This window comes from Emys orbicularis, chromosome 1 (assembly GCF_028017835.1).
Source record: "Emys orbicularis isolate rEmyOrb1 chromosome 1, rEmyOrb1.hap1, whole genome shotgun sequence".
NCBI classification, from domain to species: domain Eukaryota; kingdom Metazoa; phylum Chordata; order Testudines; family Emydidae; genus Emys; species Emys orbicularis.
Genome location: NC_088683.1, coordinates 358,825,913 through 359,111,766, shown reverse-complemented (window position 1 = coordinate 359,111,766; position 285,854 = coordinate 358,825,913). Strand labels below are relative to the sequence as shown.

General features: G+C 48.3%; 7 protein-coding genes across 7 annotated transcripts; 6 read left to right on the top strand and 1 right to left on the bottom strand.

The window, feature by feature from the left end:
- Positions 1-19,235: 19,235 nt before the first annotated feature.
- On the top strand, positions 19,236-21,367 carry LOC135882049 (sialidase-3-like). The gene is made up of 2 exons (XM_065408809.1): positions 19,236-19,460; positions 20,279-21,367. The coding sequence occupies exons 1-2, from the start codon at positions 19,257-19,259 to the stop codon at positions 21,365-21,367; spliced, it is 1,293 nt and encodes a 430-aa protein (XP_065264881.1). The 5' UTR covers positions 19,236-19,256.
- A 3,898-nt stretch (positions 21,368-25,265) lies between these two features.
- Positions 25,266-30,293, top strand: LOC135882059 (sialidase-3-like). Its single transcript, XM_065408819.1, has 2 exons — positions 25,266-25,490; positions 29,262-30,293. The coding sequence occupies exons 1-2, from the start codon at positions 25,287-25,289 to the stop codon at positions 30,291-30,293; spliced, it is 1,236 nt and encodes a 411-aa protein (XP_065264891.1). The 5' UTR covers positions 25,266-25,286.
- Positions 30,294-64,302: 34,009 nt separating this feature from the next.
- On the top strand, positions 64,303-103,461 carry P4HA3 (prolyl 4-hydroxylase subunit alpha 3). The gene is made up of 13 exons (XM_065423277.1): positions 64,303-64,769; positions 74,093-74,235; positions 74,910-75,133; positions 79,717-79,866; positions 82,263-82,314; positions 84,322-84,485; positions 86,472-86,648; positions 88,354-88,418; positions 95,308-95,467; positions 98,716-98,778; positions 99,649-99,717; positions 100,369-100,465; positions 103,391-103,461. Exons 1-13 carry the CDS (start codon positions 64,591-64,593, stop codon positions 103,459-103,461), a joined length of 1,614 nt encoding a protein of 537 aa, XP_065279349.1. The 5' UTR covers positions 64,303-64,590.
- Positions 103,462-126,306: 22,845 nt separating this feature from the next.
- Positions 126,307-159,811, bottom strand: PPME1 (protein phosphatase methylesterase 1). The gene is made up of 14 exons (XM_065419677.1): positions 159,714-159,811; positions 145,168-145,261; positions 141,677-141,769; positions 137,745-137,802; positions 137,024-137,075; positions 134,508-134,662; positions 133,688-133,778; positions 133,162-133,227; positions 132,229-132,364; positions 131,210-131,339; positions 130,455-130,499; positions 129,163-129,227; positions 128,005-128,072; positions 126,307-126,384 (listed from the first exon to the last, which is right to left on the bottom strand). Exons 1-14 carry the CDS (start codon positions 159,809-159,811, stop codon positions 126,366-126,368), a joined length of 1,170 nt encoding a protein of 389 aa, XP_065275749.1. The 3' UTR covers positions 126,307-126,365.
- Positions 159,812-160,191: 380 nt separating this feature from the next.
- On the top strand, positions 160,192-240,852 carry C2CD3 (C2 domain containing 3 centriole elongation regulator). Its single transcript, XM_065423314.1, has 33 exons — positions 160,192-160,333; positions 161,909-162,178; positions 165,224-165,381; positions 165,735-165,949; positions 166,684-166,919; positions 167,881-168,013; positions 168,864-168,992; positions 171,267-171,411; positions 171,799-171,977; positions 173,645-173,869; positions 178,058-178,170; positions 178,813-178,931; positions 180,019-180,141; positions 181,840-182,307; positions 183,390-183,541; positions 185,208-185,451; positions 186,512-186,695; positions 187,589-187,772; positions 189,845-190,017; positions 192,279-192,402; positions 193,704-193,972; positions 195,455-195,544; positions 196,629-197,249; positions 198,593-198,919; positions 206,230-206,368; positions 208,036-208,100; positions 213,997-214,202; positions 214,935-215,065; positions 216,190-216,354; positions 216,959-217,176; positions 219,058-220,123; positions 221,631-221,739; positions 239,733-240,852. The coding sequence occupies exons 1-33, from the start codon at positions 160,192-160,194 to the stop codon at positions 239,874-239,876; spliced, it is 7,266 nt and encodes a 2,421-aa protein (XP_065279386.1). The 3' UTR covers positions 239,877-240,852.
- Positions 240,853-250,350: 9,498 nt separating this feature from the next.
- LOC135881631 (putative mitochondrial transporter UCP3) lies at positions 250,351-258,042 on the top strand. Its single transcript, XM_065408295.1, has 6 exons — positions 250,351-250,476; positions 251,877-252,087; positions 253,040-253,237; positions 254,681-254,782; positions 255,678-255,858; positions 257,943-258,042. The coding sequence occupies exons 1-6, from the start codon at positions 250,351-250,353 to the stop codon at positions 258,040-258,042; spliced, it is 918 nt and encodes a 305-aa protein (XP_065264367.1).
- Positions 258,043-272,485: 14,443 nt separating this feature from the next.
- LOC135881063 (dicarboxylate carrier SLC25A8) lies at positions 272,486-285,091 on the top strand. Its single transcript, XM_065407565.1, has 8 exons — positions 272,486-272,529; positions 273,536-273,690; positions 278,748-278,985; positions 280,152-280,359; positions 281,244-281,438; positions 281,892-281,993; positions 282,788-282,968; positions 284,034-285,091. Exons 3-8 carry the CDS (start codon positions 278,860-278,862, stop codon positions 284,146-284,148), a joined length of 927 nt encoding a protein of 308 aa, XP_065263637.1. The 5' UTR covers positions 272,486-272,529; positions 273,536-273,690; positions 278,748-278,859; the 3' UTR covers positions 284,149-285,091.
- The last annotated feature ends 763 nt before the right edge of the window (positions 285,092-285,854 follow it).

Below are 285,854 nucleotides of genomic sequence, written 5' to 3'. Positions count from 1 at the left end.
CGCCTGATTCAGCGGGTAGAGATCGATCTTCTGGGATCGATTTATCGCGTCTCATCTGGACGCGATAAATCGATCCCAGAAGCGCTCCCCTGTCGACTGCGGAACTCCTGCTCGCCGAGAGGAGGAAGCGCTGTCGACGGGGGAGCTTGCCTGCGCCACGTGGACCCGCAGTAAGTAAACTTAGTTCGATCTAGGAAACGTCGACTTCAGCTACGCTATTCTCGTAGCTAAAGTTGCGTTTCCTAGATCGATCCCCCGCCCCAGTGTGGACCAAGCCTAAGTGTGAATATGGTGTAACTGGAATATGCTTTATGCAAAAGGTCTCTTGTCAGGTATCATTACAAAGCTTATAATCTACTGAGTGTGTTCATCCTATTTGTATGAATGTATCATTCTTGTATCTGAAACTAGGAATGTGAAATATAACTCTGAGGTCCTATTGTAATTATGCAAATTGTGGGCCATTAATGGTGGCTTGGAATCTTGATGGCTCCTATTGACTAGGACAATTGGCTGTAAATGGCTGTTTACTTGCAAACCTTCCTGTATACGTGGGTGCCAGCCTGTGGGTAATGAAGTCTCACAGGACATGTGAACATGTCACATGATCCATCTTAAACCTGGTGTTTTTTCATTTAGAAGGATGGGTGGGAACGCAGAGAAAGACAAAGGATTCCCGCCTTGTGCCAAAGATATAAAAGGGGGTGGAACAGAACAAAGGGAGCTTCCAGTCATGAGAAAGCCCCTGCTTTTCACTTAAGATGCCTGCTGGAACTAACAAGGACTGTACCAGGGGAAAGGATTGGGCCCAGACTAGGAAGGAGTCTAGTCTGTGAAAGAAGCTTACTGGAACATCTCTGAGGGTGAGATTTACTTGTAATCAGTTTCTTAATGTATTAGGCTTAGACTTGCGTGTTTTATTTTATTGTGCTTGGTAACTTACTTTGTTCTGTCTGTTATTACTTGGAACCACTTAAATCCTACTTCTTATACTTAATAAAATCACTTTTGTTTATTAGTAAACCCAGAGTAAGTGATTAATACCTGAGGGAGCATATCTCTCTATCAGTGTTATAGAGGGCGGACAATTTGTGAGTTTACCCTGTATAAGCTTTATACAGAGTAAAACGGATTTATTTGGGGTTTGGATCCCATTGGGAATTGGGTTTCTGGGTGCTGGAGATAGGTGACCTGCTGAGCAGTTTTTGGTTAAAGCCTGCAGCTTTGGGGGCATGGACCAGACCTGGGTCTGTGTTGCAGCAGGCTAGCGTGTCTGACTCAAGAAGGCAGGGTTTTGGAGTCCCAAGCTGGCAGGAAAAATGGGCTCAGAGGTAACTTCAGCATGTCAGGTGACAGTCCCAAGAGGGTCTCTGTGACCAAACCCATCACAGCAGGACTCTGCACTTCTCCTTGTTGAACCTCATCCAATTTCTTTTGGCCCAATCCTCCAATTTGTCTAGGTCACTCTGGACCCTATCCCTACCCTCCAGCGTATCTACATCTCCCCCCAGCTTAGTGTCATCCATAGGCGCCAACTTCCCCTCTTTCACATGGGTGCTCGACCCCACCCTGCCCCTAGCCCTGCCCCCACTTCACCCCTTCCATGAGGCCCCGCCCCTGCCCTGCCTCTTCCCACCCCTTCCCCGCCCCCATTCCAACTCCTTCCCCAAATCCCTGCCCTGGCCCCACCTCTTCCCTGCCTCCTCCCCTGAGCGCGCCACATTCCCGCTTCTCCCCCTCCTCCCGGATCATGCTAACCCTGCCAAACAGCTGTTTAGCAGCGGCCGAACAGGAAACACTGGGAGGTATGGGGAGGAGCGGGGAGGCGGTGTGCTCATGGGGGCAGGAGCGGAGCTTGGCTGCCAATGGGTGCAGAGCACCCACTAATTTTTCCCCAGGGGTGCTCCAGCCCCGGAGCACCCATGGAGTCGGCGCCTATGATGTCATCCATGAATTTGCTGAGGGTGCAATCCATCCCATCATCCAGATTATTAATGAAGATGTTGGACAAAACCGACCCCAGGACCAATCCCTAGGGCACACCACTTGATACCGGCTGCCAACTAGACATCGAGCCATTGATCACTACCCATTGAGCCCGACGTTCTAGCCAAATTTCTATCCACCTTATAGTTCATTCATCCAATCCATACTTCTTTAACTTGCTGGCAAGAATACTGTAGGAGACGGTATCAAAAGCTTTGTTAAAATCAAGATATATCACGTCCACTGCTTTCCCCATATCCACAGAGCCAGTTATCTCATCATCACAGGCGCCAACTTCTCCTGGCGCCGGTGAGTGCTCGACCCCCCCGGCCCCGCCCCGACTCCACCCTGCCCCACCCCTGCCCCGCCCCCATTCCAACCCCTTACCCAAAGTCCCCGCCCCAACTCCGCCCCCTCCCTGCCCCAATTCGACTACTTCCACAAGTGCCCGCCCTGGCCCTGCCTCTTCCCAGCCTCCTCCTCTGAGAGCGCCACGTTCCCGCTCCTCCTCTCTCCCTCCCTCCCACAGCTTGTTACGCCACCGCGGCAAGCGCTGGGAGGAGAAGCGGGGATGCGGTGCGCTCAGGGGAGGAGGCGGAGGTGAGGTGAGTTGGGGGGAGGGGCGGGGCGGGGAGCTTGGCTGCCGGTGGGTGCAGAGCACCCACCAATTTTTCCCTGTGAGTGCTCCAGCCCCGGAGCACCCACAGAGTCGGCACTTATGCTCATCCTTGAAGGCAATCAGGTTGGTCAGGCATGACTTGCCCTTAGTGAATCCATGTTGACTGTTCCTGATCACCTTCCTCTCCTCCACGTGCTTCAAAATGGAGAAGCGCCACTAGGTGGCGATGCAAGACTGCCAGATGCGAGAAATCAGGGAGGGACTGACTGAGGGGTGGAAATGAGAGGAGCTACAGGATAACGGGGGGAGGGGGCAGAATCGGTGGCCCGAGACAGGCAGGTTTCCACGCTGGGAGCCTGCCTGTCTGGGGAGAGCAGCGCTGGGGCTTTCTCTGTGCAGCTGAGAGGCCAAGGCATGCAGCGAAAATTCAGCACGTGGTATTGGAAACAGCCCGGCCTAATGGTTAGAGCACAAGCCCCAGCACTGAGTTCTAGCCCGGGCTCTGCCCCTGACTCACTGCCAGACCTGGGCTAGGTCACCGCCCTGCTTCGTGCTTCAGTTTTCCCATCGATCTCCCGGGGAAGGGCCAGGAGATTCCCCCCTGCTGTGAACACTGTGAGAGCTGGAAATATCGAATAGGGAGGGTAACCGGCCGATGCAGGAGGACACACTCTAGGGTTACCATATTTTAATATTCTAAAAAGAGGACACTCCACAGGGCCCCGGCCCTGCCCCAACTCCGCCCCCAGCCCCGCCCCAACTCCACTCCCTCCCCTGAACGCTCCGCCCCCTGCTCCTCCCCCTCCCCTGCTTCCCGCGAATCAAATGTTCGCGGGAAGCCTGAAACAGGCAGGCAGGCAGCAGGTAAGCTGGGGCGGGGGCGGTGGCGGGGGGGGGGGGTGCGAGGAAGTGCGGCCCAGCCCAGCCCCCCGGCCGAGCGGCTCCCTCCGGCGGCCGGCCCCGGCCAAGAGGCTCTGGCCCCGGCGTCTCCGGCCCGGCTCAGCTCGGGCCCTGGGGCGCCGGCCCCGGTTCCGGCCGAGCGGCTCCGGCCCTAGTGACTCCAGCTTGGCTCGGGCCCTGGGGCACCGGCCCCGGCCCCAGCCGAGCGGCTCCGGCCCTGGCCCCGGGTGAGCGGCGCCAGCCGGCGGCCGAGCACAGCCGGCCCCAGCGGCTCCGGCCCCGGCCCCAGCGGCTCCAGCCCGGACCCAAGCCCCACGACCCCTCCCTATTTTCCCAGACATGTCCAGCTTTTTGGAATTTCCTCCTGGACGGGGATTTGAGGACCAAAAAGCCGGACATGTCCGGGAAAATCCGGACATATGGTAACCCTACCACACTCCATGATCACAATGGTCCCTGCTGGTCTAGGACCCTGGCTGGGGCTCGCTGGGTGAGAAGGGCTGAGCCCGAGGGCTGGCGCAGGGTCCCCGGGGTCACCCCAGGGACTGCGGAGTTCACGGGGCTTTACACCAGCCAGGATCTGGGCAGTTAGCGAGAGCAGCTTAGGATTTACCTCCGGTGCCGGGGGAAGCGATTCAGCTGCACACCGGCCGCGGGAGGAGACCGCTGGGAGGGACCTGGGGACAGGCAGGGAGCGGGTCCTGCTGCTCCCAGCGCCCTGCGGTGCCCGAGCCCGGTGGAGCCGTGAGTGTGGAGCAGAGTCTTCGGTGAGGGACGGCTGGGGCAGGTCTGATGGGGGCGGGGGAGACTCGGCGCAATGGGGGTGGGGGGCAGAGTCTACAGCTGCCTAAGGCCAGCGCTGAGGATTGAGAGTCCCTAGTGCTGCTGTTGCAAGGTTCAAGCATGCTCAGTCTTGGAACTGCCTCCTCTCCCGCAGCTAGTAGATGCACCTATCTAAGACTGGCCTCTGGCAATTGGCCCTGTGGCTGTAGCCAGAGAAGCTGCAGGTGGCTCTGTGACTACTGGGGGGACATTAAGCTAGGAGCAGATAAAGAAACTTGAGTTAACCTCAAGGAACAGAGGTCACCAGTAGGAAAGGAATGTCAAGGGGAGCAGGGAAAGTGGAAGCAGGTCAGGTTTGCAGCGGGAGAATAGGAGCAGCTGTCTGGGGAGCACATCCAAGGTAGAAGGGAAACAAGCAAGGGGAGAGGTGGTGGTGACCAGGTAGTGGAATAGCACGTAGATGGGAGCAGAGGGAAAAAGAAGGCTGGTTACTGCAGGTTCCCAGAGGCTAAGTGCTCACTGAGCCAGGGTTGGAGAAATGATGTTGGCAAGTAGCTTGCTCAAATGGCAGGATGGGTGCTGGGGGAGGAATTTGTCAGAACTGATCAGGTATCTGCTGGCTGTGGAACTTTATTGAGCTGAGGCCAGGATCACATACAGGGACTGGTGACATAGATAGGGTGGTACTGGAGACATGGCTATAGAATGGCTGAATGAGGAAGGAGATAAAACTGTGGGGAGTTTCCCTGATCATTATGAAAGTTCTGCTCACTGTGGACACTGGTAAGCCCACATGGGTACAGCTCAATGAGAAAAACGGGGGGCTGAGGAAGCTGGGTATGGCATAGTTAAGCAGAGGTGTGTGATCAAAATGAAAAATGTCTCTGAGATTCAGTACCGGGTATACTATGGCACCAATGGTGCCGCCACACCAGGCCCACGCTCAGAATGGGCCCATAATGACTACATGGGGCGGCTGGGGCCCCACAAATACGTTTGGCGCTGGGCCCACAAAAGGTTAATCCGGCCCTGCCACTAAGCCCAGGCTGTCGCGGCCTGGGCGGTATGTCGAAGTGAGCCACGTCTGTAGAGGCCTGAGCCTCAGCCTGGCATGCCGGACCACGTACGTGCAGGCAGCCATGTGACCAAGGAGACTGAGGCAATTCCTCACTGTAGCAGTCGGGTACTCCCTCATGCATCGAATGATGCATAACATGGCTTGGAATCGGGACTCTGGCAGACATGCTCTTGCTTGGACCGAGTCCAACACTGCCCAGATAAATTCTATTCTGTGGGTCGGTGACAAAGGTGGACTTGTTCACATTGAGGAGGAGACCAAGTCTCTCAAATGTGGATGTGACCAGACTGACCTGCGACTCCACCTGCTCCCTAGTGTGCCCCCTGAGTAGCCAGTCATCTAGGTAAGTGTATATCTGCACCTGCCTTCTTCGGAGGAAGGCTGCTACCACCGACATCCACTTGGTGAACACTTGTGGGGCTGTCGACAGGCAGGGGAAGGACCGTGAACTGATAATGTTTTTGGTCAATCACGAACCTTAAGAAGCGTCTGTGAGCAGGGCAAATGGCTATGTGAAAGTACGCGTCTTTCATGTCGAGGGCGGCGAACCAGTCTCCCGGATCCAGGAAAGGGATAATTGTATTGAGGGAGACCATGCGGAACTTCAACTTTACAATGAACTTGTTGAGTCCTTGCAGGTCTGAGACCCCCCCTTGGCTTAGAGGATTAGGAAGTATCAGGAATAGAATCCCCTGCCCCTTAGCTCCTGAGGAACCTCCTCCACTGCTCCTGTGGTGAGGAGCGCCTGCACCTCCTGGATAAGGAGTTGCTCGTGAGAAGGGTCCCTGAAGAGGGATGGAGAAGGGGGGTGGGAAGGAGGGTAGAAGCAGAATTGGAGAGAATATCCCGCTTCCACAGTGCGAAGAACCCAGCAGTCCAATGTTATTTGGGACCGCGCACGGTAGAAGTGGGATAGACAGTTCAAAAGGGAAGGATACGGTGTTGAGACCAGGGCCGGCTCTAGGCACCAGCTCCCCAAGCGGCAAAAAACCTAGAGCCGGCCCTGGTTGAGACAGATGCTTCGTCCTCGGGCGCACCTTCAAAATGTCTGTTTTGAGCCCAACGAAGGCTTAGTCGGGCCCTGGGACCTGTCCGGACGGGGGATGGAAAGTCTTACGCCTGCCATTCCTACACCTGTGCCTGTAGAATTCCTGCCTCGGCCAAGGAGGATACAGGCACTGTTGCGGTGGTTGGGGCTTAAAGGGCTTTTGTTGGGTTGCCGGGGTGTGTGCATAGCCAAAGATTTCATTGTCCCCCTGGAGTCTCTGAGGCTATGCAGTCTGGAGTCCGTCTGCTCGGGATACAGACCCACCCCGTCAAAGGGTAGTTCTTGTATAGTTTGTTGAACCTCGGGCAAGTGCCCCAAGGCCTGCAGCCATGAACTACATCGCATAGCTATTCCTGAGGACAAGGTGTGCACTGCTGAGTCCGCAGCGTCCAGTGAGGCCTGTAAAGAGGTCCATGCCATTGCCTAGCTGTTAGGGGCAAATTCCTAAACCTGTGTTTGTAAGGTTATTAGTATTCTGATTTATTATGTTTGTATGGAACTGTAGCAGGGTGCTGGTGCAAAAGCACCTAATTATCCCTGCACAGCCAGCTCCAATCAAGAGAAATAGATTGGGGCTGGTGAAACAGACCTGATGCCTGGCCTGGGGATTGGCTCCACCTGCAGGCCTGACAAGCCAGCAGTTATAAGGGCTGGGAGCCAGAAGAAAAGCAGCCAGGGAAAGGTCAGGCTCCTAGCTGTGGGCTGACTGTAGGAAAAGAGGGAACTAACCCTGTAAGCCTTGTATATAGCTCAACACTGGTGGTGGGAGAAGTGTGTGTGTGTGTGTGTGTGTGTGTGTGTGTGTGTGTGTGTGTGTGTGTGTGTGTGTGTGTGTGTGTGTAAATAAAGCCACGGGTGCTGCATAACTGGAAGCCTCTCTGCACTTTATTGGGACAGCCAGCGGGCCCAGGAAGAGGGGCGGGGCAGAGAACCTGTCACAAGTGGGGGCTTGTCCGGGATCTGTGGCCAGAGATACAGTTTGGCGACCCGGCAATGGAAGGCACCCTGCAGTGGCTCACTGAACAACACAGCGAGATGCAGAAAGCACTACAGGCGTTCCAGCAGTCCCACCAGGTGGAGAGGCAAGCTCTACTCGCGTGGCAGGCAGAGCAGCAACGGGCGTTCCAGGACTTTATTAAGGAGCAGTCAAGGGTGCAGCAGCAGCTCCTGCAGAAGTTGGTGAGTCCTGCAGGGGGAGAGGGCACCCAGGCCTCAGCCTTTGTAAGATGGCCCCGGCAGATGACCCCAACGCCTTTTTGGGCACTTTCGAGCGGGTGGCCCTGGGCGCGGGATGGGACCAGGCAACCTGGGCCCTGCGGCTGGCCCCCTACCTGGCTGGGGAGGCGCAGGCAGCATATATGGCCCTGACGGACGCCCAAGCTAGAGACTACGATGCAGTGAAGGCAGCGATCTTGGACCGCCTCGGGCTCTCAGCTGAGAAATATCAGCAAAAGTTTCGGGCAGCCCGGTGAGTGGGGGGTGTGCGGCCCCCGGCCTTTGCCCAGAAATTAACAGACTGGGCAACGCAGTGGTTGAGGCCCGATGCCCACGCTGTGGCGCAGATAATGGACCGAGTGCTCCTTGAGAAATTTGTACAGTGTCTACCCGATAGCATGCGGGTTTGGGTGTGGCAACATCAGCCGGCCACCCTAGAAGCCGCTGTGCAGAGAACAGAGGAATATGCAGAGGCCGACTTCCTGCCGAGGGAGCATCGAGCCCCGAGGGACACCGAGGGGGGCAGGAAACCCCGCGAGCATCCCGGGGTAAAGCTGGTAGACAGACGATGGGAGGAGCCCAGGGGGACCCCTAGCCGCCCGGGGCACTCATATGCTGGCGGTGTGAACAGCCGGGACATAAGAGCCGGGACTGCCCGGTGATGGAGTGTGGGGCAGCTGAATTTTGTGGTTGGACCAAGGTTGGGTGGGGGGCGGAAAAAGAGACGCGGGTTGGCCACTATCCCGGTGCGGGTTGGAAAAAGGCCCCAGAGGGGTCTAGTGGATACGGCCTCCGCTCGCTCCCTTATACAGCGGCGCTTGGTGAAGCTGCAGTGGCTTATCCCCGGGGAAAGGATACTAGTGGAATGCATCCACGGAGATAGACAGTATTGTCCCGTGGCCCAGGTACCCCTGGAGGCGCAGGGAAGGTTTGCCTGGAAGCGGGTGGGGGTAATAGAGGGGTTGGCCTACCCCGTGGTCCTGGGGATGGATTGGAACCCTTCCCCAAAGGGGAGAGGGGGCCCAGGGCGGAGACGCCCAAAACAGGAGAGAGAGAGAGGGCCCTGGAGGCAGGGGACGAGGCCCGTACAGAGATGGACCCTGAGAGGGCGGAGCCCCCACAGCCTCCAGGGGAAGAAGCTAAGACTCCTAGACAACATAGCCAAGGTAGGGATCCTGCGGGAGTGACCCAGGAGGGGACGGAACTTCCCAGACAGGACCCATCAGGGGAGGGGATCCCGCCGAGTGAGGCCGAGAAGAGGGTACAGGCAGAGCAGAGGGTGGAAGCCCAAAACGGAGAGACCCAAACTCCAAGGAGTTGAGGGCCCGATCCTGAGATCAGGGCCAGGCTCGGGGCAGGGAGCTCTGACCTGTCTCCCCCACCGGAGAATGAAGGGAAGCGTCCGGGGTGACCGGCCCAACCATGCGACTGGTGTGAAGACCTCTAGGTGAGTGTAGACCTGTGGGGTGCCCAACCCCCTACCCAATGCACCTTTTGTGGATGGGGCATGCTGACACCCCCCGAGACAGAGGCTAGGGTTCACCCCGCTGGGCAGGGGGCCCAACCCCAGAGCAAAGCCCCCAGCCGAGGGAAGTGGGGCCGAGGGAGACCAGGCCTGGCATCAGTGTAAAGGGGGGAGGTGTGTAGCAGGGTGCTGGTGCAAAAGCACCTAATTACCCCTGCACAGCCAGCTCCAATCAAGAGAAATAGATTGGGGCTGGTGAAACAGACCTGATGCCTGGCCTGGGGATTGGCTCCACCTGCGGGCCTGACAAGCCAGCAGTTATAAGGGCTGGGAGCCAGAAGAAAAGCAGCCAGGGAAAGGTCAGGCAGGCTCCTAGCTGTGGGCTGACTGCAGGAAAAGAGGGAACCAACCCTGTAAGCCTTGTATATAGCTCAACACTGGTGGTGGGAGAACTCTATGTGTGTAAATAAAGCCACGGGTGCTGCATAACTGGAAGCCTCTCTGCACTTTATTGGGACAGCCAGTGGGCCCAGGAAGAGGGGCGGGGCAGAGAACCTGTCACAGGAACCCATTTTGTTATCTAAAATGGAGGACTTGGTCATGTGATCAGGAGGGCAGTTGGAGTGTTTTCCCGCCCTTTCCAACGGTCAGCAGTGGCTCAAGTAGTAAACAAGTTCCAGTTTTAACTGGATTTTCCCGGGGATTCTATGGGGTTTCCCTAAGGGGTTTCGCGCTATAGAGTCTATAAAAGAGCGGCAGTGACCTCAGTTCGGGGCTGCCCATCCGAGTGGCAGGTGCGCGCGGGTTTGCTTCCATGGGTGATCGAAACGCCAGACAAGTGCCATCTCCAGCTATTACTTACCATCTGCGGCAGTTAAGGTCCACCGTTGTCATTCGCCTGCGAACACCCACTGTCATCTTGTGAGCCTGCTGCCGTGTCATCTGGAGCCAGAGAGAAGGACGAGTCATCGAGGGATCTCCTCAGAGTTCCTCTCCAGAGGCTCTGTACGAGCCAAAGGATTGAGGTCCTGAGCGACCATCAGAAGGGTGACATTGTATTGTTTACTTACCGTTTGTACTCCACGGGGGTCTAGTTTGGGTCTTGGCTTCAGGCCACAGATGTTCTGAGTTACTGTGCCTATAGAGAGAATAAGTTTCTGTTATTGTTTTATGCATTTTTCCCTTTCCTATTTATGTACCTCAGTTTCCCCAAAATAAACACAATGTGTTTGGTTTATATACACCTGATTCCACTTGCCTCATTCCAGCAGAGGGAGGGGAAGGGAGGTTACATAAGGAGGGCTAGCTTGGCTACCAACCAGGTGATAGATACTGGAGCTTGCTGTAAAGGACTATATTTTTGTTGGGGGGTTCCCTGCAGCCTTTCCATATTTTATTCCTTGACCTAACATTGCCCTCCTCGACAACTGCCCCAAACTTCTCCCGCTCCCTAAACTTCAGCATTGAGTTCCAGGAGTTAAAGGTACCTGCTCAGGATTGCCTGTTGCTTGGCAATCCTGAGTTGCAAGCCCCCCATGGAGTTAACTTTGTGTTCGAATGCATTCAGGCACTTGGTGTCCTTAGATTTAGGCGCTGGGGCTTGCTGACCCTGCCTCTCCTCTCCCTCTCCTTTACTGCCGACACTACCAATGAGCAAGGCTGTGGGTGTGTGAACAGGTAGTCAAACCCCTTGGGCAAAAAGTACTTCCTCTCCACACCCTTAGTGGTGGGAGGGATGGAGGCTGGGGTCTGCCAAATGGTCTTTGCATTGGCTTGTATAGTTTTGATGAGGGGTAGAGTGACCCTGGATGGTCCTTCTGGTGCCAGGATGTCCACCATAGGGTCCTTCGGCTCTATCACCTCCTCAGCCCTGCAGGTTCATATTCCGTGCCACCCTGCGCAGGAGTTCCTGGTGGGAACGGCTATCTATAGGGGGCGGTCCCGAGACAGAGGTGCCTGCCATCGCCTCGTCCGGGGAGGATGACGAGGACGCTAGTGGAGGAACTGGGTCCGCCACACCCTCTTGGTCTTCGGGGACCTCCTGCCCCACCTCTAGCACCGTGCCAGCCACTCCAGGGTCTGGCTCAGGACCTGTGGTGTGTTCTGGAGGAGGTGGTGCGACCGCCAACTCCTCTGCACCCCTAGGGGTGGGGTGACTGGCTCCTACCTCCGGCACCCTAGGCTCGGACGCCACTGAGCGTGAGGCCTTGGACTGGGCACCCTCGGCCTGGTGGTCAGACCAAAGGTCCATCCAGCCCAGTATCCTGTCTACCGACAGTGGCCAATGCCAGGTGTCCCAGAGGGAGTGAACTTAACAGGTAATGGTCAAGTGATCTCTCTCCTGCCATCTATCTCCACCCTCTGACAAACAGAAGCTAGGGACACCATTCCTTACCCATCCTGGCTAATAGCCATTAATGAATTTATCTAGTTCTCTTTTTAACTAAACAACTGTAAAATCAAACAGTCCGAATCAGAAGCAAGGGAAACGTGGAGCACTTTCAAAGCAAGACGCCACAGTTCCAACAACCGTCACTGGCGATAAGAAGGAACTGGAGAGGCACCGGGTTGGCAGGGTCATTATATTAAGCGCCATGGAGGCGCCACTCCAGGGGGCTCCACAGCTGACCCGACGGGTGCTGCTAGGGGAAAAGCTTTCCAACGGCTGTGCACGAAGCGTGCGCACACCTAATTGGAATAGATATGAGCAATCAATCACTCAAAGAAGAATAATCGCTTCCCTCAATCTGCTGGCAATGCTCCTCCTAATGAAGCTCAATACGCCATTAGCCTTCTGGGCAACAAGGGCACACTGCTGACTCATATCCAGCTTCTCCTCCACTGTAATCCCCAGGTCCTCTTCTGCTGAACTGCTGCTTAGCCATTCGGTCCCTAGTCTGTAGCAGTGCATGGGATTCTTCCGTCCTAAGTGCAGGACTCTGCACTTTTCCTTGTTGGACCTCATCCAATTTCTTTTGGCCCAATCCTCCAATTTGTCTAGGTCACTCTGGACCCTATCCCTACCCTCCAGCATATCTACCTCTCCCCGCAGCTTAGTGTCATCTACAAACTTCCTGAGGGTGCAATCCATCCCATCATCCAGATCATTAATGAAGATGTTGAACAAAACCGGCCCCAGGTCCGACCCCTGCTGGGGCACTCCGCTTGATACCGGCTGCCGACTAGACATCGAGCCATTGATCACTACCCATTGAGCCCAACAATCTAGCCAGATTTTTATTTCTTTAACTTGGTGGCAAGAATACTATGGAAGACCGTATCAAAAGCTTTGCTAAAGTCAAGATATATCACGTCCTCCACTTTCCCCATATCCACGAAGTCAGTTATCTCATCATAGAAGGCAATCAGGTTGGTCAGGCATGACTGGCCCTTGGTGAATGAATCCATGTTGGCTCTTCCTGATCACCTTCCTGTCCTCCAAGTGCTTCAAAATGGAGAAGCTCCACTAGGTGGTGAAGCAAGACTGCCAGATGCAGGGAATCAGGGAGGGACTGGCTGAGGGGTGGAAATGAGAGGTGCTATAGGATAACGGGGGGGCGGAGGCAGAAGCGGTGGCCCCAGACAGGCAGGTTCCCATGCTGGGAGCCTGCCTTTCTGGGGAGAGCGACGCTGGGGCTTTCTCTGTCTGAGAGGCCAAGGCATGCAGCGAAAATTCAGCACACGGTATTGGAAACAGCCTGGTCTAATGGTTAGAGCACAAGCCCCAGGACTGAGTTCTAGCCTGGGCTCTGCCCCTGACTCACTGCCAGACCTGGGCCAGGTCACAGCCCTGCTCTGTGCTTCAGTTTTCCCATCGATCTCCCGGGGAAGGGCCAGGAGATTCCCCCCTGCTGTGAACACTGTGAGAGCTGGAAATATCGAACAGGGAGGGTAACCGGCCGATGCAGGAGGCCACACGTGGTCTCTGCTGGCCTGGGACCCTGGCTGGGGCTCGCTGGGTGAGAAGGGCCGAGCCCAGGGACTGGCTCAGGCCCCCCGGGGTCACCCCTGGGACTGCGGGGTTCACGGGGCTTTACACCAGCCAGGATCTGGGCAGTTAGCGAGAGCAGCCCGGTTCCCTCGGCAGCTTAGGATTTACCTCCGGTGCCGGGGGAAGCGATTCAGCTGCACACCGGCCGCGGGAGGAGACCGCCGGAGGGAGCCGGGGACAGGCAGGGAGCGGGTCCTGCTGCTCCCAGCGCCCTGCGGTGCCCGAGCTCCGTGGAGCCGTGAGTGAGGAGCAGAGTCTGTGCTGAGGGGCGGCTGGGGCAGGTCTGATGGGGGCGGGAGGGACTCGGTACAATATGGGGGAGTGGGGGGACTCCTGGCCCCACCCCCCAATGAGCCAAGTTCCCCTCAGCCCCCATCAGACCTGCCCCCGCCACTCCCCATTGCATATTGGGCTGTATTCGCAGGAGCATTGCCAGCAGATCGAGGGAAGCGATTCTTTTTCTTCGAGTGATTGCTCATATCGATTCCAATTAGGGGGTGTGCGGGTCCTGCTGCTCCCAGTGCCCTGCAGTGCCCAGGGCCGGCTCTAGGCACCAGCAAAGCAAGCAGGTGCTTGGGGCGGCAAATTTGCAGGGGCGCCAGGGATCCAGCATGAGAGCTGAGAACCAACAGGGAGCCCTGGGAGCTGTAGTTCCTTGGTTAGCTCCCTGCCTATAGAGCCAGCCCTGGAGCAGGGAAAGAACTACATTTCCCAGCATTCCCTCGGCCGCAATGAACAGGAAAGGGAAGGAGTGTAGAACTGAAACCTCATGCTGCAGCTTGCTGTAAATGGTAGGGACAGAGCCAGCTCTAGGTTTTTTGCTGCCCCCCACCTCAGCCCTGGGCTCCCCCCCCCGCACCCCTGTGTTGCCCCAGCCCTGGGCTCCCCCCCGCCCGCACCCCCTGCTGCCCCAGCCCTGGGCTCTCCCCCCCCACCCGCATCTCCTGCTGCCCCAGCCCTGGGCTCTTCTCCCCCCCCCCCCCCCCTGCACCTGCACTCCCTGCTGCCCCAGCTCTGGCCCCCACCTGCACCTCCTGCCACCCCAGCCCTGGGCTCTCCCCCAAAGAAAGAATTGGGTGGACTAAATGGACATTGCACCTCTCTATCTGAAGCCTAGCAAGGCAGGTACGTGGATCCCACTAGAATTTAAAATGAAAAGTAAGGGAGGGGAGGCTCTACTAGACTGGGCAGCTTTAGATACAGTACCAGGCACGTAGGAGGATTTACACTTCTGAGCCATGGAAGCAGAAATTGACTTTTCTTTTCCAGATTTAGCTAATATTCCAAAAGCGAATCCAGCACCTGCCTTCCAGATTTGAACACCTCAAAATTCAGGAGTGCTCAAGCTCAATTTGGGCAGCTGTTACTTCATTTCTCCCAAATCAAATATACTGATCCACTGTAACTTGCTGTAGAAAAAGTAGAATAAATTGAGCAAGAAATGCTTCCCAGTGGTTATTAGGACTGGAATTGCTATTTTCAACAGCCATTGCTTTTTTTATTATTATTATTATTATTATTATTTAAGTTTTAGTTTTATTTATTTAAAAGGAAGACCGTGATATTGCATTGGCAAATTCCCCATAGAAACAAAGAATGGAACAAAAGAATAATAAAGGCACCTCAACTTTTCCTCATTTATGTAGGACAGTCTTATAATATGCATCCAGATAGCCTTCAATCACACAAGCTGAAAATTGTTCCACTTTACTGCAGTTCTGTAACCATATGGGAACGAATCCTGTCTGTGTTCTGTGCACATCCAAAATTCCTCCTGAATGACCCGCCCTGGGAGCAAGTTACCAGTGACCCAGGGCTGGGGCGGCAGGAGGGTGCAGTGGGGCGGGGGGGGCAGCCAAAATTTTTTTTGCTTGGGACAGCAAAAAACCTAGAGCCGGCCCTGGTTGGAACTGACAAGGACTGTACCGGGGATAGGATTGGGTCCAGACTAGGAAGGAGTCTAGTCTGTGAAAGAAGCTTATTGGAACATCTCTGAGGGAGAGATTTACTTGTAATCAGTTTCTTTATGTATTAGGTTTAGACTTGCATGTTTTGTTTTATTTTGCTTGGTAACTTACTTTGTTCTGTCTGTCTTATTACTTGGAACCTCTTAAATCCTACTTTTTATACTTAATAAAATCACTTTTGTTTATTAGTAAACCCAAAGTAAGTGATTAATACCTGGGGGAGCAAACAGCTGTGCATATCTCTCTATCGGTGAGGGTGGACAATTTATGAGTTTACCCTGTATAAGCTTTGTAGAGAGTAAAACGGATTTATTTGTGGTTTGGATACCATTGGGAACTGGGTGTCTGGGTGCTGGAGATAGGTGACCTGCTGAGCAGTTTTTGGTTAAAGCCTGTCTTTGGCGACGTGGACCAGACCTGGGTCTGTGTTGCAGCAGGCTAGCGTGTCTGGCTCAACAAGGCAGGGTTCTGGAGTCCCAAGCCGGCAGGGAAAACGGGCTCAAAGGTAATTCCAGTACATCAGGTGACAGTCCCAAGGGGGTCTCTGTGACCGAACCCATCACAGCAGGACTCTGCACTTGTCCTTGTTGAACCTCATCCAATTTATTTTGGCCCAATCCTCCAATTTGTCTAGGTCCCTCTGGATCCTATCCCTACCCTCCGGCGTATCTACGTCTCCCCCCAGCTTAATGTCATCCACGAACTTGCTGAGGGTGCAATCCATCCCATCATCCAGATCATTAATGAAGATGTTGAAGAAAACTGACCCTGGGGCACACCGCTTGATGCCAGCTGCCAACTAGACATCGAGCTGGTGATCACTACTCGTTGAGTCCAATGATCCAACCAGCTTTCAATCCACCTTATAGTCCATTCATCCAATCCATGCTTCTTTAACTTGCTGGCAAGAATACTGTGGGAGATCATATCAAAAGCTTTGCTCAAGTCGAGATATAATACGTCCTCCACTTTCCCCATATCCACAAAGCCAGTTATCTCCTCATAGAAGGCAATCAGGTTGGTCAGGCATGACTGGCCCTTGGTGAATGAATCCACGTTGGCTGTTTCTGATCACCTTCCTCTCCTCCAAGTGCTTCAAAATGGAGAAGCGCCACTAGGTAGCAAAGCAAGACTGCCAGATGCGGGAAATCAGGGAGGGACTGACTGAGGGGTGGAAATGAGAGGTGCTACAGGATAACGGGGTGGCGCAGAATCGGTGGCCCGAGACAGGCAGGTTCCCATGCTGGGAGCCTGCCTGTCTGGGATGAGCAGCGCTGGGGCTTTCTCTGTGCAGATGAGAGGCCAAGCGCCTGCAGCGAAAATTCAGCACGTGGTATTGGAAACAGCCCGGCCTAATGGTTAGAGCACAAGCCCCAGGACTGAGTTCTAGCCCGGGCTCTGCCCCTGACTCACTGCCAGACCTGGGCCAGGTCACTGCCCTCCTCAGTGCTTCAGTTTTCCCATCGATCTCCTGGGGAAGGGCCAGGAGATTTCACCCTGCTGTAAAGCACTGTGAGAGCTGGAAATATCGAATAGGGAGGGTAACCGGCCGATGCAGGAGGCCACACTCCATGATCACAATGGTCCCTGCTGGCCTGGGACCCTGGCTGGGGCTCGCTGGGTGAGAAGGGCTGAGCCCAGGGACTGGCTCAGGCCCCCCGGGCCTGGCTCAGGCCCCCCGGGGTCACCCCTGGGCAGGGCCAGTTCCAGGCACCAGCCCTCCAAGCATGTGCGTGGGGCGGCACCTGGAGGGGGGCGGCGCTCACCTGGGGAGAGCGGGGCCGCGACGGGCTCGCCGCCTTCCCCCTGGCGCTCCGGCCGGCCGGGGAGAGCGGGGCCGCCCTCCCCTGGCGCTCCGGCCGGCCGGGGAGAGCGGGGCCGCCCTCCCCTGGCGCTCCGGCCGGCCGGGGAGAGCGGGGCCGCCCTCCCCTGGCGCTCCGGCCGGCCGGGGAGAGCGGGGCCGCCCTCCCCTGGCGCTCCGGCCGGCCGGGGAGAGCGGGGCCGCCCTCCCCTGGCGCTCCGGCCGGCCGGGGAGAGCGGGGCCGCCCTCCCCTGGCGCTCCGGCCGGCCGGGGAGAGCGGGGCCGCCCTCCCCTGGCGCTCCGGCCGGCTGGGGAGAGCGGGGCCGCGGCCGGGCTCTCCGCCCTCCCCCCGGCGCTCCGGCTGCCGGGGAGAGTGGGGCCACCCTCCCCCGGCACTCCGGCCGGCAGGGAAGAGCGGGGCCGCGGCCGGGCTCGCCGCCCTCCCCCGGCGCTCCGGCCGGCAGGGAAGAGCGGGGCCGCGGCCGGGCTCGCCGCCCTCCCCCGGCGCTCCGGCCGGCAGGGAAGAGCGGGGCCGCCCTCCCGCGGCGCTCCGGCCGGCTGGGGAGAGTGGGGCTGCGGCTGGGCTCACCACCCTCCCCCGGTGCTCTGGCTGGCCTGGGAGAGCGGGGCCGCGGCGGGCTCGCCGCCCCACTCCCCCCGGCGCTCTGGCCGGCCGGGGAGAGCGGGGCTATGGCCAGGCTCGCCGCCCTCCCCCCGGCGCTCCGGCCGGCAGGGAAGAGCGGGGCCGCCCTCCCCTGGCGCTCCGGCCGGTCGGGGAGAGCTGGTCCGTGGCCGGGCTCGGTGCCCTCCCCTGCTGCGCTCCCCGCCAGGAGGCGGGGGGGGGGGGGCGGCGGGAGGCTTTTTTGCCTGGGGCGGCAAAAAAGCCAGAGCCGGCCCTGGCAGTGCCCGAGCCCCACAGAGCCGTGAGTGCGGAGCAGAGTGTGCGGTGAGCAGCGGCGGGGGCAGGTCAGATGGGGCAGGGGGGAACTCGGTGCAATGGGGTGGTGGGGGAGCATGTCTGATGGGGGGTGGGATAGGACTTGGCGCAAAAGGGGGAGGGGGGGCAGGTCTGTTGTGGAGATTCGCCATGACTGGGGGCGGTGCGGAGGCCGCTTTGGGGGTGGGGTGCTGTAGCACGTCTCTTTAGCAGGAATCCTGGACGGAGCAGTGGCATGGGGAGGGGCTTGGGCTTGGCTCAGTAGGGCTTGAATCCAGGCCAGGGTTAGAGCTTCTACTTTCACTTTCCTTGCTGTTTCTAGGCTCCCTGGTTTAGTTTGTCCCGTTCCCCGCTGGAAAGAGCAGAAAGCCGGGTCAGGAGGGAGAGGCCAGAGCTGGTCTGCATTGGAGACAGCGCTGCGGGGATCCCCTCCAGCAGGACAGGCACTGGCTGACGGTAAATTACTGCCCTGGTGCTGGGAAAGTCTGGGCTTGGAGGAAGGCACCTGTTTGTCACTTGGAGACAGTGGGGGCCGGGTTCTGATCTCTGTGACGCTGGTGTAAACCCAGAGCCAGAAATTACTCTGGTGTAACTGAGCAGAATTTGGCCCTAACTCCGTGTCCTGGCCCCCACCCCCTGCTGATCAGGGCTGGATCCTGCTCTCATTGAAATCGGTAGGAGGTAAGTCTGCGCTGAGCCCCTTGCAGCATTGGTCCCTGAGCTGGTTGCCTGGTGCAGTGAGTCTGGCAGAGATGGGGAGAGAAGCCAGATCACCAGACTTGTGGCTTAACCACAGGGCCATCCTGCCTGACTTGTGGCTTAACCACAGGGCCATCCTGCCTTCATCCATGTTTTGCTGTGGCCAGCATTTGTTCTTTTTTTAACAAAGGTAAAATGTTCCTCTTCTAATCTAGGTTGATCCCTGGGGGTTTCTCTTTCTGTTTCTTTCACTTCCTGGCTCTGCACTCCCTCCCTCCGAGCTGTTGTTCGTGGAGTTGTTTGAAAGAGAGGCCAAAGTTTTTCACTGACACTTTAATTAAAAATGTCGTGATCGCATTTCTCCCGTCGTTATCTACAAAACCTCAATGTGGGGCTTAAACTGCCCCATCTCCCTTTGAAGTGTGGGGGGAAACTCTGGGCGGCAGCGGCAGAGCATGGAGGAAACAAAGTCCATTTTGGGGAGTTGGGAGCAAAAGAAATAGCAGCAAAAGGAAACTGAAATAAGGATGTGCATAGCTGGAGGTGGGCTGTAACCATGTATGGCTGAGCTCTGCAGCACGCAGCTAACGCACTCCGACCTTTACGGCTCAGTGTTATTGCTTGTTCTGTCTGAGGAGCCCAGTATGTTTCCTGTCTGAGCAGGTGGGTGCAGCTCTCTGGCTGAGAGAAGCTCCGTAAGTAGTATAGTTTTAACCCCCTTGATCCTTTTTCTCTCCCAGCTGAGGTTTCTGGTACGTCGAGACATCATGATCAAGGCTTCGATGAGCTCTGGGAAGGTGACTCTCTTCCACCAGGATCCACGGAGTAGGGTCACCTACCGGGTCCCCGCACTGCTGTATATCCCCACAGACACGCTCCTGGCATTCGCAGAGAAGCGCTCCTCTGCCAGGGACGAGGACGCTGAGTACCTGGTGCTGAGACGAGGTCGGAAAACAGGGACTTTGGTCAAGGTAATTCCTTGTGCATTGTTTCCCTGCAAACCCCCCTCGCTTAGTGCCCGCTCTCTGCCCGAGTGTCTCAGCATTAGCGCTTCCCGGGGTTCTGCCTCTCCCTGGATATCTGCACTCCAGGCTATTCACCACCCAGTAGCTAATGATACTGGCACAGGGCTAGCTCCTGTGAGGGGCAGAGCGCGCCAATGAGGTGCCGGGGGCCTTTACCTGCCTTTTGAAGTCCAGAGGGAGTTGAGGCTGCTCAGCACCTTGCAGGATCACACCCCTAAGGAATATGATGGGGGAGGACACCTGGCAACCGTACTGCCGCCCTGAGCTGGGAGGCTCACTCCAAATGCAGTATAGACGTCCAAGAGAGCAGCTCAGGAGAGGGAGGCCGGGCCGGGGATCTGGCTGGGATTGCGACAGTCCCTTTCCCATAGAGCTAGTGACTGCGTAATTGGCATGTGTCTTGTCTCTAATTGCAGCCAGTTTGTGTCTGGCTGGATCCCGTAGGGCGGAAAAGCAGAGCCAAGCAACTAAAGCAGAAGCCAGCGCAGCCGTCAGGGGAGCTGCTGCAGCCCCGCCCATGCTCCCTTAGGGGAAGGCAGAACCAAGAGCCTAAAGTGAGGCTCTTCGATCCCCATTTTGGCACCTGCTTGGTTTTCAGAAGTGCTGAGGGCCCAACAGCTCCCCCTGGTGGTGGGGTGAAGTGTGAGCTCCATGGCCCATCCAGTTCTGAGGCGGCCGTACGGGATGGTCATTGTAATGAGGAGTGGGCCCTGCTGGCTTACCCCTCTGATCTACCTGTTCTCGACCCCTCTCTCCTGCTGCAGTGGGAGCCCAGTGAGCCCTTGAGGAGAGCAGTGTTACCGGGTCACCGCACGATGAGCCCCTGCCCGGTGTACGAGCGGAAGAGTCAGACTGTCTTCCTGTTCTTCATCTGTGTGAGGAAGCACGTCACAGAGCAATGGCAGATCTGGACCGGGCAGAATGCCGCCCGGCTGTGCTACGTCCGAAGCAAAGACGCCGGCCAGACCTGGAGCTCGTTAACGGACTTGACGGAGCAGGTGATTGGGGAAGACTTGAAGGACTGGGCCACGTTTTCGGTGGGGCCGGGGCACGGGGTGCAACTCAGCTCCGGGCGGCTGGTGATCCCAGCTTACACCTACCACATTACCGCTCGCTGCTGCCGCCTGCCACTGCCCTGCTGGACCCTGTCCCGGTCCTTGGTGTTTTATAGTGACAATGGCGGGCGGCACTGGCACAAGGGCGAGCTGATTAAAGGCATGAAGACGGGGGAGTGCCAGGTGGCCGAGGTGGTGTGCCAGGCCTGTCGCCCTGTGTTGTACTGCAATGCCCGCACCCCCTGCCAGTCCCGGGCAACGGCATTCAGCACAGACCAGGGTCTGACATTCGAGAGCCCCTCCTCGTGTGAACAGCTGTGCGAGCCGCCTCACGGCTGCCAGGGCAGTGTGGTGAGCTTCACACCAACAACAGGGCTTCTGGAGGCGGATGGCGTGGAAGAGCCAGACGCCCCAGCCTACGAGACGACCTGCCTGTTGAACGATGAAAACGCCCCCTCCACCATCCGCAGAAGCACCATGTCATGGCTGCTTTACTCCCACCCGATGGATAAACGCAAGCGGGTCGACCTGGGCATCTACCTCAACCAGTCCCCATTGAATGAGGCCAAGTGGGAACACCCCTGGCTCCTGTACAAAGGGCCGTGTAGTTACTCGGACCTGGCCGTATTACAGGAGGCGCCAGCGCCGCTCTTGTTTGGCTGCCTGTTTGAGTGCGGGGTGAATTATGCGTGTGAGGAGATCGCCTTCCAGCTCTTCTGCTTTGAGGATCTCCAGAAGGACAGAGTCTCCCGCCGCTCCTTGGAGAAGCAGCCCAAACCAAAGCTAAAATGCAACTAGCAATGTCCTCCGGGGGAGTAAGTGAGGCACCACCACCCCCCAAGATCCCCACCCCCATGAGGCCTGGGCTTCCGAAAGCAGCCTCTTTCGGGTGTCTCTGGTTTGGGGTCTGGGACTTCCTAGGGCAGGGATGAGCAAACTACAGCCCGCAGAATGAGTGTAATAATTTCTGTGGAGTTGCGACAACTGTTTTGTCAGGGTGGATGCGCCATGGCCTTGTGCCAAAATTCTTATGCTCTTCCAATGGAAATGCTTAATGTCCACCACTGCCCCCAGCTGGTTAGAATCACATCAACTCATAGGTGCAGGAACTAGGGGTCTGGGGGGTGCTGCAGTACCCCCAGGTTTTACACGGAGCTCCACTTCCGGCCCCACACCTGGGATTCCGGCTGCTGGCCCCGCGCCCAGAGTCCTGGCTGCCGGCCCTGTGCCTCGGGGCTCTGTTCCTGGCCCCACATGTGGTCCTCTCCTGGCGCTGAGCCTGGGATTCCGCCCCCAGCTGTGGCCCCAGTCCCCTTACCCCGTCCATGTCCACCCTCCCAGAGCCACGGCCCTGCTCCCAGCCTCAGCTCTAGGTGGTGGCGGGGGAAGCGGATATGGGTATGGGGGGGTGCAGCACCCCCCCTATAAAAATGATACTGGAATCCATCTTAAACCTGGTGCTTTTTCATTTAGAAGAAGGGATGGGAACCCAGAGAAAGACAAAGGATTCCCGCCTTGTGCCAAAGATATAAAAGGGGGTAGAACAGAACAAAGGGAGCTTCCAGTCATGAGAACACCCCGGCTTTCCATCTAAGATGTCTGTTGGAACTGACAAGGACTGTACCAGGGGAAAGGATTGGGTCCAGACTAGGAAGGAGTCTAGTCTGTGAAAGAAGCTTATTGGAACATCTCTGAGGGAGAGATTTACTTGTAATCAGTTTCTTTATGTATTAGGTTTAGACTTGCATGTTTTGTTTTATTTTGCTTGGTAACTTACTTTGTTCTGTCTGTCTTATTACTTGGAACCTCTTAAATCCTACTTTTTATACTTAATAAAATCACTTTTGTTTATTAGTAAACCCAGAGTAAGTGATTAATACCTGGGGGAGCAAACAGCTGTGCATATCTCTCTATCGGTGAGGGTGGACAATTTATGAGTTTACCCTGTATAAGCTTTGTAGAGAGTAAAACGGATTTATTTGTGGTTTGGATACCATTGGGAACTGGGTGTCTGGGTGCTGGAGATAGGTGACCTGCTGAGCAGTTTTTGGTTAAAGCCTGTCTTTGGCGACGTGGACCAGACCTGGGTCTGTGTTGCAGCAGGCTAGCGTGTCTGGCTCAACAAGGCAGGGTTCTGGAGTCCCAAGCCGGCAGGGAAAACGGGCTCAAAGGTAATTCCAGTACATCAGGTGACAGTCCCAAGGGGGTCTCTGTGACCGAACCCATCACAGCAGGACTCTGCACTTGTCCTTGTTGAACCTCATCCAATTTATTTTGGCCCAATCCTCCAATTTGTCTAGGTCCCTCTGGATCCTATCCCTACCCTCCGGCGTATCTACGTCTCCCCCCAGCTTAATGTCATCCACGAACTTGCTGAGGGTGCAATCCATCCCATCATCCAGATCATTAATGAAGATGTTGAAGAAAACTGACCCTGGGGCACACCGCTTGATGCCAGCTGCCAACTAGACATCGAGCTGGTGATCACTACTCGTTGAGTCCAATGATCCAACCAGCTTTCAATCCACCTTATAGTCCATTCATCCAATCCATGCTTCTTTAACTAGCTGGCAAGAATACTGTGGGAGATCGTATCAAAAGCTTTGCTCAAGTCGAGATATATCACGTCCTCCACTTTCCCCATATCCACAAAGCCAGTTATCTCCTCATAGAAGGCAATCAGGTTGGTCAGGCATGACTGGCCCTTGGTGAATGAATCCACGTTGGCTGTTTCTGATCACCTTCCTCTCCTTCACGTACTTCAAAATGGAGAAGCTCCACTAGGTGGCGAAGCAAGACTGCCAGATGCGGGAAATCAGGGAGGGACTGGCTGAGGGATGGAAATGAGAGGTGCTACAGGATAAGGGGTGTGCAGAAGCGGTGGCCCCAGATAGGCAGGTTCCCACGCTGGGAGCTTGCCTGTCTGGGGAGAGCAGCGCTAGGGCTTTCTCTGTGCAGCTGAGAGGCCAAGGCATGCAGCGAAAATTCAGCACGTGGTATTGGAAACAGCCTGGCCTAATGGTTAGAGCACAAGCCCCAGGACTGAGTTCTAGCCCGGGCTCTGCCCCTGACTCACTGCCAGACCTGGGCCAGGTCACGGCCCTGCTCCGTGCTTCAGTTTTCCCATCGATCTCCCGGGGAAGGGCCAGGAGATTCCCCCCTGCTGTGAACACTGTGAGAGCTGGAAATATCGAACAGGGAGGGTAACCGGCCGATGCAGGAGGCCACACATGGTCTCTGCTGGCCTGGGACCCTGGCTGGGGCTCGCTGGGTGAGAAGGGCTGAGCCCAGGGACTGGCTCAGGCCCCCGGGGGTCACCCCTGGGACTGCGGGGTTCACGGGGCTTTACACCAGCCAGGATCTGGGCAGTTAGCGAGAGCAGCCCGGTTCCCTCGGCAGCTTAGGATTTACCTCCGGTGCCGGGGGAAGCGATTCAGCTGCACACCGGCCGCGGGAGGAGACCGCCGGAGGGAGCCGGGGACAGGCAGGGAGCGGGTCCTGCTGCTCCCAGCGCCCTGCGGTGCCGAGTCTGCGGTGAGGGGAGGTCGGGGGCAGGTCTGTTGCGGACAGGAGGGACTCAGTGCAATGGGGAATCGGGGGCAGGTCTGATGGGGCGGGGGGGGACTCGGTGCAATGGGAGGTGGGGGGTAGGTCTGATGGGGCGGGGGGGGACTCGGTGCAATGGGAGTTGGGGGGGCAGGTCTGATGGGGCGGGGCGGGACTCGGTGCAATGGGAGGTGGGGGGGGACTCGGTGCAATGGGGAGTCGGGGGCAGGTCAGATGGGGCGGGGGGGGGGACTCGGTGCAATGGGAGGTGGGGGGGCAGGTCAGATGGGGCGGGGGGGGACTCGGTGCAATGGGAGGTGGGGGGGAGGTCTGATGGGGCGGGACTCGGTGCAATGGGAGGTGGGGGGCAGGTCTGATGGGGGGACTCGCCATGACTGGGGGCGGTGCGGAGGCCGCTTTGGGGGTGGGGCGCTGTAGCGCGTCTCTTTAGCAGGAATCCTGGGCGAAGCCGTGTCTGCAGGGGTGGGGAGGGGCGGACCAGTGGGCTGGGCTGGGCTCGGCTCACCTCAGTAGGGCTTGAATCCTGCCAGGGTTAGAGCTTCTCCTCTCACTTTTCTTGCTGTTTCTAGGCTCCCTGGTCTAGTTTGTCCCGTTCCCCGCTGGAAAGCGCAGAAAGCCGGGCTAGGAGGGAGAGGCCAGAGCCGGTCTGCATTGGAGACAGCGCTGCGGGGATCCCCTCCAGCAGGACAGGCACCGGCTGACGGTAAATTACTGCCCTGGGCTGGTGCTGAGAAAGTCTGGGCTTGGAGGAAGGCGCCTGTTTGTCACTTGGAGATAGTGGGGGCCGGGTTCTGATCTCTGTGACGCTGGTGTAAACCCAGAGCCAGAAATTACTCTGGTGTAACTGAGCAGAATTTGGCCCTAACTCAGTGTCCTGGTCCCCACCCCCTGCTGATCAGGGCTGGATCCTGCTCTCATTGAAATCAGTAGGAGCTAAGTCTGTGCTGAGCCCCTTGCAGCATTGGTCCCTGAGCTGGTTGCCTGATGCAGTGAGTCTATGGCAGAGATGGGGAAGAAGGAGCCCAGTATGTTTCCTGTCTGAGCAGGTGGGTGCAGTTCTGTGGCTGAGAGAAGCTCCGTAAGTAGTATAGTTTTAACACCCTTGATCCCTTTTCTCTCCCAGCTGAGGTTTCTGGTACCTCGAGACATCATGATCAAGGCTTCGATGAGCTCTGGGAAGGTGACTCTCTTCCACCAGGATCAGCAGAGTGGGGTCACCTATCGGATCCCCGCACTGCTGTATATCCCCACAGACACGCTCCTGGCATTCGCAGAGAAGCGCTCCTCTGCCAGGGACGAGGACGCTGAGTACCTGGTGCTGAGACGAGGTCGGAAGACAGGGACTTCGGTTGAGGTAATTCCTTGTGCATTGTTTCCCTGCAAACCCCCCTCGCTTAGTGCCCGCTCTCTGCCCGAGGTGTCTCAGCATTAGCGCTTCCCGGGGTTCTGCCTCTCCCTGGATACCTGCACTCCAGGTTATTCACCACCCAGTAGCTAATGATACTGGCGCAGGGCTAGATCCTGTGAGGGGCAGAGCGCGCCAGTGAGGTGCCTGGGGCCTTTACCTGCCTTTTGAAGTCCAGAGGGAGCTGAGGCTGCTCAGCACCTTGCCGGATCGCACCCCTAAGGACTATGATGGGGGATGGGTACGTCCACAAACCCCCATCAACTCTCCTCCCCTGCCCACAGCCATCTGTTAACTCCCTTCTCAGAATCCCCTGCTGCATCTTTGCCCCTGTGCCTAGCTTACAAGCTTTCTGGGGTAGAGACTTTTCACAGCTGGATATGTCTTGCACAGGGCCCAGCGCATCTTCAGCTCTTAACGATACGCCGGGGGGCTCCTGGATCCATTTTATTCCTGGAAGCCCCAGTGGCTAGAAGTGCCTTTTTTCTCTCCCTCTCCATTTGGCTAGATGATTATGAATGATTTATTAAGCACCAACCGCATGTGCCCACCCATTGGTGCTGGACCACCACCCCCACACCGACAATCGGTTTGTCTCTGCTAAGGACCCCACCATGTCTTGGGCTGGGGCAGGGCGTTCTAGGTGGAGGATCCTCCGCTGGGCGCTTTGTTCCCCTCCCAGCTGATCTCTCAAATGCTGAAAGCTGTTCCCTCCCAGGGCAGGGTGCAAGCCTTCCTTATTCACACCGGCTTTTGCCTGAGCAGAGCGGGGAATTCAGAGTCCGAGTCAAACTTCCATGAAAACAAGCCCTGATCTCATTGCTGAGACGCTTCTCCTGAGTGAGAAATGTTGCTGCTCTGAAGATAGCTGTGTAGACAGCACTTGGAAGTTGCGGCTCAGACTGAAGCCAACCCCAACCCTCCCTCACCGCCCCCCCCCCCCCCCCCCCCCCCCGACTTCAGAGCCCGAGCTCCAGCCCCGGCCACAACTTCAGAGCGCTGTCTACACCGCTCGCGTGAGCCCGGCTACCCCACTAGGGGTTGCCAACTTTCTAATCCAGCGTTTCTCTAATGCGGCCACCAGGGGCTTTTCGTGCAGCCGCAATGGGGGAGGGGGGGAAGGGCGACAAAGCATCGGCCCCTCCCACTCCCTCCTTGTTGCTTCTGGATGCACCTCTAGAGAGAGGTGGGGCACAACACTGCAGGAGCAAGGTGAGTTCTTGACCCACATTGTGGGGAGGGGATTTGGGCAGCAGGCTCCAGGGGCGGGACTTCAGGAACCTGGCTCCAACCATGGTGCAGTGTGTACTGACCCCCCCCGGCTCTGGCCACGCGGCCCTGGCCCCCAGCTGCAGGGCTTCAGCCTCCGGCCCCTGGTTCCAGCTGCGTGGCAGCAGGCGCTGGCCCCCAGCTCCAGTCCCGGGCTCCGGCCATGCAGTGGCCACAGGCACTGACCCTCAGCCGCACAGCAGAGGGCTCCAACTGCGGGGCTTTGGGCGCCAACCCCTGGCTCTGGCTGCTCGGCAGCAGATGCTGACCCCCTTCTCCGGCCGTGGGGCTTCAGTCGGCCTCTGGCCCCCAATTCCATCGTGCGGTGTCGGGCGTTGGCCCTGGGCTCCAGTCACGTGGCCCTAGCCCCTGGTGCAGATCCCCTGCCACAGCTGCATGGCGGCAGGCACCGACCCACAGCCCTGTTCCCGGGCTCCGACCACACGATGGCAAGAGCTGGCCCCAGATGCTGACCCCTGGCCGCGCAACAGCAAGCGCTGGCTCCAGCCACGCAGCGGCGGGCACTGACTTCTGGCTCCAGCCACGCACCCATGGGCTGTGGCACCCAGCTCCGAACTCTGGCTGTGCGGTGGCAGGCACTAGCCCTGGGCGTCGACCCACAGCTCTGGCTGCACGGCAGCAGGCTCCGATCCCTGGCTCCAGCCGCACAGTTCCTGTTCTGTTCCGGGTTCTGGCTGCGGGCAGTGAGCCCCAGTTCTGGCCGCGTGGCAGCAGGCACCAGCCCCTGGCTCGGGCCACGTGACAGTGGGGATCATCACTCACTCCCATTGCCCATGACCCCTACTGCCTCCTATGGCCTGTATCCACCCAATCGCCCCGGATCCCACTGCCTTCCTGGCCTCCCCCATCCATCCCACCATCACCTCTGGCCCCTGCTGCCTCCCCTTTGCCCCCCCATCCAGGGCTTAATGGGTCCTGGGGCTTGCTGAGAAAAGTGATATTAACAAACACGCAAGTATCACTTTCAACAGCAGACTTACTAGCTATTGGTGAAAAGTGATACTTGAATGTTTGTTAATATCACTCATCACTTTTCACAGTCTCCCAGGCAGCTAAAGTGTGCTGTGATATTAACAAATATACAAATATCACTTTTCACAGCAAGCCCCGTGACTCACTAAGCCCTGGATGGGGGGGCCAAAGGGGGAGGCAGCATTATTTTTTATTATTGAGTCTGTCAAAAATCCCTACAAATATAAATTACAATGGCTTGGATGTGAATCGGTGTGTTTTTAATTGTTTTTCCTAACGTTAATTAAATATTTTAGGAAAAAGTGTCAGTGCAGCCACCAGTGAGAGTTGGTGGCTGCACTCTGAGGCCACCAAAAAATTTGTTGTGAGAACCCCTGTTCTAATTGCACAAAACCAAACACCGCTTCACCAAGGCCCCGCCCCCACTTGCTCCATCCCTCCTCATTCCGTCGCTCGCTCTCCCTGACCCTCAGGATGGGGCAGGGGGTTAGGGTGCGGGAGGGGGATGAGGGCTCCGGCTGGGGGTGTGGGCTCTGGGGTGGGGCTGGGGATGAGGGGTTTGGGGTGAGGGAGAGGGTTCTGGGCTGGGGCAGGGGTTTGGGGTTTGGAGGAGGGGTGAGGACTCCAGCGGGGGGGTGCAGACTCTGAGGTAGGGACGGGGATGAGGGGTTTGGGGTGAAGGAGGGGGCTCGGAGCAGGGTACTTAGGGGGTGCGGGCTCCAGGAGAAAGTTTGGGTGTGGAAGGGGACTCCGGGCTGGGGCAGGGGGTTGGGATGCCGGGTCCCAGCGGCGCTTCCAGGAGCCACACAGAGCTAGGGCAGGCAGGGAGCCTGCCTTAGTCCCGGGCCCCTGCTGCACCGCCAACTGGACTTTTAATGGCCCAGTTGGCACTGCCGACCGGAGCCACTAGGGTCCCTTTTCGACCAAGCGTTCCACTCGAAAACAGGATGCCTGGCAACCCTACTGCCGCCCTGGGCTGGGAGGCTCATCCAAATGCAGTGTAGACGTCCAAGAGAGCAGCTCAGGAGAGGGAGGCCGGGCCGGGATCTGGCTGGGATTGCGACAGTCCCTTTCCCATGGAGATAGCGACTGCGTGATTGGCATGTGTCTTGTCTCTAATTGCAGCCAGCTTGTGTCTGGCTGGATCCACGTAGGGTGGAAAAGCAGAGCCAAGCAACTAAAGCAGAAGCCAGCGCAGCCCCGCCCATGCTCCCTTAGGGGAAGGCAGAACCAAGAGCATAAAGTGAGGCTCTTCGATCCCCGTTTTGGCACCTGCTTGGTTTTCAGAAGTGCTGAGGGCCCAACAGCTCCCCCTGGTGGTGGGGTGAAGTGTGAGCTCCATGGCCCATCCAGTCCTGAGGCAGCCGTACAGGATGGTCATCGTGATGTACTGAGGAGTGGGCCCCGCTCGCTTACCCCTCTGACCTACCTGTTCTCGCCCCCTCTCTCCTGCTGCAGTGGGGGACCAGGGAGCCCTTGAGGAGCGCAATGTTACCGGGTCACCGCACGATGAACCCCTGCCCGGTGTACGAGCGGAAGAGTCAGACTGTCTTCCTGTTCTTCATCTGTGTGAGGAAGCACGTCACAGAGCAATGGCAGATCCGCACCGGGAAGAACGCTGCCCGGCTGTGCTACGTCTGCAGCGGAGACGCCGGCCAGACCTGGAGCTCGTTGACAGACTTGACGGAGCAGGTGATAGGGGAAGACTTGAAGGACTGGGCCACGTTTGCGGTGGGGCCGGGGCACGGGGTGCAGCTCAGCTCCGGGCGGCTGGTGATCCCAGCTTACACTTACCACATTACCGCTCGCTGCTGCTGCCTGCCACTGCCCTGCTGGACCCTGCCCCGGTCCTTGGTGTTTTATAGTGACAATGGCGGGCAGCACTGGCACAAGGGCGAGCTGATTAAAGGCATGAAGACGGGGGAGTGCCAGGTGGCCGAGGTGGTGTGCCAGGCCTGCGACCCCGTGCTGTACTGCAACGCCCGCACCCCCTGCCGGTGCCGGGCAGCGGCGCTCAGCACAGACCAGGGGCTGACATTCGAGAGCCCCTCCTCGTGTGAACAGCTGTGCGAGCCGCCTCACGGCTGCCAGGGCAGCGTGGTGAGCTTCACGCCGACAGCAGGGCTTCTAGAGGCCGATGGCATGGAAGGGCCAGATGCCCCAGCCTCCAAGACGACCTGCCCATTGAACGGCAGGAACGCCCCCTCCGCCATCCGCAGAAACACCGTGTCGTGGCTGCTTTATTCCCACCCAATGAGTAAACACAAGCGGGTCAATCTGGGCATCTACCTCAACCGGTCCCCATTGAACGAGGCCAAGTGGGGACACCCCTGGCTCCTGTACAAAGGGCCGTGCGGTTACTCGGACCTGGCCGTGTGCCAGGAGGCGTCAGCACCGCTCTTGTTTGGCTGCCTGTTTGAATGCGGGGTGAATCACGCGTGTGAGGAGATTGCCTTCCAGCTCTTCTGCTTTGAGGATCCTCAAAGCTAAAATCCGACTAGCAGTGTCCTCCGGGGGAGTAAGCTCCCCCCCCACCCCCCGGAGAGTCTCACCCCCATGAGGCCTGGGCTTCCGAAAGCAGCCTCTTCTTTTGGGTGTCTCTTATTTGGGGTCCGGGACTTCCTACAGCCTGGTTTGCAGAAGACTTCCTAGGGCAGGTGTAGGCAAACTATGGCCCGTGGGCTGGATTCGGCCCGCAAGCCGTTTAAGACAGGCTGCAAACTCCCACTGGGGAGCGGGGTCTGGGGAGTGCCCCAGTCCGGTGGTCCAGCCGGGGTGCCGGGTCGGGGGCCGCACCACGCGGGAGCCGTAGCATGGCCCCGCTCCGGGGTACACGGTCGGGGACCGCACCACATGGCTCCCAGAAGCAGCCGCATGGTCCCGCTCCGAGGGTCGGGGGTCCCTCCACGCGTAGAAGGTGGAGAAGGGACATGCCACTGCTTCCGGGAGCTGCTTGAGGTAAGCGCCGCTCGGAGCCTGCACCCCTGAGCCCCAACCCCCTGCCCCAGCCCTGATCCCCCTCCCGCTCTCCAAACCCTTCAATCCCACACAGCCCCCTCCTGCACCCCAAACCTCTCATCCCCAGCCCCACCCCAGAGCCTGCACCCCGAGCCAGAGCCTGCACCCCTTCCCACACTCCAACCCCAATTTTGTGAGCGTTCATGGCCTGCCATACAATTTCTATTGCCTGATGTGGCCCTCAGGCCAAAAAGTTTGCCCACCCCTGTCCTAGGGCCTGCTTTGCAGAGGAGCGAAGCATCCATCACTCCATCTGAGATTGAGAACTTGGCCACAGCCCAGGCAGCCGTGCCAGCCTCTCCATTGCCGTCCTTCTGATGTACCACCACCCTGAGCCAAATGCACCACCGCCAGGGGCCAAAACGCCTGCTGGGGTAAATCGGCTCCACAGGTTACACCAACTGAGGATCTGGCCCAGAGTGAGGACTGCTCAGTCCATACTCCACAGACCTGTCAATCCTTGGTCCCTCTGCTGAGACTGCCACGGGAGGTGGCACATTCAGCTGGTGCTAATGTGGGCATTTACCCTGTGATATAGAGCCCCATTTTTTGCAGTGCTGTTGTTGTAGCCGTGTTGGTCCCGGGATAGGAGAGAGACACATACCGAGCTCTTCGCCAGGTCCGGGCAGGCTCCTCCCAGCGTCACTGCTCAATGCAAGGTGGACAGATTGTGAAGTATAAGGGGTTAACACATGTTGCAAGAAGCCGTTCAAAACGAAGTGGGCAGCTGACACCTTTGCAGCCATAGGACTGAGGAGAGTTAGTGGGTTACAGATCGTTGTCATGAGACACAAAACTGGGGTCTCTATTGACTTAAGCTAGACCCCCAAAATCACAGACTCTAAGGAACGCTGGTTTTATGTCTCCTGTAACCCACTAACTCTCCTTTGGGGAAGAAGAGCTCTGTGGAGCTCAAAAGCTTGTCGCTTTCACCAGCAGAAGCTGGTCCAGTAAAAGCTGTGCCCTCACCCACCTTGTCTCTCTCCTACAGGCCCGTCCATTAAGAATTGCACTGAAACAAAAGAGAACTTACTCTGGGTGCGGGGGGGGGGGGGAATCCGTTGTGAAAGCTGTGCTGCTGGGGGTGCTGTCCTAAGGTCCCTGTAAGTTGCGTATGCCACACAGGCACTCAGAGAACCCGCCTGGCAGGGACCTGCCACGGCTGGGGAAGGGCCGCCCCTCCCCCAGCCCTGACTCAGCCCCAGCCCTGCCGCAGCCGAAGGAGGGGCGCCGCTCCCCCAGCCCGAACTCAGCCCGGACTTGCCGCAGCGGGGAGAGGCGCCTCTCCCACCTCCAGCCCAGGTGCTGCTGTGAGGAGAGAGAGCTGGGGGGACTCCTCTCTCCCCGCCGTAGCCCTGGGGCAGCCTGCACCCCAAACCCCTCATCCCTGGCCCCACCCCTGAAGCCGCACCCCCCCCTGCACCCTGACCCTCTGCCCCAGCCCTGAGCCCCCTTCTACACTATGAACCCCTCAGCCCCAACCCCACCACATGAATTTTGTTATGTGCACCAATATGGAGGTGCTGTGCCTCCATGTTGGTGCACATAACAAAATTCATTCCGCACATGGGTGGGAAAAGTTAGCGGGAATACTGGTGCAGTCTTATTAAAGGTGATACTAAGGACATGACCACGCACGATCACTGAAGATCCCATGTTTGCAGGAGCTGTAGCTTAGCATCTTGGCCATTTCTCAGTTCAGGGAACCATCCGAGCAGCTTCCTTAAAGCATTCTTTGCAGTGTCAGCTGGAGAAGTTGTTCAAGTATTTCTTCTCCTTGGGCACGTCCCAGTGTACCTGGTGTGTGGGTGAGTGAGCTGTCTCTTCATTTGCTCTGTAAACTGCTCCAGGAGCATACACATCCCTCCCTTCATAAATCAGCACCACAGCGTCGCTTCTGCCCTGGGGAGCAAGCAGGCACCAGCTTGGAGGCAGACGCTGAGGCTACTCTACATCATGTCTGTGCATGTCACCCCCAAGCCGTGCAGCATCTCTGCTGTGTTACTGATGTGCTAGAGACCCCAGGTTAACCTCTGGCTCTCCCTCCTGAAAATAGTTCTAGAAAGCCCTGTGATGTAGTGTCTGTGGTGCTGGTTTGAGACTTGGGGGACCTGGGTTCTGCTCCTGGCTCTGCTGCTGAACTCCTGGGTGACCTTGGGCAAATCACTTTGCTTCTCTGTGCCTCAGTTTCCCCTTCCACCCTTTGTCATGTCTGTTTAAACTGTCAGCTCCTTGGAGCACAGCCTGTCTCTTACCATGTGTCTGTACAACAAATGGGGCTCTGATCTCAGTTAGGGCCTCTTGGTGCTACTGGAAAATCTGTAAGTAACAGTATTATAAAATATATAGTATTATAAAAGTAATATATTTATAAGCAGTTACCTTATTTCTCCTTCCCCCTGCCCCCCCGTTAGTTGGCACTTAGCCAAGCAGTACATATCTAGCCCTTACAGAGGCAGAACCTGCAAACACTTATCCACCTGCTTAACTCTACTCGCATGAGTAAGTGCCATTGACTTCAATGGGGCTCCTCACACAAGTAAAGCTACCTGCATTTCTAGGATCTAGCCCCAACTCTTTCTTGGCGAGCTAGCAGGCCTGATTCTGATCTCAGTTGCTCTGGTGTAAATGACAGAGTTTCTTAGAAGTTGATGGAAATTCCTGGTGTAAGCGAGATAAAAACCAGGCCAATTATTTTGAAATCAGTCCCTCCAGGATCTTTGCTGCCCTGTGAAAATCGCTTTAGAGCCACTTGAGGATGAATTGACTTTTGTTTCTTACTTTTATATCGGTTCTCTGTTTGTAGCAACTGACACCAGTTCTGTAATGGCACTGATCGCTCACTTGCCATGAAACAGCTTCAACAAGAGAGTGGCCACAGAATTTAAAGGGCTAGATTCACTCATTCCCCACTGGCCAATTTGCATATCTCCGGCAGCCCAAAACAGCTGGAGAATGTCAATGAATCTGGCCCCAGAGTCTGCTTGACCCAGATGCCTGGTTAAATCAGTAATGGGCAGGTGCTGGCTCAATGGCTGAGTGTAATATGAGCCAGAGTGACATCGTTCTCCCACTACGAGAAAGGGACCAAGTGACCTTCTCCCTTGGATCATATGAACTGGAACCATAAACTCCCTAAACATTAAATCTCACCAGATGAGGGTCAATCCATCCTCATCATCATATCCACTCATTATAATCCACACCCGAACATAGCCACTTTATGAACTTCATACCCTCATATCTCAATGTCTGTACTTGGACCCATCAACCTTTTACCCCCAATCGGGGATATTGCAGATTATGTATTCCTCATGCCACCTTATCTTAAACCAAACTTTGCACCCTCTATAATCTGTATGTTATTCCCTGATAACCAGAAACTTCTATGCTCAAACTCTGTTCACTATTTTTTTTTAACATCATCTTAATACAATTTTTATTTCTGTGGAGTCAGGACAACTGTTTGGTCAGGGTGGCCTTCCAATGGAAATGCTTAATGTCCACCACTGCCCCCAGCTGGTTAGAATCACATCAACTCATAGGCGCAGGAACTAAGGGTCTGGGAGGTGCGGTAGCAGGTTTTACGCGGGCTCTGCTTCCGGCTCAGCACCCAGGGTCCCGGCTGCCAGCCCCGTGCCTCTGCTCCCGGCCCCACACGCGGGGTCCTCTCCTGGCCCTGAGCCTGGGGCTCCGCCCCCACCCCCAGCTGTGGCCCCAGCCTCAACCCCCTTCCCCCTGTCCATGTCCCCCCTCCCAGAGCCACGGCTCTGCTCCCAGCCTCAGCTCTAGGGGGTGGGGAGCAGACATGGGTAAGGGGGGGTCAGCGCCCTCACTATAAAAAGTGTCCCAGCGCCACTGTCTGTCCCTGTGCTGGGAAGCAGCACACAAAAACTATTTGTATACCTTGAACTGTGCTTTCATTTTAGAAACTCGAACTGCTGACTGTCCATTCACTGCCTGAGAGGATGTAAGCATGTCTCCCTCCAGTGGTTGGTCCCAGCAACTATCACAGCTATTTACCTATAGTCACAAGGCGTTAAATCCTCTCTGCTGACGCGGCCGGGGTGCGTGGTTGGTGCTGGTGCATCCAGTCCTGATGCACATGGGCAGCCCCTGGCGCCTGTATGTGTACGTGGCTGCGGTTCATTAGTAAGGAACTTTCTCTGCGTGGGTCTGTGTCCTCTGGGCTGGTTTTATTTATTCCTCGTCTCCTTTAACAAATAAAACATACAGCCTTTTTGCACCTAAAGTGAGAACACAGCCCGTATTTTAAATTCTTTTCCACAAAGAGACCCTGACCCACACCCCGTTGGCGTCAGGCCCCTGGTGCTTTGCCTGCCTGCTTGAGCGAATGCAGGGTCGAGCCCTCCCTTGCAAAAGAGGAGGAGGGGTGGTGTAGTCTGAGCTGGATGTTAGTAGATGAAAGCAACCCATCATTCCCAACCCCACTGAACACAGCAGCTGCAGGCTGGGGCAGTCTGTGCAGCACTATTAATAGACGTTCTTCTATTAAAACACACCCTTGATTTGTGCCAAAAACTGGACTCTCTCTCAAAGGATGGCCCGGGGTCTGTCTGAATGCTCTTCTGCATCATGCAAAGATACTGCTTGAGACTGTAACTGTCTAAAACAAAAGGCCTTATGTGCGATACAGTTACGCCGCTGATCTCCGAAAGAGTGGGTATTAATAAAGCTCTCCGCTGATGCCTGCATCCCTCCCGTGGTGGTCCTGTTTGTTTAACTGCTGCAGGGTGGCAGCTGCTACGTTCGGAGGCAGAGTTGTTCTGGGGTCAGAGCGTGGGATGGGAAGGCAGGAGGCCTGGGCTCTAATTCGGGCTCTTCAGCTGACTCGCTGTGGAGGCTGGGCTGCATGGAATGAGAACGGGCTGTGATGATTGCAGCTGGAGCAAGATGTCTCAAGCTAAATCTGCCGGGCGGGCGAACCAACTCTCCCCAGTTGTGCTGGTCTCTCAGTCCTTCTGCTCGTCTCCTGTTCCCAACATGGCAGAGCAGAGGAACAGGGAGATGCAGCCAGGCCACCCGGGGGACAAAATCAGATGTCGCCTACCAGAAACGGGACCTTACCAGGTATGTATTTAAGGGCCGAAACTTACAACTTCTAACCCAGCAGTAGATGATTGACTAAGTACGTACATCAAGGTGGGTCAAACAAATTTGGTGACCCCCTCCCCACACTGCGTCAGACATTTGGGCCTTCTCTGTTTCCATCCGCCCCAAACTCCCCATACCATCCTAGCTGTGGTGGGGTAAACTGCTGTGGACAACTGGAGAACCTAGTGGCATAAAAGAGAGTGAGAGGGGCAGTGATTTTTATTCAGCCTGTTTGGTTTTGTTAATAACCAGGTAACTCAAATGCCCGAGATCCATGGAGGAGAAAAGTTCTCTTTGTTAAAGATTCAGCACCCTGCCCTTTCAGTTAAGGACTCGGAAAGATCTCAGTCCACATCCCAGACCTCCAAAGCGTTCTCCAGCAAAACCAGCATCCTGATATTTCTAATCCTCTCTGCTTTATCTGTAAAATAAGTCTACTACTACTTACCTGCTGCGCTCTGGGGGTGGTAGATATGAGACTGAATTCATTCAAGCTTGTAAATTGCCATGGGCTCCTCAGATGGGAGGTGTTACGTGCAGGGTATTAGGAGTGTAGTGAGCTGGGTAGTATGTGTGTATATCACTATTGCCCTCTACTGCATGGAATAGGAATTGTTCAGCTATGTCAGTCTGTGTTGTTAACAGGTTCTTCTTTAGCTTGATTGGTTGGGTGTTGAGCTTTTGGAGCAGGAGGCTGTGAGTTCTAGTCCCCACTTAACTCCCTTTAATGTTCTGTTTGTTCCCTCGTCTTTAACTCTGTTGCTACAAAAACAAAACAAAAAAACAGTGCTGATTTTTGAAAGCTCATTTCCAGGCTTAATTTCCCTCTGAACTGGAAATCATGCCACATACTTATGCTCCTGGGAGAGCAATGAAACAAACACACCCTCCCTTAGCTTGATTTTTTATTTTGAGATCTGTGCTAATTCGATCCCAGTTTGGCTGTGCTGCTGGTGTATATTGTTTATAGATAATCATCCGAGCTCAGCAGAATAGACGGCGGCCACCCACTGCACGGCCCCTCGCCCCACCCCATTAAGCCAGGTCAGACGTGCTTTCAGCGGAGGATGGCTTCAGTGCCGCTTCAGCACTCCGGCTGCAAACCAAGCAAACAGACAAAAGAAGGGTGCTGTGAGTGTGCATGCGTGGGAGGCAAAATACACCGGGAGTCAGTGGGAATGATTCTGCTGCTATGGGAGCCAGCAGCAGCAAGCCCCAGTGTGCCAATCTGAAGCAGTTTTACAAGCCATGCAGGACTAGCTTCTGTGCACCCGGACTCTGGATTTACCCTGCGGTCACTCCATGCATGTCAGTGGTGTTACCCCCTGATATACACCAGTGTACGTGAGACCAGGATCCAACACAAAACAAACGATACATACATGTTGGCCCAATCTGTGTCTCAAGCCTTCACAACCCCTATTGACTTTGATGGGGATTGTGCTAGGGGACAAATAAGAGCAGGATCAACACTCCAGCTAACCATAACTGCTACAGACCATTTAAGAGGTGTTAGTGGAGACAGAACCTAACCATGCCCCATAACTATCATAGAGCTTAAGGCCAGAGGGGATCACCAGATCATCTGTCTGACCTCCTGTCTATCACAGGCTATTAAACACCCCAAGCCCAAACCCAACAGCCAGAATTAGACCAAAGCATTACAGCCATCAGGAGCCTAATATGGTGCGCCACAGGCGGAGAATAAGAGGGACTGAGATACATCAATGCCCCAGGCCCATGAAATGACACAAAATTGATTACAATCCTGGACCGTCCATGGCGATGAATCAGTAGTGGGGGACATGTTCCGGTGATGCTACAACCAACAGCCTTTTGATGGCTCAGTTCTAGTTGTGTGAACAGAGCCCATGTTGTGGCAAAAGCTGTTTGGAAAACGGAATCTCCTGCCATGGGAAATTTGCCATTTGTGTTTGTCCCGATTTGGGACAAAAAGTTGAACTCTTGAAAGTGTTGTGGAGTGAAAAGTGAAAATTGATTTGGAAAAATTGAAATGAAATGTTTTGACATGTCAATGTAAGAGGCGGGAGGGGGATAGCTCAGTGGTTTGAGCATTGGCCTGCTAAACCCAGGGTTGTGAGTTCAGCCCTTGAGGGGGCCACTTAGGGATCTGGGGCAAAATCAGTACTTGGTCCTGCTAGTGAAGGCAGGGGGCTAGACTCGATGACCTTTCAGGGTCCCTTCCAGCTCTATGAGATAGGTATATCTCTCTCTATATTTTTTATGTAAAATGTGTGTTTCAAATCAATGGGAAAATCCCCAAATTTAATCAGAATTCTCCTGTGGGGAGTATTTTCCAGTCCTTTGATAACTCAGATCTACCCATTACCCAGACTCTTCTCCTCTTTCCATCTGTGTTGATGGATGATGGCCCCAGACTTCTTCCTCGTTCCCTTCTGTCCCGATACTAACTGGTTTCCTACCAGCCATGTTTTGGTTTGGTTTTTTACAGTATTGTCCGCTCTGCCATAGCTACATCTTTCTGATTTGTTTTCTGTGTATGTCTAAAGGGCCAGCAGCATCTGATCTCATCCGCCCCTGTGTAAATGCAGAGTAATACCTCTGAAGTCTTCAGTGGAGTTACTCCAGATTTATACCAAATCCGAATCTGAGCCCAAAGCTACAAATCTTTTTTCTAAAAGTTGTGTGAGTGATCAATGATCAGGACAAAGTGTGACTCTTCTGTCTCATGTCTCTTAACCTCTGCAAGGAAAGTGGAAAATATACAGTGAGCCATCTCTGACTAAACCGATTGTTAACCTAGTGCTAATAAAACAGGCCCTTGTGGTACCATCGGTCTTGAAGCAATAGGCTATAAGATCTTTGGGGCAGGGACTGTCTTTCACTGTTTGTTTGTACAGTGCCTAGCACAATGGGGCCTTGATCTGGGTCCTCATTAAAATCAGTGAGGAGTCGACTAAAAATTGAAGTCCCCGTATGGCCCAGCTGTACTCCCGTACTTAGCAGTGAATGAGGCTGCCCCCGGGGAGTAAGGGTGGCAGAATCAAACTCTTGTGCATGATCCAACTCCCATTCAAGTCAATGGAAAGAGTTAGGTTGAATGGGAGTTGGATCAGGCCTGAATCGACTGATTGAGACTGTCAAAATAGCCCAGCTACAGCATCAGATGTCACTTGCTAAAAGGCTGAGGCACAAGCCAAACCAGAGAATGGGGGAAAACATGACACACACCTAGGGGGGAGTTGATATGGATCTGGCACTTCTGGGCTTGGTCCATTCCACAAGGTAGGTCTTTGGCACGCAGCACCTGGAAATAAAAGAACAGGCCTTGCCTATGTAGCCCACTGGTGATTGTGTTTTCTGAGGCCCCCCCGGTGACGGATATGGCAACCCTCTGCAGTAGCTTTGGGGACCATTATGTATTTAACACTGAGAGCAGGAAAACCTCAAAAAGCCAGCTGTAGACTATCCATGGCCCTTTGTGCCAGTACAGGTGATGTGCATTGTGTGTTCCTGGAATCAGTCTGGGGCAAGTAAGGCAAATCCCCATGCTGGCTTTGAAGTGTGACCGCCTGGGGACAAAGAGAGGGCCTGGTTTTACCTATTTGAAGGAGGCTGGGAGACAAAGCAAATCTTTGGGTATAAAGGGCTGGGTTTAAACAGAATCAGGGGCCTTCCTTTGGATTTAGCAAATGGACAGCGTCTTTGGGCCTCCGGGGACTCCCAACCCTTGCTGAAGGGTTGGAAAGACTGTGGTCTATAGCAGTGGTCCCCAAACGGTGGGGCATGCCCCATAGGGGATCATGGAGGAACATTTGGGGGGGTGCGTAGTGGGCCCTGAGCCAGCCCCTATGGGGGCAGAGAGGGAGCACCACCCAGTCCTGCTCCAGCCCCCGCTCCGCTCCCAGCCCAGCTCTGTCCCCATTCCCTCTCCACCCCCAGGTCAGCTCTGCCTCTTGCCCCAGGTCCTTCCCCATCCCCAGTTCTGCCCCAAGCTCCGCCTTCAGCTCAAGCTCCCACGCTGAGCAGAAATGGGGGGAAGAGGGCACTGACAGATTTCCTGTTGTCCCCCGCACACCAGTAATGGAAAATTGGGGAACCACTGGTCTATAGGGCCCCATAAGATTGCTGGGTGACTTCTGGCATGTTCAGTAAGCGTGTAGGAACTGATGATTTTTTATGTTTTCTCTGGGATGCTTTTACCTGAAGAATAAATGTACTCTGCTGAGAAAGAGCGGGCTGGTAACTTGTAACTGCTGGCATATATGGGTCATAGCTTGGAGAGACAGTACAGCCCAGATGTTGGCCTTTAGGCAGATTGGTTTGCTGGGAGTATCACAGAGTAGGGCAGGGGGCTGTGCAGCCTGAAACCCCACAGTCAGGAGGGGCCCTGCCCAGGGACAGGTGATGGCTGGAGGCCTGAGACCTCACTGGGCCCTCCTGGAGTGGATCACGGGGGGAGTGGGGGGGAGATACCTTGTAATTGTGTAGTTACCCTGAAACTGTGACACTTGCTGGCTGTTGGTCTGCAGAGGGTATGAACTGCTTACAGCCAGCAGCTATGGGAGGCTGGCTCTCTAGCTCAAGCAGGCGCACTTGATGCTTTTTTTCTTGTGGAGGTATCTGGTTCAATCCCCGGTGTGCCAGCCAAGATGGTGGCTATAACATGTGCGCTCCGAGGCCATTGGGCCAATAGTGCCCCCGGGCACAGGCAGTGAAACACCATTCATCCCTTCCCTCAAGTCTCCAACCGGTGTGTTTCCTCCTCCTCACACAGCAGGGGGCCGCTCCCACACCAGGAGAAGCTGGGCCACGCAGCCCCTTCTTACCTGTATCGCCGCGGGCAACCATAGTGGCCTACGTGTACCTCGTGGGCAAGGCAGAAGCGGCGGCAGTACCCTCTCCGGTTCGCGCAGGTCAAGGTGGTCATGGGAGCGACCTCCTGGGCACCTGGGCAGGGAGCAAGCAGCAGCTGAAAAGAACACGCAGGAGTTGCCCAGAGCCTGTGTCCATGCTGCGCTGCCTGGGAACCCCACGGGATGGGGGTGAATTCATAAGACAACGCGCTGCCCTTCTGTCCTGCTGCTCGGCATGCACGCCAATGGGGGCCTGTCCCTTTGAGTAGACCAGGGCCAGCGCCCCTGCCTCAGAACAGGTGGGCCCATGTGAGCTAGTTAAAGGGGGCAGGGCTACTCCCAAGGCTATATAGGTCTGTGAGAGGACAGGAGAGGAGGGATCGGGGCAGGCTGTGCCTGTGGAGAGGGACCACAGATGAGTGGAGCTAAGTCTGGTGGTGGGTCCCTGGAACAAGGGAGTGACGTAGGTCTTTGGTTCCCAGTGAAGAAGGGGGGGAATAGAGGCAGGGTGCCACAGAGCGACCGTTGGCCACAAGGGGGCACTCAGGTGGCACCTGCCATATTACAGGACTCTTAAAGTCCAGTGACTGGGATGCACTTAGGGTCTGCTCAGTGGAAAGTCACCCATTGACTGCGGTGGGTTTTGGATCAGCCCCTTACTGAGGACAGCTGGCTTATTGAACAGATTTAGCCTCAAGTTTTAAGACAGAGGGGTGCAGTGGCTAGAGAACTGGGCTGTAATGTGTAGAGCTGGATGAGAAACGGGTTTCTTGTCCCATGACAATTGAAAAAAAATTCCCGTCCTGAATCAGGGCAAAAAGTTGAAATTGCGAAAAATGTTGTGATCTGAAAAAGATTAAACGGTTTGGTTTGGCCATTTTAATTTTTTTTTTTCTATAGTTCACGTTTCGAAATGAAAAGTCACTCTGCAGCGGAAAACCAGAACTTGTTGTTTTGAAGAGGTCAGAACAAAAGTCTCCGACAATTTCCAAATGTTCTTCCAAATTTTTTTCAAGTCAAAAAATTGTTCGAAACAGACCCTTTTCTGCAAAGCATTTCCATTTCAGCTAATCAGCATTTTCTGATGAATACCCATTACATTGCAAAATTCCCAACCCGTTCCCATGATTTGTGTTATAGTAAAACCTAGCAGGTCCAACCATGTTCAGGGCCCCATGTACCAAGCCTGTACAGAGTAGACACACAGTAAGAGTCCCTGTCTAGATAGCCAAGGCAGACAGAGGGTGGAAGGAAGGAAGTTTTATTATTCTTATTTTACAGCGGGGGCACTGAGGATCTGAGAGCTTAAGTGATTTGCCCAAGGTCACACAGAGGATCTGTGGCAAAGCTAGGAACTAAACCCAGGTCACCTAAATCCCAGTCCAGTGCTGTAACCACCAAATCATCCTACCTTTCCTAGGCCTGGCCTCTGTTTCTCATTCCAGCTCATGCTCACTTGCTGGGTACCCTTGATCAAGTCATGTCAGTGCTCTGTGCCTCAGTTTCCCCAGCTGCACAATGGAACTAATGAGCCTGACCTCCTTTGTAAAGTGTTTTGAGATCTACTGACAAAATGCACTATAAACCCTCTCAATTGTCAGTCCCGTAACCAAAGGCTCATTGCCTTCCCGTCACTTACATTCTCCTTCAGGAGCTAAATGGTGGCAAGAGATCCTGTCTACACTGTTAAACTGGAGTAACATGCCTCCACATAAGAGCATAAGAATGCCCATGCTGGGTCATACCAATGGTCCATCTAGCTCAGTATCCCATCTCTGACAGTGGCCAGTGCCAGATGCATTAGAGGGAATGAATAGAACAGGGCAATTTTCAGCAAAAGAGGTTGAATCTACCCTTCCATTATAAACAGGCCTGAATTAAAGCAATCCACGTGGGTCTGCCATGGCCCCATGCCTGCCCCTCCACCATGGCCCCCACCCCAAGCCATGGCCTCGCCCCTTCTTGAGACGGTGGCAGAAGACTTCAGCAATAAGATGAATGGGGCAGGTCACACCTCCTGGAGCTACTGTTTCAGGCTACCTGCATACTCAGGCAGGGGCCAGTTACACTTGGCTCACAGTTTCAACCTTTTCTCTGCATCCGCAAGGACATTTTAAAAGGCAGAGATTCTGACTCCAGGAGCTGGGGCCCTGGCTTGGGCCTGTAGCCTCTGGCTCAGATTACAAACCTGATTTTGACATGCACACGATGTCACCAAAACTAGAGCAGTCTGTCTGACATTGAACAGATTGATCTGACGCCAGCGTTTTCTGGAAAGTCTGAGGCGAGCAGGACAAGCTATTTCAGAGCCTGGAATGTTCCAAAACCAAGGGTGTGATCTCACAAGCTGGAGAGTTTCCTGACTCTTTTGGGTTCATAAATAGATGGGATAGACAGACAGACTCAAATCCCGGGGAGATGCCGTGAACTCCCTGGGAGCAGCATCTCTGGTGCCTTCCCCTCCTCCGCAAGCTGCTGTTGCAAACGTGAGCATCAGGAGGTGCAGGATGGAAGGGGGTGGGTGGGCTAGATCAGTGTCTCTCTGCCTCAGCTGACTCTGGGTCACCCCAGTACAAGCCGAGTGATTAGCACACAATGCCCATGGCCTTCTCTGCTGCTGTTTGCCAGGGGCTGAATGGTGACTTGTCATTTTTTCCCAGGCCCCAGGGTGCTGCTATAATCAGAGCACTTGGACGCCCTCCCCTAGGCATTTATAAGCACTGTTTAGGCCAGGAGAGAGGAGAGCACAGGGGACAACTTCAGCAGTGGTGTGACCCTTCCCCCCCCCTCCCCCCCCGACTTCACTAGTCAATGGAGTGACCCCAGGGATGAATTTGGGTCCATTTGTTTCTAGCGCTGGACCACGTGGAGTGTGTCTCTGTGTGATCCCAATTTAGTTAAGACACCCTGGTCTGGGATTGCTGGTGCTCCCAGGAGATGCTGGTCATAAATGGGCCATATTCTGCTCTCCGTTGTACTGGCGTAAGTTCCGAGTAACTCCCCTGAACTTCAGTGGATTTGCATAGGGGCAGAATTGGACCCAGTGGAACGATCTCCCTGCCTCAAAAGTCTTGAGCAATTTTCCTGCAGCATGCAAAACAAACCAATCCTACTGGTCTTCCTCCAGATTTTTGAGTCTGATCACCCGAGCTGCTTTCACAAAGGCAGGCGTCCTCCCCTGGACAATGCTAGCCAAAGACCCAGAGGCTGTAATAGCGTTACAACTCTGGGCAGTCCTTTAGCTTTGGAGCCTTCCATGCACACACACTTAGCTCGTGCCCTTAACAACCCAGGAACTTTAGAGACTGTAGCAGTTTGAGTAGTTTAAAGTGATGGGGGACCCATCTCTTTTGAAGGGGTACTTACTGATGGTTCCTGTCAGTGCCAGAAGAAGGAGAAACCCTAGGCCCAGGGCATTCATGATGGAGCTTGGCTTTCGGGATGTTGATTTTCTGTTGATTCTAACCAGCTAGCCTGTATTTATCGGTTCAGTGCCTGGCAGCAGAGGGGTGGAGTTTGGCATGGGAACACTAGCAAAGGGCTAAGAGCAGCTATGTCATGATCCGGGCCTTGATTTGGGAGGTAGGTTAGACATCAAACTTAACATTTGCTAAGCTCCTTCGGTTTAAATATTGGCTGGAAATCCTTTGGAAATCCAAAGCTATGAGACCTACTCTGCTAGGAGGGAAATCAGCAAGAGAAGGGAGAGACCTTGAGCCGCCGTTCATTTGCACCAGTTTTACAGCCGTGGCTTCAGCGGAATTACTCCTGCTTGACCCTGGGGTAAGCACAGGGAGAATCGAGCCCCTGCTATATTAGATCAACCCGTGTTAGACTGCAGACTCGTTTGACTCATTACGTCTGTTAAGGGCACTGCACATAGGGTTACCATATTTTAAAAAAACAAAAAGAGGACACTCCATGGGGCCTCGGCCCCGCCCCAACTCTGCCCCCAGCCATGCCCCAACTCCGCCCCTTCCCCGCCCCGGCCCCACCCAACTCCGCCCCTTCCCCAAAGTTCCCGCCCCAACTCCGCCCCCTCCCCTGAACGCTCCGCCCCCCCTGCTCTTCCCCCTTCCCTGCTTCCCATGAATCAAATGTTCACGGGAAGCCTGAAACGGGCAGGCAGCAGGTAAGCTGGGGCTGGGGCTGGGGTGGTGGCGGGCGAGGAGGCGCGGCCCAGTCCGGCCCCCCCGGCCGACCGGCTCTGGCCCCAGTGTCTCCGGCCCGGCTCGGGCCCTGGGGCGCCGGCCCCGGTTCCGGCCGAGCAGCTCCAGCCCGCCCCAGCCCCGGCCCTGGCGACTCCAGCTCGGCTCGGGCCCCGGGGCTCGAGCCCCGGCCGAGCGGCGCCGGCCGGTGGCCGAGCACCCCCAACCCCGGTCCCAGCGGCTCCGGCCCGGCTCGGGCCCCGGTTCCGGCCGAGCGACTCCGGCCCGGCTCCGGCCCAGCCCTGGCCCTGGGCGAGCGGTGCCGGCCAAGCACCCCCACCCCCGGTCCTAGCGGCTCCGGCCCAGCTCGGGCCCCGGTTCCGGCCGAGCGGCTCCGGCCCGGCCCTGGCCGAGCGGCGCCGGCCCCAGCGGCTCCGGCTCCGGCCCCAGTGGCTCCAGCCCGGATTCAAGCCCCACAACCCCTCCCTATTTTCCTGGACATGCCCGGCTTTTTGGAATTTCCTCCCGGACGGGGATTTGAGGACCAAAAAGCTGGACATGTCCGGGAAAATCCGGACGTATGGTAACCCTATTGCACACCCATGGGTGACATACACATATGTATATGACGCCTTCAGTCTGTCCTCAGAACCCAATCCCGCCAGTCTCCTCCCCATTTTCAGTGCTGTTCACTAAACTCCCTCCGATTTGTCAGCATTCGACCGGGCCGGTGGGGCCAGCATGTGATCTCAATGACACAGTGTGATGGGTGTGGAGGTGCTGCGTAAGAATCCAAGAACACTGATGTAATAGTGTTCTGAACACTGTATGGGACTGGGCAGTGAGGGGAAGTTATTGCACATTGGGTTATAAGTCTTTCCTGTATGAATGCATTGACCTAGCTTGAGCGGGGGCTGTGGGGAGAGCAAACAGGAAAACCACACAATAGTTGTAGATAAGCAACCACCCAGCAAACATCGGGGGGCAATTACGGGACAATGGCCTACTTCCAGGCTAATATGACTCTGCTGTCCTGCTAATGCTGGGAACTAAGATCAATGGGCTCTAAACAGCTACAAAGCTCCACTCAGGAGAGGAAAGGGTGATTTGCCAGGAGCTGTCCAGGGGGACAAGCTCTGCAGAAGGAGTCTGAAGGAGTTGTCCCTTTCCTGGTCCAGAGAATGGCAAGCCGTAGGGAGAGGCAGGCAGGCATATAGACTGGTTTATTGGTTTAAGATCTATTTTCTCTTAAGTGCTTTGGTTCGAAATACTTTGCATTAAGGACTCGGCTGTCTGGCTACTGATTTTTGCTCTGTCATTGCTCCTAGAGGGGGCAGAACTGTAGGCACTGAAGCTAATTCAGGGCTGCTGAGGTCATCCCAGTGGATCCCAGGGGCAGTGTCGGCTCTAGACCAAATGGTGCCCCAGGCGACGAGTGCCTTCGGTGCCCCCTCCATTTCTTAAACTTGTGGATACCTTATTTTTTATTGCATTTGCAGCCTATTTCATGACTTTGATGCATGATTTGCATGCATGATTTATCCCTATCATATACATTTGCATGCTAGGATCTGTAAATCTGCATTTATTCATGCCATATATAAGCAAATCAAATAAAATAATTTCCTCTAAGCTTATAGAAACTTTTAAATGTGAAGAATAACTGAAATGTACTAACATCAAGAAATTGAACTGTGCACCAACATTGGGTGGGCCAGTATTAGTGTTACGGTAGGTGACAACCTTAGAATGTTAACCCCAGTCCTTTAGTTCAAAAGGTCCCTTTTCTCGCCTTTTTGCCCTCGCGAACTGAAGCACAGCGTCAGCGAGATCCAAAGACTGGCCAATGGCATTTCCAAGCGATAAAATAGCCAGCGATGGTAGTCTCTCGTTGGCCATCGTCGATCGAAGATATGTTTTAATGAGCCTGAGCTGCGAAAAGCTGCATTCCCCACTCGCGACTGTTACCAGCAGCGTGAGCAGAATCTTCCAAGCTATCCGCACATGGCTGACGACATTCTAGGAGCTTCGAGGAAAATGTAGTTCTCAGAAAGTCTGGAAGGTTCCATGAGTTTCTACAAAGGTCCAGAACATTCTAGGAGGTTAGTGAAAAATGAATCCACGTGCGGAATACCTGAAACAGGTTACTTCAAACATTCTCTTTTCCCTTTTGTCGCTGACAACAAAAACAGCACCCCGAGTCTGGCACCTCAGACAGTCACCTGGGTCAACTGCCCTTAAATCCGGCCCTGCCCAGGGGACTGCAGCCAAGGACCTGGTCTAAGATTGGAGAACTGCAAGAGAGGTGATGGCTTGAGACCCCAGGGGGTGCATTCAAAGAGACCAGGAGGCAGAGGGGGCAGTTATCTCACTAATAGACACAATGCAACCCTCTACTCTCCTGCTCTGCTGGGCCACTCTACTTTAGCCAAAATCACAACCTATCACTAAATGTTTTAAGGAGTTTCCTGGTCCTGCTTCCAGGCTAGAGGGCTCCGTAGGGAAATGTGCGATCTGGGGTCTTCAGCAGTCTGTCTGCAAGCTAGCTAGCCTGGAGCAAGGTAGGGTGAGTGCCCAGTGTTCCCTCTAATTTTTCCCACCCATGTGCAGAATTAATGGTGATATGTGACATCATTGGGCTGGGCTGGGCCGTTCCAGCCACACCTGGGGCCGGGCCACTCTCCTGCGGCTGGGTTCGTGCCGGGCCATTCCAGCCGCACCTGGATCTGCGTCGCCCCGGCCGCGGCAGGGCCAGGCTGCAGCAGAGTTGGGGCTGGTGGAGGGGCGCCCCGGCCGCAGCAGGTTGGGGGCTGGGCTAGGCTGGGGAGGGGGGAGGGGCACCCCTCCCCCAGCCGGTCCCTGGCCGCAGCAGGTCCCCGGGCGGGTTCCCTGAGTGCCTGCGTGGCACTAAATAGGCTGTTGCATGGCCACGCATCTTACAGGGAACTTAGGTGAGCGGTGTCTCTCCATTATTTGGGGAGCAGCCTGCTTTGTCTCTCTCTGGTTTTGGTTCTTGTGTGCTAGGGTTCTGGATTCTAAGTAGTGTTATACTCCTAACATCTCAGTATGTATGCTGTGAACATAATACCCTGGGCTACTCCCACAGCGGGTGCCTAGAAAGATCTAGCAGCAATGAAGAACCAAGCAAGCCATTAAGCCCTTGCCATTTTGCCTTTGTCAGTGAAATAGTGTGAGATGATAGGAAGCAGTGTGATAACACTGGTTACTTGCAAAGACACTTGCAAAGAGTATAGTGGCGATCCCTGTCTATGAACCGTGAGTACCAAGGCCGTGCCTACCGCAGGTGTATCAGTCATGTCTAAAGGGATAAATCATGAAAACGCAATTTATCCCTGGCTATGGAAGCCTGGAAAATCAGGGTATTTCTCTCTCCACCAGAGTATCCCATTAATCCAGATTCTGTACCTTGAAGTCGTTCACTCACTGCAACCAGCCATTTACAGTGATGGGGTTGGCGCCACATGCCGGAGGAGTGTGTCATTCCCTAGACAAGGCATAGCACAGGGTGCAGGCTGTGTTGCTGGCAGAGGCGAGATGGGCTTGTGGTGAAGGCATGGGACGGTCAGGAGGATTATGTTCTACTCCTGACTCTGCCACAATCTCCATGCATGGCCTCAGGCAAGTCACGCAAATTGTCTGTGTCTGTTTCCTCCATTCATCTAGTACGTCACAGGGCTGCTGGGAGGGGGCATCATCTGTTAATGGTTGTGAAGTGCTTTGTGATGCTCGGGGGAAGGTGCTGTCCTATGCTGTGTGGTTTAGGATGGCTCCTATGGCACAGTAAACAGTCATTATCTCCCCTATGAAGAGACCCGCCCCCTCGACTCTCAGGCTCACCTCCCAACTCAGCAATCTTAATTTTAGACGCTATTAGCCACCTAGGGCTGTGTCACTCTGTGGCCAGCAGGTCTGTTTTATTACAGCAGATTGCTAAATGTGCTGGTTGATCAAGCACGTGCCCATGTGGTACTGACGCAGCTGCTGCTCCCTGCTCCTGAATCTCAGTACAGTGGCAACAGCACACACTGTGTGGTTTGGTACAGGTCTGTCTCATCTTTCGCTGGGGTTATGTTCCGCAGTCAGCGCCTAAAGCGAAAATCGCTTATAGTCAAAATTACATTGAGTGTAATGGCGGGCGGATTCGCCCGCACTACAGAAACAGTATTTAAATTGTTATTTTTCTCTTTTTTTCTTGTTTTTGTTTTTGCCGACCGCGTAAAGCTGAAATCGCGCATGTTAAATGCGCCTAAGATGCGACAGACCTGTATTTCCTTTTATTTAGTTACCTGCTGGCGCGAAGAGGCCGTAGAGCCGGTGAAACAGACCACCAGGGCATATCCCTGGTGTAAGAAGTGCCCTAGATGGTGTAGCACCGCTGAACCAGCTCTATGCTCACTACTCACTCGCTGCCCCCAGCAGAGGGGTACATCAGGGCCAGGGGAGGGTGTGTTCCTGGGGTGCCATTGTGCTCTGGCTATTCTTGCAGGCTGTTGAAGCCGAACATAAATTAGATCAGCCCCGAGGCTGCTGTAAGTTACGCCAGGGGTGGATCTCGAATGCAGGGAGAAGCAAAGGGGGCTTTGAGCCACCTTGGCCTCACCCCCCTGTCCCTGAGATCAGCTGGAAAGGAGAATCTAGCCCACGGCGTATGTGTCAGTCCTTCCTGCAAATCCCCATGGTGCGCTAGTTTGTTCTGTTTGAATGCAGCCCAGCCCAGGGCATTAGGCAGAGCTCTTTGTCACTGTGTGCCTAGAGTTTGTCCAGCCAGATATGGAAATGGTGAGCACATCAGCACCCCTCCAGTCTTGTGACTGCCACCGTGCCCAGTCATGAGAGCATCTGTTGTGAATTTAACCCTTCAGCTGCTGCCCTGGACAAGTGAACACTGCTGTACAATGTCTATGGATGCAGAAGGGCCAAAGACAATCTTGGCTTTAAATGTGACCTCTTAAGCAGGGGAGAAAATGGGTCTGGGCCCTTCTTTATGATGGATAAAGAGAGCCTGGGAGGAGTCTATCTTCTTTATAAAGTTTTCTTTCTGCTTGTTTTTTCACATTAAAAATTGTTTACCCCTTTTTCCCTGGAAGACTTTCTGGATGACTGGATAACTCACTCAGATAGTATTATGACCTCAGAGACATCCAGCAAGTGAAAGCTGATTAGTGAGACGGGAAGTGAAGTTTTGTTCAGACTGATTTAAACTCTGTTAATTTATTTGTATTGAGCCTTTGAACTAATGACATCTCTGCATTTTTTCAAAAGCTCAATTGCAGGTATTAAGAAACACTTCCCGTTTTTTATCTATTTAACTCAAATGCTTGAGAAACATGTGGGAGAAGAGATGTCACTGTTAAAGATTCTATACCCTATCTTTCCAATTAGGGGCCAAGAAAGCTCATAAGCCACATCAGCAAGATTACTAACCCCATGTATTCAAAAATTCCAAGATCAACATAATAATCACAAGATCTTAAAAATAATAGAAGATCTTTTTATTTGCCTCTGGATCTGGAGCCTTTAGGGGGGTCACATTTTTCAAGCTTTTTCCCTGCAGCCACATGGGCTAGAAAATTACCTTTTTTAATGAAAGATATTTTCACCTAAAAATCTAACTCCAGGAGTTGTGATTTTAAGAAAAACACCAAATATCCCTAGAGCTGGCAACAGTGTGTGAGATCTCCTGGAAAACCAGTTTGATATTCTTTATATTTTTGAAGTAAAAGAACCAATGAACAGGGAAAAATTAGGCCTTTTCTGTGAATCATAAAAAAGCCAAAAAATAAAGGAGGCACAAGCCCGCCGTTACATATTCCTTTGCAGGTTACCTTTAACTGTGAAATGAGGCCCAACCGGCCAGGGGGCTGTATTGGGAAATCTTCACTCCTTTCTGTGTGTGATGAAACATATCCAGTAGGAATCTGTAAAGGCATTGCTAATACTGAATTTTAATAGATGGACCAAATGTATGCAAACTTTCCTATTAAAGGGAATTGACAAGTCTCTACAGTTCATGGCGATGGCTCACAAAGCTCCTAAAGTCTGTTAGAATGGCCATGCTGGGTCAGACCAATGGTCCGTCTAGCCCAGTATCCTGTCTTCCGACCGTGGTCAGATGCTTCAGAGGGAATGAACAGTTATATTAATTTAGATGGAATATATGGGCCAAAGGTGTTAATGTAACCTGGGCACTGTCCAACATTAAACAGTGTTAAATAAGGTTCAGGATTGGGTATACAGAGATCTCAGACTGCTTAGTACCATGGCAAACACACCATTAAACATCCTTTTAATCTGATATTAAAGATACAGCAAAAAGGACAAACAGTTCCCTTTCCCTTTAGCTGGAGAGTTTTTAGAAGGCACCCCCCCTTGTTTGACTGTCTCTTAGATGGTACCAAAGCTGATACTTTTGGGGAAAAGAGAAGAAGTTAGTGGCGATGAGCTGGAGCTGTTCTTGGTGTTGCTGTTAAAGTTGGATCCTGTTTCATCTCAGGTGGTGTTTGGGATTCAGCTAAACTGCAGCTTGTCGGGGGTGGTGATGTCATCTGGATCCCCCTCTCTGGCCCAGTCTGGTCAGAACATCTCTCGGGATTAGGACAAAGAAGGTCCGGGGTCCCAGGATAGGGCGGGATGGGGGCTATCATGGTGAAGCTCGTTCCAGTAGCCTCCATCTGTTCTTCCCTCTTTTCCCCAAAGTCTTCCTTTAAGGACCCCAAAAGGATGGGATGGGTGGAACAGCCCAGCTTCTCATTATTTTATCCATCAATTATACCTACTATGTGACACCAATTTTCATTCTTTAATTTCTGGTTCTACATCATCTTTTTTTGCCAAGCAGGAGTTGAACACAGGCCTTGAGTTATATCAGGGGGCCTTTTTGTTTGGACTAATTCAGTTTTTTGGTCTAATTTTTGTATCTTTTCCCAGCAACATTTGTTAGTGTAGGTTAATATGACAACTTGTGAACTTTCCCGTACGTTTTATGGTTGAGCTCACAACCAGTGTCAATTTGTCGGCCCACTTATCACAACATGGCTAGATCCTCAAACGTATTTAGGTGCCTAATTCCCATTAAAGACTCAAAGAATATTTCCAACATACCTCTGAACAGCATACTAACCCACAGAATCCTCCCTACCAGCACTCCAAAAAAAAGGATTCTGCGTGGACTCCTCCGGATGGTCAAAACAACAGACTGGACTTCTACACAGATTGCTTCCGTCAACGTGCAAAGGCTGAAATTGTGGAAAAGCAACATCACTTGCCCCACAACCTCAGCCATGCTGAACACAACGCCATCTACAGCCTCAGGAACAACTCTGACATCATAATTAAAAAGGCTGACAAAGGAGGTGCTGTCGTCATCATGAATAAGTTGGATTACGACCAAGAGGCTGCTAGGCAGCTCTCTAACACCACATTCTACAAGCCATTATCCTCTGATCCCACTGAGGATTACCTAAAGAAACTACACCATCTGCTAAAAAAACTCCCTGACAGAGCACAGGAACAAATCTGTACAGACACATGCCTAGAACCCCGACCAGGGGTATTCTATTTGCTACCCAAGATCCATAAACCTGGAAATCCTGGACGCCCCATCATCTCAGGCATTGGCACCCTAACATCAGGCTTGTCTGGTTATGTGGACTCTCTCCTCAGGCCCTACGCTACCAGCACTCCCAGCTATCTTCGAGACACCACTGATTTCCTGAGGAAACTACAATCCATCAGTGATCTTCCAGAAAACACCATCCTGGCCACTATGGATGTAGAAGCCCTCTACACCAATATTCCACACAAAGATGGACTACAAGCTATCAGGAACAGTATCCCCGATAATGTCACAGCTAACCTGGTGGCTGAACTTTGTGACTTTGTCCTCACCCACAACTATTTCACATTTGGGGACAATATATACCTTCAAGTCAGCGGCACTGCTATGGGTACCCGCATGGCCCCACAATATGCCAACATTTTTATGGCTGACTTAGAACAACGCTTCCTTAGCTCTCGTCCCCTAACGCCCCTACTCTACTTGCACTACATTGATGACATCTTCATCATCTGGACCCATGGAAAGGAAGCCCTTGAGGAATTCTACCATGATTTCAATAATTTCCATCCCACCATTAACCTCAGCCTAGATCAATCCACACAAGCGGTCCATTTCCTGGACACTACTGTGCTAATAAGCGACAGTCACATAAATACCACCCTATACCGGAAACCTACTGACCGCTATACTTACCTACATGCCTCTAGCTTCCATCCAGGACACACCACAAGATCCATTGTCTACAGTCAAGCTCTAAGATACAACCGCATTTGTTCCAATCCCTCAGACAGAGACAAGCACCTACAAGATCTCTATCAAGCATTCTTAAAACTACAATACCCACCTGCTGAAGTGAAAAAACAGATTGACAGAGCCAGACGAGTACCCAGAAGTCACCTCCTACAAGACAGGCCCAACAAAGAAAATAACAGAATACCACTAGCTGTCACCTTCAGCCCCCAACTAAAACCTCTCCAGCGCATCATCAAAGATCTACAACCTATCCTGAAAGATGATCCTTTACTCTCACAGATCTTGGGAGACAGACCTGTCCTCGCTTACAGACAACCCCCCAACCTGAAGCAAATACTCACCAGCAACCACACATCACTGAACAAAAACACTAACCCAGGAACCTATCCTTGCAACAAAGCCCGATGCCAACTCTGTCCACATATCTATTCAAGTGACATCATCATAGGACCTAATCACATCAGCCATAACATCAGGGGCTCGTTCACCTGCACATCTACCAATGTGATATATGCCATCATGTGCCAGCAATGCCCCTCTGCCATGTACATTGGCCAAACCGGACAGTCTCTACACAAAAGAATTAATGGACACAAATCTGACATCAGGAATCATAATACTCAAAAACCAGTGGGAGAACACTTTAACCTGTCTGGCCATTCAATGACAGACCTGCGGGTGGCTATTTTACAACAGAAAAGCTTCAAAAACAGACTCCAACGAGAAACTGCTGAACTCGAATTGATATGCAAATTAGACACAATCAATTTAGGTTTGAAAAAAGACTGGGAATGGCTGAGCCATTACAAACATTGAATCTATCTCCCCATGTAAGTATTCTCACACTTCTTATCAACCTGTCTGTACTGGGCTATCTTGATTATCACTTCAAAAGTTTTTTTTCTCTTACTTAATTGGCCTCTCACAGTTGGTAAGGCAACTCCCACCTGTTCATGCTCTCTGTATGTGTGTATATATATCTCCTCAATATATGTTTCACTCTATATGCATCCGAAGAAGTGGGCTGTAGCCCACAAAAGCTTATGCTCTAATAAATTTGTTAGTCTCTAAGGTGCCACAAGTACTCCTGTTCTTTTTATTAAAATCAATGGCAGTAGTTAGGTGCCTAAATACCTTTGAGGAGCCAGGTCACTAGAGTCTAGAGCTATGTGGCGATCCCCACACCTGCATCCTGCCCCACTATCAATGTTCCCAAACAGTGCAGCTGTGAGTGAGCTCTGAAGTCAGATTCCCCTTGCAGTTGTGGTGGTGGTTTGCTCATTGTCCACTAGATGGGCGCATTGGTCTTCTTGAGAGTTAACGCAGAGCCCCGGGTGCACTGAAACCCAGTGAAGCATAGAGCACGGCCTCTCTAGGGCCAAACCCTGAGGAACGTGTTGCACCTGCAACTTCCACGCTAAGTGATGGGCCAGATCCTGACATGTGCGGAGCGCCCCCCCAGCTCCCACTGCAATAGGAGGTTGGGGGTGCTCTGCACTTCGCAGGAGATTTGGCCCCGTAGCCCGCTTCATGTATGATCAGGGCTTAAATTCAGTCAGAGCTGCCCAGAGCAGACCTCTGGTAAATATTTTCAACCCCCCCTGGAGATTTGATAGCATATTGGGGGGGGGGCGCCTGGGAGGCTCCGGGAAATACTCTGTGAAAATTTAAGCCCTGTGTATGATGCAACTGCAGCTGGGCCAGAGCAAGCAGACTGCTGCAGAGATCATTCCATGGGCACCGGTCATGGGGAAGGGAAGGCTCTGTGCTTGGAGCTGCAGATCTGGCCCCTCCTCCCCTGGGTGTGGATCTGCTCAGTCAGCTGGCATTCGCTCAGCCCCTGGCAGGGAAGCAAGAGGACTGGAGTCATAATAATCTATAGCTTTTATACAGCACTTTTCATCAGCAGATCGGATAGCACTTTATTCCTATTTTACAGCTGGGGAAACTGAGGCACGGAGAGGTGAAATGGCTTGCCTAAGGTCACCCAGCAGCAGAACTGGGAATGGAACCTAGGGCTCCTGAGTTCCAGTCCAATGCTCTGTCCACTAGGCCATACTGCTTCCCTGGTCACCCTTCAGCATCAGACTATTAAAGAGTGGTCTGGGGGAAGCTCTGGCTAGGCTGTCTCTGTCGGATGGTTTGTGGCCATAATGAGGACCTTGAAGGTGTTAAACTAGATGGAGGAAGGAGGAGATGGGGAGGATCCTCACAGCTCCATAAAGGACATGGAAGGCCCCAATGGGAAAAGTATGATGTCATCCAGAATGCTTTATCTTGCTGCTATGGTATGTCTACTTGCAACATCTTATTCAGCCACTAAATGTCTCTGCAGGCTGTATACAGAGTTCCAGATAGGGGATTTGTCCCTCAGCTGAAATCAACATAGCTCCAACGAGAAGCTAAAGAGCTGGCCCTGAGTATGGCCAGGGCCGGCTCAGGCTTTTTTGATGCCCCAAGCAGCAAAGGGGGGGGAAAGCCGTGATTGGTGGCACAGCAGTGGCAGCTCAACCACGCCGCTTCATTCCTCGGCAGCAATTCAGCGGCAGGTCCTTCCCTCTGAGAGGGACTGAGGGCCCTGCCGCCGAAGTGCTGCCGAAGACCCAAACGTGCCCCCCCTTCCCATTCACCGCCCCAAGCACCTGCTTCATTTGCTGGTGCCTGGAGCCAGCCCTGAGTATGGCCATGGTAAACAAAGCAGACAAAGCTAGAACTCAAGCTGTGTGGAAGCCTATTTATTCATGTCTGTAATTTGTGTTGTTTCCCTTAATAAACACCTGCTGTTTAAGAAGACCAGTGACTCTCTATATCTTGGCAGTTACAGTGGCAGCATCCTACATACCTGATAGGAAAAATATTCAGTGATAAATTATGGACAGAGAAATAACCAGTTCTTCCCACTTCCTGCCTTCAGTTCACTAGCTTATCCAGGTGGCAACTAGAGCACTCAGAGAGCAATCATTGGGATTGAATTAATAGATCTACTGCCAACCACAAACTGTAACTTTTCATCCATGGTGCACAATTACAATTAATCACTGGAGGGAATAAAATCTATGTGGTGCCTAAACCAAAAATTGAAAATAGTCTTAGATGGGCTAAGACAAACTGCTTATTACAAGGTTATTAATGCGATTCCTCTTTATCATTAATGAGTTATTAATTATTATTACACCTCTACCCCGATATAACGCAACCCGATATAACACGAATTCGGATATAACGCAGTAAAGCAGTGCTCTGGAGGGGTGGGGCTGCGCACTCCGGTGGATCAAAGCAAGTTCGATATAACGCAGTTTCACCTATAACGCGATAAGATGTTTTGGCTCCCGAGGACAGCGTTATATCGGGGTAGAGGTGTATTATTATCTTAGGAGCTCCAGGAATGGACCAGGACTGCTTTGTGCTAAGTGCTGGGCAAAAACACACCAAAAAGACAGTATATGTCCAGTCCAGCCACCGGGGAGACATTAATAAAACACGTAGAACTCCAGGAGCAGAACAGCAGCAAAGCCCCATGGATTTTGTAGTTCCGTGGCAGTGGAATCCAGCCCTTTCCACAGAATTGGATTCTGTAATCAAAACTTTCATTTAAAAATAAAATCACCTTTCTAGCCTTAAGATAACCACATAAATGGGAACTGAGTGTAGATTGGTTCACTGTGGTTTGCTGGAGTCTGCATGCAGCCTGAAACTCACTCAAAGAGGTGTGATCTACGCCCATTCATCTCACTAGGTTATTCACTCTGGAACCTAATGATGACCATTACACATACTATTTCACAGCTGGTTGTTCTGGCAGAAACATCCAGCGAATGCACTTGTCCTGTGCAGTCAGAAATGACAGAAGGCAGAGCTGGAAAAGACCAGCTAGATCAGCAAGTCCATCCCTCTGCTGGTGCAGGATTGTTCCCTGTAATTCAGGGGTTCTCAAACTTTTCTTGCTGGGTCCCCCTTTGAAAATATTTCAGGTTGTGACAACCCCCCCAAAAGTGGTAGCAAATTACTGTACCTACTCATAGGATAATTAAAAGAAGCAGGTAATCATTATCCCTGCGAAGGCGCTGAAGCCTTTCTAAAAGTGTAAAGCAACAGCTTTCAGGAATAAAAACGTGGGCATTTAAGAAATACATTTTCTGGAAAAAAAAGACAACAGGATACAGTTTGAGGAGCTGGTAGCCTTTTCCAGTGATTGTGGCAATAATCATGACATTGTCCAATTGGTGGTAATAATCATAACATTGTCTACGGATTGTGGCTTTATACACAACTATATACAAACCAGGATCTGGACACTTAATGCGAGGGGTGCTGCTGTTTTGAAGCACACCATTTTTTCAATCGTGGCTCCAGGGAACTGAAACAGACCCTTAAATCATCCTCCACGTTCACTTTCAGGCTGCCCAGCTCTGAAGGCAGCACTGCTATCAGCAGCAGCACAGAAGTAAGGGTGGCATGGTCTGGACGTATGGTATTGCCATCCTTACTTCTGCGCTGCTGCTGGCGGCAGCACTGCCTTCAGAGCTGGGTGCCTGGCCAAAAGCTGCTGCTCTCGCGACCCCCCTTGTAAGCGCCTTTTGGGTCAATGCTGTGTGTAGTTAATACTCCACTGCTTTGCTTTGTCCTGTTTGAAATGTCCCAAGCAATGGTGATCGTACCACTTCCTTGGGGAGGCTATTCTGCAGCCTGAGAGAGCTCACTGTCCAGATGTTTTAACTGATTTTTCCAGCCTATAGCTTTAATTCCTTAATTTCAAGCCTGGGCATGAACTGAGCCACCTGGGAAGGGGGAAAGTGTGCAGCAGGGAAGAGGGAGGAGGGGAGAAGCAGGTGAAGCAGCCACAAAGGGAAAGAGAAATGAGGCATCTCGCCAGAGTGGGACTAAGCAGCCATAAACCGGAAGCACTACTTCTCAATGGTGTTGCAAATGGTAGTGGATCACGGGGGCTGTTTCACCGACATCAACGTGGGATGGTCGGGAAAGGTATGTGACACGCATATCTTTAGGAACTCCGGTCTCTTCAGAAAGCTGCAAGAAGGAACTTTCTTCCCAGACTGGAAAATTACCATTGATGATGTTGAAATGCCAGTAGTTATTCTTGGAGACCCAGCCTACCCCTTGCTCCCGTAGCTCATGAAGCCGTACACTGGCAGCGTGGACAGCAGTAAGGAGCAGTTCAACCATAGGCTGAGCAAGTGCAGAATGGTGGTAGAATGTGCCTCTGGACGTCTAAAGGGGCACTGGTGCAGTTTACTCACTAGGTTAGACCTCAGTGAAAGCAATATCCCCATTGTTGTTGCTGCTTGCTGTGTTCTACATAATATCTGTGAAAGTAAGGGGGGAAAGTTTCTAGTGGGGTGGGAGGTTGAGGCAGATCGCCTGGCTGCCAATTATGAGCAGCCAGACACCAGGGCAATAAGAAGAGCACACTGAGGCACACTGCGTCTCCGAGAGGCTTTGAAAACCCATTTCATGAATGACCCAACAGTGATGTGACAGTTCTGTGTGTTGTTCCTTACCAGCCTGCCCCCTTCTTCGCATGTACAGCCCTGTAAACTAAACCCCCACCAATCACAGTGTGCACAGTGAATAAAGAGCCTCTTGTCCTCAATTCATGCATTTTTATTTTGCTAACAAACACTGACCAGAGACAGCAATGAAGAACAATGATAACCAGGGTCTAAGGGCCTGATAACACCGCGGGGGAGGGGCCAGGACACGTCACTTATTACAATTGCAGTATCTAGCAATCAAAGCTATGGGGATGAGCTTTCTGCTCCATGAACCATCCCCTGGAGTTGAGTTCAAGGGATAACGGAGCTTGCACCCCCACTGCATTCTAGAACGTCAGGGAGGGGAGGGGATGGAACTTGAGGAGGAGGGCGGCTGGTTCATCATTGGGTGCAGCGGGACTCTAAGGTCTAGCTGCCTTTCCTGCACCTCAACCAGACGCCTCAATAGGTCTGTTTGCTCCTGCATAAGCCGCAACATCGCCTCTTGCCTGTTACACGCTTGTTCCCTGCATGCTTTCATGTTCTCTGACTGTGTAAGCCTCCGTGCATTCAACTGGGCCCTGTCAGCCTCGGAGGAATGCATCAAATCACAGAACATGTCTTCCCTTCAGGGCCAGCTCTAGGCACCAGCAAACCAAGCACGTGCTTGGGGCAGCACATTTTCAAGGGCGGCATTCTGGCCATCCTTTTTCTTTTTTTTCTTTTTTTGCTTCGGGCGGCAAAAGCCTAGAGCCGGCCCAGGCAGCAGCAGCGCGTCATGCGTGGGGGGCGCCCTTGTGGCTGGGCTGGGCAGGCTCTGAGCGGGGGACACTCGGGCTGGGGGGCGCCCCTCGGGGCACACAGAGCTGCCTGCAGATGCCGCAGGGCGGCCGCCCTCCCAGTGCCACAGCCGGGACTGGGCGAAGCAGCCCGAGCCGCCCAGGAGCTGCGGCAGGGCGGCCAGAAGCAACAGCAGCAGCGGGGACATAGAGGGCGGGGTGCTGCCATGCAGGGCCCGCGTCCCACTCTCCAGGGCACCTCTCCCTTTGGGGCTGCCCTGCCCCAGCTCCTCAGCCCCCTGCCGGGGCGGTCCCCCGGCTCTGCCCTCCTGGGTCCCGGCCGGTCCTGGAGGCAGGAGCCCTGGCTGGAGGGACCCTGGGCTGAGGCGCGGCCCAGGAGCCCTGCTGCTTATCCTGACCCTGCCACCGCCGGACCGGCTGGAGGCGAGGGGGGAGTGGGTGGAGTCAGCACTGGTGGGGGGGAGCCCAGCGCTGGGGCAGCAGGGGGTGTGGGTGGGGTGGGGGGGAGAGCCTAGGACTGGGGCGGCAGGTGGTGCGGGTGGGGTGGGAGGGGAGAGCCCAGGGGTGGGGTGGGGGGGGCGGTCAAAAGTTTTTTTGCTTGGGGCGGCAAAAAACCTAGAGCCGGCCCTGCTTCCCTTGTCCGCTTTTTCCGCCTTCTAATCTGGGACCGCCTTTGTGCTGGAGTGGAGGAAGCACCCACCAGAGACAAGGTTGTAGCTGCAAGGAAAAACATACATTGTTGAAAACAAAAGGTTAACTGTAGCAATGAATGAAACAATTCACAGCAGGAAATACATTCCCCAAGTACCTGGCCAAATTTTGTCTTCTAAAACAGGCCTGCACAACATGCAGCCCGCGTGGGCTCACTGTGCGGCCCGCGGGGGGGACTAAGCAAGAGGTGGGGGGGGCTGAGGAGGCGAGTGGGGGGGGCAGTGGCAGGGGGGCAAGTGAGCCGGCGGCAGGGGAGGGGGGCTGAGGAAGCAAGCGGGCAGGCAGTGGCTGGGGGGCAGGTGAGCCAGCAGCTGGCCCCAGCTCACCTCCACTCCGCCTCCTCCCCTGAATGCTCTGCCCCGCTTCTCCCCCTCCCCCCAGCTTCCCGCGAATCAGCTGTTCACGTGGGAAGCCTGGGAGGGCAGAGAAGCGGTGCGGCGGCTTCGCGCTCAGGCCCAGGGAGGCAGAGGCGGAGCGGAGGTGAGCTGGGGTGGGGGGGCGCGAGGAGGGCTGCCTGCTCCGCAGCAGGTAACCTGGGGGGGGGGGGGCGCACAGGGGAACCGCTCCCCGCCCCAGCTCACTCCGCTCCGCTTCCGTGGGCCTGAGCGCAAAGCTGCCGCACCGCTTCTCTGCCCTCCCAGGCGAACAGCTGATTCGCGGGAAGCGGGGGGGCTGCGAGCTCGGCCTGACCCGGTGCTCCAGGCACTGCACGGTGGCGGCGTGGCCCGGCACCAGCTGAGCGGCGCGGCTGTAGCGCCGCCAGCCACCTCCAGGCAGCGCGGTAAGGGGGCAGGGAGCGGGGGCGGGTTGAATGGGAGCAAGGGTTCCGGGGGGGGGCGTCAGGAATGAGAGGAGGGGTTGGATAGGGTGGCGGGGGGCAGTCAGGGGCAGGGGTTCCAGGGGCGATCAGGAGACAGGGAGAAGGGGTGGTTGGATGGGGTAGGGGTCCTGGGGGGCCATCAGGAATGAGAGGAGGGGTTGGATAGGGTGGCGGGGGGCAGTCAGGGGACAGGGAAGGGGGGTGGATGGGGCAGGGGTCCCGGGGGGGCATCAAGGAACTCAGGAGGTTGGATGGGGCAGAAGTCCCAGGGGGTGGGGGTGGGCCACGACCCCCTTGTGGGGTGAGGAGGGAATGGGTTGTTAAGATTTTGGCAGCTCATCACTGGCCGGGGGGTGGGGAACTGAGGAAGTGAGTAGGCGGGCAGTGGCGAGGGGTGAGTATGCGAGCGGGGGGGGGCTGAGAAGGTGAGCTGGGGGCAGGTGAGCCGGGGGAGTGGGGGTCTGAGGAGGCGAGCGGGCGGGGGGGCAGGTGAGCTGGTGGGGGGGGGGCCTGAGGAGGCAAGCAGGCAGGCAGTGGGGGGGGGGCAGGTGAGCCGCGGAGGGTGGGGGGCTGAGGAGACAAGCGGGCGGGCAGTGGCAGGGGGGCAGGTGAGCCGCGGGGGGTGGGGGGCTGAGGAGACGGGCGGGGTGGGGGGCTGAGGAGGCGAGCGAGTGGGCAGTGGTGGGGGGTGAGTAGGCGAGCCAGGGGAGGGGAGCTGAGGAGGTGGGTGGGGGGCTGAAGAGACAAGCTACGAGTCGGTGGCTGAACTGTTCTACTGATCTGGTCTGGCTCCCATCCCCTCTCCAAGGGTTGCAGCTGTCTAGAGGTGCTGCCTTCCAGGCCTTCCTCATTCACACCTCATTCATTCAACAGGGCAATTGATTACAAATTGGGGGGAAGATCTTATTCTACTTCTAGCAAAAAGACATTTTTCTTTTACCTTAATTATACTACCTTAGGGGCTCACTATAACCAGTGGCGTAGCCAGCTTCTAAGAGGAGGGGGAGCAAACATAAAAAAGGCACCCCCCCTTGGCTCTTCCTCTGGCCACACCCCCTTGGCTCCTCCTCCGGCCGCTCCGCGCCCCCCCCCCCCCGGCTCCTCCTTCGGCGGCACCGCCCCTCCCGCCCATGGCCCCCCCTCGCTTCTCCAGCCGCGGTTGCCGGACACCATGCTGTGCCCCCCCCACTCCTCCGACCGCACCCCCCTGCTCCTCCGGCCGTGCCCGCCGCCCTCCTCTCATGGCTGCGGGCCATGCTGTGGGCCGCCAGCCTGCGCCCCCCCTCACTCCTCCGGCCGCACCCCCCCACACTCCTCCGGCCGTGCCCGCTGCCCCCCCCCCATGGCTGCCGGCTGCGCTGCAGGCCGCATGCCCCCCCCCCCGCTCCTCCGGCCGTGCCCACCGCCCCCCCATGGCTGCCAGCCGTGCTGCGGTCCGCATGCCGCACCCCCCTGCTCCTCCAGCCACTTTTGGAAAGGCGGGGGAAGCGGCTGCTTCCCCTGCACCCCGCTAGCTACGCTACTGACTATAACACATTACCAAGGTTCAATACCGCTGTTTCCGCAGGGCGGGCGGCGCTTGGTGGAGAGGGTTGTTTCGGGGGGGGGCTGAGCGGTGCTGAGGGGGGTGGTTTTTGCAGGGTGGGCGGTGCTGGGGGGGTTGTGTTTTGGGGGAACTGGGGGGGGTTCAGCGGGTCCGGGGGTTTCGGCCCTCAGCTGTTTTCTTTGGAGTAATATGGCCCTCGCCGCTTTATGAATTGTGCAGGCCTGTTCTAAAAGAAGTGCCTGCCAGTAAGGCACAACACACGGCCGAGCGCTGGGCAGCAGATTTCGGTTTGCAGGCAGGCCTGGTTAGCACACAAGAAAGGGTAGGCGGTGTGAGGGCATGCCCGGGGACATTTTTTGGTGTGGAAACTCTTGGCACATAAACAGGCTTTTCCGGGGAGCACCCTTTGCATGGCTGGACTGGCCACCACTCTATCCCACCAATTAAACATTAACCACAATTGCATTTAACCCCTGTAGTGTTATTACAAGTGTGTACTCACCAGAGGTGCCTTCCCCACCATCACAGTCCTGCACCAGTGGGTCCTGGGAGGCGATTGGCTCCAGAGTTAGGGAAAGGTCCTGGTTTTCAGGGAGAATGGATCGTCCGCTTGACTGCTGCACATTCTCCTCCTCTTCCTCATCAACAAAGTCCTCGTCATCAAAGTCCTCGTCATCAACAATGTCCACCACATAAAAATTGCCGCCCGAGATGCTATCCACGACGAATATTGGGAAACTGAGGGAGTCCCTGTTTAGAATCGCATCCAGCTGCTCATAGAAGGGGCATGTCTGTGGCTCAGCACCAGAGCGACTATTCGCCATCCTTGTCTTCTGGTACGCTTGCCTGAGTGCCCCTATTTTCACCCGGCACTGCTGTGCGTCCCTGGTGTAGCCTTTTTCCCCCATGCGCTGTGCGATTTTGGCAAAGACACCTGCCTGCGCAGGCTCTTCTCCCCACATGGCAATCAGATCCAGTGTCTCCTGTATGCTAAAGGCTGGAGCACGTTTGCGTACCTGAGCAGGCATGGTCAGCTGTGGTGGTGAGCTCTCCACGCTGATCAAACAGGAAATGAAATTCAAAAGTTCCCCGGGGCTTTTCCTGTGTACCTGGCTGAAGTGCAGTGGAGTTGAAAGTGCTGTCCAGAGCGGTCACATTGGAGCATTCTGGGACACCTCCCGGAGGCCAAAACGTCCAATTACACTGTGCTGTGTCTACACTACCCATAATTCGACCGGGGAAGTCGACTCTAGCACTACTCCTCTCCTCCAGGTGGAGTACAGGCGTCGATTTTAAGAGCCCTTTAGGTCGGCGGAAAGGGCTCGGTAGTGTAGACACACACATTATAAATTCGACCTAATGCATCTAAGGAGGAAGTGTAGACCAGCCCTGGTCTGTGCTGCCAGGCAGAAGCGAGCAGGGATCAGGTGAGCTCCTTGCCCGGAGCCGCACATCACTCGCTACTTGTATGTTCATTGCTCTCCCCGGGGAATTGTGACCCCGCCCGTGTCTCTAACACGCTGCTCCGGGAGAAGCTGCATGAAGCCCCCAGGGGGTGGGAGGATAAATCCCTCCCCCGGGAAAGTTGCCTCCTGCCCCATTAGCTAGAAGTTGGCTCGAGTCATGGGGCCAAAGTAACCCCTGCGCTCCTGAAAAGCGCCAGTGATTTGATCCTGCCTAAGCTCCCCCTTTGTCAGTTACAGCTGCCAGCTGCTGGCGCAGAGCCGCCCCGGAGCCCGCGGGAAGTTTCCTCTCCGCTTCGCATCTGGCTCTTCTCCTCCCGCGGTGCCTTTCCCTGCCATTGGCCAAGGAGGAGCGCCCGGAGTCGGGCTGGGGCCGGGGGGCGAACGCGCCGCTGTCCGGGCGCTGGAAGGGGAAGATCCCGGAGCCGGGGCCCCGCGCGGGGTGGCTGGGGGGTCAGTCGGAGCGGAGCTTTCCCCGGCGCCCCCCCCAGCAGCGCCGCAGCGATGCGCCTGGCGGAGGTGGCTGCGTTGGGGCTGTGGCTGGGTTGCCTGCGCCGGGCGCAGGGCGAGACCTTCACCTCCATGCTCACCGTCCGGCAGGCGCTGGCCACCGAGCGGCGGCTGCTGCGGCACCTCGGAGCCTACCTGGAGGCGGAGACCCACCGGCTGAAGGACCTGCGGAGGTAACTGGGCCCCTTTGGCTTTCCCAGAGCCCCCCCCCCCGCCGGCTGACCCCCGATCCAGACACCCCCACATCCTGCGGGGTCCGCAGCCTGGTGCAGCCCCGGATTCTGCACCCCGCAGCCTGGCTCTGCGGCGGGACCCGGCTCCCAGCAAAGTCTAGATCAGCCTGGCCATTCGGACACGGGAGGGGCAGGGCTCGGGGAGCCAGGCAGCTGGTCAGAGACCCCCACGGGCTGCAGCCAGGAGACGGAGCGATGAACTTTCCCAGTGCTCAGCTGCCCCCGGTGGGGTCCCCACTGGCCCCTGGTTAAAGCACTTGGCTGGGCAGAAGGGACCCTCCCATCCCTATCGCTCCAGTGCAGCTCCATTCGCTTCAGTGGCGGGACAGCTGATCCAGAGGCGCCTCAGAGCCTGGATATTTAAGAAGGTGGCGCACTCAGCTCCCGGAGGGCCCCAGGCCTGGAGCGGGACCCCATCGTGCTAGGGGCTGTACAAACAGAATGAAAGACGGTGCCTGCCCCAAAGAGCAATGGGGCTGGGATTTTCCAAAGCCCAACTCCCACCGACTGCAGGCACCTAACTCTCTTGGGCTTTTTGGTGATTCTGATTAGCAAGGAACCGGAGAGCATTTTGCATTTGGTTTGCGTCTCTGTTCATCGGTGTGCAAGCGCCTAGAGCGTCAGGAGAGGCAAGTTTGAAACAAACCGATAACAGACAGAAGAGAGAGTACCAGGTGCCACAGGAGATGGGCTTTGTAGAATCATGGCTCTGTCTCACCTACCTAGGGCTGGTCAGTTCGCAAACCAAACACAGGAGGAGCCAGCCAGGGATGTGCTAGCAAAGGGCATGTGTGGGGAGTGAGGGGATGGATGCAGCTGTGCTTGTTATTATTATTAATGCTAGTTTGCAATAGCAGCCGCTATGTGCCAGGTCCTCTCCAGACACTTGAGAAGGATGGTCCCTGCTCACAGTCTGAGGGTTCCCATGCAGGGAGGGTGTGTGAGTGTGTGTGAATGAAGTGTGCGTGCCCAGGACTGTGTGCGTGTGTGTAACAATACATGTGTGCAAGTGAGTGAGTGTGCGTGCCCAGGAATGTGTGCATGTGTGTAACAATACATGTGTGAGTGAGTGAGTGCACCCAGGATGTGTGTGTGTGTAACAACACGTGTGTGAGTGAGTGAGTGTGTGCGCCTAGGACTGTGTGTGTGTAACAATACATGTGTGCAAGTGAGTGAGTGTGTGTGCCCAGGACTGTGTGTGTGTGTGTAACAATACATGTGTGCGCGCCCAGGACCGGGTGCGTGTAACAATACATGTGAGCGAGTGTGTGCGCCCAGGACCCTGTGCGTATAATAATACATGTGTGCGAGTGAGTGAGTGAGCGTGTGTGCCCAGGACCATGTGTGTGTAACAATACATGTGTGTGAGTGAGTGTGTGTGCCCAGGACTGTGTGTGTGTAACAATACATGTGTGCGAGTGAGTGAGTGTGTGTGCCCAGGACCATGTGCGTGTAACAATACATGTGTGCGAGTGAGTGAGTGTGTGTGTGTTATGCAGACAAAACTACACGGGATTGTTTTAGGGGGCAAGACAAAGATGCCACATTTATTATGATAACACAATTTGATTTATGATCAGTAACTAATACCTAATACTTATATACACACACACACATATCCATCAGATGTTCTGCAGCTGCTGTATAGTTACCAGTCCTGAACATAGCTTGAGTCTGTGGCTTGAGTTTGCAGCTTGGGTTCGTAGCTTGTGGCGGCTAACTGGCCAGGACAGCTGGGCACGAGGAAGGGTTGGGTCTCTGTTGGGCATGCACCGATGCCCTTCCACGTTGGCAGCAGAATGTTACCCTCCTCCAAAGTTTTCCATCTCACCCATCCTTTTTGTAGGCTTTAGTTTGAATCCAGAGTCTATAGGTCTTGCTGTGTCACGCTGCCTCTGGGTTTGGTGATTGATCACCAGTCAATTGCAGAGGTGATTTTCAGCCTCGGACCTGGCTTTGATCTTCCTTCTATTGTACCTTTGTTCTTTTCTTTTTAGGGTGGACTCTTCTTACTTTGTTAGGGCTCTCGTCTGCATCTTCAGCCGTTGGTGTTTGAACTCTATTTCATCAGGACAGGCTGGGGCTGGAGGTTGATTCTATCATCCATACATACCTCATCCACACATTTAACCTAAACTAATGAGATTACAGCAGGGTTTGCAAAAATGAAGGTTGGAGCCAGTTTTTACAAAATGGAGTAAGCGTTTTAAAATGGGGTTTGAATTACAATATGGCAAACAGTGAACAGAAGTTACACTGTAGGCAAGTGTAATGAATGGTGAACAGAAGTTACAATACTGAAACAGTGCAAGTCTCAGTGATTTAAGCAGGAATTGGATTGACAGTGAAATTTACAAAGGCGGCAGGCTGAACAACTGTGGCTCTTAACAAGCATCTTAATGGTCAATTAGCCAGTTATTGGGGTAACTGGTTTTATGAATGAATGTTGTTTCATTCATAAAACTTTACTTATGAAGTTATATTAATAAAATGAACAATTAAAAACAATTTCATTCATCAGTTCTACACACGCCCAGGACCGTGTGTGTGTAACAATACATGTGTGCGAGTGAGTGAGTGTGTGCTCCCAGGACCGTGTGTGTGTAACAATACATGTGTGCGAGTAAGTGAGTGTGTGCTCCCAGGACCATGGATTTGTAACAATACATGTGAGTGAGTGTGTGTGCCCAGGACCATGTGTGTATAATACATGTGTGCGAGTGAGTGTGTTTTCATAGAGTTGAAGCCCAGAAGGGACCATTAGATCCTCTGACCTCCTGTCTGTCACAGGCTGTTCAATTTGACACAAATAACCTGGTGTTAAGCCCAGGAGTGTAATCAGACTAAAGCATTTCAGCCCCCAGTACAGGGACTCGGCAGTGAGGCTGCACCTGACCCTGACACGGTGCAAGGGCCGGGCCTGCCCCAGAAACACCCCAGGGCCCTGTGCACCAGGTGTGGCTGGGCAGGCTCAGCCCAGCAGGATCCACGTGTGGAGGGATCCAGGTGTGGGGTGAGAGGTTTCTGTGTGGGGCCATCTGGGTGCGGGCGGCTCAGTGGGAGATCTGTATACACAGGGGCTCGTTGGGAGGTTCCAGGTGCAGGGGCAATGGGACTCTGCAGGGGATCCAAGTGATGGTGATTGGGCTCAGAGGAGGGGTCTGAGTGTGGGGAGATGGGGCTTGGCAGGGGGGTCTGAGTGTGTGGGGGAGTGGGGCTTGATGGGGGTGGGGGTCCAGGTGCAGTTTGTTGGGGCTCAGTGGGGTGGGGGTCTGGGGGTGGGGGACTTGTCAGAGGGGTCCAGGTGTAGGGGGGTAGGGCTTGTCAGGGTGAGGGGTCAATGGGCCTGCTTAACGGGGGCGCCCCAGCTGCTGCTGAGGGGACACCACATGCCGGGCTCCCGCTTTCCCCCGCTTTCCCCCGTGATTCCCCATCCCCTTTTCTTCTCCATCCCTCTCCCCTCACTCCCACATTTCCCTCCCCCTCCTCTGTTCCACCCCCCTTCCTTCCCCAATGCCTCTTCCCCCACCCCCTCACCCCCTTCCCTCATTTCCCCCACACCCCTTACCCAGCCCCACCATGGGCACTCACTGTTGCACAGAAAACAGGAAGGTTCCCAGCACACAGAAGGGGAGCATAACTGGCACTGAGACCCAGGAGGCAGCGTCCAGCTGCAGAGTCAACGGAGCAGGACGCAGCCTCCTTCAGCTGGGCAGCTCTGCGCTTGCAGAAATGAGGAAGGGGAGCTGGGGAGGCAGTGGCACATAACCCCGTGTGCCGCCCCATGCCTCACCTCTGTTTGGGGGACAGTCTACTCAAAAAACCCATGCACATGGTCCTCCCCCCCACGCGGCTTCCCTGCCGTTTTCTGCTGGGAAACACAGAAATTCTGCGGGGGGCATTTTCTGCAGGTGCGCAGTCCCGCAGAATCCTCCCAGCAGTAAGTGAAAATAGCAGTGCGGACAGCACCAGAATACAGACCCAGGGGGTCACGTGGGCTTGTGCTCGGGCGGCAAGCCCGGGCCACTGTGCTGCAACAGCCACACTATTTCAGCGTGCTCGCTCTAATCCAGCTAGCATGTGTCTGTCAGTGTCTACCCAGGCTCCCCCAGCTGCAGTGTAGACATACCTTGTGCATTGGGGTCCTGTGAGATGCCTCACCCAGCCCAGTGCTGGAATTTTTCTTTGTGTCAGCTGTTAACTGGACTAAAGGGGTAGCCCTTGTTTTACCTTACACAGGGTTTGAGACTCATGATCTCCGGGCTGACAGTGCTTAAGTATGTTTGTCCGTGTCTGTATGTAAGGAAAATGCATGCATATGAGTGTCCCATGTAAGTGTGCCAGTGAGTACGTGGGTGAATGTGTACCTGCTTTTGTGTTTGTGCAAGTGAATGCGGATGTATATGCACTGGTATCAGTGTGTGCGCAGCATGCATATGTAGGGGTGTGCATATCACTTACTCTGTGTGTGTGTGTGTGTGTGTGTGTGTGTGTGTGTGTGTGTGTGTGTGTGTGTGTGTGTGTGTGTGTGACAAGTGCATCAGGGATTGTGTGCATGTGTGTGCACATGCACCAGGAAGTGTGTGTGTGTGCGTGCACATCAGGAATTGTGTGTGTGTGTGTATGTGGACTACCAGGCTAACTGGATAAACTAGATGTCACAGCTGTGGTGTTTGTTGCTCAGTCTTACCATGCATCTGCACAGACCCAGCTGGGTAGGACAGGAGTCAGCAGCAGGGCACTTACATTGCTCATTGCTACTGTGTGTAACATGCAAAGGTCCAAGCCTATTCCTGGTGCAAGCAGGGCCATGCCATTGCAATCAGGGGTGAAGCTGTGCCAAAGGACCTACTTGTGGCCCTGGTCTTGTTTACTCTGATGTAAATGCAGAATGACCCCAATGAAGTCACTGGAGTTACACTGATGTAAAACTGGTGTAAGTGAGAGGAGAATCAGGCCTAGAAACTTCCCAAGTCATCTGTAGTGGAGAAGAAATCTTTGCCCAGGAAACCCAGAATCTGAGCATTGTGCAATAATCCTTTCCGTTCTTTGCTAACTCAGCCTGAGGCTTCGTGGTGGAAAGCCTCTGATCCCAACAATGCAGCATTCAGCCGTTCTGCGATTTCCTGCATGGAGCAGTGAAATGTCTGGAAACAAAAGCACATTTCAGGAATGATGTATTTCATTAGCGATGAACCTTGTGGCATTATTTGTAACAGACACGGAACGGGTCATATGCATGGCTGCGGGACCTGGCCCCCAAATGCAACAGCTTTTCCACCAATAACAAACATGACTCAATCCCTCAGAATTATTGCTCTGACATGTGAAATAACAAAGTGGGATGCAGTCAGATTGGCAGCAGGGTCAGATCTGCAGCCCCAGGCAGGGAGATAACATGGATATCTAGTGTAATCCTAATTCATGCTTACAAAAATGTGCTGGGAGGGATATTAAACCTCATGCTTCTGTGCATAAGCCAATGAGACATGAGGCAAATTGTCCCACAGCTGCTGCTGCTGTGGGGTTTTTACCCCTTCCTTGAGAATCTGATGTTGGCCACTGTCAGAGACAGAATATTCCTGTGCTCCTGGAGATTTTCCCAGCTCCATTATTGCCAACCCCCATCATTCAAAACTCATGAACCAGCCTCTCCTCCTCCCCCCAAAATAATCATGAGACTCAAAACAACACATTTTGGGTCATTTCATTTGAGCCTTTAGCGGACGTGTTTTCAAGCTTTGCTCTGATATCATGAGAGCTAGAAAGTTACATTCAGATAAAAAGCATCTCTCGTGATCCCATTACACCGGGAGCTGGGGCTTTGAGACAGACCCCACATAGTGTGAGACAGGTGATCAAATCATGAGAGTTGGCAGTTGAATGGGTTCTGCGAGTCATAGATTCCAAAGCCAGAACGGACCATTGTGATTATAATACAAGCCATGGAACGTCCCCAAAATAATTCCTAGAGCAGAGTTATCCAATCTTCATTTGCAAATGGCCAGTGATGAAGAATCCACCACCACCCTTGGGAAGTTGTGACAATGGTTAATTACCCTCAATGTTAATTTCTTTTGGGCCTTCTTTCTAGATGAAATTTGTCTCGCTTCAACTTCCAGCCTTTGGATTTTGTCATGCCTTTGTCTGCTAGATCGAAGAAGGGCCTTCTATTATCAAATTTCTATTCCCCGTGTAGCTACTTCTAGACGGTGATCACAGTCAACCCGTAACCTTCTCTTTGATAAACTAACTGGATTGAGCTCCCTGGATGTATCACTACTGAGCTCCTTAGGTGTTTGCTTTCCAATCTTTTAATCCTTCTCACGGCTCTTCTCTAAACCCTTCTAATTTATCAAAATCCTTCTTGAAGTGTGGCCCCCAGGACTGGGCCACTGCCAAATCCTGAGGATCGCATTAGCCCTTTGGACCACAGCACCACCCGGGGAGCTCATGTTCAGATCCTCAGCTGGTGTAAATCAGCATAGATTGATTGACTATAAGTAACGCTTAGGCCTTGTCTACACTGGGGCTTTCAGTCATTGAGAGCCAGCCACTGGTGTAACTGCACTAGCACAAACCCCAAGGGTAGACTGATTTGCACCACTATGAGCCTCTGGACTCCGTCACATCAGTGCAAATGACAGTTGATAGCAGCTTGGCCTGTCTACGCTGGGATTGCAGCGGTGGCTGGCACTGGGGCAAATCTCCAGCCTAGCATGATGACCTCAGAAGAGCTGGAGGTGCTTGGCGGCACTGCTAGCTCTGGCTGAAGGGCTGATCTGTGCTGTGAACAGGGAGGGTGAGTAAAACGAGGTGAGGGGTTGCGCATTTGGTGTCTGGATTCGAGGCCTGCTGAGGTCTCACTGCTTAGTCTGGAAGCTCTCTGGGGCAAGGGCCATGTCTGCTTCTAGGGCTACTCAGCACAATGGGGCCTCTGGGGGCTCTCTAACTAATTGTCACAATGTGTGGGCCACAGTGCATTACACATGCAAATAAGTAGGGCCCTACTAAATTCACGGCCATGAAAAATGCTTCCCCGCAGAAAAATGACTTTCTGATGGGGAAGCAAAGGGAAGCCACAAGAGCGGTTATGCCACCCTCCCCAGCAGGATGTTTTGGGTGCCCAGATCAGCCGGCAGAGAGGTAAATCACTGTGGGGCAGGGGGCGGGACTGGGGAAGACCTGGCTCGTGGCTCCTCCCTGCGCCAGGTTCAGCTGCTAGTACCAGCTGGGTTGGGGAGGACGGGACTTCCTCTTCCCCTGCACGGCATCTGGGGCCATGCCAGACCACCCTCAGATTTCTCCCCCCTCTGTAGGAAGCTCTGCAAACTTCCCCTCCCCCGCCCGTGCTTCCTGCACCCATCGCTCCTCCGCTGCAGGGGGAGGGATCCCTGTACAGGGAGCTGCTCCCCCATCTGCCCAACCCCCGTGCATCCAGACCCTCCCACCAAGCCTCACTGCCCCCACACCCAGAACTCCCCCTATCTGGAGATATTTAAGAGTAGGTTAGATAAATGTCTGTCAGGGATGGTCTAGACAGTATTTGGTCCTGCCATGAGGGCAGGGGACTGGACTCGATGACCTCTCGAGGTCCCTTCCAGTCCTAGAATCTATGAATCTGATGAGCCCCACTCCTCCTGCACCCGGATCCCCACCCTACCGAGCCCCAACCAGCTGAACCTGGATCCCCACCCCACTGAGCCCCATTCCCCCAGCATCTGGACTCCCCCACTGAGCCCCCCACACCCAGACTCCCCTTCTAAGCTCTATCCCCCCCATACCCAGACTCCCCCCGCTGAGCGCCAACCGCCTTCACCTGGACCTCCCCTACCGTTGCACCAGAACCCTCCAACAAGCCGCTGTGCATCCAGATTCCCCCTGCACCCAGATCCCAGATTGACCCACACTGAACCCTCTCAACTCACACCTGGATCCCCCCACACTAAGCCCCTCCACACCTGGATCCTGCCTTGCTGAGCCTGCCTGCCCACACCTGGTGCACCTGGTCCTTGTGCTGTGTCAGAGTTGGGTGCAGCCTCACCGCTGAGTCTGTGTTCCGGGGTGGGGAGCTGCACAGTGATGTCCCACCTCTGTGCAGCCAGTGGCCTGTGCTACCCAATGCCATGCTGGAGCCTCCACATGTATCTGACAAATACAATTTGCAGAACTTTGCAGAATTTTAAAATATTGTGCACAGGATTTTTTATTTTTTGGTGCAGAATTCCCTCAGGAGTATCCTTTGCATTTGACTGGAGATGGGTGCAAGCTATGGATCTAAATTTCAACCACAAAGGGAGTTTGGCTCTGGGGCTTTGGTTCATCCCATTATAATGACAGGGGGCATTTGTAATATACCTAGTTCCAGGTTCAGATTTTGTACCAGCCCAATGCTGAATGGTGTGCAGACCTGGGGGGTTCCTTCTGGCCCCTCTGACTGGCAAGGTGACACTCTCCAGTCATCATTGTTTATGGAGCAGTCAGGCTGCAGGTTCAACATGTGACTCCTGACACAGAGGCATTTACTGCAGGGAGACAATCTCAGGGTCTGGATTTGAGCTCAGGAGTCTAATAATGAGGTCAGTGGAAAATACCTTTTTATGAGGACTGGTCACATGACTAACATCTGGAATGAGTCAAGCTCTAGGCACCATTTTATGGCTTTCCCCCCTGCTCAGCTGAGCACAACAGAAAATCTAAAGTTAGATCCAAGCTGAAGTCAAAGCAGGGATCTGGAGCTTGGGTATCTCTGAGCCAGACAATGGAGCCGGCCATTGCAACTGCTGATATGCCCATGGAAAAGAGAAAGTACCAGGCACCACAAGCTCACGTGAGCAGCAGAAAGTGACCCCTTTTACCCCTTGCATTTCTGAGTGGGTTTGATCTGAACTCAAGCGGAGGGGACCCGGGGGAATGAAAGTCGTTAGAGATGTTAGCTTAGCCCCATCCTGCTCATTCCCGCCACAGGGCTTAGTAGGAGCCAGCTCTGGTCTTGTTAGCATAGGAGAGATACCCAGATCCATCAGAGCCCCGCGCTTTCTGCAGCTGAGGGGGCAGGAGCTGCTCACCTGACCCCTGCTTTGTCCTGTCCAGTTTCAACTGATGGCGCTTCCCCCGAGCCACCATCCCCCCGTCTTTCCAGATCTCACTGCCGAGGAGTTTCCCCAGCTCCGTGCTCCCCAGCCCGCCGCCCAACCTGCTGCAATGGGCAGCGCTGGCTGGTTCCAGTGTCTGTGAGGGATTGCCCTGCTCATGCCTTCCAGGTTTTACAACAAGGTGCAGGATTTGCACCAAGGAACCGGGGGCTCTGCGGCGAACCCGTTACTCGCCTACACGCTGATCAAGAGGCTGCAGTCCGATTGGCTGAATGTGGTGCACAGCCTGGAGGCCAGTGAGAACACCCAAGGTACCGGAGAGGGGGCAGTCCCGAACCCACAGCTGCTGCGTACCCACAGCGCTTGACCTGTTTTGAGTCAGCAGATGAGCGCAGTGGGTGGGATTCACAGAGGTATTCAAGCGCCTAATTCCCATTGATCCCCATGGGAGTTAGGCACCTCCATGCCTTTGTGAATCTCCCACCGTGTGTCTAGAGGAGCTGGGGGTTGGGGTTGGGGCTAGAGGCTCAGCTGGTGTCACCTGGCCTGGATCCATCACCTCCATGTAGAGATAATGAGGGGGATGCTCAAGGGAGGGATTGAAAGTGGGAGGGGAAGGAAGTAGAAGAGGGGGTGGTAGGGTATGAGGGGGGAGGGGGAGGAAGGTGATGGCCAGGAAGGTGAGGAGAGGAAATGGGAAGGGAATAACAGGAGACAATAGGGGAGAGTCAGGTATGGGGGACGGAGAGGAGTGAGAGCAAGGGGCACAAGTCCAGGCAGGCTGGGTACCCATGGATGGGCAAACAAGGGGAAGGTCCCATTTGTTCGGCACTGAAAGGCTTTCGGACGGCTTTTCAGGGGAAGCCCCTTCTTCATGAATCCCTCCTTAGCTCCAGCCCATGTAAGCGCTTAGCTGGGCAATGGTGTTCCATTCTCCGCAGCCCAGCTGACACCCCCCCTCTCCCCCCAATCACTGACATTACAGCGCTCAAGTACGGCTACATGCAGGTGGAGAAGGACCTGCCTGACTTCGAGGACTTGGAGGGAGCAGCACGGGCGCTGATGAGGCTGCAGGACGTCTACGCTCTGAGCGTGAAGGGGCTGGCGAAAGGCGTGTTCCAGAGAGCCAGCGGCACCCACCTCCCCGACATCTACAGCCCCGGGCAGCTCTTCCCACTCTCCGCTGATGACTGCTTCCTCGTCGGCAAGGTGAGGGGGAGCCATAGGGTCAACACTGCAGGGGCACGGGCAAGGGGGTTACCAGGCTGTCCCTCGACCTGTACGTAAAAGCATCTCCTATGGAGCCGTCTGCGGGGACGAACTCCAGCCACTAGAGGGGGACAAAGAGCCAGGATGCGTTAACGTGGGTTGCACGTATCTCATGAAGGCTGCTGACTGCAGTGGCTTGAAGTCCCTGTGGGTTAGTAAGAGCACCCAGGTCCATCAATGCCCTGCCCCTCCTTAGCTGATGGGACAGGATCTGCCCACCTGATCTCTACTCAGGGCGGCCAATGTAGGATGAAATTCCCTCCCATCAGGCTCATTGTCAATAGGCCCAGGAGGAAATTTGCTTCCTGGCCACAAATTCAATGGTCAGTTTAACTGTGTGTGTAAGAAACTGGAGCATTAGCTCTGCTGGCAACTGCGGGGATTGAACTCAGGACCCTCAGCACAAGCTCTAAAGAGCTCCCTTCCACGGTAAGTAGCAGGGTTTGTCACCACTGGGGCCAGCCACTAGGGGGAGACATGGTCACATGCACTAAGCCAGCCTTGGATACCATGAGTACGTGTTATGTGTAGGCCCCTAGTCTTTTCAGGCACAGAAGACACCAGTGAAATGCCTGGTAGCAAGTCCACAGCATCCACTCAGTGCCCCTTGATCGACTAGTTCTAATCCAGTCTGTGCTAAACCCATCTCCCCGCACAATTGTCTTCCCAGCTCACTCCGCAGGGACTGGACTGCATGGTGGGCAGTTAGGGTGCGAAAATGGGTCACATGCAGGGGCTCCGGCCCTTGGCTAGGCCGGAAGCTGGAGCCGGGCACTGGTAAGAGCTGCCCAGGGAGCCTGGGCCATTGTGGGGAGCCCCAGACCCTCCACCTGCCCTGGGCTGGGAGCTGGGGTGCCCAAGAGCAGCCCCTGGCCCATGTCCCCACCCTCTGGGGCAAGTCACCCAGAGCAGGTGGAGAGTCCGGGGCTCCCCGGGTGGTTCTTGCTACTGCCTGGCTCTGGCTTTTGGCCTGGCCAGGGGAGGGACCTCAGGGGGAAGAGGAGCAGCAGGGGATGGGGCCTCATGGTGAGGGGGCCTAAGGCCCACCTCACCCCCCCCCTCTTCCCGGGAAAAGCCTGACGCCGCCCCTGAGCCTCCGGCAGGCACGCAGCAGCACTGTCGGGAATCCAGGACAAATGGCGGAAGTCCCCCTGGAGCACACGCCACCGAGGAGCAGGGGCTGGTACCAGGAGATGCAGCATTAGCAGAAGCCAGCCTAAGGGGGCTACGTCCCTCGTCAGTGTGCCAGGCCGGATACGATGCTCTGCCGCCGCCATGTTCATGTCACGCTGTCACAAATTCAGAGCTCACTTTGCTACGAAAGGCTCCACATGCGATTTAAATAAAGGGCCTGCCGTACCCAGCGCACGCCGCCTTCATGGGGCCCGTTCACCCGGAGCAAGTATCACCCTTTGAACCAAATAGAGCAGCATAGGCATCCCAGGGAGCCCCAGTCCCAGCTGTGATGGCGAAGCTAGGTTCCCATCTGAGCTCCCCCAGATGGAGCTGGGGGCCCTGAACTCAGGCGCACAAGCGGGAAGCGAGTTCTGAATGCCTCTGACAGAAACAGCTGGGACTCTCTCCATTCTAGCCCAGAATTTCTTTACCCCGAGGAAGCACCAGCCACAGCATCAGGAGATCTGGGTTCTATTCCCAGCCCTGCCATGTGAACTTGGGTGAGGCACTTCACCCCACTGTGCCTCCGTCTGTCCAGCTGTGAAATGGGGACAATCAGACTTGCCTTGCAAGGGTGACAGTCCCTGGATGTTGTAAAGTGCACAAGTATCAGAGGGGTAGCCGTGTTAGTCTGTATCCACAAAAACAACGAGGAGTCCGGTGGCACCTTAAAGACTAACAGATTTATTTGGGCATAAGCTTTCATGGGTAAAAAACCCACTTCTTCAGATGCACGTGACCTTGATCATTTGGGGGAAATTATGAAGTTACAGTGATAAGAAATTTCACTGGATATTTCTTTCCTCAAATATTGCGAGACCCTTTCTGACTCATCTCTTAGACATTCCTGGCAGACAGTGACAGCAAGCGCTGCGATCCTGTTTCATGCAATCACACCAGGCAAGGAGACGTCTGGTCCCAATCTCTGACTGTGATTAATTACAACAGTCTGGGAGTTCAGTTATAGCCCGGAGAACAGGTTTTCTCACTGCCTATGGCTATAGGAAGGGAAGGGCTGGGGCAGCAGAGACGTAACTCAGATTTCCTGATTTCTTTTTCCCTCCTCATTTAGGAGAACTCCACATTCCCTTCAGTAGATCTAGGGCACACAGGCGATCGTTCAGCTATTACAAAGTGCTTTATGATCAATTAATTAAGCCCCACAACCTGAAAACAGATAGACTGTGGATGTGCTGAGACCACTGCCTGTCATGCTGGCCTATACTGTCTCATTGTTTCTGTGTATTCCCCAGGCTGTCTGTATTTACCTGTTGTCTCTTCTTGACTTATACTTAGGTTGTGAGCTCTTTGGAGCAGTGATTGACTTTTTGGCCTCTGTTTGTACAGTATCTGGAACAATGGGGTCTTGGGCCATGACTGGGGCTCCTACACGCTATGAAAATACAAAATAATAATAACACCCTTGGGAATTAGGTTAAGTATCACTGGTCCCCATTTACAAAGGATGCAACTGAATCATAGAGAAATTAAGTGACCAGCCCAAGGACACACAGCAAGTCATTGGCAGAGCTAATAGACCCTTGGGGACCTGAGCCCAGTCCCCTGCTCTAACCACTAGACTAGACCTGAACTATCAGCATAGAAAACACAAATAAAGTACTGGACCAATACATTTACGCTGGTGAATAACAATCATTGGAATGTCACTGCAAAACCGTCACTTGTTTGGATAATAAACCTCAAACCCTGTTGCCAATTCTTGCATATTTATCAGCCCCGGCTCCAGCAGTCGTGTCGTGTCAAGTGAAAAATCTCAGCTTTCATTTAACAAAGCAAGTTTCCAGCCCTCATGTTTGCCAAGGAGAGGTTGGAAACGTGACCCCCTAATAGGTCAAAACCCAGAAGGCCCATAAAAAAGGATCCCAAGTGTATTACGGTTCAAATCTCATTACTTTGAAGATTATCTCATGATTTTTTGCAGCCAGACTCATGATTCTGGGGGGGGCTGGCCAGACCAGATACTGTGTAAATCCCCCGACCACCACTTTTTAAAATGTTCTGTGTTGTTTTGAACACGGCAAATAGTTCAAATCTCAACTCCTGCCCCCCCAAATACTTTTTAAAATGCAGTCAGCGAGACAGCAAAGGAGCAGGGGGGAAATAACAGGAGGAAGACTAAGGGCTGGTCTACACTGGTAACTTACGTCGGCATAGCAACCTCCACTCAGGGGTGTGAAAAATCCACACCCCGGGAGATGAAGCAATGCCACCTAACCCCCAGTGTAGACAGACATTCTTCCGTCAGCCCAGCTTCTGCCTCCCAGGGAGGTGGATTACCTACGCCAGCCAGAGAACCCCTCCTGTTGGCATAGGTAGTGTCTACTCTGAAGCACTACAGCTGTTCCACTGTAGCGTTTTAAGTAGCTGAATTTACAGCAATCCATGCTTAGCCTCTGCTAGTCCTTAACCTGGATGGAAAGGTCACTTCATGCAATTATCGCTGACTGGATTAGCCGCAGCAGCAATGGAACATGAACTATGCCCTAATGGGAAAGGGGCGCCCACACTCACAGGCAAGGACATTACTGGGGGTCCCACCCAGCATGTCTGACTCAGCCACTAGCCCGCTTGCAAGCAGTGGTGCTAAGATACTTAGGGACAGGCAAAACCATCACCAGGGAGAGAAGGCTGGTCATGTGGCTAAGGCACTAAACAGGTACTTAGGATATGTGGGTTCAGGTCTCACCTGGGCTACAGGTTTCCTGTGTGATACTGAACAAGTCACTTAACCTCCCGGTTCCCCTATGTATAAAAGAAATGTAAAATTATGGAAAAATCCTAATTCTTATCCAGCACTCTTCCTCAGTAGATCTCAAAGTGCTTTGCAAAGGAGTGCAGCAGCATCAACCCCATTTTATACCTGGAGAAACTGAGGCACAGAGCAGTGAAGTGACTTGCACAACAGGCCAGTGGCAGAGCACCAAAGAAAAGTCAGCTCTCCTGAGTCCCAGCCCAGTGGTCTATTCACTAGGCCACGCTGCCTCTCAGGAAGTAACAATACGTCCTTTGTCTGTCTTGTCTATGGCGATTGCAAACTCTACAGGGCACAGGCTGCCTCTTACTCTGGGTCTGTACAGCACCTTGCACAATGGGGCCCAGATCGCAAAGGGAGAACAAATAACAATAAGATAGCTAGCAGGGAGTCAGACCAGGGACGCATTTGGCCCACTGATTTCTGTTTGAGCTTTGCTGAACTGCAGCACTAAGGCCAAGCTGCGTTAAAATACGGCCCATGGATGCGTTTCCTTCCCCTCCTCCCCGCCCCACCCTCCATGCCCCGCTCCAGCCCTCCGGGTGGATGTGGCATCTCGTCTGATATCCTGCAGGTGGCGTACGACATGGCGGATTACTACCACTCCATTGCGTGGCTGGAGGAAGCCGTCAGCCTCTTCCGCGTCTCCTACGGGGAGTGGAACACGGAGGACGAGGGCAGCCTAGAGGACGCGCTGGACCATCTGGCTTTTTCCTATTTCAAGGTGAGTCCACGGGGCCAACCTTCACCTGCCCGGCAGGGCTGCGTTCCAGATCGCACGGAGCTAGGAACACGGGCCGTTGGCAGCAAAAGCCGGTGGTGCTGTTTCTGTTGGGTAACGTGAGGGCAGGGGCGGCTCCAGGCACCAGCACAGCAAGCGTGTGCCTGGGGCGGCAAGCTGCGGGGGGCGGCCTGCCGGTCGCTGTGAGGGCGGCAGTCAGGCTGCCTTCAGCGGCATGCCTGCGGGAGGTCCGCCGGTCCCGCGGCTTTGGCGGCAATTCAGCGGTGGGGACGCCGAAGGCGCGGCACCGGCTGACCTCCTGCAGGCATGCCGCCGAATCGGCGTGACCAGCGGACTGCCCGCAGGCGCGCCGCCGAAAACCGCCTGACTGCCATGCTTGGGGCGGCAAAAACCATAGAGCCGCCTCGGCATGAGGGGCTCTCCATTGGGTGCGTATGGAAACGAGACCTGAACCAACACCCAGATGCAAACACCGGGGCCCAGCTCCTGGGCTGTGACTAGGGAGTGCACAGACTGGGGAGGGACGGGGGGTGTCAGTCATGTCTTTAAACCACCTCTGTGGTCTCCTAATCCCGGGCCACCTGGGCACAAATCAGCGATCACCAGGACATGCTGGCCACGCCTCCTTTTTCCTGGCCACACCCTCTATTCCAGCACATGGGAGCAGCGCCGGCTCCAGGCACCAGCTTACCAAGCAGGTGCTTGGGGCGGCCACTCCGGCGAGGGGCGGCACGTCCAGGTGTTCGGCGGTAATTCGGCGGACGGTCCCTCACTCCTGCTCGGAGCGAAGGACCTTCCGCCGAATTGCCGCCGCAGATCGCGATCACAGCTTTTTTTTGTTTGTTTGTTTGTTTTTGTTTGGCTGCTTGCGGCGGCCAAATTCCTAGAGCCGGCCCTGCATGGGAGGAGGTCCTGTAGGAACCACTACGCTGGCTGTATGCCCAGGAGATCCCCCTATGCTGGGCTGACCCCACCCTACCCCCTAGGGCTGACTACCCCAGTATCAGGCCATTTTGCACCAGCAGCCCGGCATACAGCAGCCGCAGCCCAGCCCTCAGGGATTTGGGTGGGTTTCCAAACCCAGATTGCAGCTGGCTCCTATCTTTGTAGCGGGGTGACATGAAAGCCGGATCTGCTCTCCCCAGACTGCGCGGGGTTTGTGGGCCACAGCAGAGCTGGACGCTGCAGCGCAGGCCCATCTCCAGTGGCTTTGCTTATTTGTGCATCAGTCACAAGTTCATCTCACCACCCGCACTGGCCCCTGGGCCAGGAGCCTCTCGTCCCACTCAGTAACAAGCTACCCTCCAGCCAGCCAGAGCTTGTGCCCTTTGTCTGCCGGCCAACTCCCCTCCCTCCATTTCCTCAAATAACAAAACTCTTGGTTCATCTCATTCATTTCCCTGCCTGCTCCGGGGCTGCGGTTGTTTTGCTCAGGTGCCTCCTGCTGACTGAGCGGCATGTTACCGTGCGTGGAAGGAAGCCCCTTCTGCTGGCGTCCTACCTGCCCCTGCAGCCAGCCTGGACGCTGTCTTTGAGCCTCTAAGCCACTAACTCCCCAGATCCCTCCCCGGCCCTGCTCCAGTGACTGCAATTGACTGAATGTCCAGCGGCAAGGTGCTGGCACTGGGGGAATCTCATCCTGGCCGGCCAGAATGACTCAGCCTCAAATCCTCTGTCCAGGGGCAGCCTCCTTCCCTCACCCCACCTCCAGGTACCGCTAGCAGCCGCTGGGCTGTCTAGTAGCTACGCTGCTGAGCTTGATTCAGGCCCGGATAAGCTGGTGTGATGCAGGGCTTGGGCCCCCAGTGATGGCACACTGTGATGATGATGCAAGGTGCCAGCATGACCTGCTCTCTGGATGGACCCACAGCCAAGCCATACTGCTCCAGAAGTGGGTGGTGCTGGCTGGAGAGGGGGTGTGGCCAGAATACTCCTGTGCCAGCCTCCACTGGGCAGCTTCTAATGGTGCCCAATTGCTAGTGGGATCCTTAGGGGAAGTGTCTTCCCCACCCTGCCCAGGGCACCGGGTGCATGCGCACGCAGGACCCAATCCAAAGCCCGATGAAGCCACCAGGCCCCCATTGATTTCAGTGGTGCTTTGGTTCAGACTCGTCGCCGTTAAGACTCTGAATCAGCCTGAGCCGTGATGCTCGGATTGGAATCAGAACTCGGAGCGCGCTTGTCCGCAGCCCCTGATGTGTGTGGGTCAGGGACTGACGACGCCAGTGATTCCTGCAGCTGATCTGGCTTTGTTTGGGCCCATTTCTCTGGTGCATGGTGGGAGCAGGGGGCAGGGGATCCTGGCTTGTGCAAATGCATACCGGACACCCATCATACCAGGGACACCCATGTTTCCTCTCTCTCTCTCTCTCTCCTAGGCAGGAAATGTGTCTCATGCCTTAAGCCTCTCCAGAGAGTTTCTTCACTACGGTATGTGATTGTCAGTGGGAAATCAGTGACTTTTTCCTCCGCTCTGGGTGAAAAGCTGCTTTTCATTGAAACCAGGGGTTCTCCAGCGGTGACCCATGGAGCCCCTACCCATGCTGTGCAGGATATAACGGGCTGGCAAGGAAGCACAGGGGGGAGGGCTGGAAAGGGCGGGTCTTTCCTACACGGCAGGCTGTAAAACTCCTAAATTGCTGAGCTAAATGAGCGCCAGGTTTATAGACCAGCTGTGCTGAGCTCATGCTCACCACAGCTAAGGTGGGGGGGAGGCAATTCACCCCTCCCCCAATTCTGGGGTAGCCAGGGCCAAACTGGCTCCAGGTGAAGTTAGAGCAGCCCCAGGGTTGCTCTAACGTAGGCTGGCTGCACCGTTCTGTCACACCAGCCTGGCTGCAGTGTACGGTCCAGGTTCTGGCCCAGTCCCCAGGCAATCCTCCGCTGCCTGATGAAGGCAGCATCCATTCATTCTCTTTCCACCACTGGAGTGGCACAAAGGGACTTTAACTCAGGCTGCAGATCAAGCCCAAGCTTTTATTGCGCTGACTCTCATGCGTATCTAGTTGTTACACGCTTTTCTAAGTGCCTGAAAATTGTTCCCTGAGTTGGTAAACGTCATAATTAACTGGCCAGTGTGTATGTGCACCACTGACCTCTACTGGCTAGAATTAGAACTGCTCCATGGTATCATATAGAGTCAGGTGATAGAGACCCCACTTTAGCTCAAGTGGCCCAGGGTAGGGCTTTGAGAGCAGAAGGATCTGAGTTCTGTCCTCACGCTCCCCATGAAATTCAGTTTGGCCATGGGACACAGCATGGGATTGGTGACAACCGGGAAATCCCTTAGTGACTGTGGATTATAGATTTTAATTAAGGACAGAAGGGACTGTTGTGATCATCGAATCCAGGGGGTCTCAAACTGCGGGTCGCAAGGTTATTATGTGGGGGGTCGTGAGCTGTCAGCCCCACACATGGCGGGGATCCGGCTGTCAGCCCCGTTCATGGCGGAGAGCCCGAGCCCCTCCCACCCAGCTCCACCCCCAGCCCCACTCCGCCTCCAGCATTGAAAATAGTGTTCAATATCAAAAAATGTGTTTTTAATGGATAAGGAAGGTCGCACTCGGAGGCTTGCTGTGTGAAAGGGTCGCCAACACAAAACGTTTGAGAACGCTTCTCTAATCTGATCTCCTGCATAGCACAGGCCAGAGGACATCGCCCAGTCATTCCTGGGTCAAGTCCATAACTTGTGTCTGAGCTAGCCTGTGCCTTTAAGAAAGACAGCCAGTCATGACTTGAAGGCCGCAAGTGATGGAGAATCCATCACGGTCCTTGGTAAATTGTTCCAGTGGAATGAGTTACAACTTGTGGAACTCCTTGCCTGAGGAGGTTGTGAAGACTAGGACTATAACAGCGTTTAAAAGAGAACTGGATAAATTCATGGAGGTTAAGTCCATTAATGGCTATTAGCCAGGATGGGTAAGGAATGGTGTCCCTAGCTCTGTTTGTCAGAGGGTGGAGATGGATGGCAGGAGAGAGATCACTTGATCATTACCTGTTAGGTTCACTCCCTCTGGGGCACCTGGCATTGGCCACTGTTGGTAGACAGGATACTGGGCTGGATGGACCTTTGGTCTGACCCAATATGGCCGTTCTTATGTTCTCATGTTCTTATCTCCTCTGATGTTATTTGGTGAGAGAGACAAACTTTCGAGCTTGTCTCTCTCATCAACAGAAGCCGGCCCATTAAAAGATACGACCTCACCCGCCTTTTCTCTCTAATATCCTGGGACCGACACAGCTACAACAATGCTGCCTGCTGCTGATTTTACTTGTAGTCAGCAAAGAAGGCCAGAGCTGACAAAGAAATGGCTGTTGAAACGCTATGAAAGCTGACGGATGAACTCAGTCAGTGGTGCCTGTGTCCGGGGAGTATCGAAGCACGGCCAAAGCCACCTGCCAAGGGCTGGGGTAACGTGACTGTGTTGTTCCCAACAGATCCCAGCAACAAAAGAATCGCTAGGAACGTCCTGAAGTATGAAAGGCTCTTGGTGGAAAGTGCAGAGAGCGCCAAGGCTGAGGTGGGCCTGCAGAGGCCGAATGTGACTCACCTGCAGACTAGGGACCTCTATGAAGAACTGTGCCAGACTCTGGGGTCACAGGTATGGAGCCTTGAGCCTTCATGCAGGGCTAGGGGGTGACGGTGAACGAGACCCACTCACGTCCTCTTGCCCAGGACAGCCCCGGTGTGTGCCTCAGTTCCACCCCCAGGTGAGGTAGCTCCCACTGCCCAGACAGTCCTGTTGTGACACAGACGCACATCTGCTAGTGTAACCCGCTGGTCGGTGTTTGTTGTGTGCCCGCCTCTGTGCCCCCTCTCCGGAGGGTTTGGGGCTGGTCCAGCCCCCAGCACTGGAGCCTGGCTCTAGACTCAGGCCTTTGAGTGCTGCAGATCCCCTGCTCCGTCTCTGTAGTTAGCCCTGCTGCGGCTGGTGGCTGTCCGGCGAGAACTGGAGGGAGGCCCAGCAGGCCCCCAGTAGCCATCACATAATAGCAGCTTTGGGTCACTGTCAGCCTAGGCCAGGTTTGAGCCGATAGCCCTGAGCTGACTGGCTCTGTGACCCATTGCCAGCCCCCGGGATCATAGCTCCTGCCTCGAGTCGTCAGCGCTGCAGGCAAAGCCTCTGCAGCCCTGTGTAAATTCTAAGCACGATCCCGCTGGGAAAGAGGGAGCATGCAGCTCAGGGCACCTGATCCTGCCCCTTTCCCCAGCACTAGATGAGGTTCAGTCCCATAGGCATGCGCAGCCCATTTCATTAGGGTGTGCACCCAGGGAGTCCCGCCCTAGCCCCGCCCCTGCCCTAGTCCCACCCCCATCCACTCCCTCCTACTTCCCGCCCCCTCACTTCCCCCCTCAAAACCCCCAGCGCCCCCTGCTCCTTGTCCCCTGACTACACCCTCCTGGGATCCCTGCCCCTAACTGCCCCCCCAGGACTCCACCACCTACCTAAGCCTCCCTGCTCCTTGTCCCCTGACTGCCCCCCTAGGACCCTACCCCCTACCTATCCCCTGACTGCCCCGACCCTTATCCACACCCCCACCCCCAGACAAACCCCCAGGACTCCCACGCCTATCCAACTGCTCCCCACCCCGACAGGACCCCCAGAACTCCCGACACATAGAACCCCCCCGCTCCTTGCCTCCCTCAACCCCTCTCCACACCCCTGCCTCCTGACAGCCCCCCCAGAACTCCTGACTCATCCAACCCCCCCAGCTCCTTGTCCCCTGACAACCCCCTCCAGAGCCCCCCCCCCACTAACTGCCCCCCCAGGACCCTCCTTGCTCCCTGTCCCCTGACTGCCCTGACCCCTATCCACCCCCTGCCCCCTGAGAGACCCCGGGACTCCCATGCCCCATCCAATCCCCCCTGCTCCCTGACTGCCCCCTCCAGAGACCCACCACCACCCCCCGGGATCCCACCCCCTATCCAACCCACCCTGTCCCCTGACTGCCCCCACCCCTTATCCAACCCCCCTGGCCCCGGACCCCTTACCATGAGATAAGGCTCCTAGCCTCCCCGCGGAGCCAAACACTGCCCCGCGGGAGCGCGCAACCCCGGCCCCCAGAGCACTGCGCGCGCGGCGGCATGGCTCCAGGGGAAGGGGGAGCATGTCTGACTCCCCGCAGAGCCCCGGCCCCCAGAGCGCTGCGCGGCAGCATAGCTCCAGGGGAGCAGGGAGCATGTCTGCCTCACCGCAGAACCAAACGCTGCCCCGCGGGAATGCGCAGCCCCGGCCCCCAGAGCGCTGCGTGCGCAGTGCCGTGGCTTATGGGGAGGGGAGAGCGTGTCTGACTCCCCCGTGGAACCCCGGCCCCCAGAGTGCTGTGCGCGGCAGCAGCATGGCTCCAGGGGAGGGGGAAAGGCGGGGGAGGACCCAGCGGCTTGCTGCGCTCGGCCGGGCGCTCTGGCCCGGGAGCACGGACCCCGCGGCTTGCCGCGCTGGGGAGTGGAGCCATTTGCCCACCCCTGCATTAGGGTGTGCCTGGGCACACCCGGCACACCTGGTGCGCACGCCTATGTTCAGTCCCCTGTAAGCTGGAGTCTCCAGCCGCCTCCTCACACATTCCTTGGACTGGTTTCCTTTCAGCCAACCCAGTATCAGATCCCAGCCCTCCATTGCTCTTATGAGACGAACGACAGCCCCTACCTGATCCTCCAGCCGGTGAAAAGAGAGCTGATCCGGCTGCAGCCGTACGTAGCCCTGTACCACGACTTCGTCAGCGACCTGGAGGCAGAGAAGATCAAGGGGCTTGCAGCTCCCTGGGTGAGTTCATCAGACAAGGCTCCTTGCAGACCTAATGCACACACCTGTCCTCATATCTCTATGGGGCAGAGAACCACCCGTCAATCACCTAGCAGCCGCAAGAGCTGTCTTTCCAGGGCAAGGGGGGAGGGGATGTGATCTGAATGCAGACAAATGCGAGCGTCTGGACAGCTAGAGGTGGGTCTGAACCCCATCCACACATCCAAAGAAACCCACAAGATAGTTCGGCACTTGGTCAGGCCTTCATGACTCCAGCTCCACCTACACCTGCACCCTGTGATGGGATTTTAGCCTTAAGTGGTAGGGGCTTGTTCCTTCCGCGCCGAAGGACGTGGGTCTGAGCCGCACTGCAGCCGAGAACGGGGTGAAGTGTTTTTCAGGACTGGATGATTTCTAGAAGATCTGCTTTAGTTTAGCCAGGTATTGTGGCAGGGAAGTTCTCTGGCCTGTGCTGTGCAAGAGTTGTAGCCGTGTTGGCCCCAGGATATGAGAGGGACACTGGGGCTCGGGTCAGATCTTTTATTGGCTCGAGTTCTGTGGGTGGAAGAGACAAGCTTTCGAGCTACCCAGAGTTCAGTGTGGCCTTAAAATCTACGAATCCAGCTAAGTTCCTCAACACAGAAGCCGTCTTAGAAACACGAACGACTGTCTGGCCTAACACGCTGGTGGCACGTTCATGGCCTGGCTGCCTGCACCGGTTGCCGGCTCACCCCTTGGAACAGGGATGAAAATCGCTAGCGATCATACAGCGGTGGCGTGAGATTGTCGGGCGGCTGGTTCTTTAGGAGGGCAGGGGGCTAGTGGCGGATGGTCTCCCAGCCAGAGGAACGCGAGCGAGAAGCTGCTAGCTAGAGGTAACAAAAACAGAGGGACGGAACCGTCCGCTCATCAGCCCTGAGTTTAAACGCTTTGTTCTGAAGTAAACCGCATGCCTCTAGCTGCCTCTCTGAGCTCCCGGAGGAAGACCTGCTGCCTTGGTACTGGAGCAAACCAGCCCCCGTGGAGAGTAGTAAAACCAGCCCTCATGGAGATTAGTAACTGAATCCAGGGCCGACAAGTCGTCAGTGCTGCAGGCCTGGGGTTGTACGAGAGCTGCCCAAGCTCAGCCTCTTGCTGGGCCCAGCTCTCCTCTCCCTCCCGCTGTCTGGCCTGTGCTGAGTGTCTCATTGAGGTGGTCATGGGGCCTGCCCCGTTACAGGGAGGACTGTGGCTTCTGGGGGGAGGGATAGCTCAGTGGTTTGAGCATTGGCCTGCTAAACCCAGGGTTGTGAGTTCAATCCTTGAGGGGGCCATTTAGGGATTGGGGGCAAAAATCTGTCTGGGGATTGGTCCTGCTTTGAGCAGGGGGTTGGATTAGATGATCTCCTAAAGTCCCTTCCAACCCTGATATTCCCCTCCTCCCACGGCTACACCTGAGCGTCAGCGGGGAGGGAACTTGCCGGGCCGGCAACGCCAGCCAGCGGCACAGCACCGAAGCAGCGGGTGGCTCAGTGCCCTGCTCTTGCTGGCTGGGTAATAGCGCCCCAGCTTAGATCCCAACTTTGTGGGCCCCATCCCAGCGCAAAGCCTGAATGCACAGATCCATAGCTCCTGCCTTAATCCAGCCGGGAGTGTATGTGCCTGTCTGCCTCCACGTGTGGCTGCAGCTCCCATATTTGTTACGTCCTCTGACTATCTCTTGTGCTCTCGTCTCCCTGTTGCTCAGCTGCAGAGATCAGTGGTTGCCTCGGAAGAGAAGCAGCAGAAAGCCGAGTACCGGATAAGTAAGAGGTAATTAACCCCCCGGGACGTTCGGGCGCCAGGGTTCTCACAGCTGCAATTCCATGCCTGGTCGAACTACCCTGCGGGGCTGCCTAAGGGAAATGGTTTCACTGCCACGGCGTCTGACCCATCTTATTGTTAATCATATTACAGCAGTACCTAGAGGCCCCCGACTACAGCAGAGTCCCATTGTGCTAGGTGCTGTACAAACTGCAATGGGGGGATTGCAGCATGTGTGGACCTACCCGAGCTAGCTTTGGCCTAGCTAGCTCCCGTACCAATAGCAATGAAGCTGCAGCAGCACGAGCTAGCTGCCCGATTACGTACCCAGGCTCCCTGGTGAGCTTGTACTTGGGTGGCCAGTCCGTGCTGCCGCGGCTTCACTGCTATTGGTACCCAGGCTACGGCTCCACATGCTGCAGCCACAGATGGCAGCGTAGACACACCCAGGGAGACAGCACCCCTGCCTTGAAGAGCTTACAGATAGACACAGCAGACAGGGGAAAGATTATCCCCCACCCCCCATTGTACAGGTGAGGGACTGGGGAATTTTTATGCCCAAATGCACACAAGACACCCGCTTTGTACCTCGCTTGCCTGGTGTAACTCAGTCCAGGAGTCACTCCCGATTGACCTGGGTGTAAGGGGGGAATCAGACTTAGACCGTCTGGGGCAGAGTTCTGGATGTTCAAGGACTCCCTGCCAGGAAATGTGCTGGGGTAGAATCATAGAATCATAGAATATCAGGGTTGGAAGGGACCTCAGGAGGTCATCTAGTCCAACCCCCTGCTCAAAGCAGGACCAATTCCCAACTAAATCATCCCAGCCAGGGCTTTGTCAAGACAGGCCTTAAAAACCTCCAAGGAAGGAGATTCCACCACCTCCCTAGGTAACCCATTCCAGTGCTTCACCACCCTCCTAGTGAAATAGTGTTTCCTAATATCCAACCTAGACCTCCCCCACTGCAACTTGAGACCATTGCTCCTTGTTCTGTCATCTGCCACCACTGAGAACAGTCTAGATCCATCCTCTTTGGAACCCCCCCTCAGGTAGTTGAAAGCAGCTATCAAATCCCCCCTCATTCTTCTCTTCTGGAGACTAAACAATCCCAGTTCCCTCAGCCTCTCCTCATAAGTCATGTGCTCCAGCCCCCTAATCATTTTTGTTGCCCTCCGCTGGACTCTTTCCAATATTTCCACATCCTTCTTGTAGTGTGGGGCCCAAAACTGGACACAGTACGCCAGATGAGGCCTCACCAATGTCCCATAAAGGGGAACGATCATGTCCCTCCATCTGCTGGCAATGCCCCTACTTATACAGCCCAAAATGCCATTAGCCTTCTTGGCAACAAGAGCACACTGTTGACTCATATCCAGCTTCTCGTCCACTGTGACCCCTAGGTCCTTTTCTGCAGAACTGCTACCTAGCCATTCGGTCCCTAGTCTGTAGCTGTGCATGGGATTCTTCCGTCCTAAGTGCAGGACTCTGCACTTGTCCTTGTTGAACCTCATCAGGTTTCTTTTGGCCCAATCCTCTAATTTGTCTAGGTCCCTCTGTATCTGATCCCTACCCTCCAGCGTATCTACCACGACTCCCAGTTTAGTGTCATCTGCAAACTTGCTGAGAGTGCAGTCCACACCATCCTCCAGATCATTAATAAAGATATTAAACAAAACCGGCCCCAGGACCAACCCTTGGGGCACTCCGCTTGAAACTGGCTGCCAACTAGACATGGAGCCATTGATCACTACCCGTTGAGCCCGACGATCTAGCCAGCTTTCTATCCACCTTACAGTCCATTCATCCAGCCCATACTTCTTTAACTTGGCGGCAAGAATACTGTGGGAGACCGTATCAAAAGCTTTGCAAAAGTCAAGGAATAACACATCCACTGCTTTCCCCTCATCTACAGAGCCAGTTATCTCACCATAGAAGGCAATTAGGTTAGTCAGGCATGACTTGCCCTTGGTGAATCCATGCTGACTGTTCCTGATCACTTTCCTCTCCTCTAAGTGTTTCATAATTGATTCCTTGAGGACCTGCTCCATGATTTTTCCAGGGACTGAGGTGAGGCTGAGTGGCCTGTAGTTCCCCGGATCCTCCTTCTTCCCTTTTTTTAAAGATGGGCACTACATTAGCCTTTTTCCAGTCATCCGGGACCTCCCCCGATCGCCATGAGTTTTCAATGATGATGGCCAATGGCTCCGCAATCACATCCGCCAACTCCTTTAGCACCCTCGGATGCAGCGCATCCGGCCCCATGGACTTGTGCTCATCCAGTTTTTCTAAATAGTCCTGAACCACTTCTTTCTCCACAGTGGGCTGGTCACCTCCTCCCCATACTGTGCTGCCCAGTGCCGCAGTCTGGGAGCTGACCTTGTTTGTGAAGACAGAGGCAAAAAAAGCACTGAGTACATTAGCTTTTTCCACATCCTCGGTCACTAGGTTGCCTCCCTCATTCAGTAAGGGGCCCACACTTTCCTTGACTTTCTTCTTGTTGCTAACATACCTGAAGAAACCCTTCTTGTTACTCTTAACATCTCTTGCTAGCTGCAACTCCAAGTGTGATTTGGCCTTCCTGATTTCACTCTTGCATGCCTGAGCGATATTTTTATACTCCTCCCTGGTCGTTTGTCCAATCTTCCACTTCTTGTAAGCTTCTTTTTTGTGTTTAAGATCAGCAAGGATTTCACTGTTAAGCCAAGCTGGTCGCCTGCCATATTTACTATTCTTTCTACACGTTGGGATGGTTTGTTCCTGCAACCGCAATAAGGATTCTTTAAAATACAGCCAGCTCTCCTGGACCCCTTTGCCCTTCATGTTATTCTCCCAGGGGATCCTGCCCATCTGTTCCCTGAGGGAGTCAAAGTCTGCTTTTCTGAAGTCCAGGGTCCGTATTCTGCTGCTCTCCTTTCTTCCTTGTGTAACAATGAAAGGGACTGAGGCCTCTGCAGTCACCTCTCACTAGGAGCTGGGAACTTCTGTGTCCCAGGGTGCGTCCACACCGGAGCTGGAGGGGCAATTCCCAGCTGGAGGAGACGGCCCTGGCTAGCGCCGATCGAGCTAGAGTGCTAAAAATAGAGTAGGAGCCTGTCTGAGACCCTGGGTCCGTATTCCGGGCGGCTCTAGGCCACCCCACTGCGGCAGCGCCGCTTCTATTTTTAGCACACTAGCTCAATCAGAGCTAGTGCAGGTATATTCACTCCGGCTGGAAATTGCACCTCCAGTTCCAAAGTCGACGGTCCCGCGACGACGCAAAGCGAGGTGATCAAACAGCTGTGAGATGGGAGTGATATTGACTAATTTTGGATGGGAGGGTCATTAGACCATTCTCACCTTAGGCTGGGTTTAAACCAGTATCCTCGGAGTGCGGGGCCTCAGATCCCATCCCTGGTCTCTGAGCTCCCCTGCAGTGACAGGCGGGAAGAGAATGTATGGCTCGAACTCAGACGATCCCTTGCTGGGGAAGCTTCGCTGAGACAGAAAGGACAGTTCTCCTGGCTCCCTGCAGAGGAGGAAAGAGTTAAATCCAGAATCCAGGCCCGGAGTAGTGTGGCTTTGCAGTGATCCCAGTAAATATTTCTAGGCTCAGCCTCCCAGCGTCATCCCCAGACGCCCCGTTTAATGGAATTCCATTCCCAGGCCCAGAGCCAGCAGGAGAGAGTGAATGTTTAACCCCCGCAGCTCCAGGGGGCTGCTAACGAAGGCAGAAGGGGCATGGGCAGAGGTCACCCCATTGCCAGTGAGAAGGTGTTTGTCATGACAGGACCCAGAAAAGGGAGAGGGGATTAAACCATGGGGAGAAGGAAATGGTAACTAGCTACATTAATTTAAAAGACAATGACCTAGATCCCCTAACCAGATGAAAGCAACAGAGGGTCCTGTGGCACCTTTAAGACTAACCGAAGTATTGGAGCATAAGCTTTCGTGGGTGAATGCCCACTTCATCAGACTTGCGTCTGAAGTGGGCATTCACCCACGAAAGCTTATGCTCCAATACTTCGGTTAGTCTTAAAGGTGCCACAGGACCCTCTGTTGCTTTTTACAGATTCAGACTAACACGGCTATCCTTCTGTTACTTGTAACCAGATGAACTCGCCTCCAATGCACACAGCGTCTGATAGAGAAACCCAGATTACACACTGCACTTCCCCACCAAGCATCTGAAAGCCCTTCGTTTTCAGTCATTAATTCTAGCCACCGCCTCTGCAACGAGGTACCTGTTAGTATAATTACTGCTGTCGTACAGATGGGGTAAACTGAGGCACAGAGACTTGGACAAGGCGGCACAGTAAGTCAGTGGCAGAGGGAAGACTGAATCCAGTCATACTGATGCCTAAGCCCCTGTTCAAACCAGCAGACCCCACTAGTCACAATCGAGGTACAATATTAAAAAGCAAGACCGGATTTGTCTCCAGGTTTAACGTTTTGGATGTGAACCTTGTTTCTCTACAAACCTCGTAATGACACTGAATATCCCTCCGGCTGAAAAACAACGGAACAAATGAGGCGCTTCAGACGTACGTCTGGGCGGGATTCAGTTATTTGTTAGCCAGCCGATGATTTATTCCTTATGGGGGCTCTGCGGGCTACATTCTGCCCTGATGACTCGCCCGCGCTGTGTCATGCAGACAGCAGTTCATGGCCGTTGGCAAGAGGCAGCCATTGAACGAGATGATTTTCTTTCCGGCCCTCTCAGGATTGTTGGGCCAGTCCCCTGCCTTTCTGCACATTCCCTGAAACCCCAAAGTGGCTGCAGCAGGATCCTCGGGGTTTATGTAGCTCAGCCCGAGGTTGGGCCGCGCACAGAATTAGCGAAACGGGTGCCAGCCCCAATGTGGGCACTCGTCTGCCAGCCGGTGCCATTCTGGGTTCTCATTGACAACGTTGGCACCGAGCCCTTGGGACCGGCAGGGCGGGGGGTGGGGAGCAGGATGGCTTTTGCACCTTTGCAATATTCCCTCTTTGGCCTGGCAGGGTCGCTGTAGCTCACGGGTGTCTGAGCCTCTCCCTCCTTGAGTCAGCTGACCTGGGCCAGCTGCAGCCGTGCCCTGGGTCTTTATCACAGTATAGATCTACCCTAACCTCTCTGGGCCTCAGTTGTCCTTCCATAAAATGGGGATACAATACCTCTTCCTTGTTCCCACCTTCTGTAAGCGCTTTGGGGCAGGAACTATGGCCCAGATCCTCTAAGGTATTTGGGCACCTAACTCCCATTAAAATCAAAGGGAATTAGGTGCCTAAGTGGCTTTGAGGCTCTGGATCTGTCTGACTGTGTGCACGTGTACCGCACCTAGCGCAATGAGGCACTGACTGTGCTTGAGGCCTCTAGGTACAAATGTCATATAATAATAAGAAAATAGGTGCCATTCATGGAATTTAGCATTGGGTTTAGATTTCGTACCCCCCACCCCCACCCCGTAGTGTTTGGATCCAGGGTGCTGGTTCCGGTCTGTTTCTAGATAAAGTGGAGAACAGAATCTGGCAGGTGATTAGATGTTGGAATGCTCTGAAAGGCTGGACGACAGCAGCGCCAATGTCAGCAAACAGATCCGGTAGAAGAATACGGTTTCCACGCATTGATCCAAAACACGCTGCCTCCAGGACTATGACAAAGTCAAAGGCCTTCGACATAAATACTCCAGGCACAGCAAGAAGCTTCCAGGGCTGCGCCCAGTGAAACCAGCGCCAGGAAAGTAAAGATCCCTTTGCTGGACACATTTTACCTGCCAACCTTCAGACAGCAGCTGCCCCCCTGCCATGCACCCGTCTCTGTTTGGAGCGGCCTCTGCTCTGAGTGAGGCATTCAGCCATGGCAGCAAGTTAGAGGCAGGAGAAAAGCTGATTTTGTTTCAGGAACAGGAGACCTGGGGATGGGTGGGGGGATTTCCTGGCTGTGCCACCAGGGCCGGCTCTAACTTTTTTGCCGCCCCATGCAAAAAAGAAGAGTGCCGCCCCCCCCCCGCGAGCGCCACGCCACGCCGCCGTACCCCCCACAGTGCCGCCGAAATCCCCGCCCCCCCAGCACCACGCCGCCTGAATCCCCGCCCCCCAGAACGCCACGCCGCCCGAAGCCACACCCCCTCCGAGCACCGCGCCAACCCCCGCCCCTCCTCCGAGCGCCAGCTCCCGCCCCCGCCGTGCTGCGCCAGCCCCCGCCCCCCCAGCGCCACGCCGTGCCAACCCCCGCCCCTCCTCCGAGCGCCAGCCCCCGCCCCCCCCAGCGCCGCGCCGCACCAACCCCCGCCCCCCCAGCGCCGCGCCGCGCCAACCCCCGCCCCTCCTCCGAGCGCCAGCCCCCGCCCCCCCAGCGCCGTGCCACGCCAGCCCCCGCCCAATAAATAAATAAATAAAAACCTGAGCGCCGCCCCGGCCCAAGGTGCCGCCCCAAGCACGTGCTTGGTCGGCTGGTGCCTGGAGCCGGCCCTGTGTGCCACAGACTCACTCTGTGAGCTTGGACAAGTCACCTCTCACTAGCTTTTTAAAGGGGTTTAGGTGCCCAAAGATGTAGATAGGTGCCCAAATACCTTTCCAAATCTGGCCCTTAGAGCCTAATCTGAAGCCCATTTGAGTCAATGAAAAGACGCCCATTGGGCTGTAGATCATGGTCGTATTGCACATGCGAATTAGGGGTTTGCCACAAGTGGATTTTCCCTTTTAAAAATTCTGGCTCTTTGCCTCTCTGTGCCTCAGTTTCCCTATCCGTCCAATAAGGCTAATAACCCCGACGGTACTGCACCTTACAAACGTGGGGCCAAATTCATCGCTGGGGATCTCTTCCTTGATGGAACTCGATTGACTCTGGCTCGTTGGGCATTTAGAACAGATTCCATTTATGGGGATCCCCCTGCCAGCTGTTCTTGGCGACCCCTCTGAGCTTGTCTGCTGTGCATTCTAGCGCCTGGCTGAAGGACACCGTCGATCCCGTGATCGTGTTGCTAGATCAGAGGATTGCAGCCCTGACTGGCTTGAACATTCGGCCACCGTATGCAGAGCACCTACAGGTGGTGAATTATGGGATAGGTGGACACTACGAGCCTCATTTTGACCATGCCACTGTAAGTAACAAAGCCCGTGAGACTGGCTCACAAGGGGTAATTTTCACATAGGGCCTGAGCCAATGATCACTGAAGTCAACGGGAGACTTTCCATTGGCATCTGTTGGCACTGGATGGGGCTCACCGTGCCACACAGCAGCTTCTTGTGTTTCAATACCGCTCCAGGGCTGTCGCACTGATCAGTCTATTTCATGGGATTTGTCAAGGCTGATTCCCCACTCTGGCACTTTGAAGGTGGGGGCCCGCAATGATTCTAAAAATTAATACTGGCAACTCCAGGCTTGTATTAAACTCCCAAGGTTACAGCTTTTCTCTGACCTTGGCTTGGTAAACGCTGCCACCACCCAAGTGCAGAATCCCTTTGAGAGCCCAGGAAGGCGCACTTGGGAGTTTCTTCCTGTGGGGTACCCTCAAGCCCTTTCACACACACACCCCCCCCCCGGGGAAGAGCTGAGAAAGGAAAAAAAAAAAAAAAGGAAATCAGCTGTTGCCACCAGCTAATTAAACAACATGTGCACAAACTTCTTAGGACACAAAAATTCAGTCTTGTTCTTAAAACAGGTAAATTTTATTAAGAACAAAAAAAAAAGAAAGAAAATACATCTGGAAACTCAGGCTATTGCTAGATTTAAAAAACCCACTTACAAAAATTAAGCATCAGGAATAACCTTCTTGAGGTCCAGCTTAAAGGTTGCAAGCAAAACAAAAGCATTTGGGGCTAGCACAGAGGAGTCCACAAGACATAAAGAAATAAACAGAGCTAAACCTAATCGCGTCTTCCTACACATTTCCTAAGCTACTTACATATCTGGGGTTTTAAATGAGTAGTTTCTAGATATGATCTGATGATTTTTCATACCTGGCCCAAAGCTTTTTACAGCATCACTGCTCTGTTCCCTCTCTCTGGAAAACAACACAGACAGACAAAGGGGAAGTTTTTTCCTCAATTTTAAAAAGTTCTAGCCTTCCCATTGGCTCTTTTGGCCAGGTGCCCACTCACTTCCTTTTGCAGTCGGACTTTTTAACCCTTTACAGGTAAAGCAAGTAGAGAACAGCTACAAAGAGAGATTTTATAGCTAACTGGCTGTCTGGGTCCATAAAAGGGAGCTCCCCCCCTCCCCCCCTTTTCTTTTATCACAGGATTCTTTCGCACAATCCTTTCCACCTGACTTAAAAAATACTTCCCTTCTGGAACTCCAAGGGCTGTTGTCTCTCTATGACAGAGAAGATGGCCAAAGAGGCACCAACGCCCATCAGTGGTGCCTTGGGGCTGGAATTGTCCATGGGGCCCTGTACCATATTCTAGTTGCCCTTGCTCCTGTGAATGAATCTGCCAGCCACAGCACAGCTGGCCAGAAGGGCGTTTTGTAACATAATTACAGCTGGGTGACATGTTTTCACTGAAACCCTTGTTTGATGAAAAAAGGCTTTTCAACCAAAATGAAAAAATTCACTGCCAAATATTTTGGTTGACGTTTTCAGGCTTTTTGTTGAAAAAAATGGAAATGGAAATTTTTTTCAATAAAACAATTCTTTGGTTTGGGGTTTAAAAAAAAATCAGCATTTTTAAATGGAAACATTTTACTGGAAAATCTCCCAGTTTTGGCTTGGGATATTTCAATGAAAACACAAAACATTTCCATGGGACATTGTGAAATAATGAAAACAATTCACATTTCCAGTGAAAAATAATTGGCATTTTAAAGCCAGTTCTACACATACAGTAACTCCTTGCTTAACGTTGTAGTTCTGTTCCTGAAAAATGCGACTTTAAGCGAAACGATGTTAAGTGAATCCAATTTCCTCATATGAATTAATGTAAGGGGGGGTGGGGTTTAGGTTCCAGGGAATTTTTTTTCACCAGACAAAAAACTATATTATATATATATACACACACACACACACACAGTATAAGTTTTAAACAAACAATTTAATATTGTACACAGCAATGATGATTGTGAAGCTTGGTTGAGGTGATGAAGTCAGAGGGTGGGATATTTCCCAGGGAATGCCTTACTGCTAAATGATGAACTAGCAATTGGCTGAGCCCTCAAGTGTTAACACATTGTTGTTAATGTAGCCTCACACTCTACAAGGCACCACGAATGGAGGGAGGGGAGACAGCATGGCAGACAGAGACAGACACACACACACACCCTGTGTGAGAGAGAGATGTGCATTGCCCCTTTAAGTAAGCTGACCCCACTCTAAGTACACTGCCTTTTTAAGTAGATCCAGCGGTTGAGACAGCAGCTGCTGCTGCCAGCACGCTCCCTCTGTCCTGAGCCCTGTCGTGTCCCACCCTGCTCTATATGGAGAAGGGGTAAGCGAGGGGCAGGAGTAGGGGGGAGGGGGACACTCTGACATTAGCCCCCCTTTCCTCCCCCCCTCCCCTCGCACAGCAAGCAGGAGGCTCCCGGGAGCAGCTCCAAGGCAGAGGGCGGGAGCAGCACATGGCAGTGGGGGGAGGGACAGCTGAACTGCCGGCAATTGCTAGCCTGCTGGGTGGCTGTCGCACAGGGAACTTAGGGGAGCGGGGAGCTGATGGGGGCTGCCGGTCCACCCTGGTTCCAAGCCCCCACCAGCTAGCTCCAACGGGCTGCTCTTCCTGCAAGCAGTGAACAAAGCAGGCGGCTGCCAAACAACGTTATAAGGGAGCATTGCGCAACTTTAAACAAGCATGTTCCCTAATTGATCAGCAACGAAACAACGTTAACCGGGACGACCTTAAGTGAGGAGTTACTGTATTATACAATAAGCTGGGTTCTGCTCTCCCTTGCACCTGTTTACACTTGGGTGACAGCTGATTTCAGTAGAGTGACTCCTGATTAACATGAGTGTAACTTAGATCAGAATCTGCCCTGTGTTCATTGTTTCCATCCTAGTAAAGACTTGCAGGCCTTGATGTAAGGGTTCGTAAATATAGCAGAATCCAGTGCATATGCTTCAAATAGCAGCCATGTTTAGGAATTTGCTACAAGATTATTTACTTATCGGCCCTGAGGTGGCAGATGCAAATGTGTAGCATAGGTGACCTTGTCCATTGGTCTTTCCCGTTGTTAATTTCTAATTTCTGATTGCAGGCAACTGGGCACTGTGGATCTTATTAAGGTAGATCGTGCTTTTGGCCTGAACTGCTTCCTTTGAGCGCAAGGCCATGTCCCGTAGCACTGGTAACATTAAGCTCTGTTATGAATAGCGCAGCAGCGCTGGGCCCGTGAATGAACAACTGTTCTCTTTTGATGCAGTCGAGAAAGAGCCCCCTTTACAGAATGAAGTCGGGTAACAGACTGGCCACAGTCATGATCTATGTGAGTATTCCTTGCCAGCTGGGGCCTGGACAGGCTTTTGTTTCTTAGTGCGTGTGAAGGGTGGTTAAAAGATGTCGAGGCAAACCATTTGCAGGGAGCCTTGATCACGCTAAGCTGCAACCCTGTCAGGCAATGAGATGTGTTGTGGGCTAGTGGTTAGAGCAGGGAGCCTCCTGGTTTCTATTCCCAGCTGCAGGGGTTGGACTAGGAGTGAACGTGCGCTCTACAAGCTCTGTCCGCAATCCCAGACCAGCTGGATGTTTCTGATTAAAAGGATCAGCAGTGAAAGAGTTAAGAATGTTTCAGGATGTCAATAGGGTTCAGGGTTAAAACCCAATTGAGATGGATTAAGGCAGTCCACACCTCTCTGAGCTCTGGGTTACAACCCCCCATCAAGTCACAGGCAGGAGGTTTTCTTCCCTATCACTAGGGATAGACATATGGTTTCAAAGCTCAGATTCTACAGAACCTCAGCACAGGGTTGATACAATGAGCCAGTCAGTAGCTAACACCAGCCTAGCTCTGCCTTTGCGGGTGTTAATTATGTGCACCAGGGTATGAGTTAGCTCAGGTAGGACATTCCAGGCGGTGTTAAAAAAATACAGAGAAGTCTGTGAGAGAAGCCAACAAATTGGCTTAAAGGCAGCATTGGCAGCGCAAGGGAGCAAGGTGATAAAAGACAAGAACAGACAAGCAGGGAGGGGCAGAATTGTGCAGGGCCTTGAAGGCCATGTGATCTCAAGCAAATTGAAGTGTCGCTCTGTGCCTCAGTTTCCCCACGTGAAAAGCAGCCTCCTCAGTAAAGCGCCCCCTGTGAAAGAGGCTTTGTAAACACACAGTGTGACAGTGAGCGCTGCCTTTGTTTTCCAGCTGAGCTCGGTAGATGCCGGAGGATCCACTGCCTTTATCTATGCAAACCTCAGCGTGCCTGTGGTCAAGGTGAGTGGGAGTTTTTTCCAGCATGAGCTCCAACAATATAGTCCCTCCAGTCTCTAGCTCTTTATGCAGAAGATTCGCAATGGGCCAGCGGCTCACTGACACATGGGCCCCGAAAGCTCCTTTACACTGTTGGGTGTGGCCGAGCCAGGAACAGAAGCCAGGTCTCCCGTGCTTTAGCCACAAGACAGCTGTTGCCCCATTGTGCTATGGAGTCTCCTTTCCCAGGGAGTGCTAAGCAGCCGTGGCAGTTTGCAGCCTTTGCAAAGCAATTGTCTCCGTCCCCTCCAGTTTAATGGGCAGGCTGGGAGCAGGCTGAATAACAAGGGTGTGTATACAATAAACTGCTCCTCCATCAACTTTTCTTCCTGAGCAATGAAACTAGCATGTACCTTGGGCACCACAGACACAAACAGGTCATTTCAGTGCAGGGTTGTGTGGGACAGCTGCCATGCTGGGGGACGGAACTGGGGAACGCCAGAGCTAAAAGCATTACCTGCTACAGCTCGCACTACACCTCCCGAGAAGGGACTGCAATAGACTCCGATCCGCTGTGGATGAGCAGCGACAGAACCTGTCACGCGCTCCCCAGTGGGAGCCGCATGCTGCTGAGGGAGCCCCCTCCATCCATCACACGTCTTGTCTCGTTTCCAGAATGCAGCTCTGTTTTGGTGGAACCTTCACAGGAACGGAGCCGGGAACGGGGACACCCTCCACGCCGGCTGCCCAGTCCTTGCGGGAGACAAGTGGGGTAAGAGACGCCAGAGATCATCACAATGCACAGCCCGCTAGCCTCCCGGGTCAGGTGCTCTGTTATTTGAAACCCTGGTGCAGTGAAACACTGGCAAAGGATGGCCTGGCAGAGGGCATCAAGCTGGTCACCCTGTCTGCCCAGAGTGGGCATGCTAGTACGGGCAGGAAGTAGGGATGAGATGGTGCCGCAATGCCAAAATAGCCACAAGGCAGAGGGACCAGGCAGCAGATGAGAGACACCTTCAAATCACTAATAATCCTCTGCAACAGGAGTTCCAGGCACTTTGCAAAAAATGATGTCCAGGTGCGGGATACTTAAACATCACTTCACCCCTTCTGAAATGCGGCCACCTCGGGGGTGAAGCCTGGCAGCTGCTTAACTGTTCACAGCAGTGCTGCATGACAGTTTAGGACAGGAAGCGGAGCATACTGTATCTGACTGACACTATGGGGAGAATTTAGGGAACCACGGTGTAAGGTCCAGAAGTAGAATTTGGCCAGCACGCCCTGACGCTTGTGAAAAGTGACTGCAGACCTTTAACAGCCAGAAGTGGTCAGGACCTTAGTTTTACATTTCCTCCAATAACCAAACCTCCAGGAAGACAATGTGCCTCTAGCACCAGACCACCGCCTACTGGATTGCCACATCTCTGCTCTAGCTCTTTAGGGAGGTCCCCCATACATAATTAAGCCAACATGACCCTGCCTAGCTTTTGAGAGCTGGGAGGCTCACAACACACGGAGCTCACATTAAAATAAACCCAGCAAAGGTAATGTTCATGGATTTTAAAGCCCTTTACAAAGGAGGGCCTCATCCCCATTTTACAGGTGGGGAAACTGAGGCACAGAGCAGCGACATGAATTGTACAGGGACCCACGTAGTATCAATGCACCGCCAAGACTAGCACACAGTTCCTCTGACTCCCACGTGTGGCCTTTGGCCCACGCTGCAGGCGTGCGTCTAGAATGCTGCCTGGCTGAGTTTACCATGTCCGCCAGTCACGGCCAGCGCTCAGCTGACTGGCAGTGTTGAGCTGTGATTGGATGCTCCCACTGGGCAGTATTTGCTCTCGTTCTGAATGGACCGAGGCCGTCTGAAGCAGAGCATCACCAGGTGCTCAGGCCAGTGGGGAATTGGCCCTACCGATGGGTGGTGTCTAACATGCAAATTTATATCTCGTGCAAAAGTGGGATGGTTTCAGTTGCAAACAATCCCAGAAATGACCTATATGCCAGTTGGCAGCAACGTCTAGTGGTTAGAACAGAGGGGCCGGGGACTCAGGACTCCTGGGGGTCTAGTCCCCGCTGTGTCCGTGACCTTGGACGAGTCCCTTCACCTCCCCACTGTACCTCAGTTTCCCCAGCTGCAGAGCTAATACTGCCCTGGGACAGAGGGGCTGGCTGAGGGTTCATGCCTGATTCATTCAGTGCTTGGCAATGGCCCAATGGCACGTGCTAGGAAAGCATCAGGGGTTACTGCTTCTCATCATGCTAGCCTGTGGCTCCGCCCAGCCCTGGGACAGTTCCTGTTGCCATCGTAATGAGTATCCTTCAAAGCGGGAGGGAGGCGTTAAAATAAAGCTAGTCTGGGTGGGTAAATAAAAGCCGAACTAGCTCCCTCCCTGTGAAGATGGCGGCCTGGGCCAGCCCAGAGGTTGGGGCCCACATCTTCCCAGCACCCCTGGCGGCCCAGCCTGGAGCTTGCTCTGGCTTCAGTTCGGCCTGCTCTGGACCGTCCCTCCGTCTTGAGCAGTTTCTGACGGGGAGGATGTGCCGGGGCTGCCTGCGCTAGCAGGGGATGGGCGTCGGTGACCCAGCAGGTTCCTTCCCATCCCACGGGCCTTGCTTTCCGGTTAGGGCGCCGTCCTGCATTGTCGCAGGGAGGGAGCCAGAGCTCCAGCTCCGCTTTGTACGGCCACTGAGCGCGTCGCCCGCCGGGTTCCCCAGCACCCGCCGCTGCAGCAGCTTGGCACTGCCCGGGAAATGAGCGCTGCGCTGCCAGCTCCCTCCCAGACCGATCTGTCTCGGTGTCTCTACGCAACGAGCGGCCCGGGTCGGCAGACTGGGGCTCGCACAGCTTGGGCTACCGCCCGAAGAATAGCCCCTCAGGCTGGAGCTCGGGCTCCAAAGGCCACCCGCCTCCCCAGGCTTCGGAGCCCGAGCCACAATGGCTACGTGGCCGTTTGTAGCCCGAGCCCGTCAGCCCCAGTCTGTTGCCCCAGACTCTGGGACTCGCTGCTGCTCACAGTGCAGACGTGTGCTCATCCAGCAACGCACCCCCTCCCTTTGCCCTTTGAGAACGCCTCCCGCTGGAGGCTCTCCACGGGCTCCCCAAGCATTAGTGGCTTTGCACTCAATCGTCCCATCTCCGACAGTGGCCAGAGACAGCTGCTTCAGGAGAAGAGGTAAGAAAGGCCTAGGAGGTGGGTGACGGCAGAATAACCGGCTCATCGGGGAGTTCTCCCTCTGGCCTCTTCAGTCAGTGGGTGGCTGCCCCAGGAGGGGCCGTATCCCTTCCTAGCATCTCTTTTACTCTCGCCATTTTAGAACTGGGGAAACTGAGGCACGAAGCACTTCACGCCAGAATTTTCAGCCCTTATGGAGTCACCCAAATAAATGGCCAGATTTTCAAAAACAGCTCAGCCCGCTAGGGGGCAGAGCTCTTGAATATCTGGCCTTGAGCAATTTGGGATGCTTGACTTGAGTCAGTGTCTGAGCCGGGACTAGAACGAACCCCTGGCTCTTAGTCCTGACCGCTCCCTGCTCCCTGTCTGCTGCAGGGTGTGATCCCCCAGCAGCAGGCAGATGGGCTGAACGGCTTAGCTTCTCCTTCACCTCCACCCTCTGAGACTCTCTCCTGTTTAACCCATTCGGATGCCCAGCGCCGCCCCCTCTCAGTGTGTGTTGCCCCCGTCTCTTACAGTGGCAAACAAATGGATCCATGAACACGGGCAGGAGTTCCGAAGGCGGTGCAGCCCCGACCCGGATGACTAAGGGCCGGAGCAGAGCCTGAGCACCCCACCCGATCCGAAGGCGTGGGAGGAGGTGGGGGATGGAAACCCACCACCATCAGAGCCGGAAGCAGGGACTACCGAAAAGCCAGCTGGTTGGCTGCAAGGGAATATGGCCTGCTGCCAAGGCACGTCTCAGCAAGGCTTCCTCTGCTGCGTATTGAGTCTAAGGATCTAGGAGGGGCCGGGAGGGGGGAATGGAACAAAAGTCACTGTGGGAGGGGAGCAGGGAACTTGTAAGGAGAGAAAGAGGCAGCTGGATGCGCTGGGGCTGGCTCAGCTGGGGAACAAGAACAGCATAAAGGGCGTGATGCCGTTCCTAGGAAGTTTCCATGGCCAAGGGGGAGGAACTAGGCTGAGGGCCAAAGTCTGATTTCAGTTACACTGACCGTGTTGAGTCTGGAGTTATTCACTGACTTCAACACTAGGTTGGCACCAGTGTCCTTTAGAGCAGAGTTTGGTCTATCAGGGGAAAATAAAGCAAAGGGAGACTGAATAGCTGGGGCCATCCCCTACTGGGGTGACTCTGACCTGAACAATATGCTGGAGGAATCAGTGTTGCATTGGGTGAGGGTAAGGCAGCGGTACTCAATTAGATCTACCCGGGGGCTGACTGGAGAATGTTATGACCCGAGCCGGGCCGTTTGCGCAGAAGGCTGACATTTAAAACAAATAATAATTTCAGCTGCCAATAAAGAAAGACCTTGACTGCAACACAAGTATTAGTGTTTCTGTCTTTTAACCAAGTCTACAACTCAACATTATTCCCTGTGTCTGTGGCAATCTCCGATGGGAGAGGAGCATCGCTGACTCTGGCAGGCTTTGTGCGGAGTGGTTTGTAGGAGGTCAGGGCAAGGCGCATGCACTGGTCAAGATGCTCATCTGTCCGGCAATTGCGGGGTTGGTTTTTTATAAAGTTCATGGTAGAAAACCCAGCTTCGCAGAGGTACACTGATCCGAACACCGTTAAAAGATAGATGGCTGGATTCTGGCTATTCTGAAACTGGGCAGCATATTGAGTCCAGAAATCACCAACTCCCACTTTTCTGAGTTTTGCCTTCAAGACAGCTGAGCTCCGGAGCTTTACAATTTCTAATTGAAAGGCACCTTCATCAACTGAATCAAGAATGTTCTTTGCTTCAGAAGGGCAAGGTCCATCGGCAGAGACACTGAGAATCCACCATTTACACTAGTTTAAACCTGCAAGTGACCCGTGCCCCATGCTGCAGAGGAAGGCGAAAAACTTATGGAGCCATGTGATGGGTAAGGGGTTGGCTGGATCCCCACCCTTTAAAGGGGACAGACCATTCTGTTACTGTGTATCACTTCCAACAAGCTCATGTACCATCCGTGACACACGTACCACAGTTTGGGAACCAACGGTTTAGCTCTTCAACACACAGAGTGTCTCTTGCTATAGAGTCATAGCTGTGTAGGACTGGAAGGGACCTCAATAGGTCATCTAGTCCAGTCCCCTGCACTCAAGGCAGGACTACATAATAACTAGACCATTCCTGGCAGGGGTTTCTCTAACCTGTTCTTAAAAACTTCCAATGGCTGAGATTCCACAACCTCCCTCAGCAATTTATTCCAGTGCTTCACCACCCTGACAGTTAGGAAGCTTTTTCTAATGTCCATCCTAAACCGCCCTTGCTGCAATTTAAGCCCATGGCTTCTTGTCCTATCCTCAGAGGTTAAGGAGAACAATTTTCTCCCTCTTCCTTGTAACAATCTTTATGTCCTTGAAAACTGTTATCATGTCCCCCTCAATCTTCTCTTCTCCAGACTAAACAAATCCAATTTTTCCTATCTTCCTTCATGGGTCTTGTTTTCTAGACTTTTAATCGTTTTTGTTTCTCTTTTCTGGACTTTCTTCATTTTGTCCACATCTTCCCTGAAATGTGGCGCCCAGAACTGGGCACGATACTCCAACTGAAGCCATCTCAGCACGGTGGAGATGTGCATATAGAGCACCTAATACAAAGGGGGCTTCATCCCCTCTAGGTTTTACCGTAATACACGGGTGTAAAATTTCCAAACAAAAACTAAACAGCCTCAGCACCGGTCTGTAGCTCTGCCTAGACCAGGAGTAGGCAACCTATGGCACGTGTGCCGAAGGCGGCATGCGAGCTGATTTTCAGTGGCACTCACACTGCCCGGGTCCTGGCCACCGGTCCGGGGGGCTCAGCATTTTAATTTAATTTTAAATGAAGCTTCTTAAACATTTAAAAAACCTTATTTACTTTAAATACAACAATACATCTCTACCCCGATATAACGCGACCCGATATAACACTAATTCGGATATAACGCGGTAAAGCAGTGCTCCGGGGGGGGGGGGTGCGCACTCCGGCGGATCAAAGCAAGTTCGATATAACGCGGTTTCACCTATAACGCGGTAAGATTTTTTGGCTCCCGAGGACAGCGTTATATTGGGGTAGAGGTGTAGTTTAGTTATATATTATAGACTTATAGAAAGAGACCTTCTAAAAACGTTAACATGTATTACTGGCACGCGAAACCTTAAATTAGAGTGAATAAATGAAGATTCGGCACACCACTTCTGAAAGGTTGCCGACCCCTGGCCTAGACAGCCTCGCTAAAGGAGACTGATCCTCTGACAACATAGCCAGCTAAGGAGGAATGTCGGTGTCTTACTGTATTGCCCACCTGAGGCTGCTGTCTGTTCGGCCGTAGGTATAAACGGATAGACGAGCAAATCATTGCTAATAACACTGCTGTGGCAGGGAGCTGAATGATGCTGATTTGCTGTGTCCGCTGGCAGACCCTCAATTTATAGCAACCAGACAGCTGCCTGTAAGCCTGCTTTGGGCTGGCTCCCTGTACCAAGACTGTGCTCCATTCCCTTGTTGCAATGATTGGTCTGAAATGTAAATCTGGCAAGAAGCACAGCCCAGGAGGAGAGGAAGGTGCTAATGTTGCCTGTGTTGGCTCTATCCCAGCATTCAAAGGTTCCAATGCACCAGCAAAACCAGCAGGTCCCAGGGAAGCCGCCTGCCTTAAAGGGGAAGTGTTCCCGGCGATAGAGCTTGTAGGAAACTAGTTTTCTCCAGAAGTTCGACATCTCGGTGTTGTTTGCGTTTGGAAGCCTCCGAAGCATCCGTTAGTCGTTTGTTTTTATTACACATTTCGTAATCAAAGCTTACATAGAAAACAGTACTGACGTTTTTCATTTAAAAACTGCTGGTTTTGAGAAGTGAAACATTTTGATTTTTTTCAGTAAAACTTAAAAGATGACGAAAGTCACAAATATTTTAACAAAAACCAAAACACGGCGGCCATTTTTCGCAAAGAATGATTTTTGCAAGCCACCTCCCGCCAAGTCTCCAGCCCTTCATTTGTAAAAATGTCAAGAAAGTCTAATCATCAAGACCTGGGGCACTTTGAAATGGGATGTCAAACCCTTGTGATATGTGCAGCTTTAATTTGGGGGGAGGGATAGCTCAGTGGTTTGAGCATTGGCTTGCTAAATCCAGGGTTGTGAGTTCAATCCTTGAGGGGGCCACTTGGGGATCTGGGGCAAAATCAGTACTTGGTCCTGCTAGTGAAGGCAGGGGGCTGGACTTGATGACCTTTCAAGGTCCCTTCCAGTTCTAGGAGATGGGATATCTCCATTAATTATTATTATTAATTTATTTCCTGTATTATGCTGTTGCTTTCTTACAAGCTTCACAACTGCATCCCTTTGCCTCACAATTGTGTTTCTTCCTCGCTTGTCAGACATTGATTGATTGTCAGCTTCATTGATTGTAAGGCCTGAAAGCACCATTGTGCTCATCTAGTCTGACCTCCTGCCTAGCCCAGGCCAGAAAAACCTTACCCAGCAATTCCTGCATCCAGCCCTTATCTTATGGTTGAACTAGGACATATTTTTTAAAAAACGCACCCAATGACTTTTCAATTCGCATGAGTCTCCTTTTATTCCCGCCTCTCCTCTTTGCCTAGGATCCGCTGTCTCCACTCCTATAACTTCACAGGCAGCTGGCACAGCAGCCTTTAAAACCCGATACCCAGTAGGACACTGACTGTAATATCGAGCCCCTGTTTTCCCTTTGGCTTTTGCCTGTTGAACAGTTATTTGCTCGGTGGTGAAATTCTGCCCCCTGCTGGTGCACAGTACATGTTGAATTCTGTGCTGCAAAGGGCTGCGGTGTGATATGTGGCAGTGAGCAGCTACCCAGCGAACAATGTGGAGTTGGGAGTAATTAGCTGTCTCTCTAGGACAAATACTCAAAGGCTCTGTATAAATGTCTTTCTCTCTTAGCCAATTTTTTCTGGTTTTATCCGGTATGTCTCTGCTGCAGCTGGGAGGTGTGATTCCCAGCACAGTTAGACAGGCACACGCTTGCTCTGCTTGATATAGTTTGCGAAAAATGGCCGTGGGGACATTTGTCCCGGGCGGTGGCTCAGGCTAGCCACCCAAATCCAAGCCCACCTGAGTCCAGGCGGACCCCAGGCAGCACCATCCACACTGCTGTTTTTAATGTGCTAGCTTAGCAGAGCTCCCAGCTGCAGTATGGACAGATCCTGAGAGACTTCCTTTAAACATACTGGCATGGGTATAACAATAATAAACCCCACAGCCGGTTACTATACTGCATATCCCAGCCAGATGGAAGTGGCAGCAGGGTTAGAACTCACATCCTACTGCTCCCAAAGCACAGACCCCAGTGAGCTGAGCTAGAGGAGAATCGCCATTAGCATTGCAGGGTCTGTGACACATAGGAGAGCAGTTCACATTCCATCCAGCAGAGGACAGCGGACTCACACTGACTAGCCAATCAGCGTAGTATACTGTGTAATGCTCTATAGTCAATTCACCCCAGCCCTGTGAGACAGAGAAGGATTACAGTCCCCTTGGATAGCAGGGCACACTGATGCCTAGAGCTAGAGGTGACATCACTTAGCCAAGGCCACCCAGCCAATCGCTCTCAATGCTGGGATTTGGACTCAGGCATTCCTGCTTCCCCACCCCATGCACAGGCTCCCAGACCACTCACTAGCTGAAGGAGTTTCCTGTGCAGCCATCCTTTCCCCAGCCCCAGTCTGCTCCACTCAGATGCACTATTACTGGTTGCTAGCAAGCTTTGGGCTGGAGAATCATAGGCTTCCACAATGGAACAGCTCTGCTAGGCCAGCGGCTCCCACCCGTCTCCTGTGCAGGCTCCACGTGGGCTCCTGGTACCCGGCCCTGGCCCAGAATTAGCAGAGTGGCTAGAGCGCTGGGTTGGGCTGCATTCTGTTCCTGGCTCTGCAGGGTGACCTTGGGCAAGTCACGCCATCGCTCCGTGCCTCAGTTTCCCCATCTGTAAAATGGGGATAATGACACTGACTTGCTTTGAGATCTAGGGATGAAAAGTGCTACGGAAAAGCTTGGTTTTCTGTTCTATTTTCTCTCTCCTGTCCGTCCTTTTCTGCTTCTCTCCTTCTCATCCTCTGTCTCTGCTAATTGCTGCTCTCGGGTCTGTTTTGCTTTGCTGTTCCATGGCTCCCCGGCCCTGGTCCCCACCAGCAGAAAGCCGTGTGCTGTGGGGGGGTTAGTGTCTATGGGAGCCTCCATGAGGCTGATCGCATTTAGTTCAGTGCTGTATGAGCAGAGAGACGCTTGGGATTGTGGGGCTTCCACCCGAGCCTGCAGCTGCTTCTATGGTGGCCTTCTTAGGAACTGTGGGAGGCAGCAGGCAGGTAGATTTCCAGGAGCCCCTCATGCTACCCTGGAGCCCCGGGAGCACATTGCAGGGAGGGGAACAGAGCTGGGGTCATGCAACTTTCTGTGCTCCCACTGTTTTCCTCTGCCCTGTGTCTCTGCCCCAGAGTAATCAGGGGCCCTTCTAGGTGGACCCATCCACTGGGGTGGGCAACACCCTATCAGGCCACTCAGTCAGTCCATGCCCCAAGACCCTGGCGGTCTGTTCCCTATGTCCTCCAGTCTTCTGCCCGCTCTCATTAATTACTCGTTTGACGGAGCTCCTGTCCCTTGCCTTTGGGAGGCTCTCGCACAGTCTCTTACTTTTCACTTCCCCTGCTCTGCAGCCTGGGACGGGCGCTCAGATACCCCAGGGATGGGCTCAGTATAGGAACCTGAACAGAATCCTTCTCTTCATTCAGCTTCATCCCATTCCTCCTAGCTCCACCCCTGGCCACTCTAAATAATTCCTCTCTGTGCTCAGTCTGCCTACACTCGCTAACATCAGCCCCCTCCAAAGCCACAATAGGCCACCCCTGGTCCTCCAGTTCCAGAGCTGCCCTTCCTAGCTCTCAGGTCCGACATCTTTCTGGCACTCAGCCCTGGCAGCCAGACTGACACCGAAGAGGAAAAGAAAGGAGCATTTTCCATGGAACTGTGGGTCACACGCCCACCTCCCAGGTAGTGTGAAATCAACTGAGTTAATATTTGAGGAATGGCCATTGTGGTTAACCAGTGCAGAGATGGATTTCCCTCCTCCACCCCCTGTCCCAGCATAATAACACGCCTGGGTTTTTTTCTGGCAGCAATCACAGGAGAGGGTATTGGTTGTTCTGGAAGCCTTGAATGCACCGATGGCTAAGCCTGCACTGCAAAAGCTGCTTCGTGAGTAGCCTTTGAAAGAACTGACCAGCTGGCACCATAGCAGCTGCTGAGCTGGTAGACTAGGGGCTCAGTGGGATTGTTCTGCGCTGTATCCGAAAAGATTTTCGGAGAGCCTCAAGTCCTGTCCAGTGCATAAGTAGGACCTTCAATAACTACACCAGACAGTCCAGCACCAGCTTTTACCATTATTGAGCTCAGGGTCTATTCTATCTAGCTTTCCGCAGCATACTCACCACCATAGTAATTGTAACAACCAACCTGGAACCTGGAGGGAGGAGCACAGCACCGGAAAGTCAGTCTGTGTGCACATGGCTGGAATGCGAGCAGTGAAATTGACATTCTTGTCCGTTTCACAGCTGCTGTTATTTCACATTTTGTCTCTGGCTCCAACTATCAACCCCATCTCTACATGGATGCTGTGTCGCCCTAGTTACATTGACCTAAGCGCTATGTCTCTCGCGGAGGTGGAGTTATTAGGTCAGTGTAGTGGGTGACTTACGTTGGCGGGAGCAACATTGTAGTTTAAACGCTAACAGAGGTAGGGCGACGTAAGCTGCCTTATGTCGACCTAACTCTCTAGTGTGGACCAGGCCTTAGTCAAGAGCCAGTTAGAAACATGGATTCCTCGCACGTTGTGGAGTCTCTGTCATTGGAGGTTTTTAAGAACAGGAATGGACTAGTTACTACTTAGTCCTGTCTTGAGTGGAGGGGACTGGACTAGATGATCTATAGAAGTCCCTTCCAGTCCTCTACTTCTGTGATTCTGTTATTACCCAGCACATGGTACCAGGAGCAGCGCCAGGGTTTTTGCCGCCCTAGACAGCAGCGCTCCTCCTCTGAGCATTCGGCGGCGGGGGGTCCTTCCGCGCCATGTCTTCGGGGCACTTTGGTGGCGGGTCCTGGAGTGAGTGAAGGACCCCCTGCCGCCGAATTTCTGCCAAAGACCCGGAGCGGAAGGACCCCCCACCGCCGAATTTCTGCCGAGGGCGGCAAAATGCCGCCCCCCAAATCCTGCCGCCTTAGGCAACCGCCTAGGGTCGCCTAGTGGAAGTGCCGGCCCTGCATGGTACATGAGAGAGTAATCGAATGTTTTCAGTGTCAGGGTTCAGAAAGAGAAAAGAAAAGAAAAGAAAGAGGCAGGCAATACTTTACTCAAGCTCCACCCACAATCCCCAAATCTGCCCCCTCAGCCCCAGAATAGCTGTGCGTGTCTGCGAAACGGATCAGCACTGAAATAGTTAAGGCTGCATTTCAATACCAATCAGTAGGATCCAGGGTTAACATCTCCTTGAGATGAATGGGGGCAGTTTGCTTAGGCTGTTTGCAGACTCAGCAAGAGAGCATGGCCTTGGACTGCATTCAGGTTTCCTTCACAGTCAGAAGGGCTAGATGCTTACCAGCCCTTTCTAATGAACGTTCTAATGAATCTGCAGAGGCTGATGGGACAATCTGTGAAGTGCTGGGGAGCTGGCTTGATATGGCCACAGGCTACGCCAAAACTTACCCTTAGTGGCGAAGAGTGAGACACAGAGCTGTAAAATAACTACCTAAATTGGGCTGCTGCATAATACGCTCCAGAGACATAGGGCTTTATGAAGCCCAGATAGCCTCAGGCGTCCACTGAGAGACAGATGAGTGTTCATTATCATCCCTAACTTACAGCTGGGCCACTCAAGCAGAAAGAGTTTACAGGGGAATCCTAAATCCTGTGCTCAGACTATTGGCCCAGGGCCTGCCCTTCATCAAAGCAGCTAGATACCACTGTGTGTGGCTGCTGTATCCCCCGCGCTAGTAGTGGACTGTCTGGTGTAGGAACTCATGCCCTGTACAGCACGTGCAACTTTATTACAACTCAGCCTCAGGCCCTTGGATCACAAGCGTTCTTCCCTGGGACTCTGTGTCCCAATGTCTCCTCTCTGTGCCAACGCACTGCCTGGCTGCTGGCAGCATCACCCTGGGCAGCAATCTGTGGCTGTAAGGCCAGGCGGAGCGCAAGGCTGTGCAATCAGACCTGTGTATGGAGTATGCACCGGTGCTTTAGGGCCACAGGGTAAGCACTGGTGCCCTTGCCTGGGGGATGGGGCTGATACTAATCAGGGCCTGCAGGTGTTACCGTAATATACATAATAATGCTCCATAAGAACCTCCTAATAGTAGACAATGGAGCGGGACATTTCCCACCAGACTGGAAGGGACCTGCTGGATCAAGCCCAAGCCCTGCTGTCCAGCCAGCCCTATCATTTGTCCTCACTGAGCAACGGGCAGTTCTTAGCGCGTTGTCTGAAAAAGGGCCCGAGGGAGATCGGGGCCCCACTGTGCTGGGTCCTGTACACACACATAGTAAGAGGCAGTTCCCACCCCAAAGAATTTACAATCCAAATAGACAAGACAGCCAAAGGGCCGGGGAAGAAACAGAGGCATGGAGAGGTGAAGTGACTTGCCCAAGGTCACCCAGCAGAGCAGTGGCAGAGCCAGGAAGAACAGAGCTCTGAGCTCTAACCTAGCGCTGTGTGCTGGAGCAGGAGATGTATGTTCGTTCTGGGGGTGGGGGTGGCTTAGCCCCTCACTCCCGCCCTGACAAGCAGCCTTTATCAGACAGCCTGCATAGAATAGCTTCTCACAAAGCGGCTCATAAGGGGAAAGTGAATGTCATGGCCACTGGGCAGCCAGGCTGGCCCTGAGTCTGGCTGTGTGTGTGAGAGAGAGAGAGAGATCAGGAAACAGAGACGCTGCACGGAGCAGACAGGCACGCGCTCCTCCTGCATTCCAGCGGTGTGGGCTCTCTCTTGGCTCTGAGCCTGCCCGGAGAGGAATTCAACGCTGCCTGTGTGAGAGTTGAGCTCCCACGGGGCACCAGATACAAGATCCCTTTCTCTGGCCGGTGCTGCAGCACCTGCGACTGTGCGGCTGGAAGGTAAAGGAGCCTTCAGCAGGGAGGCAGGCCACGAGGCTGGTTCCCCAGCAGCACCTGGTGACTAGGCAAGGAGACTGGCTGTAAGGCAGCAGATTCCTAAGGGCCCCGTCCTGCATTGCTTGCACCCCCAGAAGGCCTATCAACTCCCACTGGGGCTGGGCTGCCCTCTCCTACCACGGGGGAGCCAGGCATGCCGCAGCACAGGGCTCCAAGCCGGATCAACAGGCATATTGATCACTCGAGGTGAGCGGTACTGGCTGCCGGCTGATGAGAGGGGCTGGGAGCACCTCACTAGCCCGTTTTTCCAGACTCAGTGGGCCTGTTTTTGCAGAGGTGACAGGCAACTACCACTGCACTGGAATGAAATGGGAGCTGTGGGTGGTCGGCAACTGGTCCCAGTTCAGATAAAATGAGCCATCACCTGAAGTGGTGCATCCGGGGTCAACCGAACAAAGCAGATGGGAACAAGCGCAATGCATCTAGAGGGCACTGAAGCAAGGGAGTTGGAAAAGCTGTTGGGTTTATCATCATGCACAGAGAGGCCAGCTAATCCTGCTCACCGCTTGATCACTACAGTCAGAGCCCGGCAGCACAGCATAAAGCTCATGCCGGCCCTTGGCCGAGGTTTGGGATGGGTCAGTGGATACGATTCTGGAGGCCCGAGTCTCTGTTCCACTAGAGTCAGAAAATCTGTGCTCATCAGCATTCCCAGCCAGGCTGCTACAAGCGCACAGTACCACAGATACCATGACAGGGCCTGCTCTGGCCCGCTCCATAGATAGCAAGGCTGGAAGGCACCATTCTGATCACCGGATCTGGCCTCCTGCCTGAGCCGGGCCAGAGATCTCTCTGCAGCCCCAGAGGAACGGCCACGCGGGGTCTGGTTCATCTAGTCCAGATAAGCTGTCGCCACCAGCAGCCAGCGCCAGACGATTCCCCTGGTAGAGGCCGCGATTGGCTAACCTGTCCCTGCCCCCAATAGCTGGAAGTCGGCAGGTGCTAAAAGGCTCCGCTAACATTTATATTATGAGAGTGGAGGACTGAGAAGAGGTGGGTTTTGCTCCTGGCTCTGCCACCAACTCACTGCGGGACCTTGGGCAAGTCACTTAGGCTATGATTTTCAGACGCCAGAGCTCACGCTGAGGCTCCTCATTGCACATTTAGACACCTAAACAAGGGGCCTGATTGTCAAAGGTGCGGAGCAGCCAGACTCCCTCTCAGTCTGTCTGCTGCCTCTTTCCCCCTCCCCCCTTCCCCTCACCCCCCTGTTCCTCTCCAGCCTTCCCTTCCCTCCCTTCCTAGTCTCACTCCCCCGTTCTGCTAACTCCTCCCCTTCTGCCACGTACCCTCCCTTGCCCAGCTCCTCGGAGGGCCTGGCCTTAATTCTCCACTTGCCCAGAGGCTTCCTGAGCTTTTCCTACTCCTCCATCAAGGTCTCACAGGGTAACTTCTCCTTACAGGACTGGCCTAGAAACCAGGAGGGGGTCGGCCTGTTCTTTAGGGGGTCTCTTTATTTCCCTGGGTCAGGCAGCATGACTCCGATACCAGTGAGCTGGGCCCAGTAGACCAAGATCACGGTGCCTGCACCTTGGAGGTGGGCTGGTCCCCCCCTGCTGCGGTCTGACCACAGAGGTGAGCCGGGAGCGGAGCAGAGCAGCCCCTCCCCCTCCAAGCACGTGGGTATTTATTCTGCTTTCAGGTCCCCCCCAATCTTCTCTTTCATTTTGTTGGTCTCCTTTAGCCTGCGAGAGACAGTGGGAATTGCAGCCTAGGATGGAGATGGTTGCCAGGTCTCATGTGACTGAATAGGCCAATCAGAGATTTCCATGATCTTTGGCAGTTATTGCTGCACTTGGTCTTGGGGCTGGTTCTGGACTAATTAGCACCTGCAAAGCCCCTGGAGATTGCTGGATAATCAGCCTTTGATGTTCTGCAGCCAAGGGCCACACAGGACTGGGAGGTCAGTTTCATCGGCATCCCTGCCCTCCAGAGGGTGAGAAACAGGTTAGCTGACTTCCTGGCTTTGACTCTGCCTCCCTCTGGCCGGCTCATGGCCCCTCTGTACACAGGGATGACGGTATTTATCTCCATCGCAGAAGCAAGGGGAGGGCGGCTTGATCCGTAATGTCTATTTCATCACTGGTGTAATTCTACTGAAGCATCAAGGAAGAATCTAGGCCAGAGATCGGTAAAGCACTTGGCCAGGGAAAAGTGGTGTAAACACAACTGTGGTTGAAAACAGCCAGCTCCTTTTCAAAACCAGGCACACGTAGAGTTCCAACCAAGAGCAGAGCCCCATTGTGCTAGGCGCTGAGCAAACACCCTGCCCTCAAGAGCTCACAGGCTAAATAGACCAAAAGGGGAAAGGGTGAGAAAGGGAAACTGAGGCACAGAGGGAGGCATTGGGCTAGGGTCAAATAGACAATAACAGTCGTTTTGGAACCCAGATCTCCCAGCCCAGCGCTCTGTCCACCAGGCCATGCTGCTTCCCATGCAGATATTTTTACAAGAATAAATGTATACTCCAGCCTGCTGTAGCTTTACTGATCACAGAAAACACCTGCTCAGCCTGGACCTCTCATTGCATGTATCATGTGTCTCAGCCCAGTTTCATTCAGGCTTGTACGATGCGCTTGTCCTGTTACTTACATGTAGGCTTGGAAGGATTCGAGTTTTGCCAGTAAATGTCTGTGAGGGGTTCCCCAGGATGCAACCTGGAACTGGGATACTGCTGAGCCCTCTGTCTTACCAACCTGGGCTCCCTCTCACACTGTGATGCTGTGGCAAGCTGCAAACCTCTCCAGGAACTGCACTTACACAGACATCCACAGGCAGGGACACATCCAGGTGAGTTACATGAATGCTTTTACCAGCCACCCAGGAACCAACAATAGAGAGGCTTCAGCCAATTCTCCACAGCTCCCAGCCTAGGAACCCAGGGCTGTACTGTCTTGTCCTGGTTAGAAGCCTGACCAGTGTAAGTTTATTATTACCCAGTCCGCCCCTCCCTCAATGTAGAGAGGACACACAACAGCTCTTGTTTCTGAGCAGATTTCCCAAGCACGTCAAGCAAAACCCACTGTTTTAGGTAAAATATAAAACAGGTTTATTAACTAGGGAAAGATAGATTTTAAGTAGTAAGCATACAGATCATAGAATCATAGATTATTAGGGTTGGAAGGGACCTCAGGAGGTATCTAGTCCAACCCCCTGCTCAAAGCAGGAACAATCCCCAACTAAATCCCCAAATTGCCCCCTCATGGATTGAACTCACAACCCTGGATTTAGCAGGCCAATGCTCAAACCACTGAGCTATCCCTCCCCCCAGTAAATGGAGAAATACTTATCTCATAGAACTGGAAGGGACCCTCAAGTGTCATCAAGTCCAGCTCCCTGCCTTCACTAGCAGGACCAAGTACTGATTTTGCCCCACATCCCTATGTGGCCCCCTCAAGGATTAAACTCATAATCCTGGGTTTAGCAGGCCCATGCTCAAACCACTGAGCTATCCCTCCCCATTAATCAAAGTTGGTCACCTAAGAAATAAAAGTAGTCTCACAATCTGAGTTCTATACACTAGACAGGATTTGAATCAAGCAGTATCTCCCCCTGGTGGTACTGTTCCTTCATACACAGGCTGGGGTTCTCCTTTCCAGCCTGGGACCACCTCCCCCGTTGCAAATGTTTGTCCTCCAGACACTGCTTCCAGGTATTGAGTTGTGAGGGGAATGAGGACCAGGGATGATGTCGCTTCCCATCCTTTATAGGTTCTTCCAGCTTGCTGGAAAGATCTTTTGCTATGACCTGAGTCAATCAGTGTCCATTGTCTACGTGCTCCTTCTGAGAAATCTTCATTGTATACAGCTCCTGTGATAGTGTTGATGGCCCATTAAGGGGAATCCACACTACCAAGGACTGTCTGGTTTCTCCATTGTTGTACCTGAAAGGCTGGTTGTGGGTGTTTCCAATCTTACAACATATTTCAGTAACACACAGAGCAAAACTTCATAACTTCCCCAACAACGATAGCACAGACAATCCAACAGGATATTAATGTTCAACAGATCAAGACTTTTGGAATGATACCTCTCAAGGCATATTTTGTACAAGACATATCACAATAGTATGACAGTGGTGAATATGGGGGTGCCAGGGTGTTACAACATCAATTTCACCATACACACAGAATCCAACAAAAATTATTTTCATCACTAATAACTGAAATGTATGGAGAGGCAAAGTAAGAAAAATGCTGCTTCAGAACTTCTTAGAGTTTGATTTAAGGCTATTTCCTTTGTATATTTTGACACGTGATGCTGACAGTTTGTGTTTTAAGAGTTATAAAACTAACTTTTTGACTCCCAACATCTCCTGTCATTAAATAATGATGGTCTGACCCCTCCCATTGTCTGACCCTTGCATGATTCCTGCAACTGTGAACATTTAAATTGATCAAAATAATGCTTAAAACCCATTGCTCCATTGTGAAAAACTTAAAATGGATACAGATTAAAAATGCTTAAAATAAACATTGATCTAGCTCAGAATGGTGAAAAAATCCAGTTGGGCCAAGCGACCCACACTGCGACGGGCAGGAGCGACGGCAGCGCAGTGCTGTTGGACCTGCTAAGAGATGGGGATTGCATGCCATCCTCCGCGGCACCAGCCAATCAGTGCAGAGCTTCCATGGCACTGCATCATTGGCCAGGGCGTGGGTTCGGTCTGCTCCCAGCCTAGGCTACTCCTGGAAGCCATCTACCAGACCTTATGTCCCCCTAAGAGAGTATGTGGTGTATAACCACCTGGGCTGATTTTCAGGGGGACTAGCAACCACCACTCCCCCTAGAAATCAATGCGAGCTAGACATACTCAGCACCTTTGGAAACCAGGGCAAAAGCTTTTAAAACTGGGTGCTTAGGAGGTGGCTCCTGGAGTCCGTATTTAGGCAACACAACGGCCGTGACTGGGTTTTAGAAGCGCTGCTGAGCACTCCCAGCTCCTGTTTGGCTGCAATGCGATCGAGGCGTGCCGAGCACCTCTGGAAAAAAAGAATCAGGTCACTTCTCCGAGGTGCCTAAATCCAGATTTCAGAGTCTCCGTTTGGGCCCCCAACTTTGAGCATCGTAGTGCAGGTCCCTATGGATTATGTCCCAGCGTGTGACAATGAGTCAAGCTAGGAGATGTGGAAAGTCACTGGAAAAAAGCACATCCTGAAAAACATGGCCATTGGAACTAACCTATCTCGTCTCTTATTATTCAGTGTTCATAGTGTGGGAGTGCAAAGAGGCCAACCAAGATCGGTGCCCAATTGCACTAGGCACTGCACAACATAAACAAGAGTCAGCTACTTGGCAAGGAGGCAGTCCTGTGCTCTGGGTGTCCCTTAACCTCTGACTGCCAGAAGCTGGAACTGGACGACAGGGGATGGATCATTCGATCAGTTGCCGTGTTCTGTTCATTCCCTCTGGGGCACTTGGCATTGGCCACTGTCGGAAGACAGGATACTGGGCCAGATGGACCATCGGTCTGACCCAGTAAGGCCGTTCTTATGTTCTTATTCTTTCACATGGGAGGTTCAGTAGCTAATGGAGACTCAATGGTCCTTTTGTTTAAAATGTTGCCAAAACAAACTAATTATTTCCACATTTACAGCTAGGAAATCCCAGTTATTCAATGCAGCCTGCCTGCCAACCTGAACTGAGCTAGCACATCAATCGCAAGGAGAAGTCTAACAAGCCAGAGGGCAGTGCCACCTTGTGGCCATGTTACGTACGTTAGAGAAAGGAAGAAATCTCTAAGGTCATCTATGTGACAGAGGAAGGTCCCAGCTATGATCTATGGGTGGAGAGCTGACTGGTCCCATGATGCTGTGATCTGTGGATGATGGAAAGTTGGCTGGTGCCATGATGGTGGTTTTCCTTATTTCCAGCTGTTTACCACACTAAGAGGAGCTAAGGATACATTTCCACCCCCACCGGGATTTGACTTTTCCCTTTAAGGAATGGCTGCTGTTGCAGGAGCAGGCTCACTGTATATTTGTAAAGGGGGTGGGCAGGTGACCCCTATGATGGTGAATGGCAGGAGGGGGAGTGAGGCCCATTCACTCATGAACGGGAAGAAAGGTGGGTCCGTACAGTCATGAATAGCAGAGGAGATGCTCCATGATACAATTTCTCTATCCTCATTAAGCTTGTGGTAGCACTAACCCCATGACAGCCCATTGAGAGGGACACGGTGGTCCATGCTATGGAGAAAGTTTAAGATCCCGTTCTAATCCAACTGCTCTGAGTGCAGAAGGCTCCCTCAGATGTTTGTAATGCTTTGTCAAAGCTAGTTTTAAGTCACGGTTATGGACTGGAAAGCGACACTAACAAAGGCAGAGGTTGGCCCTGTTTGCTGCATTTAGAGGTGCAGCGATGTGCTTTCTAACTGGCAGCCCAAGCAAACTCAACCTGCATATGAAAGGCCCACTAGGGGGTACCTGGCTGTGCATCAGAACTTAGCGAGCAATGCGGTGGAGGTGGGAACCAGAGGAAAATCTAGTTCCTTTTCCCCATGGCAGGTTGGTTCTGCAGCGCCAACACCTTGTGATACTCCGTGAGGCACCCAGCAGCTGCTCAGACTGGGTCCACCCAAGGTGCTGGGCTATTGAGGCAGTGAGACCTGTTTTTACAGACACTTTTTGGAGGATCTCAAACAACATTAACTATGGCCGGGAGCGAGGTCTAGTGCCTAGGACACTGGACTGGGAGTCAGAAGGTGGAAGCCACCTCATTACTCTTACAATACAGCGGTCATTCTGGGTTCTCTGGCTACCAAGTATTGGAGCTCTCCCCATGGATTATCACAGAAACTGAAACGTTGTCAGTTACAACAACCTACTGAATGTAGCATGTCCCCACAGTAGATTTTGCTTAGACTTCTACAAAGCTTGGCTGTCCAGCGCAACCAGGGAGAATGAGAAGATGTAGCCGCTTGCTCTCGTAGGGGAGGGGTAATTCCAAGTTGATCTATTCTGTAGTTCGAATATTCCCAACTTCAAGCAAATAGTGTGTTATCCACTTATCAATGAAGCACAAACAAAGATCATGGCTGTGCATTTGCTCAGAAGACAGGTAGGTGTATATGCAAGCTAGACACGTGACCGGGGGTATTATGTCTTCACTGCAGAGTTCACTCATGCTTTTGCTTGGGTGTTGCCCCTAACCGCCCTTCTGTCCACACACAAAGCCCTGCCACCCGAGTTAAGTGGTGCTTTCACCCCTTGCGAGCTGGGGCTGTAGACTAAAGCCCAAGAGGCGCTTTTTCTCAGGCTAGAAACCTGCCCACTTTGCAGGGAGGCTAACTGATAGTCCTCCAGTGCCTTCCCATAATTCCCTCTGCGTGCCCAGGAGGGCACAGTCCCCCACTATCCCCTGGGAAAGACTCATCAAGCAAGTCAGTGTATCGCAGCACAAAGACCCATGGGGTGCACCCCACGCAGTCCTAACAACACAGGGGTGAGTGCACCAGAGGACTCAAGAGCTTGAGTGGCTTTGCAGTGTGGCTGCTCACATCCAGCTGAGGCTGACCTGGGTGCCAATCACCCGACTTAGTTCCACAGTGAAAACACACCCTAAATTGCTGGCGAGTTAGCAATGTGACTGGGGTGAGGGTGGGGCAAAGTTTGGATTCTCCTTGTGGTTTAGTGCTACAGCTTTATTGTTCTACTGACAGTGACTAGTGCTGAAGAATTCTGTAAGATAACAGAACAGGCAAAGTGGTTTGAGCACAAGACTGAAATCACGAGATTTAGACTCTACTCCCAATTCTTCCACAGCCTCATTAGGGGAGTCACTCAACCTATGTGCCTCACTTTCCCCTTCCTGTAAAATGGGGTTAACTCTTCCCAACCTGAACTCAGTACTGACTCTAATGTTCTCAGAGACCCTCGGCGGGAAGGCGCAATGCAAGTGCATAGGGTGTTAAGAGAGACACAATCCAACACACCACAGTACAGGTAATTTAACAGCCAGAGAGCCACATTTATTACTTTCAGATGTTTCTATACAGATGGGGATAACCAATCAGAGGAGCGGAAGAAAAGCACAAATTATGTGGAGAATTATTTCCCCTTGATACATCCCTGTCACACTGGATCATGGACAGAGAAGGAAACTCAGAACATTTACAAAACACAAGAGACTTCCATGAGTTACTGGAAAATAACTAAGTTTGATCAAGTAATGAGAGTGACTTGAGGGCAGACAAGACGTACTTCCATCCTCTTTAGGCAGCTGAAGAGAGGCAAACATACCACAACTAAATGGAAACAAAGGAGGTTTTTAACGGAGGCTTTTCACAATGCTTTATTGTTTGTACACAAGAGTAATGGGACACTGAACGGGATACAAACAGAATGAAGCTCATACAGAACTATAGGACACAGAGGCCATTCAGCAACTTCTCCGGAAGTTAGCAGATACATACTGCAATTTTTTAAAAGGAAAGAAGTAAACGATATGAGGTCACAAAGCTCTCCCCCCCACTCCCAGCTAGAACTGAACGTAGCTTTATTCGCTCCCAAGTTCGAGCTCCAATGGCTATACACTCAATAAGGCTTGTTCCAAATAGTCAAAAGGCCAAATACCTACCACCCTCCTGCAGGCGCATACCAGCTTACAGGCCTGGGTGCTAGATGTGCAGTGAGAACCATCCTGAGGAACAATGAACAAACCAGACCAGGGCAGACCGTACAGCCAGGAGAAAGACTTGTGCACAGTTGAGGGGCAACAGGTAGCGCAAACTGGCAAGTGATGCTCATTAGCAGGGCACCAGGCTTTGGGATGTGAATGGTATAAATATACCAGCCCCCCCCCCCCCACCCAAAAATTTAAAGGGACAGTACCATAGCTAACTCAGTGATGGCAGGTTTGTGAAATGAGATTTATTTTGGCCTTATGTGAGGATCTAGGCCAGATTTTCAGGGGCTCAGTTCCCACTGAGAACAGTGTTAGCTGCTGGGTGCTGAACGTTTTTGAAAATCTGGCCTCTAGAGCTTTACACTATATTTTTAAGTGAACCTAAAATGGAGCAGAGTGAAGCTCTCTGTGCTGGACGGCCCCACTAGTCAGCACAAACATTCGTTACTTCCTTTTCCACCACGCACCTGCTCTGTGAAATCCACTCGGAACTTCCTTTGTTCAGTGACGATAGCCCCAAATGTGATATCACAAACACCACAGGCCCACTGCGACTCATCCAAGCCACAGCAGTTGTGATGTCACAGGATGATGCATTCCGGAATGTCTTCATTGAACCAGAAAGTACCGAGTCACCAGGTAGGTTTGTGCTGAATTTCTGCTGAGCACAGCACAATCATCCAGCTGGCCCGGAGATGGAAGCTGTCTAGTCCCCGAATGGATCTGGCATATGGAGTAATGCAAGTGCAAGCTTGCCTCACGCTACCCCACTAGTGTGTCTCCACGCTGCCCTGGAGCAATCTTTAGGAGGCGATAGGGTAGGTCATTCTGTAATGCCCCAGTTCAAGTCTTGGCTCCCTTGTTGGTAATGTCTCAGTACTGGGCTAACTTGATACATGATACAGAGAAATTTTCTAAGATCCGGTGCAAGACCCCAAATGTTTCAGTCAGCAGATAGTGGCGAAAAAGTTACGAACATTGGCTCCATTGGGCAATCGACTAGGATTTGTGCTCCCACCACTGAGTTATCCTTATTCCCCTGCTTTTTACCCAGCTGGTGTATTCTGATAAACACAACTAGCTTCAGGGATTCTACGCCTCAATTCTAATGACACCTCACAACACTGCCGCATGCTTAATGTAACGCTGTAGGGTTTGGGATTTTTACTGGTGGTGTTTTATTATTCAGAATAGTGCTTCCATTTACAATGGCCGGACAAAATATTTAGTTGGCTTTGGTCTAATCTCCAGCCCACTGCCGTTTTGAAAGTGTTTGTGCCAAGGCCAGGTTGAGAGGAAAAGGCAAAGAGAGAAGCCTTAAAAGAAAAGCCAACTCCAGCCAGCAGCCCAAGTCAGCAGGCGTGTTAATGTAAAGAGACAGCCCTTTGATTTTCAGCTGCGCGCACTCCTCTAGACAACAGCGTTTCCAAACGCTGGACTAGTGTAACTGCCATTAAGATATAAGCCTGTGTAAATGAGCAGCATGCAGCTCTGTTCTCAGGAACCAAGCAGGGCTGCCCATTCCTGTAATACCAGAGAGGTTTGGGTTTTTAAAAAAACAAAACAAACCAGACCAGACGTTTCTGTGATCCTCAAGTCACTTAGTCTCCTATATTTGGTTCAGATAACCCTGGGCGTTTAGCAAGACTGCTCGTGCATTAAGTCTGATTTTAAAAACCCCAACCTTAAATAAACCAGACTCCCAAATAAACAAATTGTATCTTGTGTTAGCTAAGACACAAGATTTTCTAGGGTTAAAGGCTCCATTGCTTCTTAATCTAATGCAACCTGAACAGAGGCAAGAGAGATCTCTAAATAGTTAAGGATGCAATGCAGAAATGGTACCCTTTTCATTAATGTCCCCTTCCTCCCCCATATGTTTGCCGTTTACACAGGGTCATTAAAAATGTCACTAAGAAAATGCTGCCGGTGTGAGACTCAAAGGTTGATGTAGTTCAACCAAAGTAGTCAGTGTAACACCCCTCCACATACACAATTACCCCCCCCCCCCGCCCTTTGAATCTGCTTTCCGCAAGCCTAAAGCTAGTTGGATCCCCGCAAAGAACATCCATTCTCTGCTACAAGTCAGGACTTGGGGAGCTTGGCATAAAACATAGCCACACCAGAAGAGGTTGTGAAATATTTATTTTTCATAAAACAAGGTCATAATTGCCAAGGTGTAACAACCAAAACACATTTCCAGGGAGCCAAAGGCACAGTGCATGGAAATGTAGCCCCTCACCACCCTTGTAGTGTGATAGCAAAGGCTGAAATAGAAGGTATTTTACTCTTTGTGGGGCTATCTGATAAACCAGTTCCCTTCTCTAGAAAGGGAGAGGACAGCACAAGAGGTGAACATGGGGAGTTATCGAATGTAGTAACCCACAAGAGATTTAAGCACATGACAGAATTTGATTCCAAGGAGACTATTCACATGCTTGAAATTAAACACATGGTTAAGTAGCTTGCTGAATGAGGGCCTTGGATAACGCTGCATACCACTGCTTTGGTTCCCGCCCCTACAAACAGTTTGACAACCCGAGTAATCTGAAAAGGGTCGAGAATCTTGCAAGACTGCAAGATGTGCAGTGGGGGAAAGGGAGTTTTTTGGTTGTGTTTTCCAATTATAAACTGACTTCTCCATTATTGGAAACCATGAAACTAATCAGCAGACAAACTGGAATAGACTTAGTCCTGGGTCCTTATTGGTCAGTGAGCAGAATCACACGGTGAAACAATGCCAGGTTGACACTGATAGGGAGGGCTATACAAGGAGCCAAAAATTGCTTGTTTAGTACCTCAGCATCAGTCACCTAAGTGTCGCATGGACGCAGAACTCACCTGGAATTGCAAATTCTCGTTTCTAATCTAGCAGTTTCAGATTCTGGTGGCCCAGGGGGGAATACGCAGCCAGGCCACAGCTGAAGAGTCCAGCACTGAGGGCTTGTCTATACTACTGCACGGGGTCGATCTAAGATTCGCATCTTCAGGTATGTTAATAGCATAGCTGAAGTCGATGTACTTCGATCTACTTACCGCGGTGTCTTCACTGTGGTAAGTCGACAGCTGACGCTCTCCCGTCAACTCCGCTTGCACGTCTCGTTCTGGTGGAGTACCGAGTCGATGGGATAGCACTCTGCGGTCGATTTATCACATCTAGACTAGACGCAATAAATTGACCCCTGCTGGATCGATCGCTGCCCGCCAATCCGGCAGGTAGTGTAGACAAGCCCTTAGTGTGTGTGTGAGAATGAGACAGAAGAAGAGAACAGTAGTTCTCCCTCAGGGTAAACATTATGCGTGACTGGGCTTTCCCTGCTATTTGTGCTATTTCCCCCTCATCCCTACCAGCACAGCACAAACGTCAAGGATTTACTAGGCCTGTCGTAGGATACGCCCACAGCCATTACATCTCCAAGACCAGGCGAGTACCAGAGCTATGCTTCAACTAGCAGAGTCACTTCATCACTCAGCATGAAAGGGTTAAGGAATAAAGCCGCAATTTTATTAGTTCAAGAACATCAAGATATTGTTGCAAATAGCTCCACGTGCAAGTGCTCTATTGCTCTCGTGGGGGATTTCATAGGAGGTGAAAAGGATCTAACAAATTATCCAGGGCTGGCCTGTGCCCTGAAGAAACTCTCTCAGAGCTCCTGCATGAATAAAGGCTTGTAGCTGATCAGTGCTAAACATCAAATACAGAACAGGGACTTTCCCACAATACACTGAGCAGGGCCTCACACATGCATGGCAAGCAACTGCTTGGGCCAGGGTCAGACTGTTGGTGGGATTTTCCTCCAAGTCCCTCTCTCTCCCTACCGCTAGCTAGCTCAGCATTCCAGCCACTGCCTGGTCGGTCTAGTCTCCTCCTAAAAACAGCTGCCCGAGGTGCCAATCTCCACTCACTTGTGTGTGGTGACAAGAGGTGCAGAACCAGGTAGGCAGAAACTCCACAAGCAGAGAATGGCCACTGGCCTGTTTGTGACAGATCATGAGGTTACTGGTGATATTGTGGCTTCCCCTTTAAACGTAGAGCCCCAGCTGAGGCTATTCTCCAGAGAGACCCCGGGAGTGAACCTGTGGAGGAAGCGGCAGGACCCCTCAAAGGAGCTCATGGTCCCATTTTCCCAGTCCCGCCCTTAGTGGAACTAGAAGGGAAGGTAGTTCATAGCGCAGTTGGTTCTCTCCCCCACAATTTACAGGCCCTAAAATTATATGGCCGGCCCTGGTGAGATGAAAAACTCAAAGAAGCCGGTTCCTCACATGCATTAAAAAAAAAAAAAAAAAACAGTTGATGGGCATTTCCCATATAGTTCCACGAAGAAGTCCTGATGCCTTCAGATTAGCTGCAATGCCCTTTGGGGAATCATATCTGCCCAAAGCCCCTTAGTGGTTGTGTTCAACAAAGCCTGAGGATTCATGGAGATAAGAGAGATGTTCTACTACTCGGGGTTTCAGGTTGTCTTTCCTTGCAGCAGCGGAGAGGAGCCTGTGTCCAAGAGGCTGACGAGCTTCGCAAGGACTCAGATATGAGCTGCCTTCCGGCAAGGAAATTCCTAGAAACCAGCTCTATGGGACTGATCTCAGGCCAATTTCTTGTCATTGCTGAACTGGATAGATGAGAAGGATATGGATACATCACAGTGGCCTCTGGTGCAGTTTATTTACAATGGAACTCAGTGCTGGAGAACATCAGGATATTAACAACCAGGAAACACACTGGCGGGGAGAGAAGAAGAATTGTACATTAAATCTCAATGATCCTCCGTAGAATTCAAATCCACACCACCCAAGATAACTCACAAATGCTAATAAAGCTGAAATTCAAAGGATCTGTAATGTAGGTTAAGTCTTCATGGGCAATGTCCCGGTTAGGTGCATGCAGGTAGAACAGCAATATAGATACACAGCTCTCACTATTACTAGTGTTTTATCCTGCTCTCTATGGCTTAAAGCAGCAGACCACAGTAGGTATAACAAACTGCCCATCCCTCAGATACACCTCTTTTGAAGCTGATGACAAGTACAACCATGATAGCAGCAGCAGCAGCAGCAAACTAATGCCTTATAATCCTCACAGCAATAGCTTGCCAAAGCCTGCTACAGACTCAGACGCAGCATAACGTTGCCCTGGTGACGTCTCCCGCTTCCATTGCTTTAAAGCACACCCACACCCTGTACCCTTTCCTCAGTTTCCAATGCATATTGTTAACGGTTCTACATTCCTCCCGCCTTTCACCCTGAAGAGCACGGGATGGGTTCACTCACTCATTGATACCACTTCCCCTAAAAATACGGTCACTTCAGGGGTGAAACGCGATAACTTTTTTGGCCTAGTAACTCTAAACCAAAGTTTTTCTTCAATTAAATCTTCAGGAGGAATTTTGGGACAGCGGAATTATTGCCCACGACACACGGGTTAACCCGACTTTTCTTACAGATCTGTAATGACAGGCGGTCAGGACAACACTATTTCACACCTCATCTGACAGATGTCCCTCCAGCAGCTCAATGCCCCCTACCAACAGGTCAGTATCGCCTGTTGTAAATATGATTAGGAGACCCTGGGAGTCAACATGCAGCAGCCTGCAGAGTTCATTCCATTTACCTTTGGTGTTTCTTCTACATTATCTAGGCTCATCAACCACACTGCCAAGAGAGGAGCTTTGGCTACTGAAATTCATTATGATGGGAGACTACATTAGACTATTGTGGGTGACACAGCTGTGAGATCTGAGAAGCAAAGTATGCAGCTTTAAGCTTTAAATGTATGTTCTTGCTAATGTTTCTTGGCAGAAGAAACATGCTGGAAATTGTGTTTTTCCACGATGGAGATCCAGATTACAAGAACAGCCATAGCGATGTTTAGAAATTGGAAGACAGTCTCCACCACATTACATAGGTCATTCTTGGGTCCTAAAGTATTTACAGTGACTGGGTCCGTTTAACAAAATTCAATGCAATTGCTAGTTTTGCCCCATCAGGGATAAGGATTTCCCTCACAAAAGGAAGAAATCAGCTAGGTCAGGCCCATGTCTTCTTCTCCCTCAAACTCTGAGTGTTTTATTATTACAATTAGGAAGTTGGAATATGAGAAGTTTAGAGACAGTGAAATCTTTACACACTGAACATGAAATACAATACTGCGTATGATCTAGGCTGCATACTTACATGCTGCTTTTAACGTTACATTAAAGCTCCAAGCTGATCCTTACTTCCTTTTCCACCCAACCACTTGTTATACTCCTCTCTCCCCACCCTGGATACACACAAGGAATGCAAGACTTCTGTGGGGATCAGGAAGAGATTCATACAGCCCTAGCACACAGAGATCCTTACCACTGAAATCCACCAATTGGTTCTGTAAACCGGTGACGGATCAAGAAAGTTGCAACAGCTTCAGCAACCTGAAGGGAGGTGGGGGGGGAGGGAAGGAATCAGAGTTTAAAGGGACATAGTCAACTTGAGGTCTGGTCAGCTTCAAAATTTAAAATAGTTAAAATACTACACCTTCCTCCCATTATTTTAAACAGTTCCCCCCCCCCGCCTGTGTGTGAAACTTCTCACAAAAGGGATAAATGTCTATATAATACCAAGGACACAATGAAACCGACCATACATCAAGTGCACACTTGGCGAAAAAAAATTTCCCTCCCCCATCTTCTTCAGTTACAGTAATTCTTAGGCATGTATTATAGTAGTTTAAAAAAAAAAAAAAAGGAGAGAATTGTGATTTAAGTTGGTGTCCCTTTAAGGATTAACTCAGAGCAACAAATTACTTATATCACGCTTTACAAATAACTTTTCTTCCAAACAACTCATTGTGATTGGTAAAAATATCCCCATTTTACAAGGGGGCAAATGGAGGTACTGAGCAGTTCAGTGACTCAAAGCCACACAGTTAAGAGTAGAGCTGAGAAGAACTCCGAAGCTCATTTCCAGACGTGCTCAGTCCACAGTACCACTTTATTTCCTGGCACACTAGCATAAGTGAGTCACTGTTTGTCAGTACATAAACTGCTACAAATAATGTTTATATGAAGTTTTCTAAATTTTAACTACTCAGTTTTAATATGACATTATCCCTCCAGGAAAGCAGCCACCTGCACTAAAGGCTGGAGGGGGGCGGGGGGGGGGAGGGAAAAGCTGAGGTAACCTAAGAGAAGTTAAGGATGGAAAATCCCAAGCCACATCATAAACTACTGTATCACTGAGTCAGTTATACACCACAACTGGCCCCTGACACAGTTAAAGCGGTAACGTAGGTGGGACCTGTCTCCTCACAAGCAGGCTGAAGTCTTGGCCAGTCCAGGCTCTCAAGCCAACTTCAGGGATATGACTTAGTCCCATCTGCTCTATCAGTAACCAGGTCCCCTTACAGGTGTGGTGCACGTAAGGCCCATGAGGTTTGCCCTCGGTTTCGTATTGGTGATGACCCATTTTGCATCTAACTCATAAAAGGGCTGCTACCAAAGCTCGCCCCACTTTGCGGCTCACCTTGTCTGGAGCATCTTCGTGGACTGCATGGCCACACTGAGGGAGGACTTGCATCTGGAACTTTCCTGCAGACCAAACAGTCAGTGCAGCTGCTTTTAGAGTGAACATATCCCTCCCTGGCAATGACTCAGGCATGCGTTACATGCGACCGCAGAAGCCAACTCACTATAAAGACTAAAGGCAGGGACTGAACTTGTTAAGGTGCAAAAATATTCTGCGCTTTTATGGACATTTCTACTAGAGATCTCAAACTCTTTACAAGTTACCCCCAATGTCATATCTAGCTGATGAGGACTCAGGAAGCTGTTTGACACCAGATGTCAAACAGCAGCATATGTAGAGCACAAAACTTCTGCAGGAGGCAAGAACTTTCCTTCTTACTTGTGCAGGAGCTCTGAATTAACTAAAACCATGTTCATTCACTATCTTCCTAATCCTTGATTCCCGAGAGCTTCGTATTAAATGCCATCCCATCTTCCTGACATGAATGTAGCGGTCAGACCTACCACACCTTTATCCAATCATCCATTTTCCCTTTCAATAGCCGATTTCCAAAGAAATCAGTGATGGGGACTGGGCGGAGAAAGGTGCTAATGTAACTGTCAAGCATTATTAGAGGTTGTTGTAACCGTGTCAGTCCCAGGACGTTATACAAAGGATGAGGGAATATCTTTTATTGGACCAACTTCTGTTGGAGAGACACAAGCTTTTGTGCTTACACAGAACTCTTCTTCAGGTCATAAGCTCAAAAGTTTGTCTCTCTCACCAACACAAGCTGGTCCAGTACAAGTTATTACCTCCCCTGCCACGTCTCTCAAGCATTATTAGAAGTCTGCCAGGTCAAAAGAGAGAGAGTGTGTGTGTTTCAGGTGGCACCAGGTGGTGCAACTAGGCACAATGGGATGGAATTAAAAGAAAACAGACTGAAAAAATCAGGAAAAGCTTCCTAATGGCAAGACTGAAGATCACGGAATGATCCCCGTGAGACATGACAAAGCCCCGTCACTTGAATATTTAATACCAGACTGAACAAAAGCACTACCAAAGCCCTGCATTAGCACCAGGGTGATTGGCAAGATCTAATAACTCCTCTAGCTTCCATTAGAGAGAATCATAGACAAGGGATCACACCGTTACTCTGGGGATTAACTACATTCTTTAATACTTGTTTGTCTCAATATAGATTGCCCCGGCCAGGACCATTTCAGCCTTCTTCTCCAGCTCTCTTTCACGCTCTGCAACATAAACTATCTCCTGAAAGAGCATTATAGCTAGCAGTATTCAATATTTACCTTGCATCTGTCCAATTGTTAGATCTTTATCCAGCCTGTCAACACCTGGAATAAAGCAAACAGATGTGTTGGGGAGAAGCCAGGGAGAGAGAGTGTCTAGTCAGGTCCTGCCAAGACTTTGCAAAAGATGTTTGATGTGAAAATGGAATAGAAACAGCATCTCAGCACCTTCTAGGCTGTTTCCCTGCTGCAAATCAGGAGCACACAGTGACAGGAGAGGATCACTGCCAAAAACTTGAAGGAACATTCATCCATCCTCCCAGACATCTTTAAATGGCACTCAACCATGGGAGACTCAGTGTTCCCTATCACAGGGGACTGGAGGGCGATAGGAATTGGTCTTGGAATACTGATCCTTTCACCTTCAGGTCACAAATTCAAATCCAGCCCAGGTCTGCAGTAACTAAGTGATTACTCTTGTGGGTTGGCTTGGGTCTCAATCCTGTTCCTAGCAGAACATTAGCTCAATCCTACAATTGCAACACCCTGTCAGACAGCCGAGACATAGTATCACAATACACATATCTAATCCCACAATTCCCATGTGCATGTTGCAGAGGAGGAAATGGAGGCAGAGAGACTAAATGACTTGCCCAGTCTCTCAAAGTACATAGAAAGGCCAGGATAGAAGCCAGACCTATTATGCCCAGACCAGTATCTTAGCCACAGGTTTGCCCTTCTCTCCTCTAAAATACAGGCTGAATGTAATCAAAGTGAATGACAGTTCTAACTAGGAAGAAAAAGGAAACACCTACCCGCTAAAAGCAGCAGCTTCGGAGTAGAACAACTGAGGAAGAGGTTAGATAAGCCCCTGAACCACCCATCCCAGTACTTTTCTGTTTTCGACAGTTCGATTCGCCATGTATACAGATGTTCTTTTTTTGTCTACAATGGGACAAAGAGCTCAGCGTTAGTATTCAACTGAAACGAGTGTGGAATAAACTCAGCAAAGCGCGACTTGGAAGACAAAGCAAAAGCACCAAGTCAAATGCTGACGTGGCTCTAATGTCAGTTTGTCCCCCATATGTGGCCCTAACTAGGCAACCTTGCTCGCAAAGACTGGATTATCCTCTTAATCCTAAACGTGCTCGCTCCATGTCACAGTAAATTAATGGGTCTGCACATGCTGTACCTGATGTGTTGAGCAAGAGACACCTTCAATTTCCAGGACTATCAATCTGCCATCTTTCACTGGAACTAAAAATTCACACACAAAAACACCTGGACCTGTCCTTCAGCGAAGCCTGGGCAAGATACAGTTTTGCAGCACCATGCACCAATAGCTTTACTTGTGGGACTAAGTCTGTCAGGTCACATGGTCTATACCACCCAGCAGAAACTGATGAGCCTTTATAATATGATGAAATAGAGTCAGGACCCAGCACACAGTGACTTACTGGACAGGACAGTAGTTCTCTTCTAGACCATGTACAATGGCCAAGCTCATGAACATCTAGAAACACTTTAAAGTGGTAACTCACAATGTAGCCAGCAGTCTGAGACCAAGGCCTAAACTCAGACCTGGAGTAAGCAATGAGGTCACAGGAGTTACTCCTGTTTACGCTAAGGCCCTGAATGAGAGTTGCACAATTGCTCACTACTCCTTCTTTGGAGAACTTTTACATGCTGTCCCCTAGGCACCTAGCTCCATGGAAGCATCTCCTTTGCTGGCTGCATGGTTGCCGCCTTCTTGCTCCCTGTAGATCTCCAAATACCCTAGAGATGGAGAGACTAGAAGACATTAGTTCCAGCAGAAGAGAGTGAAACTCCCCACCTCTGTATCATCTTCCTTCTTCCTTTTGTTAACAGATCCTCTTCCTTCATAGTCTTCTTCCTCTTCCTCCTCCTCCTCCTCAATAATCCCTTCCACTATAGCTTTAGGGACCTCAGGACTAGCAGCATCTTCACACCTGGTAAAAGAGGACTGGAAATTGATTCCTTTTCCATTGTGAAAAGCAACATCTTAACGATTCTAGGAGAGACTGCCTGCACCTAAAGGATAGAATTGGCTCTCTCAGAGAGACTGGCTGATCTGAGGCTCTACCACATCAAGGAGAAAGAAAAGAAAAGAAGAGTCCAGGTCAAACAAGCAAAATTAGTTTTTTATGACAATACTGGAATATAAACAATAGAAATATGTGATGCTGCTGGCAAGCATCATGGTGTTGTATAGGATTATAATGCAATAGACAGATTACTTTCATCATCACTCAACTCCACCACCTTTGGAGTGCAACGGAGAGCTATTTAACTATGAACAGCAGCAGGAGGACAGCAAGTGAAAAATACTATATTCAGTTGAATTGGCAGGAGGAATTTAGGGGCCAAATTTCTGAAGGGGCATCCAGCTAGTCTATTGGTGTGAGCACATCTTCGCATGGGCCATTGCACATTCATTGTTTTGTGCTCCACCACTTGCATGTGCAAATGGCTTTTGCACAGGAAATTTTTTTTTATCCTTGATGGGTAATTACATTCTACCCCAGTGAAATTTTGACTGTGACATTCCTAACCATAGGACCGTGGATGGTTGTAAATGATTTAGTACTACATTCCTCACCCACTGTGTTCAGCCTTGGCAGGTAAGTAAAAGGAGGAGTGGATATCTGCTAGAAGATTGATTTGATTTTTTTTAAAGTACACTTATGCTCTGTTACCAATTTGGGATCTTAAAACATTTAAGAAGATTTTAGAAAACAAAACCTACTGTTTGACTTGGCCAACCATAGAAACTCTGGCCGATTCGAGATTTCTTATCTGTCCACTTTTTACACTAGGAAAGAAAAGGGAAAAGGGGGAATCAAAATGGTCAACCATCAAGGGTCAATTGGGTACATTAATCTAGTATCATTCAATATTTAACAGGTCAAGTAATAATAGGAGCACTCCCAAGTTCACCCTTCAAGCACTCATCTTGAATACAGAGATGTGGCCTACAAACACTAGAGTTCCCAGCATGCTAGGATTATCGGGATGTTTATATGGCTCTCACATCACTGTGATAGGAGCAGCTCATAAACATTAATGACTATCTTCACAATGCCCTTGCAGGGCAGTGAAGTCTAATGCCCCCTCTGCAGATGGGGGAATTGCGTTGGTAGTCAGGAATAGAACTCGGGTCTCTGGCGCTCCAATCCAATGCCTTAACCGCAAGACCACCCTTTCTCCAAGATCAATTGCAGAATTAACAATACAATGAAGAGTTTTGAAGAGTACACAAACTTGCCCGTTACCTCCACTCAATTGCATTCTCAATTGACTTGAATGTTTTGGGACGACTCCGTAAGAAATTCTGCATGCTGTTCAGTGCGTCCATGGCTGTGCCTAAAAACAAATGTTTTGACTTAAATGAACCCAACATCTGATAGCATCCTTCCCAACGGTTCTCAAAGGTCTTGATATATGACAGTGTGAACTGTGTGAGGGAGAGAACCGAGGCAAATTTCAGGATTTAAGATAAGTTGATTAACAGAGTTATAGTCGTGAACTATACTGCTGCTCCAAACCAGCTTTCACACAGTTTTTCCAAAAACTGGTTTCCAGGTCAGCAAATTTGTAAGTTCTTTGCTTCCCTCATCCACATTTTTAACAGCTCTTACAGGTTTTCTATCATTTCAATAAATCTATCCGCAAAACCTCCATTAGCTGTAATGGTATCAGGGCTTGTATAGTTTTGTACGCTGCTGCCATTAGAGGGTTAACATGTCATATTTGAACAGGTCTGATATTTTAGGCAGTAGAGAGCAGCGGTGATATTATATGGTTCAGTAAGACACTCCCCACCGATCGTGGTCCTGGTTATAAGAATGGGTGTCGCACTGCAATCATGATAAACAAAATCAAATGGAAAAGTCCATCTTGGAAAACCAAAACAAAAGCCCAGTGTGATGCTAACTATACTATACAATAGCTGGCATATCCATTAGAGAGAAGAGAAACCTTCATACGGTTAACACAACTGAGAAAGACCTCCCAGGCCCAACAAAGTTAATAGGGGAGGAGAGAGGAAGACAGAACATAAAATGATACTGTCCAAGGACATAAAAAACTTACCTTCCACGACATCAATCATGCAAAGACCCAATAGACTGGGTACCAAATTGGATGCTGCTGTGTGCACTGCAATGGCCCCACCCATACTGTGCCCAATCAGCATGATTGGAGGTGGGAGGTCCCCGTACAGAGCTTCAACCACGTTTCCAACATCTCTGGCAAATGAAGAGAGACAGAAGGTTGGCATTCTTCCCCAACGTGTTTCTGAAGCAGATTTGTAAACGCGCATCGGCAGGGGAATGGAAAAATTCAATATGAAAAACTTACTCTGAACCCTCTGCTTTTATTTCCTACTCTTCCCTAATACTGAGTTTCTTTGCACACTTGCCTTTTAAGTTAGATCATCTGCCCCAATGGTAATAGATATGGAAGTCCATTCTCTTATCAGTGGCCAGGGATTCAGGAAAGCCCTCAAAGCAGATGCTTAACATTAAACAAGTGCTTTCCTGAATCAGGGATATAAGAATGTCATTCCCATTTCTGTTAACAGGAGATGCCGTCTAACGTGGGAGACTAGACCACCCTGCCCCAGGTCTGTGGAGCACAAAAGGAACTACAGATGAGATGAGAGAACTAATCAATTCTCCTGCAGGAGAGAATAAACTGGGGTCAGGAGAAGTGTACTGCATTCTTAACCCTAATCAATGAGAACCTAAACCAACCCCAGCCACCAGGATTGCAAGAGGCTGGGCATGTAGAACAGAAGCAAAATGTTCTCTCTCTCTGGAAGAGAAGCTCTTTGGGGCAGGGACATTATGGACTGGTATGAAGACAAAGCACCAAACATACTGTTATATTCAGGTTCTTAGAACACACTTGGCACTGCAGTACCTGAGTACCTTTTGGAAAGAGGATAGCAAGTAGTTTAAGGGACACTAAACTAAACTAAAATGCATACAGGCTTTCTTGGCTGTAACAATTCACCATACGTGTTGGAAATGGGTGACAGGGGATGATGATTACCTGTTCTGTTCATTCCCTTTGGGGCACCTGGGGGAAGACAGGATACTGGGCTAGAAAGACCTTTGGTCTGACCTGGTATGGCCGTTCTTACGTGTTGGAAACAGAGAGCATTATTCCTAGTGCATGACAGTCACACAGCAAGTCTGACTAGCTTGTTTTCTCTATCCAAGCCAAGAGACTAGAAAAACAGGCACATATAGCATCGGTGGTGAAGAATAATTTAAGGTATTAACGGGTAAAAAAAATTACTTAAATATCTGATTTTTTTTTTAAACCGTTTCCTTTGAAAATGCAGGAGGATTTACAAATCTGACAAGTTAGTGACAGTTTAATGCTCCAGTTTAAAGACAAATTGGAAATAGCTTTCGAATCTATCATTAGGAGGGCAGGAAGGTTTAAAATGAAAGGCTGCCTATTTGTGTGGTCCCATATTAGCGCTGCTCCAGATCTGAAAAACGATCATTGCATATGGCAGCTCCTCAGGACACCCACACGCACATCAGGAGCTGACGGGTTGTGAGAAGCAGCAATAAGGTGCACAATAAGTCAAAAACTATTTCACAGATGGCCTCCCTGGAACAAACCAAGCGGGTCTGTTAGTATGAAGGACTTTGTAACCTTCAGGAGAATCTCTCTGCACTAAACGTGGGCATTATGTAGTATTTTTAGTGGACGGTAATTGCTTCTCTCACAGCTTGTCACAAAAGAAGGGTTTGCGCTCAGAAGCAGGTCACTGCAATTTGATTAAGCAGCTCTCACCATGCCTGAAAGTCTCATTCTGTGCAGGACACGTTTTCTCGACATAGTGATTCCAAACTGGGCAGGAGTCACACTCAACCTTCACCCAAGGGTGAAGGACAGGTATGGAAAAGGAATCTTTCAAGGGAAAGAAAACTGAGCCACATCAGGATGGATAAGAAGCGTTGTTTGAAATACAGGCTAAAATAATAATGGAAAGGGGTTTTCCCTGCATTTAAGCCAGGCACAGTGCACCCAGATACACTACAGTGAGTAGAGTAATACAAGAACCAGACCCTGAGCTGGTGTAAATCAGTGTGGCTTCAGTGGAGATGCACCAATGTGTGTATTGTGACCTCTTCCAGGAACAAAGGAGACTATAAATAACTAATAATAAGTTCTCCTCCATGCATCTGAAGAAGTGGGGATTTTTTAATTTTTTAACTTTTAAATCACAAAGGAGAATTTCCTCACCAGCTTTACCTTTCAGGGAGATCTACAGAACAAGTCAGGTCTGAAATATCTAGCATCAACTGTTGGAGTTATGATTTCAACTTGCGGCTAACCTGATGTTGCTCAAACTTTCCAAAGAGCAAGGAAAGTTATGAGCAACTAAGAGAAGGATGAATTAGAATGAAAAATGGAACTCAGCTTAAGTTCTAGTGCCCCCTTACATGACTGGCATGTATGATGTCTTCATAGAAGGAAAACTGAAGATGGGTAAAAAGTTGTTAAGAATGAAAGAACAAAGAATTGAGAAGATATAAGGATCTGGGAAAGTCTGAAATGGCTAAAGAGAATGTAAACCTCCATACTTTGACATAGTTTCTGCAGACAGATCTTCAGGATTCCTAACTTTTGTTTCACCTGTGAAGCAAAAAACCAAATAAATCAAATCAAATTTAATTAAAAAAACATTATTAAAGCAGATTAAAAATCTTCAGAATCCTCAGGAGTTAAATAAGAGCAACTATGAGCCCAGATAGAATAGTTTTTCTGTATATATTTACTTGGTAATCATAACTGTGTTTGCATCATCTCTTTATAGTCATCTTGGATAATTAAAACGAGAAAGATTAATAAAAATGCTTGGTACTTTATTGCATTGTAGTTCAGAGGTGGGAAACTATGCCCAAGTAAAGGTCATATATTGGCAATTTAAGACTGAGGATCATCCCTAGGTTCCTACAAAGTGGGCTGCCTACACAGTCATCTTTTACATGGTAGTTGGGCTCACCAAGACTACTGATCCCAGTCTGTATGGGGAATCAAGTTGGAGCAGAATATTCAGGCATGTGGAATCTTCACTTCTATATAACAGTAGCCACTAGCTTAACTGTGGAATTACATGGGCCACATTCTTTTCATCCCCACCTTGGCTATCAAGTAGCAATGCTTTGATTATTTCATAGGGAGTCTATAAACTCAGTTTTTTGATGGGGTAATTCAGTTAAAATCTAATTTAAATACAAATGTAAACAATAGTAAATAGAAATATACTGGAACATGAATTCGATTTTAAGTCTAATTACTTACCATGACTTCTGAGATCTAAAGCCACAATCCTACACTGAATCCTGTTAATGATCGCAGACTGCAAGAGGGGACAAAGATGTATAGTATGAAAACTGCCACACCTCATTTAAGAAAGGGGCTCACAATATTAAATGAATCATTGCAACAGAAGCAAAAGCCAAGATAGTGTGTCAAAAAGAAACATCTGTCAGTGACAGTGCCGAGGCAAGAGTGGACATGGGGCATAGAGTAGCCAGGAAGTCAAAGTTGAAGCAAGAATATTTAGTATAAGTGATCTTTAATTAGTAAATAAAAAAGCACCATCCCTTTCACCATCAGTCAATTGATTACAGGATATCTCCCCCCCGTCCCCCACATTCCGTATCTCAGACAAATGAGAAATCAAATTTCTTAGGAGAAAAGTTTCAGTCTCTACAACACCTCTAAAAACTGAAGTGCAGCAATACCATTATATACATTGAAGTGATACTTCCCCTTCCAAGCCCTCACATGTTCCAAAATTAGCACTGCCTCCACAGTAGGCAAGAAGATATAGAAGCTATAGAAGATATAGCAGCTGCTTTACAGCACAGACTCAGTTCGCTCTCAAAGAATGGAATTTTACAGTAACACTGAACTATACCAAATTCAGTGTTCTTGTCCTCTGGGTTACTAGCAAACGATGATGCTTTTTAAAGTAACACCAGGCTGCAGTAAGATCACGCCTCATTATTTGTTCCTGCCATCTAAATTTACATAAGTTATTTCACGAACCATGGTGATTAAGTAGCATTCTGTGCTGAATAAAAGGCTTCAAAAATAGGAGTGTGTGTTGGGAACTCAATCGCTGAAATCATGTCTCAGTGGTAGTGGTGAAATCTGTTGAAAGGCTCTTAACAGAAGGAAGAGCAAGAGAGCACCATCTACTTGATAGGCGCAGACTGACAGTTACACTAACCTGATGTTTCAGAACTTACTATATTCAAGCCCAGGGAAAACACAATGCTGGACCAAGGGACTAAAGACAGTATCTCATACCTGCTAGGGCTAGAAATGGATACTTTAGACCATTCAGATATGAGAATCCCTTTCTGTCATTGATGTAGATCATTCATTTCTGGCCCAGCATGTCATGAGATATTGGCCATTAAAACTACATCCTTCTGATTACTACATTTTGTTTCCTTTTCCCAATTCTAAAATAGTTGTGGCAGCCACAATCTAGAGAACGACTACAGCCAGAAACAGACTTTAGATCATTTAGAATCAACTTGGAACCCCAGTTTGCCAATGGTAAAAAACTAAGCATTAATTTAACCAGCAGTTTGTGAGGTCATCTGCTAAAAATCACAATGTAAGATAGTAATCTGAATGATGTGATAGTAAGGGAAGTTCTCTCATGACCTTGACTTACCAGAACAGAACTGCTTTGGTGAGACAAGTACAAATACATCCATGACCATTACATTTACCAGTAAGTTGTTAGACCAATGAGAAGAGAGAGAGAGAAAGATAGGTAGATTCTGATTGTAGTAATTTTATTTACAGTCTTTACCCACACAATTATTTAAAATATATATATATATTTTTCATCCTAAACACTTAACATATGAATGACTAGAGCAAACTTTCATTAAAAAAATATACACAGGGAACAAGCTGATACTGACAGCAGAATGGAATGGACTAATTGTCTTCGGAGTTCTTTCTCCAGCTACATAGTTTTTGTGGGTCTAGGGCAAAGACAAATGACATGCATCCTATACAATGTAACTGCCAAGTCCAGTAACTGCATAGATAATTGACATACTAGAAGTTACAATGGTGTAACTCTGGAGTTTCTTCTACTGAATTTAGTGGAGTAACTCCAGATTTGCGCATTATGGCGTAACAGATAGCAGTATTTAAACCTGCTATCAGAAGTAGAATTTTAGAAAGGATGGAAGTTGCTTGCAAATAAAGATGGCTCTCTTGCTCAAAACTTAAGAAAAATGTGAATTTGGGTTTCGTCAAAACCCTACCTCATCCAGTCTAAAAACCAGTGATTAACTTTAGAATTTGTAAGCAGCTCACATATCATGGCGATAAGTATTAAATTAGCAGAGAGTGAGTGAGTCTCACATCCCAGTGACTAGTGCTCTATAAGCAAGTGATAACACTGAATTCAATTATCAGAGGGGTAGCCAGGTTAGTCTGTATCCACAAAAACAGCGAGGAGTCTGGTGGCACCTTAAAGACCAACAGATTTATTTGGGCATACACTTTCACGGATTAAAAAAAACCCACTTCTTCAGATGCATGGAGTGAAAATCCATGCATCTGAAGAAGTGGGGTTTTTTACCCATGAAAGCTTATGCCCAAATAAATCTGTTGGTCTTTAAGGTGCCACCAGACTCCTTGTTGTTTTTATAGAATTCAATGAGAAAGTGCTGATTTGAAAAACACTTGTCAACTAAAGTTTAACCTCCAATGTATGGCAAGATGTGGGTCAACTCAGGCTATACATGCAAAAGAACTAACCTAGCCTGTCAAATCCTTGTGAGGCACCTGACCTAATCCCCCACATATCTTGGAATTTTTACAGCACCCCACCTCTTAACTGAGGACTATAGCATGATTCATGGCTAGGTGTACGACCTCCAATTTATTCAGTGGTGATCAGCTTGGGACTCTGAAATGCTTGCAAACTGTAATGGTTGCAAACTGTTCATTTGTTCATTCCCATTCGTTGTGTGGACCTTTATTCATAGTGTCTAGAGTGTCACTTTGTACTGGCCTAACTGCACAAGGACTAATACCATGGTGAAAACTGCATGTGACTGTTGTGTAGCTGATCTGTTTAAGGTTTTTATAAAGTTCACAGATACTTCACTAAAAGTTGCCCTATAAAAACCTTAGACAGACTGGATCAGGGGTCGGCAACCTCTAGTACGCGGCTCGCCAGGGTAAGCACCCTGGCGGGCTGGGCCAGTTTGTTTACCTGACGCATCGGCAGGTTCGGCCTATCGCGGCTCCCACTGGCTGCAGTTCGCCGTCCCAGGCCAAAGGGGGCTGCGGGAAGCGGCGCGGGATGTGCTGGCCGCGGCTTCCCGCCGCCCCCATTGGCCTGGAGCGGCGAACCGCGGCCAGTGGGAGCCGCGGTCGGCCGAACCTGCCGCATCAGCAGGTAAACAAACTGGCCCGGCTCGCCAGGGTGCTTACCCTGGCAAGCAGCATGACAGAGGTTGCCGACCCCTGGACTAGATCAAGAGATGGAGACACACCCACCGTCCAGGCACAAGATCTACAATTAGAGTTGCTGGGTTAAAGGTCAGGGTCCCAAGTACAGCTATGCATCCTGCTATTAGCTGGGTTTATAACCTGTAGGCTTTATATATATAAAAATTTGTTGGAGTGGAAAAAGTTAAGTCATGAAACTTGCTCCCATTGACACAACACCAGGTTGGGTTTCAGTGTTTCTCAAGCATTGAGGCTTTCTGAATTAACATTCAAACTTGGTCATAATGTGGTGTCATCAATGCAACACCAGTATTGTCAAGGTGAAAATAAGATAGCTTCAAACTTATTCCTCTCCATTAAAGATGGTCAATAACATCTTCCTGTTATTTGTGGAAAATCAATCTGGGGGAAAAAGTTGGTTTAACTGTGACGAGCAAAATCCTGGCCTCTCAGATTAAAACAGGTCAGAGGAACGGAGATTGCTGTTGCTTCGATGAAGCTCCACATCTTAATTGTTGGCAGACGCTCGGCCTTTGATGCGTTTTGTTCATAAAATATATTTACTGCTTGCGATAAAGAGTCTGAATACAGGAGTTCAACAGACAGGCAGATTACAAGGACCTTTCTGAATTCTCTTTCCCATGCTTAGCAGGGCTTCATATTTTCATGTCATTCATGGACGGAAGACGCAACACTTATATACATGTACTTCTACTTCCAATCAACTTACTTACATTGAACACAGCCCAGGAAAGAGCAGAATGGCCTCCGCCATGCAACAAAAGTAAGACAGGGCCCTCCGATCCACTTTTATAAATTCGAAAAGTGTATGAACAGTTAAGGACAATGTTTCTTAATAAAATTATCTGAAACAAGCTACTGAGTTCGACCCTTCACAGCACATACAAGGTCACCAGCACTTTATTATTACTCACGTACGCAAGAAAGCCCCAATTCTGCCTTTTGTTCAGCTTCAATAGGTTTGTACAGAATGATGGCCACTGATGAGAAGGAGGAAGGTGATGGTGATGAGGAAGATAATGGCTAATATTTCAGGTTGTTCGACAAGGGACAGGACGAGTATATGGATATTCAGATGTACATTCTGTATTATCTCCATCTACCTTGCTGGGTTAGAATGTTTGCTAAATGTATTAAACTATTGTAAATACAGAAGGGTTCCTACAGGGGGCGTGTTGCAACGGTGTACATCGGGGTTCGCAACTGAACAGTAATTTTAATACTGGGCCTGATCTTGGGACAAGAATCTGCTGCATCTCAGACTGATAACTGGGAATTCTTAAGTAATCAAATGAATACATAATCTACAGATCAAACTACAACCAAGGGAAAAATGTAGCCCATACTATCCACCTAGCTATACTGCCTACCTCCCCATCATCCCATACTCTGTTATGTTCCTTACCTCCTCATCACACACCCTCTTTACCATGAAAATAGTATCTGTACGTAATGTATATCAAAGAAAGCAAATCAACAGGAAAAAATTAAGTTAAAAGCTTGGAATGCTCAGGACGCCATTGGGGACCACAAACTGGTGTTTTGTCTAACACGCTCTCCAATTACTTGACTGAGGAAACAGACAAATCTATATGTATCACTCTGGGCAATAAAATTACCCTTGGGAATCCATGAGGTAGTATGGTGCCTTTGTTAAGGTAAGCTGTAGGGAGACATCAGCTATCTGCATATCCTGGAAAGCCAGCTAAAAAAGTAGCAAAATCAGTAGAATAATGGTTTTCAACCTGTGGTCCATGGACCCCGGTCTAAGATTTCCACAGGGGTCCACACCTCTATTCGAAATTGTGTAGGGGTCCGCAAATGGAAAAAAGGTTAAAACCCACTGATCAAGGTAGTGTGCACCAGGGATAGGACACTGGACTGGGAGTCAGGAAATCTGGGCTCTAATACACAGATTGATTGGAGAAGTCAGTTAACTAGAGCTGGTTAAAATAGAAAATTTCTGTTCCAAGGGGAATCCTGACATTTTGAAAAAGTTTCTCTTTTGATTGCAACAAAAAGTAGAACTAAAAAATGAAATGGAGCAGCCAGCACCACCTGACTCCCAGGGACCTGCCAGAGAGCAGGGAGCTAGAACCCGACAGCCCTGGCTCCAACCAGGCTCCTGGTTGCATGACAGGGAGCCTTTCAAGGTGAGAGCTCCAGTTTGAGAGGGGCTCCCAGACTCCCTGCTGCCGAGAAGCTGGGCAGGTTACCATGGGAATGTTTCAGTTTCAACAAATTGGCATATTCTGTCAGAAAATTTCCAGCCAGCTCTACATTCCACCTCTGCTCTTTTCCCTTCCACCCTTTGAAGGTCTCATCTATTTAGAGCACCTCCTGCAGGACAGGGACTGTTTACACTATGTTTTTGTACCATGCCTAGCGTAACAGGGCTCCAATTTTGGTTAGGGCCTGTAGGTGCTACTGTCCTACAAATAAGTCAGTAGGAACTCTGAAACCTGGGAGAGCTGCCTAATCTATGCAGAACACGATTCAAGAGAAAACAGAGTGGACAGTAGTGACAAGCTAAGTGAAGAATGTTACTCAGGTTGCTTCCATGGTGATTTTAATCCTCTAATGCACCACACACACTTCTGGACCTACAGAAACAACAATGGCTCTTGGCTCTGGATTGAAATTTGGCTTCCTATCAGCCTGGAAAGGGTTTACTTTTCCTTTCTCACTTTGCAGTTGAGACCCGTTTAAGTTATACTAATTTGTACAAAGTCTAATCTATAGAAATGCTACTTTGTATGTCTCCAGCACGTCTTATTCAAGGATCTCAAAGCACTTTACGAACAATAAGTAAGGTTCACAACAGCCCTGACAGGTAGGTTTTGTCCCCATTTTATAAATGAGGAACCTGAAATACAGAGAGAAATAGCTTGGCTAAGGTCATTCAGAGCATCTATAGCAGACCCAGGTAAAGAACTCCTTATTCCTGGTGCTGTGCATTAGCCTTCTGTTTGCTCCCCTTGCTCCTGAAACTGAATGGTTCAAGGGATTTCCTTGGAAGTTGGACAGATTCATCACTTGGCTCCCAATGGAGAATCCAGAGTCAACCAGTGCAGTGCACAGAGTGGGCAGAGGAAGGGAAGGCATGCAGGAAATTTATTGTTTCAGAGCCTCTCTCAGGCAGTCTCTGCTGGCAAGATTTTTCTGAATCCTGGGCAGAATTTAAAGCTGTCCTCATTCCAGGAGAAGGCTGAGGTAGCACCACAGAAGCTCTCAACCTAGCTATGGCTCTCCTCTCTCTCTGGAAAGGGAGTTCCTCCCCCATTCCCAATTAGTAGGCAGCCAGTGGTACATTGCTAAAGGGCATCACTCATCCACAGGCTGAATGAACATGGTGAAGCATAAGAGGAGTTCAGCTTCTTTTACGGAAGAGAGATGTTTTCCCCTGGTGAATTTGGTGCTAGTGATACAGTGTCTCCAGATGCCTGGCTCTCTCTCATCCCAGTACAGGTACGCAGCGTAAACGTCTCCCACATAGGTATATCTCCATATATTAGCAATCTCATAGCACTGGAAGGGACCCTGAAAGGTCATTGAGTCCAGCCCCCTGCCTTCACTAGCAGGACCAAGTACTGATTTTGCCCCAGATCCCCAAGTGGCCCCCTCAAGGATTGAACTCACAACCCTGGGTTTAGCAGGCCAATGCTCAAACCACTGAGCTATCCCTCCCCCTAAGGGAAGGTGCACCTCAATCCTGACCTGCAACTCATTGTGTTATCCTTGTCATGGCCTGGACTGAACAGAATGATGATTGTATTAAAAACTGTGAGGTTCTTGTGCGATGTTGACAAACCTGCACTAGAAGCGTGGCCATCCCAGGAACATGAACTAACCTGACAGAGGTGTGTGTGGGGTGTGTGGGTTAGAATTTGATCTCACATCTTCAGAGGAGAAAGGCTAGAGCATTAACACACTATTACCTAGGTCCCATGGACACAGTTTTGAATGACCAAACATTAACTGAGATGAGAAAGCAATACCAAGAAGCCAACTTTTCTAGATATTTTCCCACTGCAACCTAATCGTTGGCACATAGGTGTTGCCTGGGGCAATAGCACTGATTAGCACAAAGGAAAAGATGGGTAATAGAGGGAACCATTAAAAAATGTAACAGAATCCCTGATAAACGCCAAGACATACAATGAGATCAGGAAGAATTCAGTCTGGGAATAAAATAAAAGGATATATCCTTGCCGTTTTCGTTTTCAACCACAACATCTTCCATAGATTCAAAGTACTGGCTCCACGGGACTGGGGAAAAGTCTCGTTTCCTTCCAGGACTGCAAAACAAAATTTTTGCAAGAGTATAAGTATTTTATAATGCTTCACTCAGAAATTGCCATAAGCTGATGAAACAGCATGTTTTAACAATGGACATGTCATAGCAACACTCGACAGAGGGTTAGGATAGAAAGTGACGGATACTTTGCCTGTAGTTCCCTCATATAGTATTAACAGTTTTATAGTCATTAGCCATTCCCATTTACCTCCCTTTAGGTTTTTTTGTGGCAAATCAGAGAGAAACAACGGACAGAAGTAGGGGAAGATGTGAAGGTAAGAATGTTTTTCCGCTAAGTGATACTGAACAAGAATTATGATAATGAAAAGGTTACTACAGACAGGTCATATTCTATCCTTGATCTTTGTGCAAAGTTCCACTAACATCAGGAGTTCCATTGTTGATCAAGAGTAGTATACAGTCCTAATTTTATGCTTCAGCCCAAGGACCATAATTAAAAATGGAATTAGTCCATCTACAAAAACCATCTTGATGGTTTTGGCTTGAACAATAAAGAGTCAGCTACTTAACAACCTTAACCTTTTCAGATTGGTGATACCTTATTCGAAGTAAAAACATCTTCGACTCCCATATATTTTTTATTTTTATTGTAAGAGTACTAATGCTAAGCGGATATAATTAGTGTGTGTTTCGAGAGGTTGACAGAATACTTGACATTGAAGGGCAAGGGAATGTGGGAGCAAGGTTTTGTTTTAGATTTTAATAGGGTTTTAAATGCCTTGCAAGCCCCTGGATTACCTTCTATGAATCCCCTGGAGGTCAAGACCCACTGCTTGAGAAACAGTTCTAGCTTCACCAAAAAATTGAATGGCCAATTGAGTGATCCAGTTGGCTGAATATTCCTAGGTATTTAATAGCACACATGGGAGAAATACAGCCCAGAAATCAGATGGTTTCACAACTAGATATCTGCCAAATCATTGCCAAAGTACTCCATGAAAGAGCATTGTACTGTGTAACCGGCACTACGTAGATCTGAGAGACTCATAAGGGAGCTGTCATCAGTGGAGGGAATGAGGAAGGGTCTCTTTTCATGCTAACATTATTGGCTTAGAAAGCCATTCTCAAACAGTGGACTAAGAACAAAAGTCCAGACATCAATGGCTGGATTGAACAGATTCAGCTGATGAAACAGACGACTTCCTGCACACCTCAGGTCCATAGAGACCTTACGTATTATTAAAGTGCCAATCATCTTCGTATGTAAGTAACTGACTCCTATGGTGGTTTTCTCTATGGTGAGGGAGATAAGGCATGTCAGTAAGGCAGTGTGCACTGCTGATGCCTCTGTGGAATTGTCTCTGTCGCTAGAAAAGACTTAATCTCCTGGGCTATTCAGCACTATACTCTCACCAAAACACTAAATATGAAATACCACCATCGCTCATTCAGCACATAGCACTCAAGAGCCAAAGGTGTTGGGAGGCACTACAGCCCCCTTCTAACGTATGCATTTTCTTTCCTGTCCACCATGCACAGTCCCTTTTGCCCCCACTCAATCACGGCTCTCAGTTGGTGCAACTTTATGGGGCCAGCTGGTGACTTCCTACCCAGCACTGAACAGCCCCAGAGACTGGAGCCTGAACACAGGCAATAAAGCAAGGCTTGCTCTTTCAAAATGTGAATATCATCCTTTATTCCCTAGAGGGGAGAACACAATATTAGAGCAAGCTGACTTACTTCCCCACTTAAAACAAGGATCTAGCCTCCAGCCCTGCTCATTGACAGGTATATCACTAGGAATTGCAAGCAGCATGAACTAGCAATTGCATCGAGTGAGAACTACACTTTGTGACCTGAAATTGGTAACAATACACTCTGAGGTGCCGAGCTGCCACACAAAATGCAGCTTGTTCTGAGTAGGAAGCTATAAGAGACACTGTGGGAACATTACACAGCACAGTACCCAGAACAGAAATGCCCAGTTAACAAATTTGAAGATGATTTTTCCGCCCCCCCTCTAACTGCCATAGCAGAAAACTCAACCAGGAAACTAGAAACCCAGCTGAGCTCAAGGCCTTTCTCAGTCTCTCGCACCCTTACATCACCACTACGAATAAAAGAGTCTACAAAGGAAACTTTGCTGACAATTCTGTTGACGATGCATAGGACAAAAATCTCTCTCTCAGCGTTAAACTCATTCAACAGGACTAACAAGGCTTTGTTTTCGCATTGACATAACCAAGCAAGACAAAAGCAGCAGAGAGGATGAGTACCAGAGGACTATTCCGCTTCTATTCTGGGGAGGGTAATCAGCAGAGAATATTAACATCGGGGATTGAAACATCCACTTCCCACAGTTAGAAGGAAAAAAAAAAAAAGAAAAAAGAAAGAAAGAAAGAAATGGAAAGGCAACTTGAGGTTTTGTAAAACTAAAATCTATTTTCCATTATATTTCTAGATTTACTTCTCTGGGTTTCCAGACTTCAGTATTATTCGTTGTCAAGCTTCAATGAGAAGATGACACATCCACACACCTATTTTAAGATAATGATAAATCCTGTTATCTCAGCTTCCTCTCATTTTCTGAATGTGAAAAACTAGATTTGAATGCAGATGTTGAGGATCCAGCTGGCTGAATGAAGCAGAGAGGCATACACCACAGATCTGTGGATGACTGCTCAGCCCAACCTGTAAAAATATCAGGTGAGCCCATAAAATCTCCATTCATCCAAGGAAGAAAGACTATTCTTTTTGGGGACTCTATACTAAGGGCACGTCTAAACAATGAGTTAGTGCATGGCAAGGTAGGGTGCAAATCTACAACACTCCTACATGCGATGCACTAACTCAGTCCGTGTGTACCCTGCTGCTGTGTGCTAAAAGTTCCCTGGTGCTTTGAAAGAAAATTCTGCAAAAGCAATAAGCAGACAAGGACCTACTGGTCTCAGTGCATATCAGCACTAATGACATTGCTTTATGGGATACTTGACAGATTATAGACGACTTCAGGGAACTCTGAAGGAGAAGAATGGCTAAGTGATCATCACGGAAATCCTTCTTGTCCCACAGGTAAAGGAAAACAGAAGGCAGAAGATTTTGGAAGTGAATTGCTGGCTAGGTAAGTGGCATAAGGTGGTTTGGATTTTGTGGAACATTGGTCTACTTTCTGTACAGTTTGGCTGGCCTCCATCTCAGTGGAAGGGGAACCAATCTTCTAGAGGGCTAGACCAATCAGAGCTTTAAACCAATAACAAAAAGAGGGGACAAATGAGCATTTATTTAGCACAAAATTATGATGTTGTGAACAAAAACAATCAAGTTACAAAAGGATGTGAAGAAAATAAATTTACTTGCTTATACACCAATAATAGGAGTCTGGCTAATAAACAGAAAGAATTGGAAGTTCATAGTAATGAGTATAAATCAGAAGCTAGGAATTGTAGAAAACTGATAAGGAAAGCAAAAGGACACAAGGAAAAAATCTATGGTCAGCAGAATTAAGGAGAATAAGAGTTTTTTTAAAGTATATTAGGAACAAAAAGAATCCTAACAATGGTATTGGTCTGCTACTAGATGGAAATTACACAGTTGTCAACAACACAAAAAGACAGAAGTGTTCAATAAAAGTGTCTGTTCTATATTTGGAAAAAAGTCCAATGATGTATTCATATCATGATTAGGAGGATGGAAAAACATTCAATTTCAACAGTAACTAAGAAAGATGTCAAACAGCAGCTACTAAAGCTAGACATTTTAAAACCAGGAAGTCTGGATAACTTGCATTCAAGAGTTTTAAAAGAAATGGTCAAGGAGCTCTCCAGACAATTAATGTTGATTTTTTATAAGACTTGGAACACTGCGGAAGTTCCAGAAGACTGGAAGAAAGGTAATGTTATGCCATTATTTCAAAAGGATAAACAAGGCAAGTTGGGTAATTATAAGTCTGTCAGCCAGCCATCAATCCAGGGCAAAATAATGGAACAGCTGTTATGGAACTCTTAATAAAGAATTACAGGAGGATAGTATAATTAATGTCAATCAACATGGGTTTATGGAAAATAAGTTAGCTTGACAAGATCTGATATCAAAGAGAAGGTTAAGGGGTGACAGTCTATAAGTATCTACACAAGGAATATCAATTTGATAATAGAGGGCTCGGCTAATCAATCTAGCAGACAATGGCATAAGAAGAGTCAATGACTGAAAGTGGAAGCTAGATGAATTCAGCCTAGAATTCAGGCACAAATGTTTAACAGTTCAGGTAATTAACCACTGGAATAATTTACCAATGGTTGTGGTGGATTCTCCATGACTGGGAATTTTTAACATCAGGACTGAATGTTTTTGCTAAAAGGTCTGCTCTCATTCAAACAGGAATTAAGTCAGAGAAGTCCTCTGGCGTGCGTTATACTGCAGATCAGACTAGAAGATCAGAACAGTCCCTTTTGGCCTTATCTCTACAAATATATATTCCAGATAAATCATTGATTTATTGATTGATTGACTAATAAGATGATTTTATGAAGTTGACTTAATATTTGTGGGGTTTTTTTTAATATGCCAAGAACTCCTAAATGGTTTTTGATAAACGTTAGCTAAAAAAAAAAAAAAAAAAAAAAAAAAAAAAGGTTGGTTTTTTGCCCTGTCTCTATTGCATTTTCTGCTGTGCACTCTCTTAGCCTGGATTGGATATTTTTGGTCAATAGAGAATCTTGTGTGTGACTGCTGCTATCAGTCCTTTTAAATAATATTTATAACTGTAGGATTTAATAAAATTTAAAAGAGACATCTCTAACAATTATGGTTGCAAAGAAAACCCTTCTGGAGTGACCTGATGCAGTCCCATCTCCTGAAGTCTGCAAACAAAAAGCACCAATCTCTGTCCAGCTACTATGAGCTTTTTCAAGCAGAGCCAGGTTGAAATGTACCCAACTCTAGTCAGTTTCATGCCTGCTATTTACAACCTATAAACATTGAAACTAAACAGCCCAATTTTCAGTGTCTGCTTGGGAAAACTGGTGGTGGTGTCCCTAGCCTCTTCACCAGAAGCTGGGAATGGGCGACAAGGGATGGATCACTTGATTATCTGTTCTGTTCATTCCCTCCAGGGCACCTGGCATTGGCCACTGTTGGAAGACAGGATACTGGGCTAGATGGACCTTTGGTCTGACCCAGTATGGCGGCTCTTATGATCTTAACTATGAGCAGGGAGAACTGGAGCTTTTCATGGAGAAAAGAGGATCAAAGAAACCAAGGTCAAGAGGAAGGGATAGCGATACTTCCTTCCCAACCCCAAATCTGCTGCAGGCAGCAATCAGAAGACAGTGCAATTTATGCTAGCAAAAGAGAAAGTTCCTTCTTCCTTCCAACAATCAAGGGAGGTGGCTTTCAGATTTTTCCAGATGCCTATTAACCAGAGGCTAATATGAAAGACTGAACATCTAAGCAGGACCCAGGGAGAACACTATGGTAGGAAACCTACTACCTTGAGTTTAGGACTGGGCTCTTCACCAGGAAGTTGCCCTGCATCTCACTGGAGGGGGTCACCTCATCTTTTGCAACAGCCTCTGACTAGGTGAGCTTTGGTAAATATTTCAAGCCCAGATTTTAAAAGGTTAACGTTTGGATAGAGATATTTTCCAAGGGAAGTAGCGGAAACCCCACCATTTGAGACATTTAAAATGTGATGGGACAACATATTCTAGCAATCCTCTATTAGCAGGGGGAATGGGACAGAAAAAAAGTAGATGTCCTAGGAGTTAATAGGTCCTTCCAGCTCTAACAAAGATATGTATCTGCAGATTAATGACTTTTATTTAAAACAAAAGATTTGTTAAAACAATATTATAACAGGACTAAGATCTGACACTGAGCTCTTACTAGGAGTGAGAATAAGTATGAAATTTTTCACAAGATGGCTGGTGCCTGCAGAAGGCTGAGAAATATCTTATTTCAAGCAAACACTTGTGTATTACACAGTATGAAGATGCATCGGTGAGATGGAGCAAACATGCAAATTTTACAAAATGGACTGCACAAAAGCAATGGAGAACATGCAGTAGAGAATTAATCTCCACTGGTCTCTGAAGGAATATACTAGATAGAATCCAATATGTCTAGTCCTTCTCTAGTCTATTTTCCTTAGTGACAGATCAAGCAAGCATCCAAAAAATCAGACGCAAGCCCAACAACAGCTGTGATTTTGCACCTTTTCATGTTGAAACAGCATTTTTCTGGCCAAATAGTTAAACTGTGATGGAGATTAACTAATTACTGCTTTTTAACATGTCCAACAAACTAAAATAGTAAATAAAAATTGATCCAATGTAATAACATTTGTAGACTGATCTGAGAACAATAAACCAAGCCAACTAACACACACTATGAATTAAATCAGAATCAAAGAACTAGTTCCAGGCACTTTCAACAGCTAATTTTAACCTATTGTGTGGCTTGTCCTCACCATTGTATAATGAACATGTGCACGTACCACGAGTGAAGCAGCAGACATGACAGGAGTTACTTTTATTCCTATGCAATACTCCAAGAATGCAATACTCCATTCCCCAGCAAGAAGCATCCACCTCCTTTTTGACCAATCCTAGGATACATGTTAAAAGGAACATAGTGTGCTAGTCAAATATGCACCACCTACAGGCAAATCCTGTTGCAACAAAAGATGATAAATGGCCCCGGGAATAGTTTGATTCAGTTAATAAAAAGGATGTGACAAATCCATGTTTTCAGTATTAAACTTGCTATCAAATAACTGATCTGAATATTCAGTGAATACTTAAAATACAAATAGTGTGTGTGTGGGGGTGTTAACTAGCACAAGGGGTCTGTCTCTGGAAGGAGCTAGTTAGCAGAAAGAGATGCAGTGCACTCTAAGATGTACATTTGATTTTTCTCACATCTTGTAGCTCTGTTAAAACCAACCAGCACTGTGTTGCAGCAGCCATTTTAACCTTTCAATACTCAGGTTATTTAAATACTAATACTAGCATTATTCATAAATTAAAGTACAGATCCAAGATTCATTACATTCCTGCTACATGGCTGTGCTCATTTGTAATCTCACAGGGCCAAATACTGTTCTCATTACACTGCTGTAAATTTGGAGTCACTCCACTGACACCTGCTGAGTTGTTAAGATTTACACTTCCGTAGCACAGCTGAATTCAGCCTCATGTGGCATCACACGTGGATACAGCACCATGGTTTTCCTTTCCCTACCACTCGGATTTTGCTTTAACACAGAGAATATCATGTGCTATGCAACATGAGGGAGCCATCATGTTGGAACACAGCATAGTAATACAAGCAAACCTATTTCCTGTCTGTTCTCTTAGTCTCCCTGAATTCAGATACACTGTAACATCACATTACACACAGCCCACTGAGACGCCTCATAAAAAGGCTTTACTGTCCTAGATAAAGTTGTAACAGTTCCTCGTTGCCTGAGAAATCATCAGTACAAATGGCAGCAACAACTCCTTCCCAAGATGGATAACATCAGAGTCAGAGGAAGAGGTTATGAAGAAAGCATCCGACCAATATTTAAAGTGCGGCTGGTTTAGAAATCTCAATTCCCTCGTAAATCATTTTTCTATTTGCTTGGAGTGATTCAAGTCACTCCACTTCTACCTCCCACGATCTGCACCACAACGCCTCAGAAATCACACCCGACAGACTGGGTGACAGATGATAGGCAAGTCAGCACTCCCTCGTCAGGTCTAGTGGGAGCAATGCAGAGGGGTTACTGGGAGGAAATCGGTCTGCTAACATTTTAAGATACTAAGTCTAACTAGATTCCATTGGGCCTATTCCCAAGTCCGAAAAAATTAAACCCAACTCTTCTCCAAGTGAACAGATGTATGAACATGATGGGAGACGGTATCAAATCATCTTTAAAAAAAAAAATTCACATGCCTGTCAATTTTTTGTTCCAAGTAATATCTAAGATGATTATAAACAAAAGATCAGGGAAAAAAAGTTTCTTTAGTTTTACTTTGCACATCTGACAGCACTTTCTTTATGCAGTTTAGTTGTTGCCATGTCGGTCCCAGGATATTAGAGAGACGAGGTGGGTGAGGTGATACAATAGAATCATAGAAATATAGGGCTGGAAGGGACCTCAAGAGATCATCAAATCCAGCCCCTGCACTGAGGCATATTTTTATTTACAGTCAGTTTTACTATTTCCCTGTATGGTCAGTCATTTTAAATAAAATAAATAAATTAATGGAGATATACCTATCTCCTAGAACTGGAAGGGACCTTGAAAGGTCATTGAGTCCAGCCCCCTGCCTTCACTAGCAGGACCAAGTACTGATTTTGCCCCAGATCCCTAAGTGGCCCCCTCAAGGATTGAACTCACAACCCTGGGTTTATTAGGCCAATGCTCAAACCACTGAGCTATCCCTCCCCCCTTGTTTGTGTGGGCCTTCCACACAGCAACAGGAGACAGAAAAACACTTAATAGCAAATTGTGACTGTGAAACCTTAAAAATTGGCAGAGCATATACAGAGGAGATTTGAAAGCTCTTTGAAGATGGGAAGTGCTATATAAGTGCTAAGCAGTATTTAGAAGCACTCCATCTATATTATCTAACTGCAAAACTTTACCAGGAACAAACAACAAGTATTTTCAATCCATCTGAAATTATTAGATATATTCATTCATCACAGGTTAACAGAGATCAAAATTGCAATGAAGCGAAGCAAGAAACACTAACAAAGCCAACATGACATCAACTAGAGCATAAGAAGCGACCAGAACTTACTAGGCTTTCCTTTTGTGTATTGTTCCAAGTCAAAAATTAAAACAAGGGTCAATAAGCTGAGTATTTAGGAATCTGTTGTACTGATGCAAAGGATACATCAGACAATGTACCAGCATTTTGCAAAAGAACTCAAGAAAATTGTTAACATCAAAAGAAATTGTAGCCACTTTGGTCTGTAGGCTGAAAGGTCCCAGGACATCAAGCATATCTCACCCCATGTATGGAGGAAAATGTTTCTGAATATTATGTTCATTAAAAAGAAACATTTTGGAGCCACCTGCCTTGAGGAACCACATGACAGAAGTGGCAGCACAATAGACCAACATAGGATTGCAAACTGATTTCCATCCTGCTTTTAACACAGACTTAAATCCAGAAAAATATTGGTGTATTCATATTTTACTTAGGAGACCTGTGACACTTAATATTTAAGTATTAAAGTAGGATGACAGCACTAACTAAACACTTTTTTATGAGTATCTCAGAGCAACTACTTAACATTTGTTTATAGTGCCATGGGTGTGCACAGTGCTTTAACAGAAAGAATTAAGACAGGCTCCTTGCCAAAGTGCTTACAGTATGTGGACCCAATACAAGGTCCTCAGTCCCTTCAACTCCCATAAAAGAACTGTATAGGACGAGACTCTAAGTTATATTTAACTTAAATACAAGAGAGATGATGGACAAGAAATGGGAAGGTTTACATAAAATAAGGCTGAAAGATCCTTTTTTGCAAAGTGTGCATGTTAGGGTGGGGTTTTTTTAAAAACACAAATTACCATAATTAAGCTAAATAAAAGGTTGATGGGGAATGGGTTTCAGTGTTATAAACATTAATCCTCAGAACATCCCGATGAAGTACGGTAGGTAAGCAGCTCCATTTTACACATGGGGAAATTGGTGGTTAAGGGACTCAGTGGCATGTCAGAGAATAGAACCCAGCAATCCTAACCACTAGCTAGGAGACACAGAGCTCTCAAAGCCAGGTGCACTCTCCAGACAGATATCCTCCTCTGATAAGTCACTCAGTTCTACTCATTTTATTAAAACCTCTTGTCAAAAAGATTTCACAGCAGATACATACAACAAACGTCTCTAATAGGTGGACTGCATTTTCAGACTTTTGTTTAGTAAAGTTGTGGCAGTTTTTAATTCACTCCACAGTGCTTCTGTACTGCAGTAGAACATTTGATACAAACACATATTGCTCCATGTCCCAAGACCTCCGCAGTAACTAAACAAAACATACTATAGATTTTTTCATTCTCTCATTTCTACTTCTGTGAAAAGTACAAGGTAATTCTTAACTCCGATATTCCTTGCTTTAGGTACAAAGCCATGTCATTAAACACTTCAATGCAATTCAGTTTTAAAAAGAATTATGAAAAAATATTAACAAGGAGTATAGCTTATTAATGTTTATTTGAAACTTTTAAAACCAAGTAATTAAGATCTAGAGTAAGTTTTATTGCATATCATTCATTTATATAGAACGGAGTAAGTCGAAAGTTAAAGAGAGCCATTTAGAACTATGTGAAAAGTTTCTGCAGAGGTAAAAATACAAAAAATACTAATTTTCAAGAAGTAACAACCTATCCACTTAAACATTCCCTCCACCTGCAGAGGCCAAAAGCATTTGGTTAATATCACAGAGGAGCAGCTTACAAAATTAAATGTTGTAAATTATCTAATCTCCTGCTTCAGGGTAAAGCTGATTTCCTGTACTCATCTGATAGGATATTTCACCCAATAAATGGCATTGCACCGTACAGAATCAGGCCTTGGGCATTGTGCCTATGCCCTCAACTCACACTGGATTCAGCCCCAAATGTATTACAGAAGTAGGCTTTACCTTCTTCTGAAGGATCAGCTATTAGTCACCGCCCCAATTTAGATGCCATTCTTGATGATCTACTGATCTCTTTCAGTGTGGCAAGTCCATTCCTAAAAACCAGTGGTTTGTTTGTCTCCAAATTTAACAATCTTGAGTTAGCAGCATCCCCCCCCCCCCCGCCAAATGATACATGCCAGCTCCAGCAGAGAGGACATTTTTATAGCATAGTTTAAGCTTCTAAAAATACACAAGACTTTGGCAGCACTTGATAGGAGTGGCAGTAGACCTCCTTCTAACAAGTTTCATTCAACAGTTATGCTGTTAAACTATTTGAGACTAGTAAAAGTTGTTTCAATAGAAACAGCTAGTGCACATCAGGGTGAAGGATCTTTCTGTTCACCTGACTAGTGTATGAAAAGGGCAGAGAGTCTAACTACCTGTACTTCTGAACAGCCCATCATCACAATACCTAGGCTGCAAGATTAAGAATCGCTGCAAGTTACAGCCAAAGTAGGATTAAATCCTTTGCACTCCCCTTGTTAACCACTATTTAACATCCTTTTAACCTTTCTGCTTTTAAAGAATGTAATGTTACCTTAAACATGGGACTACTAGCTACATTCAAAAATATGGGTGCAGAAGCTGAAGTTATTGTGAATGATCACTAAGAAATGGTTAGATCCAGGGTTGTCAGGACCTCTGTGTTATATTTATGACTATCACTAATTCACTGTAAGACTATGGGCCAATCATGTAACTCCTCTCTGCTATGGTTTCCCCATATGCAAAACTTGGGCTAATGGTACTTTCCACCTGCATAAAGCATTGCCAGTTTTTTAGAGAAAAGATGGTAGAGAAGTACAAAACACTACTTCGCATACTCTTTCATTCTGTACCATCATTTTCTACCTGGATTTTGTGCATCATTTCAAATGCCAACTAAATTCATCCTTGGCCTAAATGGCGGCAACATGCACCCTCTTTGGTTTGGAAGTGAACCTGAGCCAGTAACGTGCGCACCCAAACATATTACCTTTCCATAAGCCCTCTACTTTTCCATTAGTCTCGGTCACTGTTACCAACACCGTCCTCCCCAGCGCCCAAACCCTGTCTCTGGCCCTTCATATCTGGGTCCTGACCAACTTCTGCTGCTTTACTTTACAACATCTCCACATACAGCCTGCGCACTGGTGTGATTACTGTTAACCTCCCCTTCTCCAAATCTGCACAGCTATAATCTCCTTCCTGTGTCGATGGAAAGTTTTTCCATTGACATAGGTAATCCACCTCCTTAAGGAGCAGAAGCTAAGTTGACAGAAGAATTATTTTGTTGACCTAACTGCATCTACCCAAGGAATTAGGTCAGCTTAGCCATAGTGCTCAGGGGGTGAATTTTTCACACCAGGAGTGACCTAGCCAGGTTGCTCTAAATGTTAAGTGCTGACCAGGCCTTTGCTCTCAAATTATACACTTAGACTTGTTTATAAAACTCACTACCTGTTTGCGCTGTGTTGTGCAGTCCCAGATGGCAGATTGTCACTTCCCAGGAGCAAGGACTTACTCGCCTGGCAGAGTTCATCTACTGCCCAGCTTCATGTAGACTCCTGCTGGGTAATAATATTTAAGCTAAACTTGCACACAGTTAGCCCCAGTTAAAAGAGCATTTCTTCATTCACAAATAAACACAGCTTCAGAGAAGACTCATAGTTGAAAATGAAGAGATGTCCTGAAATATTTATCTTCACCAGGCTCTGTTCATGACAGAAGGATGTTGAGGGATCTTAATAAGAGAGTGTATTCAATTAGACAAGTGAGTTAAAGGAAAAGGCAGCAGGTAGGCCCCAGTTTCAAACTATGACTACTTCAAGTCATCATTGTCAGTTGGGTAGAAGGAACACTAGCTCCCACTTAGACAATGTGCATTAGTTAATAGAATCTCTCTGAGTAGGAGTCGAATCAGCTGCCTATGCCAAGCTAAGGAGATGCTCTTTACCGTAAATAGGCATTCAGCGGTCTAATTCTCTTCATATAGATAGACAGATGGTCTGACAAGCTAGGTCCAGACACATCTCATAAGCATTTGTGAACATCCTGATTCGAAACTGAATTTCCAACAAAAACACACAAGAAACACCAAAATTATTAACATAAAGTAACCCTCCATGGAAACTATTCAATCTGCTGAAATACATCTCAAATTAACATGTTAGAAATCCCATCCCATGCCTGAGGCCAATGTCCCAAATGTTCCCTCGCCCACAACCGGCACCCTTGCCTCTCCTGCCAATCCCCACCCACCCCGCAATGGGCACCTTCACCTCCTCTGCCAATCCTTACCACCACCACACAACCAGCACCCACGCCTCCTCTGCCAATCCCCCCGCAGAATAAGTATAAAATTAAACAATTAAAGTTAGCTTAAGTTTGGTTAAGTGTGTGTGTGTGGTAAAGAAGGCCCCAGCCAGCAAGTTAAAGAAAGCTGTAAAAATAATAAGTAGTATTACTTGTAGTGTGGGAAGGTTGTATGGTTTCAAAAGTAACTAATAAAATAAAGAGCTACAGTAACAAAATAAAAAGTGTCTTAAAAGAAACAAGCCCAAACCTTCCCTCTGTTCTGCTGTGGGGGGAGGGGGGGTGCTGGGGTTGGTGGTGGTGAAGATAAGAAAGGAAAGGTTTCAGAGTAGCAGCCGTGTTAGTCTGTATCCGCAAAAAGAACAGGAGTACTCGTGGCACCTTAGAGAAAAGTACTCCTGTTCTTTTTATAAGAAAGGAAAGGCCTGTGAAGAAAGGAGACTGTAAATCTTATCTGGATTAAGATTGGAAATAAGGGTGAACTGTCTCAAATTGGTTTTTAGTTGAAGTCAGTAATTGGTGATGACATCACTTGTTTGTTAAAGGGTATAAAAAGTAAACTCTTAAAGGGGTTCATTGCTAAGACCTGCCTGACCACTTTGGAGCCGACCAATATGTGTCTAAACACCCCTAGGTTTAGCCCATTTGTAAATATCTTGATCAAATGCTTATAAATGTTTTGTATCAGAGGGGTAGCCGTGTTAGTCTGAATCTGTAAAAAGCAACAGAGGGTCCTGTGGCACCTTTAAGACTAACAGAAGTATTGGAGCATAAGCTTTCGTGGGTGAATGCCCACTTCATCAGACACAAGATCTTAAAGGTGCCACAGGACCCTCTGTTGCTTTTTATAAATGTTTTGTTACTGTTTGGATGTAGTAACTTGCTTATTAGTTAGGCTTTTTAGGCATGTTTGGAGCAATGGTATAAATACCATTTGGCCTTTGGATTTAATAAAGGAATTGATGGTTAAATTAGTGTTTGGTGGTTTCCCATATCAATATTAATAATTTCAAATATTATATTATTACCACCACCATCATCTCCTCTACCAATCCCACGCACCCACCCACGGGCCCCTTCGCCTTCTCTGCCGATCCTCCCGCACCCACCCACGGGCGCCCTCGCCTCTTCTGCCGACCCCCCCCCCCCCCCCGCACCCACCCACGGGCCTCCTCTGCCGATCCACCCACCCACCCCACCCCGCCACAGCCTCCCTCGCCTCCTCTGCCGATCCTCCCGCACCCACCCACGGGCCTCCTCTGCCGATCCACCCACCCACCCCGCCCCGCGCGCCCTCGCCAACTCTGCCGATCCTCCCGCACCCCCCCACGGGCGCCCTCGCCTCTTCTGCCGATCCCCCCCCCCGCACCCACCCACGGGCGCCCTCGCCTCCTCTGCCGACCCCCCTCCATCCATCCATCCCCCCACGCGGCAACCGGCCTCCTCTGCCGATCCCCAACGTCCCCGTGGTAAAATCCCGGGCTCCCCTCCACACCCCCAGCCCCGCCCGCACCTACCCCATGCGCATCTTGGAGCCGGACTGGCCGCCCCCGCCGGGCACGGCGGGCCTGGGGGGCAGGCGGCCCAGGTGCAGGTGCTTCTCCAGGGTCGACATGACGGGAAGAGGCTAACACACAAGGGCAGGTATCGCCCCAACCGAGCCAGCAACAACTACACCCACCCCCGCCGGAAGTACCCCTGCCGTGCCGCGCTGCACCACGGGAAATAGAGTCCGCCCCCGCTACGACTCACTGGCGGGGGACCGCCTCCTCTGCCGGAAGTGCCTGCCGTCGCGCAATCGGCCCGCGCCGGAAGCGGGGCCGCAGCGCCCCCTGGGAATTGTAGTTCATCTAGCCGGGCTGTGCGCGGCTCTCCTGGGGCTGGGTGACTCTCCCGCCGGGTCCCAGGGCGCCCCGCGGCTGGCTGAGGCGGCGGCGGTTGCCGGGCAGCGGCGGTGGCTGGGAGCCGGGCCTGGCGCTGGGGAGTGGCTGGGGGATGAAGCAGAAGAGGCTGAAGGGCCCCGCTCCCAGGGTGGGAGGCGGCGGCGCCCGCAAGAGGAGAGGTGGGAGTCCCGGGGAGCGCCCGGCGCGGTGCGGGGGGCGGTACAGGGGGACACGGGAGATACCCTGGGGGCGCGGTGCGGGGGGCGGTACCCGGGGGGGGACACGGGAGATACCCTGGGGGCGCGGTGTGGGGGGCGGTACCCGGGGGACACGGGAGATACCCTGGGGGCGCGGTGCGGGGGGGCGGTACCCGGGGGGACACGGTAGATACCCTGGGGGCGCGGTGCGGGGGGGGGGGCGGTACCCGGGGGGGACACGGTAGATACCCTGGGGGCGCGGTGCGGGGGGGCGGTACCCGGGGGGGACACGGTAGATACCCTGGGGGCGCGGTGCGGGGGGGCGGTACCCGGGGGGGACACGGGAGATACCCTGGGGGCGCGGTGCGGGGGGGCGGTACCCGGGGGGGACACGGGAGATACCCTGGGGGCGCGGTGCGGGGGGGGCGGTACCCGGGGGGGGACACGGTAGATATCCTGGGGGCGCGGTGCGGGGGGGGGCGGTACCCCGGGGGGGGACACGGTAGATATCCTGGGGGCGCGGTGCAGGGGGGCGGTAACCGGGGGGACACGGTAGATACCCTGGGGGCGCGGTGCAGGGGGGCGGTACCCGGGGGGACACGGTAGATACCCTGGGGGCGCGGTGCGGGGGGGCGGTACCCGGGGGGACACGGTAGATACCCTGGGGGCGCGGTGCGGGGGGGCGGTAACCGGGGGGACACGGTAGATACCCTGGGGGCGCGGTGCGGGGGGGCGGTACCCGGGGGGACACGGTAGATACCCTGGGGGCGTGGTGCGGGGGGGGGCGGTACCCGGGGGACCCGGTAGATACCCTGAGCGGTTGGTGGCAGTAGGGTGTGCTGTGGTGGGTGCTGTGGGGCTCATAAGAGGCAGCAGATCCTGTGATGGGCATCTGAAGGGGCGGGTGGTAGCACCCTCCATAGCATGATTGGATGATGGGGTGGCAGTACCTTGGGCACCCTGTCGGGAGGTGGTAGTTACCTGTACTGGTGCGGTAGGTGCATAGTGGCCTTTGGGGATTATAATGTGGTGTGTCATGCCCTTGAGGTACAACAGAGGGCTGGGAGCCCCGTATGGGTCTTGGTGATTACTTAAAGCCACTTAGGTAATATTGAGTACCTTTGTTGGAGCAACAGGTACCCTAAGGGCACACTTGGGTCAAGACAGACTCCATGGTATGGTGGGCACCCTGGAGATGCAGAAGGGATGTGGAAGATGTCATTCCATCATCCAGGGAGGTCATTCACTGAAGGATGGTGCGGGGGCATTGCAGGGCAGTACTGAACAGTCCAGTTGCAACTGCAGCACTTTCCAGCTTCATTGGCACTAATACATGGCTTTGCGCAGAGCAATCATAGTCTCAATGGTGGTGTGAATGTTAATTGTTGCAACAAATTTTGTATGTGAACACCAGGTGTGTTACAGTCATGCCAAGAATCTGCAATGCGCAAATGTTGTAGGCTATAATGTTCTAAATATCTATAGGGTAACCCTAAGTATAGCATAGAATGTTAGACATATCTGCAGGGTAAACTCCAAGTATTTTTTTTAACTTTGTAAAGTGATCTGGATCTCAAATATACTACTTGAATTTATATTTTGGGGAAATAATACTGTGTTATATCTCCACAGGTATCAGTGATATCTCCCCTTCTACAAGTTTACCACCTCTTGTTGAAGGCCAGTTGCGCTGTTTTCTCAAGTTAACAGTCAGTAAAATCTTATGGATGGTGTCTAAACCGCCTACTTCTGTTCTCATCCGGGTGAGGTGGTGGGGGGAGACATCAGATGGTACGCTGTTTAATCCCAGGAATACTTCACAGACTGAGCAAAAAGCAGTGAAAACCACCACCCGCTATGCAATTCGCTGTGGGCCAAAACAGTTTGCCTCCTACCTGACAGGTACAATAGCTGTAGCCTCTGTATTAATTTTGCAGTTGAAATTGTTTGTATTATGGCATCAATTCAGTAGACTTTAGCAGGAATTGGGAAATGCATCAATAAGTAATAAAACATAACTTAATTTTATTTTTACTGAATCTAAAAGATGGTTTTATGTAGTGTCTCATGTTTGATATTTCAAAGGGTATTGCATGTTTATAACCCTCAGAAGAATCATCAAAATAAAAAACTATCCCATACTACTAGATGTTCTTAAATGTCCTTGTAGATTGATCATGGCAAAAGTATTCAAGAAACAGAGTGAGAGCTCTGTGTCTTCTAGCCAAAGAATTGTCACAATAAGCATCCTGTGTTTCTGCAGCTGAAATGTCATGAAGACAAAACGATCCTGTCAAGTGCCTTTTGAAAAAAACAAAAACTTTAAGGCCCCAATCCTCCAGCAAGCTCTGTATCACCTTACACTTGTATGAACCTTACTGCAGGATTGGGGTCTTAAGTAGTTTAAGTGCTTATGTGTGATATTACTTGTAAGTGTGAAGACTGTATTTATAGTAATTTCTTAGCAGTATAACATTTCTCTACCTGTTACATGTCCTAGTAATAATACTCTTATCTAGTACTTTTCATCCCTAGAGCTCAGTGCTTTACAAAGGAGGCCAAGTATCCTCTCTATTTTACAGATGGGGAAACTGAGGCATACCGGGGGAAGTGAGTGGCCTGTCGTCACCCATCAAACCAGAGCCAAGGATTAAACCCATGTCCCCTGAATCCCTGGAGATTGGCCTGCTAAACCCAGGGTTGTGAGTTCAATCCTTGAGGGGGCCATTTAGGGATCGGGGGGGGGGGGGCGGAACTGTCAGGGACAGTACTTGGTCCTAGATAGAATATCAGGGTCGGAAGGGACCTTAGGAGGTCATCTAGTCCAACCCCCAGCTCACAGCAGGACCAATCCCCAGGCAGATTTTTTCCCCAGATCCCTAAATGGCCCCCTCAAAGATTGAGCTCACAACCCTGGGTTTAGCAGGCCAATGCTCAAACCACTGAGCTATCCCTCCCTCCTAGTGAAGGTAGGGGACTGGACTCAATGACCTTTCAAGGTCCTTTCCAGTTCTATGAGATAGGTAAATCTCCATGTATTTTTATTTATTTATTTAAGTGCTCCATCCACTAGACCCCATTGCCTTGCATATAGTCTCCCTCTCCCTATTTTAATTATGCTTTTTTGTTTTTTGCATTTCATTTGTCCTGGTTTTTAATTTTGCAGTTTTAATGATATTTTAACTAGGGCTATCAAGCGATTAGAACAATCGCAATTAATTGTGCGATTAAATAAATGAATTGCAATTAATTGTGTGATTAATCGTGCAGTTAAAAAATAATAGAATACCATTTATTTAAATATATTTAGATGTTTTCTACATTTCTATATTTTCACATATATTTCAATTACAACACAGAATACAGTGTGTACAGTGATCACTTTATATTTATTTTTATTACAAATATTTTCACTGTAAAAAACAAAAGAAATAATATTTTTCAATTCACCTCATACAAGTACTGTAGTGCAATCTCTTTATCATGAAAGTCGAACTTAAAATGTAGAATTATGTATAAAAAAAACCCTGCATTCAAAAGTAAAACCATGTAAAACTTTAGAGCCTACAAGTCCACTCAGTCCTACTTGTTCAGCCAATCACTCAGACAAACAAGTTTGTTTACATTTGTAGGAGCTAATGCTGCCCGCTTTTTGTTTACATCAGGGGAAAGTGAGAGCAGGCATTCGCATGACACTGTTGTAGCTGGCGTTGCAAGATATTTACGTGCTAGATGCACTAACGATTCATATGTCCTTTCGTGATTCCACAGGACGTGCATGCATGCTGATGACGGTTCTGCTCGATAATGATCCAAAGCAGTGCGAACCGATGCATGTTCATTTTCATCATCTGAGACAAATGCCACCAGCAGAAGGTTGATTTTCTTTTTTGGTGGTTCAGCTTCTATTGTTTCTGCATCAGAGTGTTGCTCTTTTCAGACTTCTGGAAGCCTGCTCCACCTCTTGTCCTCTCTGATTTTGGAAGGCACTTCAGATTCTTAAACCTTGGGTCGAGTGCTGTAGCTATGTTTAGAAATCTCACATTGGTACCTTCTTTGCGTTTTGTCAAATCTGCAGTGAAAGTGTTCTTAAAACGAACAACGTGTGCTGCGTCATCATCCGAGACTGCTACGACATGAAATATATGGCAGAATGTGGGTAAAACAGAGCAGGAGACGTACAATTATCCCCCAAGGAATTCAGTCACAAATTTAATTACGCATTATTTTTTAACAAGCGTCATCAGCATGGAAGCATGTCCTCTGGAATGGTGGCCAAGCATGAAGGGGCATACGAATGTTTAGCATATCTGGTACATAAATACCTTGCAATGCCAGGTACAAAAGTGCCATGGGAATGCCTGTTCTCACTTTCAGGTGACATTGTAAATAAGAATCAAGCAGCATTATCTCCCATAAATGTAAACAAACTTGTTTGTCTGAGCAATTGTCTGAACAAGATGTAGGACTGAGTGAACTTGTAGGCTCTAAAGTTTAATATTGTTTTGTTTTTGAGTGCAGTTATGTAACAAAAAATCTACATTTGTAAGTTGCACTTTCACGGTAAAGAGATTGCACTACTACGCTACTTGTAAAATACTATTTTTGTTTATCATTTTTACAGTGGAAATATTTTATCAAATTAATAATATAAAGTGAGCACTGTACACTTTGTATTCTGTGTTGTAATTTAAATCAATATATTTGAAGATGTAGAAAAACAGCCAAAAATATTTAATAAATTTCAATTGGTATTCTGTTTAGCAGTGCAATTGAAACTGCGATTAATTTTTTTTTAAATCACGATTAATTTTTTTTAGTTAATCTCGTGAGGTAAATGCGATTAATTGACAGCCCTAATTTTAACTGCAATATTATTGTTCCCCAATTGTTTTTTAATATGTTGTCTTATACCAGATCTAAGTTAGCTGTTCCTGTCTCCTGTAGATATGGGTGTTCTTGTACTGGAGGTAATGACCAAACCTGACCATCTTCCAATTGGTCGAGCTCAAATCAATGGACTATCACAACTATCTCCAAGCCACCCAATCAGTGGATTTTTCACCATTATTTCACCAGCATCTGAGAAACTAGGAGAACTACAGGTAGTACTGAAATCTCTCTCCACAACTCACCTGAGCCAGCCAAGATTTTAAAAAATTGGTGCCTAGAATTAGGCTTCTAAACCTATATTTAACCTTAAGTATTTGTTTTTGAAAGTCCTGCCCCTGGGCTATATTCCCTTGAAGAAACTGATTCCTTTGATTGAAAATGTGTAATGTGAACTAACTGCTTGTAAATATTCCAGAGATTAAGCTAGTATCTGACATAACTGCATCAAATACATAGCCTCTAGTATGGAAAATGCAACATGCCACATAATACGGAAAGTAAAACAACCGTAGAATGTTTGGCGCATTTAATTAAAAAACATTCTTCTCACATTGTGTCTTTTCAGGTATCTCTAGTCTTAGAGCCCTTGTCTGAAACCTATGACAGTAGCAGCTCCATCCCAACCACAGATGTGAGTTTAGACATTGCTGCTTCTGCTCAGGGAACCAGAGGAATGACTGAATCCAGCAAGACTCTGTTTCTTGCTCCAGCACAACTACATGGTCCGCCTGGTATGGCTGGAAGAGAGTCTGTTAACAGTAGCAGGGCCGCTACTCCAAGGTAACTTTTTTCCAAATAAAATAAAGGAATTTCTTTTCATTTCAGATGTTTTATTAAGCAGCAGCAATGGGTTTATGACTAAGGCTGTAAGAAAATCATGGGCTGCAATTTTGTTGTGGCTTCTACAACTTTATATAGCTTCTACAAATTCGAGTGGTGTTGTGACCCTATGCTCCAGGTCACAACACCACTCACTCAGGTTTGGACCAACTGCCCCTCCGTCATGCTTCCCTTCAAGAGCCAAGCAGGAACACACGGTGTGTCTTTTGTGCTGACCACACCACAACCACAACTCTAACAAACTGGCTGCTATTTTTGAACCAACAATCACAACTTTCTTACAGCCTTATATATGACTTATGGATTAAGAAGTACTTCCATGTGTAGTGTAAATCATGTTGTAATTGGGCATCTAGCTAGGGAATGAATAAGGGGCCAGATCCTCAGCTGGTATAAATCTGCAGATCCCCATTGACTTCACTGGACCTATGTGGTTTACATAAGCTGAAGATGTGGCCCAACTGTTTTAAATATAATTTGAGTCAGTATATTTCATAGTGCGCGTGTAAGAACAGAAGTCAGGATTTCCTCTGTGCACCCAAATACAAATATGTCACATTTTTCTTTGAGGTGGGGGATGCAGTACTCTGATTAAGGAATGTGTACAAGAGTTTGAGGAGCACTATATTTACAAATCAACTTTGGGTTTTACTAAACTGTATCTTTTTAAATAGAGGAATAGACCACTTGCTCTTTCAAGAGAATTCTGAGAACATAAAGAACAGTTTCTCTGGGTCTCAGGATCGTCTGATTTTACCAGATGAAAATTTAAAAGTGAATCCTCCAAAGAAACAAGCATCATTTCCCAACAGTTCTGATCTTGAATTGCAAGCAGGAAGACCTGTGGGGAGCGACAGTAACGCCCATGTACTGTCTTTGCACAACCCAACTACAAAAGACCTCCTTTCAGGTTTGTAAATATTTGCCATCAGGGTTTAGGTTTCATTTGAAACTGTACAAGCTCATTAATATTTCAGCTAGCTGGCATGTGATACAAGTTGGTGCTCTTGTAGGACTAAAGGCTTCAGGATAAGTGTTACATGTAATGTTCTAGAGACAGTATTTGGAACTTAAACTGGCAGTCAAAACACTTTTGTATTTAATACATAAAAAAGATTTAATTTAGTGCTGGTGGCAGGTGGTCTGATTATCCATAGAACAGGTATAGCATGGGCAGCAGCTGTACAAACTGCCTCATCTCTGACCTGGAGGAACAAGAAAGGAATATCAGTCTCCTAGCCTATTTAATCCTTGATTTATCTGCTGAGATGGCTATCAAGAGTGCAAACTGTGTAGTGGGATTTTGTTTTTTCTTTGTTATCAGCACTTGTTTGATAAGAATTGGACTTAGATCACTAACTCAGTTGCCATGGGCCACCAAATCAGCTGTCAGGCTATAGTATTATTAGCTCACCGTCATCCTGAGCTGGATTTAGATGAGTAAACCAACAGTGGAGCTTCCATATGTCCTGTTACCAATCTTCTGAGCCATCCATTGTATTTACTGAGAAATCTTGAAATTGGACTGCTAGTGAGGAACCTTTGGATGTCAAGCCAACCTTCCATGGGTTAATCTGGCTACCGTACCTACCATACCCTCTCCCCACCATCAGGTTCAGTCTATCTAGCACAAGTGAGTTGTGCTTCATACTGCCCTGTGCTCAAGGCTCAAGTAGGACTGCTCCCTCTTACTCTCCATTGTGTTATATGCTTTATGGTATATAGCATACTTAATCTCCAATATGTTAAGGGCTCTTTATAATGACAGCTAGAGACATAAAATTTACATCTGGCATATTTACTTTGTGTGCACATGGCTTTTATATTTTAAATTAATTTTTAATTTTGAGTTTTTATTCTTTATTTTCCAGCTCTTCTGGATCAAGGCAATAAACTCCGCAATGCCATGGCTGTTTCTGCAATGAAATTCAGCCCAGATACTGATGTTGAGTTAAATGAAGTGCATCCTTCTGTAAAGAGAGACACTTTCAAAGCAACAGCAAAGTGAGCTTGAAGGAGGGAGTGTTTTTTACTTCCAAGTCATAAATTTCAAGGCATTATCATATTTTCCTATAATGCTGTGATTTGTGTCACATCTTTCAGTATTCTTATTCAAACAAGGGAAATTAAAGCCCCGTTGTAAATAAGCACCTACATGTCACCTCACCAGTTCCAGTCCATGTTGGTAATGACTTAACGTCAGTGCCATCTGAAGGTCATTCAGTGATCTGTCTGATATGAGTGAGTAGTTCTGTCCGTGATGCACAGGTATCCAAGGTTGGCACCCTTGCTGGTAGTTTAAGCAGAGTCAAAAGGTTACATGAATTTAGAGTCTGAGATACCCAGTCAAGCCTAAAAGAGATCCCACAGTTTGAGGCATGTTGATAGGAAGACAGTTCCAGCGCTGCTGCCTACGCTATATTTGATTTGTAAATAAGTAGAGGATTTCAGTCTCCCCAGGAATGTTGATCAGGCACCTTTCATGAGCACTTTAAAAAAATAAAAAGAGAAAGAATGAGAAAAAGCATAGAGAGCCTGCAGCTGCTATGTTTAAATTGCAGGATTGGGTAGCACTTTTGGCACATTATAAACTTATGCTTACAAGTTTGGATCAAAAATTGTAACTTGAAGCAAAATCTACCTAGTGTTGTATAACAGAATTTGTCCTTTTTGTACTTAGGGAGTTAGAATGCAAATAGAAACACACTGTATATAGGTTTTTATTTGTGCTAAATAAGAGAAAATCTGTTTGTTTGATAGCTGAAATTAATAAAATCTAGAACAAACCAGAAACACTTATTATCCTTACTCCTCCTCCTCCTGGTCCCTCTTCACTGGAATAACTGTCATCCAGGAGCCTTAAAACCTTGGACCCTGATGTCATATCCACTACTCAAGATCCACTTCTCCTAGCATCTGAATACACAGTTCAAGAATTTGACTCTCATGCTGAAAAAAGAGCAATACACCTACTACTGGGCAGGTGAGTGCCATGGCATGCACTGAGATGTTATCGTAAACATTCCCAAAATGACCCAGATATCTATTTCTTGTATTATACGGGATACTTGTTGAGTCAGCGCATCCTCGGAAATATTTTGGAGTACTGGGTTATCAGGTGGTGGTAAGAGAAAGTATTTTACACTTTGAGTTTGTGCCCACCTTAGTTGTGAGGATCTTTTGTTCAAGCAATATTGCTGATGTTGTTGGAAGACTAAGCACTGTTTCTAGTGCAAATTGATTGTAGTTAGTTATTACTTATGTTTTGCCGGCAGAGATACTAGGCAAATATTAGGCAAAAAATATACAAGCTAGACTTTAAGCAAAATAGAGAGTGGCACTATTTATATTTACTCTTTGCCCAATTATTAAATTGCCTCTTCTCCACTCTTAATCCAAAGAGTTGCTTACATTTTTATGTGGCTTTTAAGTGGCTTTTCAAGATAGTATATACACATGTAGACAATATATATATTTTTAAAACACCATCCTTAACTGTTATTGATATCTAAATTAACTTTTTTTTAAAAAATTACTTTCCCCCATTTATAATTGCTTCCTTTTTGCATTTCACTCAGTTAAATAGTGAAGCCAAGTCAGGTCCCTCATCCTGCAAAGATTTATATATTTTAGTACATTTAATAACTTAAGTTTTTACTTAATTTAACTTCTAATAGACATGAGTAGTACCATTGACGTCACTGGAGCTATTTGCACACGTAAAGTTAAGAACGTGCTTAAATCTTTGCAGATTCAGAATTCTAATCAGTTTCCCTTTCTGGTTTTCTTGCCATTGTATTCTTGTATTTTCCCCCTTTGGGGGAAAGTTTAAAAAAAAATTTTTTTTTTGCCAGCAAAATAAGTGAAAATCTTTCTTTTCACTTTTTTGTAAACTCCCCTTCTTTTTATTTAATAGTCTAAAGCAGGGGTAGGCAACCTATGGCACGCATGCCAAAGGCAGCACGTGAGCTGATTTTCAGTGGCACTCACACTGGCCGGGGGGCTCTGCATTTTAATTTAATTTTAAATGAAGCTTCTTAAGCATTTTAAAAACCTTATTTACTTTACATACAACAATAGTTTAGTTATATATTATAGACTTATAGAAAGAGATCTTGTAAAAACGTTAAAATGTATTACTGGCATGCAAAACCTTAAATCAGAGTGAATAAATGAAGACTCGGCACACCGCTTCTGGTCTAAAGTATTGAAGGAATATCCAGGTTTTAGCTTGACGCTTGTGAATGGTACCATATTGACAGCCTTGGAAAATGCAGTTGTTGCCTAGCCTCAAGAAGTGTTCCACTAATGTACCTTTACCCTGTTCCCAATTAACAATGTGAGAGTTGGCTGTCCATGGCCATCCAAATTTGGGTGTCTGAGTGCTCTCCTGACGTTCAGATGTGGTGGTGAATTTGTGTGGTGAAATTGAGACCTTTATAATGGGAAGTGGACTGACATTCACCAGCTCATCTCACAAAAGTGGCAGGTTTAAAATACCATCTTTTAAAAAAGTTTTCACAAGTAGGTTATTAATAAATAAATAAAAATAAATTAATGGAGATATCCTATCTCCTAGAGCTGGAAGGGACCTTGAAAGGTCATCGAGTCCAGCCCCCTGCCTTCACTAGCAGGACCAAGTACAGATTTTGCCCCAGATCCCTAAGTGGCCCCCTCAAGGATTGAACTCACAACCCTGGGTTTAGCAGGCCAATGCTCAAACCACTGAGCTATCCCTCTCCCCAATAATAATTAATAATGTTGTTTGGGAAGAAGGGATGCTTTTTAATTGGGAAGAAGGGATGCTTTTAATGAGTTGTTATATCTCACAGCAAAATTACTGACCAACTATTCTACAATTGGTTAATAACATAGCAAATGCATCCTGATTGGTTAATTGGTTAATAATTAAATCACAGTGTTTTAATATCATGTGCTGCAAAAAGCTGCAGGAGACGCATTACAGAGACACTTGCGGCTCCCAAGCCTCAGTCTGAGTATCACTGCTTTAGGATTTCTATCTAGATCAGGTCTGAGACACATTTTGAGGGAAGCTTGTTTTGTTTCTGCCTGTGCCATATCTCTTAACTGGACTCTTCATTACTATCAAGCACGATCTTCACTGTTGCTAGTTTGAACATCACAACTAAGTTCAAATCTGGATATAAAGGTGACTGTTCTATAAACAATGCAATTAGAATTGATATGAAACTGCTATATTAAGAGGGATATTTTTTTCCTCCTCTTGTGTCCACAGTGCTGATTTATCCCCTGTGCATTTCTGGGATGGGACAGGTTCCCCTCCAGAATCTCTTTCTGCAGGAAGTGAGGTGTATGACAGCGAGCTGAATGATCCTCACTATGACCAGAGTCTGCTGGAGAATTTGTTTTACACAGCTCATGTAAGTGGGGGACAAGGGGAAGATGCTTAGGCCACAGTGCTATAGTAAAAGAAAATCAAGACGACAGATCAGAAGGAAGAGAGACGTCTTAGTATCTATAAGGCGTTTTTGTAATGTAGCCTATAGAAGTTGGTCAATATATTAAAAATTACATTAAAAACTGATAAAAGAAAATTATTAAGATGACAGTCAAGCACTCTCGTTGGGAAATGCCAGAATAAAGATTGCCCATGCAGCGTTAATTCTGTCCCCTCTGAGTATGCTTTTTGATTGTCTGATTACATGATCACATGCTATTTTTCCTACCCTCATTTATTGTGGCTGTTGTGTACCTTTTGTTGGCGTTAATAATATTAAACTTTTATTTTTTCCAATATCTCTTTTTAGAAGTCTGATACCAGTTTAAGTGACTTCCTCAGTGATGATGAGGATATTATATCATCTAAAAAAGTAATCCGGACAAAAAAGCTTGTGAAAGGTGACCACGGAAACCATCAGAGGTCACAGGAAACTTTGGATTCTAGCATCTGTGGTCAGAAAGAAAAGGCAACAGAAATGAAACCCAGGTGAACAGTTCAGTTACAGACTCCTTTGTGCAGTAGCCTCAAATCCTAAGTTGCCATTAGCAATAGTCATGCAGTGGTTCTCAACCTGCGGCTTGTGGGCTGCTTGCGGCCCAATCAGCACGCAGCTGTGGCCCATGTGACCTCAGGGCCATAAAGGTAATATTGCATGCGGCCCACAATGGTAAATAGATTGAGAACCACTACACTCCCCCACACTTTCACTTGCATATAGTGTAACAGTGCTTTGAATAACCAATTTGATTAAGAATTTGATGTCCTTTTGTATGATGGAATCCAGAGAGTTACCATACATCATTTAAGAAAATGTGACCAGCTGCTTAGAGATACAGTCAAGTTAAAAATCATGTTTGCAAAACAAAAAAAGTACCTACCTTTCTAATAATAAATAACGCTTTGAATGAATAAAAACTGAAAATATTCTAAACCAAAGTTGCTATTCATTTTCTGTAGTTTGTTTACTTTTTGTATTTCCTTCATCTTGCATAATGAAGATGAACGCTTCCATTTTCATTTTTGTTAATAGCCAGTTTCACTTTAAAGTTCTTCATGCAATATTTGGGCTGCCTGCATTGCAGAGGAGTGAAAATCTGACTCCCTTGGAATTTAAAAACAAGTAAACAAAAAAATAAGAGCATGTAAACTTTTTATTAGCTTGTTTTTACAAAAGCTAGTTTTTAACTGCATTTGAAATGACAATGTTCTTTTAACCGAATGTATGCATTATTTACAAAGCCTCTACAGAAAGCATGTTACCACAGGCTTCATAAAAAAAATAAACAAAGCTCAAGGTATCTTGCCTGACTTACAATAAAATCTATGGCTAAACATGAAACAAATAGAGAATAAATAAAACTCTTAGCATAAAAGATTGTCAAACAGTCAGAGAGGAAGTTACACCAAGCAATACTGTATTCACATTGAGAGTAGCTTCACTGTCAGTCTCATACACTGTTTACAGTGGCGCCTCTCAGTAATCCAGTTAACCAATTTAATGATACACTAAACTTTTCTTTAAACCCAAATCAGTATACTTCCTTGACTTTCTAAATGGCTGTGTTGCTGTTCCCAAATTCCACACCTGCTGCTATCATTGCATTCTACTGTCTGCAGGTGAAATTCACTTCTGTGGAGATGCAGTACAAAAAGCCTATGTACCACTAAAGCCCTCAAGATACAGTTTACATGGTATGTAAGTGGTCCATAGGCCTGTTGCTGGTCCCCTGCACACAAGTGAACTTACCCTATGTCTGTTGCAGCATCTGCATCCTCTGACCACTGTCACAGGCTTCCTGAACCTTTTCTTGTTGCAGAGCTGAGTTGGGAGGGTATCCTGTCTTATGCAGTTAGAATTGCATGGAAAGAAAACGTCTGCACTTTTCCTTCTTTATATAGGTGTATTTCAAGTATATAACACATTTTAATGTAGAAGCCACCTTCATTATCTGCAGTTTACATACTTTGACTGTAAAGGGTGAGTAGGAAACTTGTGATGAAAAGTGTAGTACAGTGAAAAAACAAATGTGCATGTTCATGTATTGTGAACCATTTAAAAAAAAACAACACCCTGCCAGCCTACAGTTTTCCCTTAGGGTTTTGCTGCAATGAATGTTTGTCTAAGCCAGAGTCTCTGCTTTAACCCTTTTCAGCTGTTCTCCTGCTAGACCACTACCACTTTCTGACGCTCCCACAGAACGCACAGAGGAAGGGCAAGCCATAACCTTAAATGTGGATAGGCTGGCATTGCTGGGTCGAATACACTTAGCCAGAGTCATAATTGAAAGCTTGAGAATTCCTCCTGAAAGCACCCAGACTACACCAGGCAAGAAAAGCTTCACAGGGAAACCACCAAGACCAGCATTAGCTAAAAAGCGGTAAGAATTATTATTTTTGTGTGTGTACGTGTACGTGTACCTTTGTTGGATTTTGGAACCAGAGTTCTCAATGCTGGTGTTTTGTTCAATGGACCTTATTTCAACAGGGTCCTGAGGTTCTTTCCTCCTCCTCTCCTTGTCTTAAAAAGTAACACACGATAAAATATGCAGCGTTGTAGCTGTGTTGGTCCCAGGATATTAGAGAGACAAGGTGGTTGAGGAGTGCTGTGTAAGATCAAAAGTGTCTCTCTCTAACCAACAGAAGTTGGTCAAATAAAAGATATTACTGTGACGGGATCCCCCAAGGGTGCAGACTGGGACTGTGGAACCTCTGTGCCCCCTTAACTCTCTTCAGCCTGGGCTGTCTCTCACAATGCCTTGCTAGTGACCAGCAGCAAGCCCCGCCAGGCACTGTGATCACCCAGCACAACCGCATGTGGAGCCCCACACCCTGAGCAGATTTGCCCCCAAACTTCATACCAACTCACTGGTAAAGATAAACAGTTAAACAAATGTATTGACTATAAAAGATACATTTTAAGTGATATTAAGTGATAGGCAAAAAGTCAGCTAGTTACCAAAAGAAATCAAATATAAGCACGCAGTCTAAACTCTCAACCCTATTAAACTGGGCAGCAACTAGAAGCAGTTTTTCTCATCCCACTGGATATTGCAGTCTATAGTATACAGATTTCACCTTTGAACTGTGGGCTAGTCGTCTCAGTTGGAGTATCAAGTCTTCAGTGTCGTCGTTGCTTGCAGTGTAGGTGGGTGAAGGAGAAAGGCCCAGTATGTGTCCACTCTGTCTGTTTTATACCCTCAGTCCATGTGCTTGGAAAACACAAGTCTAGGCATGTCTGGGGGTATTGCTGAGCCACTTCAAGTAAGGCTGAACAATTCCCCTGGTGTGGCCTCATTCAGGTGAGTCACTGCATTGTAGCTCCCTTGCTGGACATTACACTGTTGATGGGTTGTTTCACATCCCGCACGGGCGTTGGTTACTTTCCTTGCTGTTGCCTCTGGGGAGCTAATATCTGGCTGATACAGCAGGTTTTTGGGTAAGTTGGGGAATGTCTACACTGGCAGTTACAGCGCTGCTGAGAGAGCGCTGAAGGGAAACCGCTGTTGTGTGTTCACAGTGTCAGCTGCCTGCGCAATAGCGTGTTCACACTTGCAGTGGTATTCAGAGCAGTGCACTCTGCGCAGCTATCGCACAGAGCATTTCTTCCTCTTCCCACAACTCTTAGCGTCAGAAGGCGGAGGGGGTCGTGGGGCATCCTGGGCCCTGTCCCGATGCCCCATGATGCATTGCTTTGCATCCCAGCAATCCCTGTGCTTGCGTCCGCATTTGGCACCATCTTTCAACGGTTTGTGTACTGCGCGCTCTGCCTCCTCCACCTGCAGGAATGGATCCTGTTCTGTTGACCAATATGCTGCTCGCTCTCATTAACACGTCACGAGTGGCAGTGGTGTTATTCCTTAAACTACAAAGGCAAGAGGAGTGCGACATGGATCTCGCCACACATACTAGCTACGACACAAGATTGCTTGTGGCATTCATGGACGTGCTGACCACAGTGGAACGCCACTTTTGGGCTCGAGAAACAAGCACTGAGTGGTGGGATCACATCGTCATACATGTCTGGGATGACAAGCAGTGGCTGCAGAACTTTCACATGAGGAAAGCCATATTCATGGGACTGTGTGATGAGCTTGTCCCAGTCCTGCGGTGCAAGGACATGAGAATGAAAGCTGCCCTGTTGTTGAAGTGCATGGTGATTGCACTGTGGAAGCTGGCTACTCCAGACTGCTACCTATCGGTCGCTAACCAGTTCGGCGTGGGAAAGTCGACTGTTGGACTTGTGTTGACAGAAGTGAGCAGGGCCATTAATCACATCCTGCTCCAAAAGACCGTGACTGAGCAACGTGTGTGACATTGTAGATGGCTTTGCACAAATGGTCTTCCCTAACTGTGGAGGGGCAATAGATGGCACGTACATTCCAGTTCTGGCACCAAACAACCTAGCCACCGAGTACATTAATCGGAAGGGGTATTTCTCAATGGTTCTCCAGGTGCTTGTGGATCACTGTGGGCATTTCACGGACATTAACGCAGGCTGGTCTGGAAAGGTGCATGACACATGCATCTTTCGGAACACTGGCCTGTTGAGGAAGCTGCAAGCAGGGACTTTCTTCCCAGACCAGAAGATCACCGTAAGGGAAGTCAAAATGCCCATCGTGATCCTGGGAGACCCTGCCTACCTCTTAATGCCGTGGCTTATGAAGCCATACATGGGGCATCTTGACAGCAAGGAGTGGTTCAACAACAGGCTGAGCAAGTGCAGAATGACTGTTGAGTGTGCTTTTGGCCATTTAAAGGCCCACTGGCGCTGCCTTTATGGGAGGCTAGACCTGGCCGATGACAATGCTTATAGCTTATATATATGTTATATGCTTATAGCTGCATGCTGTACACTCCATAATATTTGTGAAGGGAAGGGTGAAAGCTTCACTCAGGGCTGGACCGCTGAGGCTCAGCACCTGGAAACTGAATTTGAACAGCCAGAGACTAGGGCTATTAGAGGGGCGCAGCGCGGGGCCATAAGGATCAGGGATGCCTTGAGGCAATTTGAAGCTGAAAGCCACTAATATTTGTTGCTATGCTCAGGAGTGCAGTGCTTGTAATGCTAGGAGGTGATTGTGATTGGTGCAGACGATGCACTATGAAGGTGTAAGAAAATTGCCTGTTGCTTTGCAGGGCTCGGTTTGCTTTCAATGATTGGAATAAAGATTGCTTTCAAACCAAAACAATTCTTTTATTAAAAAACAACAACCAAAGGGGAGAGAGAAACAAAAAAACACATCAGCACTGAGGGGGATAGGGGAAGGGAGAGTCCAAGAGGGAGGTGGGATCCTGGGGTGGTTAAAGATTTGTGTATGTCCAGGTATCATATGCAACCTTGTCCTTTGGAGTACGATGCAGCGGGTACTGTACTTCAGCAGGGCTAAACTGCAGAGGGACGGGTGTTGAGTGCAGTAGGTACTAGGAGTCCGCACGGCTGTACTGTGACGGGGAGGAGCGGAATGCCGCAGGTACAGACTGGAGCCAGGAGGGGTGTCTGGGGGGCGCATGGGAAAGAGTTTTGTGACAGTGGCTGCAGGGGAAGGCGGGCACGGAGCTGCTCGGTTTGCAGTGCTAGTAGTGCCTGGAGCGTATCTGCTTGGCGCTCCGTAACGTTTAAGAGCCGTTCTCCTTTCGGTCCTTCCTCTTGCTGACCCACCACTCTTTCAATTCTTGTTTTTTGGCCGCAGAGTGCATTATGACATCACGCAGAAAGTCCTCTTTAGTTCTTCGTGGCTGCTTTCTAATTCTGCACAGCCATTCAGCCGGCGATGATAAAGAGGGAGGCTGGGCTCCCAAGGTCATATATGTGAAGCCAAAATGCAACATTTTACAGAAGCAGTATTGTTTGCAACACATAGCAACGCTTTCAGCAGATTGTAACCTTTCCCCTGATATATATAAAACATGCCTTGTAAGGTAATATCACAATTATGTACAGATGAGGAATATGGGGGGTTACAGGGTGCTCCCCCAAGGTACAGAACGTCACAATTACCTCACCTTCCTTGTCTCATTGATAGACTTCAACAAGATGAAGATATTTTAAGGTCAGGTTGTGTATTTCTCTGTGGTTTTGAGGAACTGCATGTGTGTATTGTGGGTGTTTGCATCCTGGAAACGAAAGCGAGTTTGTGGAGAAGAAGAACCTGTGAGGGCATTGGATAATCTGATATTTGCAGGGTAAAGCATAAGAATTGAGATTAGCCTGGATAATAAAGTCTGAACTGGTTATTTACTTGATAGAAAATGCATTTAAGCAATCTTAACTCTAATTTAACAAATGTTGTTCTTGGATATTGTGTAAGTAACAATATTGCATTACACTGGAGAATAAATTCTTTTTCATCTCTGTAGTTCTTTAACCGAGTCTCAGTAGCAACAGTACTCAGATAAAACGTGCAATAAAAAAAACTGTAGTCCACTAATATTGAAGGACCCGTGGGCCCAATAACGTGGGCTTGTGGACACTGTGGCTACAAAGTTTACTCCTGTTGCGTATGGCCTTATTAGGGGCACTACACCACTGATTGCCTGGGATCTTTAATTCACTTTTTCATTTGTAGCACTTTCTTCGTTGAGTACCACTTTCCAGTGGGAGTCTCCAAAAATGAAACAGGACAGATTTCCCTAACAACAGAAGTGATTCGCATAGCTTCAAGTAAAATCACAGGCGAAGGTAAGAGTTTAAGATTTTTTCTTAATCTCAATTGTGTTGAATTCTACACCTTTTAGAAATTTATTAGCTCTTTCTGAAATTTTATTATGCTTTGTGGAAGGGAGACCCAAAACATCCACTTGTGAACCTGCATAAGTTGCATCTGACCCAGGATAGTTGGTCAGTGCACAGGGACTTTGGAGATGGAACGCTCTCCTGCAGGGAGAAGGGATCTAAACATAATTGAATTTAATTTTAAAAGTGAATGAATAAATTAGATGGCAATAGCAGACTGTTGCCCCCAATGGAAAACTTTCTTAACGCACAGGTATGGCTGAGCATTTGTTACTCCTGCAAAAAGGTAAGTTAGTTTCCGTTATAAGAGAATTGAATCGCTGAAAACTCAAGATATTCTATTTTAAGGTTCCAGCAAGAACCCTTGATTCTGATCCTCGTACTCCATCCACTCTCTTTATATGGCCCGAGAGATGCACAGAGTACTTGCCTGCTATCCTGATGTGGGCTGGAACTTCCTCCTCTGGAGACTTCATACATGCACACTAATCCTGCCCACCCTCCATATACAGACTGAAGATTTCTCTGCTCCTTTTCAATTTAATGGAAGTCCAGACAAACACTCATAGCTGTCAATCTTCCTTACAGTGGTGAAATTTCAACAGCGGTTTGTGTTCCCTATTCACTTTGGTGGAATGATGATAGAGCACTGGTGGAACTCTGATCTTGCTTTCAAAATCTACATGAGAAAAAGCACACAGAAAAAGGTACTTGCCACAAGTTAATCTGTGTAAGCAAAAATGTATGCGTTTTGGGCACTCAAATATTTTTGTACAATCTGATGTCCTTTGTACATTACCTACAGTGCTGTATTAGAATTGCTCTAATCTCAATCACAAGAGAGAGACAGACAAATTGATGGCAACCAAATGGGCTGCTGCTTTAATAAGTAATAACTACTGAGATATTTTAAAAGGGGTTGAGGTATGTGCAGTTGCTTTTAAGGGAATAATACGGTGTTCATCTTGCTACCTCAGTTCAAGACTGAAAAGCCCAAATATGTTTCTCCATCACCCTTCTCTAAAATCACGGTATTGCCATTTAAGGAGTAGGGGGTGAATTTAAGCATTAACCATCAAACAGACATGAGTAATCCAGCATTTCTCAGTGTGGCACATACCCCAGTGCCGCTTCATGGAAGATGTATACATTAAGTTGAGTAGGCCTTTGAGAACACACAGCAAGGTTGAAAGGGGGCATGGTTGGTTTTATTTTCTTGAAGGAGGGACTCAGCTTTCAAAAGCTTGGGAAACACTAGAGTAACCTGTGCATTTGAAAAAAATAAAATGTACATTTCTTTTGGATAAATGGGTACATGTAAGTAATCACAGTCACGTAATCTGCTGCCTACAGAAAGTCAGGGAGTGGGATTAACTCAGTTCAGATTTTTTTATAATCTGCAATAACATTAAACATATCATTCTCCATCTGCCCTAATAATCATTTTCTAATGGAAAACGATGAATAATTTGTCTCCTTGGTAAGTGTAAAATCATATTCCATCCCTGGACTCTGGAACACTTCTCTTGCAGTGATCCAAAATTCTCACAGAAATTGAGATCTCCCTGTTGCCATCATCCCGTGGTGATGCCTGGATCAGGAACTAATGGAAACCTTAGTTCTATACAAGATGAGTTTGTATTAATATAACATTGAGAGACTATGCTGAAAAAGAGAACAGTAGTGTACAGGCTTCTTCAGAAGTTGTCACTTCACAATAACTCCTGGGTTTCTTCCTGATCAGCAGATCTTTCAGAAATCGTAGAATTAATTTCTTTTTTTCCCTGTCCTCAGCCAGTGCTGATTGGCTCAGCAACTCTTACACTGCGGAAGGTTATCCAGTCCGAACTGCTCACTGTCAGCTGTGAGCTACCTGTGGAGGAAGAGGGAGGTCAGACACAGCTTGGACCTATAAAGGTAAATAAATTCCCATACAGTGTTTGAGTTAAATCATCTTTTATGGTTATATTTTGGTGGCTGAATATCTTTTCTTTTTTTCCCCTTAACTTTGATGCCACATCTTAAAAGCTGGAGGTTTGTGGGTACAGTAGAGTAGAACCCAATATATATATATTTTACAAAGGCTTTAGGGAGACACCTGTAACCTTCTTAAAATCAGAAGTTCTAATTGTAGTTCCCCTGAGTACAGTGTAGAACCATCCAGTTCAGGGGAAGGGAAGTAGGAGGAGGAGTCTACCTTGGAATTTCAGCCCTATAGAGCTGGGGAATCCCTGGGGAATATAAGCAAAGGTTGGTTCAGTTACTTTTGTAGTCCACCAGAATGGCAAGTGTTTTCTATTATAAGGCTTGAAAAACCCACTAACCAGGGTGAGTGGGCAGATACCCTTCTCCAAAGAGCAGGGGAAGCTATGGAGCAGAGTGGCCAGGGAACTGATCTACTTGCCACTTAGTGGCAGTATAGAGATTGAGGCTGTTGTGTATGGGCTGAGTTAGTGAATGGAAGGATAAGCATGACTGTGCTGGTTACAAGGGAGAATGGAATGGGATAGTGTGAGAAAGGAGAAGAAGGGATGGATGGAGGAATGGATGAGAAAGGAGGAATAGAATGGAGAGGGGGGGCATGCAGTGGATTGTGCAAATGACAGGAAAGAGAGGGAATGCAGCCTGAGGAGGGAGAGATTTGGAGACAAGTAAAATGAATGGGGAAATCAGTGGTGAAGGAGGAAGAGACAGAGAACAGGAGGAAAGGAAGGAGTGTAGAAAGAGGTGCCTTAAATGAAGGGGGGAAGAAATAAAGGGAAGGAAATACTACAGAACAGAAAAATTAAACTGGAATAGTCATTGAAAGATGAAGGCAAAGACAAAGGTACCGTAGCAGGAGAGGAGAAAAATTAAGGGAAGAGATAGGAAGAGAGAAGGAAGTACAAATGAAAGGGAGGAATTCAATGCCAAAGTATTGTGATCAAATAATGCTATATAATGTGGACAAAAATCATATATAGACACATCCAGATAAAGTGCCCAATGGGAGGTAGTATTTTTTTTACCTTGGCTAGGTGGTGTCAAGTAAATTTTCAAGCTGTATTATTGTATAAGTTTGAAATTGTACAGGTTTTCTTCATTTAGGGGGGGGGGTGTTAGAGAGGTATTGCTTTATTTAGCAAATCTTTCTGTAGGATTTCTTAGGGTATGTCTACACTTACCCGGTAGTTCGGCGGCGAGCAATCGAACTTCTGGGTTCGACTTATCACGTCTTGACTGGACGCGATAAGTCGAACCAGGAAGTGCTCGCCGTCGACTGCGGTACTCCAGCTAGACGAGAGGAGTACCGCGGAGTCGACGGGGGAGCCTGCCTGCTGCGTGTGGACCGAGGTAAGTTCGAACTAAGGTACTTCGAACTTCAGCTACGTTATTCACGTAGCTGAAGTTGCGTACCTTAGTTCGATTTGGGGGGTTGGTGTAGACCAAGCCTTAGAGTAAGGGTTGAGATTCATGATCAACATACATCCATAAATGAGCTTTTAGGGTTCGGGAAGGAAAATTAATGCAGCTGTTGAACCAAGTATGCTATATATTTCTGACTTGATATTGCTGGGCCTGTCCTTCATAGAGGGCAGATATTCTGATTAAATATTTTCTCCTTATATAATGCAGGTATCATTGGAGCTTGCAGCTGACAACAAAGACTTTACCAGTGCCAATGCCAGGTCAGCTAGTACTGTCCAGCAAGCCCCAGTTTATGCCATCAGAAGTCCAGGGATTAAGTTACAAGAAGCTGACAGAAATGTTATACATGCAAAAAGCCCTCGACTTTTGAAAGAAAGCAACCAGGAATCCTCAAAGAGAACAGAAGTACCCAGAACAGGGGCGCTGCAGTCACCACCATCCATGCCATTGTCTGCGTCCCGTAACCTGATGACACAAATCAATGCATCGGAAGAGGATGGATTATTATTGCATGTATTGTTAATGGTGCCTGATGGAAAGGATTTTATTGCTGGAGACTCTGGAATCCATGGTTCCTGTAATGTGTATTTAAACTGCAAACTATTCAGCACAGAGGAGGCAACAAGATCTGCTGTCATGTGGGGTACAACACAACCTGCCTTTAGCTTTTCTCAGGCAAGTCACACACCTCTCCTGTTATGCTGTCTAAATTGCATATTCCTGTGAGGGGCAAACTTTTTCCCAAGCCCAAGTTTTTATCTTAATACAAGCCATAGGGACTTCTCTGACTCTCTCTCTCTGATGTATTAAAGTGCTCTTATTACTACTTTGGTCATACCACAAACCATGAAATGCAGTGAGTGTGTCCTGGAATTGCCCAAACAGTAAACAAGACCTTTAAAATACCAGAGGAAAGTAGGCAAGGAAGCCCATATATAATAAAGCAAGGAAAAGAAGGCAACTACTCTGTGGGAAGGGAAAGAGATGCTTAGAATGTTGTGTCCAATGCTGTATGGTTGGAGGGATGACTTCATTTCTTTATAATCCTGTATTTTTTTTATCTTCATATACTATATGCGTTAGTCAGCACAAAAGCTAGAGTTAATGCAATGTTAAGGGAAAGAAGCCTCAGCCAGGAAATTCCAAAATTTTAGACTTCTGTTGTTACACAAACTCAGCCATGTTTCACATACTGTTGTATTTACATCATTTTGACCAAATTGTTATCGCAGAAATCCCCCCCCCCTTTTTTTTTCCCCCCCTTGGGTTTTTTTCCCTTTAAAAATATCAGGAATGTCAAATCTGTTTTCCCCAGTTTTATTGCAGGATTCATTGGGAGTCTTAGAGATGTGAATTGTGGGAGTCCTCAGGCCTTAATTAAAGATGTGCTTTCATTGAAAGACATATCAAAGACCTATTTTTGTCCCAAGTCACTACACTGGTATTTATGATAAATAGGTGTTACGCTCCCCTTCACACACACACCCCCCAATAGTTTAAAACAATCTGAATAAAAATCACTTGCCATCTCAATCACACCTTTTTTTGCATGGTACATTTTCTAATTCTAACAAAACTGGGTAGACAAGCCTGAACTGAATTTTTAATTTGGGTCTCCAACTAACAGCATTCAGACCACTAGGGAAATCGTCCTCTGTTAAAACAGAATACTTTGTGTTTGACAAACAGCTTCCCCTTCTGTTTTAATGCAGTTTGCTTCATTTACTAGTTGTGCAGTAAACTCTCTCCCATACTAGGTGATGCCTATTTCATTAACTCCCAAACATCTGGAGAGACTCAAGAACAATGTAATGGTTATTGAAGCCTGGAACAAGATGCGAACCCCCGGATGCGACAGACTACTAGGATTGGTGAAGCTTCCTCTGCATCAGTTTTACTTGTCATTCAAGTAAACAGGCTCTTGAACTTTTTGTTCTGTTTTTGACCAGAGTGTGGGGTATGTGCTGACCAGTGGCAGGGGAAAGAAAGGGAACGTATGTCCTTACAGCAGCTTGCAGCAAGTCTGCTCTGCATTGTAGGATTCAAGAATTGAGGGCCAGACTCTAAAACATGTGTCCTTGGTCAGACTGGAAAGGCTTTGTCAACAGTGCAAAATGTCTGATCCATATTATTGTTAAACTATATTCTCCATTGGAACTTTGCTAAAGTAGCACTGGCATTAAGTCCCCCATCCTGCAATCAGATCCTTGGAGGTGGATTCAGAAGTCTGTGCAAAGCCCACTTCAAAGGGGCCCTACATGGGTGCAGGAGTCTGCCATAGCTGATGACTGCAAGGTCAGGCCCTAGATTTGTATCAAGAAAATCTACAAGACAAGCAACAGTGGTCCCACTGATGTTCACTAATGTGAAATGTATGACTTTCGCTGCTTTAAATCCACCATTTGCACAGCACTGTTGTGGTGCAGAAACAAGAGGTTAACCAGTGAACAGCCCCTAGAAATGAAGACCGCTGCAGTGCTGTCCAACTAAACCAGCTTAACTCATCCTGTTTGTAAGAAAATATGTCTGTAGCAGTTTAACCTGACCATTCTCAAATAGCAAGCCATGGCGTTCATAGTTATCATTAGTTACATTGGATTCAAATAGAAATTGGTATGTGCGCTATAAACAATATTCAGTGCCTTCCACTTGTTTCAATCTGTCCTTTCCCAAACTGGGACTGAAATAAGCAGGTGATCTTATCCGTAAGACTATCAGGGAAATGTCAGTTTACATAGCACAGGTTAGTGCTTCTAACATAAAAATATTGTCTGAATAGCTCAACTTTTAGTTGTAATTGTCTCATTATCAGGTGGTCTTTCCTGAACATTTCTTTTTTCCTCTTTTGTTCAGGGTTTTGGTTCCCTCCTTCCTTCCTTAATTTAATGACAGCTTTTTTCAAGCAATACCTGCCTAAAGTGATTTAAAATTGATCAAAATAAGGACACAAATTATATTATTTTTAACTCAAGTTACTGGTTCCTGACATTTCAGTCAAATTAAACCGAGGAGCAAATCAGTGCCTCAGTTAGGTGGAAGGTGCTTTATTATTCAATTCAGTGCACATTAGACACTGGGATTTGTCAAGAAGTAGATACATGTTGCTATGTCTTCCGACTACTACCACTAAAGGCCTTGATGTTTCTGTGGAACACTCCACTGTCACCCATCTTTTTGTTCTTTTTCACTGGTTTTTAACTAGTAAAATCATACACTCGAGGGCTGTTTTTGTAGTCTAGTGGCAGTATGTTGTGCTCCTAAATGAGGATCTTTGGACAGGTCCCTAACGCTCATCCTTCATTTGCTGGGCTGGCAGTAGCTGAGAGCACTTTACCTCATTTCCCAGAAGGGGGAATCAGTATAATATGAAGCCCAAAGGTTGGGGATGGGGGGAAGCAGGGTCTCCTTATCTGTGTTGGGTCATTGTAAGACCAGAGCTTTTTGTTTAAAAAAAAAAAAAAAAAAAAAAGGTAATTGGCTTGTCTCGTTGTATTGAGGGATTTAGGTGAAATGAATTGCATCTAAACACATAATACCCTAGTGGCTTGTTCTGATGCCTGTTTTTTCCTCTCCAGAGACCCCAAGATTTCTCGCCTGCTGCTTCAAGCTCAGTATCCAGTGGTTGCAGTGGACAGCTATATGTCTGTGATAGATGTTTTTACAGGCAATAAAAACGGGAGCCTAAGGGTCATTCTGGCAATGGGTTCAGCTGATCAAATAGTGGCACTGCAGAGACTAAAAAATGAAGAAGGAACTGTACCTCCCATCATGCAGCGTCCTCCCCACTCTCTGGATCCTCCCCCTGCGAGTCACTCAATGGTATGCTCCCATAACTACTGTTTTGGCTTTTAGAGACTCATTACATAAGAACATAAGAACGGCCATAGTGGGTCAGACCAAAGGTCCATCTAGCCCAGTATCCTGTCTTCCGACAGTGGCCAATCTCACCTTGTTCAGTTTATCTTTGATAAACATGGGGTCCCTCATCTTTATTTTTTGTCAGAGCCCATCTTACAGTAGATTGTCACGTTGTCACCCCTCATTCCAAGCAATGGCACAATTGCTGTATTTATACTTTACTTTTTTTCCTGTCCTTTCCCTCCTCCCCTTTTTTGTGTCTCCATTCCCTTTTATCCCATTCTCTTGGTTTTTTCCTCTTTTTCTTTTTTTCCTTTGTTTTAATTTATTGTTGCTTCCCCCACCTACACGCTCACTACCAGGAAACCATATTTTTGTGTCTGTTGGTGGTTCTCTTGGGCCTGGACATGTACTCTTGCAGCTACACTGTGTTGTGAGAGGAGACGCATGTAACTTGGGCTGGTGAACTGCTTTTTTGAGCCTGTAGCCCTGTATGTATCTGATGCTTTGTCCAGCTGTATTATGGACCATGTGCCTCAGGAGCAGGGAGGGAAGGAGAACGTAAAGAAGCTGCCCACAACAGCATGTTTGAAGTGAAAATCAGAGCAGATGCAGGGTCATATAGCTTCCCCCCACACCAGTGCTGACCCTCTCCTATATCCCCACTGCTTCCATCTAGATTAGAATTGTCTGTAGTGTCCATCATTATAATGGCTAAGCCCTGACCCTCTGCACCATGTGCACCTAGCACAAGTCTGGTATTCTCCCAAGGGACTCACCCCTGAGTTTGGGAAAGACTTGTGTGAACAGTTAGAGTTGGGGGGAGGCGTGTTTCTCATTTTCTAAACAAAAGTTGCTACCATGTTTTAAATGTTTATATAAACTATAGAGGAAATGACTCAATGCAATTTCAGTGTCAGGGTGATGAACCTCATCTTCTCATTCCTTTGGGAATGTAGCTCTTGTACACTCTCGCCAAGGTGCTTCTCTTGTTCACAGGAATTCCCTTTATCTTATTTAGCAGTTGGAGAGAGAAGGGGAAGGACTGATGGAGCATGCATTTGAGATTCATGTGGAGAAGGTTAAAGGGCTCACTCCCCTACAGTCCACAGTCTGGGGAGAGGCTGATTGTTATGTGCAGTACTATTTTCCAGTTCAGGAGCCTGACTCCAGTGTGTTACAAGGGACTGAATTATATGAAAACGGTAAGTTTGTTTTGTGATAGGACTTTGTTTAAAGCATTGCTTTAGCTAAGCGTTGTTTGTTTCTGTTGGCTAGTGCAGCAGAAAGACAATGTACAGCTAACTTTGGGTCAGCTCAACAAACTAAAAGCTGCACCCTTTGAGGTAGATGGTAAGATTCCCATTGATTTTCAATAAAAGGTATCGGGTCCTATGTCCATTGATTTTAGCACCTTTCACCTAAAGATCCGAAAGCGCTTTATAAACTTTGACCCCAATCCTGCAAAGATATGAGCATGTGCTTAATTTACACACTGAGTAATCCATTGATTTCAATGCAGGCTTCACATGCATAAGACTTTGTAGGGAAAAAGTCCATAAACTGACTTAGACTATATAGGGCTTATTTCACTTCTGCGATAGCTGAAATATGGCACTTGCTTTAACTGAAACATTATACAAAGTCTTAGAACTGAATGATATATGCAGTTGAAACTGCGGGGGAATTTTAAGTATATATAATTCCTGAAGGGGGAATTGGGACAGGATACCTGGGTTAATCTCTCTTCTCTTGCTAAAAGAGTCATGGGCTAGTGCTTCTGGCAGTCAGAGGTTTAGGGTTGTTAGTGCTTTGTACCTCTGATTTCTATCTCATCCAAAAGACAGCACTTCCCACAGCACACTGAAGAGCAGTTGCTGTGGAATTAGTTCAGTGCTACTTTTGAATCACCAGCACTACATTCTGTAGCATCCAGGTATTTCTTTGAGAGTTCCATGGGGAGAGAGTTTGGACAATGAGCTTTTAAGCAATATCACATTAGGTTGTTTTCAGATTACAATCTGAGTGCTTGCCATCTTGTTCCTTGGATATATAAAGTTGGGATCAAATATTTAACTGGCTTTGTTTGACTTTGTAGGCATTAGGTTAAAGCCTTTCCGCTCAGCGACTACTTTGTGCATCCCTGATCCCATTTTTAATGATGAACATCATCATTCCCTGTTGGTACCTGCTGATGTCCCAGTACAGAGGCTCCTGCTCAGTGCATTCTCTCCACAAGGATTAGCAGGAGGAGGAGGAATCCAGTTTGAAATCTGGTGCAGGTACAGAATAAAGATCCATTTCCTCACCACTCAGAAAACAGTGAGACTGGAGGAGTGACTAACAGTGAAAATCTCTTGCCAAGAATAAATTAGTGATGTCACTATGGAGTATGCATTTTATTCCTCTGAAAGATTGCGTTTAGAGAGAGATTTTTTTTATCTGATTTTTTTCCAGAAACACCGATTACCTGACTCTGACATCACTGGGAAATTGTACTTTCACTTTATAACTAGTTTAATCATCTGTGCGTTGGGTTTAAATAATCCGTGTGTCCTTAGGTTCCATTTCTTAATAAAGTGGGATATGTGTTATTTTATGCTGCTATTTTATTGTTTCTTTCCACTGAGCCAATGATTTTTAGGAAACTATGGTGTGAATGTTTGCATATGGTGAGTTTTGTCTTCTGTGTATCTCACACACTGTATGACCCTCTACTGCTCATCAGTCTGAAGAAAATGCTTGGCTAATACATGAGCTTTGCTGCAGCAAACTCAGGCTTTTGTGAGTCAACTGAGTGTGTAATAGAGCCAAGGACCCTTCACTGCAAGCGTCCTGTGGCCTTTCTCCAAGTTTCAAATCTAGAAACTGTCAAGAAGAACCTATCAGCAGATCCCCACTGTTGGCGCGATGCTCAGGCACAGAGACTGCTAGGTGCCAGACAGAATAGGTCTTTCTGTAATAAAATCAGCAGCTCAAGAATATATCCAGAAGCAGATGGGAAGCCAGCACAGAAGAACAGATATAATGTCCCTGTGACAGTGTGGATTGCTAACCACGCAAAGATTGTTACTTTCTCCATCAGCTGAATTTTCAGTTGACAGGACCTGGCAGAAGTTTATAATAATTACCATTTCATCCAACCTCATTCAGACACTCATACTTCGGGCCCTACCAAATTCATGGCCATGAAAAACGCATCACGGACTGTGAAATCTGGTCTTTTGTGTGCTTTTACCCTATACTATACAGATTTCACAGGGGAGACCAGCATTTCTCAAATTGGGGGTCCTGACCCAAAAGGGAGTTGCAGGGGGATCACAAGGTTATTTTAAGGGGGTCACAGTATTGCCAATCTTACTTCTGCGCTGCCTTCAGAGCTAGGTGACCAGAGAGCGGTGGCTCTTTGCTGGGCGCCCAGCCAGCAGCAGTGCAGAAGTAAGGGTGGCAATACCATACCAGGCCACCCTTACTTCTATGGTGCTGCTGGTGGTTTCTCTGCCTTCAGAGCTGGGCTCCTGATCAGCAGCTGCCACTCTCCAGCCGCCCAGCTCTGACGGCAGTGCCGCTGCCAGCAGCAGCGCAGAAGTAAAAGTAGCAGTACTGCAACCCCCGCTAAAATAACCTTGCGCGCCCACACACACACACAACTCCTTTTTGGGTCAGGACCCCTACAATTACAACACCACAAAATTTCAGATTTAAATAGCTGAAATCATGAAATTTATGATTTTTTAAATCTTATGACTGTGAAATTGACCAAAGTGGACCGTGAATTTGGTAGGGCCCTACTCCTACTGAAAGCACAGTTAAGTGTGTGCCTGTGTGGTTACCTTTCTCCTGACTTGATCATTATTCACTAAATGGAATGCATTGGCTTTAAAACTGTAATTCATAGCTATAGAGCACAGTTAAAACTGTCTAGTCATTATTTTCAAATCTTCTTTATTGCTGGTAAACTGGTGCTCTGAGAACAAACTTCATGGTATTGTTACTGATTTTAAATCCTTTTTCATTGTCTTGCATCAGGCTCTCTTAGTAATTTACATACGTTGTATTGTTTGGTCTATTTTGTGCTAGTCCATTCTCGTTTTTCTTTTAGATTCCAGTTTTTAGTTGAAATATTGATAGGTGACCTTCTGTGCCTGTCACATCAGTACTGTAGAACTATCATCTCTAGAGTATTCGGAGTATTCACCTTTTTGTGAAATTGCCCGTGTGTGGGTTTCTCTAAATATAGGAAAGTATCTGAAGATGTGTGAATTAAAGCTGACCAGTATTCAATCTGGAGAGCCAGTAATCACTACAGCTTGACCCAAATGTCATGGTTGATGTGTCTGTATGTCTTGCGCAGGTACTATTATCCTAATGTCCGAGATCAGATGGTTGCAAAAGGGACCTTGCCGTTGTCACGCCTGTGTGCCATGGTAACCATGCAACACCGCGAAGAAGTAGGGATACAGACCTTTACTCTGCCTTTAGTCCCAAGAACCGAATGCTCAGAAGAACTTCGTCCACGATCCTCAGGTAAGTGAAGACATTCTTTTCTTTTAAAAAGTGAAATGTGTGTATCCACTACCAAGGAGAACAAGAGAAACTCACCTTGATTGAAGCCTAATAATAATCCAGCATGTTGGTCCTACCAGTCCAAGATGTCAAAACTCACTGTTGGAAATCAATGACAAAACTTCCACTGACTTCAGTGGGTGTAGGGTTGGGCATATATTGTATTTACTTACTAGAAAACTGTTTGAATGAGCCAGCCCTGGGCCTACCATGTCTCACTGCCACATGAGTCTCCAGTTTGGTCTCCACTTCTCAGACCAGAAGGGAGGAGGGAATTGAAGCAATAGGCTTAGCCTACGGAGTGGGAAGGAGCCTTTCCACCCTGCAGAGGTTCTTCCAGATGATGCAAAAGTAGCACTGAAGAGGCTTTTAGGGAAATCCTTTTAGGACTCTTCAGTCAGAACAAAGGTCGTTGTTGTGACAGGTTGCCCCCCCTAGGATGCCACCTGATGTACTGAGATACCACTGAGCCTGTCTATTATGCCAGCCTTTTTTTACCTGTCTTGCTGAGCCCAGCTATTCTATTAAGCCTCCTCCAGCACACACACACACGTAGGGCCACACCAAACTGCAGAATGAAACAGACACTGAGATCAGTTCTGTGAAGGCTCAGCTTAAGGGACTTGCCCCCAGCACTCAGATGTCCACCTCCCTTGGGGTGCAGATCCAAAGGTATATTATGAAATCCACCTCCTCCCTTAATGTGGAGGAAGGTATGCACAGCCTCTTATCACCCCTTTCAATTATGAATTGTACACTGAGTTATATTATAAACAAGAAATAAGTTCATTAACTACAAAAGGTGAATTTTAAGTGAATATAAGAGATAACAGAACAAAACAGATTATTGAGCAAATAAAACAAAGTACGCAAGTTAAGCTCAATCTACTTAAGAAACAGGCTCTTATCCTAAATGTTATTTTAGGCAGGTTGCAAAGTTTCTGTGGTTCAGAGTTCCAGTTATATTTCTTTTCAGACTGGACCCCTGTCTCAGTCTGGACTCCTCCCCTGCCTTCCCTTCAGGTGGCTTTAGCAGTCTTTCTTCTTTGGCAGACAGGCCATGGAGCGGAGGAGTCCCATTTGCCTTCCTCACCACCCTTAAATAGGATTTCCATAAGGCGGGAATCCTTTGTTTCCCAAACTTGGCCCCCCTCTCCTCTTAGTGGAAAGTTACAAGAAGTCCCAGATAATGTTTAGTATCAGGTGACAAGACCACCTGACCTACTAGTGTCAGTTACATCCCCGGATGCCTCCCAGGAGGGAGAGAGATCAGTATCTTCATGGTTTTGTTGTCCCTTCCTGATGGCTCATCACATTTGATGGCCTGTCGTCTGGTGGGTGTTTTCCCAATACACACCCAGTTGTGATTGTTACACAGTCCATATTCCTAACTTTAGATACAGAAATGATACAGGCATACAAATTGGATAATCACATTCAGTAAATTATAACCTTTTCAATGATATCTTACAAGACCCATCTTGCATAAAGTACATCTCAGTTATGTCATATCCATATCATAAGCATATTTCCATAAAGAATATGGAGTGCAACGTCACAGTTGTGATATGGAGTCTGAGAGGAGTAAACCGCAAGAATAAAGGAGGGGGATTCTTGGAGGGAGTGACCAAGGAAAAAACCACAGAGGCTTACTGGTATGGAGGAGTGAGCTTGCAGAACATATACTTGCATTGGCAAAAGGGAATCTGATAACTTTGAGAGTATTGTAGATGTTAAAATCTTCAGAGGATTTTATATTTCATTTTACTCCCACCCCCCTGTTTTTAAGCAACTGTCTGATATAATCACAACATCTTGGTATCATATAAGTGCGGACTGAATCATAATGAATTCACACAAAAGGGCAGAGTTAAGGTTGTGCAGATGCAACCTTAACTTACATTTCATAGATTCATACATTTGAAGGTCAGAAGGAGCCATTAGGATTATTTAGATGGACCTCCTGCATAACACAGGCTGTAGAATTTCACACGATAACTCCTGTATCAAGGTAATAACTGGTGGTTGAACAAAAGTACATCTAGACATTCAATCCTGACTTATTTTAATTCTTAACTATACAACAATAATGCTGCCTTTTCATAGATTTTTTTTTTTTTTTTGGTATGAAATTATTTGCTTACATTAATAGAATAAATCTTGGTTAACATTGGCTGTAATTTAAAAAACAACAACAGATGGATGTTTGTTTTTAAATCCAGGCTTGCTTGATGTGAGTGTGAGGTACAGACATTCACTAAAAACAGCAGGGGGAGTAATAGCTGCTCGAGCCATTTCTATTTCTGTACAAATACACAGAGCAGCTGGTTTGCAAGCAGCAGCCAGGTAAGATCGAATTCTAAGACAAGATTTTCTCTTAACATAACTTGGGAGGGGGGGGAGAATGTGCCATGGTGGTGGAACAAATTGTCACTCGTTAATCTTTCATCTGTGGAGATCTAGATTCAAATGTTGTTCAGTTCAGAAGTGAAGATAACTATGAAAAGAACATCAGTGGCTATTTCTGTCCACCAAACCACTGGAGAGTTTAGTACAGTTTGCTCATGAGAGGCCTGGAACTGAACTAACAGGCACTGGTGTAGTTCAAGACTGTGGTGCAAAGCTGGGCTAGGGAGGAAGCTTGTACAATACCTGCCTATAACAGATGTGGCTCTAGCCATTCCTTTTGGCCCCTCACTTTACTGAGCAGAGCTAAATTCAGCCACAATTTTTACAGTATAAAAGACTTTGTATTAAAGGGAAAAGAGGTTATGCCAACCTTTGTGCTTTGGATCCTCTTCTCATTGATTGGGATTTTGCATGACCGCACATAAACAAAATGAATTAGTAAACTACACATTCCTTTTTAAAGGAATGCTACTTTGAGAGCTAAATGGCTTGAAGGTTAGTCTCAGCAGGCAAGTTTAGTGCATTATAGAAGGAAGGGTTAAAACAGAGTAGTCAGCTCTTTAAGGACAGGAGTGGTTCCCAGCACTCCTGAGCAATGTCCTTTGGCCTATTCTCTGAGCAGCATTGATGGGCTCCTCAATCAGGCCCTGATTCAAAGCCATTGGACAGACTCCCTTTGACTTCAGTGAGCTTTGGATCAGCTAATCAAAGTCTTAAAGGAGTTTTGGTCTTGCTCTTTGCTTCCTTCTGTAGCAGCTGCTCTGAGGAGTGTTCCTGCTTCCTCCGTTACGAAAGGAGATATTCTGGTAGCCCTCGTGGACCTGATTTTCAGAGATGCTGAGCATCTGCCGTTCCAGCTGTAGTCACTGGTGCGAGCAGTGGTGGGGCACTAGTATAGACAGGCCACAGCAGTTTTGGCCACCATTTCATTACTGATCATAGTAGGTCTAGATAAAAAAGAGCTGAAAATTGTCAGCAGCCAGTCTACACTAGAATTCCTGCCTTTACTAGCCCTGATGGAGCTGCTGCAGTGCTAGATCAAGGATGGGAGATTCCCAAAAAGTCTGTGTAAACAAGACCTGAGAGCACAGCTTGAATCCACTGTTTTGTTCTCATCGTTGTGCAGCTAGGGGTTAAAAACCCCTTCATTTTGGTGGCATACGTATGTACTTCTAACTAGATTACTTGTAAGCACACCTGGTGTGTCTCCCTATCTTTTTTCCCCTTATTATATGAAGAGCTGTGGCAGAAAAGAACCCTTCACTTCAATCCAGTGCAGAAGTGGGAGTTAATGCCTATGTGTCTATGCACCTCTCCTTCCTACCTGAGGGGGAGAAGCGCACCACCCGAGCTGTGGCTCGAACTTTCTGCCCGGAGTTTGATCACCACACTGAGTTCCCATGTAACCTCGTCATCCAGAGAAGCAGCGGAGAAGCATGTTGTCTGGGGGAGCTCTTGCAGTCTGCACAGATAGTCTTCTGCATCTACCACCAGAGCATCAAGTCAGGTAAACAAAAATGAGTAGGAATCCTAGGGGGCTATTGCTAATGGTGTTATTGACATTAGCTTCTCAGGTATAGGACACACAGTGAATATTCAGTATAACTGAAATTTAGGTAAATGTAATTATTCCAGTTATACTTCGGCCAAGCCCTTGGGGCTACAGCTAATATTTCAAGGGGATTTTCAGCGACTACAAGTCATCAGGATGTCAATTTTACATCTCCTCCAAAAGAAGGTAATACAACAGTGATGCTGTTCTGCACTTACATAGCACCTTTCATATGAGGATTTCAGGACACATTACAAAGGCACGTTCGCCTTATTACTCCCATTTTATAGATGAGGAAACAAGAGAAGGAAATTAAGTGACTTGTTTAAAGTCCCGCAACGATATTACCTCCCCCACCTTGTCTCTCTAATATCCTGGGACCAGCACAGCTACAACAACACCGCATTCCTCCTGAAACATCAGTATTATTTCCTGCAGCCCCCTGGGTTTCCCCTGGAGATTTCCCACTGAACTAATGACATTGCCTGACCTTGCTTAGATTGAAATGTGATGAGATCACAGCCTGAAATGGTAACTTTTTGTAGAGAAGGTTACAGATTATTTCTAAAAGAGGAAGATAGGTTTCAAAAGCAGTATTAAGTATAATTGTTTACATCATCTTTAAATGGATTAATTGATTTCCCTCCAGCTGCATTAAGGCACCCGTATCTTAAAAATAGTGTGCAATTTTATGATGGCAACTTTTTCTGTTGTCTCAATATAGTGGCAACATCGTCAAGCTTTTTATAGCATTATGTTGTAGAATATTCTAATACAATTTAATTAAAGATATCAGCCTTCAGTGATAGGCAAAAAAAAATTAACTCTTGGCATGAGTTAGCTACTCAGTTACTCTGTAGACAGTACTGTAGCTCTTTGATGCTTATTTTAGAGCCTGTTGGTAGTGGAAGTGCTCCCAGAACGCAACAGTGCTGGAGCACACATCCTATAAATAAATTAATTAATTAATGGAGATATCCTATCTCCTAGAACTGGAAGGGACCTTGAAAGGTCATTGAGTCCAGCCCCCTGCCTTCACTAGCAGGACCAAGTACTGATTTTGCCCCAGATCCCTAAGTGGCCCCGTCAGGGATTGAACTCACAACCCTGGGTTTAGCAGGCCAATGCTCAAACCACTGAGCTATCCCTCCCCCCTATAAGTAGAGTGCACTGCCTGTGCATTTCCAACAACTGCGTGGTTATTTACTCCACCGTTTTTCATTCTGAATTTGGCCAATATGCGTTGTGCCTCCTTGGTGGACTTTCACATTTCTTTTTTTCATGGAGGAAAGTATATGCCAATATTATGACCTTAGATCTCTACTAACAAAATGATATAGCTCTCATTAGGAGACTAATACTTTATGAATTACTTGTGCATGTTTTAAATCAACCCCAGCTTCACGTGTCTGGATATCTTTGATTTTGATTCTACAGCCAGTGGTTCAATGAAAACTCAAACATCAGGAGACTACCTGCTTGGAACAGTCAGGGTGCCAACCAAAGACCTGTTGATCAAAAGATCAGGTAAAGTGGAAATGCCATATTACTGACATTATCCATATAAACAGTACTTCAATAGTAACATACTGTATTGCTTATGTGGGTTACATGTTTTGCTTCCTATTTTCTGAAGCCAAAGTTCTCTCATAAGCATTAGGGGTTTTTTTTATTAAAGATTCCTTATTAAAATCACATTTAACTGAAGTTCATTGGAGATCATCTGCTGGGGTATGCTATGATCTGCTAGGTAGCCCATGTGAAAAAGAGAGATGTTGGGAATAGTTATTATATTAAACTATGAATACATGTTGCACAGCTCTTCATGCACATCTGATGAGAGAGGAGCCAATCAGTCCTTATTATCTAGAAGTATGTGCAGGACATAAGAAGAAAATGGAAAAATATACACCCACAGTGAACTGACCCAGGGAATATTAATTGCCTGAATTTTTTTTGGTGCAAGTGCTATGTATTAACCACTCTCGGGATTGAAAGCTACACTGGCCTGAAATCCAGAACTTGCAATATTCAGTCAGGGATGTGTGATATGTAACAGCTATAAACAAATGCTCATACAATGAGAAAACAAAAGGTTGGATTCCCAGATTTCCATAGTGTAAAATAACCACTTCTTGCACTGACAGGTTACAAACTATCAGGCCTTGAAATCAGGACATTCTGATTGTAATCTTGTTTATTTCCATTTCAGTCTGAATATGATTTTAGCAACCACTTTCTCAAACCTTAGAGTTTAAAAAAACAATTGGTTTGTATATACCATCTGGAAGGTAGGAATCGCAGCTTTATTAACTAGAGCTTCATGGGATATTCACTTGTAAAACCATATCATCAATTAAGTGGAAAATTAAAGTAAAATGGTAATCAGGATCATGTGATTTTTATTTATTTTTTATTTTTTAAGGCCAGATAATTTTTAACCTTGGCAAGTGGCAAATACTTAGATGAACCAAACGCTTTCAAAAGGAATAAACTTTTCCAAGTACTGGTCCTGGAACAATGATCAGGGAGGGAAAAAATCCCTTTTCTTTCTTGCATTTCTCAAAAATGTAGTAATTGAGTCTGATTCCTCTCTGTTGTTCTGTTGAAGGTATTACAGGATGGTACTCAGTAACCCTACCTGAGGATTTGGTGCCTTCTCATTGCACAAACATCATGGAAAACATAGTGGGAGGGCTGGAGCTTTCTATTACTTTTGCTCATCACGGTGACCGAGAACGAGTTGTGGAGGCTGCTAAGCTTTTAGGCTGGAATCATGAGGAAAACCATGAAGATAGTATGGATGATGATGACGAATGGCATCTGAGCAAAAATCCCGCAACTGTGGCGATTTCTACCCCCAGAGTGTGGTTACCAGTGCATTGCATGCTACTTGCAGGCCAGACTCGCATAAATAAAAGCACTTACTGCTATCTCCGATATAAATTGTATGATCAAGAAGCCATTTGGACTTCACTTCAGAGGCCAAAATTAACTGAAGATGAAAAACACATTACGGTGATGTTTAAGAAAACAAAAGAGATGGAACTGACAAGGAGCCAAGCACTGTTGTGGTACTTCAGAGAGGAGAAGCTAGAAATCCAAGTATGGCGGGCCTATGGGAAAGAAAACAACGTTGAAAGACCACTTGATACAGATCGCCTTATTGGCTCTGCGTTTGTGGACCTTGCAGCACTTGGACAGAGGTCAAGGAGAACACTCACAGTTAGTGGTCAGTTTATAAAGAACATTCTTACACTTCCTGCCTTCTTTTATTCCATTTCCTTATGTACTTTTTAGCTGGTTTAACCTCATCCATTTGTCGTTGTCTGAAGCAAACCAGTTGCAGCCTTGTTTTGTCCTTTCTATGTTGTTGGCTCATTTTGTTTTCTTGAAAAGATGAGCAAGGTAAAAACACTTGCGTCAGAGTTCAAAGCTTAGTGAGTTATGCTGGTGAAGAATTTGGTAATGGTGATCAATAAATGGGTGAAGAATTAGTGTCAGTGAATTGAGGAAGGATTCCTCATCAGCATTAATACTAGTTCAGTGATTCAGATTCTAATCAGGCACAATAGCACAGCAAAGGAGCCACTGGTTAGAGTTAACACAAGAAACCTGCATTGTCTGCTAGTAGTTAAAGTAAAGGACTAGAAAATTGGAAAAACCCTTGGAGTTTTCTATTCTGTTCTGGTTCTATATTTCATACATCACTGTGATATCAATTCCAGGCCACCCACCAACTTGCAGTCTGATCTTCTAGACCAATGGTTCTCAATCAGGGGTCCAGGGCCCCCTGGGGGGGGACATGAGCAGGTTTCAGGGGGTCCTCCAAGCAGGGCCAGCATTAGTCTCGCTAGGGCCCAGGGCAGAAAGCCGAAGCCCCACAGCATGCGGCTGAAGCCTGGGTCCCTGAGCCCCACCACCCGGGGCTGAAGCCAAAGCCTGAGCAATTTAGATTTGTGGGGGCCCCTGTGGCATGGGGTCCCAGGCAGTTTCCTAGCTTGCTATCCCCTAACATCGGCCCTGGCTTTTATATGCAGAAAACCAGATGTTGTGGCACAGGTGGGCTGTGGAGTTTTTATATCGGGGGCGGGGAGGGGAAGCTCAGAAAGAAAAAGGTTGAAAACCCCTGTTCTAGACCAGTCAGTTGACCCTCGTTTGGCCAGGCTCAAACCTGGTGTGGTTAAAACTAGAAACTGCAGGTAGAAAACCCTCAAAACAAAAACTATGCACAATCTGCATCTGAATTTTGTTTCCTGGATACAGTCACAAAATCATGCCAAAGGCAGTGTTTCCAATTCACATATGAAGTTGAGAAAAAAGTGCTGTATATCTTAATTTCAGCTGTCTGTGGGAAAATAAAGAATTAACTTTCCTAGGGTTTCCCATTACTTTTTTCCTTTACAGACTGATGTTACTAACAACTCCTGAGGGATCTGTTTGTGTTGATATGACATTACCAGATTTGAGATCCACCCCACTGATCTGAGAATAGACTTTAATCTTCATGAAATATAACCGCTCTTTCCAAGATACTAAATTTTTTCTTGTTTGTTTGTAAATACTCTGTTACAGGTATCTATCCAGTGTTCAGGCGCAATGCTTCAAACCTGTCAGGCGCTGCTGTACGAGTTCACATTACACTTGCTTCCACTCATGCTCATATTACTTCTGCTCATGGGTTTGACTGTCCTGAAGATGTCAGTAACAGTGAAGATGAAGGCGCAGAAAAGGTTCCTGACACAGGCCAGCAAGTCTTGAAAAGCCACAATCACAAACTGAATTCCCCAAGCTCAGAAATCCCTGTTGTGAAACCATCTGAGGAGACTAACACAAAGGATCTGGAAAACACATTTGCTGTCACTATCCTTGTGGAAAGAGCAATGCACTTAAGTTTAAAAGGTAAAAGAAATCTTCTTGCAAAATATGTTCTTTTAAAAGATATTGTCAGATATTTTACAGCAATTTAATAAAAACAATGTCCAAGAGATTTTACAAAACTTAATATTAACGGGAATATTTTCATTATGTTTTGAATTTCAATCAGAACAATTTTTGTTTGGATTTAAATATTCACCTGCAGAGCTGTAGCCCCATACTACTACATCATGTTAGTTCATGAGCATCGGAAAGTGAACCTGCCCATTCTGTTTCTATTCTCCATGCAAAATGGACAAGGGCAAAATGTAAACAAGCAGGGTAATGTTAAAAAATGTATCTATTGAGATGACCACTGAATTCTGGAGTCAGAGGCTCATCCAAATAGCAGCCTATTTGTCCATCCTTAATTCCAGTCAGTGTTGACAGAACTTTCAGATTCTTTCAGATTTACAATTTTCAGCTTATTGTAAATTTGTGGAACTAAACTAGTGACACAAAACTAGGAATCTGGGAATTGCCAGAATCTATGGTGATAAGGGGTGATATAAAAATCTATAAAGATTAGAATGAACTCACTGTAACCTTGAGCAAGTCATTTTGTCTCAGTTTTCCACTTTGTTAAATAAGAATGATATTCAGATGCCCAGTTACCATGATGATGAGCACCAATAATTGCTTTTTAATATATCTTCCAATCTGTTAATTCTGAACATATTTTAAAATATTCTATTTTAGTGAGATTATACTTAGCACTTAGTGTGCTCCTAAGGTGACACACTTGCTAGCTTTTTAATTTTTTTAAACTGTCTGCTATTCCCGCCACCTGCAGTTAGTACTAAATGAAGGTCTTTTTATTGAAAAAGAAGTGAATCAATCCCTTGAGATTTCCACATACATCCCAGTGCACCCTCACTCCTCCACATCTTGTGTGTGTGTGTGTGTGTGTGTGTATGTATGTATGTATAGCACTTAGCACAGTGGGCCCTTAATCCTGATTGGAGCCTCTAGGGTCTAGGCAATACCTGAATGCAAACAATAAATATTAATAAGAAAAGCAATACTGCCAGGAAGGACTGTGCAGGAAGGCCCAGATTAGCTAATGCTTTGAAGTTTTCCCTAGAAATGTGAAATCTATTGTTTAACAATGTAGATGAATTAATTTTAAATGATTGACCACCGGAGTTTACTGGCATGAGGTATTGCAAAAGCAAGAATAAAATGGTCATTGACAAACTGTGCTTTAAGCACAAGTGCTGCTGGTACACTCTGAGTCCAACTTGTTTTTTTTAATGAACAATGATTCTATAACCTTCTGAAGGTCGCAGTCTCTGAGTGTGTTCAGGAACTTGATGCAATACTATTTGTTACTGAAAGGATTTTAGAACACAATAAACAATGTTTCTTTTGTGAGTTTTAAGATGGAATTGTTTGTGAATACCGAGAGAGGTGCTCGCAAACAGAAAAGAGTTGGAGTAACTATTTTATGCCTGTTTCAGCAAGAATATTTATCTTAATAAAGAAAAGTTCATTGTGATACTAGAGATAACAAGGATAGAATGAATGTTACTGTCTATTACATTAAGGATGATCTTTTTTTCAGGAACTTTAATGGAACATTGTCAACTTAATAGCTAGTCAGTTTCAAAAAATTAGCAAAACTTAGCTGCAGGTACTAAACCTGTCTCTGAGCCTCCTACCAATTTTTGGTTTTACAATCACATTTTCCCATTTTATTTAAAAATGGGGGGAAACAGTTAAACTGACTATACATAAAGTGCTACTAAACACAAAGTAAACTGAAAAAATAGTTTTTTTTCTCTAACATCATTTTAGTTACAATAATATTGGGTGTCACTTGTAACAATAATAGAAGAAAACAGATGGAGGTATGATTTTTTTTTTTTAAGTTGCTGATGTCACTTTAGTGTGCCATTACTAGCTTCCTAATGTCAATTTCTCCCATGCTTCTACTCAGTTCTTCTGATATTTCCAAGGAATAGACATTTACAGTGTAATTTCAAGTATCAGAGGGGTAGCCGTGTTAGTCTGGATCTGTAAAAAGCAACAGAGGGTCCTGTGGCACCTTTAAGACTAACAGATACGTCTGACGAAGTGGGCATTCACCCATGAAAGCTTATGCTCCAATACATCTGTTAGTCTTAAAGGTGCCACAGGACCCTCTGTTGCTTAGTGTAATTTCAGTTATCCCAATTCTCTTTATCCAGAAATCCTATTTATCTTACCTAGTTATGGGCGAAAGGGTTGGATCACTTGATTACCTGTTCTGTTCATTACCTCTGAAGCACGTGGCATTGGCCACTGGCAGAAGACAGGATAGTGGGCTAGATGGACCTTTGGTCTGACCCAGTATGCCTGTTCTTATCTGAATCACCCCTGTAGCCCTATGTTAATTACCTGTTGATTAACATTATAGTGGTGGGAACTATGATTTGTGAGGATTTCTGGAGATAGGCATGAGGAAAGTAAGAAAAGGGGGGGGAAATGAGAGAATAATGTAGGGTGGGTGAGGGAGAGAGAAAACGGAAGAAATAAACAGCTGAAGGGGTTACAGTGAAGACTGAAAGGAGAAGGGTTCAGGGAAAGGATGGATGGGAGATGAGAGAAGATAAAGGAAAGAGAATGGGCCAGGAGGGAGGGAAAAGAATGGAGGCAGAGAGGAGGTTGGTGGAGAGGAAAGGAGGGAGGTGGGAGTAGTTGCAGGAGACAGGATCCTCCTTAGTGCTGCTTGAGCTCTTCCTGGCAGTGACAGCCCCTAGCAAAAAGCAAAATAGGACTTGAAAAACATTAGCTTTGCCATAGACTGCCAAGGCTGATTGGACATTTTACTCTGCCCCTACATGTGAAGAGACAGCTGGCTACTCATCTGTTACAGACAGGTTTCCCAGCTTATCTAAGCGTATGTGTATTATCCACAGGCAATATCTGAGCTGCCCCATCCACAATCCTGCCCAGGATAGCAAAATTTGTGGTGCCCATTTAAGTTTTAAGCTCTTTGTACGTTTGTAAGAAAAGCAGACTGAACTCTGAAATGCTTCTTGTGTGTGGAGGAAGAAATTCCATTCCCCGATAGAATTCACAGGCAGGAATCTTCAGGCAAGCAGAATTACAGACGGTTTATGTGGCTGTTAACACAAAGTGTGAAACTGCCATTTTGGTAGATGCAGCAGCATTCTCCTACATTAAAGTGATTTAAAATCAGGGGCATAGTGCAGTAGCTGCTTACCTTGTTGTTACCATGACAGTCAGTGGATCCTAATGAGATGCTTCTCACACAGCCTTCTTTCTGATCCTTCATTGGAAATCCTGTGGCAAGGGGTTCAGTTCAGTTCACTGGAAGAAAAGTTGAATATATTTTTCCTGCTGAACTTGCCAGGAGCCCAAGTGCTGCATCTAATTTGTGTAAAATGCAGCAGGCTGCTTAAACCACCCTTATTTTTTGATATGGAGTGCAGCCCACAGAGGCACTCTGATAGCATACTAGGACATGTCCCTGTTATGGGCTCTGCCATCTACGGAAAGATGTTAGAATCATAGAATATCAGGGTTGGAAGGGACCTCAGGAGGTCATCTAGTCCAACCCCCTGCTCAAAGCAGGACCAATGCCCAACTAAATCTTCCCAGCCAGGGCTTTGTCAAGCCTGACCTTAAAAACTTCTAAAAACCTCTAAGGAAGGAAAATGTTGGCTTCTAGTGTTGTTGTGGAGCTCATTTCTAAAGTCTATTAATATGTGAATGCCCTGAAAATGAGCCCTCTGATAAATACTACGTCCAGGTCATCTCCAGGGAAAAAAGCACAATTTTGTTTGCTGTTGTCACAGCAAATTGCAGGGATTTCTTAAATAGCAATCTGTGTGCAAGAAGAAGGGAACAAATTATCTACAAAGGCATTGACTGAGTTTAGGAAGCACCAGAGGGACATGGGGAGACAAAATTGCCAAAGACAAAAGAAATCTCAATATTGAGGGGGAGAACAAAATATTAATTTGGACCTGTCTGATGTTCAGTGCTCTGTATGATCTCAGACAATACCCTGGTTTAAATTATGAGTTTGGCCACTCCCTTATTGGGCAGAAGGGTCTTACAATAGTACAAAGGCAGCATGCTCGGTCCCCTGAAGGCAGAGAGGAGGAAGTGATCAATAGCAACCTCTTTGACTGATAGAGGAGTGGTATTTGGTTCCAAAGAGAGTCCTTTCCACCCCACCTCCTTGACTAAAGCCTCACCTATTAGCAAATTGTGTAGCTGTAATTCATCACTGGAACAGCTCCACTGGCAATTAGACAGCACAGTGGTAAAAATACCAAAATTCTCTTTCTACTAAAGCTTCTACCACTGTTAGAACTGCAGCCTAGTGAATTATAGCTGCAAAGCTTGCTAGTGTTCACACCACCGAAGAAGAAGAGTTGCAAAGGAGAGAGAAAATTGAGGGGTGGGAATTCTCTGTTGAAGGACCCTCCCAAAGGGCTCAAATCAGGCCAGACTCATAGCATCTCATTTTTCCAATATAATTCAGTACAGATGACCAGAGAATATATAGCCCCCAATGCTTTCCGAGGTACTTTATATTCCATGTCTTCTAGTTTTTGGAAAGTGTCCAGATTCCTAGATATGACCTTGTGTTACTGTGAATGCACATTGTTTGCCAGAGGAGCCAAACTAGGTCAAACCAATTAACTGGTTACTTTATCTTTTTTCTCACAAGACTTCTCCCGGGTTTTTAGAAAACAAAAAATTGGGGGGAAGTGTTTGTGTTTCCCGTCCTGAACTATTTTTATGCAATTCATAATAATCTGCTTGTAACAAAAGCCTTGCAAAGCTTTCACCTCTACATTGCAAAATGTATGGCGTCTGTGGTAGCTCAGCTTTATGTTGTTAAGCTCCTGTCTGCACTTGTATTAAAAACAGTGTTTCCTAAAGCTTTTAGAATCCGGTTTTACAACCACTTCGGGGAAGGCCAGTCAGAGCCCATTATCTATGGCCTTGTGGTTAAGAAAATGGGACTGGGACTCAGGAGATCAGTTGCTCTTTGCTGTGGGATGGACTGTTTCCTCTTGAGCAAATCACTTAGGCCAGAGGTTCTCAAACTGGGGGTCATGAGGTTATTACATGTGGGGTCACGAGCTGTCAGCCTCCACCCCCAAGCCCCGCTTTGCCTCCAGCATTTATAATGGTGTTAAATATAAAAAAATGTGTTTTTAATTTATGAGGGGGTTGCGCTCAGAGGCTTGCTGTATGAAAGGGGTCACCAATACAAAGGTTTGAGAACCACTGACTTAGGCCTTGTATGCACTAGACTTTTTCCCCCCTAAAATTTCCCACTGATGCAGCTTCACCAGTGATAGGAGGACCAGTGGGAGAACAAGTGCAGGTGGGGTGCCAGTGGCCACCAGTACTCTAACCACAGTGTTCATCCCTGCTCAGAGAATGTCTAGATGACACTATGGCAAAAAACCCAGAGTCTTCCAGCACCTTACTATGTCAAGAAGTCCCACGTATTGCTGCCATGGGAGCTGACTGGTGGTAGAAGGGGGGGGGGGTTCTTTTGTGGGCGAGTGTAGTGTAGACAGAGCTTATTTCTCTCTCTGCCTCAGTTCTTTATCTATACATGGGGTTACAGGAATGTTCTGAACCTAAATCCCTGTTATGTAATGTTTGTGAGACATTACATAAAAAAAGTACTAATCCTTGGACATCTTTGGCACCTTGCATTTGTCTGTTAGGTGGTGCACATTTCCTTATTTCAAGCCTGACAGGAGATGGGTTCCTGTGTTGTAATGGTTCTAAATAGTTGTGCTTGGTACAGGAACGTATTCAGTCACCAATCAGTCTGAGGGCCCTGCAGAGCCAACACAAATCTCATAGACTTTAAGGCCAGAAGGGACCATCATGATCATCTAGTCTGACCTCCGATACACTGCAGGCCACAAAACCTCACCCACCCACTCCTGCAATAGGACCCCACAACTTCTGGCTGAGTTACTGAAGTCCTCAGATCTTGATTTAAAGACTTCAAGTTACAGAGAATCCACCATTTACTCTAGTTCAAACCAGCAAGTGACCCAAGCCACACGCTGCAGAGGAAGGCAAAACCCCCCCCCAGGGACTCTGCCAGTCTGACCTGGGGGAAAGTTTCTTCCTGAACCCAAATATGGTGATCAGTTAGACCCTGAGCATATGCAAGACCCACTAGCCAGACACCTGGGAAAGAATTCTCTGTAGTCACAGCCCTCCCCCTCAATCCACTGGAGATATTTGTAAACAGCAGTCATGAATGGGCCATATGCAGTTGTTGTCAATCTCTTTGTGCCATCTCCTCCATAAACTTATCCGTCTCAGTCTTAAAACAAGTTAGGTTTTTTAACCCCACTACTCCCTTGGAAGGCTGTTCCAATCTTCACTCCTCTAATGGGTAGAAAACTTCATCTAATTTCAAGCCTAAACTTATCAATGGACAGTTTATATCCATTTGTTCTTGTGCCAACATTGGCGCTTAACTTAATTTAAATAACTCCTCTCCCTCCCTGGTATTTATCCCTCTGATGTATTTACAGAAAGCAATCATGTCTCCTCTCAGCCTTCATTTGGTCAGGCTAAACAAGACAAGCTCCTTAAGTCTCCGTTCGTACGATAGAGTCTCCATTCCTCTGATCATCCTGGTAGCCCTTCTCTGGACCTGTTCCAGATCTGGGAGAGTGAGCTGGGTTCTATTTTGGGTTGTGCATTATCCACAAAATTGATAATTAATTTCTAACTATGTGACCAGTTCTGCCCCTAGTTATACCTACAAAACCCCATTGATGAGAATGGTGTTGCTCGGGTGTAACTGAAGGCAGAATTTGTCAGGAGGAATTTTTAATACTGGTTACTGGTGAGATGAGCCAGAAATAACCCAGTTTTGACTTTTGGATCCCGGGATGCATTTGCAAGGCTGATAGTGTTTATTAAAAACAAAAAACAAAAACACCTTGGCAAATTTTTATCTGTAATCAACAATCACAGAACCACTGATGTCCTTTTTAGAGTCACTTTCATAGTAAAGGTACACAATAGTATTTTGCACTCCACTCATATCCTGACTGGAGCTAGTGAATGTCAGCAACATCCTGGGCTAGCTCTGCTACCCTAAAGAAACCACCAGCTGTTAGGTTGAGCTGGCCTTTGCCATGATGCACAGTTTTTATCTTTGTCACATGGTGCAACCATTATTATCTGTAGCTAATAGGTTTGTTCTGTTGGTAAGACAATACTTAATTTTTGAATGAAATGATTAATCATCTGCCTTATTCTAACCACAGTTCACTATATTTTAGGGAGTCCTCTCACTGAACGTGGAGTGACAGCACCCAGTAGCTATGTGACGTTTGCAGTTGCTGATGCAGATGCTCCAATAGCTACTGCAATAATAGAAAACACTGACTCGCCAGTTTGGGACTTTCAGCAGCAAACAAGGTATGTAATGCCTTTCAGAGGCAGACACTTCCATAGCCATGGTGTCTGGCAGCTAGTGGCCAGACATTGAATGAATAGATGCACTTAGCAAAGTGGTCTTCCAGTAACTGGACCTGCCCTGTTATGATTCCTACATGTTATTTTATCACCATTCACAGTTTTATGCAAGTCCCCTTGTGGTCCAGAAGCAGCAGCTTTAACCAAGTAAACAGAGAGAGGCTTTCTCTGGCCAAAGCAGTAGGAGCCTTGCTAAGCTTGTTGCAGCTAAAAATCCATGTTTGCCTATCTTACAGTAGCTCTAGGGCCTAGAATGTCTGGATTGAGTTGTACGAGGGAAGGTATGGTCTGGGCTAAAACATAGGACCAGGAGTCAGACCTGTATTGTATTTCTGACTGTACCATAGACTCCTCGTGTGATATTAGGCAAGACATTTAACATCTCTGTGCTTCAGTTTCCCCACCTGTAAAATGGAGCGGATAACATTTTTCTGCCTCGCAGGGCTGTTGTGAGGATTAATTCATTAATGTTAGCAAAGTTCTTTGCACTTTCGTAGCACGTCTATGTCTTTTTATTAAGTTTGTACAATGCCTAGAACAATGGGGTCCTGGTCCATGGCTGTGGTTCTTAGGACACAATACAATTAATCAATAACTTGCACTAGTACATCTGTGGTGGGGATCTCATGGTTTCTGCAAAGTTTTGAAGTCAGGGGTTCGAATTAAACCTGAAGCAGTTGCCATTAGGATTTTCTAAACTAAAAGAGACCAACCACCGTGAATCAGTAAATAAAATATCTTCCATTGTTGTACGCAGTGTTGTTGTAACCGTGTTGATCCCAAAATATTACAGAGAGAAGGTGGGTGAGGTAATAACTTCTATTGGACCAACGTCTGTTAGTGAGAGAGACAAGCTTTGGTGCTTACACAGACCTCTCTGGATAAACTCATCTCTCTCACCTACAGACGTTGGTCCAATAAAAGATGTTACCTCTCCCACATTGTCTTTCAATAAATAAACTGTATTTAGCATGTTAGGCACTAACTTGTCAGTCATAGACTGCGTGGAAATTATACCAGTGACTGCACAGAAAGAGGTTTGCCGGCTAGACAGTTGTTTTTATAATGCAGAGACCAATCATTCAGACATTGATAGCTGCAGTTACAAGTTTTATTCTCTAAGGTTATTTGTGCTCAGAGCCAATCTTGAATACTAGAAATATGCCAAGTGACCTGAAAACGCTTTGGGGGAAGTAAGGGATTTTGTCTCATCACTATTTTGGGGAGGTGTTTTTTCAGAAATTAGGTTATAGTGTTTCAGGTGGCCATCTTAATCTTTATTAAAAGTTTGCTACTATAGTGCTTGATAGTATTTTCACAGTTATCTCTCTTTTTTTTTTCTGTGCTGTTTTCACTACCCTAATTTTAAAATATTTTAGAACAAGAAAAAAAAAAACCTTACTCCTTGGGTAAGCAGAAAACAAGCCCATGTAGCGATAATTATGTACATTTTTAAGGACCTACACTGGGTTTTTCCCCCCATTATTCAGAGAATACTTTTTATAAGGTAGACAAAATGTTATTGAAATTCCAGAGACACTTTGCCATGCTAGCTTCTGACAAATTTTATTGTTCTACATAACAGATTATGATGATTTTATTCTTAATAGACTATCCAAAGAACTTCTGTTGGATCCACAACAAACCCTGGTCTTCAAAGTATGGCATAAAGCAGGTAAACCACCTGGTGCAATGCAGAGACGCCCCTGGTTCAGTGCACACAGTGGGTAATTTGTCTCCTTCCAACAGATGGCGACGGAGGGCTATACTAGCTAAGCAGTCCCATTCATTTCCTGGTTTGCCAAAGTTCCTCCAACTGTGAGAAGCTTTTAGCCAGTTTTAGTTCAGTTTAGGTTTCAAACCTTGCTTCTCACCAAGTCTAAATCGACAGGATTTTAGAAGTCCGATTTTCCTGGGGAGGGGAGATGGATTATTATTTCTCTTTTTCCTTCTATTTGTTCCTTCCAGAGTTAGCTGAAGCGTGTTCTGCAATGGCTTACAAACTCCAGTGTCTCCTGCTATCAGCAGAGGCAGGTATCATCCTGCTAATTTACGGCCTCAGTCCCATTTCTCTCCAGAGCCTCATTTTGGGCTTTTTTGTGGGCCTTCCCCTAATCCTTAGGTAAGGCCAGGTTCTTACCAGCTCCCATATGTATCAGGCTCATCTCGTCAGCCTGAGAACCTTTAACCCAGCAGCCCACAAATCCTTACAAGTCCAAGCAATTCTAACAGGAGATGTTGTGTGATTCCCCTGGTTTACTTCTTACAGGCATTATTTAAAATAGAATCTGATTTACAGATAAAGATTACAGGTCTGTCAGAAGGTAAACTACTTTGATCCTCTGCCACAGCTACTCAGGGCTGGACTCCTTTGCCCGTTATTACCAAAATGTAACCAAGTACTTTTATAGCAGCATGAACAGACTTTAAAAAATGAAGTTATAGCCAATATACGCATTTATCGAGACAGCTGGAAGCATTTGGACATAGGCCTTGTGCCTAGCAACATACCTAAGTCTGTAGGTATTCACTTTATCCACACATCCTGTTTGTTGTTACAATGGTAAAGGTACTCATTGTCCCTATTACTGGTTTCTCATGTCATTGTTAAACTAGATCCTCGAATGTTTAATTGCTACAAAACAAATTTAAGTTAAAAAAATATGCTCTGATGTTGGGGAGATAGCTGTATTTTATTATTTTTCTCTCCAGTGCTGACTCAAAATACTAATTTTTAAAAATGTATTAAAGTTTAGCTGGCTGATTTTTGCCACATAAACTTTTATTTTGAGTCTACAAAAAGTGTACAAGTCTAATAGACTTTTGTCCTATTGTTAAAAAACCTCCATTAGCCATTGACACAATTTCTGCTAAAAGTTTTTTTCCCAAAAGAATAACTTGAACTGCTGGAGTAACCCAAACAATGTCCTCTTTTGTGTTTGCTGGTAGGATTGTTTGTCCCTGTACCTACTGACATGTGCAGGAGAGAACAGACAAGTTATTGCAATAAACATAACAGTGTAACAATAATCACACACAGGTATTTTAAAAGCACTTTGAAAATGAAAAGGGAATATCAGTTGGTAAATAGAACCAAAAGAAATCCTAGATCCAGAAGCGGGTCATGGAGCTCCACAAATTGGCCTTAAAAGTTTTTTTTCAACTCTCTCTCGTTTTCCGTTACTCCCCTGTTTTTTCAAAATGTGTTTACTTTTCCCTTCGACTGTTCAAGCTATCCATGCCTCTTGCATCACTAGCCTTTCTGGTATCTCAGTTCATAAGTGAATAACCCTTCATGTAATAACAGAGGTGAAGTGAAGGCATTGTACCTGCCAAAGCGTGAGTTCAGGCCCTCAAGTTACAGCACTTCTTACACTGATCTGTGCTGGTAATATCAACAACTGCAATAGCAACAGTGAGTTTTTGCAGCTAAGGGAAAGAGAGAAGAACTGGTTTTAAAATGCATTTGTGATTTTTTTTCAAGTCTAAACATGTCTCTAACTAATGATTAGAGCTCTTGAATGGCTTCTGGTACATCTATTTTAAAAATAATTTCAATGGGCTCAAGTTAATGGGTATAGTTATTTGGTATTTCAAATTTACGCCTGCACCCCTACTCATTTCCTTATGTTTTTAGAAGCACCCTGATTCCTTGGTGGTCTGCTGAGGTGTCTCACAGCATCATTCCAACTGTTCCTACCTGGAGTGAAGTAGAAATCCACAGACCTACAACTCCCATATCACTAACCATCTATGTTACATGCAGCCTTAATACACTTCTATGTAAACAAATCATTTATAGGTGTTTTGAACTGTGGCATGCTGTGAGACACTGTTAGCCCCCCAGAGAGTGAAACCTGGGATGGAGTAGGAAAGCTGGACTTCCTTTTGGACAAAATCTGCAAGACCCTAGAGGCTTACCTAGACTTTCTGCCAGGCAGGGAAAGGGTTTGTAAATGCGATAGCAGTTTTTACATAACACTGGTCTACAATTTTTGAGCAGTCATGTGCTTCAGAGATAAAATGTGCTATTTATTATGTATTTTGATGTGCTGAATTCAAATATGACAATTAAAACAACTGATTGGCTACTGTTTCTAAGATATTTAAATGTTTACATTTTATGTCTATGTATATTGTGTAGATAGTAGAGTTTTAATCATAACTTGTAAACCTAGGTCTTTTCATGTGTTTATGGTTGCTTTACATGATAATATTTCACCTGTCCTGTTTATGTAACACTTTAAAAATCAGCAAAAGGGTTATATAAATAAAATTTATTATGAAACAAACGGCAAAAAACTATTCTGTACATAGTTTAGTCCTATTCAGTGTCTACTTGGCGCTTCTTGGCTTGTCTCTTGTATTCATTAAATGGAGCATCTCTTGTCACTGTCCAGCAATAGTCTGCAAGCATTGATGGGCTCCATTTGCCCTGAGAGCGTTTCTCCATTGTTGCAATGTCCTGGTGAAATCGCTCACCGTGCTCGTCGCTCACTGCTCTGCAGTTCGGTGGAAAAAAATCTAGATGAGAGTGCAAAAAATGTATCTTTAGTGACATGTTGCAACCAAGGCTTTTGTATGCCTTGAGGAGGTTTTCCACCAACAACCTGTAGTTGTCTGCCTTGTTGTTTCCGAGAAAATTTATTGCCACTAACTGGAAGGCTTTCCATGCCGTCTTTTCCTTGCCACGCAGTGCATGGTCAAATGCATCATCTCGAAGAAGTTCACGAATCTGAGGACCAACAAAGACACCTTCCTTTATCTTAGCTTCACTTAACCTTGGAAATTTTCCATGGAGGTACTTGAAAGCTGCTTGTGTTTTGTCAATGGCCTTGACAAAGTTCTTCATCAGACCCAGCTTGATGTGTAAGGGTAGTAACAAAATCTTCCTTGATTCAACAAGTGGTGGATGCTGAACACTTTTCCTCCCAGGCTCCAATGACTGTCGGAGTGGCCAAGCTTTCTTGATGTAGTGGGAATCTCTTGCACGACTATCCCATTCGCAGAGAAAACAGCAGTACTTTGTGTATCCAGTCTGCAGACCAAGCAAGAGAGCAACAACCTTCAAATCGCCACAAAGCTGCCACTGATGTTGGTCATAGTTTATGCACCTCAAAAGTTGTTTCATGTTGTCATAGGTTTCCTTCATATGGACTGCATGACCAACTGGAATTGATGGCAAAACATTGCCATTATGCAGTAAAACAGCTTTAAGACTCGTCTTCGATGAATCAATGAACAGTCTCCACTCATCTGGATGGTGAACGATGTTGAGGGCTGCCATCACACCATCGATGTTGTTGCAGGCTACAAGATCACCTTCCATGAAGAAGAATGGGACAAGATCCTTTTGATGGTCACGGAACATGGAAACCCTAACATCACCTGCCTGGAGATTCCACTGCTGTAGTCTGGAGCCCAACAGCTCTGCCTTACTCTTGGGTAGTTCCAAATCCCTGACAAGGTCATTCAGTTCACCTTGTGTTATGAGGTGTGGTTCAGAGGAGGAGGATGGGAGAAAATGTGGGTCCTGTGACATTGATGGTTCAGGACCAGAAGTTTCATCCTCTTCCTCTTCCTCGTCTGACTCAAGTGAGAATGATTCTGGTGCATCAGGAACCGGCAGTCCTTCTCCGTGGGGTACTGGGCGTATAGCTGATGGAATGTTTGGATAATGCACAGTCCACTTTTTCTTCTTTGACATACCTTTCCCAACTGGAGGCACCATGCAGAAGTAACAATTGCTGGTATGATCTGTTGGCTCCCTCCAAATCATTGGCACTGCAAAAGGCATAGATTTCCTTTTCCTGTTCAACCACTGGCAAAGATTTGTTGCACAAGTGTTGCAGCATATGTGTGGGGCCCACCTCTTGTCCTGATCTCCAATTTTGCAGCCAAAAGAAAGGTGATAGGCTTTCTTAACCATAGTGGTTATACTGCGCTTTTGTGATGCAAAAGTCACTTCACCACAAACATAGCAGAAGTTATCTGCACAGTTCACACAAGTACGAGGCATCTCTGCTCACTTTGGCTAAACAGAAATGTGTCCCTTTGCAAAATCAAACACTGACAAATAAGAGAGCACGACACTGTATGATTTCTAGTGCTGATATAGGGCAATTTGTTCAGCAGAGTGATGTAAGCTTCGTTATGATTACATCATCCATGACTTCTAGGAATAACATGATGCAATTCATATCATGTATGACGCAATACCAGCTTCAAATTGCATCATTCATTGTTTTGCCTAAAAAGCAAGTACTGTCCAAACCCAGTCATAGATTTATTCATAGATCCAGTCAAAGATGTATTTTAGTCATTTCTGGTTTAAATTGAGATCCCTTCCCTTTATAATTCACTTATCCTCCGCCATTCCCAAGTCAAGGGTCGTATATATTGACCCAATAGCATATCTTGAAAACTAGAGCCAATCAACAATTTTAAGCATCATTTTCGTTCTCAGTGACCCAGAATTAGTAAAGTTTGACTACATTTATTTCAGAAGCATTTTGGCTGTAGAGCATAATCCTTAGTGCATTGGGTCCTTTACCGTATCTATTTTAATTTCTTTAACACTGCTGCTATTTTGAATAAGGGAAATATTTAATAGAATAATTAACATGATGTTAAACTAGACAGAAGGAGAGAATTATTATAGTCTCCAGATGCCTCTTTGACTATTCCTCTTGGATGTGCCCCCTCCAACACAAAATCAATCTCTCCAGAACTGAATTCCTGATTTTTGCCTCCCTTCTCTATCACTGTCACCAGCTCCACTAACCTTCCTGTCTCCCAGGCTCACAGCTTTGGTTTAATCTTGGCATCTCTCTTCTCCTCCCCCTTTATAACTGATTTCTTGGTAGGTCCCATTACTCCTCATCACCGTAGTCTGCCCTTTCCTCACTCTCCCCACCACTAAAACCACTTGTCTGGGCCTGGGTCACTTTCTTCTTGATTATTTTAACCTGCTTTCTGACCACCCTGCTTATGTGCCCAGACTCTTGCATTCTATCCAAAAGTCCACTTCCTTCCCTGACCACTCCAGTTACGTCATTGCTTCCTCACATACCTTCCTTGTCTTTCTGTTTTTAAGAACATCATATTCAGGCTCCTTGTCCTCAACTTTAAGGCTTTACGTAATCTTGCTACCACACGTCTCTGACATTTCTCCCTCCATTCGTCCCTATATTGTTGCTTTACAGGTTCCTTCTTTTCCTCCTTCACCATCTTGGTTTCATGTCTACACTCCTGTTCCCTCCTACATTTGAAACCTTTTCCCTCTCCGTGTCCAGCAGACATCCTGTCTCCTCCTGCAACCCCTCCTAAAAACCCACTCCTTCCAGGTGTCATTTCTACTTTGTTCTCAGACTCCATAATCCTCACTCCCTTTTTACCTGAACTTGGCCTTTGCCTTTTGTGTTCTCTGCTTACTATATACTTTTTGAGGTTTGCTCTGTAAAGCTGTGTAAAGTTTCAGGGCTGTGTAACTGATTGTTTTAAACGGTGCAAATGTTACGCTTGCACACCTTAGTTTTAACTGCGCGATTTACACTCTTCTTTCCCCACAGATGTTGAACGAGTGATAGGATTTGCATCTGTGGATCTCTCGCCCCTTCTTTCTGGCTTCCAGTTAGTCTGTGGGTGGTACAATATTACAGACTTCAGTGGACAATGCAGAGGGCAGATTAAAGTAGCGATTTCCCCTCTTGAAAGTATAATTCATCTCAAAGAAATAAGGCAGGCAAGGATTCGGACCAAAGCACCAGGTTCTTCAGTATGTACTCCAGTTTCTTTCTATTCACAAGTCTGATTTTGTTCCTAATAACTTACAATGAATTTTCTGGATTCACAAAGTGACAAGTTAACTATACATACAGCATTGTGTAGTGGATTGAGCATGGCTTAACAAATGCTGGAAATTCCTGAATTCTCAATTTTAAAAACTAATTTATATTACAATAAATGTACCTAGAGGCCTGAGCCCCATTATTCTAGGTGTTGTACAAACATATATCTGAGAAAGTTCCTGCCCCACAGAGCTTGCAATATAAGTGAAAAAGACATGCCTGTATGAAATTATTACATGTAACATATAAGATGACTATAAATTAAAAACATAATTTTTCTCTATTTTAAGTTTCTTTACCGGTGTATTTGATAGCACTCTGCATGTAGTCAGTTTCACTGTTTCCCCTGCATAGTTGTTTAGTCAGTTTCCCCTGTTGTTTGTGTGGAACTTTCACACAGGGACAGTGGGGAGAGACATTTTTTTAACTAGGAGGGTATGATTGTAAAAGCATGAAAAATGGCAGCGGGACTTCTTGGTGCTAGATCCTGCCTTACTTTTAACTAATGTTTATAAAACAATCCAGATTTTGGTTTGTTCCCGTTGGTCAGTCTTCGTAAAGTGCTTTGAAAATGTAAAGCAGTCTATAAACTTAAGTTTATACTGTTGGTTAGTTCAGTGAAGTCTCACATTTATTTCTCCTTAATCTTGCTGTTGTAGATTCCTGCACACAGTCCTTTTTCATTCCAGGCAAGGGCCTTGTGTACTGCATTCCCCAGCTATGTTACAAGACACTCTGGACAACTGTTTAATACTTCATCAAAGGATGTTGATTTTACTACTCAGGAGCGGTAAGAAAACTGATACAAGAATATCTCTGGAATAAAATAATAAGAGTAAATATTTATTGTTTTCAGAGCTTGAAACTTTTACCGACACCTACCAGCCCAAATTCTAAGTCTGCTGACCAGGGTGAAATATACCTGGTGCCACGCCTCTCGCTCCAGATCCACGCCCCTGCGATTAAAGGACTAAAACAGTTGTGTTCAGTACTTGCATTTAATTGGAAGACTGTCAATCAATTTTCTATTAAATATATTTTTGAGTGAATGTCCCAAGAGATGCCAATCTCCTAATGTCCTGATACTGATTCCTTACTACAACATCACAGTTGCTCCCCAGTGAGGCACCCAGCTGCTTCTTTCACTCCCTGTACCCCTAGATATAATGTAGTACCACTGCCAAGACTGGCTGTTGTTTTCCTCTGCCCTGCTTAGTGGGATGTGGGGTAGGGATGGGTGTCTGTCATCTCTATGTATTTTGTCATACTTCTTTTCATTGTCACCAAATGAGGGGTGAAGAGGCATGCCCATATTGCACATCCCTGAGACTGGCTTTGGTAGACACCCTGCAGTAATTTCTGCTTACTCTTGCTAAAAACAGATGCTATGGGGACATCCCTTTTGTTCAGATCTGTTACTAGCAGTAACTGCAGCTCACACTGAGAAAACATGTAAGAAAGAGGATTAATTCATGGCCTGCTTGTTTAGAGTATGTGGAAGGTAACCTACCTAGAAGCAGCCTGCCAGGCAAGGTTTTATTAGCTTTGTCTGTTGAAGTTTGCAAAGAGTACCGGCACCGGCAAATAGTGCTCCTTCATCTGAACAACTGACTGTTTAGATCCAGATTGGTCATTGCAAGCTGGCACCTATATCTGTGGGCTGCACTTCTGTGTTAAAAAGGAGCATGCCTGCAATCTACTCTATTATGATGCAAATTAGGTGCAGTTCTCAGGCTTTTTGTGAATTCCTAATGTCATTCTTGCCAAATTTTGCATGCTCTGGGCTTAATCCATTAATGCTTCTTTAATGATGCAGGGGGAGTATTTTTAACAGGCTTTGATATATCTAGTTGGCAGATCTTTCATAGGTAGAGATGTGCTGGTGCATGTATATAAATATATACCCATTTTTAGCAGAATTAGTCCAACAGAGACATGGACACCTCGTCATGAAGAGCACATGCAAAATGTTCGCAGATTTCATGAGTCCTTGCAGCAGGTGGAAGGGAACGCACAAAGGGCTGGAAGATTAGATTCCCTGTCACATTCATCACGTACTTCACTTCTAACTGCTCTCAGGTAAAGCAAACCCATGGCTACCAGTGTGGTATATGGCTTTAGGTTCACAACGTAAATCTTGAAATTTTGCAATTCTTGCATCCTCTTTTAAAATAAACTAAAATTAATATAGTAATCTTATGAAACTGGGTGTTAGTGGTATAGTACTGTAACTTAACAGCAGTATTAAAACAAGACTGGAATATTGAGGGTTGCTACAGGTTAGATTTGTCCCGCTTTGGCAGAGCTGTGAGAAGTCCCAGGACTGGAGAGAAGCAGTGTTTGCAAATCAAGACTGAATACTTAGCACTATCCATCTCTGTCATCCTGTAACTTAACTTACTCTATGTTACCAAAAGTCCTCTCTGAGCTAAGAAAGGAAAATGAACAAACCTTGTAAGCATTTTGATCACACATAAAACTCAAAGCATTAACTGATTTACATGAGGTTCCCTTTATTTTTTCCTGTTTGGCTCGGAAAGAATCGTTTCTAGGCTGGGATCTTATGGATTAAATTTTTGGCTGGATAATAGTTTTTTAGCCTAGTTCTAAACCTTAGGAAAACAAGGTTAATTCGTCAGGTATTTATACATTATGAATCTTTGTTCTCTTACATGGCTTACAGAAGAAACTTGACTGAGCTGGATGAGATTCAGAGATACTTCAGTCAGAAATTAACCAGCTCTTTCCCTGACGATGGCTATGGCACCACATCGAAGAGAAATCGGGAACAGCAGAATGGGGATTGCCAAGAGTTTGGGACCAGAATGGTAGATCCTGATGGACACCATCTTTTGGAAAAATCTAGTCACTTGGTCTCTCAAGTCAGCACTCTGATCAATGGTAAGAAGTTACCTTGTTTGGAATACTTTACCAAGAGCCACAGGCGCTAGGTAATCCCTTGTTTTAAATCCCCTCTTTAAAGTGGCCCCAAAACTCCTGACACAACTTTTCCCAATCTTTAATTTTAAGAAGACCAACCTCTAACAGACAACTAATTTGTGCTGGTCCCTGAGGCAATTGCTCCACTTCTGTAGTGGTGGTGTTGGAATCTTAGCTGACACGCCCATTAAGTAAAATATATGTAAATACAACATTAGGAAGGTGAGATTAAGTAGTAGTTAGTGATTGATTTCTGTCCTGTTAATTATATGCTAGCCTACCTAAATTTCCCTATATAATTTCAGGTGTATCTGTTCTTCACTAGTAGTGCTGATAAATTTTGTGCCACATTGTCTACAGAAGTGGATATGTTGCAGTAGTGAGTCAAGTGAAATATCTTTGCTTCCCATGGTGGTTTTAAAGTCCCCATCTCTTCACGCCACCCTACCTCTTAAACCACCTATCAACTTACTGCCCTTCCTTGGCACTAGCCTTGTTACTGTTTGCAGTTAATTTCATATTAGCCTAGTCCTCTGTGACCATTCTGATCCAGCTCCAGTACATTGTGATTAGCAAGTTGGCTGAGAATCCCAAGTGTTGAGCCTGTTGTGCCTTTTTATAATAAAGTAGTGGGTAGAAGAGAGACTGTCATCAGTATGAAGCAGGCTGTCTGCAGTATCTACCTCTGCCTACCCTCTAGGATTGGTACTATGCCACCATCTCCCGTGTTACAGGGCCATTCCTTCTGGTATACAGTATTAGCATCTTGATTCTGATGCCACTTATTCCTGTTCTCTAGACTTTGCCAGCTTTGTCCTGCTCACCTCAGTATACTATTTTCTTTGCTTCTCTTGCCCCCCCTCCTCCACATATCTATCTCAGATGCTCTAATTCCTGAAAGATTTTGATGAAATGAGGTACATCTGATCTCTAACTAGAAACTAAAAATAGATTTCCTTATTATTAAAATAAATTGTAAATGGCCAAGACATGGCTGTATCAAAGGAGGCCATGTATCATTAGACTCCTAGGCCAATCAACCTTTCCTTTCCCCTGCTTCCTATGTTATATAGATGACGCATGCAACTCTTCATTTTTAATATTGAAATATATCGTTTTTGTAACTTTTGCCCTGAACAAATCAGTGTTCTCTTGTGCCTTTCAGTTGGTATAAATATTTAATTGGCAATCATCTAAATGGGTTCTCATTTGACTTTTAATATAGAAATAGATAGAAGCATGCAGATTACCATCAGATATGCAGAACTAGAGAGTATCAGTGAGAGCTATGTCCTCTAGCCCTATTCCATAGGATTGTTGAAGCTAGTGGTAGAAAAGGTAACTAGGTGAGCTAGTTCCCATCTCCTGTTTCTGGCCCATGTAGGATTGTTCCCTTGTTGCGAGTGGGTTTTGTCCAGACTGGCTCTAACTGTCCCAGCAATGGAGGCTGTTCACTTTCTCTTGGGGGACTGTTCCACTAAAAGGTCTCGAAGTCAGTGAGTAAAAAAGTGAGGAAACTTTTTTTTCCTCATAGTCAACTTTTCTCTTCCTCAATTTCATCGCAGTACTTTTCATTATTCTGCCCTATACCACCCTAAACAAATTCCCTCCCCTTCTCAGTGTTTGCGCCTTTCTGACATTTGTGAACGGTTATCAAGCGCCATCCCCCTTCCCATTGTCCCAATTTTTATTTGACTCAAGCTTTACATACTTAGCACCTTTAATCATTCATTGCATATGTGGCTATTCACAAGTAGTGCAGCTATAGCTGCACTAAAGAGTAAAGATCAGAGTTGAAGCCTTCATCTCCTGTATGTACTGATGCTGTTTACCATCAATCAGATTTGCAGACTATAACGAAAAATACCAAAGAATCTTCAAACGTGCTTCAAGACAATATCAGAAATTCAGGCACTAAACATGCCCTTCATGTTGTATCGGATCAAAAGGATGGAGCAGTGAGAACTGAGATGCACCAAGACCAATCAAGAATGGAATTGCCAAGTGCCCACATAGATACACCATCTTTATTCTCTCTCGGAAGGTCTGCATTTGGGAGAGGTATGCTCTATGAATTTCTAGACCAAGCCGCCACTGAAAATGAGCATCCTGTGTCATTGGACCACATCCAGACAGAGGAGGATACACATGCCATCCGGTCCAACAGTGATGAAGAGTATGAAGAGGATGTCATAGAACCAAGGACTCTAAATGAAATAACTACTGTAACTGACAAAACCAGTCCCTGGTCCAGCATTGTATCTGAAGGGGAGCAGGGCCCTGACAGCCAGCCAATAGACTTGAGAAATGAGGACCAATACTCAGTGACTACTGAATGTTTCGAAAAAGGAGAGAGTATAAGAAGTAGCTTTTTGTCTAGTATACCGGAGAACAACCACCCAAATATGCCCAGCACTGCTAGATCCTGTGCTAGTCCCTATATTGAAGAGAATGCTGCATGTGTAGTGAGAAAAGGCCTTGAAGGTCCAAATAGTGATACTGAAGCAACTGATTCAGAGCTGTTTCAGCCTGCACATTTACCCAAAATGCATCAAGCAGATGTTGGGTCATTAGAAAAAGAGAATGTCAATCACAATGGAGCAATTGAAGCCCAAGAAGCAGAACAAGACGAAGAGTTTCATGCAATATCTGGAGAACCATTGGATTTACCAGGCAGTGGAGATTTTGGTGTGGCCAAGACCATTGCCAGAGAAAGAAAGGAGGAAAGTAATGAGTATTTAGATGCAGACTGTCAAGGTGAGGAAGGAAGTGAGTCTGATGAAGGGATGCATATTCAGAATTTATCTGCACAGTCAGAGGCTACAAGAAATAGTGGGAGCTGCTCTGATGAGAGCCGTGAGGATCTGCCTGAAGAGTCAGAAAAGTCTGTGAAATCTAGTATTGTGTTGTATCCTTTTTTATCTTTTTCATCAAGTGCAGTTTGCATGCTAAAAAATAGTGAGTGGCTCTATTAGAACGTAATTGGTGATCACCACTATGATTGGGTTACATTTTCCTTTTAAACCTCTTTTTGGGGGGGTGTAAAATTATCTGCCAGTGTAAAGTTTAACAGGCAAGGATTCAACCTAGCCACAATTGTGTGTTTTACCAATTTTTATGTGTGACCTTTCAAGCTCTTGTTTTAACCATTGTCGGGCAAAATGCTTCTTGTTTAAACTGTTCCTTTTTTTCCTGATTAATTTAAACTAATGTTAAAGCTGGATGGAAACTGATGGATCCCCGAACACTGGGATCCCATGTTGGTCTATCACTTGTAAGCAAATTAATGTTAGTTAACCAGAGGGTTAGTCCGTTTTAATCAAAAACTTAATTTTCAATTACAGTTGGCAATTAATACATGATCAATTCCACCCCTGCCTGCCCCCTCCCACCTGCCAGTGTCTTCCCAAACACTACATGGAGCAAACTGGATGCAGCTTTCTTTAACGGGAAAATTGTGTCTTGAACAACTCTATTGTGCATAGGTTTAACAATAGTCCCCCAATTAAGGATCACCTTACAAACTGCATGTGTTGTAATACTTGGGCACAATTGGATGGATTAGGGTCCCAGTTTTAGTCCTAACTTGTATTACTTTTGGAAGTGTCAAAATTATCAAATTTAGTTTTATTGCAGGCAGTACCACCTTGTGTTGTGATCCCAGGAGACGTCACGATTTGGACCTGGCTATTATTTGAATGGGAGACCTAGGAGCTGTAGGAAGTGAGGATTCAGTATGTAGCATTCTTCCCTCTTAAACCCGAATTGATGTCCCAGCAGCGTATTAGGAAGCATTGTTCTGCTGTCAGTCAGGTGATCTGTAATAGGGTTCCTGACCATTTGTGGCCATTAATTCCCATGACACTTTGTGCAAGGATTAGGTGTATTAATCTCAGTGTCTCGATCACATTTCAGTCTGGCTAATTGCATCCTGCCTACGTGCATTCTTCCGAACAGCTTGAACTGAAAGCTGTTTTTCACTTCTTGCCAACAAAACAATTGTGTAATGTTTGATGTGCGCTATTGCAGCTTGCCATGCTTCCTTTATTTTAAAAGAGACTTAAATAACTTTCTTTTTTTAATTAATGAAAAAGAGTTGCCACATTTCAGTAATGGTCAAAGTAATACCTATATTTCACATATCACCTTTTGTAAAGCATGTTGGATTTTTCAGAATAAGGCGCTACAGGAGTGTCCTATTATGTTAATGTTCTGTACTCTGTGGAGCTATGCAACAGAGCTGAGTGATCTGAATGATCGAACGTTCAGAAATTAAAAATAAATAGGATTATTTAGAAAATCATGGATCCATTAAGCCCAGCTTTTGTGATGATGCTGAATCCAAATACATAACTACAGAGTTTTCTATCATTGTAAAGCACTGCAAGATGTTATTGCTTAACAGCTCTGTTCAGACCAGATCCTATTGTCATTCCTAACTTTTTTCTTCCACCCCAACATTTGGAAGTCTCCATGAGAATGCTCAATATTTCTTCTTCTTGCCCAGCTGCCACATCTAATAAAGTAAGTACAGTATGCTGAACTCTTAATCTTTTACAGTCTTATCTAAATGACAGCCCTCCTCCCTGACAAGATGTTAAATGGAAGTTCCTTCCGCCGTTCTTTGGCTTTCAAGTTTTATGTAAGAGATCCCATAGCAGTTTTCAAAAAGGGTAGGTGCGAGCCTTGTTGTTCATGATGAATGTTTCCCCTCTCAGTGAAACCAGTTTCCAGTGTTCAAGGCTGTGTTAGCTATGGTATTCCAGCATATATAATAGCTGCTATATTTGCCTATGTAGTCATTGGTCTGATTCTCCTGTCACACTGGGGCAAATCAGAAATAACTCCATTGAAGTCTAGGAGATCTGCAGGTGCTCAGCACTTTTTAAAATCAGGCCATTCCTACTTAGGCACCAAAATTCATACTAAGGCACATAACTTTAAATACCCAGCTCCTAAAATTGTACCTATAATTACTGCTAACACAATTATACTGTTTAGGTCAAGGGGCTCTGGGCTTAACAAGTGTGTTTACAGCAGAGAACTGCTTTGATCCTCACGTGTCAGAATGTCATTCTTCAACTGACATGGAGAGAGTAGTAGAATCTTAGAAATGTTCATAAATCATACAAGTAGTTTATTGGGTGCTTTTGCTATGTTTTAAAATTTCTATATGCAAAAACGTATTTGCTTGCGATGTGCTGCTTTGTGAGGGAATAGGGGCATTATAACTTTCAGACGTCTTTAGGGTGTCAGTTTTTATGGGGACTAAATACTGTTTGCATCTGGCAATGAACACAGGAAATCAGTGTTAGTTTCCCTGGTGCAGATCTTGGTACTGCAACAGATGGGCTATTTGCTACCACTCCCAGCAGAAGTAATGTGTTCATTCCTCTCCCTTTGACCTATGGAAACCAACGCTGAACAGAACATTTACGTAACAAGGAACATCTTGCTTAGCTAAGCAGAACAAAAACAGGCAGAACCTAATGGCCCTGAAGTAATAAACTACCTGAAATTGGCAAACATGTTTACAGAACTGTCACTACACCTGCGATTGCTGATTTGAGTATTTATTTTTTCTGAATTTTGCTCTCTATGTATTAGCCAAATTGTGGCTCATTTTTAGGAGTAAAATTCTCTTTACCAGTGTTACATTGTTTCCCTGAAGTAATTAAAAATTCTCCTCCTCTGGAGCTTTCAGAAGTTTTTAGGGTCAGGTATCCTTTGATTTGACTTTCTATTTCTGTAATTAATGAATGACTTGAATGCAAACTGTTTTCATTCAGCTAAGCACTCTTCTTTTTACTCTCCTGATCATAATATAAATAAATATCAAAGGAGCCTGTCAGTCCTAGGATGCTTCAAAGACTCAAACTTAGAGCTTGATTGTAATGAGCGGGCATGAATTTCCCTTATTGTTTATCAGGATTACTTTTTGTGTTGTGTATGTATATTCTGGATGAAATCTGGAAGAATTTTAACAATATTCTGCTCAGAATCCATCCCCAAAACTCTCTTTCACTTAGCTTTCTGTTGCTAATCTCTGATCCAGTTCTATCTCATGAAGAACTGCTCTCTAACAGTCTTCTTCACTGCAGAATAAATTCGGACTCTAGCTTCGGTGTTGCCCCTAACCCACTTCCTGTCCACATACACAATCTCTCATCGAAGCAGACTTTGACTCCCTCAGGGAACTGATGGGCAGGATCCCCTGGAGAATAACATGAGGGGGAAAGGAGTCCAGGAGAGCTGGCTGTATTTTAAAGAATCCTTATTGAGGTTGCAGGAACAAAGCATCCTGATGTGTAGAAAGAATAGTAAATATGGCAGGCGACCAGCTTGGCTTAACAGTGAAATCCTTGCTGATCTTAAACACAAAAAAGAAGCTTACAAGAAGTGGAAGATTGGACAAATGACCAGGGAGGAGTATAAAAATATTGCTCAAGCATGCAAGAGTGAAATCAGGAAGGCCAAATCGCACTTGGAGTTGCAGCTAGCAAGAGATGTTAAGAGTAACAAGAAGGGTTTCTTCAGGTATGTTAGCAACAAGAAGAAAGTCAAGGAAAGTGTGGGCCCCTTACTGAATGAGGGAGGCAATCTAGTGACAGAGGATGTGGAAAAAGCTAATGTACTCAGTGTTTTTTTTTGCCTCTGTCTTCACGAACAAGGTCAGCTCCCAGACTACTGCACTGGGCAACACAGCATGGGGAGGAGGTGACCAGCCCTCTGTGGAGAAAGAAGTGGTTCAGGACTATTTAGAAAAGCTGGATGAGCACAAGTCCATGAGGCCAGATGCGCTGCATCCGAGGGCGCTAAAGGAGTTAGCGGATGTGATTGCAGAGCCATTGGCCATTATCTTTGAAAACTCATGGCGATCAGGGGAGGTCCCAGATGACTGGAAAAAGGCTAATGTAGTGCCCATCTTTAAAAAAGGGAAGGAGGAGGATCTGGGGAACTACAGGCCAGTCAGCCTCACCTCAGTCCCTGGAAAAATCATGGAGCAGGTCCTCAAGGAATCAATTCTGAAGCACTTAGAGGAGAGGAAAGTGATCAGGAAAGTCAGCATGGATTCACCAAGGGCAAGTCATGCCTGACTAACCTAATTGCTTTCTATGATGAGATAACTGGCTCTGTGGATGAGGGGAAAGCAGTGGACGTGTTATTCCTTGACTTTAGCAAAGCTTTTGATACGGTCTCCCACAGTATTCTTGCCGCCAAGTTAAAGAAGTATGGGCTGGATGAATGGACTATACGGTGGATAGAAAGCTGGTTAGATTGTCTGGCTCAACGGGTAGTGATCAATGGCTCCATGTCTAGTTGGCAGCCGGTATCAAGCGGAGTGCCCCAAGGGTCGGTCCTGGGGCCGGTTTTGTTCAATATCTTCATTAATGATCTGGAGGATGGCGTGGATTGCACCCTCAGCAAGTTTGCAGATGACACTAAACTGGGAGGAGTGGTAGATACGCTGGAGGGTAGGGACAGGATACAGAGAGACCTAGACAAATTAGAGGATTGGGCCAAAAGAAATCTGATGAGGTTCAACAAAGACAAGTGCAGAGTCCTGCACTTAGGATGGAAGAATCCCATGCACTGCTACAGACTAGGGACCGAGTGGCTAGGCAGCAGTTCTGCAGAAAAGGACCTAGGGTGGACGAGAAGCTGGATATGAGTCAACAGTGTGCCCTTGTTGCCAAGAAGCCTAACGGCATTTTGGACTGTATAAGTAGGGGCATTGCCAGCAGATCAAGGGACGTGATCATTCCCCTCTATTCGGCATTGGTGAGGCCTCATCTAGAGTACTGTGTCCAGTTTTGGGCCCCACACTACAAGAAGGATGTGGGAAAATCGGAAAGAGTCCAGCGGAGAGCAACAAAAATGATTAGGGGGCTGGAGCACATGACTTATGAGGAGAGGCTGAGGGAACTGGGATTATTTAGTCTGCAGAAGAGAAGAATGAGGGGGGATTTGATAGCTGTTTTCAACTACCTGAAAGGGGGTTCCAAAGAGGATGGATCTAGACTGTCTCAGTGGTACCAGATGACAGAACAAGGAATAACGGTCTCAAGTTGCAGTGGGGGAGTTTTAGGTTGGATATTTGGAAAAACTTTTTCACTAGGAGGGTGGTGAAGCACTGGAATGGGTTACCTAGGGAGGTGGTGGACTCTCCCTTCTTAATGGTTTTTAAGGTCAGGTTTGACGAAGCCCTGGCTGGGATGATTTAGTTGGGGATTGGTCCTGCTTTGAGCAGGGGGTTGGACTAGATGACCTGCTGAGGTCCTTTCCAACCCTGATATTCTATGATCCCAGTTTGATGTTGCGCTGGCTGTCTCGGCTGGGGATGCAGCTTTCACTCCTGCTGGTAACCCACCATTTTGCAGTGAGGATGGAGGCTAAATCACTTGAGTGCTGGTGGTTCTCCAGTGCCTTCCCACAAATCCCCCTATGTGCCCAGATGGACAAACAAGTTCTCCCACAATTCACTGGGAAAGAATCAGTGGCTAATTACAGATACATAAGGAGAGATCCACACCTATGACTTCATAAATAATAAAATACTGTTGTTTGAATCCACTCTTTATCCAGCTACTAAATGAAGAGTTAAAGTTAGAACATAGAAACGCAAGCCTGAATGAGTCCTTTCAGCCACTACCATTATAGAAATGATTAATAATAATTAGGAAGGGTGTTAACCAAATCGTGTTGAATTAGTAATTTTTCTCATTTTAAACAAGGTTAATTCCAGGGGTATTTTATCATTAGCATTAACAGTAGTATTTCTATATTACAGTAAGCATGCAGGCCTCACCTGATTGTACTGTATGCTGTCTAAGCACTTAGTAACAGAGGGTCCGGTCCATGCCCTAGAGAGCTTACAATCTAAATAGACAAGACAGACAAAAGGGTTGCAGAAAAGGAGCATTACACCCATTTTACAGATTGGGGATGGAGACAGAGAGAAAGTGACTTGCACAGGGTCACACAGAAAGTCTGTGGCAGAGCTGGGAATTGAACCCAGTTATCCTGGGTCAGTGCCTTAACCACAAGACCATCCTTCTCCTTCCTCCACTGGAATTTAGCAAGAGTGAAAACATGACTATAGGGTATGTAAACCAATGACAAAATTAGCTTCTGTAACAAGGGAAGATGTCGGTTTTACACCATAGAATATTGGTTGACGTTTGTAAATAAGGAGAAAAAAAGATTACTATTTTTTTCAGATTTTCAAAGTTCTGACCCAGTCCTTCTCCCTAAAGTTTAAAAAAGCTTTGCCATTTACTACAGTGGGAGCAAGTTTGGGCCCTTAATCATAAAGGTCCTTGCAGTTAACAGTATAGGAATTACAGTGCAAGTTCAGAACCTGTGACCTGTATGAGTAAAACCAATAACACAATCTGAAGAGTGACTGTCCCTCTAGGAAGGTGGAATCAAGATTGTAAGTGATAGATTGGTGATAGCATGGACTTTTACAGGATGTGGCATGTTTTACAGATTGAATTAATCCATTTTTTCTAAATGTAGGTTGAATTCATATAAAGGTGAACTGCAGAGCTTGAAACAGTGGGGTTTCTGCATTTTTGTGTGTTCTTCATTAGTTTTAGGATATTAGAAATGTAAGTTTTGAACTCTAGCTTTGTTTTAGGTTTTTTTCAGAATTCATCAAACTTCAGAGGCACAAATCTAAGCTGCAGGTGTGGCTTTCTACTGAAGATCAACATTTCTCCCCCCCCCCCCCCCCCCGCCACATGGCAGCTGGTAAACACCCCCTACCCAGCCTCTTAAGTGCCTCTGCCACCTTCCGTTCCCCTGATGGAGGCTCCTCCGCGCCCCCCCCCTCCCCCGAATCCCTGGCTTTTTGCCTTCCTGCCCAAAATGATGATGATGCAGGAGAGTAGATGAGCAGGTAGAGGAACTTGACTGTCAACATGAAAGGAGGCAAAGGCACTTTAGGAAGAGTCTGTCCAAGGACAGGTTGGTGATCTTTACTGAGTGGAGGCTGCAGCTCAGGTTTCAGCCTGAAGCCTGGCATCACGGGCCTGGTGTCTGAGTTTTGCTGAGCTATATACAAAATAAAAAAAACACTAGATTCAGATTTTCACCACATCAAGCTCCAGCTTCCCGTGTTCAAGGCCCTTCCCAAGTCTCCTCCGTGCTTCTCTGGTCTTCTCTTACCAGTTCATCCTCTGCCCCTCTGATCCACCAGCAATGCCAGCTTTGACACCCCCATTTGTCAACTTCTGCATCTCCATGCCTTCTTCCACTCTGCCTCAACATAGTATGAACTGATCTGTGTCATATGCTCTCCTTCAAATCCTTTCTCAAGACCATTTCTGATGACCTGCAAGTTTAGCAACAACCAGTGTTGCCTGATATTTATTGACTTTAAACATTTAACTAGTTTTTTAATGACTCAGAACCATTAAGTTGTGCACATATCCAGTCTGCATAACCACTCAAACATTTATTATTGACTTCCCTTCACTCCTTTTCTTTCTTGCATTCACTTGCTCCATCTTCTCTTACGCTAGATCGTAAACTCTTCCAGACAGGAATCATGTATTCCTATATGCTTGGGCAGCACCTACACACTGTGGCTTTTTTGATGCTATCGTAATAGAATAATAAAAAGTAAGGAGATTCCAGAATAGGATCTAAGCTTTGAAATCCAAGTTGAAGTTCTCTTCCTTTCATAGTTAACTGATCACCCCATCATTATGAGGCCTTATTGAAAACATATTTTAAAAGCCAGACAGTTAAATAAGCTTTGTTATTTTTAATCTATCAAGATTTGTTGTTCTTGCCTCCAAGAATGTCCCAACAGGGTAGGTATTTTATACTGAAAGCAGCATTCTACCCAGGATATATCTTTTCCATTCATATTCTAAGCCAATTTACCATCAAAGCAAATTGGAAGTAGCCCCCTTATATCATGGGACAGCCTCTTGTGTCTCTTGCCAGACCCTCAAGATATTAGATTCGTATTCATTACGAGGCTGGAACTCCTTAGCAATAATACAATCAGCCTTTCTTGCCTCTTATGATTATTCCTAGTTTATTGCTTCCATACCAGTTACCACTTCCTGCCCCCACTTCTCTTCAACTAGGGACTTATTTTCCTATGCTCAAGATATTTAGAGAACCTGGGCTAGGGAACTTATACTTGTCAAAATTGTCATCATAGTGTATTGGAGAGAAATGTAAATTCTTTCCCTTGTTGCCAAGGAAAGGATGCTCAGAAAGAAAGAGAAGAAAGGGTTGCTCTACAGTCCATGCAGATGATTTTAATCAATCTGAATTTAGAAGGCATAACACCCAGCAAGCCTCATGGCTTCACACAAACCTTCTACTGCACAGGCACCAAAAGTAGGTGCAATGTCACTTTTCGGAACGTGTAATTGTGCAGCCTAGAACTGTTTTCACACTTTTATTAATGCAAGAATAAAATCAGCTGCCAAACAAACTCACTGCACCAAGGTATGCAATGTTTTCAAAGTTCTCTGTTACCCAGACTTCTTTGACGTTTAAACAGCCTGAGCCTCAAGATCTGAATAAAATGTTCATAAGACTGTCCACTTTACTTGTATCCCTGGCACACAGTCATTACATAATCCTGAGTTCGTCTGCAGTGTCCTGGAAAATCATTGCCATTTCTATAAAAGGATAATCAAAGCATGATCTTTTTATACATGAGCCTCTTTCCTCTTACTGTTTTGCGGATTAAAGATGTACTCTAATAAGGCTGTGCATCAGGTATTCATAGATCTTGTGTGATTTTATTGGCTCAGAGACCTAGAAAGAGGAAACCAGAGCAGGTGTCAACCAACATTCAGGCCATGAACTGAACTGGCACAGACAGTTTCTCTGGCTAGGAATGGAGTAAACATGGTGTGGTTTCAAGTGTGTGTTCTGGAAACTATGCAGGACGTTAAAATTGTTTTTAAAGGGGAGTCACAATTTTTGATGTCAGAGGTGCATCATAAAAATGCCACATTGGTACAGTACGTTTCACTAAGTGCAGTACTCGTTGCGAGGCACTAACATATTTTAAACAGTAAATATTTTTGTGCAGGCTAGCTATAAAAGTAAATACCTTGTCTGTACGCTTATCCCAGAAAGTACAATGAAGCTAAACCACCCTGCTTAGCCTAATACTCAAACTTCCAGTATATTATGTGAGTTGAGAACATCTTTCCTGTGCCCTTCATTGCTTAGGGTTTGAGCCAGATCTGCAAATGTATAGCAACAAAAATGGAACTTCTTCATCTGAGAGCACCAGCAGCCATCTCTGCACCACAGCTGTACCTATGGCAGGATGTGTGCCCTCCAAAAGGGGCATTAGTACAGATACATGTATCTGACACATCTCAAAAGGGGCATAGTGTGCCCTATCCAGCAGTAGTTTACATACATCTCTCTGAAATTCACATATCTGTGGCCTGTTTTACAAGCATAATATAGTCCATATACTCTCAGAAACACACAAGTTAATCACCACTGATTCATAGCCCAATAGGGAGCGGTCAGCCTACATATGATTTCTATCATTTTTCAGCTCTGAGTTGTGTGCTCTTTTGGGCAATTTTAGTCTATTAATGACACTGGTCTACAATTTTTGAGAAGTCGTCTGCTTCAGAGCTAAAATGTGCTATTTATTATGTATTTTGATGTGCTGAATTCAAATATGACAATTAAAACAACTGATTGGCTACTGTTTCTAAGATATTTAAGTTTATACATTTTATGTCTATGTATATTGTGTAGATAGTAGAGTTTTAATCATAAATTGTAAACCTAGGTCTTTTCATGTGTTTATGGTTGCTTTACATGATAATATTTCACCTGTCCTGTTTATGTAACACTTTAAAAATCAGCAAAAGGGTTATATAAATAAAATTTATTATGAAACAAAAGGCAAAAAACTATTCTGTACATAGTTTAGTCCTATTCAGTGTCTACTCGGCGCTTCTTGGCTTGTCTCTTGTATTCATTAAATGGAGCATCTCTTGTCACTGTCCAGCAATAGTCTGCAAGCATTGATGGGCTCCATTTGCCCTGAGAGCGTTTCTCCATTGTTGCAATGTCCTGGTGAAATCGCTCGCCGTGCTCGTCGCTCACTGCTCGGCAGTTCAGTGGAAAAAAATCTAGATGAGAGTGCAAAAAATGTATCTTTAGTGACATGTTGCAACCAAGGCTTTTGTATGCCTTGAGGAGGTTTTCCACCAACAACCTGTAGTTGTCTGCCTTGTTGTTTCCGAGAAAATTTATTGCCACTAGCTGGAAGGCTTTCCATGCCGTCTTTTCCTTGCCACGCAGTGCATGGTCAAATGCATCATCTCGAAGAAGTTCACGAATCTGAGGACCAACAAAGACACCTTCCTTTATCTTAGCTTCACTTAACCTTGGAAATTTTCCACGGAGGTACTTGAAAGCTGCTTGTGTTTTGTCAATGGCCTTGACAAAGTTCTTCATCAGACCCAGCTTGATGTGTAAGGCTGGTAACAAAATCTTCCTTGATTCAACAAGTGGTGGGTGCTGAAGACTTTTCCTCCCAGGCTCCAATGACTGTTGGAGTGGCCAAGCTTTCTTGATGTAGTGGGAATCTCTTGCACGACTATCCCATTCGCAGAGAAAACAGCAGTACTTTGTGTATCCAGACTGCAGACCAAGCAAGAGTGCAATAACCTTCAAATCGCCACAAAGCTGCCACTGATGTTGGTCATGGTTTATGCACCTCAAAAGTTGTTTCATGTTGTCATAGGTTTCCTTCATATGGACTGCATGACCAACTGGAATTGATGGCAAAACATTGCCATTATGCAGTAAAACAGCTTTAAGACTCGTCTTCGATGAATCAATGAACAGTCTCCACTCATCTGGATCGTGAACGATGTTGAGGGCTGCCATCACACCATCGATGTTGTTGCAGGCTACAAGATCACCTTCCATGAAGAAGAATGGGACAAGATCCTTTCGACGGTCACGGAACATGGAAACCCTAACATCACCTGCCAGGAGATTCCACTGCTGTGGTCTGGAGCCCAACAGCTCTGCCTTACTCTTGGGTAGTTCCAAATCCCTGACAAGGTCATTCAGTTCACCTTGTGTTATGAGGTGTGGTTCAGAGGAGGAGGATGGGAGAAAATGTGGGTCCTGTGACATTGATGGTTCAGGACCAGAAGTTTCATCCTCTTCCTCTTCCTCGTCTGACTCAAGTGAGAATGATTCTGGTGCATCAGGAACCGGCAGTCCTTCTCCGTGGGGTACTGGGCGTATAGCTGATGGAATGTTTGGATAATGCACAGTCCACTTTTTCTTCTTTGACACACCTTTCCCAACTGGAGGCACCATGCAGAAGTAACAATTGCTGGTATGATCTGTTGGCTCTCTCCAAATCATTGGCACTGCAAAAGGCATAGATTTCCTTTTCCTGTTCAACCACTGGCGAAGATTTGTTGCACAAGTGTTGCAGCATATGTGTGGGGCCCACCTCTTGTCCTGATCTCCAATTTTGCAGCCAAAAGAAAGGTGATAGGCTTTCTTAACCATAGTGGTTATACTGCGCTTTTGTGATGCAAAAGTCACTTCACCACAAACGTAGCAGAAGTTATCTGCACTGTTCACACAAGTACGAGGCATCTCTGCTCACTTTGGCTAAACAGAAATGTGTCCCTTTGCAAAATCAGACACTGACAAATAAGAGAGCATGACACTGTATGATTTCTAGAGCTGATATAGGGCAATTTGTTCAGCAGAGTGATGTAAGCTTCGTTATGATTGCATCATCCATGACTTCTAGGAATAACATGATGCAATTCATATCATGTATGACGCAATACCAGCTTCAGATTGCATCATTCATTGTTTTGCCTAAAAAGCAAGTACTGTCCAAACCCAGTCATAGATTTATTCATAGATCCAGTCAAAGATGTATTTTAGTCATTTCTGGTTTAAATTGAGATCCCTTCCCTTTATAACTCACTTATCCTCCGCCATTCCCAAGTCAAGGGTCGTATATACTGACCCAATAGCATATCTTGAAAACTAGAGCCAATCAACAATTTTAAGCATCATTTTCATTCTCAGTGACCCAGAATTAGTAAAGTTTGACTACATTTATTTCAGAAGCATTTTGGCTGTAGAGCAGTGTGACTTGTCCTAAATGTGACCAAGAATAGCGGTCTTTTGTGATTTGTAACAGCAGACTTGTGGCATCTTATACTGTATTTTTCTGCTGAGGCAGCTACCTCCCCTAGGTGATGACATTTGAGTTGAAAGGCCAGTTTGTGACATGTCTTTCACTTCAGGTCACACACAGATGTTGCAAACGTAACAGTTACATGTTGGGCTACATGTTGGATGCATGTGTCAGGCTGTCTGGAGTGGTTTGTGCCCTGGTATGTAACAGTCTGCCCTGAGGTTGGTACTCACATTCATGAGTGGTCTGCAAGCATCACAGGGTAACTTGTAAGGTCTATTTGCATGCAGAATAAGGTTTTTCCAGTGGTCTTTGGGTTACTTTTAAGCAAAAAAAAGTATTTAAATAATTTTCTCTACACTCTTTAATCATTTAACAAAGAATTTTAAAAAATTGCTTCACTTTCTAAAAAAAAAAAAAAAAAATACTTCAGGGCTGAGCTCTAAAATGGAAATCTTCAGCCCCAGGAGAGTTTTTCAGAATGTTGAGAATGTGAAAACAGGGTTGTAATCAAAGTCCCACTGTAATTGTAACAACTGTCACTATCATAAAAGCTATAATAATGGAATGACTAGAACTTTGGGCGCAACTAGTGATTTTTCAGTCAGCCATTTCTGTTGCATCCAAGAAATGAACAGATCTAAAAAGTGTAAAGTCTGTTGCATAATAGCAATGAGGCATTCCAGGTAACTGAGTTCAAGATAATCATATCCTCTTATGCCTTTATAACATTACCCAAGGTGTGCTATCCTGCCTTAGGGCGAGATCCTGCTCCCAGCAAAGGTCAGTGGCAAAATTCCTGTTGGCTTCAGTGGGAGCAGGCTATATTTGTTGCTAAAGTACAAGATATGAGTTTGTATGTTTGAGATTACTAAACTGACCTGCATCAGTTGTAATGTGCTCACAAAAATGGCAAACACAGCAGAAAGCTAAAAATCCTTTAACACCAAGTGGACGGAATTCTGTAGTCTAGATTTTTTTTTTTTAAGACAGAGACTATATACCTGATGTTCTCTTTCAGCTACAGAACAAGTTCTAAAGCTGAGTAAGGGAATACATTTCTGAAGGCCTGGCCATTTAGATCAACAGAGAATATGGACAAGAGTTAACATCTGTAGGGAGAACTATTATGAAAATCTTTGTTTTTACACAGTAATACTGTTTCACTGGAACTTGACATGGGGATGGGTTGATGTCCCACTGGGAATGCCACAGATGCTAAAAAGCAGGCTCAGATCTGGGAGCAAATTGGAGTTAGCCTGACATGGTCCTACATTGGCCTCTGTTGATAAAGAGCAGTATTAACTGAGTTTTTCAGGGTGCTCAGCTGATTCCTCGCACTCGGGCACAGTGAGGGAGGAGAAATGGTCCATTAAGTGGGGATGCAAGGACTTCTTGAACAGGCAGATTTACACAGCCCCCTGCTACCAGATCCCAGGTTACACAAAGGGAACATAGGATTTTTTGCCTTCCTCCACAACCTGGGACACAAGTCACTTGCTGGGAACATCTGCATAGATCTCATTTAATCAATTCCATGCCATTGCAGGGGCTTTGGATATTGGTGCCTCTTGGTTCCTCCTGTTCTCTGCCTATGGCACACAATAGTTTAGTCTCCAGAGGGCTGCAATACTTGGGTATAATTCTGGTTGTTGGTTTTGGTGCGCAGATGCTGGGTGGTGGTTAGTGGCCTGTGATATGCAGGAGGTCAGACTAGCTGACCTGGTGGTCCCTTCTGACGTTAAACTTTGACTCTGAGTTTCTGTACTGGATCAGACCCACAGTTCAGCTAGTCCAGTATCTTGTCTCCAATGGTGGCCAACACCAGACACTTCAGAAGAAGGCTCCAGAAACCCTACAGCAGGCAAATGTAGGATAACTTGCTCCCCATGAAGGTCTCATCCTGGTCCCTAATAATTAGATTGGCTTAAATGCTGAAGCATGAGGTTTGACATCCCTTCCAAAATGTTTGTTAGCACAATTATAGCTCTAGATATTCTTATCAATGTAGATGTCCAGGCCTCCTTTGAATCTTGCTACACTCTTGGCCTCAACATCTAGTGGCAATGAGTTCCACAGTCTAATCACACATCATTTGAAACATCAGTTTTGAATTTGTCATCTTTCAGTTTCATTGAATGCAGTTTTTTTTCTTTTTGCTGAGAGACAGAACAGAAGCTCCCAATCTACCTTCTCTATACTATTCATTATTTTGTTAACTCTGATCATATCCCCTGTTAATCTGGTTGCATTATTACCAGGCTTTTTGCAGCTTTGGAGTTAATAAAAGGAGTACATCAGGCAGCAGGAGTGCTGGCTGAGGAGTTGCAGCATTTTAAGGGAGGGGAGATACCAAAGTAGAAAGGTAAATGCAATAGAAGTTCTGTACATTCCAGATCCACAGACGGAGCATGTCAAATTCTTTATAAGAAGTGGAATGGCAGAGTATTAAATGGGACTGTTACATTCTGACACTTCTTAAAATAAATATAAATTAGAGGCGATATAGGGAACAAATGGGGTAAGATTTGAGAAGGTTTAAAGAGAAATATTCTCACGAAGCCTCTACTCAAATCTTACTTATTTGTTCCCGATATCGCCGACAACACAACGTATTCAGTAATGTGGAACCGTAGCCTTGGCTTGAGAATTCACTAGAAAAACCCATTGCCACTAGTACAGTATAAATCCACTTCTTTAATCATCTTACCTCTAGTTCCTTTCATTCTGAAGGTTCCATAAGCACTTCACAATGTAAAGTGATGTACAAACGATATATAAAAGATCATTATACCCACCCCTGAAATGCAGACACCTCTAGGTTAGAAACAGGCCAGATGTCAAATAGCCCACAGTAAATTACAGTTTAGAACAAGAAGTGAACAATACTGCATCCACCTGAAACTACAGAAGAAATTTAGGGAAGCACAGCATAGTTATCCAAGTTGGAATTTGGGCAGGACAGTAGAGTTAATACCCCAGATTGCCTTGGGTTCTTTAATAATAGCTGAAGGACCTGTATGATCTGATCAAACTAATTTATAGGAGTGGGGTAGGGTGACATCCTGACGAGCTATTTTTGAGAAAGATACTTAACACTTTTCAAATATGTAACTTTTGTGGTAAGAAATTAATCTGGAGTCAGAGCAGTTTTGTGCACTGAGAGAGGGAAAGCTATTTATCAGCACCACTTATGCTTCCCGTTTTACATTTTCAAGATGACTTGCTTGCTTACTAACCGTGTGCATAGGTCAAAAGAGTTAGCGCAGAGCCAGTTCGAACTGGTTACTGTTTCTCCAGCCAGTGTTAATGTTTCAGCTGTTTCACAGACACTTGGCAGGGGGAGGAGAGTGAGGCCAATAAGCTGCTGATTTGATCTTTGAGCAACCTTGAGAGGGACATAGAGCAGACAGGAAGCTGTATATGGGTGGTAAGCATATTACTCTACAGGTTTCTAAGCTTCTGTTGTTGCCAGCCCTGCAATCAGTTTCTTCCAACTTCTATTTAGATTTAGGAAATCCCATTGGAACTATATTAGCAGATATAATCTATCACCCCTTTGAAGATGTGTTCTTCAGTATGTTTAAAGAGGACATCATTAGAAGGTTTTGCAGGGCTGTAGCATTATTACCTGACACTGGCCCCCTGCAGAGTAAATGTTCTGATTTGGTGCAACGGCCGCCCAGCAGGTTTTTTTTTTTTTGCTTTGCTGCTCCAGCCGCCCTGTAGGGGGCGGCGGTGCGGAGGAGGGGAGCGCCCTGCTGGGAGCGGGCTGCGCGCTCCGGCCGCCCCGCAGGTGTGTGTTTGGGTTTTTTTGTTTTTTTGTTTTTTTTGCTTGGGGTGGCAAAAAAGCCAGAGCTGGCCCTGCTTCAGACAATGCACAGTCAGCCTTTGGAACTCGTTGCTAGGGGATATTGTGAAAGCCAAAAGTATAAATGTGTCAAAAAAGAATTAGATAAATTCCTGGAGGATAGGTCCATCAATGGCTATTAGCCAAGATGGTCAGGGGCTCCAACCCCATGTTCCGGGTGTTTCTGAACCTTCTGCTTTCAGAAGCTGGAACTGGATGACAGAGAATGGATCACTCGATAATTGCCCTGTTCTGTTAATTCCCTCTGAAGCATCTGGCACCAGCCACTGTCGGAAGACAAGATACTGGGCTAGATGGAGCACTGGTCTGACGCAGTATGGCCGTTCTTATGTTCACTGGTTGCAATAAAAGAATTCACATTGTGTTCACATAACAGGTTTTTTTTAACCATACAGCTGTGTGTGCAGAAAGTGTGTGGTTCCACACCACCAAGCTGTGTTTGTATCGGTGCAATCTGGACAGCTAGCCCACACCTGGCTCAGTGGAAGCTGCTCGGTGCTCAGCCTTTCCGCAAATCAGGTCACTTGTTTAGAAATCTGTTTTTGAAAATCTTGGCCCTAGTCTTTTAACGTGGTTATAACACATCTTGTTCTCATCTCTACGTGGAATACAAAAGTAACCTTCTTAACAGTGTTGTGCTTCAGCAGTGTTAGAATGGGGTTGCCTTAGGCACTGGGTGTAAATGTAGCAAGGCCTGAGAACAGAAGGCTGACATCCTGGTAAGGATCAGAGGGGTAGCCGTGTTAGTCTGAATCTGTAAAAAGCAACAGAGGGTCCTGTGGCACCTTTAAGACTAACCGAAGTATTGGAGCATAAGCTTTCGTGGGTGAGTGCCCACTTCGTCAGACGCAAGTGGCCTGGTAAGGGTGGCACAAGGAAATGGGGTGAGGAAAAGGGATGTTTTTTTCTTCATGGATTGTTTTCATACAAAGCTCATCCAAAGCAGAACTACTGCAGTGCTGAATATTCAATGGACTGTGTTGCTGTATCTGAAGTGTAAATAACCAAATAAGATAAGCCATTAATCCACCTGTTCTTAAATGAACCGGTTCCCCCATAAAACGATACATCTTGAGGAGGGGAGTGGGCAGATAAGGCCTCCCGATACTGTCTGCCTCTGGGGAGAGCTGAGCACCTTAGGACACCTTGACCTTTCAAGAGATATCTGCTGTGACTTAGTCTGCGAAGCCTTGCTCAAGAGAGACAGCCCAGCTATGTGGGTGAAAGGTCAGACAGGCTGGTCTATGCTTAGAGTATAAGTCTACAACCGGTGTTAAGAGAAGTGCAGTTTATGCCAAGCTATGTGCTCCTAAAACACTCAGTCTTACTTCCAATTCTTAATGTTCAGTAGTGGACAAACTCTGATCTCTTAATATCTCTGTGGTTGCCAGAATTGGCCTGGTTCTGAACTTACTGGAGAGAGAGAGAGAGAGTTTTCCTAAGTCCCTCTGCTAGTGTTCAGCTTTTGTCTGTGTGTATAGTGGGGATGAGTGAAGGAGGAAGGCCTCAGAGTGGTCAATGTTAATCCTGTGTTTTAATGTATGCTGCTTTTTAAAATAATGTCAATGAATATGCATTTTATGTCAAGAGTTTTTTCAAACTTTGAGGGTCTCTGTTACTAGACTAATTTCTGCGTGGAAAGGCCTGACTACAGGAAAGGACGTATAGCGGGTGTGTCTAGGGGTTATAATGCTAGTTTTTAGAGTCTGGACCATCTGGCATCACGCCACTGACTTCAATAGCAGAGGGTTTTGCATAGAGAGAGACCTGAACCCACAGATGTGCCATCCACAAACTTCTGAGAGTTAAAATCCATATCTGAATTTTGTAGCTCAGGCTCGTATCTAGTTTTAGGCCCAGCTTTGACTCCTGAAATATTTTGTGCGGGGAAATACTGCAGACCCTAAATCATTTTGGGCAGGGAGGAATAGACGGTTCCATTGTGAAGTCATTTTCAAAAACCGGGTTAAGAAACAAATAGGCCTTTGGGGCGGGTCCTCCCTACCCCCACAGCAGTTAGTTGCCAAATACAGTTACCCTGTGCTGACCTAAAGGAACAGTTGCTGGTGCACAGAGATAAGCAGACATTTGGCAAGTGGAGATGCTGTATAAGCTGAAGATGTTTACAAAAGAACCTATCCATTTGAGTTGAAAACATGGGGGGACCATTGCTTCCCACGTGAGAAAAGAATAAGGTGGGTAAGGAGTTTTGTTAGACTGTATTACTGATAATGGAGAGGACAATGTGTAGCACTTGGAGACCAGATATTGTAAGTGTAACATTCAGAGAGCAAATACTTTGAGAAGGGTCCAAGATCTGGAGAGGACACTTGTTCTTAGGATCCACGAGTGGACAGCTTGAATGCAGCTCACAGGTGGCCTTTGTTCCAAAGGAGACATAGGTGCTGGAACTAGGGGTGGTGCCGCACCCTCTGGCTTGAAGTGGTTTCCATTATATCCAGAATTTATAGTTTGGTTCAATGGCTCTCAGCACCCCCACTATACAAATTGTTCCAGCACCCCTGAAAGGAGAACAAGTGCATTTTTGAGAATCCTAGAAATTAGAGATGGGAAAGACCTAATAAACCCCCATCTAGTGGATCCTCCACCCACTTACAGGGTTGCTGTCCACAGTAAAATCCTTGGTGCTGTGTCTTCTAAGCAGTCATCCATCACTACCTGGATGTGATATTAACACACACACGAGCTAAGCCATCTTCCTAAAGAATCTAATAACTCAAGCCATTGAAGTGGGGCACTGACAGCTCACATTTGGCCCCCTGTTGAGAAACCATAGAAATGTTTCCATTTCTTTTTAATCCCAACGTCTACAGCATTTTTAAAACAAATACATTCCTTTATTCGCTCCCCAGATAGTGTTTCCAACCCAGATAGTGCAGCACCATGTTAATATGTGAGAGCTGTAAAGTGAAATTGACTAAACATAGAGAAATGCAGAAAGTAAGCAAGCAACAGCAATAGAGAAAATGTGACTATAATTTAAAAAAAATCAGATTTTATAATCTAAGATGTTAGTAACAAAGGTGAGGAAACTTCTTTAAAATAGATTTTTAACCCGACAGTGTCCCTTTAAAGTTAATCGTTTTTGTGGGGGAGGGGGAAAGGGAGGTGTTCAAAGCTTTTTTAGAAGCTACAGGAAGATAGTTAACTTGGGGCTCCTGTCAGCCATACTGAGCCATTATGCTTGTTGGTGTGTGGAACGTGAGGAAAATCACTTAAAGGAGAATGAGAGATCAATGGAAAATACAGCCTGTCCAGTAGGTTATATCCTTCATGGAAGCAAGAAGAGCAGGAAAGGGAAATCCAAAGAGATTACAAGCATCAGCCATGCACTTCCCAGAAGCATTGCTTTGCTTCCTCATGGTCAGTAAAGCACTGCTGTGTAAGTTCTAAGTGGTGTCTAATATTATGTCACTGTCTCTTCCTTAGACCGGAAATGGTGCCGCGGCTGGGAGGATTCCCTATCGAAGGCAGAACCGTCACAAACCAAACCTGACGTCAGCTGATCTGCCAGAAGAAGAAACAAAAAGAATCGCCAGGATATTTTCGGCACAGTTGTCCAAAAAAGAATAGCAGAAGTATCCAGAGTGGCTGTGTAGAGAGGAACGGCGTTAGTGCTCATGCTCTACATTTTGGGGGAACTCTGACGCTTTCAATAGGAGGGGGAGAGGGAATGACTTTAACTCTTCTGACTTCAAAAGAACAACGTCATCCTACCCGCCCCCACCATGTCAGTATGGAACCCACTCTCCTAAAAGAGAAATAAGAGAAGTAAATTCCACTCTCATTGATTTAATGTGTGTAATTGCTCCTCATTTAAATGGGAGTTAACTACCCATGTCAGACAGGGAATCTTAGATGCAGAGTACCCTCTATTCCCATGGGTCTGTTGGAAGTTGAGGGTGCTGTGCATCTTGCAAGATCAGATCTCTGGAGAAAGGCACTGACTGACTTTAGTAACCTGAACATTGTCATCTGATCTCTGGGAAGCCCCATCTGTGGGAAATTCTTCTAATCACGCTTTTTGGCCTACTAGGTAATGGAACTTCCAGTTGTTTGGACAAACTACTTTTTCTTGACACACGGGGGGGAAAGTTAGAAGCTGTTTCAGTTTTAAGAAAAATGAAATATCCGTTTATTTTTTCCCCGGAGAAAAAGTGCATTAGACTCCTCTGCAACAAGACACACAATTGCAGTCTCCATGCAAATGTGCACAGACAACCCAGACTTGGGAAGCTACAGTCATTGTTTTGTATGCTAATGACCTTTTTTAAAAACATGTTGATTTGTAAGACAAACCTGTTGCCTTGAATGCTGAAGTAAGGCTTATTTTTATATGGGTTGGGTAGATTGTAAGTAAAATGTACAGATACTGTAAAATAAATGATCTATGCAAGACTGTTTTGCTAGCAAGTATGGAATTTTGTGGACAAATTATTTTTATTAATTTATGTAGTCGTTTCTAATTTTAAAAAATCACAAGTTTCAAGTGTCTCTAGATAACTGATCTAAACACAAACCATGCTAACTTATTTTTAATGATAAAGTTTTTCAATAAAATAAAACTTGTATTTTTGTGCCTTCCTGCTGTTTAAGATGTTATTTTAGAATTGTTATTGTTCACATGTTAAAAAGTTAGAGCCTGATCCTGCTCCCAATGGAGTCAGCGATAAAACGCCCATTGATTTCAGTGGTGCAGGATTGTGCCTTTAAACCCAGAACCTTAAAGACACCTAAGTCCCATGGGCATTAAAATCAATGGAAGTTAGGTACCTGAATACCTTTGAGGGTCTGGGCCTTAGTAACTTTGCTGGGAGAGGACTTCGTAAAAGTCATCTGTCTGTGGGAGCCTTTCCCTGAAAATGTTTAGCCCCAGGGAACTGGTTAGCTTGGAAACAAGCAATGATGACTCCTTTGAAATCTAATTTAGGTCCATAGTATTCAAAAGCTACTCTATGATGCAGTTTGGGGGTCTACACTGAATGAGTCTGTGGCCCTCAGTGTTCCTAGTGGACACATGTCCGTGTCTCCAAACTAATCAGAACTGCCACAAAGGAGCCCCTTGTTGGCAGTCTCAGTAAGGAGGCCAAGGACTGAATGCGGCAAAAAGGCACAAATCCCCTCTCCTCATCTCTAGCACTTTGTCTACACCAGGACAAATCAGCTGCGTCATTCACCACTGTTTCAGCTCTCCAGGTTAGATAACAGGCCACAGCTCTATTGGGAATTCGTCCCTATTTCTGCAATCCCCAGCTAGCAACAGGGGGAGCTGCACTACTGCAAACCTGCTGTGTTTTGCACTGGTGCCGCTTACCCACGTTTCACACGGGGACAAGCTCCCCCCCCCCCGCCCAGTCAGATGGTGTTTTTTCTTGTCTACAGCTGAGGTTTGCTCTGGTTTAGCCTAGGCGGTCATAGGTGCTGGACCTTGGGGTGCTGCCAAACCCCTGGGCTTGAAGTAGTTTCCGTTACATACAGGGTTTACAGTTTGATTCAATGGCTCTCAGCACCCCCATTATAAAAATTGTTCCGGCGCCCCTGTAAGCGGTCACTAGTGCCCTGTTTGCAATACTACTTCCATTGGGGGATGGTTACAGGTGTGACACTGATTTGTGCCAGTGTGGAGGCAGCCTAGCAGGATGTAGTTCAGGCACAATGTGCAAGGCAGCTTGCAGGAAGCTGGCAATGCTGCTGCCCACATAGTCCATGTTCCGATGGAGAAATGTCAGGACATTTAATCTTCCAGGCTCGTGCTGCTTATCAGCGCTGAGTTCAATGAACAGAACGAGCGCCGCGAGGAAACTAAATGCCCATTTCATAGTGCATCAGGTTGGCCTTTCTACTCTGAGCCATCCTTGCCATGGTCCTTCGTAAAATAAATTCCAAGTCCCAACCATTCCACTCCCCTGTCCGACAAACACTTCCATTTTCCAGATTACCAGCCACAATGAATGTTTAGGAGGTGGAGAGCGAGCATAGGTGTGTAAATATCTCTGATGCGCACAACCCTCTCCTCCTCCTTCATGAGAGCAACAGCTTCTTGCCCAGCTCCTGTAACATGGGGCAGCACCAGGAAAACCTGGGCTACATTGTGCACAGAGATCTGAGTCACTGCATCCCCTTCACACAACATGCTTGGTGCAATTGTGTTAACATTTTTGGATGTCTTTGGCGCTGTTGTGGACACAGGTGAATAATCAAGATGGAGCATCTTGGAGTTCTGTAAACAGGTGACTTTCCTTACCCTGAACTAAATGTCCTGAACCTAGCAACTCAATAGCTGCTGGCTGGACAAATGTTGGCTGAGTGTGTCCTGAGAGGCTGCTAAATACCAGCTGGAACAGGAGCACCATCACTGAGCAAAGGACCAGAGGAAGGCTGACTGTGCAACTCGGCTGTGTTGCTGTAGCCAGTTACAAACGTTCCTCCTCTTTATATCATCCGCTGTAACCTGTAGAGCAAGCAGTTCCTGTTGCTTGCCTGAGTTAAATTCACTGAAATACATGCAGCAGAACAGAGCACAGGAGGCAGCATGTAATTGTTTGACAACAATCCATGCACTACCATTGGGGATGCCAAGGGCCGAAGTGTGGTCAGCGTTTATCAGGAAAAGCTCGGTGTGTGCTCATCAGGCTGAGATGGGGGCGTCAGGCACAAAGGGGACCCAGGCTCTCTGCACTACAAAAGCAGACTAACCCCTATTAAATGTGAGCTGCAAAGGGGAATAAATGGGTTAATGCCCCTTGAGGGATATAAAGAGAGCCAGAAAGTCCATTTCCTACCATACTCACACAAGTGGCGGGGGTTTTCCCTGCTAGTTTTTTTGGGGTGTTGAATCTTTAACAATGACATCTTTTCTCCCTAATGCTTCTCCTGCCTGTGAGTGGTAGGTGTTAACAGCACAGCAGTGTAAACGTTAAGCCGTCTGACTAAAAAGCACTCCTCTCAATCAGGTTTCACGTGTGTGGCATCTCTCCAGGGCTTGTCATTGTACTAAATCAGCAGTATGCAGTGGCATCGAGCTGTGCTACAGCAAAGCCATGGGAAGAGGCTGCCTCTCCCATCCACCTGAATGGAAGCCCGGGGCCAGCCTCCCGTGGCATGACCTTCTGTCCCAGGTGGACTCTTGTTCTAACCCCCTCTGTTTGAATGGGCAGAGGGAGAGGAGTGTGTGTTTTCCTGGCCTAAATCCTCCCAGTAACAAGTCCTTGGCAGGTCAGAGACTAGAGAGGGTTCTCTAGTCCCTCCATCTTTTCTGCACTTGAATAGAGACTGGGCAGCAGGGACTTCTCCCTGCCTGGCACCCTGCCCCCAGCAGCAAACAGAGACTCCCTCTCAGACCAGTTTCCCCCACTGAGCAGTGACCGCCAGAGCCCCAACTCTTTGTTCTTCCAACCAGCGGAGCCCTTGTTGGGCAGACTCTAATATTTCCGAAACAGAAGCCCTGGGGAGAATACACCACCAGGGCTGGAAATCAGCAGAGGAGCACACTCTTATAGCCTGCCCCCCCACACACACACTTCTGATTGGCACAGCTGGCCACACATGGGGTCAGAGAGAACATTACATCATAGTGGTTCTTCTCCTGGAGTGAACCCAGCAGCTGAAATCTGCCCACGTCCATGTGGGAAATTGCTCCCAGAGCAGCCTCCCATAAACAAACAGCAGGGTTAGCCTAGGACTGGGACAGGTGGACAGACTTTGACATGTGGGTTTCATGCTGAATGTCTGCGTCACCACAGGCACAAGACTGCTAGTGCCCTTTTCGCTGCCCTGGCCCACTGACAGTTTGGTCTTGTCATCCATTTCCTTTATTGTCCCTGCCCCTTCTCCCCATTGGGGGTCTGTCATGTCTGCTTTCTCTGGGGTTTGGCTCTTAGCTCCATCCCTCAACCTCTTGCACCAATGAAAGGAGCAAATAGGTGCATGACAGCCTGGTCAGCTGCTAACATCCTAAGAAATTAATCGTCACCTATGAGCTTCGTCAGTGTCCTTAAGCTACACTGCAGCAACAGCAGGGATGGAACCCAGTTCCTCCTCCTAAAGCATAGGCCCCCTACCACTTGATATAAAGGAGAATCTCCATTAGCAGTATATGGGCATTGACTCTCAATTATGCAGTTCTGATTCTCTCCAGTAACCACAGGTGGTGAATTTATTACCATTTCAGGAAAGAGAGAGAAAACAAACTCCACGTTATCTGCACCCTTGGATTTCCCAGTAAATCTTCTGTTACTTTAGTATTTGTTATTGATAGTGCCGAGAGAGTGCTAGGTGCTGTACAAACATAAAAGAACTGTCCCTGCCCCAGAACATAAAGGCCATTTTTCTATTTAGAATACTATGTGTCTGGCTTCTGGACTGTAAGTTCTTGGGGCAGAGTGTGACTTTCCTTCTCATATTGTAGTGATAAGCAACATATAATAAATACATAATAAATCCATCTGAGGGCAGTGGTCCAGATGTACCCTAGCCCGTTTGTCTAGAGCAACTTCCATCAAAGTGCTTTACAACCATCAGTGAATTTAGTCTCACACTGTGAGGTGGGCAAGTATTATTCTCCCCAATTTAAAAATGGAGAAACTGAGGCACAGATGGATGAACACGACTCACCCATCATCACATAGCAAGTCAGCAGTAGGGCCAGGATTAGAACTCAGCTCTCCTGATGCTCTCCTCTGTGCTTTAGGCACAAGACCACCCTTCCCCTGTACTGTGTGCTCACATGCCACATCAGCGTCCAACTGTGCTTCAGTTAATTTCACAGCACGCAGAGGGTAATAATAACAACACCTAGCTCTCATATAGCACTTTTCAGCAGCAGAGCTCAAAGCATGTTCCCATTTTACAGATGTGGAAACTGAGGCAGGGGGCAGCTGAGCTGCATTAGCATTACATGGAACGCTGGATGGCCCCGGGATGCAGTATTTATGTTCCTTTAAGTTACCTGCAGTATTTTGGCTGGAAGCTGAAGTGTCCCCAGCTGTCCCCTCCCCAGGCCAGGAGAGCAGGTGACTGGTGTGAATGTTCATACATGGTCCTGTTGACACTTGTAGCCTTTGCAGTTTCTCCCCCCTCCCTTGTGAGCTGGGGTCACTTGGTCCATTTCGAATAGTACGTCATCTGTAGGCATCTGAGGTCACTTCACAGAAGCAGCTTCTGCAAATAGCTGGAACAGTTGCTGGGGTGAGTCCCTGCTGAACTCCAGGCTCACTTGCTATGGAAGTATCTATTTTCATACCACTAGAGGCTACCCCAGCCCAGTCAGGCCGCTCTGATTTCACGCTGCGGACGGAAAGATGCAACGTAGAAGTTCCAACTCAGGCGCTGAGCCAGCTGTGGTCACCAGAGAGTTAAATTCACAAGGGTTCACGTAAACCCAAACCCACCAAGGTTTGCAAAGCCGAAACAGCTGCATTGTACATTATTTCCACCAGAGACTATGTGCTACCCTGGTTTACATAGGGACGTAGGACTGGAAGAAGCCGCCTGGGTCACTGAGTCCAATCTCAGCTATCGCGGGCAATCCCTCGTATCATCCAATTCATATACTGATCAAGTTCCATCTTAAAACAAGTTTGGTTGTTTGCCCCACACTGCTACTATTGGGGGGGTGGGGGAGGGACGGCTGTTCCAGACCCTGACTCCTCTGATGGTTAGAAACCTTCTAATTGCCAACCTCAATTTATTTGTGGCCAATTTATCCCCATTTGTTCTTGTGCCAACAATGTCCTTTAGCTTCAATAGCTCTTCTCCCTCCCTGGTACATACGTACGTACGTACGCATGCATGCGTGTGCGCGCGCACACATGCACACACACACACACACACACTCTCTCTCTCTCTCTCTCTCTCTCTTTATAGAGAGCAATCAGTTCCCTGCTGAATCTTCAGGTTTGTCAGACTCAGAAGCTGTGCTGTTTGGCTACCTTTTGTGTTTCATTCACCTCAGGCAGAGAAATGTGACACCAATGCATTCTAAAGGCTTGAAAACCAGAGGGAAAATAAAAACCACGCCACATGTTTGTTTGTGTTTTTAATCTCATGATTTTTAAACCTATCTTGTGATTTCTGGGGCCTTACCCGTGGTGTTTGAATGCTTGAGGTTACAGTGCTGCCTGCTAGCAGGCACTTGCGACTCACTTTGGGCCCCAAACCTAGAGGTCCAAAAACTAAAGTTATAGAAATGTTTTCCTGATATTTTTAACTGGCAGTGACATTGTATTCTGCTTAGCACAACTAGCACGTGAGGTGCTCTCCGGCCAGGAAAAGACAAGGGGCCAAATTCAGTAGTGATGCATAAGGGGGTATAAATTAGAGCCATACACCCTGCCTATTCCGCTAACTCAGCTTCCCAATGGAGCTAATGACAGTGTTCTTGGATGTGCTGGCTGTGTTCTTATATAGCCCACACCTTAGTGTGTGAGCACCTCACAGACAGTAATAACCTTGTACTCACAACACCGCTGCGCAGTGTGGTTACAGTAGACAGACACAGGCAGGGGAGCTGTGACTGCACCAGTCCAGGAGCAGGGCGAGTGCTGCTTACCCACCCCTGAGAGCGAGCCGGAGCCATGCTTCGCTGCAAGGAAAGGGAAGTTATTATCCCCATTATACAGATAGGGGAAGTGAGGCACAGAGAGGCTAACGCCAAGACCCACAAAGGTATTTAGACTCCCAGTTCCCCTAATTTCAATGGAAAGAAGCCTAAATACCTTTGTGGGTCTGGGCTGCAGTGACTTGCCCAAGGTCTCACACACACAAGCTGTGATGAAGCAGAATTGAATGCCCATTTTCTGAGTCCCAGCCAAGGGTTTTCACCACAAAATCATCCTTGGTAAAGACAGTCTACACTAGGCAACCCACCTGAACACGACACGAGATGGCTGGGCAGCAAATGAGTACATGAGCTTTTAAAATATACCGTATCTCTCTATTGTGCTGCTTTCTTCACTTGCTTGTGATCCCTCCAGACCACTTTCCCCATCACGTCTCTCACTTTAGCCTTGCCTAGACTAACAGTGCACTAGAACACAAGGGCTACCACCATTGCTGCACTGTCCAGAACTAGTGTGACAGTGTGAGGCTTCCTGAAAAACACCAGGGTCTCATGACTTGTCCTCTCTGATCTATTTTAAACCTCCGGAGGGAGGGAGGGAGGGAGGCTGGTGCTCGTGAACTCGTTGATGTTAAATGATCTCTGTCCTTGTCCTTTGCCATTCAGCTAAGAGTGCAGCCCACGAGGGATATATAAATAAGGAGTCAAGACACTCGGCTCACAGAGGATGGCAAGGAGCGGAGTGCACTCAGCCAGCTGCATCTCTAAGGTAAGGCTAAGCGTTCAGCGGTGCTGTGGGTTATGATGAGTGGGCTGAACCCTGCAGTCCTTGCTCTGCCTCCTCATTCCTCCCCCACTGCCATCAGGATCTAGCTACCTAGGTGCTGGTGCTGCTCTCGTGCCCGGGAGAGTGTTGCCTGCGTGAAGCCTGACTAAGTAAGTGCCCCCGTTTACATCTCAGCAGCCCCACTGCAGAAAGGGCCTGCGCCAAAACCCACTGAAGGCAATGGAGAGACGCCCATTGATTTGAAGGGGCTTTTGACCAGGTGCAGGGCAGAGGCTGGCTTAGTGTTTATGCTGCATGCAGCTCCCTTTCTGTCACCCCCAAACACGGCGCCTCATCCCTCCAAGCACCCAGGGATGAGAACCTCATGCTGTCTGTCCCGTTTGGAGTGAGTGCATCACTGGCTTTGACCACACCTGCACTAGTCTTCACATCTCACTGCTCCGGCCTGCCCTGAGAGTCACCAACGCTGCGTCTGCTTCCACCAGTGGGGAATCTGGAGCAGGATTTCTCTGGCTCTCCAGAAAGCTAAGAGCAAAAGTAGTTGCGGTAACCAGGTCAGATGAGGGTGTCCTAGCCTGGGTGGTTATAAAAACAAGCTGGTACTGCCAGTGTGGACGGGGATCTGTTCCCACAAGCAGTCCCATTGGCTTCATAAGAACATAAGAGCGGCCATACTGCATCAGACCAATGGTCCATCTAGCCCAGCATCCTGTCTTCCGACTGTGGCCAATACCAGGTGCTTTAGAGGGAATGAACAGAACAGAGCAATTATTAAGTGATCCATCCTCCGTTGTCTAGTCCCAGCCTCTGGCAGTCAGAGGCTTAGGGATACCCAGAGCAGGGGGGTGCGTCCCTAACCATCTTGGCTTATAGCCATTGACGGACCTATCCTCCAGGAACTTCTCTAATTGTTTTTAGAACCCCGTTGTACTTTTGGCCTTCACCACATCCCCAGGCAACAAGTGCCACAGGTTGACTGTGCATTGTGTGAAGTACTTCCCTATGTTTGTTTTAACCTGCTGCCTGTTAATTTCATTGGGTGATTCCTGGTTCTTGTGTTACGTGAAGGGATAAATAACATGTCCTTATTTACTTTCTTCACACCATTCTTCAATGAGCACCATAGGAAGGGAAAAGGATGGTCCAGTGGTTAGGACACTAGCTGTGGTTTGGGGAGACCTGGATTCAATCCCCTGCTCTGCAACAGACTTCTTGCCTGACCTTGGGTATGTCACCTAGCCTCTCTGTGCCTCAGTTCCCCGTTAGCACAATGGGGTTAATAGCCCTGCCCTGCCTCGCCTCACAGGTATGTTGGGCTGTGAGGATAAATACAATCAAGATTGTGAGGTGCTCAGATACCACAGATACCACATCTGAAGAAGTGAGGTTTTTTACCCACGAAAGCTTATGCCCAAATAAATCTGTTAGTCTTTAAGGTGCCACCAGACTCCTTGTTGTTTTTGTGGATACAGACTAACACGGCTACCCCCTGATACCAGATACCGTAGGGGCCACAAACATCCCTAAGATCAATAGTATCTGGGACAGCATAATTTGTCCAAATCCATCCAGTGTGTAGGTAGCTGAGTTGGAAAATTCCAAAGGACACTCCCCCCGAATGCAGAGCTAAGTGATGATCAGCCATTGTTAATAAATAAATAAATGGGTGTAAAATATTTTCTCTCCTTGTCCATCTATTATCCATTTGACTGAGATCCAGAGATGCATTATATATATTTTAGGGCTGTCAGTTAACTACAGTTAACTCAAGCGATTAACTCAAAACAAATTAACTTGATTAAAAAAATTAATCACAATTAAAAACATTAATCACAATTAATCAGTTTTAATCACAATGTTAAACAATCATAGAATACCAATTTACATTTTTTATAAATATTTTTGGTTGTTTTTCTACATTTTCAAATATATTGATTTCAATTCCAGCACAGAATACGAAGTGTACAGTGCTCACTTTATATTATTTTTAATTACAAATATTTACACTGTAAAAAAGATAAACAAAAGATATAATATTTTTCAGTTCACCTCATACAAGTACTGTAGTGCAATCTCTTTATCATGAAAGTTGAACTTACAAATGTAGAAATTTTTTTTGTTACATAACTGCACTCAAAACTAATGTAAAACTTCAGAGCCTACAATTCCACTCAGTCCTACTTCTTGTTCTGCCAATCGCTAAGACACACAAGTTTGTTTACATTTATGGGAGATAATGCTGCCCACTTCTGATTTACAATGTCACCTAAAAGTGAGAACAGATATTCACATGGCACTTTTGTAGCTGGCGTTGCAAGATATTTACGTGCCAGACCAGATATGCTAATTATTCGTATGCCCCTTCTTGCTTCGGCCACCATTCCATTCCGTACACTTTGTATTCTGCGTTGTAATTTAAATCAATATATTTGAAAATGTAGAAAACATCCAAAAATATTTAAATAAATGGTATCCTATTATTGTTTAACTGCCATTAAAAACTGCCATTAAACTGCCATTAATCGTGATTTTTTTAATTTCACAATTGATCTTTTTAATCGTTTAACAGCCCTAATATATTTACAGCTTCATTCGTATCTTCCAAGGAGAATATCACTGCCGTCCATCGTTTGCTGATTCAACGCTGCTTCCAGAGGAGAATCTATTTGCTGAACTGTGATTCCTGCTAACCCAGGGAAGCAATGGTCGGACTGAAGCCCACTGACATCCCTCCAACTGCTACTGTTAAGTTCCTGGGTGCTGGGATGGCAGCATGCATAGCAGATCTCTGCACCTTCCCTCTGGACACGGCGAAAGTCAGACTGCAGGTAAACGTCCTTGTTGGTATTACTATAGTACAAGGATACCGGGACTCAGCTGTGTCAGGCACAATGTATAGACACGTAGTGGGAGACAGTCCCTGCTCCAATGTGACAACAGTCGAAATAGTCAAGACAAAGAGTTTTGTTCAGAATCATGTACCAGGTCAGCAGCAGAGCTGGGCACAGAATCGAGCGCTTCCAAGTCCCAATCCTCGGACCCACGTGGTCTCTCAAATTGAGTGAAAGGCATTTTAGATTAAATCATTGGACAAATCCAGCACTTGCTGAGAAACAGACTAGGTCTTTTTGCCTCCCATCTGTTAACTTTAAGGGTCAATCCAACTCCCATTAAAAGTTAATGTAAAGACATCAGCGGGAGTTGGATCAGGCTCTAACATACCTGGTTTGATTTCCGATGATGTTTGTTGTGTACCCTGCAGATCTGCGGGTTCCTAGAGATGTCTCAGTAGTATTCTTCTCAGCAAGTCCAGGTTGTTTTTTTGCGGGAATGTGAATAACGGAAATCAGGCATCACTTTTTTTTACAGACACGACTTGATTATAGTTCTGAGTGACATCCACACCATGCAGAGCCCCCAGCACAAGAGCTAGGGACCACTTAAGAGGCCAGAACCTCAGCTGGGGTAAACTGTCACTTGGAAGTCAACGAGGCTCTGAGAGTTTACCCCAGCTGAGGATCTGCCCCGAGCCCTCAAAGTGGATCTGAAATGGTACCTAGGCCTTGTGCTGACCCCCTGCACCAGGATAAATCTCATCCTTTTTGCATTGATACTGGAGAGCATTTTCTATCTGATCTCAAAGCACTTTACGAACATGAATGAATTTAGCCTCCCACCATCGTTCTGGCCAAATCCCATCATTGATAATTACATCTAGGCTACTTACCTGCTCCACCATTTTCAGCTGGATACGGTAGAGTCCTCTTCAGTTCCTGACTTGATTTGGCCTGTAATGTTGCTGTAGACTGATAAACAGCTGCCACACTCTACCCCAGAGATGGCTGCATTTCAGTGGTGAGCAAAGAGATGAAGACGGTATATTGCTTGCACAGTCCTTTGGTATCCAGCTGGATGGAAGCTGATGTGTAAATGTATGACAATTATCACCTTGCAACTAGTTCACTGATCAAAACCACAGCTGCAGGTTGACTGCACATAGAAATGACAATTTAATACCTTCCTAGCTCAGTACATGCCCCAAACTACCTTGAACTGAGCTTGTAGCTCATGAACTCTCTTAGCTAAGGGCCCATCTCTGCAAACCCTTCCTCATGCCTGACTTTACTTGAACTACTCACATGAATAAAGGTTTCAGGAGCAGGCTGTAGCTGGCTGCACTAGAGGCGAATTGCCATCTACTAATAATGTCTGTCTGTCCATCTTGAAGATCCAGGGAGAGTCCAAGCCTACCAAGAGCGTGAAGACCATCCACTATAAGGGCGTCTTTGGCACAATCACCACCATGGTGAAGACGGAAGGTCCCACGAGCCTGTACAATGGCCTGGTGGCTGGGCTCCAGCGTCAGATGAGCTTCGCTTCCATTCGTATCGGGCTGTACGACTCCATGAAACAATTCTACACCTCCACGGGATCGGAGAGTGAGTGCTGGCACCACACGCTTCCAGGAGCCGTGTTCTCAACCTCTATTTCAGAACGTCGGGCCACATCCTCAGCTGGTGTGAATCAGTTCATGGAAGTTGATGAACTACACTAATGGAGCTACGCTGATTCACACCAACTGAGGCTCTGGCCCATTATCCTAGATGTTGCCACTTAAAAAAAAAAATTACAGTCAACCAGTCTTTAGAGTGAGCTGAATAACCTGAGATCCCAAATTACGAATGGGGTAAACGTGCTACACATAGGATCCCAGTCTCACCCAGGTCCTGCAGTGCCCTGAGCGCAGCTAAACTAGATGTTTGAGCACTTGCTTTGGGGCGTGATCAGATACTCGATGTCTTGTTGACATCCACTGCCCCGTCAAACAATGGCAGGCCAAAAATTCAGGCCAGGTTTAAAGAGCTTGGTCCTTCCCATTTAAAAACTACATTTTAGAACCAAACGTGTGACAAGCAGTTCCCTCTCTTTGGAGCCAGAGTCTGCAGCTGGATCAGCGTGGGGGGGCCTCAGTCAGTGTTGGCAGGGTGCAAAGGGAGGGTGTAGCAGGACACGGTGAGCAGGGCCTTCTCTTACCCTATTCACAGCTTCCTGATGGTTGCTATCTCCGGTGCTGCTCAGCGCCTCTAAAAACCAGACCCGGAGAATTTAAAGTTGGGCATCCAGAAAACTGAGGCCAACCCCCAAATTAGAGGCCACCTGAAAAGTTAGGCTAAGTGACTTCCCCGAGGCCATGCAGGGAGTCGGCCTTCGCCTGTGGCCTCAGAGCTGGATGGAGGGGACATGCTCGCGCCCAGCCCTAGCAAGGGAGGTGAAAGGCACTCTGATTTAGTGGGGAGGCTGAGAAAAACTCAGCTCTGTGCGTTGCTACCTAGCTGTCGATCCTAGAGACAGACCCAGAGCTTGCTACCCAGTTTATTCGCTCCCATTCAGATGCCGGCATTCTCACCCGGTTGCTGGCGGGCTGCACCACCGGAGCCATGGCAGTCACGTGTGCCCAGCCGACCGACGTGGTCAAGGTGCGATTCCAAGCCCACGTGAGGCTGACGGATGGAACCAAGAAATACAATGGGACTGTGGATGCCTACAAAACCATCGCCAAGGAGGAAGGGGTCAGAGGCCTCTGGAAAGGTACAGGATTTATCTGTGTGGAGCGAGAAAGCCTCCCAGACCAATTGCCCACTGGTGTAAATCAGGGTAGCTCCACTGAGGTCAGTCTATGGAAGTCAATGGAGCTACGCCAGATTACACCAGTTAAGAATCTGGGCCCAGCTCCTCAAAAGTATTTAGGCCCCTAATTCCCATGGCCCTTAGTATTCAATAGATGAAGGTGAACAGAGCAAGCCCAGCTAACAGAATTCAGCTCTGGCCCCTCGGGTTCTGCAGATATCCCTGGAGGACAGGGCCAGCTGGTTTTAAAGTGGCCATGCAACCGCTCTGGCAGCAGGTCCATGTGACCAGATGGCATTCCCTTCCCTGCTTCCCAGATCCCCATTTCTGCTCCGGCACAGTGGGGAGGAGGCCTGCTCTTCTATCCTGGGGCTGGCTGCCCCGTTGCAGGTTCGGGCAGCCCTAAGAGGGCTTAAAATAGGACCTGAGTGGTACCTAGCCCTCACCCTGGCTCGGCACAGGATGGGACTTTCACCTATAATCTGCTACCACTGCAGGATTTTATACCACCGGATAGTATTTTTAAGGTGAGACAGGAGAGAGGGACGCATTTCCCAGACTGGCTCATTGTAGCATAAGCCACAACAAACACACTGACTGTTAGACCCCAAAGGGCGGATCACAACCAATCACAGACCAGAGCAGAGCAAACCAAAACGCCACCCTCCCTCCCAAATGAGGGAGCTGGTTGGTCAGAAAAAGGAAAGTGGGGTGTTCTATTCAGGCCCTGCTCACAACACCAGACTCCACCCTGACCCCAGAACAGTGGGATACTTCTACCCAAATGATCAGAGATTAAATCATTAACAATGGTGACGCTAATGATGATTTTATGTCAGCACTCACCTGCGATGGTTTGGGGGCACATCCCATCCAGGGCGAGATGGAATGTCCTTTTTCCTCTTGCGTCACAGAAATAAGGTTCCTGGCGAGCCCACAGACCTGCAATAAACAGATTTGCCTCGTCACTTACTCGCTCCCCATTTCCTTGTGCGCTCGAGATAGAATTGTGATCGAACTATCCAAGCCCAGGACTGAGTCGCAGGACTCCCAGGATCCATCGCTTGCTCTGTCATTGAATTGTTGTGTAACTCTGGGCTTCTCTCTCCGCCGCTGTATAATGGGGATAATGAGTCTTGGCCACTTTTGTAAAGTGTTTTGACCGCTGTGGATAAATAATGCCACGTAAATGCCAAGTATTATTCTTATTATCCCTTAAAATCCTGGTATCACAGAACTCCTGCTATCTGGTAGAGCTCCTTTAGGCACAGGGGTAATGAACACGATTAATAATAATACAGTCATGGTCATCACCTGCCCTACTCTGCTTTCAGAAGAGCAGTGTGAGCTCACATAGCCAGAGTCACTCTCTAAACCATTCATCCTTTGCATCTTCTGCCTCAGGGACGTTACCCAACATCACCCGCAACGCCATCGTGAACTGCGGAGAGATGGTTACCTATGACCTCCTCAAGGAGATGCTGCTGAAATATCATCTAATGACAGGTGAGGGAACCAGGGCCTTAAGTGAGTGAGGGAGTCCTTCCTCCGTCCTTTCCGTCTGGGGAGCCTGGTGGTTAGAGTTCTGTCTCTCTGAGTCCTCTCCATTGCTTCTCCTCCCAATGGCCTTCCGCAATGGGTGATGCTCACTCTGGCAAAGAGGGCTGGAGCCGGCTACCCATGCTGCTTCAGACGTCAGCTGGAGGTTTCAGTAGCATGGTGGTAAGGATGGTCTAGTACAGAGCACTAGACCTTAGAAGACCTAAGATCTATTCGCAGCTCTGCCACAGACTCCCTGCATGACCTTGGGCAAGTCACTTAGGGACAGATTTTCAAAGGGATTCAGGCACCTAAAGGTGTAGATGGGCACCTAGTTGGATTTCCAAAAACTCCCACTGGGAGTTAGGTGCCTACACACTTTAGACAATCCCACTAGGTGCCTAAATCCCTTTGGGAACCTGGTGCTTAGCCCCAAATGTTCAGAATTGCTCGTGGATTTTACGTACTTCCGTTTTGAGGCATCCAGCTTTGAGCATCTTGGGCCTGATTTTCAGGGGTGCTGAGACCTCGCAGCTCTCATGGACTTCAGCTGGCATTACAACTGGCTCTGTAGCTTTGAAAATCAGGCCCCAAAAGTCTCAAGGTGTGCGTCCCAAAGTTAGTGTCAAACCTCCTGTGCCTCAGTTTCCCCCATGTGGAGAATGGAGATACTTCCCAATCTCTCGGGGAGAGGGTCAGTTTATTGATGTCTGTAAATTGAACTGAGGTCCTTGGGTGGAATACGCTCTAGCTGTGCATGGCACCAATGACTAATTGCAAGTGGCTCGTAAAGGCAAAATCATCCCGTTTGCAGTGGAAAATTCCATTACCCCAAAACCTATTACCCATTTCCCACCCCCAGACACTTTTCCTTGCCATTTTGTCGCTGCTTTCGGAGCTGGGTTCTGCGCCACTGTGGTGGCTTCGCCCGTCGACGTCGTGAAGACGAGATACATGAATTCCACCCGTGGCCAGTACAAAAATGCCTTGAACTGTATGCTCACCATGGTGATCCTGGAAGGACCCACAGCGTTTTACAAGGGGTAAGTGGTGCTTAGGCACTGAGTCAGCTACAAATCTGTATCCTGGCCTGTACCGTGCCCATGGCCTATTCAAGGAGCAACGCATGTGTTCATGTAACAAGTCTACAGAGGAGACTGACAGTGACAGAGCACTGGGCTGAGAGTCAAGAGACCTGGGTTCTCGTCCGCTCTCTGCTACCAGCTCATGTGACCATGGGCAAGTCACTTTGGGACAGTTTTTCCAAAGCGGCCTCTAATGGGTGGCTCGGTCCATGGCCCTCCAGCCTGAGATTTTCAGAGGTGATAAGCATCACAGGGCAGGGCAACTCCACCTCTGGTTCCCCTCAGTGATCCCGCAAGGGCCCGCTCACAGGCTTCCGGCTCCCCTGGCTGTCCCCTCTCTTGGGTGGAAACACACAGCTCTCTCCCTTCTGCCCGGAGCATCTCCAGGCTGAGCTTTTTCCCTGCCCTCACTGTGTTATTCCCAGCCTGCCCCAGGAGGCCTGCTTGCTTTCTCTTCAGAGCTGCTTAACAGTGTGATGGCCCCGGTTATAGATACCCCACCGCTCTTTCTGTGCATGTCTATTTTATTCTTAAGGTAAAAGTGCTACAGAGAAAACACATTAAAAACAAGGAAAGAACCTGCACACAAGCTAAGAAGCTCACCAGAGATCACCCCAACCCTCGCATGGGCTCGGGCAGGAGCAGTCCTGCAACACCCCACCCACGGGGTTTCCTTGGGGTTTCAAGTTCATCACAGCTATACCTCAGAACAAGCGCCCAGTAGGCCCAACCCTCCCCGAAGGATTGGGGCCCTCCGGGAACCAGGGGTCCTGTCCGCTTGCTGGATCAGGAAGCCGGCCCTGAGCCTATTTGTAACCAGGCTGTTTATCCCCAACCCTTCCTTTGTCTGTTGGTCCCTGGAGAATCCCGTCTGAACTCTACTTCCCCAGGGGGTAGCTCCAAACACCCACTGGAGGAATGACATTAGTATCCTCCTTCTCCTCCTCGAGGAGTGCCACACAGTGCCACAGACACCATTGCCTTTTTAACACAACGCCCCCCGAAGGCATCAACCCTCATCCAGTCTGCTATAAGCTTATCTTCATTCCACAAGGTTGGTCCAGGACATTGTCAGTCTGTCCCATAAGCACCTGTTGGCTTCAGCTGGCTTGTGGTGGATGCTTAGTACCTTTGCAGAGCAGGCATGAGGCTCTCAGCCCGGGCATCCAAAACACAAGACGCCCAGAAGCCTTTACAACATGGGAGCCTGGACCTCTCTGTGCCTCCACTTCCCTGTATGTAAAATGGGGAGAATCAGGAGCGGCACCAGGGTTTTTGGCGCCCTAGGCGGGGGTCCTTCCGCGCTCCCGGTCGGCGGCGGCAGTTCTGCGGCCGGCGGGTCCTTCTGCACTCCCGGTCTTCAGGGCACTTCGGCGGCGGGTCCCGGAGTGAGTGAAGGACCCGCCGCAGAATTGCCGCCAAAGACCCGGAACGCGGAAGGACCCCCCGCCGCAGAATTGGCACCCCCCCAAATCCTGGTGCTCTAGGCGACCACCTAGGTCGCCTAAATGGAAGCGCCGGCCCTGGGGAGAATTATACCTACCCAGCTCTGTAAAGCACTTTGAGATCTGCAGCTGATGAGCGTAAGGGCCCAGATGCTCAAAGGTGGTGCCTGACTTTCATTGAAACCAGTGGGAGTTTGGTGCCTTTGCGAATCTGGGCCTAGCCCAGGGCTAAGTATTACAGATTAGTCTGGTTTCATATTCTGCTGTGCTTGCGAAGCACGGGAAAGAGTCAAGCCCACCTGGCTCGGTCTCATTATTTACAGAGCACCGTGTGTACGCAGAGCAACCGGTAAGGTGTCTCTAGCCAAGGGTGGGTGCGATGTCGGGCCGGGCAGGAATCAAGGCTAGTGTTAAAGAATAGGAGTGGCAGGGGGTGCTGTCTGAGGGTGCGTGATGCCAGGCAGGAGAGCAACAGAGGGGAATCCATGGATAGCAGGGATCATAAGGGAGCTAGTGGATGGGGGATCCACCAGCCGAGATACAGCTTGTTGTTGGTTGCCAGGGGCATTCTTTAGGCTCTATTGTCCCCACTCTCAGGTTCATGCCCTCGTTCCTGCGGTTGGGATCCTGGAACGTGGTGATGTTTGTGACCTACGAGCAGCTGAAACGCGCCGTGATGCTGGCCCATGAGACGTAGGCGTCTCCATCCTAAGCCCCAGGGAGGTCTCTGGGATGAGACGACAGAGGACAGCCTGGGGGCTCCCGTGGATTCTCCTCTCCCAGGCAAAGCTTGCAGAGCTGGCTCTCGCGGCTGAACTCTGACTGGGACACACGCTCCCAGCCGCTGAGGTGGGGACATGCGGCTTTGGATGGACTGTCCAGCAACAGCTGGCTTTTCAAAACCCACTTGTCACAGTCGGCGAGATGCCAACGTAAATTACGTTATTTAAACATGCCCAAGGGATGCAAGACATTGAAGCGACGAAAAAGGACTAGAAAAAACAAAACCATCAGTGAAGCCAAACTTTCGATACGGCCTCTGAGCTCTTCGAACCATCTTGGATCCAGGCGCTTCCACGTGGACAGGAAACTGGAGCATAATCCCAGGGTGATGATAAAGAGCAAGGTACGCTTTGGGGGATGGGAGAGCAGTTCGACGGGGAAGCACAGGGGTCAGCATTGGGTTTAGTCTTATTGAATATCTTCAGAAGGATTAAACAGCCTTCATGAGTGATAGCAAACCGGGAGGAAATTGGCAGTGTAGGGAGTAAGTGACTTTGGGCTTAGATTTTTACAGATTGGTGGGTTCTTTACCCAGGTGGGTTTTTCTGCTTAACTCTAGGCACCACTTTTTCTCTGGGCTTTTTATTTCCATGGCTCATGCAGCATGGTCCGTGCCCTGCCCCCTGCCCAGCAGGATGACACAAACCCCACCCCCACGCTGCTCTCTACCCCCGCCCCTCAACGAGTTGGGCTGGTTTTTAGATCATTTTATGCTTGTTTCTTTTAAGTTTTCTGGCAAGCAGCAAGGTCAGAGCAATAACTCAAAGGAACTTAGAGACACTTGGGACATGGGAAAAAATAAATAGTCAAAAAATGTCCATCTAAACTTTTTGAAGAAATGGAAATGTTTGCAAAAAACAATTCTGTTTTTGTCCCCCCAAAAATTGTGGGTTTTATCAAAACAATAATTTTTAGGGGGGAAAAAACCTTTAAAATCTTCTAGTGGAAAAAAATCATTTCCTGACAGCTCTAGAAAGAAGTAAACCAATGAGATTCAACATCGGTTCAATTCCCTGTTCTGCTGCGGGCACCGGAATAATTCTTCCCTAGCCTCACAGGGGTGTGGGGAGGTGCTCAGATGTTACTGTGCTGGGGGACGGGAGCTGGATGACACCATCGAGGGGATGATTTGGTAAGGGTGATCTGAGAGGAGCAGGTAACTGTGAGTGAGGGGATGAAATTAAACCAAGGAAAACATAGGAGGAAAATCAGGAAAGGTTTCCTCACAGTGAGGGTCGAGCTTGGCTCCCAAGTGGTGGAAGACCCGTCCTTCAAGTTGTTTAAAGGTAGGCTTGGTCTACAAGCAGAAATATTGCTAGCATAACTATACTGAATAGAGCCAAGTCAACAGCTAGAAGGCTTTACCGGTATAGGTATACAAGCATACTAGATCAGCAAAGCGCTCTTCGTGTGGACGCAGCAAAATTGTGCCTTGGCAGCATAGCTTATTCCAGTGCCCCCAGCTCTCCTCCCAACTAAATCACTGGCCAGCAAAAGCCCCAGTGCAGATACAGTTTTACCAGCAAAAAAAAGGGCCTGTTGCTAGTATAGTTGATTTTGTTTGGAGAACAGGTACAAGGTGTTGGGAAAAGGTACTGGGAAAAGAACTCTCTTGCTGGTCTACCAGCATAGCTATACTGGCAAACCCTTTGCAGTGTAGCCAAGGCCTTAGACTGGATTATACATTGATGAATAGACTTTAGGGAACAAGCCCAGTGAAAGGACCAACCAGCTGGGACCTGCCAGGTCTTTTCCATCTCTGGTCTCTGTATGATTCAGCTGATGTGCTGGGAAGCAGAAGTGGGATAAATTAATGCAAAAGAAATGCCTACCAAGACACGGGTAACTTTAGTTCCTCCCTCCCTCCCTCCCACAGAGCCAACCGCCCACAGATGGATCTGCAGCAGGACACCGACCTGAGCTGCCAGCGGTGCACACTAGTCAGTTTTCTGGAGCTGCACTGAGAGGGGGTTACTGGAGGAACATTGCCCACCCCACGTGGATCACTCGTGTCACAGGGGAATAGTGGCCATTAAACTGTGTCATTGTTATTGCCACCTTGCAGCCATTGCTAATAAAAGGACTCAGAGGGCCCCCAGGGGATCCCGTTGCAGGTCTCCTGGCTTTTCCTTGGCAGATTTAGTTCTTTCTCTCTTTTTCCTCTCTGGCCCATGCTGAAAGGCCTGTGGAGCAAACCCAGAGGGGACGGCTGAGGGATGTAAGCATCGGGTTAGAAATACCTAGAATGATCCCAATGCTTGAATCCTAGTGGGATCAGCTCACCCTGCATCTTTCTGAGCTGGACAAATGAACCTGCTTCACCGAAAGCACTAACCCGAGGCCAAAGCAACAGCATCGCTCTGGTCAATGAAAGACAATGGCAAGTACAGCAGGCAGGCCCCCACCCGAGCAGTGGCATGGAATTCACCCCGGTCCAGGTGCAGAAACCTTGTGCTGAATTTCCCCTTCAGTGCTGAGCTCACAGGAGTGATTTGGGAAAGTCTGCTCCAGCAGCACTGGCCCCTTTTGGCCTCCGTGGTTCACATCCTAAAGGATCAACAAGGGCACACGGGCAATCTCTTAAAAACATCCTTTACTGCATCCCGGTGGAGCAGTAAATGGCATCCCAAATGATACAGGGCTTTGCAGATCAGAATCACCAGCTTGAGCTACACCTAATAGCAACGCTAACTCAGAGCACCCCTGTGCAGTCAGTACAAGGCTCATGCAGCACTTATCTGGGATGGACGCACCCTCCAGGCCAAGTGGGATACGTGCTGCGTACTCTGCTGTGATTCACTGCACAGAGGTGAATTTCACCCTCCGTGCACAGCTGCTCTGTAGCCACAGCCAACAGCCCCATGCTCTTCGCAAGCACTGAAATTCATAACCCATAAAGATTAGCCCAGCACAGCCCCCTGGTGCAGACGCAGCCTACCCAACAGATGGAGTTTTCTGTCGGTGCAGGAACACCACCTCCCGGCGTGACATTAGCTATGCCAACAGAAGCGTTCTTCCATTGACATAGCTGCATCTACTCTGAGGGTTAGGTCGGCATCAGTCGGGGTGTTTTCTTCATACTCCTGACCGATGTAGCTCTGCTGATATAACTTTCAAGGGTGGACCACGCCTTAGCTCAGTGACTCTCAACCTACTGTACCCCTTTCAAGAGTCTGATTTGTCTTGGGTACCCCCAAGTTTCACCTCACTTAAAAACTACTTGCTTACAAAATCAGACATAAAAATACAGAAGTGTCACAGCCACACTGTTACTGAACAAATGCTGACTTTTGCATTTTTACCATATAATTATAAAATAAATCAATTGGAATATAAATATTGTACTTACATTTCAACGTATAGTATATAGAGCAGTATAAGTAAGTCATTGTATGAAATTTTACTTGGTACTGACTTTGCGAGTGCTTTTTGTGTAGCATGTTGTAAAACTAGGCAAATACCTAGATGAGTTGATGTACTTCCTGGAAGACCTCTGAGTACTGCCCTGGGTACGTGTGCCCCTGGTTGAGAACCACTGCCTTAGATACTACAATGATGGGCACAATAGAAAACTCTAAGACAGATACATCAACATTCAATTCTACTTCTAACTGGACTATGATTATGGCATTAAAGAATTAAGCCACACCAGAGTGTCTTTTATTGATGCCCTCTTCTGTAGTGGTGGGAAGCAGTAGAACAGATAGCGTCAGACCATTCAAAGAAGCATTGAGGAGTTAACATATGTGATGGGATCTGGTCCCTTTTCCTTGTGGAGCAAAGTGATGCTTTTTAGAAGGTTTCTTCAAAATGTAGCAGTGGGAGGATATTTTGGCTGAAGCTAAGCAAAGCACTAGTGAGTCCCAGCTCATTCATGACCCTTTTCAGTGATCAGTCCCCAGATTTGAGCCTCTGGGTGTTGATCCAAGGTGGCAACATCCCTGAAAAAGGAGCCAACCAGCCAATCAGAATTCTAATTCTGAGGTAGAGGTTGGGTCAGAGTCTGGAAGTGAGGAGACCTGGGTTCCATTTGCTACTCTCCATCTACACTAGGGAACCCCTGGTCAGCAAGGGTTAAAGTCCCTAGTGTGCTACGCTATTACTTTGGGCAAATCACCTGCTTTGTGCCTCGGTTTCTCCATTTGTGGAATTCAAGCGAAATGAGGTTCCGTTGTTTTTTAAAGTGTTGCCTGTTTTTTGAAATCCCTCACTCCGCTGCACTTTGCTGGGTGTGTTTCAATGCAAAGTCTTTAATTCACCCTATTTAAAAAACAAAGCTCCTTCGTGCAATTTATCGCAACTCTGCTTACGCCCAACTTTCAGAGAACCAGAGAAATGCAGGACTGGAAGGGATGTCAAGATGTCAGCTAGTCCTTTGCCTGCGCTGAGGCACAATGAAGTAACCTTCCAATCCAATATTCCTCAGTGAATCCCAACAGAGAGGCTACTAAAGTCCTGAGTTCAAAGGAAGAGGCAGAAGAAGCCAGAATACTCAAGAGGGGTTCTGATCTCTATGGCATCAAACCTTAGATGTTGTCCAGCCCTTCTGGTTGTAAAGGGAACCTTCAAATGCAACCACTGCCTTTTTGGGGATCAGGAAAGAGAATGAAACAATAGCACAAAGAAATGAGAACACTCCTTATTCTTCTCAAAGGGCTCTTCATTGTCAAGCCTCAGACTTCATGAGCCCTTGTTCACCTTGACAATGCTAATCCATGGACCAGAAAACTCCATCTCATTTTATCCCACTCATCATGTCCTGATGTTGCAGTCGTTTGACAAGCTATTTCATAGGACTAGCTTGGAACATGCACATGATTGAATATTCCTTTGAGGATTCAGGTAATTAAAACAATTGCTACTGTTCTTAACGACTGGGTGGAAAGGCCAATAGTCTCAAACTTGGGAATGCAGCTAAGGCACTCAAACTGATTAACGAGTTTTCCACGCTGGCAGGGATTCAACTAAATTAATGTAGAAACTTTGTTAGTTAAACTGGTGCAATTTCTGGATGTAGAGCAGGGTGAGGCATCTAAAGTGAGGCACCCAAATCCATACTTAGGCATCTAAAAAAGCAACCAGGTGCTGAACGCATGCAGTTCTTATTGACTTCCATCTTTATGTCAGGGCTGATTTTGGTCCAAGCTCAATAAAAAGATTCACAGATGTCTCAAAATCATTTTGTTTTTCAGGGACAGTTCTTAGCAGGGGTCATTTCTGGTGATTAGAAAGATGCAGTCGGTTGAACATAAGCCTCCACTTCTTGCCTGTGTCTCGCGTAGCATGAGACAAATCATTTTAAATGGCTAACAGAATCTTACCTCCATTTTTCAGGCAATTCTGTAACAGCAATCCCCTGGAAACAGATCTTTCCCAGACCTCTTAAACAGGGAAAGTGTGAGAGCAAATAAATCGTCTCCACTTGGACGATATCAGATTATGACTGTGTTTTGACCAAGGGTTATTTGAGCAACAGAAGCTCAGCCGCAAGCACAGTCTAGAAATAAGAACAGCGTGCGTGCATTTTATAATTGGAGAGACCGACGGAAAACAGAGAACTCTTAGCCAATAAGGGTGGATTGTATAGGAATGAGGGTACATTTGGGAAATCTCCATAGACTATTAGTCGTTTTTAGTCTTTTTGCTTCTGGCGCCTGTTTTACACACAGAACTCGAGTTGACGTTGGTTTACGGTGCCACATTTGTATCACGGAGACAATTCACGGTGAAACAGAAGTGTACTCTGAGGATCTGGAATAACAGCAGAAATATAAACTCACGGGCTGCCGGCTACACCGTCCTTTATCTCCATTCTGTCCCCTCCCTTTTCATTTTGTTTGGGGTTTCAAGTGAATTTCATGTTCCTGAAAAGTGCTGGGTCCACAGTGCCTGAACTTCCCTACTTAACAACAGAACAAGAGATGCAGCAGTGCTCAAGCTTCATTTGCAGAAGCACCCCCTCCCACCGACCCCCCGCTGACTTGGAACGGACCACTTCTAGGGTTCAAAGGAGCATCAGTCCCCCATGTCTGTTACATCCTTTGGTTAATGTCACCATCTCGCTGGGGCCTCTAGGTGAAGTTGTGAAGTCCCTAGGAGGTTTTTAAGAATAGGTTGGACAAACACCTGTGAGGTCTAGGGTTACTTGGTCCTGCCCCGTTACTGGGGGCTGGACTAGTTGACCTCTTAAGGTTCCTTGGATTCTTTGAGGGTGGGTTTTGTGGGGTGTGCACTTGTCCGCTGCACAGGCCACTGAGTAGCCATCAGATGGTGGCACCTTTGGGTGCCTGCCAATCTACACCAAACCTGCACCAGTGCTGTAGAGGCGAAAGACTTTTTGTCCCACTAGTGGCCCCCTGAGCCAGTCAAGCCCCAGGGCAAAAAGTTCCTGGCCATTTGTCAAGGCTGTATCCCCACTTTGAACTTTAGGGTACAAATGTAGGGACCTGCATGAGGACTTCTAAGCTAACTACCAGCTTAGTTCTGGTCCGCTGCCACCATTCCCTTCCCTGGGAAGCTTTTAGAAAACCTTTCACCAATTCCCTGGTGAATACAGATCCAAACTCCTTGGATCTTAAACAAGGAGAAATTGACCCTTCCCCCCTCCTTCCTTTCACCAACTCCTGGTGAATACAGATCCAAACCCCCTTGGATCTTAAAACAAGGAGAAATCAATCAGGTTCTTAAAAAGAAGGCTTTTAATTAAAGAAAAAGGTTAAAAATCATCTCTGTAAAATCAGTATGGAAAATAACTTTACAGGGTAATCAAACTTAAAGAGCTCAAAGGACCCCCCTCTGTCTTAGGTTCAAAGTATAGCAAACAAAGATAAACACTCTAGTAAAAGGTACATTTACAAGTTGAGAAAACAAAGTAAATCTAGGACGCCTTGCCTGGCTTTTACTTACAATTTTGAAATAAGAGAGACTTGTTTAGAAAGATGGGGAGAACCTGGATTGATGTCTGGTCCCTCTCAGTCCCAAGAGCGAACCACACCTTAAAACAAAGAGCACACAAAAGCCTTTCCCCCCCCCAAGATTTGAAAGTATCTTGTCCCCTTATTGGTCCTTGGGGTCAGGTGTCAGCCAGGTTACCCGAGCTTCTTAACCCTTTACAGGTAAAAGGATTTTGGAGTCTCTGACCAGGAGGGATTTTAGTACGGTACACAGGAGAGCTGTTACCCTTCCCTTTATAGTTATGACACGCCCCCCAAATCACAGATAGTGTTGGACGTTCGGTTCCACACTGGCTGTGATTTCTTCCTGGAGTTCTAGGAGAAAACAGAGTTAACAAGACACATGTACCTTTAGACATACTACTGATTATATAAAAACTAACAATATGTTTTATTACAAGAACAATTGTTAACCAGTTAACTCTGGGAAACTTTCCCGGGAGAGTGCATCAGCCACTTTGTTAGAAGCTCCCGAAATGTGTTGTATTTCAAAATCAAAATCTTGGAGAGCTAAACTCCACCGAAGAAGTTTTTTGTTATTTCCCTTGGCGGTATGAAGCCACTGTAGCGCAGCATGGTCTGTTTGTAGTTGGAAACGCCGTCCCCAAACATATGGGCATAGCTTTTCCAGCGTGTACACAATGGCGTAGCATTCCTTTTCGCTGATTGACCAGTGGCTTTCCCTCTCAGACAGTTTTTTGCTGAGAAACACGACAGGATGGAATTCTTGATCCGGTCCTTCCTGCATTAAAACTGCTCCTACGCCCCGCTCGGACGCATCTGTGGTTACTAGGAACGGTTTGTCAAAGTTTGGGGCCCTTAGCACAGGGTCAGACATGAGTGTTGCCTTAAGCTGGTTAAAGGCCTTTTGACACTCATCAGCCCACTGAACTGCATTTGGCTGTTTCTTTCTGGTTAGGTCTGTCAGCGGGGCGGCGATTTGGCTGTAGTGTGGTACAAATCGCCTATAATATCCGGCCAAGCCTAAGAAGGATTGGACCTGTTTCTTTGACTTTGGAACCGGCCACTTTTGGATAGCATCCACTTTGGCCTGTAGGGGATTTATAGTTCCTTGACCCACCTGGTGCCCCAGGTACATCACTCTGTTTTGGCCTATTTGACACTTTTTAGCCTTAACAGTTAGTCCTGCCTGCCGGATGCGCTCGAAGACTTTTTCCAGGTGCTCCAGGTGTTCTGTCCATGAATCAGAAAAAATGGCCACATCATCGAGGTAGGCAACTGCAGATTCTCCCAATCCCGCTAAGAGACCATCTACAAGTCTTTGGAAGGTGGCGGGTGCATTTCGCAACCCGAAAGGGAGTACATTGAATTCATACACCCCTGCCTGGGTGACGAAGGCGGACCTTTCCTTAGCGGGTTCATCTAGTGGTACTTGCCAGTACCCTTTGGTTAAGTCTAAAGTAGAGATGAATTGGGCATGTCCCAATTTTTCCAATAGCTCATCTGTGCGTGGCATTGGATAGTTGTCAGGACGAGTTACAGCATTTAGCTTACGGTAGTCCACGCAAAAGCGTATTTCCCCATCTGGTTTGGGAACTAGAACCACTGGAGATGCCCATGCACTGGTAGAGGGGCGGATTATATCCATCTGTAGCATGTCCTGGATCTCCCTTTGTATAGCAGCTTGGGCATGAGGTGACTCCCGGTAGGGTGGGGTTCTAATTGGGTGAGCATTACCTGTGTCAATGGAGTGGTATGCCCGTTCGGTCCGTCCTGGAGTGGCTGAGAAAATCGGTGCAAAGCTTGTGCACAGCTCCTTGATCTGCTGTCGCTGCAGACGTCCCAGGGTCGTGGAGAGGTTCACCTCTTCCACACCACCATTCCTTTTTCCTTCGTAGTAGACACCTGCAGGCCACTCCGCGTCATCTGTTTCCTGGGCTGTAAACTGGCAAACGTTTAGTTCTCTGGAATAAAAGGGCTTAAGAGAATTAACATGGTATACCTTAGGCTTTATGTTGGAGGTGGGGGAGGCTATGAGATAGTTAACAGCTCCTAGGCGCTCCTGGACCGTGAATGGTCCTTCCCACGACGCTTCCATTTTATGGGCCTGGAGCGCCTTTAAGGCCATGACTTGGTCTCCTACTTTGAAGGACCGTTCTCTGGAATGTTTATCATACCAGGCCTTTTGCTCTTCCTGAGCATCCTTTAGGTTTTCTTTAGCAAAGGCTAAAGAGTGTCGGAGGGTGCTTTGTAGGTTGCTTACAAAGTCTAGAATGTTAGTTCCTGGAGAAGGCGTAAACCCCTCCCATTGTTGCTTCACCAACTGTAATGGCCCCTTAACCTCGCGGCCATACACAAGTTCAAATGGTGAAAACCCTAAACTGGGATGTGGTACAGCCCTGTAGGCAAAAAGCAACTGCTGCAACACTAGGTCCCAATCATTGGAGTGTTCATTTACGAATTTACGTATCATGGCCCCCAAAGTTCCATTAAACCTCTCCACCAGACCACTGGTTTGATGGTGATGAGGGGTGGCAACCAAGTGATTCACCCCATGAGCTTCCCACAGGTTTTTCATGTTCCCTGCCAGGAAATTAGTTCCCGAATCTGTAAGTATGTCGGAGGGCCACCCTACCCTGGCAAAAATGTCTGCTAATGCCTGGCACACACTGTTAGCCCTGGTGTTGCTTAAGGGTACAGCTTCCGGCCATCGGGTAGCAAAATCCATGAAAGTCAGTACGTACTGCTTTCCTCTGGGTGTCTTCTTTGGGAAAGGACCCAGAATATCCACAGCTACTCGCTGAAATGGGACCTCAATTATGGGTAGTGGCTGGAGAGGGGCTTTAACCTGGTCTTGGGGCTTTCCCACTCGTTGGCACACCTCACAAGACCGGACATAATTAGCAACGTCCTTGCCCATTCCCTCCCAGTGGAAGGACTTCCCCAACCGGTCTTTGGTTCTGTTCACCCCAGAATGGCCACTGGGATGATCATGGGCTAAGCTCAAGAGCTTTACCCGATACTTAGTGGGAACTACCAACTGTCTTTGAGGATGCCAGTCTTCCTGGTGCCCACCAGAAAGAGTCTCCTTGTATAAAAGTCCTTGTTCTACAACCAACCGGGATCGGTTAGAAGAGCTGAGAGGCGGTGGGGTGCTCCGTGCCACCGCCCAAGCTTTCTGAAGGCTGTCATCTGCTTCCTGCTCGGCCTGGAACTGTTCCCTTGATGCTGGAGACATCAGTTCCTCCTTGGACTGTGGACTGGGGCTTGGTCCCTCTGGAAGCGATGCAGGTGCTGGGGCTGTTTCCATTGACTGTGAACCGCTGTCCGCTGGTGCACTATGTGGTATTTCAGGCTCTGGCTGAGCCTCTTGGGTAGGGTTATCTGCTGCTTCCACCAGTTCAGACTCGCTGGTGCCCTCTGGCATTGGAGTTGTAGACGGGCTTGCAAGCGCTGGACTCAGTGCTGGCAATGGTTCTGGTGCTGGTTGCGTTGCCAGTTCCGGTTCTGGGACTGGCTTTGGCTGGGTCTCTGGTAACACAGACGGGGCCCTTGTGGACGGCTCAGGAACAGGGATGGGGGTGGAAGCTTGTTTAGCCTGGCTGCGGGTGACTATTCCCACCCTCTTGGCTAGCTTCACATGGTTGGCCAAGTCTTCCCCCAGCAGCATGGGGATGGGATAATTGTCATAGACTGCAAAAGTCCACATTCCTGACCAGCCCTTGTACTGGACATGCAACTTGGCTGTAGGCAAGGTTACAGACTGTGACACAAAGGGTTGAATTGTCACTGTAGCCTCCGGGTTGATGAGTTTGGGGTCCACTAGGGATTGGTGGATAGTTGACACTTGTGCCCCAGTGTCCCTCCAAGCGATAACCTTCTTTCCGCCCACTCTCAAGGTTTCCCTTCGCTCCGAGGGTATGAGAGAGGCATCTGGGTCTGGGGATCTTTGGTGTGATTGGGGTGTAATGAACTGTAATCGGTTGGGGTTCTTGGGGCAGTGAGCCTTTATATGCCCCAGTTCATTACATTTAAAACATCGCCCTGCTAAGGTATCACCGGGGCGATGTTGGTTGGTGGAGACTGGTGTGGTGGGGTGAGAAGGCGTCTGGGGTTTCCCTTGGGATGTGGGTGGGGCCTTGGGTTGTCCCCGGTGATAAGGTTTTGTTTCGGCTTGCCCCTTCTGATATTCGCTCCAACTGCTACTAGCTTTTTTCTTTTCTGTCACCTCCACCCATTTGGCTCCAATCTCCCCCGCCTCGGTTACAGTTTTGGGCTTCCTATCTAGGATGTACCTTTCTATTTCCTCAGGAACACCCTCTAAAAACTGCTCCATTTTTACTAGGGAAAGCAGATCTTCCAGAGATTTAACATTTGCTCCTGATACCCAGGCATCACAATTTTTGTCAATGTGGTAGGCATGCCGGGTAAATGACACATCTGGTTTCCACCTTAGGGCTCTGAACCGCCGACGGGCATGCTCGGGTGTTAGCCCCATTCTGAGTCTGGCCTTGTTTTTAAAAAGTTCATAACTGTTCATGTGTTCCTTAGGCATTTCAGCCGCCACCTCTGCTAAGGGTCCACTGAGCTGCGGCCTCAGCTCTACCATGTACTGGTCTGCAGCGATGCTGTATCCAAGGCAGGCCCTTTCAAAATTTTCTAAGAAGGCCTCAGTATCATCGCCTGCCTTGTAGGTGGGGAATTTTCTGGGATGGGAAGTGGTACCTGGAGAGGAGTTGCTAGGATGGGCTGATGCATCCTGCTTAGCCCTTGCTGCTTCCAGTTCATGCTTCCTTTCTTTTTCTCTCGCCTCCTCTTTGGCTTTTTCCAGCTCCATCTCTCTCTTGTGGGCCTCCTCTTTGGCTTTTTCTTCTCTTTCATGGGCCTCCTCTTTGGCTTTCTCTTCTCTTTCATGGGCCTCCTCTTTGGCTTTTTCCAGCTCCATCTCTCTCTTGTGGGCCTCCTCTTTGGCTTTTTCTTCTCTTTCATAGGCCTCTATTTCAAGTTTTTTAATTTGAAGCAGTCTCTGATGTTTTCTTTCATTTTCTTCTGCTTCTAGTTTGGCCAGTTCTATTTTGTTAGCTACTTCTTTGGTAGTCATTTTCCTGTTTTCTTGTGCTGGGTCACACCCCTCTGCAGTTGACTGAAACTGGGATGTACTTAGCTCTGGCTGTTGCTGAGTTAACAGAGACTTTCTAACTAGCTACTCACGAGGATGTAAAAAGAAAAAAAACAATTCAGCTTGTAAATTCCTTTTACCAGTCAAAGTTTTCTTACTTTGAACCCTTCTCTTAACAAAGGCCCTCATTAAAAAAAACTTAACACCTCTGCCTTCAGGCAAGGAGAGATAAGATATGCATCTACCTTCAGCTCTGCTTTCCAAGCAGCTAGAAGGAAAAAAAAATCTTACTGGCTTTTGGGTTTAAAACGATCTCCACCGCTGTGCCACCATGTCAAGGCTGTATCCCTACTTTGAACTTTAGGGTACAAATGTAGGGGCCTGCATGAGGACTTCTAAGCTAACTACCAGCTTAGTTCTGGTCCGCTGCCACCATTCCCTTCCCTGGGAAGCTTTTAGAAAACCTTTCACCAATTCCCTGGTGAATACAGATCCAAACTCCTTGGATCTTAAACAAGGAGAAATTGACCCTTCCCCCCTCCTTCCTTTCACCAACTCCTGGTGAATACAGATCCAAACCCCCTTGGATCTTAAAACAAGGAGAAATCAATCAGGTTCTTAAAAAGAAGGCTTTTAATTAAAGAAAAAGGTTAAAAATCATCTCTGTAAAATCAGTATGGAAAATAACTTTACAGGGTAATCAAACTTAAAGAGCTCAAAGGACCCCCCTCTGTCTTAGGTTCAAAGTGTAGCAAACAAAGATAAACACTCTAGTAAAAGGTACATTTACAAGTTGAGAAAACAAAGTAAATCTAGGACGCCTTGCCTGGCTTTTGAAATAAGAGAGACTTGTTTAGAAAGATGGGGAGAACCTGGATTGATGTCTGGTCCCTCTCAGTCCCAAGAGCGAACCACACCTTAAAACAAAGAGCACACAAAAGCCTTTCCCCCCCCCAAGTTTTGAAAGTATCTTGTCCCCTTATTGGTCCTTGGGGTCAGGTGTCAGCCAGGTTACCCGAGCTTCTTAACCCTTTACAGGTAAAAGGATTTTGGAGTCTCTGACCAGGAGGGATTTTAGTACGGTACACAGGAGAGCTGTTACCCTTCCCTTTATAGTTATGACACCATTGTTTTGTTGTTCTCTGCAGGATGTTTTCATTTTTGCTTGGTTGGTTGAACTCTCCAACTGACTGACCTCCTGAGGAACCGAGAGAGAGAGACAAGCTACACTCCGTGTCGGGGTCTGTTAGTGTCTGACTTCAGCAGCGGCACTGGATAGCCCAGGGAGCAGCTGAGCAGTGCCTTTTTCACCTCTCCCTGCCATGGACTTACTGCTTCCAGCTGGTTCGCCTGTGTCACCTCATGGGACCGGTCGCCCTCTGCAACCTTTGATCGCCAACTCATCTTTGCTGACAGATAACACTCACCCCACCTCTGCCTCAGCAGCCTCCTAACCTTCATCAGAGCACCTGCTCCCATCCCTTCCTAGCACTGCTCTCCCATTGGCTAGGGCAGTGGGATGCTGCCCTGTCTCCCCATCAGCCCAGGCTGAGCTGGGGAACCCGAACCCCTCCCCCCCACACACCGGCTCGGGGTTCCGGGGCTGGGGACACGTGGATCGCTAAACGGGAGGGTTGCGTTTCGTGCCGCTACACCGGCAGGCGCTTTGCACCGGTCCCCGGCCGGGGCGCCGCTTCTGCCGCCTCCTGAGTGCAACGTACATTGGCGGGGGAAGGGAAATGCTGCTTGTTAGCGGCGGTGGGGGAAGGGCAGGCAGGGAATGGGGCGATCAGTGGGGTGGGGGTAACACGGGAGCAGGGAATGGGGCGATCGGTGGGGTGGGGGTAACACGGGGGCAGGGAATGGGGCGATCAGTGGGGTGGGGGTAACACGGGGGCAGGGAATGGGGCGATCAGTGGGGGAAGGGCAGGCAGGGAGTGGGGCAATCACTGGGGTGAGGAGGGCAGGGAACAGGGTGACTGCTGGGGTGAGGGGGGTGACTATCAAGAGCAGCTCCGGCAGCCTCCCCTGTCCGTCGGGAAGTGGGGCGCTGGGGGTCAGACGGTCGCTGGCGGCGCACGGGACATGGGGGAATCGCACCCCCCGGTGCTGGGCACCCGCTGCCCCCGCACACACCCCGCGTGGAAGGGGGTTTCTCACCGGCCCCCTTCGCCGCCTCTTGGGGGGGGGGGGGTTAGTCCCTGAGACCCCGCCCACGGGGACCAGGCTCATGGGGGCGGGACGGAGCTGAGCGGCGGCGGGGGCTGGGCGGCTCCTGCCGGCTCCCGGGGCGGTATAAAGCGGCAGCGACCCGTAGGCTCTTCCTCCTGCGATCGGTGCCGCTGCCGCTTCTCCCCCTCGGGCTCAGGTCAGTCCCTGCCCCGGGCGCCCCCAGCCTGCCCGGAAGCCGCAGCTGGGCGCATGGCGGGGCTGATCCCGCCACGGCACCTAGGAGCCGCGACCCCTCCGCGCTGGGCGCCCCTGGGTGGGCTCCGGCCCCTGCGCCGCTTCGCTGCCTCTGCCCTGGTGACCCGAGACCTGGGGGGCGGAGGGGGGGAATTGCCCCCCCCCCCGGTTCTCCATGAGCTGTAACGTCTTGCTGCGGGCGGCGCTTGGGGAGCGGGGCGCAGGGCGGGGCGCGCCCGGTGCGGGCGGGCTCCCCGCGGGATGGTTTCTGGGGCTTCCCTTGCGGAGCTAAAGGTCTGGAACGCGCTGCCCCCGTCCGGCACGAGAGCGCCCCGCTGCCCCGCGGCGTTGCAACCTCTGTCTGGGGTTAGGTGCGTGGGTTGGGGGGAGGCTTCCCAACGCGCCTAGAGGATTTAGGACCCCAGTGCCCCTCGACCCCCCACATCTGCCCTCCTGTTCCAAGGACTAGCCCAAGTCTTCGCTCTCAAAGCAGGGCTGTCTAAGGGAGACGCCGATCCACCCCGCGTCTGCCCCAGGATGGCAAACTGGGGCTTGAAGTGACTCGCCTTGCGCTTGAAATCCCTAGTCACGTGGGCGAGACGATCCAGGTGTTGATCCGCGATCCCTGATCCACCCTGGGCACAAGACTAGTGGGGCGGGGCTTTCCCTGCTTTTTGTCTTGGCTTTTTCGTGCTGTTTGATTTCCTGCGGGCTGCTGCAGTGACCGGCCGGTCTTAGCTGGTTCTGATCCCGGGCACTGATTGAGATGGAACCGCAGAGCGGGGTCTCCGTGCAGATCAATACGCAGCGGTTCCGGATTGATGCTGGATTACGTTTCCTTTGCATGCTGGCCCCTGTTCAGATGCCACTTTTGCGTCACTGTCCTATCTTGAATACTTGCAAAACTTAAACCTGTAGCCGTGTGAAATGTACTTTGCTCCAATGTGTGCTCTCCTCTCCCTCCCCAGGATAAGGATTATGATTATCAAGTGTCTTGTTTCTAAACGAGTTTCTATGGAAAACCAGGGGGATCAGATAGTCGTTGCACTAAGCAAATTTGACGAGCGGGACACCTTTAGAGAATCCTGATCAAACAGCAGTCGTCCTGAATTACTTGACTAAGGTAACGCTTCAATATACTGTCCTCCGTAATGCTTTTTGGCTGCATCTGACAGATTTGGTAGCACTCTTGCCTCTGGGGCTAAAGTCTGAGCACTAATTTCATAAAACAAATTGGGCTAAAACCTAATTGTGACTTGGTAGATCCGTGCTAGGTGCCTCTCGGTTAAAAGTCTCGTCTTTCAGGTGGGATTGTTAAAAGGAGTTCTACTCATGAATGCAATTTTGCAACAAAAAAACTTCAAAAACAGACTCCAAAGAGAGACTGCTGAACTTGAATTAATATGTAAATTAGATACAATTAACTTGGGTTTGAACAGAGACTGGGAATGGTTGGGTCATTACACTAATTGAATCTATTTCCTCATGTTAAAATATCCTCACACCTTCTATGGGTCATCTCGATGATCACTTCAACGTGTTTTTTTTTTTTTTTTTTTCTCTCTCTCCAATTGATTGGCCTCTTACAGTTGGTCTGGCTACTCCCACCTTTTCATGTTCTCTGTATGTATAAATATCTTCTTTCTGTGTGTTCCATTCTATGCATCCGATGAAGTGGGCTGTAGCCCACGAAAGCTTATGCTCAAATAAATTTGTTAGTCTCTAAGGCGGGGTAGGCAACCTATGGCACATGCGCTGAAGGCAGCACACAAGCTGATTTTCAGTGGCACTCTCACTGCTTGGCTCCTGGCCACTCGTCCAGGAGGCTCTGCATTTTAATTTAATTTTAAATGAAGCTTCTTAAACATTTTAAAAACTTTATTTACTTTACATATAACAATGGTTTAGTTATATATTATAGACTTCTAGAAAGAGACCTTCTAAAAAGTTAACTGTATGACTGGCACGCGAAACCTTAAATTCGAGTGACTAAATGAAGACTCGGCACGCCGCTTCTGAAAGGTTGCCGACCCCTGCTCGAAGGTGCCACAAGTACTCCTGCTCTTTTAACTCTACGAAGAGCAGCCTAACCAGGTTTGAGGTTGGTGGTCTGATTGCAGTTGCTGATCACAAAATGAGGGCTGCATTACTGGTCTCTAATTTATTACACTGCAAGTCTCTTTAATATGTGGAGTCCATAAATCCAAAGTCTAATCTCCAGCAACTAGAGGGCTGTATATGAGTCTATACCTCTGTGAAATGGTCGTTCTGCAAGATCTCAGACCACGTGTTCTATCCTAGCTTGACCAACAGCCCTGTTTTCTACAGGGACTTCAGGAGGCAATAAAGCGGTGCCCTTCTCTCTCAGCCTTCTAACCAGTGGAAATATTAATTTAGGGTGAAAAGCAACAGAGGGTCCTGTGGCACCTTTAAGACTAACAGAAGTATTGGGAGCATAAGCTTTCATGGGTAAGAACCTCACTTCTTCAGATGCATTTAGGGTGGTAATTACCCCATTTAGAGAGATGTCAGCAAGAAAACACCCTGCTGCATGGAGGGTGACTGGGTGACAGTTCTCAGTTCCTGTTGCCTCATCTCCAGCCATGATGTGGTTACAATGGGGAACCCCACCCATGTAGGAAAATTTTAGTGAAGGCCACTGCAGATCCTGTCCACACTGGGACCAGAAGTGTCCTACCCTAGCTAGGATTGTGCTCAAGCATGGTGGCTACTAGCCGGCTGCTACTGCAGCTCTCTCCACTGGACTGGCTTGTCTGAGAACCTCCTTTTGAAAGTTTTATAAAACTACAGATGTGGGCGTGATTGGTTTTTAAAAAGCATTCACTGTTGGCCTAGCTCTGTGCCCACTGGAGCAGAGTAAGGCCAATGCTGAGGGATATGGAAAAATGCCACTCGTAGACAACACTAGAATTCCTGCCATGCCAGGAACAGTCACCTGGCAGCTTGATCTTAGCATCCTAGAATATCAGGGTTGGAAGGGAACTCAGGAGGTCATCTAGTCCAACCCCCTGCTCAAAGCAGGACAAATACCCAGACAGATTTTTACCCCCATTCCCTAAATGGCCCCCTCAAGGATTGAACTCACAACCCTGGGTTTAGCAGGCCAATGCTCAAACCACTGAGCTATTCCTCCCCACCCCCATTTTCTGGAGTACGTGGGACCCAACTGTTACCACGATCATGTCCCAGCTCTGCTGGAGTCCATTTGGACACACTATTGAAATGCAGTTTGCTGCTATCTGCTCAGATAAAGATAAAGGCAGGTTTTATCCGTAATAGGGGATTCCTAGATCTGTGACTGGCCTCCCATCTGGGTAGCCACTGGTCCCATCTACATCAATTTCTGTTTAGGGGGGAGAGAATCTACAGCTTGATTCTGGGACAGGACGTGCATTGGTCATGGAAACGCAGCCAGCAGAAACTGTACTCGGATACGGATGTTCTCCTGACGCCAGTGTGTATTGGACTAGTCCTACAGCTAGACATGCCTATATGTGTATGCAATGTCAGAGGGTTTTCTTTTAGGGACACAGGAATTGCCATAGCAGGGTGGGCCAGTATTGGGTCCACTTACTGCAGCCAGACACTAGCTTATGGATCAGTACCAGGTGCTCTGGAGAAAGATACACAAGAAACCTGATCACGGACAATAACCCTGACATTCCTGTGAGGGACTAACAACCTGTAACGTTTTCCATCTAAGGCTCTCAAAGCACTTCACAGGCCCCAATGTTCAGATTTGTGTCTAAATACTACAGCTCTATCGAGGTGCCTCAGTCTGGATCTGTTTCGATGCCTGTTTAGGGGCACTTTAGACTGAACTGTTCTTTACAGCACCCATGAGAAGTCGTTCCAGTTTGGTACGTTGGTTTCCCCATCCGCAGGGAGGCTAGGGGTGCGTCTACACTGCAGCTGCAAGCCTGCTGCCCAGCACAGGTGCTAGCTTCATTGGCGCCAGCCTGCTAAAACTAGCAGCGAGGGGTAGCAGGTCGGGCAGGTTTGAACGTGGGTGGCTAGTGTCCGATGGGGCCAGGCTATTTTTAATGCGCTAGGTCGAGTAGCATTGTGCTGTCCTTGAGCACTGCACCAGCTGTTGTGTAGACTCCTCCTAAGTGGCTATTCCGGCAGAACTGAGAATAGAGCCCAGACTGAGATTTCTAGTCCTAAACTTTAACCACAAGATCATCCTTCCTTTGCTGGACAAGAATCTTCTACCACCTCCTCTTGTAGCAGGCTGCTTTGCGAGCCCCTGCAGTCAAACTTTTAATGATGTGATCACTCCATCATGGACTAGGGCTTCTTTCCCCACCAGATCCCTGTGGGGAGCAGCTCTACCGTGGTCACAGTTAATCCAGTTTTTCTCTCTGAATGTGTTCGGTGCTCCTGGATATTATGAAGGCTCACGTTGGTGTATGCTTATTTTGTGGGAGTTCTCCCTACACGGCTCTGAAGTTTCCAGGCTCGTTCTGTATCTGTGCTTTTTAAAACGACTTTGATCTGTGCAAAGTCAAGCTGTGGAATTTTGATCCCTTATATTGGTCGCTGTCCCACGGGGGAAGGGCTGCGTGGTTAAAGCTGTGTAACCACCACGTGGCAACCACAGCTTGGACAATGGCAGCCAGGTTTCTCTGCTGGTCACAGCCTAGCAATCGGTGCACCCAGTCAGATCTGAGCTCCATGCTCGGCTGATGCATGTTGCATCAACCCCATCAGTCACTAGGACAACAGTCTTTCAGTGGAACAAAACAATTCTTTAGAATCTAGCTGAGGGTGGTTAGTGATGTCATTGTATGGGGAAATGTTAGCCACAACTGGCGAAACAAATAGCCTTCATCTCCAGCTTTCCGTCCGCGTGGGTTACCGGGCTTGACTTGCCCTGGATCCTGATGCCGCCCTACAAGCACGTCTGCCTCCTCCGCCCTGGTTTTGCACTGAGGCTGTGCACCTCAGTCTGGCATCCAATGGTCTCATCAAAACAAACTTGGAAGAACTCGCCTCCTGTTTTAAGGAACTAAAAATAAAAATGTTGTTACTGTTGAATGAAAGCCTGACCAGACAGACCCAGAGTGGGGGTTGGGTTAGCGATGAAATCGCCTGCTAATCCTCTTCAACGCCCCAAAACTTTTTTTTTTAAAAACACATGATGGTTGCTTAGTGCCAAATTCCCTATTTGCAGGAGTTTTGCAAAACTCCTGCTCTCAAGAGCGGGGAAATGGATCGCTCAGGGCAGGTCTTGCATGGCCCAGATAATAAACACAAATGTACCAGATGCTGACTACTGGCTATTTCAGCACAGTACCCTAAACTCTAAGGAACAGTATTCAGTGTGGGCCAGAGTGGAGGGGGTGTCTCTCAAACCCCCAGAGGTGGTAAATGCAGACAGGATAGGTTACATTTAGCTAGCCGGTTAGTAACCTATTTAAGCAGCAATGCCTTAACTCCTCTCTCTGCCAGATACTTAAATGTGTTTAATCCAAGTTTAGCATGGAAGCCAAATCAAGAAGGCAGTGTGGTCTAGTGGTTAGAGCAGGGAACGTGCAGCCAGGTTTCCTGTCGCTGCTAGTCTCCGCTCTGCTGTTGATTCTGACTCCATTTGCCCATTTGAAAAACGTGTGTTACGAATGGCAAAAGCCCTCTGCCTGCCTCTCCTGCCATGGGATAGAACAGGGGTAGGCAACCTATGGCATACGTGCCAAAGGCGGCACACAAGCTGATTTTCAGTGGCACTCAGTGCCCGGGTCCTGGCCACCGGTCCGGGGAGCTCTGCATTTTAATTTAATTTTAAATGAAGCGTCTTAAACATTTTAAAAACCTTATTTACTTTACCTATAACACTAGTTTAGTTATACATTATAGACTTTTAGAAAGAGACCTTCTAAAAACGTTAAAATGTATGACTGGCACACGACACCTTAAATCAGAGTGAATAAACGAAGACTCGGCACACCACTTCTGAAAGGTTGCCGACCCCTGGGAAAGAAGCATCTCCTCTTGGAATACATGGGAGTCACTTGTATCCCGTGGTGGGAGAACCAGATGCCAGGGGTGGCGCGTTGCTTAATGTGTGTGGAGATCCTTGGCGGACGCAGTGTAGAAAGTGGTAGGGTGTGACCCAGATTTTAGAGCTCTATTTACCACTCCTGTTTCTGTCCCATCTAGACTGGAGCAGAGTCCGTTTGTCTTGCCCTTCGCTACATCGGAACGCAACTTGCCTCCTTTCCGCTCCTCGTGCATCACTTGGCTTCTCCAGAGCTTCTCAGAAGCTTGCAGAATGGTTGGATTCAAGCCCACCGATGTCCCCCCAACAGCCACGGTGAAGTTTCTAGGGGCTGGGACGGCCGCGTGCATCGCAGATCTGATCACCTTCCCCCTGGACACGGCCAAAGTCAGACTGCAGGTGAGAACTTCTGTGCACACGCCTGCAGGGGTCTCGAGGCCCATGCTGAGCTCTGTCTCCTTGTGGCGGACGCGGCTTGAGCTGCTTTCGCTGCATGTTGCTGAGCAATGGCAGACGTGCCTTTAGTATTTAATCTTTAACGACGTGTGTTCTCAGCCAGCCCCTGGCCAGTCCAGTGAGCGTGCTAGAGTGTGGGCCTAACCAATGATGCTGCCACCACTTTCCTTGGGCAGTAGTGCCACAGTCGAATACACTTTAGTGTAGATCCCAGGCTGCTTCTGATTGTCTGTCTGAATTTTCCTTCTTCCCATTGGTCCTAGTTACACCCCTTTGTACTGCCCCCTCCTTGGTGTGTACCCCTGTAACAATGTGTAGTCCACTCCCCACCCCCTAGCCATTGCATAACTAAGCTGGGCACGTTTAACCCTCCAACTCTTCCCTCCGGCCATGGGGCTGATCCTGCAAGGGGCTGAGCGCTTCTTGTCAAGCACTGAGCACGCCCATGAGCCCCACCGCCGGGGAGTGGGGGGGGGGGGGCACCGCGCCTCTCCAAACGAGGCCCTTGGATTGGAGGAGGGGGAAATGAAAGCTGCTGTGATTTGTCTAAAGCCTGAGCCAGCTTTCGTGGGCATCGAGGGATGGGCTGCATGGACCTCTATGGCTGTGAATTGGGTTGGGCTCTTTGTGAAAACCCGGTTTGGGTCAGTGGGGCTCTGAGACTGGCTTTTGCACTCGGCTCAGATTTGCGGTGATGGGGCTTCGTTCATAGTTTAAGGCCAGCAGTGGGGGTGTCACTTGCTATGGGGCTGGGTGGGCAGTTGCTCCCCCAGACTCTTCAGAGCTCATTTAAATTTAACCCTCTGCCCCTTTGTACGGGGCACTGGACGTCGGCCCAGACCCAGGGTGCCGGGACACGGCCCGTTCTGGCTGTAAGCTTGTGCTACTGTCTGATGCGCTGTAGGCAGCCGGTGCCCCCCTGACTCACCGCTCTTTGTTTGCAATTTGTGTTTTAACAATAAAGGACCCAAAGGTGCAGAAAAGCCCCCGGTCTCCAGGAGGGGAATCCGGATCACACTTCAACGCAGGCCGCTCGTGGGCTGGGGTAGTGAGTTGGGCCAGGGCCTCAAATCACTGTAAACCTCTTCATCCCATTCTCTCTTGTACAGATCCAAGGAGAGACCAAGTCAGCAGCTAACACAAAAGCTGCTCAGTACAAAGGTGTCTTTGGCACCATTGCCACCATGGTGAAGACGGAAGGTCCCACGAGCCTGTACAACGGCCTGGTGGCTGGGCTCCAGCGTCAGATGAGCTTCGCGTCAGTCCGTATCGGGCTGTATGACTCCGTGAAGCAGTTCTACACCAGGGGATCAGAGCGTGAGTGCCCGTTAGCCTCCTTTAACTTGGTGTGGGCCTTTGTCTCCCTCTAGTGGCTGGAGTGGGTAAAGGTTTGCAGCTGCTATGGCTTCCAAGCTAATGGGCCAGGTCCTCTAGCTCGGGCAATAAAGGCTCCTGCTCTTCCATCCAGAGGTCGTGGGTTCAGTCCCGGCGATGTGCCCTGGAGGGTCTCCATTGCAGTGGGGTTAGCTGTGCTGAAATTAGTTTCTGTTGGGGTCAGGTGGCAGTTGGGCTCTGCTGAGAGATCCCAAGAGAGGCCTGTGTATTTACAGGCACTGTCCTAGACAGCCAATAATGGAGCCGTGTAGAGGCTCGGCTGTGCACACGGCTGCTTGTGGTGGCGGCAGCGGTCGCTACGTGAGGGTTAGGTGTAGCTCCAACATCCTGAGGGGAAGGATGGCTTTGTGGGTAAGGCCCAGGGAAGAAGGAGGTTTGGGAGCTGTTCTCTGTGGCATTGGGGTGAGTCACTTAACCCCGCCTCTGCTTCTGTTTCTCAGTTAATGGGGATAACAGTACTCGAGGGACTCCACTCCTGGGGGTAGAGCAGGCTAGGAAAGGGTGGAGAGGAAGCATGGCCCAGTGGTTAGAGGGCTAGTCTGGGCCATGGGAGACCAGCGTTCAGTTCCTCCTTCTGCCCCAGGCTCTGTGTGACATCTGCCCACTGGGTAACAGCCCTGCCCCCACCTCACAGGGGTGCTGGGAGGTGAGACACTAGATTGCAAGGGGCTCAGATACAGAGCACTGACTGGGGGCCATGTGCGGACCCAGGACAGAAGCTAAAACCCTGTAGAGTCAGCAGCTCCCCTGGGTTAACTTGACCTTCCTTTCTGGCCTCTCACTCTCTTCTCTGCTCTCTTCACTAGGTGCCGGCATCGGTAGCCGACTCCTGGCTGGCTGTACCACCGGAGCGATGGCTGTGGCCATTGCCCAGCCAACGGACGTCGTGAAAGTGCGGTTCCAGGCCCAGGCCCGAGTGGAGGGTGGCAGGCGATACCAGGGGACTATGGATGCCTATAAGACCATTGCCAAGGAGGAGGGACTCAAAGGGCTGTGGAAAGGTTTGTGTGGTTCCCGAATCCTCCGTGGGAGGGGCTGGTTCTAAACCAACACCCAGTTCAGCTATACTACCCAAAAACCCTGCGGCAGCAAGTCTCAGAGCCTGGGTCAACTGACTGGGGCGTGCACTACGGGGCTACAAATAGCAGTGTAGACGTCCCGCTGGGTTTCAGAGCTCGAGCAGGAGCATTTAGGGTGACCAGATGTCCCGATTTTATAGGGACAGTCCCGATTTTTGGGCCTTTTTCTTATATAGGCTTCTATTACACCCCCAACCCCCATCCCGATTTTTCACACTTGCTGTCTGGTCACCCCAGGAGCATTTACACGGCTGTTTTTAGCCCTGCTGCCTGAGTCAGGTGGCCTGGGCTCTGAGTCTTGCTGCCGTGAGCTTACGCAATGTAGACGTACCCAGAGCGTCCGTTTCGCTGACAACTTTTTTCCTTGTCCTACAGGAACATCCCCCAATGTGGCCCGTAACGCGATTGTGAATTGCACGGAATTGGTGACCTATGACCTGATCAAGGACATGCTGCTCAGATACAACCTCATGACCGGTGGGTGTCAGGCCTGCTTCAGCAGGGTCCCTTAAAACTCTGGCTCGCCAGTGCAGGATGCTGACCTTGTGTCTGATTGCTGAGTGCTTTCAGTTCAGACTTCACCGGGCGGTGAGGGGGCTAAAGGCCATCCAGGGCTAGATACGGACGGACCCAATTCTGACTGAGAACGTGGGATCCTAATCTTAAAAAGGGAGATTGTGACAGTCCTAAGTGAGAACTGGGAAGTCATGCCAGAGTAACGTCTGCTAGCGCGTTCCTGCCTGCACTGAGCAATCGCTGGAAATCAGCCGGCTTTACTCAGGCACTGTAAATATTGCACAGCTGGAATGACCCCCCCCCCCCCATCTCCTATTGCATTGGCCAGAAGAGGTGCCTGGCTTATTCTCCCCTGCACAGCTGGAAAAGAGGGGCTGCTGCTGGCTCAGAGGGTGGAGTGAGAAGAAATAGTCCCAGGCCACAAGGGGCTAGTGGAGCCAGTCCTTGGCTGCCGTGCAGGGGGCAATGGCAGGTGGATCTAGGTAGCAGCAGATCCATTGGCTCTAGCCTGGCCTGCTGGGAGATTCCCATAGAGCTTTGCACCGGACATGCAGGGCTGCCTGCCTCCTGGACAGGCTCCCAGAAAGTCCTGTGGAACTGCACCAGGAGGGAGGGGGTCAGGGAGGGAGGGTGTGCTGCGGGTTGTCCCCTAGTGAGCGCTCTGGCAATAGTGGTGCTAGATTAGCCCCCGAGCAGCTGTGGGCCAGGCTACTGACATGCATGCTCAGGCACCCGTCCCCTCTCCTGTCTGGCAGATAACCTCCCGTGTCACTTCACCTCTGCCTTCGGGGCCGGTTTCTGCACCACGCTCATTGCTTCCCCCGTCGATGTAGTGAAGACCAGATACATGAACTCTGCCCCCGGCCACTATGGAAGTGCCGTCAGCTGTGCCCTCACCATGCTGAGGAAGGAGGGGCCCATGGCTTTCTACAAGGGGTGAGTAGAGAGTTCGAGCAATAGGAGCTCTATGCCACCCACCTCACGTAGGGCTGTGTTGGGCGTACCAGCGTCCCTGCACCTGCCACTGAAAGGCAACCACCTCTGAGGTGGAGCCCCAGCAGCTGATCTGTGCATGGCAAAGCTCTGCATTGAGACCGCAAGCGAAAACACCCCAGGCTAGGGAAGCTGCAAGTGTTGGAGGATTTTAAAACCTTGGGCTACAGAATGGTTCTGCTTGGAGGATCTGAAGCCCGTGACTTCAAGTGTGGGGCTCCCTGGCCCAGGCTAGCACATCAGGACCGAACTGATACCCACAGGAGCACTGGGAGGGGGAAGGGAAGAGGATGGAGCCATCCTTGGATGGACCTGTTCCCAGCGGTGACCAGCCTTTCAGAGGTGGATCTGGACGCCGGTGGCTGAGTTGATGGGGCAGTTGTATTTCAAAGGAACCATGTGCAGGAAGGGCCCGTTCCTGATTGTGGATCTGTTCCTGTGTGGTCCAGGGGCAGCTCTGCTGATTCCATACTAAAGGAGTAAACCAGCAGCAAGCAGTGTGAGCCCTGCAGAGCCAGCCCAGCCGCTGGAGCGCTAGCTGCCCTATTCTCACACTTCAACAGAGCCCTAAGTTGGGCCATGAACACCTGGAGGCAAAGGGCTGCCACTGGTGTGACCGAGGGAATAACTGAGCCCTCCTTGCTGGTGAGGTATAAGGAGGGAAGGGTCTAGCTTGACTGATTCCAGGCTAGCTGTCAGCATTGCAAACTCTGACCGCCTTGCTTAGAAACTGAACCCGTTTGACCTGCAAATTAAGATCCATGGAGCCCCGTCCCACCTGTTCTAGTCGGTCTGCAGCTGAACTGCGCACACAGGTGAGACTGATCTGGCTAAATCCAGGTGTCCAGTTCCCTGTGGAAGCACTTTAATTCACATCAACTTCACTCTCACTACCTTATCTCCTCCTGGGGCTGCCCCATGTGTGGGGGAGTGAACCAAAGGCAGAGATCTGAGCAGTCTCCACCCACGGCACTGGCTGTGATTCTTCTCCCCTCTCGCTGGCTCTAGGTTCATGCCCTCGTTCCTGCGGCTGGGATCCTGGAACGTGGTGATGTTTGTGACCTACGAGCAGCTGAAACGCGCTATGATGGCTGCCCGTGGCTCCTGGGAGGCCCCTTTCTGAGCCTGCCACGTCTGCAACCTGCACCCATGGCAGGAGCCCTCGCTAGCACGGACTGTCCTGTCTGCACCCAGAGATTGTCTCCAGACTCTTCCAAGCTGCCTCCAGCCACTAACATGTCGGCCTCTAGGCTCTGAGCTTTTTATTTCTGCTCATCTTCTGGAACAAAGCTGGGCCTGCAGGGGAAGAGCTGTAGCTGTACTCCCCTGGGAGTGTTGACCCTTTAAATTGGGGGGGTTGTTTTTAATGGCAAGCTTGCTTCTTCCAAATGTACCATTTCTCTCCCCTGCCGTGCCAAGATCTGATGGACCTAGGCTGATGAGACCCTCTGAGCTGTAGTGCAAGAGGCAGGAATTGGAGTTAGCACCTGGGATGTGGCAAAGCCCTGTGTCAGCAGCCTGGTACCTGGCAGTAAAATCCCTCAATCGGGGAGTGAGATCCTTCAGTTGGATCATTCCAAGGGCTAATCACTAGAGCCAGCGCGTTCAGCCTTGCGGGCCTGGCCTGAACATTCCGCTGCCTTACTCTGTATTTCGGTGACTGACTAAGTGCTTGACTTTCCCAGCTGCAGAGCTCTCGACTCCCATCAGCTCAGCAGAAGGGGCAGATTCTTGGTGCCTTTGGAAGGCCAAGCCACTTCTTTGCATGCCTGAATCAGGATTAGGGGACCTGACTTCTAGGCACCAACACTTTAAAATGCTGGCCTAGAGCTTTATGGAGCAGCTGTTCCCAGGTCTAGGCAAGGAGTAAGGATTCTAGTGCAGTGATGCTGGGAAATTGGGGAGGGTGGGTCAGGCAGGTGATGGGTTTTTAAGTCCTAGTACCTATTTATTTTATTTTTTTTAAATGGAGAGAATGTTGTTAGGCCCCCAAGTTTCCTGCTGTTAACACTGTTGTGATGGGACAGCAGCTGCATGTTCATGTCTTAAAATAAAGCTGGAGTCAAACTCGTCACCTGCTCCTTGTCTAAACTTGCTTTGGAGGGGAAGATTGAGCTGCTGCTTTTTGCTCAGGAGTGTATCGAACTGAATGGGCCTTCACCTGCAGCCCTCGGGCTTTGGGTGCCTGACTAGAGCACTTCCTGAAATGGGGCCCCTTGAAGGGGGGTGTCCATCTGGGCACCCAAAATCACCAACTGGGTCCACTGAGCCCTTTTTGCTACAACCAGCCTGCCTCTCTTGGCACAAAGGGTGGGTTACGATTTGGAAGGAGAGGCTGTTGGTCTGGTCTTCTTGGTGACCCCTCCCATTCAGCCCCTAAGGATGATCCAGCAGTGACAGGAGCTGAAGTCAGGAACTAGATCAGAGCTGAGGCCCAGCTAGCTCCAACAGTGGCTAACAGCAGCTGGTTCAGAGGAAGGTTTTAAAACCACCCAGTAGCAGATATGCAATTCCACCCAACAGCCTGCTCCCTACCAGTTAGAAACTAGCTTAAACCTGAAGCATAAGATTACATGTTGCTATCATTGATTATAGCATCTCCTATGTCAAGTGATCCTACCATGTTCTTGGTGACTTCCTGTGGCAGTGAGTTCCACAGTCTAACTACAGGTCGGGGAAACAGTTCTTCTGATCAGTTTTGACTTTGCCCCCTTTTGACCCTCTCCTGGTGAGAGGCAGGCAATGCCTCTGCCTATTCTGTTAGTAGCCCTCCCTTTAGTACTGCCCCTTTATCTGGCAGGGCCCAGGGGATGGAAGTAGAGTGAGAGC

Coding starts and splice junctions, on each gene's coding strand:
- C2CD3 (XM_065423314.1), top strand. CDS start 160,192: ATGAAGCAGAAGAGGCTGAAGGGCCCCGCTCCCAGGGTGGGAGGCGGC. Junction 187,773..189,844: donor CAGTTTGAAATCTGGTGCAG/GTACAGAATAAA, acceptor TGTCTTGCGCAG/GTACTATTATCCTAATGTCC. Junction 192,403..193,703: donor GGTTTGCAAGCAGCAGCCAG/GTAAGATCGAAT, acceptor TATTATATGAAG/AGCTGTGGCAGAAAAGAACC.
- LOC135882049 (XM_065408809.1), top strand. CDS start 19,257: ATGATCAAGGCTTCGATGAGCTCTGGGAAGGTGACTCTCTTCCACCAG. Junction 19,461..20,278: donor AAACAGGGACTTTGGTCAAG/GTAATTCCTTGT, acceptor CTCCTGCTGCAG/TGGGAGCCCAGTGAGCCCTT.
- LOC135881631 (XM_065408295.1), top strand. CDS start 250,351: ATGGTCGGACTGAAGCCCACTGACATCCCTCCAACTGCTACTGTTAAG. Junction 252,088..253,039: donor CACCTCCACGGGATCGGAGA/GTGAGTGCTGGC, acceptor GCTCCCATTCAG/ATGCCGGCATTCTCACCCGG. Junction 253,238..254,680: donor GGTCAGAGGCCTCTGGAAAG/GTACAGGATTTA, acceptor CTTCTGCCTCAG/GGACGTTACCCAACATCACC.
- LOC135881063 (XM_065407565.1), top strand. CDS start 278,860: ATGGTTGGATTCAAGCCCACCGATGTCCCCCCAACAGCCACGGTGAAG. Junction 278,986..280,151: donor CGGCCAAAGTCAGACTGCAG/GTGAGAACTTCT, acceptor TCTCTTGTACAG/ATCCAAGGAGAGACCAAGTC. Junction 281,994..282,787: donor CAGATACAACCTCATGACCG/GTGGGTGTCAGG, acceptor CCTGTCTGGCAG/ATAACCTCCCGTGTCACTTC.
- PPME1 (XM_065419677.1), bottom strand. CDS start 159,811: ATGTCGACCCTGGAGAAGCACCTGCACCTGGGCCGCCTGCCCCCCAGG. Junction 132,365..133,161: donor ATGGTTGGCCAAGTCAAACA/GTAGGTTTTGTT, acceptor CTCTTTTACCAG/GTGTGAAGATGCTGCTAGTC. Junction 131,340..132,228: donor AGAAGGAAGATGATACAGAG/GTGGGGAGTTTC, acceptor GTCCCATTGTAG/ACAAAAAAAGAACATCTGTA.
- P4HA3 (XM_065423277.1), top strand. CDS start 64,591: ATGCGCCTGGCGGAGGTGGCTGCGTTGGGGCTGTGGCTGGGTTGCCTG. Junction 86,649..88,353: donor AGGGGCTTGCAGCTCCCTGG/GTGAGTTCATCA, acceptor CCTGTTGCTCAG/CTGCAGAGATCAGTGGTTGC. Junction 95,468..98,715: donor CTCATTTTGACCATGCCACT/GTAAGTAACAAA, acceptor CTTTTGATGCAG/TCGAGAAAGAGCCCCCTTTA.
- LOC135882059 (XM_065408819.1), top strand. CDS start 25,287: ATGATCAAGGCTTCGATGAGCTCTGGGAAGGTGACTCTCTTCCACCAG. Junction 25,491..29,261: donor AGACAGGGACTTCGGTTGAG/GTAATTCCTTGT, acceptor CTCCTGCTGCAG/TGGGGGACCAGGGAGCCCTT.